General features: G+C 36.4%; 9 protein-coding genes, 2 long non-coding RNA genes and 1 pseudogene across 11 annotated transcripts; 1 reads left to right on the forward strand and 11 right to left on the reverse strand.

Moving 5' to 3' along the window:
* Window positions 1–11,841: 11,841 nt before the first annotated feature.
* On the reverse strand, window positions 11,842–24,089 carry LOC140168346 (uncharacterized). The gene is made up of 11 exons (XM_072191718.1): window positions 23,851–24,089; window positions 22,928–23,050; window positions 22,312–22,434; window positions 21,717–21,857; window positions 20,745–20,879; window positions 19,788–19,907; window positions 18,957–19,196; window positions 14,850–14,969; window positions 13,926–14,048; window positions 13,376–13,611; window positions 11,842–12,351 (listed from the first exon to the last, which is right to left on the reverse strand). Exons 1-11 carry the CDS (start codon window positions 24,053–24,055, stop codon window positions 12,295–12,297), a joined length of 1,623 nt encoding a protein of 540 aa, XP_072047819.1. The 5' UTR covers window positions 24,056–24,089; the 3' UTR covers window positions 11,842–12,294.
* A 166-nt stretch (window positions 24,090–24,255) lies between these two features.
* Window positions 24,256–31,690, reverse strand: LOC140167659 (uncharacterized). The gene is made up of 8 exons (XM_072190956.1): window positions 31,675–31,690; window positions 30,790–30,921; window positions 29,888–30,000; window positions 28,386–28,617; window positions 26,275–26,415; window positions 25,700–25,840; window positions 25,008–25,135; window positions 24,256–24,474 (listed from the first exon to the last, which is right to left on the reverse strand). The coding sequence occupies exons 1-8, from the start codon at window positions 31,688–31,690 to the stop codon at window positions 24,256–24,258; spliced, it is 1,122 nt and encodes a 373-aa protein (XP_072047057.1).
* A 3,776-nt stretch (window positions 31,691–35,466) lies between these two features.
* LOC140167660 (uncharacterized) lies at window positions 35,467–44,328 on the reverse strand. Its single transcript, XM_072190957.1, has 8 exons — window positions 44,204–44,328; window positions 42,849–42,965; window positions 40,764–41,006; window positions 39,713–39,835; window positions 38,613–38,747; window positions 37,781–37,906; window positions 37,512–37,631; window positions 35,467–35,714 (listed from the first exon to the last, which is right to left on the reverse strand). The coding sequence occupies exons 1-8, from the start codon at window positions 44,220–44,222 to the stop codon at window positions 35,467–35,469; spliced, it is 1,131 nt and encodes a 376-aa protein (XP_072047058.1). The 5' UTR covers window positions 44,223–44,328.
* A 517-nt stretch (window positions 44,329–44,845) lies between these two features.
* LOC140167661 (mucin-like protein) lies at window positions 44,846–49,676 on the reverse strand. Its single transcript, XM_072190958.1, has 5 exons — window positions 49,597–49,676; window positions 49,263–49,429; window positions 48,242–48,422; window positions 46,515–46,640; window positions 44,846–44,931 (listed from the first exon to the last, which is right to left on the reverse strand). Exons 1-5 carry the CDS (start codon window positions 49,640–49,642, stop codon window positions 44,846–44,848), a joined length of 606 nt encoding a protein of 201 aa, XP_072047059.1. The 5' UTR covers window positions 49,643–49,676.
* A 605-nt stretch (window positions 49,677–50,281) lies between these two features.
* On the reverse strand, window positions 50,282–69,712 carry LOC140167662 (mucin-like protein). The gene is made up of 11 exons (XM_072190960.1): window positions 69,586–69,712; window positions 67,674–67,886; window positions 66,327–66,539; window positions 63,958–64,209; window positions 57,970–58,107; window positions 57,222–57,424; window positions 55,233–55,323; window positions 53,977–54,210; window positions 53,031–53,141; window positions 51,304–51,576; window positions 50,282–50,526 (listed from the first exon to the last, which is right to left on the reverse strand). The coding sequence occupies exons 2-11, from the start codon at window positions 67,810–67,812 to the stop codon at window positions 50,282–50,284; spliced, it is 1,899 nt and encodes a 632-aa protein (XP_072047061.1). The 5' UTR covers window positions 67,813–67,886; window positions 69,586–69,712.
* On the reverse strand, window positions 69,649–126,855 carry LOC140167663 (uncharacterized). Its single transcript, XM_072190961.1, is given in 16 exon segments — window positions 69,649–69,762; window positions 70,174–70,339; window positions 73,635–73,786; window positions 75,312–75,533; window positions 75,536–75,622; window positions 76,827–77,141; window positions 83,519–83,529; window positions 93,226–93,538; window positions 94,614–94,655; window positions 117,702–117,743; window positions 119,729–119,830; window positions 121,594–121,692; window positions 123,628–123,738; window positions 125,403–125,633; window positions 125,958–126,062; window positions 126,822–126,855. Coding segments are annotated over 16 exon segments (2,067 nt in total). The 3' UTR covers window positions 69,649–69,727.
* On the reverse strand, window positions 85,662–92,292 carry LOC140168359 (uncharacterized). Its single transcript, XR_011861196.1, has 3 exons — window positions 91,925–92,292; window positions 89,531–89,622; window positions 85,662–88,109 (listed from the first exon to the last, which is right to left on the reverse strand). It is a non-coding gene; the product is annotated as an uncharacterized lncRNA (long non-coding RNA).
* Window positions 126,856–129,221: 2,366 nt separating the features above from the next.
* Window positions 129,222–141,804, reverse strand: LOC140167664 (chymotrypsinogen B-like). The gene is made up of 7 exons (XM_072190962.1): window positions 141,636–141,804; window positions 140,491–140,674; window positions 138,092–138,363; window positions 137,691–137,842; window positions 134,624–134,786; window positions 132,726–132,845; window positions 129,222–129,628 (listed from the first exon to the last, which is right to left on the reverse strand). The coding sequence occupies exons 1-7, from the start codon at window positions 141,802–141,804 to the stop codon at window positions 129,222–129,224; spliced, it is 1,467 nt and encodes a 488-aa protein (XP_072047063.1).
* A 44-nt stretch (window positions 141,805–141,848) lies between these two features.
* LOC140168361 (uncharacterized) lies at window positions 141,849–149,842 on the reverse strand. The gene is made up of 3 exons (XR_011861198.1): window positions 149,737–149,842; window positions 143,528–143,626; window positions 141,849–141,962 (listed from the first exon to the last, which is right to left on the reverse strand). It is a non-coding gene; the product is annotated as an uncharacterized lncRNA (long non-coding RNA).
* Window positions 149,843–205,357: 55,515 nt separating this feature from the next.
* LOC140168344 (kelch-like protein 26) lies at window positions 205,358–210,733 on the reverse strand. Its single transcript, XM_072191716.1, has 2 exons — window positions 210,588–210,733; window positions 205,358–208,322 (listed from the first exon to the last, which is right to left on the reverse strand). The coding sequence occupies exons 1-2, from the start codon at window positions 210,588–210,590 to the stop codon at window positions 206,385–206,387; spliced, it is 1,941 nt and encodes a 646-aa protein (XP_072047817.1). The 5' UTR covers window positions 210,591–210,733; the 3' UTR covers window positions 205,358–206,384.
* Window positions 210,734–216,365: 5,632 nt separating this feature from the next.
* Window positions 216,366–243,885, forward strand: LOC140168349 (dolichyl-diphosphooligosaccharide--protein glycosyltransferase 48 kDa subunit-like). Its single transcript, XM_072191719.1, has 10 exons — window positions 216,366–216,528; window positions 231,191–231,301; window positions 231,988–232,074; window positions 233,206–233,309; window positions 234,144–234,238; window positions 235,019–235,261; window positions 236,458–236,605; window positions 239,256–239,376; window positions 240,129–240,235; window positions 241,440–243,885. The coding sequence occupies exons 1-10, from the start codon at window positions 216,390–216,392 to the stop codon at window positions 241,593–241,595; spliced, it is 1,311 nt and encodes a 436-aa protein (XP_072047820.1). The 5' UTR covers window positions 216,366–216,389; the 3' UTR covers window positions 241,596–243,885.
* Window positions 243,886–246,401: 2,516 nt separating this feature from the next.
* On the reverse strand, window positions 246,402–252,957 carry LOC140168347 (tubulin beta chain-like; annotated as a pseudogene).
* Between the last annotated feature and the right edge of the window lie 5,824 nt (window positions 252,958–258,781).

Here is a 258,781-nt window from a genome sequence, read left to right on the forward strand (position 1 = left end):
GTGCTAATTAGGTTGAATACCGTACAGGAAAATGAGGAAATAAATAACAAAATTATACAATTCACTCACAATAGAAGTTTACACAACAATAATAACAGGTATTTTGGTGCTTTACAAAGAAGTTGTGTGGACCTACTTCCCCATACCTGTAGATTACAATCCCTTATCCCAAAAGCTGATAGGAAAATTGTTCACTTGATTAGTTGGGAGTGATCTACTTTTTCTTGATCTTTATCTTCAAATCTGTTTTTCTCTTTTCATTACACAATGGCTTCATTTAGCCTGTCTTGAACATGTATTTTGTTAGATGTTGATCCCATCAGCACCAAAACTATTTGTGAAGTGTTTTACGATTTTATATTTATAGGTCATTTATATACCGGTTTGGATCAATTCATTACAATCTGAAATCGGCTTGATTCACCTTTTTAAGTTTCACATGATTTGTTGAAGATCGATCTTAATTTAAATCATCATTATTTTGCATTAGAATGAAAATTTGAACTGTGCTGAGCCATTTTGTTTGAATTCAGGGGTGTTAATTGCAATTCCAGGTAAAAACCACATGTGCCTGCTAACGGTCAACAAATTTTATTGCATGAGGTAAAAGGGCTTTGGTAGTAGGCTACAAAAAGTCACATCAAACATTCCTCCGGTGCTTGTTGCCATAGCAACTGCAGATTTTATGATTTTGCCGATTTTTGCTTATTTTGGGGTGAAAATAAAGGAAAATATGTACTTTTCTGAATTGCTTTAAATTTGAGGTCACATTAAAAAAACAATCTTATCACCATAAATTACTATCTTTGTGCTTTGCCCAGATGCAAAAAAAATTTCAATTATATTTCCCTATGCACAATTTTAGGGCTGGGCAACATTGCCAATTTAGCACTTTTGTAAAAAATGCAATTTTACCCTATCTTTAAAGTCTAAAACTAATTTTGCTTGAGCACCCAGAATTATTTTCTCTTTGTTGGTACTTGGGCAGACATTGCCCCTTCCATATTTGGTAAAAAATCTCTGGGGCTATTTGTTTGATAATTTTCAAAAAATGCATTTTTCAAAATAATGCATTTTCTACATATTTACTCATGTAACCTTTAATACCACCAACTTAATTGAAATATTTGCACACTTTGCACACATGATTAGATACACACTGCACTTTGAGGCTGGAGACAAGTCCTGTCCTGCAAAAACCGGTATTGCCAAAAAACTTACTTTATTAATCCAAATTTCCAATTTGTGCGTTTTACAATTATTTATTTGATTAATTTTATACTATCAATGTTAGTTGAATATAATGTGCATTTAAACAACATTCTGATACAATACAGGTTCACACATTGGCGAGTTTCTCGACAGGTGGCAATAGTAAGTCTTAGGCTTCGACGACCTTGAGGATACTAAGCCTAGTTTTGACCAAAAATAGTAATTTTTGCGCGGAATTTTTTTTGAAAAATGACATATGCATCTTGGAAAGTGTATCAGCTTACTAAGATGGATGTTTGGATCAAAAAGGTAAATCACAACATTTTTCTGTGACCTATGGTTTTTGACCTATGACCTTTTGGAATTCATAAGTATATAGGCCTAAAATGCATGTTTTTAATGATTTTGTTCATTTTGGGCAAAAATGGGACCCTTTTTTACCACCACCTCAAACAGGTTTTGAAACTTAGGCAATGATGGTGTTACCAGATTTTATGACAATTAATTTACCCATTCCATTTATTTGTGGGTTCGTCAAAACATGCGTGCATTTGTTAAAAATAAGCCTGGTAAAATGAATGATACTGAACAATAATATAAACTTCAAAATCCCATGCGGGCATCAATATTGACCTTTGCATTATTTGACATCCTCATTGAATTTCTCCCCTAAATTGAGACATCCGTTTTTTGTTCCGATGCCATCAATTTCTACTTCTACATTGATACTGAAACAGGACCTATTGAAGGTATACTTGTCCAGGGTGGAAAGGTAATATCACATGTGTTCACATCAAAACAACCGTGCAGACAATATTTGCCAGTGCAAGTTAAAATCCAACTGGTGATGAAGCTACACTCCCTATTTTTCCCCATTTTCCCTAGTTTCTAACAGAATCCTAAAGACAATTTTCTATCCGTTTGTGTATATGCTAAAAATTTCCATTCCAAAAGTATCATGGTAACAATGATATAATCATTGAAGGAGAAATTGCATAATACCCTAAAGGATGTTGAGGTCGAAGGTCATTTAGCATGTTTAGGGGTTGAAATAGCTGTGATTGGGCTCAGAGTTGGTGAATATAAACCGAAAGGGGAACATGTTAAAACACAGCAGAGGTCACTTCAGGTCAAACTTCATGTACGGGTCAAATTTCAAAATTGCTCTGATTAATTTAATTGTGATAAATTACTAAATAACATTTGACACTGAAGAAGACCTCTCTTACTTCCATACCCCTACTAAAGCTTCCCTTTAAAAGGTCCGATGTTTAACATTTTCCCCCGGGGGGCACTCCCACTTTGGAGGTGACGCGTATATAGGGCTGTTAAGACCCCCTTTTTCAGTGTCGTTCTCACCCAAAGACCTCATATTTTTTTACGAACACATGTTCTGTCACCCGAAGACCCCTTATTTTTCCATTTGATCTGTCACACAAAGACCCTTATTTTTCAATTTGAACAGCAACTTTCATTTATCACTGATTTTGTTACCTATTTTTGAAAAAAAAAAGAAATTTCAAGGTTTTTGACACTGTTTCGGCTCTCACCCAAAGGTTCCAATTTCATGTTCTCACCCAATGACCCCATATTTTTTACATTTTGCTCTCACCGAATGCCCCTTACTGCGAAAGTGCCAGCCCTACACATATATCCATTTCATATTGAAGTGCCCCCCGGGCATTTGCCCTGAAAGACTCACAATTTAAGTATTCCCCCTCCCGGGATGCCCAGGTTCAGGGTAGTAAGGATGTGATCAACTGTGGAAGATAACATTCAATGGTCTTTATAATAAAACATGGAGGATCTAAAGATTTACCATATGGTATCCTGCATACTACAAAATTATTTATGTATGTGGGCCAATATGCAGGGCCCGTTACACCAAATTCAGTATTAAGACGGACTCGATACTGACTTCAACAATCCATGTATGCTTTAGTAATTGCGAGTCTCAAGTTTTGCAAATTAAATTCGGGCCCTTTTTTCTGTGTAAATAGTGCAAAAATGATGCACCAAATGGCTTCAATTGGACCTTCATTTTGCAAAAGATTTCCAACTTCTGACACCCCAGCGTATTCCATATACAAGTGGCTATTTTCTCTCCTGCTTTCGTGCATTTGTCAATTTATGTTTAACACCATTTATAGGCCTACAATAATAGGGAAAACTTGTCCACGAAAGGCTTCATGGACCGCTCATATTACAAATTTTCGGCTTTTTCAAACTAAAATTTTACACACTAATAGTGCCAAAATGGTCCACCAAATCGCTTCAATTAGGTCTTCATTTTGTAAAAGTTTCTTACTTCTAAGGGGGGACGCGATGGCTGCTCCATTTAGTACATTTTTATCTATTTTTTCTTGTAGCAGTCAAGTTAGCTCAATCGATAAGGCATTCGACTATGGTGCGAGAGGTTGCGGTTCGAACCCTGGCGGTGCCTAAATGCGCTCTCGTGGAAAAATTAAGTTAGCTTGAAATTCCCCTGGACAAGGAACTTACTGCTCATTTGTCTCGTTGTAACCCGTCGAAACTCGGGAGCTGATCCTGGTTGCGATGGTTATTTGTGGAATGTCTAGGGTGTGCGCTCTTGAAGCAGCAAAGTCCCTGAATTGTCGTTTAATGGTTTGTGGAATGATGTGGGCCGTAGTGGTCAGCGACAACCTGTAAAGTGTGCTGAGGCTTGTGGATCAACGTCTAGGCGTTGTGCCTGTGCGTAGCGCACTATAAATCACTGCGCTTTTTTTTTTTTTTTTAATTGTCTTCCCCCCTCTGCCTGCTCTGGATCCGCTACTGCCAAGGAGACATCATTTCACATTTCAGGTGGGATAGACCTAAGGGGGGGGCAGCTATCATTGAGGTGTAGGAATGCATGAAATTGGATTCGTCTACAATATAGCCTCGATTCTTTGTTAGCCTTGTGTGCCATGTTTAGCTAAAAGTTGGGTAGCCGTAGTCTCTGAAAGCCTGTTCAGCCAGGTTTAAAACGCATCATTCTCATATTAATAGATTACACAAATATCTGATATATTTACATACAGGCTAGATCACACAAATTATGTCTGGAAAATGTACTTAAACCATTGCTATGACGTCTATTCAGTACTGTAGATTATTTTCTACGAATGAACACGTTTCTATGCAAGAATCCAGTTTTAGAGAGTATTGATAGGCCTATTGTTAGTATAAAGCAGTGGTTTAAATCAGAGAATACACTTGAAATGTATATTATTCCTTGATAAACGAGTTCACTCGGCCATGCCTTGTGGATTAAGTAATCAAGAATCGGCAGTTTCGTGTATTCTCATAACAGGATTATCATCAAGCCTAAAAAATGTTTGATTGGCATAACATTTTAAGCTATTAGGAGAATTCAAAGAGAAGACAGTTTCCATGGATACGGCCATTTACACCCATTTTTTGTTACTGGGAAATTAGCTTTATTTTATAGATATTTGCTTAAAAATGAGCATTAATGGCCGTTGCCATGCAAACTGCATACTCATTGAATTCTCTCAATAGCCTAAAATTAAAGAAGCCCTATTTAGTTAAGTGTAATTTAAACTTTTGTAATGCAAAAAATTGCTAAAAATGGTAAAAAAGGGTCAATTTTGCCCAAAATCATTAAAAACATGCATTTTAGGCCTACTTATGAATTCCAAGAGGTCATAGGTCAAAAACCATAGGTTACAGAAAAATGTGATTTACTTTTTTGATCCAAACATTCATCTTAGTAAGCTGATACTCTTTTCAAGATGCATGTCATTTTTCAAAAAATTTCCCATGTAAAAATGTCTATTTTTGGTCAAAACTAGGCTTAGTATCCTCAAGATCGCCTAAGCCTAAGGCTTACTAAGCCACCTGTCGAGAAACTCGCCAATGTGTCTGAACCTGTACTGTATCAGATGATGATTAAAACGCACATTCTATTCAACTAACATTGATAAAATTAACCGAATAAACAATGATAAATAATTGTAAAAGCACAAATTGGAAATTTGGATTAATAAAGTAAGATTTTCTGGCAATACCGGTTTTTGCAGGACAGGACTTGTATCCAGCCTCAAAGTGTTGCTTCTGTTGCAGTGTGTGTCTAATCATGTGTGCAAAGTGTGTAAATATTTCAATTAAAGCCATATTATAACATTTTCATACACCTAGTCCTGTCTGGCCACTTTTAAATCTAATCTGAAAACCCATTTGTTTCCAAACTAAGTTTTTTATTTTCAATTAAGTGGTACATTTTATTGTATTTCAGGTATGACTTGTTGTACTAAATGACTTTCCTTGAGTTTTGTGACTTTTCCAAGTGGTGTTAAACATGTTTAATACACGTCTGCATTAGTAATGCTTGTTGGGGAGTAAACAAAATATTCTGTATGCGTGGCCTGAACCAACGACATAGCTAGTGCAAATCTGTCTATTTATCCAGCATTTGGAGAATGTGTACTCAACCGTTACTGTAAAAGACCTTTGATTCTGGATTCTTGTCCGAGTACTTTTAAGTTATTAAAATGACATTGTACCAAAAATGCCTACTGCAGATGTGGTGGCATACCATAATTCTCCACTGATGTATATAGAACATATCATTAATGAACTTTATTACTTTTCGGACCTACAGATTATAAGAGTTATACACCTGGATGATGTTGTATTCATACTTGCATCTACCAGCATCTACTGCAATGTAAGCTAAACTTAAGAATATGCTTCTTGTGTGCATGGCGTGTGTAAATAAATGAATTAGGTATGAAGCATGCACACAAGGTTAACATCGTCACATCGTCTGCAGATGTCCGTGGGTGCTAGGCCTAGTATGAACTTTCATTTAACATTTTAACCAAGCACATGCACCTCAAATCTAACCTTCTACCTCTCTTTCGACAAACATAGTCCAAGGGTCCCTTAAGGGAAGGGGTATGAACGTTTGGACAGTATTTATTTTGGGACATTAGAGCACATCAGACATATCGAATTGCATTCTGAATACGAAGAATGTCCTTCTGATATCAAATAATTTTGATTTTTTGAAATTACAATGTAATACACATTTGACTGCTCGCTACAAGAGGACACAGAATATAATTACTATGAAAGAACAGTTTAATTACCAACCCAAAGTGTTACCATTAAACAAGACAACAATTGATTCTTATATATTTTTCTACAGCTACATGAATATGTGTTAGACATATAAAAATATACGAAGAGCTTATTTCCAAACTGTGTTAAGTCCACCACCTTCAAAATTGAGATTTTGATGAAAATGGGTAGTGAGTAATTAGGGCTATCCAGCAATGTGTGTTTTTTTCCAAAATGAGTTAAGTCACGAAATATTGACACATTAAGTATAGGGTTTTTTTCACAAAACATGTTAAGTCCAACCCAGTTTGGTAGCAAACTGTGTTAAGTCCACGAACACTGCCCTCGAGGCCAATAGTCCAATCAGAGAAATGCGGCAGCTTGTAGGCAAGTAGCACGGCATATAGGGCTTCCGATAGTTAAACGCCCAAGTTCTGCATGATAACACTGCCTTGCTTTGCGTCTTCGTTCGTGTTTGGTCTGTATAAAATTTGTTGCTGAAGTTTTTTTTTAAATATTTTGTAGTTTGTATCGGATTTCTGAAATATTTGATGGATGCCTCCAGAAAGACATGAACAGGGTAAGAAGGGGGAGAGGGAGATGTTGTGATGGCAGAATTAATGTTAGAGGATGGTGGTAGAGGTAGTTTTTGATATTATTATTTTGTATGATTATCAAAATGTGCTACTAAATTCAAGGTATTATTTTTAGCTTAAACACTTAGGACTTAAAACTTACGATATGAGATTAGGGTGACAGCATGGGGAGGGGGAAATTGTGAAAATAGGATAAAAACAAGTGGATATTTCAGGTCATCACTTATTGTCAGTGAAATTATGTTTGAGAAATGCAATACAATCACGAAGTTTTGAATTCTGAACTATTTTAAACGTCTAATTTTGGTAAAAATGGGCGGGAGGGAGTTCGAGATGCAAGGTGTTTTGTGGCAAGATTCTGTTTTATAGCAGGGAATCACATTTTGTATGTTTAATAAATTTATTATCTTTTAAGACTAGTTTGAGAAAAAAATGTAGTTAGTCCTGTGTTACAGATACTGTGTTTTGTGATGTGTTAAGTCCATGCCAGAAATTGCGTTTTGTGTCAAAACGTGTTAAGTCCATGCTATTTTTAACACAAATTAATTCATAAAAAAAAAACAGTCTCCAGATTTTAACTTAACATGCTTTTATGGTCTTATATATGTCACTTTCACTTCACTGTAATTTGATAGAAATCTAACTTTTTTCATTGCCATAAAGAAAAATCCTGACTTTCTTCAAAGTGAATCTTGTGGACTTAACACAGTTTGGAAATAAGCTCTTCATATATTTATTTTCTTTATTTAATTAATATTATATCAGTTCGGGGGCATTTGTAATTCATGGACATGTCTGATACTCTTGAAGGGCAGTGTTATATATAAAAGTATCATATTTCAAGGACGTCTCATAAATCACATACTCCCAAGTCTCAAACAATATAGTAATGTTGGTGAATGTGAACCAGCGCAGCGACAATAATTTTGCGAGTAAGCCTTATCAAGGTTGTAGCTAGCCCAAGTTGAGTGCCTGCTAATTTTACTATGCAATTCATGAATAAAAGCGCAGGCTCGGATACACTTGGGATTTTTTGCTTCAAAATGTTGAATTTTGGCCATAAATGGCTCGAAATTGCAATCTAAGTGTGTTCTGGGACCATTTGTTGGAATTTGCACAGATAGATAATATATATTTGCACAGGTAAATATTTACTACACAAGCTTATACACCCATCTTCGTTCCGATGTGCTACATCGAGTGCCCAGCTGACAACAAAGCTTGACATATGTGATATCACAGACTCCTCGTATGCCAAATCACCAACCCGTAATTGAAATCATGCACAGACGTCCATGAATTACGAGTGCCCCCGAACTGATATTTATTTCTATACCTACACAATTATGTGTTCAACACATTATATAAAAATATATATTTAAAAAAAAAAATATATATATTTGTCTATTTGATTATATACTACATGAATATGTGATATTAATTATACACATAAAAATATATAATTACTTAATTGTTTATTCAATTATAATTATTCAATTATGTTTAGGTACATTATAAAAATGATTCAAGAGATTAACACTACACTATTTTTTTCGTTGCACCTGGAGAATCATCAGCAGATAGTGATGTTGTGCTGATATCTTGTCTACAATCAGGATAGTCCTTTTTGATTGACAGGCTAGTATGACATCATCAGCCCTGATCATATGTTACAATGTAGTCTGCGCCCTTCCCATGGGCATCAGTGGGTTAATATGTATATTATATTGTCTAGCTGCCCTTACATTTGCAAAACTGTATAATTAATTGGCTAATTTGCATAAATGCTAATTATGAAAATATGCAAATGAGAGGGCGGCTACATGTAGACTATATAATGTATATTAAAGCCATATTGTTACATTTGCTGAGGAGGATTTCCTTTTCAAAATTCTGTTTTTTACATTAATATATTGTACTTTATTAAAGTAACATACCCTGCAAAAATCAAGCCTCTAGCTAGGTGCTGTAGTTTTATCAAAATCTGAGATTTTGAGTAAAACGCAGAAACTGTTGTTTAATTATTACTGTGGCAATATTAGTCAAACGTGTACGCAATGTTCATTCCACAGTACATACATTGTGTGCGGGACAGTCATGCACACACATCAAAGGACCGTACCGCATTGTTGACATCGGCGCTGGTAGTAATTTCCAATTTTGTTTACCTCAATTGTTTGCCTCAAAATTGATATCTGACAATAAAAATCTATTTTTTTTTATGGATTACAAACATTTTGAAAAAGTTTCAAAGCATGCAAAATAAAAGTACCCTGAACATTTATGCATGGATTTTTGGCAAAATATTAGCAAAAATACATATTAATGAGCCTTTTCAGTCATTTTATCTCATTAACTATATTGAATATTGATAAAAACAATATGATATAAACCCAGGGAGGGGGCACTTCCATGACAGATATGCATCATGTGCCTCGGGATAGACCACCTTTTTCAAACCGGCTTGTACCCAATGACCCCCTTTTTTGTGTTATGGTCCTACCTATTACCCAATGACCCCCTTTAAAAAAATTCATGTACTCAATGACCCCTTTGTCTATTTCCTGCTATACCCAATGACCCCCCTTTTATTTCCCAAATTTAGGTGGTATTTGTCATGTTTGTGTTCTCCTCCAGAAATAATGAGATTTTTCACATTTCCAAGGTGGCCAAGTTGTTTTCACACAGTTTGGCACTTATTTATGTGTACTTAATGATACTCTTTTGGCAATCCTGTACTCAATGACTCCCATTTTACTTTTTGTTACCCCAATGACCATCCTTTTTTCAAAGTTTCATACCGAATGACCCCGTTTTTATTCAGGTTGTGTACTGAATGACCCCATATTTTTGTAATTGTACATTTGACCTGAATGCCCCCTACTTTTAACATGGCCGAGGCACATCCCTGCCATTTCAGATAGGGAGTGCCTCCCCCGGGGATATAAATAAAATACAAGTTGATATATTGTGAAAACCGGATGTCCGATTTGCTTCAAAGGAAATGCAATTGATCAGTGCACTTGATCAATTTAAAGCATGCTCAGACAATTTCCTAATTTCCATAAATATTCTCATATCCCACCTTAAACTCTTGAATCATTTTATCTACCACTGCGTACTTGTATAAAAATATACATTACTTGTTTATTCCATTATTATATATTTTCTACAGCTACACGAATATGTGCTAGACACATAAAAATATGTATTTACTTAATTATCTATCAAATTATTATATTTTTTCTACAGCTACATGAAGATGTGTTAGACACAAATTAATTAAGAAACAAAATATGCTACTTTCAGTATAATGGTTTCCCGGGAATGGTTTAACCAATGTGTGCTAGAAAACCCAGTATTAAACATTATTGCAACATTACATGTATGGTGGTGGTTTAATCTATTTATTAATTGGACATTAGCAGTACATGCAGTATGATGTCATAGCAACAGTCTAAATTAACGGGGAAACATTTTAAGGATGTACGCAGGATCGTGCTTGGCAAGTATATATGAAAGTATACCAACATTTTACTCATAGTTAGAAAGTATATAAATATAGAGGCGTGATATATGCATGTAGTGGGCGTAATTAAAGCATCCAATTTTATCATGTGTTTTGGATCCAATAGTTTCAAAACATAATAATGGTTGCAATTGGATTTGAACTGTTGTTCATATGAGAGCAGATTTTTCATTGGGGGCCTATTATTTGATCTCAAAACCACCTTTGGCCTCTGTATGTGACCTTTGATACAACTGATATATGCATGTAGTGCAGCTCCTGGGTGCAACTGTATGACCCAAGTTAGGTTGCAATAGGATTTAAACTGTTCATAAGACCGAAACTTTTGTCAAAACCAAAAGTGTCCCATACAGCGGTCCATACATATATACAGGGTGTCCCTGAAAGAACTATATTTTAATGCCCAAACCAACCAGAACTAATAAAATAGTTGATATGGTTGAGGAATAAAGTAGCTATCAAATACTGTTTGATTCTTGACAATTGACCCCTCCGTTCCAGGAAGTCAAATCAAATATCTAATAATGTCGCTGACAATGGATGGCTCATGCACTAATATTGACACTCCTAATAATCCATGGAAAGGTTTGAAAATGAGGGCACTATTTGAAATTCTTAAAGAACAGTGTGGTCAAATGTCAAAATTCAAAAAATATGCGATAGCTGAATTATTCCTCAACCATATCAGTTATTTTATAGATATGTTTGGCTTGGGCATTAAAATAACCAAAAAATTAAGTTTCCGATGATATGTACAGTTCTTTCGGGGTCTCATACAGCCATCCATCAATACGGAAACGTGATTACATAGTCTCTCTGATGATACTCCTCACTGATTCAAAAGAACAGAATATATGTGACAGTAACTGATCCAATAAGACCAAAGTTGGATATGTTAGAAAATTGAGTTATTACCATTACTAATTACATGCTCATTACGTAAACTTATTGATGTTGAATTGAAATTCTCTAAGTCTTTGGAATATATATATACTTGGTTGCAAAGTAATGAACCTTTTTATATAAGGGGCTGTGCAATAATTATGAGCCCGGGGTAAAATTTCCAAACGGCTTTTTCGCCAAAAATCACTTTCCCCCCTCTCGGCCCGCCAAAAATCGCTTGCCCCCCCCCTCTTGGAACTAAAATGAACATGCCAAATTTTTGGGATCCCAATTTGCAAACCTTAAATGGTCTAGATGCATGTTGCGAGTGCAACGAGCAGGAAAATTTGCATATTTAAGCGTTTCTGTACTGTTTTCCTATGCCATTTTAGCATGTTTTATTAAAAAGGCGCCCATGAAGGTGTGCCAAAAAATCGCTTGCCCCCCCCCCCTCGGCTTGCCAAAATTGCTTGCCCCCCCTTTCGCCCGCCAAAATGTCTTGCTCCCCCCCCTCAATTTTACCCTCCCACAGGGCTCATAATTATTGCACAGCCACTAAGTCAATTTCCTAAAGTTAATTATGCTGGAAATTAAACACTGCATACAACCCCTACGGAAGACACAACATTAATCTTCCAAACAGGGAGTGTGATTTCAAATGGGATATGACTCCATTTGAAATCTACCACCACTGTGTGGCAGATGTATAAAAGTCATTCATACAGGGTGTGTCCATGGATATCAACTGGAATAGCCCATTCCTGCATACTGATGACGAACCGAAGATGACTATAAACCACCACTTTGTACCGTATAGACTATAGAGGGTGTTGTTATACATTTATTTTTTCTGGTAGTGCAAAGCTGATTTGTTATAAGTTATATATAGGCGGTTTTATAGTAAACTGTTTCTCATCAATATGCAGATCATTCCGTTGTGTATAGACATTTTTTTGTGTCCGTCTCAACATGTAAGCTTCACATGTCCAGTTACTGATAATAATTATACCTTTTGTAGACATCGGTGCCCGGACCATGGGGCATTTTCTGCAAAATCATAGAAAAGATGAAAAAAATAATGTGTGTACATGTAACTATATTGTTTTTGCTTTTTGTGCAGCGCCTACAGACCTTTTGTTTTGTGCGCTTTATGAATGTCCATTATTATGCTATCAGCACTTTCAATAACTTTCAGTGTACAAAACAAGCATGATCTTTACCCTTATATGCACACCTCAGTTTAAGTAGCTACAAAAGCTATGACTTGAATGCATAATAATTATAGCATGCAATTGGGATAAGAATTATGTGAGTTTCGCCAATTGCAAAGGCAATTGTATGTAGCGCATTTGGCGCAATATTTTCAAAATATTTTTCTAATTTAATTTAGTAGTTTAAACCTCTGATCTCAACACAAAAATGTGTGTACCTGGAATTTTCAGTCAACATTTCGACTTTCATCATCTGACTGGCAACCCAGGTTAGGGGTTAGCAACCTTTTGGACACTTGACCCCAAAATTGGGCTGTAGATTCTCGGTTACATTTTGTAAATGTAACCAAATCGACAATTGGCAACTTTGCAGGTGTAACCATGGTAACAGCGAAATGTAATCCTTTTACCAACACTGACATCTAAGAATCGTTGAGTAATCTATTAGAGCAGTTCTTGACCTTTCTTTGAGTCGGACAATTTTTTTATTGTCTGACTTTCGACAGCTTGTGTTCCTTCTTAAACTGCGCACGCTCTCACAACACAACCTTCATCAGTGTTAACCAGCCATCACTGAACAGAGATGGGGTCCGGTACAAGTTATCAAGAATCTACGACCAAATTATGGGGTCAAGTGCCCGATAGGTCGCTGGCTCCTAACATGCTGAGGAAAGTCAAAGTGTTGACAGAAAAGTCCAAGTACGCACATTTTTGTGTTATGATCAAGGGTTTAAACTACTAAATTACGTTTACTACCAACACATGAACTTTCATTCAAATTTTTCTGATTCATGTTTATCCACAATCAAGATAAAATCAACAACCAAACCTATAAACTATATAGCCTTCATAATACTTACCATTAATGATGGGAAAGCTGGACTAAGTTGCCTTGCTGCCCCTGTGTGATTTTCAATTGGTGTACGAAGACTGAGTTGCGCTACTTTGTACGACGATGTTGTAGGTTTCGCTTCATAAGGTGAGTTTCGAGCCTTACGTAAACAAATACAGCACAAAACACATAAGATAGCAGAAAGAGCAAACAAACAAACCACAATCGCAGATCCGATTCCAATCAAAGCTGCCGTTGACAGACCTGTATTAACAAAAGATATCTGGCTATATTATCACATCAACTATTTAAAAACATCAATTATTAAAAAAAGATTAGCTTTAAAGAAGTAAAGAAACGGTAATTCAATGTTTGAATGTTATTTAAATTATGTATGAGTGATTTCAAACCAATATTAACTGTCATATATTGATGTAATGGATGACATATAATCACTTGGTGAAATATGTATTGTTCTATTCCACTTGCTGTTCATGCTCCTCGAAATGAACAATCCATACTTTACCTCATGATTATATTGTGACAATAATTATTTGTATACTAGGCCTATTACATACCTGTACAGGTGATTCCATCTCCTTCAAAACCACTGTTGCATTCACATGTGAACCCTCCATCAGTGTTAGTACATTCAGCATTCACATGGCAGTTATCCAACTCCTTCTCACATTCATTGACATCTGAAGCACAAATGCATTTCATTGAATTATAAAAGAAGCCTAGCTATTAAAATAAGGATCATAGTCATTTTTATTTCCGTTTGTTAGTACATGCAGCATTCACATGGCAGTTATCAAACTCTATTACATACCTGTACAGGTGACTCTATCCCCTTCAAAACCACTGTTGCATTTACAAGTGAACCCTCCATCAGTGTTAGTACATTCAGCATAAACATGGCAGTTATCAAACTCTATTACATACCTGTACAGGTGACTCCATCCCCTTCAAAACCACTGTTGCATTCACATGTGAACCCTCCATCATCAGTGTTAGTACATACAGCATTCACATGACAGTTATCAAACTCTATTACATACCTGTACAGGTGACTCCATCCCCTTCAAAACCACTGTTGCATTCACATGTGAACCCTCCATCAGTGTTAGTACATACAGCATTCACATGACAGTTATCAAACTCTATTACATACCTGTACAGGTGACTCCATCCCCTTCAAAACCACTGTTGCATTCACCTGTGAACCCTCCATCAGTGTTAGTACATGCAGCATACATATGGCAGTTATCAAACTCTATTACATACCTGTACAGGTGATTCCATCCCCTTCAAAACCACTGTTGCATTCACATGTGAACCCTCCATCAGTGTTAATACATTTTGCATTATGGCAGTTATCAACTCTATTACATACCTGCACAGGTGACTCCATCCCTTCAAAACCACTGTTTCATTTTAACCCTCCGTCAGTGTTATTACATTCGGTATTCACATTACAGTTATCAAACTCTATTACATACCTGCACAGATGACGCCATCCCCTTCAAAACCGCTGTTGCATTCACATGTGAACCCTCCATCAGTATTAGTACATGCGGCATTCACATGACATTTATCAAACTCCTCACATTCATTGACATCTGAAGCATAAAAGCATTTCATTGAATTATCATCATATTACTTTATTAACAAACAAGGTTAAAAAGCACACACAAAACCCAGGACATGGCCAACATGCCAGTGCAAAACAACAGCATGGACCAATGCAGGAAAACGAAGCAAAAACAAACAATTACATACAAGAAATGCATAAAAATCATTTAAAAGAGCCAACAAACATGATTAAACAATGTTCAATTTGAGGTGTTTGAGGTCATCCCACAAGGGCTCTTTCCTACAATTCCAAATGCTGTATGAGCCCAACAAAGCTAGTTTAGAAATGTCATTGGTGACCTTTTTGTTGAAAGTAGCTTTGCAAAATTTGAAAAAGGAACGCACACGAGAAACGTTATCTTTACTGACCAGGCCACGAGAACCAACCTCAAAACAAACAAGATCTGTTTTCACACCCCCCATGTTAAGATCAGAAAGAAGACCGGCATATTTGTTTTGCTTACGATCATGAGATGTTTTTATATTTTGTTCAAAAGGAACAGTGAGTTCGGCAATCAAAGCCTTTTTGGCAGATTCATTATACAAAAATATGTCCGGGCGTTGAGATGTAGGCAAAATATTTGGAGGTATTGTACACCCGGAAGAGGTCATGCCCTTGATGTCCGCAAAAACCTTCACATCGTCGTTTTTAGAAAGGGAGATCAAACACTGAACAATGTGGATCAGGATCGAATCGTGTCTCCAAGTATACCTCCCTTGCTTAAGTGACTCGGAACAATTATTGAGAATGTGGTGTAAAGTCTCTTTGTTTTTGCAGAGCGGACACCGAGCATTACCCCGCTTGCCCCAGGTTTTTAGATTGGAAAGGGTAGGCAAGAAGTCGATGGAGGAGCGGACAGCAAATGACAAGACCCCTTTGGGAAGATCATAATTATAGAACGCCAGTTAAGATCAGATTGTTCAGCACATATAACCTCAAGCATTCTCCCTTGTTGTAATAAGGGACGAACATAGTCTCTCCAATAGTCCGTGCGATTGTTTTTGAGAATGCTTTGAATGGTCTTTTTGATGGCGGACCATCTATTTGAAGGTTGAATCTCAATAGCGTCAGTAACAATTGAATTGCTAGTGCGAATACCATTACGGGCCATCTTTTTTGTCCACTTCGATTCGCGTTCTAACTTGGACTGAAGCGCATTCTGCACACGATCATCAGCGAAGGTGACTGATCTACCGTATAGGAGGGTATGGCTTTCCAGATATATGTCCGATATGCGTTTCATATTCAAGCCATCTGGACTGAAAATGATAGCTGGAGTTGGCCCACAAGGTTTCATTTGGAGCCAAGATTTGATGGCGTTCGTATGGGTATGATCAAGGGTTTCGAGCTGAGAGTCGGTGAGTTCATGAGTCATGAGAAGATACCGAATAGATGGGATTGAATATTCGGTATAGATCCTAAGCTTGAACTCATTGCGAATTAAGGATGAGTTGATGTTCTCAATCATTGCAGACAACTTGGATTTCACCACCTCGAAATGATCACTGGTTTTGTTACATAATGTTATTAAACACCAAGAAACTTTTCCGGAGCATCTTTAACGGACTTCAGCCTGTGTTCACCAATGGAAAACTCAATCGCTACTGGTTTGCCACTGCAAATAGAGAGAGATTTACACTTGACAGGCTTCAAGGTGAGGTTCATGGTCGAGTTATATGAGCAAGTTCATTCATTAATCGCTGGGGGGTTCTTTTGTGAGTCGTAATTAAGCAAAAATCGTCGGCGAAAGGAAGAGTTATGTATTTTGTACCATTTAAATCATAGCCATACTGGGATTCTAAGTTCTTAAGATGTTGAATTATTGGGTTGAAAACAGTTAAAAAGATGATTGGTGAGAGGGATCACCTTGAAAAACTCCTTTTCTGAAGCGGAAGGGTTCGGAAGACCATGATGGGCCTTTAACTGTTCCATCGAGGGAGTCATACAGACGTTAAACATACTGGACGACCGGAGGTGGGATTCCATTCCTCTGAAGAGTATAAATGATCAGAGAATGTTCGACGGAGCCGAACGCATCAGCAAGATCAAAGTAGGTAATGTGAGCAGTGCGTTTTTTGGCTTTGGAATGTGCAATAAGCTCTCTCATCACCATGGTATGTTCTGCACAACCATTTATTCCGCGCAAAAAAGCCTTTTGCGTTTCAGGGTCTAAGAGTCCGTTCTTGGTCAGGTAATTTGCCATACGCTCAGCAATAATCTGATGGTAAATTTTTGCAATACACGATGTCAGGGCAATCATTCTAAAATTCTCAGGTTTTGCAGTGTCACCTTTTTTGTGAATTAAAACAACTGAGCTAGAAGACCAGGATTCCGGAGGATCTCCAGACTCAAGGAGCTTACTGAACAAAGTACTAAGAACTAGTACTTGGCAGTTTCTTGATAAAACCATACATAATCCCATCAGGACCAGGAGACGATGTCACATTTTTCTTGTTGACAATGGCACGAATATCTTTAGGCCGTATAGGAGAACTGATAGGTCAAACTGATTATTAGGCTCTATAGTTTCAGTAGGAAGATATGGAAACCAGTTTAACTGCGTCATGTTAATGGGTTTTGGAACAGAGTAATTCGACGGGTAGTATACATCAGCGAGTTCTTTAGTAAAGGTAGGTTGCTCGGGGTTCTGGTCAAGAGAAGCCTAATAAAAATAATAAGGATCATTTTTGACCTCCTCTAGCAAAATTCATTTTCCTGGCCACTGGTAACAAAGCATAAATGCACGTCCAGTTTTTAATTTAATTGCCAACAGGCCTTTTCAAGTTGGTCTTGCTATATTCATGACCACAAATGACAGACTTCATAGAAGTCTACAACCACAACCTACCACAGAGACTATGTCACTCTTCTTCAAAAAGGTAAATTATTCTTTTTTTATGCCTTAATTTGGATTTTCTAAAATCTAGTTTCTGACAATATAAATTCTCAAAGAGTTTCACAGGTAAACGTATTTCAGTCTTACTAATAGACCATATAATTCACCTTTTTGGTAAATCCCATAAGCTGCTGTATTTCGATCCCAGATGTCATCATGCTGATGCACACATCCTTACTGCCCACTTCATGGCATTGAAATGCGCAGTAACAATATTCACACATTGGTATAGTGGAATTGATATTTGGAATAGAGAACCTTTCTCATATTCGGAATAGAAAACACAGTGACTTGTTTCAGAATAAAGATCACCTTTATTCGTTTTCGGAATATTCGGAATAGAGAACCATTTTTCATATTTGGAATAGAGAACCTTTCTATTTTCGGAATAGAGAATCTGTTTGTGTTTTGGGAAGTTTCGGAATAGAGAACCTTCGTAATAGAGAACCGTTTTTTCGGAATAGCGAACCTTTAATTACATTCGGAATAGCGAATGGTAAAATTACACGTTCTGAAAGGCGAACCTTTTGAATAGCGAACATTCGGAGCGGCGGACCTTCGGAATAGCGTGCACATCAGGCTGGAGGCTGTCACAATGTAGTTATCTACACTGTATGTAGCATACACATTTTGTCACAGCCAGGGCCATATTTACCTTTTTCATGGCCCTGGGCCAGGCTAAAATTTAGGGCACTTGCTATCTGGCTTATGTGTTACTCCCCACCCAACCCCATGTAACCTAGATTTGTTTTGACTATGATCATGCATGTAGGACTCACAGTGCAGGGATTCATGGGTGGGAAGTGAGAGTAGATCTAGCTCTGACTCTCACTTTTCCTGCATGCATTTATCCATGTACTGTATGGTACCCGTACTCCATGGGTACGGGTACCCATCCCGGGCCATGAGTACGGGAACGGGTCCCAGTTCATGAGTACGGGTACGAAACCACGAGTACGGGTCAGAAGCCAAAATAAGGCGTGAGTACGGGTACAGGTACGGAGCCATGGGTACGGGTACGTGTACGGAAATTGGGACTCAAGTACGGGTACTACAAGTCTGTTGCAAACTACGTACCTTCACACACTGCACCATTTCCAACATAGCCCTGGTTACATTCACACATATAGGACCCATCTGTATTACTACATGTAGCTTCCACTGCACATGTACCAGCATTATTACACTCATTGATGTCAACACAGGCGTTGTACCTATCTTCTTGGTAACCAGTATTACAAACACATTGATATGATCCAAGGGTGTCAGTGCATTCTGCATGCCATGAACACGGGTCTGAAGTACACTCATCAATATCTGGGGATAATATGAAACAAAGTTTTACAATTTTTTTTTGCTGCAGTTGTGCTGTTTTTTTCTTTACATTGCAGGTTGTCTGATACAGAACAGACACAGATAAAGACACACACCAACCCATATGTGTACCACTGGCAAACATACACTTGGTGTTTTCACTATCTACCTTTAATCCGCCTTTTTCACTATCCTAATGCTAAATAACCACCCACCTGTGGTCATGGTTTATAACACATTTTGATGCCGTTTTTGATCTAGTAACACCGTCTATAGGAACCGTTGACATCAGTGGTTCTTGTGCAATCCACTTTTGCACATGCACCAGCCTGAAACGTGGCCATCTATACACCACTTGGATATTTCAGTTTCCACATGCAGACACACACATTTGTGTTCTATTCACCTTAAGTCCAAGTGTGGACTGATCCTACACACCCAACCAGAGTCACTGTTTGAAATGCATTTTTATTCTGTTTTTGATCTAAATTTATTAACACCATCGTGCATCAGCGGTTAAACATAAATGTCTTATGTATTTATCAGTCCTCATTTCCTTGTGTTAACACCTACACAGGCTTATTGATTTCTTACTTGTACAGACAGTCCCATCTCCTGCGTAGCCGGTATTACAATAACATACATATGACCCATCTGTGTTGATACATGTTGCTTCTGTATGGCAATCATTTGATAGGCTGCATTCATCAATATCTGATAGTAAAAAAAAAACCCACCAACTCTTGTAATACAAATATTCATATTAATTTATTATTACAATTTTTCTGATTATCATCCAGTTCATAGCCATCATCACAACCTATACCCTGGTTCCTCATTGGTGCATGGGTGTACTTCTGTCTGTCTATATGTCACTTTGTCTGTATGTCTACACACCAATGAACCCATCCCTACGTATTCTCTGATCATTATCTATGTCATAGACATCTTCACAGCTACAGCTTTAGCTTTACCCTGGTTCCTCATTGGTGCATCGATCTGTCCTTCTGTCGGAGTATCTGTCTGTCAGTCTGTCTACATACCAATAAACGCACCTCTACAAGTTCTCTGATCATTATCGAGTTCATAGCAATCTTCACAGCTGCACCTATAGACGAATCCGACGAGCCACATTCCTACACCTTACTGGCGGCCATAGCTAGGGGCCATCCATCAATTTTTACGCGACACCAGTATCATAGGCGTGCAGCGTTTACCGCTCCTGTGACACAGCGCAAGTGTTACGCACTCCAATGCGGTTGCGATAGTGGGTGTCTTGGATCGCAATCTAAACAACTAAGCTAGTTTGGCGCTGATGGCTCCAAGCTATGGCCAACTTAATCCTGACCATCACTTGGCTCGTCGGATCTATACCCAGGTTCCTCATTGATACACGTCTGTCTGTCTACACACCCATATATTCACCCCTACAAGTCTCTGATCATTACAGTATCTAGTTCATAGCCATATTCACAGCTACACCTATATCCTAGTTCCATATTGGGGAAGGCATGTCTGTCCTTCTGTCTGTCTATACATGCATATACTCACCTTCACAAGTTCTCTGATCATTTTCTAGTTCATAACCATCTTCACAGCTACAGCTATACCCTGGTTCTTCATTGGTGCATCTCCCATGCTGAACATCACAATCATTAGTGTCATCAGCTGCACACTCATTAATATCTTAGAGACAAGGATAACAAGAATTATTTTGCTTGCTGTAGCCATCTACATCAATTTAAAAAGTATAATGGTAAATGCATACTCAATGAAAGGTCAAATCATATCCATTCTCTTTACTTCTATTGGTAATTTGAAATTCTGACTTCATTCAAAAATAGGTTCTTATTGCTGTAATACAACAAGCCCGGGTGGGTACTCAAGTTTGGATTTGGTAGGGGTGTGCCGCTGGGAATTTGAAAGTGGACCTATCAATATATCAATTTTTCAAGAAAATTTGGACCCATCAATATATCAAAAGTCTAAATTTTCAGCCAAATTTAACCCAATTTGTCTTAGTTTTTACAAATTTTCATTAGCATGTATTCAGTGTTCAAAGGGTGACTGTTTTTATGGAGAACTATTGTCAATTTGTTTGTTTATTGAAAAAGTTCAATTAAGTGTTTGATGCTTTTGTGTTGAAGGACAAAATAATCAGGGTTGCCAAACCTGTGGTGACGCGAAAGACAGGTGACCGCTAGTATCGTCAAATTTGAATTTTGTTCTGGTATACCAGAACAAAATTACAACAGTGGCCTATGGAACAGTGTAATACGCATAATCATGCATAACTCGCAAACGCAAAATCGGAATCAACTGAAATTTTGGAAATAAGCTTTCTTCGTGGATATCTACTGACAAATGTCATAAAAAGAGGATGCTAGGATCACAAAATCCTCTTTTAAATGTGATGACCTCATTTGGTAGTGCTTATAATGTATGTGCGAGGTGAGTTATGGGGGTGTGTGCTAGTCTATGTGAGCATGCTCAGTCAGTGCACTGAATGCCTATGCCTCTTACCATTGCATGATGTTCCATCATCACTGAGTTCTGCTCCTTGATTGCATACACACTCATCAGTAGTACCATCACTACTGCGTACACATTGGCCATATGGTTCACAGGTAATGGTAGTATCAACACAATCTCGACCTGCTTGAACTGCGTAAGAAGGAAAATAAGACCAGAATTAAATAAATATTAATTTTAACATCTGCGTATCACACTTTATATGCATTCCAATCAAATTGCTTGTTGTATGTTGTTTGGTGTATGGGGCAACTTTTCAATAAGACGCTCTAAAAAGGCTTAGGGAAACATTACAGAAACGTTCAAATGTACAAAATATCTTGCTCGCTACACTTGAATAATATATCTGGACCATTTAAGGTTTGCAATTTTTCGCTAAAATTTGCCATGAGCAAAGGGGGGGGATTTTTGACAGGCTGAGTGGGGGGAGTTCTTTGATTTTTTTAGAAAACCAAATTTTGGCAAACAGTTTAAAATTTTTGTCTCCTCTCTCCGGGCACTCATAATTATTGCAGACCCTAACTAAGGATATGACAAGCAAGGTCTCTATTCCAACACATTTCTCTGCCTGATATATGGCACTTACCATCACATGTTAAACTGTCATCGCTTAGTTCAAATCCATCATTGCAGCCACACTCATATCCAGACTCTGTATTTATACATACTTGTTCACACTCATCAGTTTGAATATCACACTCATTGATATCTGTAACAAGAAATCATACAGATAAATCCCATAAATAGTGCCTTCTAGCATGCTTTGGTTGGTCATGAAAGTACTTATAACCAGTGATGTAATTCATGATTCTTTGTTTATGTCATGCACATACACACCAATATATATATTGGAAACCAATATATATATTGGAAAGCCAAGAGGGGAGGGCAAAGAAGTGCAAGCAAATTTTGGCACATTTTTTGGGGACACAGTGCTCCAGGCACACTATAACTTTGTTAAGGGTTAGGGCAGGGATTCAGGTAGTGTTGACGATAACTCAATTTTGCTAGGTCTATAATGCAGTGGTGTATGGGTATGAACTGGAAGGTGGTTTTAGCTCTTGAGTATTTAGATTTTGGAGAGAACTGAGCATGGGGTGTCACATTAATTTAGGTTTTGCAGTTGGCCTGTGTATTGCTCCATTACCCAGAGACAGAGTTGAGACTGTGGGACAGTCTACTGCCTAATGTATGGCACTTACCATCACATGTTAAATTGTCATCACTTAGTTCAAATCCATCATTGCAGCCACACTCATATCCAGACTCTGTATTCATACACACTTGTTCACACTCATCAGTTTGAGTCTCACATTCATTGATATCTGAAAAGAGAAATCATACAGATAAATCCCATAAATAGCACTTTCTAGCATGATTTATGTCATTGTTTATGTCTTTGTGATCAAGATGATTTGTAAGATATATAGTAAAGCAGAATTTCACAGTTTGTAAGTCAGGTGGCCCCCACAACAAAGGTTTGTGAATACAAAGAATATGCAAATAAAGTCATCAATATTCATAAATATACAAATAACCTAACACAAACTATACAGCAAAAGAGGTGTTCATATTCTATCATCCTACCAAGTTAGACATGAATCATTGATTACATGTAGGCTACAGAGTAGATTAATGGAATAAATAACTTGACACACAATTAAACAGCACACGGTGATCATACTAAAATCCTAGTACATAGTTTATAGAAGTTATTGGGTGTATGCTGCAGAGTGATTTAGTGAAATTTCAGGCAATAATATGCAAATAAGCTCATCAATATTCAGAAATATGTAAATAACTTGACGCAGATCATGACACAGCACATGATGCCACCATACTCTACCATCCTACCAAGTTTGAAGTTAATCAGTTTTTGCATTAAGGCTGTAGAGTGGCTTAATGATTTTGCTTCAGCCCAACTGTACAGCCGACCAATTATCCCTCTGCACCATGCATAACATAATGACGCCACACAACACAATGTTGTAGATGAGCTAAAAATGAGCCGTTGGGAACTGCGCATCCACAATAAAAGCCGTGTAGATTTGGATCCTAGCAGAATTTTAATCAGTGGTAATGTATTTGAGAATTTCCTGTTTCCATTTTTCAAATATACACTTACCTGTGCATGTTTTTCCATCTCCAATAAACCCATCTTGACAACTACATGTATAGCTGCCCTCTGTATTAGTACAGTCAGCTTTAGAGTCACATCCTGCTGTTCTTGAATCACACTCGTTGACATCCGAGCACTCAGTGCCATCCCCGTCCCATCCTCCATTACAGTTACACTCATAGGAGCCATCTAGATTCCTGCAGGTAGCCATTTCATGGCAGTCATTTGCTCCTAGACATTCATCGATATCTGTATGGAGAAACGATATGACATAGTACTACAGATTTTGATGACGTAACTGTTTTTATTTTGTGCAATTCAAAAACATAAGTACCCTATTTTTCTGCAATTGGGAGTAGTCACTTTTAAATACATTTATGGTATAGGGAACTTTATTTATGGATAATTACATCACATACCAATTAGTCTGAATGATGGCTCATCCACTGTAAAGACAGTACTACTAGTCATCAGGTATGTCTTTGTAGCTGTAAGGATTTCATCATCAGTAGCTGTAGATTCATTCTCATCTAATATGATGGTGTATACTGCTATAATACTGCCTGGTCTAAACTCTAAAACTTCACAGTCATAAAGCTCTACAGTGTTATCACTAAGTGCAGTCGTTATCTGCACCGATAAAATACAAATGAAATCAGAAGTAGACATGCTACATTCTGCATAACATGTGACATAACTGGGCCAATATTTGCATACTTTGTGTACATGAGATAATCCCCCCATCATCAGGGATGACACCCGGATAGGAGAGGATCCGAAGGATGGGTACATTGAGAAGAAGTTGCTACACACATTGTTAAAAAGCACAACAGTTTTGAATGAAAATCTGATGTTCTACACTGCAGAGTAAAGGGAGAGAAGATGGAACTTTTCCGACTTCATTATTTCTTAAGTTTACGCTCTAAAGTATATAAAACTATACATTTTGGAAAGGAAATGTGTTCAGAAATTTTATGGTAACATTCGTTCTTTCTTAAAGTTCAGAGTAGAGTTAGAGATATAAAATTTGGGAATGTTTTAATTTTAAAGATTGAAAAAAAAACCCCCAAAATTGCACATATGGAGACAAAAAAAACCCAATAGTGAACAAAAAGTGAAGTAATACATCAAGAAATCACAAATTTGGGTGTGAAAAGCCTTACCTCTGTACACACTAATGTAGCAAGTTGTTCAAATTCTGCTGAATTTGGATCAGAGAGAGCATCAACATACTCAGCTGGTGTACCCTCTATAGATATTACGATAAACTCTATCTGCAGATACCTGGGTACTGAAAACAAAAAGAAAGAAATATGAATATTAAATATTTAGACCATACTAAAATAAGAGAGACGCTACTTCAATCGCAAAAGTGAGGCCAGTGTGAGTTCGGGACCTTGTGTAAGGGCTAGATGACTCTTGGCCTACGCCATCGACCTTTGGCCTACATTTGCACTCATTGCAGATGACATCATTCACTCTTACGCTGCCTTTAGTCAGCTTTTAGTTGGCAGACAACGCCACAATAAAAACGTCTTTTCTCATCTTTTCTGAAGTTGTAGTTATCTCTTTCATAGATTATCTAATTACCTTTTAAAACAAAATGTATGGTAAATTAACCTATTTAGAACAATTTTTATAATTTTATTATCGACTTAACCCAGTAATTCTCACTCATTGTGCATGACGATTGACAGCTGCATATCGGTGGTACAAAAAGGCGATTCTCAGACCTTTATTACGAAGAGGGCAGTGCACAGTCAACTGTCCTCCGATCCTGACTGACCTGCACTGTTTGTCAAGTACACAGATCGTGACCTGGTCGCTTCGACTTAGATGTATGCTAATGACTTACCTACACATGACTCTTTTGATATCTCATATCTGAACCCATCAGCACAGTTTTCACAGTGATAGTCTCCTGGGCCATCATGAACACAGTCAATGAAGTTTTTATCTGTACAGATATCTGGATTTTCTACACAGGGCATTATTTCTGTATTAAATGAAAGATTTATCATGCAAGAGTGACATGGATGATGGGTGCACTTGAGAGATGCACTTGATGCAACCTGCACGCGATACCAAGATGCTTAAGATGGCAGAATTGTTTTCATTCATCTCCGTGCACCGTCGGCAAGGACCAGAATACCCCCAATTTTCTCCCCATAGCTGATGGTGCGATTGTACGTGGCGGTATAGGAAGTCCCGGTTCTCCTAATTATGTGGAAGTCTTTCAAAGTGTCACACAAATATGGACCAATGTAACATTAAAATGTTAAAATTTTAGGCCTGTGAAAATTTACCAGGCCCTAATTTCTATTGAACTAGATTTCAAGTACTGATTAACACCATAAATAACAGATACTGTAGAAGACTATTATGCAAGTGCAGATCACATGACGGTCCGTATGTGTCTTCATTACTTACCTGTACATGTTGAGGCATCTGTGCTAATTCTATAACCAGTCTCACAATTCTCACATCTGAATTGACCATCGCCTACAAACACACAGTTCACAAAATTTCTGCTATAACAATCATGGGTTCCTTCTTCACATGGATTCATCTCTATGGAAACAAAGGTTAAAGGTTATGATGCTTGATATCATACTGTATGATATCTGGACTGTCTTTTGTTCTGACATTTTAGTTCTCCTTTGCATATGTGACCCGCTCTGATGAAACCCGCTCAGCTATTTCGAGATTTGGCAAGTCAAAGTTGGGGAAGGGGTGAAAAACCTTTCAGATTTGGTTTTTCAATTTTTATTATTTTTTGTTTCCTTAATATGTTTGCTTTAACCTACCAATGAAAACAAAATATTCTTTTATGTCTATAGCACCCAAATCTAGCATTTTCTGAGTCAAACGAAGTTTTTCTTGCATTTGCCTTTTCTTTATGTGTCGCATCCCCCCTTCTCGTTGAAAAATCGTAGAATGAGGACCACATGTCCCAGAAACATAATTTTAGTATCAAATGAAGACCAACACTAAATGATGACATCAAAAACTCAATTTTAAAAATGAGTGACTTATGTCTAGTTTTGTGGGAGCGGGTCACATACATGTTCTGAAGTGTTTTCACTGTGTTCTCAGAGCCCTTGTCAAAAGCAAGTAACCATCCTAGTCCTTCCTAGGGGGCAAGAGCTCGGTAACCGAAAACAATAGTCCCAGTTGAGAGGATAACAGGGAACCACTGGCCACTTTGCCCCAAGACACACAACCAAGTAGCATCATTCAGGGATGCAGCTCAACCTTAATCATAATAACCATTGCAAGTATGACCTGCTACCCGAGTGCAGGGGCTTGACCTAAAAAACAAAAAAAAAACAAAAAGCGCCCAGTGATTTATAGTGCGCTTCGCTTTGGCACAACGCCTAGACGTTGATCCACAAGCCTCAGCACATACTTACATCCAAATATTGTCGTTGGGCAGGAAAAATGTGTTTATGACCCCTGAACATGTTTAAAACAAAACTGCTATAATAAACCGGTTACATAAGAGCTTTTACTTTAAACATGTTCAGGGGCCAATGACACATAGGAGGATTTTCCTGCCCAACAACGATATGCAGGATCCAAAAATGCCTATATGGTCAGGTGCATTTTATCCCACTTTTAGCTAGTTAAACATGGTTAGTAAATATGGAAGATCTGCGGTTACAGGTGTGAGAATTAACCCACAAATTTCCTACGGTACGAGTCCGAGTGACCCGTAAAAATTGAACCAAGCAATAAAGAGCAGAAAATCCTATTTTTGTTGTTCCGCTGGTTTACATAATACTTCCAGCTCCCTGAGTACACTTTCATTTTAGTTTCCCTTCAAGTTTTCAACCCAGATTTTCTATAATCTACATAGCGTGAACGCCATAGCTAATTCTCTCTCTTTAAATTTCACAGGCAAGGGTCCGGGGTCGGACCCTTGAAAATTGGTGAGGACCCTTGACATTTCAAAGGCAAGGGTCTGACGGACCCTTGGATTTTTTTTTTTTATTTCGAGGCCTGATGGCAGTGAGGTAAGTTCAGCCCCAAAGCCACAAGTCTGCAGGACAGGCTGCTCCTAAAACTAACCCTGAAAGTAACCTGTCCATATATTTGTTGTAACTTTGGTTTTATTGTATCAGTGCTCTTAGTGTCTAGTTATCAGTGGACACAAATTCCAAGGTGGGCAAAATATTGCAAAACGTCCAGTTGTCCTGTTACCAAAATGACTTTACCGAGACGTTTGCACACTAAGTGCGCGAAAATTTGCAATGTTAATGATGAAATGAGCCAAAGTAAGAATAATCATGGCCTACAAAGGCTACACAGAAGATAAACATCACAAATTTGGTCAATTTTGTCCTGGTATTTTGGTGGTCGATGTACGCCACTACAAGGCAACATTGCAGGGAGTCTGTTGGGCTGGTTAGGAAAAAAATGTGTTCAAAGCCAAAGTAGCCCATCTAGGGCAGGCTCTATTTTATACACTGTTTCATGGGGATTACCTACGCAACATACATGTATATCTGCACACCACAACACACACATTTAGTTCATACCTGGTGAGATGACACTAGCCGATACTACTTGACTATCAGAACCAAGGAACATATCATCACTCAAGCCATCAATCAAGAATGCCTCTTCTATGTCAGAAATTTCAACTGTAGCAGACTCTGTAAAATCCAGCCTTATAGTCACCTCTGCTCCATCTGATGTAGGGGTCATTGTCAGTACAGCAGCTCCTAGGAAATCAGCACTAATACTACTTGCTTGGAAGAGTGATGTCAACTGAATTGGGAAATGAAGAATAAGATCAATTTTGAAAATGAGTTTTTTATGTCTCTTGGCTTAACATATGCAGACCTGTTTTTCATTCAGTTTTTTCTCCATCTTACTTTTTTACCATCGACTTTTGCTCTTTTCCCCAAAATCACATTTTACTTCTTGTGTCCTTGTGATTGTCTTCGAGTATCTCTCTCTGTCTCTCCCCTCTCTCTTTCTGTGAATACCTGTGTACCCTTGAATTTCTGTTGTTATATTTAATTCTAGGACACAGGTGTATGAGCCTGTAGGTGTACTACACAGAAGCTCCAACCTTAGCTGCTTGAAAACTTTCACAGAGTTGTATACTGCTACCATCCAGGAATTGAACCTATAACCTGCGGACTACTATACCAAACACACTTAAATCTTCTGTCAATGCATCTCTATTAGCCTCTGTGTTGACAGTGTCAAACAACCAGACAGGATTGAAACCTTTCACCAAGTTGAACAGTGCTACTACTCAGGAATTGAAACTGTAATCTTTAGATCACTTTACCATGTATACTTACATCTTCTGTCAATGCATCTCTATTAGCCTCTGTGTTGACAGTGTCAAACAACCAGACAGAATTGAAACCCTTCACCAAGTTGAACAGTGCTACTACTCAGGAATTGAAACTGTATTCTTTAGATCACTTTACCATGTATACTTACATCTTCTGTCAATGCATCTCTATTAGCCTCTGTGTTGACAGTGTCAAACAACCAGACAGAATTGAAACCCTTCACCAAGTTGAACAGTGCTACTACTCAGGAATTGAAACTGTATTCTTTAGATCACTTTACCATGCATACTTACATCTGCTGTCAATGCATCTCTATTAGCCTCTGTGTTGACAGTGTCAAACAACCAGACAGAATTGAAACCCTTCACCAAGTTGAACAGTGCTACTACTCAGGAATTGAAACTGTATTCTTTAGATCACTTTACCATGCATACTTACATCTGCTGTCAATGCATCTCTATTAGCCTCTGTGTTGACAGTGTCAAGCAACCAGACAGGATTGAAACCTTTCACCAAGTTGAACACTACACCCATTCAGGAATTGAACCTGTAACCATTGGATCACTATACCACGTATACTTACATCTTCTGTCAATGCATCTCTATTAGCCTCTGTGTTGACAATGTCAAACAACCAGACAGAATTGAAACCCTTCACCAAGTTGAATACCGCTACTACTCAGGAATTGAACCTGTAACCATTGGATCACCATACCATGTATACTTACATCTACTGTCAATGCATCTCTATTAGCCTCTGTGTTGACAGTGTCAAAGAGCCAGACAGGGTTGAAACCCTTCACCAAGTTGAACACTGCTACCAATGAATGAGTTAATGAAGCTGAAAAAAAAACCCATATCAGATCTTCATATTATTTTAGTGTAGATTATGCAAACAACACTTCAATCATTTAATAAGTCACACACAATATTGGAAACAAAATTTGAATTCATCATTACACTGATCCACGTTTACCGGATAAATCTTATTTATGTTGAAGTTTCTGTTACACCCACTATCACTCAGAAAGTAGGCATTATTTACAGACAAAATAATAAAATATTTAAATAATGGCATTGTTATTTTCATAATAATCATATCATTTTGAGTACCCTACTTGTTTTTACCCTAACAAGTTTGTTTGCTTCCCTGTCCTTAGTAGTTTAAGTTTATTTTGGCAGGTTCTCACACTGGAACATGGAATAATTATGTGTGTGATAACTAACCTTGACAATTGCTTAAAAAGTTACCTTTTTCAGAGTCTTCATTGAGCAGTGACGTAACTCGCGACACCATAGTGATGTTTTGTTTACAATCCTCCGGTCACATGACCACCCGATGGGTGGTCATGTGTCAGCAGATCATTGTAGATGGCGGGCAGGTCGTATACGGCGTCCCTGTTGAGCGTGGGTCTTTGTATCTTAATCTTTATGGCTTCCCTGATCTACTTGTTCCAAAAACACACTTGGTCATGTGACCGGAATATTGTAAACAAAACATCACTACGCTGAATGAAGACGCCGTGATGGTGTCGCAAGCTACGTCGCTGGTCAATGAAGATGAAAAAGGTAACTTTTTAAGCAAATGTCAAACATGACAGAGTCCAATATCAGTATCCACACTGCTAACCTTGACAAGTTAGACTGCTTCCCTGTCTATAGTAATTCATCTGGCATATACATCTATATTCACCAATCCGGTTCTGACACCTTTCATTATTTGATGTGGAACATGGAATACTTGTTGCACACTCGTTGATATCTGAAAGATACAGGGAATCAACAAAATATATGTGGATCAGATAAAATCACCAATGACATAATTCAAAGTTTGGCCCAACACTATTGATATTTTAACATATACATGTGAAGGAGTTCTTACAGCTATAGCTATTACAGTGATGCCAGCGCTGCAATTTTAGGTGCCAACTAGTCTACATTAAACTTGGGTAAAACTGCCCTTATATCTCTGGTGGGTGCTTTTTTTGTTATATTGGGCTACTTCACCGCAACTTGACGAGCCAATTCTCCACACCTTGGTATTGGTATTAAAGTTTTGGCAGCACTGAGCTATTAACTATATTTCAAAACTCTCCTCCAGTGGCATAGCCAGGTGTTTTTTTTTTTGTGTTTGGGGGGTTGGCGTTGCAATGTGCCCTCCACAGAAATTTTCAGGGGTAAAATGGGGATGGCAAATTTTTGACAAAAGACAAGACAAACAAAAACCATTTATTATACTTGATACTTGTATTTACAATGTATATCACAATATGGAATGAGTGTCTGGCTAAGTCTCTGTATTCCATTCCAGGGGCAAAAACAGCTGTGCATTTTCTCTACAACCACTGAACAAGCCCGTTTTTCAAGACATGTGGTGGTTAAAATGTTGATGCAAATGTGTGCCAACCTCATAATTGACCATAGAAGGCTGGCTACACCCTTGCTCTGCTCTAACCATTTCTCTATGCTGCTATGCTGACTTGGACATTCCTGTCACTTTATACCCATCACATACCAACACATGATGCCATCCCCTTCAAAACCCCTGTTGCATTCACATGTGAACCCTCCATCAGTGTTAGTACATGCAGCATTCACATGGCAGTTATCAAACTCTATTACATACCTGTACAGGTGATTCCATCCCCTTCAAAACCAGTGTTGCATTCACATGTAAACCCTCCATCAGTGTTAGTACATGCAGCATTCACATGGCAGTTATCAAACTCTATTACATACCTGTACAGGTGATTCCATCCCCTTCAAAACCAGTGTTGCATTCACATGTGAACCCTCCATCAGTGTTAGTACATTCAGCATACACATGGCAGTTATCAAACTCTATTACATACCTGTACAGGTGATTCCATCCCCTTCAAAACCAGTGTTGCATTCACATGTGAACCCTCCATCAGTGTTAGTACATGCAGCATACACATGGCAGTTATCAAACTCTATTACATACCTGTACAGGTGACTCCATCCCCTTCAAAACCACTGTTGCATTCACAAGTGAACCCTCCATCAGTGTTAGTACATGCAGCATTCATATGGCAGTTATCATAATCCTCCTCACATTCATTGACATCTGAAACACAGGTATATTTCATTGATTTATGAAAGTTACATGATACATTAAAGGACCATTGCTCATAGCCGACCTTAAATTTTCCACCCGATAGAAAAGCAAAGCAATTGAGACGGAAAATCATGACATATCCCTCTAACACTGGTAGAACACAGCTGGGTGAATGGGCTTTCTGGATATTGACCTTACTCTAGGCTTGCTTAGTGGCATTTACTTCTAAGTTCACTAACATTAATTCTCAATGGAAAAAGGTGATTTCAAGCAAAATTTTATTTTCATGGAACTCTCACAGCAAAAAAGACATTACTGTAAATTAGGAGTACAAGGTTGAATCCCTAATGACCAAAATTTATACCAATATCAATACCATGTGTTTTTTTGGGGGGTGGTCATTGAAACTATAAGATGATGATATATAGAAAAATGTTATTTTGGCATGTTACTCTGAAATGTGCACATTTTGGTTATAAAGCTTTTTCAGTGATTTTTGCTGAACCATGTAATGGTATTAGCCTATATTAGTGTTTGTCCCTTATTTACTTACTTATTTACTTACTTACTTACCAACCATTTGGTCTGAAATGGACATATCTTTAAATGCCACGAAGGTATGAACCACCAAGTGGTGTCAAATGAAAGAGAAAGAAGTAAAGAATATGATAAAAATATTTCCTAACGTCAGAGGTCATCCAAGGGGTCACAGGGGTCAAAAAAGGTCATTTTAAGCAAAAATGCTCCCATTAAGCTGAAATTTATATGCAATGATCCTTATGACATTCTAAACATGTTTAAAATATTTTAATATTCATTTAAGGTCATTAAGGGGTCATAAAGGGGTCAAAGGTCAAGTTTCCAAAAATGCTCCAATTGAGCTGATAATTAAATGCAATGATCTTTAAGACATTCTAAACACGTTTAAAATATTTTTAAATTCATTTAAGGTCATTAAGGGTCAATAAAGGGGTCAAAGGTCAAGTTTTCAAAATGGTTCAATTGAGCTGAAATTTAAATGCAATGATCCTTATGACATTCTAAACATGTTTAAAATAATTTAATATTCATTTAAGGTCATTAAGGGGTCATAAAGGGGTCAAAGGTCAAGTTATCGAAATGCTCCAATTGAGCTGAAATTTAAATGCAATGATCCTTATGACATTCTAAACATGTTTAAAATAATTAATATTCATGTACCACAATATACTGCCAAAGCCCCATGGTTCAGCTATGGTGCGGTAAGCGCTCTAGTTAAGCACCATTTTAAATGCCATGCAAAAAATAGTTCCACCTTTTTTTCAAGCACTGCCCAGCTCTAGTGGTATCTTAAACCTCTAAAGCCATGGTGGCCTTTAGCAAGGAATAAGCCTGTTTGGATTTAGTTTATTTGGATTCACTGGACCTTCTTGGCCATATCAAGGGCTCTGATCTAAAGGTACTATCCTAATCAAATTTTAATTTGGGGCAAAAACTTACTGGAAGTTGGTGATATTAGTTCAAATATTTTATATTCACAAAGATCAAAAAGAAAGTCTTCAGAGCACCCCCGGTCAAAACAACAAAATTGAAAAAAAAAAAAAATTCAGGAAATTCTCGTAACCTTTGGATTTCACCCCACCCCAATTTGATTGACAAAACAGGCTTCTAATTCATGACCAAAACAATGCAGACTACACAAGTCTTTTTGTTGTAAGCTAATTGGTATAAATTCTTTGATCCAAAAAACGAATGGTTAATGTGTATACTTTTATTTTCTATGGGCCCTAACGATACAGATTTTGCATTTTGGGGAAAAATATGTTTGTTTTTTAAACTATTTTTGCTAAAATCATGTAAAATCAGCCATATTTGAGCCAAAATTGATTGATTTTGACTCGACATTTTCAAATTTATTTGCAAAAAAAAAAGCTTTTGGTGCCATTTTAGGGTACTAATTTTAGCCTCAAGGAAAAAACACCCAACCAACCATCCCTACTTGAAAAGTCCATATTCGCCTGTAAATCAGGGTGTTTTTTTTTCGCCTTTTTCAAGACATGTGAACTGCTCATTGACAACATATGTTGACTCATAGAACATGTTACACACACACCTGAATGACCCTGCAATGCATATTAATACATAAGGAGTTTGTATCACTTCCTTGACATGCTAATCTCTCATTGGTAACCAGTGTCGACTGCTCAGAGCCCATGCTAAACATACACCTGAATAACCCTGCAGTATTGATACATAGGGAGTTTGTATCACATACCTAGACACATGAACTCTTCATTGGCAACTGTAGACTCCTCATAGCCCACATTACACATACACCTGTATGACCCAGCAATGTTGATACATACAGAGTTTGCTGGACAGTCATCAGGGTTGTTGAAGCTTGTACATTCATTGATATCTGGATTCAGGAAAATAAATAATATTTTGTTTTACATCTTTTTAGACTTATCAACTAGCTTTGTCAAAATCAGATTTGATTTCAATAAGTTGTACTTGGATAATTCAGGGAATGTGTATGAGGGGACTGGAAACAGATTATTGATAGCTATTGTTATCAGATTATATTTTACAACCTTTGATTACATGCAAGTTCCGCCGAGGGAGCAATGTTTGATTTCTTATTATTTACTCATGTTGCCCTACAAAACAAAACCATCAAAATATTCCAATAGTTTCTAAAGTTATGTCAAATTGTGTAAAATGTCTATCATTTGTTGAACATAATTTCTGTGTAGCATTGAAAATCATTTACATAGAATTTTGGAGAAAAAATATGATCATTTTGTGGAGATACAGAAACTCGTTTAAATTTTGTCTGGGATGTGTACACCGTACATTTTCCATTCCTACTGATTTTGGTACTGCAATAATTCTTAAAGTAATGTTCTTTGATGATTTATGTTGGTATTTCTAGAGTCTATCAGTATAGGAAAACATGTAGGCTCATTTCAAAATATCCCGCAAAATATGCAAGACAAGCCACGCACTGTGTGGTAACTGCTGTGCTTGGATATGAGGGTCTATCGATCAATGCATTATCAGAGATGCTATTTCACTGACATTTGCCAACTGACTGGAAAACACAGGTATACTCCAGTAAACTGTCAACCCTGACTGACATGAAGGCTTGTATAGCAACTGATGAAATAATGGATTAGATATATATTTATGAATAAGATTTCCTGGAATTAATCAGTTTCATAAAGATCTGTATTAATGTGTTGAAAACTATAATGTACCTTCACACGTTGCACCATCTCCAAAATAGCCCTGGTCACATTCGCATATATATGATCCTTCTGTGTTACTACATATAGCCTGCACATCACAGCCAGCATTATTACACTCATTGATGTCATCACAGATGTTGTACCCATCTCCTTGGTAACCAGTATTACAGACACATTGATATGATCCAGGGGTGTCAGTGCATTCTGCATCTACATCACATGGGTCCATAGTACACTCATCAATATCTGGGGATAATATATATAAAACAACAAGTTTGACAAGTTTTCTTACTGTCTTGTTATTATTATATACCTTATGTGTTAAGTGATTTTAACGTTACAAACATCTCAAAGCATCACTCTTTACAGTAAATATAAGTATCACTACCCCCTTGAGTGCTGTTCTGGCATACATCATATCTGTACATAAAATTATGTATACTCTAACAGCACTAGAATAGATTGTGACCGTTCATGATTAAACCCTACTCTTTTTGAAACTAACTGCAAGGTAAATGTACAGGTGTGACTCTATGTACACAGGAATGACATCTTAACATAACTTTGAAGTATGTACTTAAAAGTACATTAAGATCCTGTATACTAATACAGCACTGGAACGGATTGTGACAGTCCGTGGTAAATACCCGTATCTAAAGGATTCATTGTAACTAAACAACAGTACACATTTCTTTTCCCAGTTCTCACTCTGAAGGTTGTCTGGTACAGAACAAACATGTGTAAAGACACACCCATACATGAACACACACAATTCACCTATACGCACCCATCCCAATACACACACCTAACCCGTTTTCACCAACTATGTCGTGCCCCAACGGTTTTAGAATAACATAATTTTGATTTGGCACCACAGAACACATTTAGGTTTGTGAAGATTTCTTGATTACATACTAATCCAATAGTGATATTCCATCTTCCCCCCCAACACCATATGCATTATAACCACATGTAGTGCCCTATGCCACTCTCTAACGACCGTGCACACAAAAATGACATGAACACGAAAACAAAAACCTTCTTGCAAAACATGCATGGACACACAAGTGTATGTAGAAGTGTCAAACTTTAAAATTGAAATTGACATTTATACATACAAGTGGGTCAAATGTCCCCAGTTTGCTATACTACCCTATTTGAGTGTTCAAAAGTCACATGGTAGAGAACCAATCATATTTATAAAGTCTTGATTCTTTATGCCATAGCAGAATGTGAACCCCTATATCTAATAATGTATTATTTGCCCTCTATTATAGAGGTTGACTATCCATCTATCATAGTATACAAATATTGACTGCTATGAGGGGTGGTGATCTCAAAACCATGCTATGACCCGAGGTGCAGCCGAGGGTCATAGCATGGTTTTGAGATCACCAATAATCTTAACCATGTCCTGAATATAAAGCAGTCCATATTTGTTTTATATATACCGAATGGCTCCATGGATGTTGCGATTGCGAGTTTGATCGGGACACACGTGACCGGTTCATTTCCATGACCGGTCCATAGTTTATTTTGCGGGCATAGTTAATTAAATGACTGCACTTTCAACCAATCGGATGACAGGAATTTATATATGAGATATAAAAACATAAGATTTGGACTTGTATATACTACATGTCTTGACAGATCTGTTTCGTAAAGGCCGTTAGGCCCTCACTCATCAGAAGACTCGATGCATAATGATGACAGAATTCTTCTGATGAGTGAGGGCCTAATGGCCTTTACGAAACAGATCTGTCAAGACATGTAGTATATACAAGTCCAAATCTTATGTTTTAATAAGCTCCCTTTATGGTTGAGCACTTTACCATTTTTAGATGGTTTCACCTCTATTTGGAATATATATATGAGATATATAATAATAAATAGATCTCTGTTGTCAAGTGGGGAAGACCCTGTTGCAGGTGTATCACCAAGCAGTTCCAAGGTAATGAACTGACCTTTGTCCTATAAATTCCTGTTTTTTTTCTCTTCAAATTCACACTTACACACCCACCCCACTGCTTATAGATTTCTTACTTCTACAGACAGTCCCATTTCCTGTGTAGCCGGTATTACAAGTACATGTATATGACCCATCTATGTTGGTACATGAAGCTGATGTGTGGCAATCATTTATCATGCTGCATTCATCAATGTCTGGTGGTAAGAGTAAAATGGCAAAGTGGGTTAAGAAATTATAATCACCTCTCTGATCATCATCTAGTTCATAGCCATCATGACCATTGACCAATGATGACATTGGTGCATGTCTGTCTGTATGTCAGTCTACACATCATTGTACTCACCTCTACAAGTTCTCTGATCATTATGTAATTCATAGCCACCTTCACAGCTACAGATATACCCAGGTTCCTGATTGGTACATGTTTCATCACAATCATTGGTATCATCAGCTGCACACTCGTCAATATCTTAGAGACAAGCATAACAAGAGTTATTTTGCTTGGTAAAACATTACTATTACTATAATATAAATGTCCAAAACTATTGTTCTACCTCCTGGATCACAACAGGCACCAGTGTGGCTATACCCAATTTTTTTTTGTGTTCATGAGAACTCACAAATTTCTTTGTGTGTTCTCATAAACAATTTTCACTCAGCTATTGTCATTTTTATCATGTGTAGTCTTTAGATGCTATTTAAATTTTAGTGTAGTTTTTAGTTGCAAGCATAAGTTTGTAAATAACTTATTTACAAGATCTAGGCACTTAACACGCAATAGAAACTGTTTCTATTGCAAGTTGAGTGCCCAGACCCCTTGATAAGGCACTATATAAACATACCACAAGCGTGTTAAGTCATGTCCACAGAATGCATTGAAATACCAAAATGGGAATGTGTGTCAATGTCCCACAATTGAATAACACAATGGGTTAAGCTTTGATGTCCTGTTTGGCAGCGCTTACATGTAGGGTTGTGCAAGTGCATGTTAGGTAACATGCATGCATACATACACCCATTTGCATCAGCACATACATGCATGTGAGTGTACATCTTACCATTACATGATGTTCCACTGAGTTGTGCTCCTTGATTGCATACACACTCATCAGTAGTATATGTGGGGGTGGGGGTGGGGGTGTGTGGAAGTGGAAGGGGGCATGTGTACATCTTACCATTACATGATGTTCCACTGAGTTCTGCTCCTTGATTGCATACACACACATCAGTAGTACCATCACTACTGCGTACACATTGGCCATATGGTCCACAGGTAATGGTATCATCAACACAATCCTGACCTGATTGAACTGCATAGAAGAAATAGGCCAGAATTAAGTGACTTTTATCAAAACCGTTATCGTCATCATTTCCATTCACACACCATCAAGAGAGAGGTGGACTCCAATCATTCAAGGATATTTTCTGCCTTAGTATGACAGGAGGCAACAGGAAGTACAGTACTGGCTTTTTAGTATGCAAGGACCCAAACTGCCCTACAAGCAGGATGTACTCATCACCTGTGTATGTCTATGTACAATCATAGATTAAATACAGTACCGCCCCTTTCAAATATACTAATCTTAAAGGTGCAAGTGATCAGCTTGATATGGTTCAATGCAGAACGTACCAGTGCAGCGCGGTATTTCAAAAATTGTTTTACCCCATTGCTATGGTAGTTAATCCGATTTATTACGTCACTTTGATGATGAATACCACTATTATCAATTCATCATCCACTGTAAATGGTTTCAAGAGTACACTCAAGACTTACATTTTCAAATTGCATTTTTGGGTTTTGTATTTTTATAAATTGTTGTTCGAATAATTGTTTGCTTAATATTTAAGATTATGTTTGGTAAAAGTGCTTTGATAAGGTTGGAAAAGTGCTAAATCAAATCAAGTTTGTATGTACGTATCATCAACAGCTATTTTGAAAATATACTTGTTCCCCATTTAGATGGTTCTTTTGAATGTCTTAAACACAGCATAGTAGTCGATCTAAGGATACATTACTTACAGAACAAGCAAGGGTTTTATTCCAACACACAGGGGTGTGAGTGACCTCTATTGAAAAAAGAGGAACTTTGTTCAAAAAGAGGACAAGAGAGGAAAAGCACTGAAATATGCTCAAAATGGACTGAAAATGAAAGAAAAAGCTAAAATTTTGCCTCAAAAAAACTGTCCAATAAAGAGGAATTCAGCTTAAAAGAGGAGATTTCACACCCCTGAATATGAACACAGCATTTTGCTGCCTGATATATATGTTACTTACCATTACATGTTAAACTGTCATCACTTAGTACAAATCCATCATTGCAGCCACACTCATATCCATACTCTGTATTCGTACACACTTGTTCACACTCATCAGTTTCAATCTCACATTCATTGATATCTGAAACAAGAAATCATATAGATAAGACACGACAACCAATTAATTTGTTTGATCTCGGGATTGCCCGTCAATGCTGCTTTGTTACTTGTTATTAATAACCCTATCAACTATATAATCAAAATTAATTCCAGAATGTCATTGGTCATTCTTATTCAATGGGTGCGTCTTGTAAAGAATTCACGTAATTGACTGGTTTCCTGGTGTATAATATCTCACAATAGTTGATAGTGATATTAGTCGGGGTGAGCGTGCCACGCAACGGCGGCACGCTTGTTGCTCCTCAATAATCGCGCGATAATGCATTCGCGTAATACACGTGCGAGAACTAAGAACGCAATTTGGCGGCTTAGATGTTCGTGATGGCTTCGTTCATTTAAAACAACGGGGATGTCCTCACAAAAGTAACTTTATTTTTTTCTGAATAAAAGACAGTTTTTCTCGCAAAAATTACATTAAAACTGAATAAGAATGAGAATAAAAGATAGGATTTTGTCTTTTGCCTATCCAATATCGTGTCATAATGCGATGGGCTGGCCAATATTTTTATTGTAGTGGATACCGGCTGTACCGCATCCACTACTCAAAAAGATTGGCCAGCCCATCCATTATGACACAATATTGATAGGCAAAAGACAAAATCTACCTTTATTCTCTAAATATGATACATATGAAGATTAAATGTTATCTCACTTGATAACAATCAATTGATATTTCATAAATCATAAGGATCGAGAAAGCATTGATGGGCAATCGAAAGATTTAAGGACTTTGTTCGTTTTCAAGATTTAAAGTTTTGAAATAAGCTATTCCAACAAATTCTGTGTAGCTTTTGATCCTAGCAGAATCTTTATCAAAGGCAATGTATTTGACAATTTTCTGAATTACTGACTTCTCTAATCCTGTTATTTCCAATTTTCTATACACTAACCTGCACAAGTAGCTCCATCTCCCATAAACCCATCTTGACAACTACATGTATAGCTGCCCTCTGTATTAGTACAGTCAGCTCTAGAGTTACATACTGCTGCTCCTGAATCACACTCATTGACATCAGAGCACTCAGTGCCATCCCCTTCCCATCCTGCATTACAGTTACACTCATAGGATCCATCTAGATTCCTGCAGGTTGCCATTTCATGACAGTCATTTGCTCCTAGACATTCATTGATATCTGTGTGCAGAAACGAGGTATCTGATATTACTATCAATTTTGACCAACATTTACATTATTAAATGGACGTTCAAGAGATTGGTAGTTTTCATGTTGAAATAACAGATCTCAGAGCGTGTCAAGTTTTTGTTTCCAGGGACAACAATTCTGTGCATGCAAGGCACCTGAATGCTTAAAATATATGCTAGGAAATTCAAAGGATTTCCTTGACCTCTTTCACCAAACAGCAAGGTACTATGAATCATGCATGATCAGGGTCCAGCGATTTTTGTGACTCGAAATCGTATGACGCAACGCAAAATTTTCCTTTCTCCGCGCAATTTCATTTTCTCTGCGAAATTACGTTTTTCAGCCCAATTCACTTTGAAATGTGAACAAAAATGGTCTTTTGTTTGTCTGTATTGAAATATCAGCCTTGTTTGAAGCGTCACAGTAATGTAACGACAAATTAACAAATACGAGAATGTAACCATTAAGCTAATTTGTCTCGTACCAGTGTTGCTTACTTTTCGCGTATTGGGGTACTTCTGTGGGATGTACATATAGTAGGGGTGAAAATAATGATTCCGTGACCAAATCACGGTAAATGTGATTTGAAAGTGTTTTTTTTTGTACTTTGAAACATGTAAAAAGTATGAAATGGTCAAATGGTGGGAAACTCCAGATAGAGGGTGCTTTTGTGTGATTTAGATATCATAATGCTAAAAATACATATACCCTACATGACACGGTATATAATTTCATATTTTGACATTTTTTTCTTCTTGTGTTTTATATGTATGTTTTATGTATAAAAGTTCTGCGCAATCTCCACACAATTGGTTGTTTTTTTCCCCGGATTTCCGTGCAATTTGCTTTTTTTTTTTAACGCAAATCGCTTGTCCCTGATCATGATCAATATTGATAAAACAATTGAAAAATTCTTGAAGCAGTCAATGAAATTATTTTGTAGAGGTATCTCTGCATGTTCTTTGAAAGGCCTATTCAGTGATTTGCTGATGTGGAAAATCGTAAAAATCATCAAAGTTCAGATTTTGCACCTTTGTTAGTGTCATACCTTTAGATGTCCTAACATAGTCTGCGAGTGGTTAAGTCGATAGCCATGTATTAAAGACAAAATGGGACATGAAACTGTAATATCTCTAATAAAGTACAGAAATTAGCTACATGTATTTGAATGCGGCTTCAAGTTTGTCCATACTGCTGTTTTATGCAAATTGTTCATTTCAAAATTACCTAATGACAATTTTAACGACTTATCCTTCAATTTTAAGCCATTTATAAACAATTTTAAAACACTGTCACTGGGATTACTGAATGGGCCTTTCAGTTTTGTTCATACTGCTACAATTTCTACACATAGAGCATAAAATCATCATTAGGGCATATGATTGGCCAAGAGCACCATTTGATTCTCAGGAGGGACATGGGAGATTAGGTCAGGCACATTTTTTTTTCAATTTTAATGTATACCTGTATACAGAGTTTAGTGGGTGAATTGTTTTTTTACTCATCAGTGAAGCGATTTTTTTTGTCTTACTAGTGGGCAAAGTTATTGTTGTTGTTGTTTTTTTTTTTCAAAAACTCCCATGCCCACACCTGGAAATCTAATGGAGCACCCCTTACAAGGCTTATTTTTTTGCTATCATGTTGACATATTTTAGTAGTATATTACTGAATGTTCTGGTGTGTATTAAAGGAGTTTATCAATAAAATGGAGAGCATGATCATTGTTTATGCCCTTCATGCTGCCTCGGGCATAAACAAATAATCATTCCCTCAATGCTATAAATGAACCCCAAAATATAATACTTAAATAATTTGAATCGAATTGCACCTTACCTGTACAGGTGACGCCATCACCATAGTAACCACTACGACACTGACAAAAGTATGAACCAGGAGTGTTCACACATTCTGCTAGGTCTCCACAATCTGGGACTAAACACTCATTAATATCTGAAAAACAAAAGCATCATTTCAAGGCACCCACTTAGTAGGAATCTAAAAGTTTGCCTAAACTTTGGCAATATTTGTCCCCAAAACTAAATTGTGGGGAAGACTACAAAGGGAGCAAGTGTGCCACATATGCCTCCTTGGTGAAAAGACAAGATTGGAAAATGTCCTAATGCTTGTTAGTTTTCTGAAAAATAAGAATTTACTGCATTTTAAATATTGTCCAAATTCACCCATATGGAACTTGGGAAGCTGATCCAGCTGAGATGGTTTTTGCAGAATATTCAGAGCATACACTTCTTCGGCCAAAGTTTTGTCTCAGAAACATTTGGTCAGAAAGCTATGTGCTATGCAGCTTATTTTTTTTATTTGGAAAAAAAAGCTATGCGCTACACAGGATTTCCCTTTGAATGCATTTTAGGCCCCCCTTTTTAATTTAAAAAAGATGATTGCGTAGGGCTATGCTGCAAATCCAATTTCACATACCTATGTGCCCCGGGCTCCGGGACAAACCTTTTATTTTCTGGCCTTATCTGCAATTTCCTATTTGCAGTTAAATGGTTTATGGAATGCTCTGGGCCACTGTGATAAAACAAAATCTGTGTGCTGAGGCTGTGTACTTTTGGATTTGGCATACACACTTTGTTTCACATAATGTTGTTCTTGAGATTTGATATTCAACAATATATTTGGGAATTATAGAGGGCACGGTGGCTCAGTGGTTACGGCCTTGGACTCATAATCTGAGAGCTTGCTCGACGTGCGTGGGTTCGATTCCCGTCCCACCACCGTGTTGCGCCCTTGGGCAAGGCGCTTTGCCTCGCTTGCCTCACCCCACCCAGGTGCAATGGGAAGCTGTTAGGGGTAGTCACAGTCGTTGTACTGATGGACCCTCGCCACTTGTAGGCTGCAAACGTGGTTCCGACATATTCTAATGACGGCGGAATAAATGTAAAGCGCTTAGAGGCTGTTTACGGCATAAAGCGCTATATAAATGTCTACATTTATTTTTTATTTATTTATTTACTGAAAGTCCCAGGTAGTTTGAACAAAATTAACTATTTCTAATCAAACACAAAAAAGCAATCTGTTGTTTTAAAACAATTAACTGTTATACAGCATAAGAACAATTCCAATGATTTGTTTATGTGTAACATGACATTAGCAAAACCTTGATTATCTTAGAACTGTAAAGAGTGAACTTCAGCCCTTTTGGCAACAAACCTATTTCCATGACTTACCCATACAAATACCATTCATTTTTTCATATCCATCATTACATGGGCATTCATAGGACCCCTCTGTATTTTCACAGGTAGCATTGTAATCATAATTGCAGACTCCTTCAAGACACTCATCAATATCTAAAGAAATATGAAACAAATATTATTTTTAAGTCTATGTGAGGTTAGTGGTGTAGCCAGGAAAAATGAAAAGAGAAAACAAATGAAAAGGGAAGTAAAAATTAATGAAGTGCCTGCGTACATGTTCTGTGTGCCCTGTTTCACCACAAAATGCACCTTCATTTGAGACCTAAATACATGTAGTGAATTATCCCAAATTTGTGCACATATTGTCCCCAAAGATCAACAGCAACAAACAATAGAATAAGGTTGAGAGACCTGAATGCATGCAGCACCCACAGGCCTAAGGAAAATGATTCAAACAACCAGTAAAACAAACAATGAAGACATTAACATGCCACAAACAATGTCAAAAGCTACATTATGAGATCAATATTTCATAAACAACTTGCAATTTATGATGTTAAAAGTGCCAAAAGTGAGGGAGGCTGGCTATCCATTACCATCCAGCTAACAGGGTTTTCTGGGTACTCTTTTTTTTCCTCATGCATTTTAAAATCTTATTCCCATAATTCTGTCCTATTTTATTAAGTTCTGTGTTGTAGCTGCATTCAATTGCACTGCACAACAGTGCCTAGCTTGAAATCCATTTGATGGATGGTAACCTGTGCATTATCAATCTCAATACTTATTTATAAAGACCAATTTTAGTTTCCATAGCAACCCTTACAATACCTTGGGAGTATCCTACCTTGCATACTCCCTGTCCAAACAAATAAACTTTAAGACTCAACTTAAAAACTAGACCAAATTGCGCATACAGTGCATGACCCTTAGCCATAGCCAATTAGCCCAGGTATATAGCCCATAAGCACTAGCCAAAAGTTATGACAAAAATGGCTTGTCACTCGGGGCAAAGGCAATCAGAAACTTAGGGCATTTCAACATACAGTGAAAATTGGACATATGTCTTGCTTTGATATGAATATTAATACTAGAGTTATATAGCACACTGACATTGAAATATTGCCTTATTGACCTATGACCCAAAATATTTTTATACCCTAGTCACTGGGTATAGCTGATGCATGTATGCAAGTGACGCTATTTCACTATGTAATGTCACATGCAATGTAATATGTGGAAAAGTAGCATTTTTAGTACAGATAACAGAAATTACATTTTTAGCCATAATTATCTTTGTATGACCTTTGACCTTGAGTTGTTCACTTGACATTTGTGCCACCAGCAATTGGTCCTATTGAAATATAGGGTCCACAACTTATAAGTTCCCCCTAAATACTTTTTTAAATAAATAGAAAAATATTTGACAAAATGCAATGTGTAAAAAGCTATGGGTAGCCGTATTTGTTTTACACATATGGACCAAATTATAGCGTCACATGTCACTGCCTTCAGTCACAATGGTTCATTATGTAAAAAAAGAGACCGTTTTAAACAATGTTAAAAGTTGCATCTGAGTCAAAAGGAGACATATATAGTAGTCAGCTCTCAAACAACAAAGAAAACATGACTGCTATGGACTCAGGTGCAACTTTTAAAACGGCCTCTTTTCTTGCACAATTAACCATTGTGACTGAACGCAATGACGTATGACGCTATAAATTGGTCCACAAGTGTAAAACAAATAGCGCTATACATTTACAGGCATTTATGGCGCCATTCACAAAGATACCATGGCGCTATACATATCTGCTTACATTTTTACATTTCGTAAAATATTTTTTGACTTATTCTAAAAAGTATTAAGAGGGAACTTGTTGTGGACCGTATAGTTGCACTATGTAATTGGAATCATATTTTAAGTCTGGGGTAGTGAAGCTTTTGTTGAAGTGTGGTTATAATCAGCCATATAATTAAGAAACTAGGGTAAATTATGTCAGGTTGTAAGAAAGAAGTAGAAATTACTGAAACACAATAGTCCAGCTGATATAGAAAGAAGAAAGAAAGAACATTGCAGAAACAGACCTCCTTTCTAATTACCCAAAAGGCTAGAGCAAATATTGTACCATCCAAAAAGGATTGTCAAGATGCAAGTATTACAAAATGGCATTTCCTGAAAGACGTAAAAGTTTGTAGAAATTGGCCTAGTTGGGCCAGCTTGGCGTAAACTGAGGGTGGGGTAGTGCGAGCCGTAACCCTCTCCTATTTTGGGTTGTTGTCGAGTTCCTACGGAAATATCATTTAAAACAAACAAACAAAATAATGCATTGAATATAATACATACCAATACAAGCTTTGTTGTCTATATACAGTTGATATCCATCATTGCATGAGCACTCATAGCTGCCTAGTGTATTAGTACATAAATGGTCACAGTCATTGGCAATCTCATCAGCACATTCATTTGAATCTAATCAAAATAACAAACATACAAATTGATGATTATAAAGGTTAGCATTAATAGTTGCAATGGTAAAAACTAGGCCAGCATCTAAGTTTGTTCTGTCATTTTAGTACTTTTAAGTACTTAAATGACCGTGATAAATCCCAGTGAAAGTGTACACAAAAATTAAAATTGTGTATGAATTTCTTAAAAGGTGAAAGTCATTAAAATTGTATTTTTGAAATTAAAAATCTGGCAAAAAAACAAGCAAAACAGCAGTATGACATGGTTGAAACCCCATTTAAATACATGTAGCTTATCTACATGTATTTACTTAGAGCCATGTTGTAACATTTTATCACAAGCCTGCCCTCAATTTTTCTAGAAATCTAAGTTAGATTTTTACACTAATGTAATGTGCTTTGATGAACTAAGATACCCTATAAAATCTAAGCTGTATTTCGGACACAATCTGAGATAATAAATCGTCTTGTTGAAATTTTTTTATTATTGTGATCGAACTATTAGTCAAATGCATACGTGATACCCATATCACTGTACGAGCATACACAGCAAAAGCAAAAAGCTTATCCATTATAGGCCATTTAAAAATATTTATTGGCTCAATTTCTGGGATTGTTTTAAAGATTTTTTTCAAAAACTTTAAAGACTTTGAAATGCTTTAGGAATTTTATACAGAAAAATGAGTGCACAAGAAACATTGCATCGAGTCACATAGTTGCTCAATTCGTTAATGCGCAGATACGCTACACCTACGCGATGCTTATCTTCATGTGCAGCCAAATGGAAGCACAGATCTTGCTAGAATCTCGTAGTTAAATTATTCTGTTTGAGCTGATAAAATGTGGGGTTTCTGTCAGCCACCTTCTTTCGTTTATGTTTTTTTCTCCTGTCAATCATATAATCAGCCATCTTAGCCATATGTTTTCAGCTATGATGCCCATAGTTAAGTCATTAGGACCATCAGGTGGTGCTGCAAATTGTACATGATCAATTTGCAGACAAGGGTGAGTGAAAAGATCATTTTGTGAACATGAGAGGTAACCAATCATGCTTACCAGAAAAAGTATTTATTTTTTTGGCTTATTTCAATTTTATTCAGATTTGCATTTGTGAATTTTAAAGAGTTCAGTTTGTTGCCTTATATGGTCAATATCTCAAAAATAATGCCAATATCAAAAAAAAGATGTATAACAATGTTCCTGGAATGAAGTCTCACAATTAAGCAAAAACAAAGCTAAAATTTTGGCATTTTTTTCACTTTTTTTTATTTTATGTTGCAAAATGTTATTTTTTTTGTGATTTTCTCCAAAATTGTTGTTTTTACACCAAATTTGCATTACACCAAATTTGCATTTATATTTAGATTCCCTTACTTCTTGCCTTTAACAAAATGTAAACTTGTATGTGTCTTGCATGTATAATTAAGAAGTTATGGCACTTTTACTACATGCATGTCTGGGAGTGCACAGCTGCCTGATGTAAGAAGTACACTGCAGTTTTTGAGTTAAATGGTTAAAACTTGAAAAAAATATGACACCTGCCATCTGACTCTCCTTTCTCCTCGCACCTCTTTCTCTAGTTTACACCACAGTCAAATAACTTACCATAACACGTAAATCCATCACCCATAAGACCATTGGGACAATTCCCACATGCTGCATTCACTTCAGGAGGTGGTAGGTCTATACATTGGACTCCAGGATAACAAGGGTTTTCTGTACAGCTGTCTAACTCAACAGAGCAATCATTGCCAAACCAACCAGGGGTACAGATACAAGACACCACCTAAAAATAAATAAATATAAAAGCAATTTACTTCAGGTGATAGATCTATACACTGGACTCCAGGATAACAAGGGTTTTCTGTACAGCTGTCTAACTCAACAGAGCAATCATTGCCAAACCAACCAGGGGGTACAGATACAAGATACCACCTGAAAATAAATTAGTACAGTAGAAAAGAAAGTTATATCAAGATCAATCAAAAGTTTAAGTCATTCACAGCTATAAGAAATGAATGAGTTCATCAGGTTTTGTTATTTAGTTTTTTTGGTTTTTGCATGCCCACTGTCATTTGATATCACTTGAGGCTCCGTTGCAATGGTGAGTATGAATATTACTTTGAAACAAGAGTATGAATATTATCTGTATCTGTAGCAATACTGCTCAACGCTTCAGGTGAAGCCAGACGAACAGGAAATGGTTGTGCACATGCGGAATGCTATTTATTGTAGTTGCTTTAGGTGGTTGGTTGCTTGATTCTTGAATTCTATTACGAATATTACTTTGGAGCAAGAGTATAAATATTACTTTAGAACAAGAGTATGAATATTACTTTTGTATCAACACTGCTTTTGAAGTAATAAAATGGTTTAAAATGTCTCTTATCTTTATATAACTCTTAAGTTATCATGTACTGTATCTTTTTAATGTGTTGATAATTCATAGCTATTGATAATTTGCCAAATAAAACCAATCAATCTAAAAAAAATAATTAAATGAGTTGGCAGTGTGCTTGTGTGCCTTTGTATATGCTGCTAAATGCCTGAAACCAAAGACATTGACCAAAATAATCTTCACATAACAGATTTTTTGTTTGTTTGTTTGATATTTTGTTCCACTTACTGAGAATCCAGCATTATTTGATGTGGAGTTCCAGTCACATTCTCCGCCATTCTCACATAAACATAGCTTCACTTTAAATGAGATAGATGTATTAGCTCTGCCATCACTCACAAGGACCTTAAGCTTGACTTCTTCTGTAGATGTTGGAGTCAGTGAAAGCTCACTAGCTGAAATTTGAAGGATAAAAAAGTTTTATAATTTCTGAATATCTGGCACTTGACCTGCTTATCATTTAAATGACAAAAAGCGTAAATACATAAGCACTAAAACATAATTTACGATCACAAGCATCTATGTATCATCTGATATCTACAACTTGAGAAAACAGACATACTGTCACTAATAGTAGCTCCTAGACCATCATAAGGAAGAGAGTACATAATCTCATCTCCATTAGGATCACCAGCATCTATCTGGTATGTATAGCTGGTATCCACTACTTGAGAAAATAGACTTACTGTCACTAATAGTAGCTCCTAGACCATCATAAGGAAGAGAGTACATAATCTCATCTCCATTAGGATCATCAGCATCTATCTGATATGTATAGCTGGTATCCACTACTTGAGAAAACAGACTTACTGTCACTAATAGTAGCTCCTAGACCATCATAAGGAAGAGAGTACATAATCTCATCTCCATTAGGATCACCAGCATCTATCTGGTATGTATAGCTGGTATCCACTACTTGAGAAAACAGACTTACTGTCACTAATAGTAGCTCCTAGACCATCATAAGGAAGAGAGTACATTATCTCATCTCATTTAGGATCACCAGCATCTATCTGGTATGTATAGTTGGTATCCACTACTTGAGAAAACAGACTTACTGTCACTAATAGTAGCTCCTAGACCATCATAAGGAAGAGAGTACATAATCTCATCTCCATTAGGATCACCAGTATTAATCTGATATGTATAGCTGGTATCCACTACTTGAGAAAACAGACTTACTGTCACTAATAGTAGCTCCTAGACCATCATAAGGAAGAGAGTACATAATCTCATCTCCATTAGGATCACCAGCATCTATCTGATATGTATATCTGGTATCCACTACTTGAGAAAACAGACTTACTGTCACTAATAGTAGCTCCTAGACCATCATAAGGAAGAGAGTACATAATCTCATCTCCATTAGGATCACCAGCATCTATCTGGTATGTATAGCTGGTATCCACAACGAGATAAAGGAGACCATTATCTTGCAGGGAATCTGTGTTGCTTGTCTCAGTAATGGCACTGAAGTTTGGTGGGAAGTTGTCTGTAAAGCAAACAAATGAAAAATTATTTTTATAACCTAAAAGAAGAGAATAAGGTTTTGAAGATGTAAACATAAAACCCATACATTCATATGGTCTAAATTATCGCAAGTATATCGTGGAAGTAGCTCAATTGGTAGGGCACGTACCACAGAAACGGGCAAATTGTGAGTGTAAAAGTTTGAATCCCACATGGTCGCTTTAATCATTTTGATCATATTAAAATTGTTGCTTTTGTTTAATTCTTTGGAATGGTAAGAACTGCTAAGTCTCCAAATTGTAGTTTTTACTTTTCATTATATTTTTTTCAACTTTTCTCTGCATATACAATCCTCATCAAAATGTGTTGTGACACCTATGGAAAAATTTTAACGTGCTGAAATGCCACTTATATTGGTGTCAAGCATAAAACCTTCTCTAACCTCCCCTTTCCCCACCATCAATGTTGGGTACTGCAAGGACACATGAGCAACATTACATGATTCGACATTGTTTGGCGGGAATGGGGGCTAATTTACATTACCATGTTAAAAGTGTCCCAACACGTTTGGCGAGCATTGCAGCTTGCACATAGTTTCTCGTTTGGAGGTAAAAAAATACCATGTACTTTGAGCTTTGTCTGTTTTGATAAAAAAAAATGCACCTTCAGACTTATTCAAAGTGCAATTTTGCAGTAACTGACCTCTTGTTGAAACATACCATCTATAGCTTTTATTTCAAACTTATGTTCATGACAAAGAATACATTACTTCGCACCCAATTTGTTTTGATTTACTCACTCAGATTGCTAACCAGTCCTTGGAACATTTCATCCGTCTCTGCTGTACTAGCTCCTATCTCTGTGCTTTTAGTTGCCAATGAATCAAACAAACACTCCCTTTTTTCCATCCCACAGACTGCATACACATTTTGTAGGAATGGAGTGCCAACATATTGCAGCAAGAGTTCATCAAGGAATTTGGGGACATACGTTACATCATTGTATGTGTGCCAATCATCATCACTGTCTTCTGGTGGGTAACTGAACAAGGACGTACCAGGTGTAGTTCTCCCTGCAATATGATACAAAGAAATCCTTTATTTAGAGGTTAATGATTGGTAAGATTTTATTGTAGTTCAAATGACAGGTATCAATGCACACACCATTTTACTTTTTATAAAAAGTTGAAGGTCCATCGTGAATTTACCAAATTGGGCTCCTATAAAAACACAAAAACTATTTCAATCCCTATGAGATCAAATTTTGTTTGCCAAAGAGAGTTTGGTATACAGAGGTGAGAGTTAGGTTATAAAAAAACAAAGCCAAAATTACATATGAAGGGGTCAGTGACACAAAGACGTAACTCCATTTTTGTGAAACTAAGACTTTGGTATCAAAGTTTTCAGAAGAATTAGCACTTTACAGTAAATATAAAGATATAACTCCCAAATTATGTATCTCATGTCAGCGTAACAAAAACGTATCTTCAAGGATTCATCTTTTTCTGTGTTGTTGATAATTATTGAGCTAATTAAATAAATGTTAGCTTATTTAAACACTACTACTTTGATCCTTTCATAAAGAAACCATTTTATGAAATTACTTTATATAATACAACATGACCATAAGCTAATCAAAATAGACCATTTTCTTTAAGCATGTTGTTCTCAATATGACCAAAATGGAGTTATGTCTTTGTGTCACTGACCCCTCGATATATCTACAAGATATCATGTATTGAATTCTAGTTCAGTAAAACAAGAGGAAAAGTTAAAAATGCACAGTTGACTATATGCCTTGTGCCCAAATTGTGTGGGTTTTTTTTTGGTTTTTTTGCTGCAGGAATATCAATGATGTTACTTCCAAATAAATCTTTATATTTTAGTTAAGATTTCATTCTAAATATCAATATAAATGAACATTAAAAGATTGGATCGAATCATATTTTCTATGCAACACTAAATGCAGACCTACTTGTAATTTTATCATTGATAACTATAATGCTTTTGGAATAGCTGTAGCTTCAAAATTGGATGGCTTATTTTCTTTCCATAATTCATCTCAGCCAAATATGTGACCAGCTCCAACAGCACCCGGAACAAGTCGCCAGACATGTTTTTGAGTCATAGGCCTTTAAAGATGACATTCCCATAAATAAAATAAAATTATGGCCTAATTCTTTATTTCATGGTATTTGACTGTGGGACTAAGTAAACTTTCAAATCTTTGAAAGAACTTATTAAAAAGAGGTTTATTTAATCAATAATTATCAGTTGTACTATGCTAATCCCTATTCAATCCTGGGTAAGGCAGGAAAGTAATTATCCCATTACTCAGAATAGCAATTTGGCAAAAATATCAAGGTATCATTTACCAAATTATCCATATCTTGAAAAGTATTGGTGCTATTTATATCATTTTGGTATCATTTTAAAGCTTATTGTCTAGTGCTTACATTCTTATTCAAATCATGAAATGTCAAAAATGCGACTGGTTTTAATTCTAAAGTCCATCAAATTTTCTTACATGTCTCTCCATAGTTAAATAGTTCTCTTTCAGTAGGTGTGTCACCAGCTGGTTCTAGTATAGTCCCATTAGGAAACACAAAGTCATCAGTCTTACTTCCACTGTATACACCTTATCAATATAAACACATGCATGTGAAATCTAAATGTTAAAATGTTGAAGCCGATTCCTATTCCAGCTAAACACATATAGCGGCATTTTTTCACTGAAAGGAGATGTAAGTACAAAAACATTTGAATCTTATAACTGGTCTCAGGCCCCTTATTCCCATCAAGAGTTATCCTCCTATTGTTTTTTAGAATATGAAACATTATGGAAGCATAAATATAAAAATATTTGCCAACCCCCCAATAAATTCATAGGGATGATATTTATTCCCTGAACATTGTGCCACCTCTCTTCCTCATTGTCACCACCTTTGTTGGATGGATGCTTGACCATGGCAAAAGTAAAGTGCAATTATTATTATTATTATATACTCTTTTGAGACAATGGTTCATCAAAGCACAAAAAATCGGTCACATGATTATCTATGGAGACGAAATGGGGAAATTGATGTCGCTAAATATAGCTTCAAAATTCGTGTGTGGCGTAACAATATTTCGATTGGTAATCTGATAATGGCTTCTGCCTAGAATGCTACATGTAGGTTCGAATTCATTTGCCAGTTATTGACCATGAAATTATTATAAAGCTTGCATATGGGGGGGGGGGGTAGAGGGGATGACAGGAAGAGAAGAAAGGAGAGGAGCGGGGGAAGGGAGCAGATAGATATAGGAGGGGACAGAAGAGAAAAAAGAGGAGAGGGTGAGAGTAGAGGAGGTTGAAATTGGTCAAGGTTCCAAATTTCAGCATCACTGTCACCAAAAGTGTGTATTTTTTTCAAATTATAATATTTATAAATTATAAGTATAATAAATTTGGACCTCTATCTTAACCATCTTACCCATAAGTCCTCTGGTGAAATTCATCTCCCTAATCTCTGGTGGGACTTCAACAACGATATCCAGCATGGCTAACTTAACACCGGCCGACACAGTGAATTCTACATTGGTTGGAATTTGCCCAACCACCCCTGGCAACATGGTTTTCCAGCGGGCAGCCATGCGACCATTACTGGTGTCAGTAGGAGGTGTGTAATCTATACTGACGCTACTGTCTGCACTATTTAAGTATCGATCTGAAATAAATGGAACTGATGTATTTCAGTGATAACACTATGAAATTATGTATTCAGTGATGTATTGAAATTACCATAAAACCTCAATAGGGGGTGGCAACCTTTTTGGGCCTGAGGGCCACATTGCACAAGTCAGAGAGTTTGATGGGCTGCATAAAGTTTTTTTTGTGAGTAAATGTTTGGTGGGCTGCAAAGTGAACAAATAGGCCATAGGCTGGGTACTTCTGCTCAAGAGTAATAATTGATACTGGTGTTTTCAATGTTTTTATTATGAGCAATGATCCAAGGCAGTAAGTTCCATAACAATTATAGCATTGTCTAATGTGGTAAGCATTATATTGGTACATTTAAGGGCTCGGATAGCAAACGTTTGCACAGTATTTGGGGGGGCATTAGAACATATTAGACATATTGAATAATTTCTGAATATGAGGAATTTCCTTCTGGTATCAAATAATTTTTTGAAATTGGCGATATAATACAAATTTTATGGCAAATTATTAAAATTTATATTTTTGTGACATGACGCACTGTCCATAATTGTACGTATATGCCATACGGGATGTTCATAACAGGATTAACACATCAATTCGTTTGTGCTGCGTCACGCATTGGTAACAAAGGAATTAAATTGAGATTTTTTGTTTTTGTTTTACCTCATTTGTTCGCTTCAAAATAAAAAGGCGACATATCTGACAGTGAGAACTAACATTTTGCGAAACAAGAGATTTAAATTAAATTTAAATGTTACAATATTGCTTTATGGGGAACAGCTGATAAACATTGTTTAATACCACTTATCAATGCTTGGACAATAGCCATTTATATACCTGAATAAGGAAAAGGAAAAAAAAATCATTCAGTTGGCATCCTGTGTTCATGACTCTACTCGAATGTAACTTGGGACTCTATTGATGCATACATTCCCAATAAGTTGGCTAAACATGGTTACAGACAGTTGCAGGCTATTCTTTACATGCAAGATGCACATTATCCATCTTTGTTGTTATAAATAGACTTACCACCTTCCTTGAGCATTGTGTCATTGACAACATGTATTCCATTCACTATCGTCACAAAGTTGGTCCGGTCTTCATCCAAAATAAATTCAACCTAATAAGATCATTAGAAATAGTAATACAAAAAATTATTAACATGTTTACCAATCAATATCAAAATCTCCACAAAAATAAACTTACTACATCATCACTCTGATATATATAATTTCAAGCATATTCTAATGGTACACAGTGAAAAGACAAAAATGAACAGGATATTCAACTATGATATTAGAGAAAAAAATCAAGGTTGTATGCAATAAATTATAAAAACATATTGAAGTATCTGGTGATCAGGGTAAAGATTCACCTATTCAGAGGACAGAGCTCACTATTTGTATGTCGTCGCTGGGCGGGAAAAACATCATATGTAATTCCAAAGGTCAAATGCAAAATCTCTTAAGTAAAAAGTGGGCCCCAATTACAAAACCTCATATGTAAAGATTTTGCCATTTTGTGTGAGATGCAAAAAACGGTTAAAAATTTACAGGATTTACATAGAGAATGGGGATGCTCATTTGGTTATTTAGACACTTTAATATGCAATTTACAATTAAAAGGGAAGCACCAGAAGTTGTGTTGTGACATTTTCTTAAAGTTGGCACACAAAAATGTGCATATATGAGGCTTCGTAAATGGGGCCCGCTTTTTACATGAGGTTTTGCATTTGACCTTTGGAATTACATATGTGGTTTTACCCACCCAGCGACGATGTGAAACTGACCCTAAGGAAAAGGGGCCTATGAATGACATGAGTGAATCTTTTACCGTATATAGTGGAAAAGTTGATTATTTACTCAGTATTTGAAACACTTGTGTTTCATCATCAGTTGGTCATAGTGTCCCATTTGTGGTGAATCAAAACCCCCTAGTAGCTTTAACTGAGATTTACCATATACCAATTATCAAAACTCCACTAGATTGTTCATTTGTGATCAACTACAACACTTGACATTTTTGGAGACTGACCCCACGACACCTTGCTAGAGATCACAATATCTAAGCAGATATTACTTTCATGGACTACATCGTGTACATAACCAAACCCTACAGTGTAGGTACAATTACTGCCTTATGGAGTCATTCAAAATTACACATTACATTGTATGACCCTACCCAAATTAAATCACCTTTTTTTCAATGAAATCAACAATAAAAATGCATTAAAAATAACATTAAATCAAAGTTCTGTGTGTCTGCGTGTGACTCTTGGCAGCAGGGGCTATTTTAACGTAACAATTTAGATTTCCACTGCTTGGACAGGCTCAAAATCCATCAAGGGGGCTGCTGAATCCAACAAGGGGCGGCACGTTCCCATTATTGAGTCCCTCAGTAACGCCTTTAATTTGTATCGTGTGACACCCTGTAGGCCTATAGTTCCTCCCTCCTATATCAGTCAACATTATAATGGGTATATTTTCACGGAAATTGTTTTGGACACGTGACCAATGCGTATCAGTGTGAGTGTAACCTCAAGCCTGATCTCTGACCCCCGGCGGTGACCTCGCTATTCAAGTCTTAGTAATTTTGAATTGGAATGGCATTCTTGGCTGCAATTTCTATATAAATTCGTGTATTGCAAATTTATTGAATATCATGCAATCTTAATTTCTTCACAATATCATCAAAACGTAATTTCAAAAATATCTACCAATGGAAAAAATATTTATCTACGGAAACTCTTACCATAATATTATTAACTTGTGACAAGTTACTTAGTTTGCATCAAAGGAGGAATTCTTCCTATTCAAATACATTGGAAGACCACCTGCAGTGCTTGGGGTCACATTCCAAAATACTAACATGTCTGCGGCCATGTGTGTCATGTGTCCAGAAAATTTTCCCGTGAAAATTTACCTATTAATTTTGACTGTATATCCCATCACTTTTTCTAAAATATAAGCTGTGTTGAGCTCTCGATTATACTGAATAAAATGAATGAATAATAACTACCGTAGTTAATCCCAGTTTTGCAGCAAATGCAATAAACACAGTTCCAGACTCTTGTATATCCCCATTCACCATAGCATACCCAGTACGTCCTTGTAGCTCATAGTTCATGACTTTTACAGTTGCTAAGTTGTATTCTCCCCAACCATTGAACGTATAGTTACCCCCATCGAAAAGCACAATATGTGGGTCACCGTAGAAACAACCTACGAGCATATTGATAATAAAATCATGAATGATAATAAAATCATACAAATTTTTATTGCAGAATGCATGACTGCCAAAAAATAACTGTTAACAAAACATATCAAAAATTTAGAATAAACAGTTCAGAGATACGAAAGCACTGGCTCACTTCTCCCCAATTTGGGGCAACAATTTCAAGTAACGCACATGCCAAAACCCCCACCCACACCCCCATTCACAAAATTAAAGGTCACATAATTTACATAACTCTTTTTCGGATCACAATCCAATTCTTGAAAGTCAGAAACCAGTGCAGTGATACATAATATTAATGTTAATATATGCCCCTATATACATATAATATCGGAAAATATTTAATATCTGATAATGTCTGATAATCAACAGGTTCCAGTCCAAAGAGTATATGTGTCCTTTCATCAGGAATGGTGGGTGTACCTAAGTATGGGCTGGCATCGATGTATGTGCTGGTCGCAAATAAATCCCTCAGCCACTGGATTGGACTTTCAACAGAACAGTATGGGGACACAGGCAGATTATGATAAACCAAGAGCAGAATCTCTGTCAAACCCATACCTGGTTGAACTTGTGTATCCATCACAAGTAAGTGGTGGTCGGTATCTCTCGTACATATCACATTTATCAGATTTCTTACAGCAGTAGTAGCGAGCAAGAACATCATTATCTGTAATGGGGTTATACAGTAATGCACAAGAGCAAACTTAGAACAATAAATCAATTTGTAATAAGTAAAAATAAGTACGACTAGGTGTTTACCGCTCTACCTCCCATGGATGTGCGATGAAACATCAAGTAAGTCACATAATTGTTGAGAGAACTGTTTAAAATATCTGTTTATCATAAAAATAAGTATATTTGTACAATACTCATTGCAACATTTCCTGACTATATATTGGATTCTCATGAATGGATAACCAAAATAGTGAGCCCTTTAATTTGCAAATGATAATAGATCAGTGTCTTAAGGTTTGCTCATTATAGCTTTTTTAATGCACAATGCATACCATAAAATAAAAAAAGTGCAGTGATTTATTAACGTGCGCTACGCACAGGCACTATACCTAGACGTTGAGGCACAAGCCTCAGCACTTTACAGGTTGTCGCTGACCACTACGGTCCCACATCATTCCATAAACCATTTAAAAATAATACAGGGACTTTGCTACTTCAAGAGCGCACACCCTAGACATTCCACAAATAACCTTAAACTTTCAGGGTGGTGAATAAGCTTTTTGGATAAAGTGTCTACTTTTTGGGGAAAAAAAATCCATTTTTTTATTTTAGGGAATTTTAGAAAACACACTTAATTGGAAAAAGTTGGCGAGATAATTTAGATATTAATCTTATTTTGTTTGATAACCATATAGCCCATTCCCTGTTGGATAAAAAAATCTAGGTATTTGGGTAATTTAGTGTTTCTAGGAAAAATCAAGAAAACACAAAGTACCGGCATTAAAGGAGGATTTAGTGATTCTAGCATCCTCTTTTTATGACATTTTTAGTATCCACGAAAAAAGCTTATTCCCAAAATTTCAGTTGATTCCGATTTTGTGTTTGTGTGTTTAATGCATGATTGAGTGTATTACACTGCTCCATAGGCCACTGTTGTAATTTTGTTCTGGTATACCAGAATGATATTCAAATCTGGCGATATTTTTGCTAATCGAATTAATCTGCAATAAATTTTTGGTACATAAACATTATGTAACCAGAGGTATCCAGTGATATAAAAATCTCAACTTTTTTGGGCGAAAAATGCAAAGCATTTTTCGTCCTTATTGCGATGGGTTTTGGCATACTTATTTCCTCACAGCGTTGCAGAATAAAAATAAAATAATCGTGATGTCTATGTAATCAGGAAACTACAGAGGCGATAGTGTACATTTAAATTTGTCATTACTACTTCATGTTGATATTCAAACAGTGCTATAAAGTTGTCTTACCAAGGAATGTGTTTGTATTAAAAGAAATAATTGTTTTACAACTTGGATGAACTAGAATTACTTTTATGCAAATCCGAAAATTGCAACAGATATTTTTCATTGCTTTTAGATTTAGCGGTATTGCCAGATTGTATGTACAGTTGGGCTACATTAATAGCCTCATTATAGTTTTATTGATACTGGCAAAATACTTGCCTGTATGTGCTTGTTGTTCTGCTTTTAATGATACTTTAAGCACACAGTCAATTAATTTATGTCAACATGACCTTTTCATGAGGCTGTGTTTATCTAACTGAATTCATTTATACAAACACAACCTTGAGTAAATTAAAGAGAGTACTTAAGGGATTTGGAATGGGCGTTTCGATAGTATTTTTTGTGGGACATGAGAGCACATCAGACATTATAGTGGAATTGCATTCCTAATACGAAGAATGTCTTTCTGATATCAAATAATTTTAATTTTTGAAAATCACGATGTAATAGGCCTACAAATTTTATGACAAATTATTAAAATTTGATATTTTTCATATTTTTGATATATATCAGTTCTCTAAGTAAATTTTATAAATCTAATGACATATTCTTAAAGTGTATGTAGCTGCGAGGAAAAGCCGATCAATTGACAAATTTTGACCTTTCATATTGAAAATATGGACTTTTTTCCCAAAATTACCTAATTTTTTTGTGTTTTGGGAAAAAGATCCATATCTTCAATACGAAAGGTCAAAATTTTCAATTGATCGTCGGCTTTTTCATCCCACCTACATACACTTTAAGTAAAAATCATCATTTGCGAATTTCAAAAAATCAAAATTATTTTATATCAAAAGGAAATTCTTCGTATTCAGAATGCAATTCAACATGTCTGATGTGCTCTAATGTCCCACAATAAATACTGTCCAAACGTTCATACCCCATCCCTTAAATGGGGAAACTTAGGCAGGCGATAAAGAGAAAATATATTTACTTTACCACTTATGGTCAATTGAGACTTAATGTCTGTTAAGTGAGGGCTGTTATTTGAACAGTTATGGGATTACTTACGTTTATGAACATAGAGGATGTTACGCTTATGAACATGATTTTCAACATTGTTAAGGGGTACTACACCTGTCCAATTTTAATGCCTATTTTGCATTTTTCTCAAAATTGTAGTACATTGGTAACAGTAAGATATGTATATTATAGGGGCAAGGACTACAACTACTGTACTGAAAATTCAGCAACTCAAAGCAAGTAGTTATTGATTTATTGATCAAATATTGGTTTTCCTCATTTTTGACTGTAACTCCACAACTGTTGTCTGTGCTGAAATAAAATTTCCAGTGCAGTAGTTGTAGTCATTGCCCCTATAATATACATATCTTACTTGTCCCCAATGCACTATAATTTTTGAGAAAAATGCAAAAAATGGGCACAAAATTGGGCAGGGGTGTAGTACCCCCTTAACAATATTGCTAGTATGTCAACAAATGAAAGTTCTGTAATTTGTTGAAATTCTTTAATACTAAATTATTTTGAATGTCATCAAATTGTAAATCTCTAGTCACATTTTCGATGTATTAACAACTAGCTATGTAGCAAAGACGTTAACTTCATGTACAAAACATTAACGCTCTTATTTTGTAAACATTGTATACCCATAGCTACATTAATCAACAATAAATGTTCTGTATTATTGTTCCTTATTCGCTTGTAAACACTTTATTTCATAAACATAGGATACCCAAAGCTACTTATTATGCTAACAATGAACGTTCATTGACTGTTAGGCTAAGTAAACGTTACAGGATAATATGTATTCAAATTCTGCCTCAAGGTTCCTGCTTAAATTGTGTTCAAGAATCAACTAAGATTTATTTGGCCCACCTTTTGCCAGTAAATAGGCTGTCATGAATTATCCAGTGTATTTTCATTATACGTGCCCGGTCTTATCACTTGCTACACAATAGCTCACCAATCTGAAAGCCTGTTTTAATCACAATGGTCAGAATTAAATAGCCAAACTGATTAGACAAATAGGCTACACTGTCCATACACTGAGTACAGTCTCTAGGCAAAATCATAGGCTAAGTACCGTAGTCCTTGTCATTTGAGGTACGTAAAAACATACTCATTATGATCGATGCGAATTATAGAAACAGTTCAAACAATAAAATAACTACACCTTTATCTTGACACTTCCTCATTTGTTCGCCCTGTTCCTTTTTAAAGGAATTTTTATTTGAGAAAAGTAGGGGGATGAGGCTGTGGATCACGAAATGCCCTTTGAAGTTACAAAAGTTAGAAAATAATCTTAGTTTGTATTATTCGGTGATCAGGTGATATACTGGCAGCAAAATGAACCCTAAAACTTTTATACAATTGCTATAAAGGAGAGCACAATCAGTTTCAACAAAATCTTTGTTACTTTTCAAAAGTTTGGCTATTTTGAGAAATTGGAAAAGTGCCAAAAACCCAGTCCCTTTAGTAATTTGATGGGATCTTGTGATGACAAAAAAAATTGACAAAATTAAAACTTGTCAAGTAAGGTTTTCTCATCAATGCACACATCGTGTATCAGTTTCAAGAAATTCTGTGCATGAACGCTGTAGCTGCATGAAGCCCACCTTAAGCTGAATTTTTGTGTATGTTTCAACTTTATATACAGGGTGTCCCAGAAAAAATTACCGAGTGAATCAAATTGAACATAAGTCGAGAAATAAACATCAGAATTCAAACATTTAAAAAGTAACGCATAACTTTTATTGTGCATCACTTATGAAAATTTTATTTGATTGGTTTGACTGGTTGCGAAGAAATTAACGATTAAATAATGCGCGCATTAATGCAGTTCATTCCAAGTTTGATCAAAAGCGCTTTTTTCATACCCGCTCACCGTTTCCTAAAGCTTGTGTATCTCATTAAATTTAGTCCACATTATCTATTTTATAATCCGACGGTGTTATATATTATTCATGCTTTCACTGAAGATGAATATCAGTTTGTCCGAGAACACTTTAATTTCTGCAATTGGAAGCTTTCCATGTTTATTTTTTTTGTTTGGTTAGGTTGTGCAAATATGTTATATTTTAACTTTCCGTAGAACATTTGAGCCAGGAATGGCAATGGTTACAGGCCTACTTGTGATTTTTGATAGCATGCAACATTAATGTTGAAGTTTTAAAAGATTTAAACTTTGCATTACAATTTCTTGGATTCTTTTTTAAGCCGGCTGGAATTCTTTTTGCAATAGTTCTGTATGCAACATTTATATCAACATTAATGCAAAAATATATTTACCGAGCATCATCTTACATGCAAGCTTTCATTTTCAATATCATGTATAGGTTTTCAAATTTGAGCAAAACCCGGGACAAAACCTAATAAATGTTTTGCAAGAAAAAGATTGTTTAAAAAGAACGAAAAGGAGTCCACAGAACAAAATTGAATCCCATTGACAAACCACTAGTGCGCATCGTGTTTAATAATCTTTCTTTCAAACTTGGAATGAAGTGAAATGATGCATGCGTTATGTAATCGCTCGTTTCTTCGCAATCAGTCAACCGATTCCAGTAAAATTAGCGTATAAGATGCAGAATAAGATGGGCTATGCGCTGATGTTTAGAGTTTTGGATTTTGATGTCTATTTCTCGACTTACCTCCATATTCATTCGCCCGGTAATTTTTTCTGGGACACCCTGTACAGCTGTTTTCCTTGTTTTGGCCAAATTTTTCATTTCAAAAATACCTAATGACAATTTTAATGACATATCCTTCATTTTCAGCACTGCATTCTACATGTAGCAGCGCTATATATATAAACGCATCCCAAAAAGAAAGTATCCAGTTTGATTTTGGTCCATAAGTCAAAGATTGGGTCTTAAATCAAGACCTACTACAAGTATGTTAGAGCTTAAATTTATTCCGCGCAGTTTGATGCCTCATTTGTCCAAATCGATGTAGAATTGATGACACAATGACCTTTTGAATGAAATCACCTCAATTTTAAAAGTTGCAGTAAATTCTTATTGATTTTGGTACTGCTACTCAATATGGACAGCCCTAGCCACGCAGATGTCTGGCAGTCATTGATGCAGCAGGAGGACATAACAGATATTGACTGTGAAGAGTGAAGGGTAAAACATTGAGGAATGAGTAAAAGAGTATCTGTATTGAATAAAACACATGAAGTGAGGTCAAACAGTCTTAGACCGTCTCTGTTATTGTGTACCTTTATGAAGAATCTTGAGAAGCAGGAAAACCACATCAATAGGGATTACTGCAACTTTTAAAATTGAGGTGATTGCATTGAAGAGGTCATTGTGCCATCAATTCTGCATCGATTTAGACAAATGAGGTATCAAACTGTGCGGAATAAATTAATCTGTAACATACTGTTGATAGGTTTTAATCTAAGACCCCATCTTTGATTTATGAACCAAAGTCAAACTGGATACTTTCTTTTTGGGATGCGTTTATATACGCATCTGTAGTAAAGTGGCAAATCGATATTCGGCAGTCTGCCATGCTTATAACGATACATGTACAACTATCCACTATCAAACACTGAATAATCATCTGCTTACCTTGCCAATCTTTCTTAGTGGCATATGGAGACCAATAGTAGAATCCTCCAAGATCACCATGGTAGAGCTGTGCGTTGCTATTGCCCCACATATCCTCATAGCCTGTAATGAGGGCACCTTCTGAATTATATGTGCAGCGAGCACCAATAGTATACCATGTTAAGTTGTCAACTTGCCACCAATCCTGCTGCCAACCTCCAGATGGTATCCAAGTCGACCATAAGTCCTGGTAACAGTCAACTTCATTTTCAGCTAAAACAACAAACGTAAGTCCAACATTTATATTGAAAACGTCACATCAATAAATTGTGGGATAGGCTTTTACGACGGGAATTCATAACAATTAGTAGGTTTTTAGCGGGTTCGCCGTCGGACAAGTTTAGAACTGTCAAGCTTTCGTCAGGAGTAGCTCTGACTTCTTCAGGACAAAGTACCTAAGAATGAGACATGTAGACCGCCCCTTGTCTACTGATGACTCTGAAAAGAGCCGCTTTGCTGAAGACTGCCCTTGTCAACAGAAACTAGCAGATCTCGCCTATCTGCTGATTTTGTAAGTTTTGGTGGCTCTGAAAAGAGCCGCTCAATGAAGACTGCCCCTTGTCTACAGAGATATAGCACATATCGCCTATCTGCTAATATAAAGGTTTTGGTGGCTCTGAAAAGAGCCGTTTGCTGAAGACTGCCCCTTGTCTACAGAAACAAGCAGATCTCGCCTATCTGCTGAATTTGTAAGTTTTAGTGGCTCTGAAAAGAGCCGGTCACTGAAGACTGCCCCTTGTCAACAGAAACAAGCAGATCTCTCCTATCTTCTTTTTTTTTAAGTTTTGGTGGCTCTGAAAAGAGCCGTTTTCTGAAGACTGCCCCTTGTCAACAGAAAACAAGCAGACCTCGCCTATCTGCTAAATTAAAGGTTTGTTCGCTCTGAGGAAGAGCTGTTCAATGAAGACTGCCCTTGTCAACAGAGAACATGTAGACTGCATATACTGTAATAGAAGTATACGGCTTACCAGGAACCGTTTGGCCACTCATGGACCAATGTTGACAAGGGGCAGTCTTCAGTGAACGGCTCTTTTCAGAGCCACCAAAACTTACAAAATCAGCAGATAGGCGAGATCTGCTTGTTTCTGTTGACAAGGGGCAGTCTTCAGCAAACGGCTCTTTTCAGAGCCACCAAAATTTACAAATTCAGCAGATAGGCGAGATCTGCTTGTTTCTGTAGACAAGGCGCAGTCTTCAGCAAGCGGCTCTTGTCAGAGCCACCAAAACCTTTATATTAGCAGATAGGCGAGATCTGCTAGTTCTCTGTAGACAAGGGGCAGTCTTCATTGAACGGCTCTTTTCAGAGCCACCAAAACTTACAAAATCAGCAGATAGGCGAGATCTGCTAGTTTCTGTTGACAAGGGGCAGTCTTCAGCAAACGGCTCTTTTCAGAGCCACCAAAACCTTTAATATAACGCCCTTTGCTAATTGGCTACACATGTGTAGCTGTAGAGCTGTACATACTTGATTGACTTGATTGACCTCAGTCAGGTGGCGAGATGGCGGGTCAAAATCGCTTATGAATAATTAAGTAGCCGTCTAGCCGATCGACCAATTGAAAGCTTTGTTTGACGTCAAGCTGGATGACGTCGTCAGAAAACCGTTAGCCAATCCAAAAGGACCAGTTCGTCATCATTTGACTGTTTGTGTGGAGGGAGCGTAACCAAACTGGCTGCGAAGGAGACTAAGCAACCATCTCGAGAAAGGGGAACTGCACATGCGCACACTAGTTTTACAAGGCTATTTCCCCTTTGTGACGTCAGCCCGACCAAGAGAATCGCACAGGTAAATCAGATACATGTGTTTGTGGACTTATCATGGTTTGGAAATAAGCTCTTCAAATGTTAAAAATCTTCTTCCCTTCCTTTTTCCTATATACATGCTGTACCTCCATGATGATCCTGGAACCTAGGATATATCAGAACCTGTGATGATCACCCTTCTCTTTTTGAGTAGCTCTGACACTTCATGAGCACAGGGTTTACTCTCCTGTACATGAGTACCCGAGCACCAGCTTTATGTGACTTCTTAACTATAAGACACTGCATTGTTCATGCACTACATTATACCCACATGTGCTAATCAGTGTATTGGGGTGAGAAGGAATCAAGGAATCCCTCATTTTATTCTGCACAGCTTCACAATCAGAGAATAAATAAATTAACCTCTCAGTAACTGATGGCATGATTCCTGACCTTATAGGCAAATTAATGCTCGTACCAAGGCAAGCCCATTAATCCACTCAACCATATCACCCTCACTAAATTGTGGGACAACTTGAATTTTAAAAAGTGACCTAAAAATCAAATTTAAAATTCATACTTCTTACCAGGCTCGTTGAAACCATCCAGATCTAGAGAGATTCTTTCGCATGTTGTGTAGCGACCATCTCCTTCAGCTTGCGCTACTGAACATGGACATGGATTGATCCAATCAGAGATGTTAGCTGTCCAAGATGGCTGATCATTGGCCCATTCTTCACAGTACTTGTTGGGGTTGACATCTTCAAGATCATTGTCATCTAGCCGGAACAACCAGTAACCTTCCAAGTGCATGCGAGATATTGATACCAAGTTACTTTAAGTACACTATTTAATGGTTAAGAACATGCCTGTCAAAAGTTTCAGTGAATTTAATATAGCTGCAAAGGTTACAAGGCAAGTTTAAATATGACACCAAATTTGTTTTTCTACCTCGTAATTGTGAAGATATGGTACAATTTGTCAAAGTGCACACTTTGAGCTCTTGCTTTATGTTACTTGTTGCTCACATTTGATTTTGTTGAGTATCCCCTGCACACAGACTATCAACAATTCATGCAGTTTTCTATCTATTTAACTTTGTATTTATTTGTTTGTGTTTTCTTTTATATACAAATTATGTTATGTAACAGAAAAGACTCACAAGTCTATTTTTCTTTCCTGAATTACCATTTACTTGCTTGTATGTTATATTATATTGTTTGTATTTTGGTAATTCAAATAAATATAATTATTATAAATATTATCATATGACCATAATTGCAAATCTCCCACACAGGAAGTGTGATATTTCAAATAGATTCACCCATTCAAACAACCCTATTAATTTTGTAATGCACATCACTCCCTGTGTGGGAGATTAAAGTGGGGGAGCATGGATTTCAAATGGAACAGCCCAATGCAATTTGATAAAAACACAATCTGACATCAAAATTAAGGCAGGATAAATATAAAATACATACATGTTGCTGCGCCGACCAAACTTTTGAGTTAAGTGGATGTACACCCCAGCCTGTTAACATGAGATATTATGATCACATTGGCCTATATAAAATTGGTGCAGTTATAAAAAAAAATATCTTGTACCACCCCACAAAATCTCTGATAATCCTTTAAATGGGCTATTCCATTTAAAATTCACACTACCCCTCAAGTGGAAGATTTAGCTAAAGTCTTCCACAGAGGGAGTATATGTTTCAAATAGAATAGACAATTCAGTTGGGTAACTTCCATTTGAAATACTCACTCCAGTTGTGTAAGATATAGGTAAAAACCATAATACAGGGGGAGTATGGGTTTCAAAATGATTATAACCCTGACCAGTTGCATTTGAAAAACATACTCTCCCTGTAGAAGGTATTTCCAAAATCTTCCACAGGGGTATTGTGGATTTCAACTGGAATAGGCCAATGTACCTTGCTCTCCCATGTTGCCCATTTCCTTATCAGGTCTATATTTATCCATCAATTCATTATGCAAATTCTTAGGTTCCATGGAATCCAATGAGTTATATCCAATGACAGCATTCCTCTGTTCAAGTGCTTGCCATTTCATACCGTCGCTTCATAGATGAAAAATGCAAAACTGCGTAGGCCGTCTGTTGCTAGAACACTTTGGAAAGTGTTTGTCTAGCAGGGAAAGAATGGCAAGATAAATAAGATAAATATCATATTTCAGTTGTGGCTAGCGATGTTGCTAAAATTTGTCCTGTATTTAAACTGATTGTGATTCAACAGTGGAACATATTATATCATGATTACAGTGACTTTTGCCGTGTGATAGTTTTTATCATATCATGATTACAGTGCCTTTAGCCGTGGCATGGCATTACATTTCATTACATTTACATTACATACAAGGCATTTATAGGGCGCCATTTCATAAAGACCACGGCGCCAAGATGGAACACAAAATATTTGAAAGGCAAAATAAAACAGCAAAACTGAAACAAAGCCACCAGATTATTGTGGGAACAGGAAGGTTTTGAGACCTTTCTTGAAACTTGGCAGAGAAACAGCAGTACGGAGTTCAGATGGAAGTGAGTTCCAGAGTGCAGGTGCGGTGAGAGAAAAACTCTTGTCTAAAACTGATTGCAGGCCTTTAGGGTTGAATTTTGGTACAGAGAGACGTGTAGTGTCTGTTGCAGAACGCAAGCCGAGACAAGTGTTTGGTTGTACAATTAAATTGATTCAATGAGATAATTTGGTCCATATCCATGCAGACATTTGAACACATAGAGCGTGATCTTATATAAAATTCTCTGCTTCACAGGGAGCCAATGAAGTTCTTGCAAATACTAGCTGGCATGGTCATACTTAGAAGCAGAGAAAATTAATTTTGCACTCCAGTTCTGCAAGCGTTGTAATTTCATGATGTAAGTTGCATTAGTTCCTGCTAATAGTACATTCCCATATAGTCAAGACGTGACAGCACAAGAGATCGAACAACATGGGTGCATGTTTCATTATCAAGAAAACGATGGATCCGAGTAATATTGCGTAAGTGATATGTGATGTTCTTTGACAGTGAAAAGAAACCATGTGATATCTAAAACAAATATTACATGCCAATATTACATGCCAATATTCGTGTAATAGTAAAAATATATCATTTGGTCAAATTTTGACACTCGGCTACGCCTCGTGAAATAGAAAAGTCAGAATTTGACCTCATGATATATTTTGTACTATAGGCATGTAATATTTGTATACTATCACACTCATAGGCATGTAATATTTGTATACTAGCAACTTCTGATCAATACATCGTCAATCTCTTTTCTGATCAAGCGACAGGAGTAAATTGCTATATATATATGGTGCACTTTGTTGCTATCATCAGTTTGTAATATAATCCCTTTTCTGTATAATCTTTGTACATGAACATTGTTTCTGGTCTGCTCAGGTTTTTGATTGTATAATATTTTCTTGTAATGTAGGGATTTATTGCCTGGCATTTATGTATCCTCTCTCTGTTTACTCATTTATCAGTTTGCCTATGCCATGATGAAGCCCTGAGGGCGAAAGCTTGGAATAAAAGTTAATGTTACTCAGCTACGTTGTCGTCTGTTCAAATTTCTTACGCCTATATATGTTGCTATATATATATATGTTTTAAGTGTCCATGTCCAAGTTAATTTATCCTTTGGAAGTTTGTATTACGGAGATGCCACTCTTAGGTCATCAGTCTTCTTGTTGTGATTTTGATGTTTAAGAATGTGAATAAAGGTTTATCTTATCTTATCCTATCTTATGTAGACACAAAATGTTCCGCATGTTGCAAAAATTTGCCCATGACAGTTTACATTATGATATGAGCATTACTTACATTGTCAGTTTTAGAAGCTGATGTTATTTCAGGCATATCTTCCCAGGTCACCACTAAGGCCCATGTAGCTTCAAAATCAGCGTATGTCCCATTATCAGCAGCTTGGATGCGAGAGTTTACTTCTTCAAATATTTCTTCACAGTTATCCCACCAGCCACACCAAAATGAGTAGTAATCCTACATACACATACATACATATACATATAGATCAGCATTAACACAAATGAAAGGAACAATACATGCAAATGAAAACAAACATAAGTGTTAGCACATTTACATACTTGACAACACTGCACTTTAAAAACATGCATATATTTAGCTTGCATTGTCACATTACATATGTGCTTCCTAACAGATAAAACAATGTGGCCCACGTTGTTTTATTCAAAATCTGGACTTTACCACAAATCCAGCACCTAGAGCCTTGATTTTTGCAGGATATGTTATAATAGTTCATTCAAGTACATTACAATGGAGTAAAAAGCAAAATTTTCCTCTCTGTGAATGGTGTACATAGAATGAAGCACACTGCTTGTGGGTGGGTGGCTTATCCACTTGTACAACCTAGTAAATTCTTCAATCACTCACTCTGTAATAGACATTTCCACCCTTCTCTCAAATCTGGTTTTGTCCAGAATGTTGCTACTACAGCCTCCGGATCATCTGAACTCAAGTCACCTCCAAATGGATATGGGTAGCTATTTTTCCACCATGAGTAAGTTTCTTCGAACACTATAAGACCATCAGCAGTAATCTAAATACAATATAAGAACATAAATAATGACGTGATTTTAAGAATAAAACCCAACAAGAAATTTTGACATATGTTTGAAAAACATGTAAATGATTATTTTTGGTAGAAATTTTGATTGGCTTTGTAAAAATGGTCTCCCAGTCTGTGTGTAGGCCTATATGCTTATGTCTATTGAACTTTTTGAACAACAAGCTTTCAGGAACATGACCATTTATAGCCCACCACTAATTACTATCAAGCTTATGTCACTTCTGCATTTATTCCATTAAGGTGCCAGGTTCATAAGTGTTAGCAAAAAAGGGTGTAACTTTTCAAATGGCTCTTCAAAAGGCTATGGTACGGAAAAATGTTTTTAACAGGCTTAAAAAACATGGTTCTGAAATTAACTGAAAAGTGCATAAAACGACTTTGAGACAATTTCCCAAGAGATACTTTACTTCAACAAGTGACAGAAACTCGCTAGTGCAATTCCAATCAAGATGATTATCACTACAAATTAGCCATGAAGTCAACTTGTAGTAAGTAACAAGTTTTTAAACATAATGAAGAAGGAGGTGGCCTATATGCTTCACCCTGGCAGGGCGTAAGACAATGCGAAACACAAATTAATATATGCGAGGATCCGAAATAAACGATGCAAGCCCGAGAAATTATAATTTAAATGGCGTGATTGGGGCTCGAGCAAACTGGCATATGAAAATATTGAGAGAGAAAAAATCAGGACTCAGCGGGATTGAACCCGGTCGCTGGATTACCGGTCCAGAGCTTTACCACTGTACAACCTGAGTTCACAGTCGGTACTGGGCAATCTCAACTTATGTCCCCATGATAACTCTCTCATTGTGTCTCAAGCGGCCAATTATATATTAAATAATGAAGAAGGAGGTGGCCTATATGCTTCACCCTGGCAGGGCGTAAGACAATGCGAAACACAAATTAATATATGCGAGGATCGGAAATAAACGATGCAAGCCCGAGAAATTATAATTTAAATGGCGTGATTGGGGCTCGAGCAAACTGGCATATGAAAATATTGAGAGAGAAAAAAATCAGGACTCAGCGGGGATTGAACCCCGGTCGCTGGATTACCGGTCCAGAGCTTTACCACTGTACAACCTGAGTTCACAGTCGGTACTCGGGCAATCTCAACTTATGTCCCCATGATAACTCTCTCATTGTGTCTCAAGCGGCCAATTATATATTAAATAATGAAGAAGGAGGTGGCCTATATGCTTCACCCTGGCAGGGCGTAAGACAATGCGAAACACAAATTAATATATGCGAGGATCGGAAATAAACGATGCAAGCCCGAGAAATTATAATTTAAATGGCGTGATTGGGGCTCGAGCAAACTGGCATATGAAAATATTGAGAGAGAAAAAATCAGGACTCAGCGGGATTGAACCCCGGTCGCTGGATTACCGGTCCAGAGCTTTACCACTGTACAACCTGAGTTCACAGTCGGTACTCGGGCAATCTCAACTTATGTCCCCATGATAACTCTCTCATTGTGTCTCAAGCGGCCAATTATATATTAAATAATGAAGAAGGAGGTGGCCTATATGCTTCACCCTGGCAGGGCGAACAAGATCGGCAGAGCGCCGAGTAGTGAAAGAGTGTAGAGGACGGAGACCGCCGAAGCACGAAAAAAAATAATTTAAATGGCGTGATTGGGGCTCGAGCAAACTGGCATATGAAAAGATTGAGAGAGAAAAAAATCAGGACTCAGCGGGATTGAACCCCGTCGCTGGATTACCGGTCCAGAGCTTTACCACTGTACAACCTGAGTTCACAGTCGGTACTCGGGCAATCTCAACTTATGTCCCCATGATAACTCTCTCATTGTGTCTCAAGCGGCCAATTATATATTAAATAATGAAGAAGGAGGTGGCCTATATGCTTCACCCTGGCAGGGCGTAAGACAATGCGAAACACAAATTAATATATGCGAGGATCGGAAATAAGCGATGCAAGCCGAGAAACTTATAATTTAAACCACTGTTCACAATGGGCGTGATTGGGGCTCGAGCAAACTGGCATATGAAAATATTGAGAGAGAAAAATCAGGACTCAGCGGGATTGAACCCCGGTCGCTGATTACCGGGTCCAGAGCTTTAACTGTACAACCTGAGTTCACAGTCGAGCAATCCAACTGTCCCCATGATTTGTCTTACGCCCTGCAGGGTGAAGCTATTCCTTCTTCATTATTTAATATATAATTGGCCGCTTGAGAAACAATGAGAAAGTTATCATGGGGACATAAGTTGAGATTGCCTGAGTTCACTGTGAACTCAGGTTGTACAGTGGTAAAGCTCTGGACCGGTAATCCAGCGACGGGTTCAATCTCAAGTCCTGATTATTTCCTCTCAATATTTTCATATGCCAGATAATCACGCCATTTAAATTATAATTTCTCGGCTTGCATCGTTATTTCCGATCCTCGATATATTAATTTGTGTTTTTGTCTTACGCCTGCCAGGGTGAAGCATATAGGCCACCTCCTTCTTCATTATTTAATATATAATTGGCCGCTTGAGACACAATGAGAGAGTTATCATGGGGACATAAGTTGAGATTGCCCGAGTACCGACTGTGAACTCAGGTTGTACAGTGGTAAAGCTCTGGACCGGTAATCCAGCGACCGGGGTTCAATCCCCGCTGAGTCCTGATTTTTTTCTCTCTCAATATTTTCATATGCCAGTTTGCTCGAGCCCCAATCACGCCAAGTTTTTAAACATTTTATACTTGTTAGTTTCTCACAAATCTAAAAATCCATACACCCCGTATGGAACACATGACCTTAATCTTCCACTTAGGAAGTGTGAATTTCAAATGGGGCTACCTGAATGGGTGAGTCCATTTAAAATCCACCCCCTCCTGTGTGAGAGATTAAGGTCATGTCATCCATAGGGGTGTATGATTTCAACTGGAATATCCAAATTAATTGCTATACTTTTTTCACTTACTGACGTAGAGTCCTAAAACTCTGGCCAAAGTCTACTTTTACACACAATCATGGGCATTGCTATAGCGGGCATTGCTAGGGTTGATTTTATACTATTTTTACATAAGAAAAAAATTGCACCACCATATCATCGGATGCATTACATAGTGATGGATGTTGGACTTCGCCAGAAAAAAGTTTTTGAGTTAGACGCGATCAACGAGTATGCCAATTTGTGTTCAACTAACAAGTAAAATCCTCCAAAAGTTGCTGTATTGTGAAAAACTAAGTATGCTCTTTGCAACTGCTTGGTATGATACCAACATCGGGCATAAGGCAAATTATACTTACATAAAGGCTACTGAAGATATCTTTTCCAAATGGGAAACCCGATGGAGGCCACAAAGAATATGATATGTACTCATCGCGATAACTATCTCGGTCGTATCGGAGATTGTAGTTATATGTACCAGCTACATTATATGGCAGAAATAGATTTGTGCCTGTAGAGTGAAACACAATTGAATGTGTTATATTAATTGACTAACTTCATAACTGATGACCTGATGTGTTTAATATATATTGCTATTATGACACACAACCAAAGTCACTGCATTCTGAATATTTTCATGAGTCCGACATGATACAAATGCCTAGTTTTTCATTCATAATACAAATAACAAGCATAACACAAATACAAGTGTACTTGTAGCCCATGAAGGATTTAGTCTAATATTAAGTACATCATTTATCAGCCATCTTGGTAACAGCACCAAGGTGTTTCTATTCTGATTACAGTCAGACATCTCTTTATCTCTACAGGTCCCAAAAATCCTACTACATAAAGGCAAACAAAAAGTGTTTATATGGCATAACACAAATACAAGTGTACTTGTAGCCCATGAAGGATTTAGTCTAATATTAAGTACATCATTTATCAGCCATCTTGGTAACAGCACCAAGGTGTTTCTATTCTGATTACAGTCAGACATCTCTTTATCTCTACAGGTCCCAAAAATCCTACTACATAAAGGCAAACAAAAAGTGTTTATATGGCCTCAAATGGGTCAGTTGGTAAGAACACCTCTGTAACTGGTTTAATATGTACAGTAGTTCCCTAAATAATGTGTAACTTGCAATATTTATGCTATTGTGGTGTATAATTTCAAAGTGCTAATTTTGTTTATAACCATGTTTTTTTTGTAAATTAGAATGCAAAAATATATAGACTGCCAAAAAAGTGTTTCTAGATTCTCAAAAATTGTGGTTGGTATTCTTTCCCATTTTTCTAAATTAGGGTCAGTAAAGTGAAGCCAAAAAACACCATTATTTCTTGGCCTAGTGATGTTCATTAGACTGTCTGGATTGACGACTGAGAAAACTACGTGGAAAAAAAGTGACGGATTTTGCAACAGGATTCCTGTGGCATAGAGCATGCGCACAGTTGTGTCCAAATTGACCTTTTGACCGAGTTTGTTGTTTTTAGAAGTTCAGAGCGCGATCTTGTCACAGCAGCCTTGTACAGCGACAGCGGTACACGGCGCCGCTAGTCAGTCGCGCTTCGGCGCACAAGCAAAGTCGCATTGAATAGTTTTCAGAAGTCCGTCATGATATTGGCTGTAAGATAATCAGTCGTCACTACGAAGCATACACAGTACATGCGAAGTGTAGACGGCTGATTGGAATTAGTCTAGATGTTCATTAGGGAGATGACAAAATCGTCATTATAGTATATTAGTATAATTGTCACATGAGTGACGTATTATCGCAATTTTGGTTGGTTCCAATGGGATGTATGTGGAACATAATTTAATTAAATTACTGCCATCGGTGCTGAATTCAGTCATTTTCAGGGGGCGCTTAATAAAATTATGAAATAGAATTTTATACACATAAACATAAAAATTGTTGTTGGTATTGTGATGGATTTCTTGATTTTCAGAGCCTCTTACCAACCCAAACCAAACTTACACCAATCTTGAGCCCCACCCCCTCCCCTCTGGGCATGAACCTATTAAAAGTACATACTTTGTGGAGGACAAATGACTCCTGCATCTTCATAGTGGCCACAGTTGTGATTTCCCCATCCATTATGACTGCATTCATCTAAGCTGTTTTCTGATCCTGAACATCCTACATCATCCAGCCATATCTGTCCGGTTCCCTCTCCAAACTGAGCTTTGCTAACAGCTTCTGCATCACCAGATGGAAATCCAAGTTGATGACAAACTACCATTGCATCATCATTTTCCATTTGTCATCACACACTGTACCCCAAGCACCATTGTAAAATACTTCCACTCTGCCTTCATTTGAAATGCTGCCACCATCAAGACGGACTGAAACAGGTCCAAAATAAGACATGTAAGGAACATTTATCTTGGGGGTGGCTGATAGTGGCTTCGCACAAAATAATCTGCTTTTTTTTAAATGGTTTTGGTGTAAAATTGGGGAGGGCACACCCTTCCTTCCCTCACAAGTCCAAAATAAGACATTTAACAGGAAAAGAATTTTGTTTTAAAAAATAAGATGGACTCATAATTATAAGCAATATCCTGGCAAGTTTAAACCTATTTAAAATATATCTGTCTACATAATCTTTCCTAAATAAGTCCATATCAGAGGACTGAGCTTTCGATGCTCTAGCGAGTGTCATCATCAGATCAATTAAATAAATAACATTTACCAAAGAAGAAAGTGGGATATATTTTTTCCCTTTTAAACATAGATTAATGCTGGTCTGCAATAATAAACTTGCCTGGCTTGAATGCTTGATTTACTCAACAAATATTTAGTGGGAAGGAAGGCCTAGCGTACACTCTCGGAAATATACTTCAAGTCAACGTTTCTAGATTAAAAAACGTGTGTTTAAAAAGATTAGCTATGTTAACAAATTCAAAAAGTGTCCCTAGGGGCCAACAGGGGTCAAATATCATACAACACAGTTGAAATAAAATTTTTGTGCTGCTTTTGTAACTATGTTTAATTTCACAGCAGGTAATTCAGGGTTTGATTTATAAAGAACGGGCAACAAACAACCTTGAGCAGACTCATCGGTTCAGCCAGCAGGGAGCTCTATTATTATTTACCTCATTGGTGGGATAGTGAGTTTGTCTATATAAGGACACTTGTACCTATGTCTTTGGATGGAGCTTCACATTTATCAATCAACGTTGTTTTGTTTTTGCCAAACGTTTTACACACTTCCACTATAATCACTGTAATAATATTTAAAACATTGCCTTTAAAACATTTAACTTATTTCAGCTAAAGTAGTTTTGTGGCTCTTCAGATATGTCAGTAATTAAGAATATGACATCATTTAGGAACTTACTGCTATATTACTGACAAGAGTCACATTGGGATATATGATTTGCTTGACAGTTACGGCTAATATAATTTCGACTTAGTAACCAATGCAGACCTACTTATGGTTCAAATGCTTGGTCGCAGCTGTCAAGATTAGCAAGTTTATTATGAAATAATAGTTTTAAAACGCCTGCAGGATTAGGCCGGGGGATTAGGCATGATCATCACATATACATACTTTTCGCTGGGCATATAACCCTGCATCTTCATAGTGGCCGCAGTTGTGATTTCCCCATCCACTATGGCTGCATTCACCTAAGCTGTTTTCTGATCCTGAACAGCTAACATCATCCAGCCATATTTCTCCAATTCCCTCTCCAAACTGAGCATTCCTAACAGCTTGTGCATCACCAGATGGAAATCCAAGTTGACGACAAACTACCATTGCATCATCATTATCCCATGAGTCATCACACACTGTACCCCAAGCACCATTGTAAAATACTTCCACTCTGCCTTCATTAGAAGTGCTGCCACCAACAAGACGGACTGAAACAGTATCAATAGCGAGACATGCAAGGGACATTTATCATAACGGTGGCTGAATGTGGCTTTGCATAATATAGTCAGATTTGTTAAAATTGTTTTGGGGTAAAATTGGGCCACCCCTCTCCCTCACAGGTCCAAAATAAGACATTTAACAGGAAAAGAATTTTTATTGTCAAAATAGTTTTAAAACAGACAATACCCTGGCATGTTTAAAACCTATTTTAAATATATCTGTCATCATGTTTCCATAACAGAGGACTGAGCTTTCCATATTCTAGTGAGTGTCATCACCAGATCAATAGTGGTAAATGATCATAATGCAACAGATGAGCAACATGAAACGAACCAAAACAAAATGAAGGAGCAGAAGAAGCAAGAGACACCGTCTCATCTGCCCTATCTAATCCCACCCCATCGCGAGACATGAGTGAAAGCAACAAATCTACTAAGACTAGCAAGCAAAGTGTGCTAAATCTAACTGCTGGCAAGATTGCAATCACCAGGGATCCGAATTGTGATAGAAACTCATCTGTGGGAAAGAGTGGGTACAAATCTGACCAGAATGAGACAGAATACTTTAGTAATAATAGTTCAGATCTATCAAGCGATCAAGATCATTATCAATATTCCAGCTTGAGTGCTAAGTCTCCATCACCTGATCAACTGGGTGCCAAGAGAAAGCAGAAAGATGGCAAACTTAAGAAGAGGAGAAGCAGAGCATCAAGTAGAAAAAAGTGAACAATAAAAACAATAGTTGAATGAATTTCCCATCTACTTTCAGAAGCATATGTATAATGTGCATTTTCTTTTGTTCTTTTAAAGCTAAAAAATAACCAAGCAAAAAAGCAACAAAAAACAAAACACAAACAAAAACAAAGTAGGTATACAGTATATAATATTTATAAGGTATATATCTGTAAATATTTATGAATTCGTGTAATGTTCATTTTATTTCCCTCAATGTTAGAGGGCTTAGAAATCAAGATAAAAGAAGAATTGTATGTAACTGGTTAAAAGCCAAAAAGTTGATATATTTCTTTTGCAAGAAACTTATCTTGATCAAAGGTTGGAAAATGCTTTGCGGAAAGAGTAGTCGATAAAATCTTTTAGTTCGTTTGGAACATTTCACAGTAGAGGGGTATCAATCATCTATAGAAAAGACTTAGATTTAAAAATCGAAAATAGTCATATTGCTGACGATGGTAGAAAAGTTTGTTGAATATGCTAATCCGTAAAAAACCTTGCACTTTAATCAATTTATATGCACCAACGAAACAAAAATACAAAGATATCGAGGGTTGACAAACAGAAGGCCTTAACTCACTTTTGGCCATTTTGAGATTTTGGTACCAAAATAATCTGTAATACCCACAGATTCTTAAAATCATAAGCCTTAACTCAAGTCAACTTCCTATTGCATCTATAGCACAATAATACTTGGTCACATCTCAATGCAAAATATTATTTTACTCATTTTTCTCAAACAGGCACTTTTTGAGTTAAGGCCTTCTGTTTGTCAACCCTCGATATATTCTTCAAGAAAACATTTCATTGGATTAAAAGATATGCTAGGTACACCCTAGCAGAAATTCTATACAGCAAGAAGTGTATCAAAAGTGTATCAAAGTGTATTAAAACTGTATCAAACAGCAATTTAATACAGTTTTGATATACAAAGGGTGTACTGAAAATGTATCAACTGAAAATATAAGGTATCAAAACTGTATCAAATACCACCTAACTGTATCAAAAATGTATCAAAAGTGTATCAAATTTGAACTTAGTTAATTTTGGCCATGCTTGTGGTGTATCAAAAGTGTATCAAATTGAACTTTGCAGTTTTTCAGTGTATGTAAAGTGTATCAAAGTGAACTTTTTGGTGCTAGATGTATATCAAAAGTGTATCAAATTGGACTTAGTCAAATTCTGGCTGCATACAGTGTATCAAAAGTGTATTAAATTGGACTTTGCCTGTTTGTTAGTGTATGTAAAGTGTATCAAATTGAACTTAGTTAATTTTTGGTGTCTAGAGGTATATCAAAAGTGTATCAAATTGGACTTAGTCAAATTCTGGCTGCATACAGTGTATCAAAAGTGTATTAAATTGGACTTTGCCTGTTTTTTAGTGTATCAAAAGCGTATTAAATTGGACTTAGTTTATTTTGGGTGGCTAGAGGTATATCAAAAGTGTATCAAATTGGGCTTTCATAAACTGACCTTTTGTAGTGTATCAAAACTGTATCAATAACTGATCACATGTCTAGATACTGACTCATCATTTTCAAATTTGCCCATGTGGCATGTATGCAGTTAACACCAGGATTTGCATTTGGAAATGTACTGTATTTTAGAGCAAATTATGGTGTTTTATTTATCATGATGACGATACAAACATGCTTGTAGACTGCACATTAGGTTACAATGTAGTTGTAATCAGGGACTGTGATTAAAGAGGAAATATCTGACTTTGTTCTGATAAGGTAAGCTTACTATATATTATATATAGGGCCTCAATGTATATGTATTAAGCATGAATATAGCGCATGCCTGTATAGTAGATGTTATTGGTAGCCTTTTTGTCTCTTTATTGAGGGTAACAACTTCAGTGACAAGCACTGCATTCAAAGCAGGCCTTCTGATGTATGTATGTTCCATTTTGGTTGGGTTTTGCTTCTTTTTTGCAAGACTTCTCACACATTTATCCTATTATGTTGTAATTTTGAGCGTTGATAGGGAAAGTGCATTGAGCTGCTCCGTGATGGGGGAAAGTGCTAGAGGTCAGCATTAGCAGTAGAGGGCAGTGTTGAATTTGAGCTTGATTAGACTAATTTCAAAATTTGACCTTTGACCCCTTCACTTTGGGGTCATTAATGTTAGCAAATATGTTTAGATCATGTACGGATAATTCTTGTTGAATTTGAGCTTGATTGGACCAATTTTGAAATTTGAAAAACTGTATCAAAAGTGTATAAAAAACTGTATCAAAAGTGTATCAAAACTGTATCAAAAGTGTATAAAAAACTGTATCAAAAGTGTATCAAAAAACTATCAAAAGTATATCAAAAAACTATCAAAAGTGTATAAAAAACCCTATCAAAAGTGTATCAAAAAACTATATCAAAGGTGTATCAAATGGCATGTATCAAAAATAGGCGGTCCAGCTGGCCAGCATTAGAATTGGAACGCTGATTTGATACAGTGACATATTGATCACTTTTGATATAATTATGTATAAAATGTGTATAAAATGAAAGGATAAGAATTTCAATGCTAATTTGATACAGTTTAAATTGGCACGCTGATTTCATACAGTGACATATTTGATACACTTTTGATATAATTATGTATGAAATGTGTATGAAATGAAAGGATCAAAATTTCAACACTAATTTGATACAGTTTAAATTGGAACGCTGATTTGATACAGTAACATATTCGATACACTTTTGATATAAATTATGTATGAAATGTGTATGAAATGAAAGGATAAAAATTTCAACGCTAATTTGATACAGTTTAAATTGGAACCCTGATTTGATACAGTTACATATTTCATACACTTTTGATATAATTATGTATGAAATGTGTATGAAATGAAAGGATAAAAATTTCAACGCTAATTTGATACAGTTTAAATTGGAACCCTCATTTGATACAGTAACATATTCGATACACTTTTGATATAAATTATGTATGAAATGTGTATGAAATGAAAGGATAAAAATTTGAGCGCTAATTTGATACAGTTTAAATTGGAACCCTCATTTGATACAGTAACATATTCGATACACTTTTGATATAAATTATGTATGAAATGTGTATGAAATGAAAGGATAAAAATTTCAACGCTAATTTGATACAGTTTAAATTGGAACCCTGATTTGATACAGTTACATATTTCATACACTTTTGATATAATTATGTATGAAATGTGTATGAAATGAAAGGATTAAAATTTGAACGCAAATTTGATACAGTTTAAATTGGAACCCTCATTTGATACAGTAACATATTCGATACACTTTTGATATAATTATGTATGAAATGTGTATGAAATGAAAGGATAAAAATTTGAACGCATAAATTTGATACAGTTTAAATTGGAACCCTCATTTGATACAGTAACATATTCGATACACTTTTGATATAAATGATGTATGAAATGTGTATGAAATGAAAGGATAAAAATTTGAACGCATAAATTTGATACAGTTTAAATTGGAACCCTGATTTGATACAGTAACATATTCGATACACTTTTGATATAAATTATGTATGAAATGTGTATGAAATGAAAGGATAAAAATTTGAATGTTAATTTGATAGTTTAAATTGGAACGCTGATTTGATACAGTTACATATTTCATACACTTTTGATATAATTATGTATGAAATATGTATGAAATGAAAGGATAAAAATTTGAACATAAATTTGATACAGTTTAAATTGGAACCCTCATTTGATACAGTAACATATTTCATACACTTTTGATATAATTATGTATGAAATGTGTATGAAATGAAAGGATAAAATTTGAACGCATAAATTTGATACAGTTTAAATTGGAACCCTCATTTGATACAGTAACATATTCGATACACTTTTGATATAAATTATGTATGAAATGTGTATGAAATGAAAGGATAAAATTTGAACATAAATGTGATACAGTTTAAATTGGAACCCTCATTTGATACAGTAACATATTCAATACACTTTTGATATAAATTATGTATGAAATGTGTAATAATAGTTCAGATCTATCAAGCGATCAAGATCATTATCAATATTCCAGCTTGAGTGCTAAGTCTCCATCACCTGATCAACTGGGTGCCAAGAGAAAGCAGAAAGATGGCAAACTTAAGAAGAGGAGAAGCAGAGCATCAAGTAGAAAAAAGTGAACAATAAAAACAATAGTTGAATGAAATGAAAGGATAAAAATTTGAACGCAAATTTGATACAGTTTAAATTGGAACCCTGATTTGATACAGTAACATATTCGATACACTTTTGATATAAATTATGTATGAAATGTGTATGAAATGAAAGGATAAAAATTTGAATGTTAATTTGATAGTTTAAATTGGAACGCTGATTTGATACAGTTACATATTTCATACACTTTTGATATAATTATGTATGAAATATGTATGAAATGAAAGGATAAAAATTTGAACGCAAATTTGATACAGTTTAAATTGGAACCCTCATTTGATACAGTAACATATTTCATACACTTTTGATATAATTATGTATGAAATGTGTATGAAATGAAAGGATAAAAATTTGAGCATAAATTTGATACAGTTTAAATTGGAACCCTCATTTGATACAGTAACATATTCGATACACTTTTGATATAAATTATGTATGAAATGTGTATGAAATGAAAGGATAAAAATTTGAACATAAATGTGATACAGTTTAAATTGGAACCCTCATTTGATACAGTAACATATTCAATACACTTTTGATATAAATTATGTATGAAATGTGTATGAAATGAAAGGATAAAAATTTCAACGAAAATTTGATACAGTTTAAATTGGAACCCTCATTTGATACAGTAACATATTCGATACACTTTTGATATAAATTATGTATGAAATGTGTATGAAATGAAAGGATAAAAATTTCAATGCTAATTTGATACAGTTTTAATTGGAACCCTCATTTGATACAGTAACATATTCGATACACTTTTGATATAAATGATGTATGAAATGTGTATGAAATGAAAGGATAAAAATTTGAACGCTAATTTGATACAGTTTAAATTGGAACCCTGATTTGATACAGTAACATATTCAATACACTTTTGATATAAATTATGAATGAAATGTGTATGAAATGAAAGGATAAAAATTTCAATGCTAATTTGATACAGTTTAAATTGGAACCCTCATTTGATACAGTAACATATTCGATACACTTTTGATATAAATTATGTATGAAATGTGTATGAAAGGAAAGGATAAAAATTTGAACGCTAATTTGATACAGTTTAAATTGGAACCCTGATTTGATACAGTTACTTATTTGATACACTTTTGATATAATTATGTATCAAATATGTATGAAATGAAAGGATACATTTCATTTGATACTTTTTGATACATTATCTTGGCATTTGATACACTTTTGATATGTATAAAATGTGTATGCAATGTTAATTTGATACAGTTTTGATACATAAAAGTGTATGAAATGAGGGTTCAATTCAAAGCCTTTTATTTCATACATTTTTCATACGTATCAAAAGTGGTGTATCAAAAGTGTATCAAATTTCAGCCAGGGCAATGTTATTATTGGTGGTGATTTAAATTATACTCAAAACCATAATAAAGATACTAAAACATGAAAAGGAAAAATGTACCATGTAAATATCTGCAAAAAATTATTAAACATTGTAATTTAATTGATATCTGGAGGCACAGATGGCCAGAAAAACGTCAATTCACATGGAGACAAATATCTCTTGGTTTATTCTCTAGGCTAGATTATTGGCTGATTCACAAAGAGTTCATTGATGATGTTAAAACTACTGATATTAGACCCTCTGTAAAATCAGTCCATAATGCTATTTCATTAAAGTTACAAATGGGAAAAACAAATACTGGGCCAGGTTTTTGGAAATTTAATTCTTCGCTCACAAATGATAATAACTACAAAAAAGAGATTCGTAAATTATTTGTTCTTGCCAAAAGGATTGTACCCGGCAAAAAATATCCAATCAACTTACTTGGGAATTATGTAAAAGAAATATAAAAGATTTTACTGTAAAATACTGTACAAAAAAAGGCCCGATGTAAAAAAAAAAAGCTTTTGGAGAAATTAGAAAATGATGTTAAAGAATTAGAAGAGAAAATGGATAATGTTGGAAATATATTTAAGAATAGATATATTGAAGCAAAGTCAAAACTAGAAAAGCTGTATAAAGAAACTACTAAATGAGCTATAATAAGGGCAAGAGTCAATTGGTTTGAGGGTGAAACCAATTCTAAATATTTCATGGGGCTCGAAAAACACAAAGCAACTAGAAATTCAATTACAGAACTTAATTTAAAAAACGGTAAAAATATCACAGACACAGATGACATTCTAAATGAATCTGTAGATTATTATACTAATCTGTATAAATCAAAAGAAATAGAAGACTAGAGCGGTTCTCGGGTTTCGCGGTTTTCGGCATTTGCGGTTTGTGGTTCAGGTTGGTTGGTGGTAATTGGGAACCTTGTGTGATCCTGATTACTGGTTTTTGATGTGTATTTTGGGTTGTATGTTGAGTTTCTGTTCAGAACCTTGTGTGATCCGAGTGTGTGTAATGTGTATTATGGATTGATTTTGAGGTGTAAGAGTTGTATGTGTTGTGTTGTTTATGTTATGGAATGTAGAAATGGACATTTTATAAATAGGATTGGATATTGGGGTGGCAACTATGTATAGATGGGTTTGTTGTTATTTGTGTACATCCATATGAAAAGGTTGCACTTGATGGTTGTATATTTTTTTATTTCATAATAGTTTGGAATGAATACTAGACTCATAGCATGTGGAGGTCACTTCAAATGATGGTTTAAGTGACATGGTTAAGGGAACTGGAATGAGCGTTTCGACAGCATTTTTTGTGGGACATGAGATCACATCAGACCTATTGAATTGCATTCTGAATACGAAGAATGTCTTTCTGATATCGAATAATTTATATTTTATGAAATTTATGATATTACAAATGTTATGACAAATTATTAAAGTTTGATTTTTACCTTTCTTAATATTGAAGAAATGGATTTTTTTCCCCAAAAGACCTAATTTTTGTTGGTGTTTTGGGGGGAAAATCCATATCTTCAATACGAAAGGTCAAAATTTTCAATTGATTGTCGGCTTTTTATTCCACCTACATAAGCTTCAATTATAAATCATCAGATGTATAAAATTTCAATATCAAAAATATCAATTTTTAAATGATTTGCCATAAAATGTGTATTACATTGCGAATTTCAAAAAATCAAAATTATTTGACATCAGAAGGACATTCTGCATATTCAGAATGTAATTCGATTGGTCTGATGTACTCTAATGTCCCACAATAAATACTGTCGAAACGTACATACCCCTTCCCTTAAGGAATGTTTTGTATTTCTAAACTATGTGACTTGTGGATGATTTGAAGTGACCTTTTATTGAAATGTGTCTGGTTTTATTCATGGCTATTATTTGAAATGAGAGATATATGTATGAGCCCTCAAGTGCATGCTTTTGATATGCATGAACACATGTATGGAATGTATAATTGTTGATAAAATACTGAGTAGTTGTTGATTATAATTTAGAGAATGTTTGTTCTGTTTGCAGGTTGAGTTTTTTTGTGAAGGTTTGTATTATATGTTGAATGTGTGTTTAGAATGTTATGTAATTGTTAATATGAAGTTGACTTATTGATGTTAATATGTGTTACTATTGTTTCTTAAAAGGGATAAATAAGATGAGACAAAATAAAGAATCTGAAGTTGGAAATATTAGTTTAAGCATATAAATTTATTTGTTCTGGAATGACGTTACAAAAGTTAACATAATTGCACAGAGTATTATTTAATTTATGAACAGTGTATTAAAGCTAGAATGTACGATGGCCTTGAGGTATGTTTTTATATGTGTCACATTGATTTGTGAGGTAATTTTTGGATTGTTTGACACCCAATTGGGAATGGGTGGTTGTCGTACATTGTAGCTTTAAGGCCTTTGTTTTGAATATGTACCCAGCAAACACAAAACGTTTTCGACATCATTCGCAAAAAGGTTGTCAGAAAACGTTTAAATGTCGGGTTATATAAAGGGTATATTAAGAGTATAAAATGTTTTCATAACCTTAAAAAACATTTTTTGATAATCTACTGCTCAGCAAATAAAAATGTTTTACAAGAAATGTTTAAATGTCGGGTTATATAAAGGGTATAAAAACGTTTTAATAACATTCCGAAAACATTCTTGAAAACTTGATACAAAACATTCTAAACAGAATGTTATTTTGGGGTTGAAAAAATATTTTGCGAAAAATGTTTGCCCAAAATATTTTCAATAACGTTTTCATGACCTTTATATAACCCGACATTTAAGTGTTATTAAAACGTTTTGAAAAAAACATTTTCAGAACATTTCTGTGTTTGCTGGATTCAAATATTTTAACATAAATGTTATTTAAGTATTGACACAATATTTGGCAAAAATAGTTTACAATAACATTTTTTGAAAACATTTAGAAATATTGTTGTAATGTGTTTTCATACAAAACATTTTAAAACGTTATCATGACCTTTATATAACCCGACATTTTAATGTTATTAAAACGTTTTTACCTAAACCAAAAGCCAAAATATAACTTATTTAAAACGTTTTTGTGTTTGCTGGGTATATACTGTCTGTCTAGTTTGAAGTACATAGTATTGATGCGGACGCACACATTGTGCTGACTTTGAAGGCTGAAGGCAGACATAGCTGCAGCATAGACGCAGTGCTGTTTACATGCTGTGTATGCGCGCTTTGTCACTTTGTACTTCAGAGTGGACAAACTGTAGTTTCAGAACTATTATTTTAGAAAGGTTGGAAAAGTTTGGCATAAAATGTTTTAATGTTGGGTTATTTAAAGGACATATCGACCCTGGACCAAAACAAGCATATTTAAGCACTGTAGGCCTACTTTAAATATGCTTTCTAAACAACATTCCAATGTGTGACATTTGGAATGACAATAAAGTACATTTAAAGTACAAATAAAGCACAATGGCCAGAAAAGTACATGTAAAGCATACTGAAAAAACGCACATTTAAAGTACTGTACTGTAATTGTACTTTATAACCAAACAAGCATATTTAAAGTACTGTGCTTTAATTATACTTTATACCAAAACAAGTATTTTTAAAGCACTGTGCTTTAAATATGCTTTCTAAACAACATTCCAATGTGCGACATTTGTAACGACAATAAGTACCTTTAAAGTACAAATAAGTCACAATGACCAGAAAAGTACATTTGAAGCACATACTGAAAAAAGCACATTTAAAGTACTGTGCTTTAATTGTATTTTATACCAAAGAAGCATATTTAAAGTACTGTGCTTTAATTATACTTTATACCAAAACAAGTATATTTAAAGCACTGTGCTTTAAATGTACTTTCTAAACAACATTGCAATGTGCGACATTCGGAACGACAATAAAGTACCTTTAAAGTACAAATAAAGCACAATGACTAGAAAAGTGCATTTAAAGCATACTGAAAAAAGCATATTTAAAGTACTGTGCTTAAGGAGGTTCCATACCATATACCAGTAAGCTTATAATTATAAGCTTACCACATATGGAGCTTATCAAAGTATTGGTAACACAAGTATGTTTACATGCAAGTATACATGACATCTTGGTTTATTCAAATTAACCATTTAAATAAAATCTTTCTGAATATAAGTTTCATGACTGGGGCTGGAGTCTGACCCCTCATATCTACACATCTTAAAATGCATTTGCGATAAACAGCATTGACAATAGGTGGTCCAGAACACTCTTACATATGTATTTATGTGGGAGTTTCTTAATTATTTTATTTACATTTTCATGTTTTTAACTCGACATTGTGGCCCCAATCTGCATGATATACATGTTAACATGTACCCATATTTTCATGATTGTGGGAAAAATAGTCTTAAAGTTTGTCACTCATATTCCTTAATTAAAAATGGTATCCCTAATGAAAAGTTCTGAATCTGATGAATCCATTTTCCACAATTAAGACTGTGAGAAAAGCAGTCTTTAAATTTATGTTTTTCATGATTTGTCATCAATTGGAGGCATTTGTTTTTGCTTTTGCATGTCTATCTTCGTCATTGTTTTGCTGGGCTGATAAATGTATTCTATCATCATGTTCCATTGTAGTTTCCGTTTGCAGAGCTTGGGTCCCATTTCAGCAGCAACTGAAAGAAAATTGTACATAAAATTACGAATTAGTTTAACTTAAAAATTTAACAAAATTAATATTTTATTGCCACTTACACATCTGGCCATTTTCCAAAACAACTGAAAAAATATTTTGTGTCAGCGAGAAATTCATAATCATCAAGGGTCTATGGTTAGCCTGGTATTTCCACATCACTTGTTTAGAGTCCGCCAGAGAAGGATACAAACATACATGTACATTACATGTAGAGTACTGTCTTAAGGGCTGGGGTATGAACGTTTGGACAGTATTTATTTTGGGACATTAGAGCACAGCAGACATATCGAATTGCATTCTGAATACGAAGAATGTCATTCTGATATCAAATAATTTTGATTTTTGAAATTAGCAATTTAATACACATTTTATGGCAAATCATTAAAATTGATATTTTTGATATTTAACAGTACTTGAAGTAAACTTTATAAATCTGATGATTTATACTTAAAGTGTATGTAGGTGGGATGAAAAGCCGACGATCAATTGAAAATTTTGACCTTTTCAGATTGAAGATATGGATTTTTTCCCCAAAACACCAACAAAAATTAGGTCTTTTTGGGAAAAAAATCCATATCTTCAATATGAAAGGTCAAAATTTTCAATTGACCGTCGGCTTTTCCTCCCTGCTACATACACTTTAAGAATATATCATTAGATTTATATAATTTACTTCGAGGACTGTTATATATCAAAAATTTGAAAAATATCAAATTTTTATAATTTGTCATAAAATTTGTATTATATTGTGATTTTCAAAAATGAAAATTATTTGATATCAGAAAGACATGCTTCAGATTCAGAATGCAATTCGATAGGTCTGAGGTGCTCTCATGTCCCACAAAAAATACTGTCGAAACGCATAATAAACGCTCATTTTAGATCCCTTAACTTAACCCCTCCCCTGTTTTCCCCTTAATTTTTATATCAAAACTGAGATTTTTGGTATTGGCATAAAGCTCATATTTTACTCATTAAAATTAGTAAAGTAATACTAAAATTTATCGCCTGAGATAAATTTCGTTTAGTTCATAATCTGCATATCCTGTCAGGCATTGCTTCTCATCAAAACTGCACGAACAAGCAACTCAAAATTTGGAAACAATAATTTTAATGGTACATTTTTTTGTAAAGCCTCAATATGTACATTGTATAAGAATACAAAATATTTTACCATGTCCCTTCCTTTAAGTTTTGACTTTTTAAAAAGCTAAATTGCACTAGCAGTAGTGGTTTTAATATTAAGAAGCAAAAATGTGTTTCACAGAATCACAATGGACATAGAACCGTAAGTATTTCAGACTTAAAATTTCACTGGGATTTATGAGAAAAATAAAAGAATTTTCTTCAGATTCAAAAAGCTCCATTTTGAAATGGATAAAGCGATTTTAAATACCGTACCTTTGGTAATCCTCCAGACTACAGTAGTGATTTATATGTTGGTGTTTGGTGTTGCCACAGGTGTGGAACTTCACGGTTGCATATCACAGAACCTGTATGAAAAATAAAATAAAATAAAAATGGTATTTGACAAACTATCTTGTCTCTTGTGTTGGTGTTGGCCTTTTGGTTCGCGGAGAGACAGTCATTTTACTGGGTCAGTCCATCTCAAATCACCAAATGGGTTGGCTGGTCACCCTCTCAGGTTTTATTTAAAATCACTTATATCATAGCCCTATGTGCCCAATGAACACATTTCAAGCGGTAGGTCTATACTCCTTGTCGTTACCGAGAACCGGCCTATTAAAAATTGGGTCAGACACCCCCCCCCTTGTTACTCATGCGCGTAGAGACCTACCGTTTGAAATGTGTTCATTTGGCACATGCCACCCGATTATCCCAAGTTACCAAACCCTAACAGGGCACATAAACATGATCGTCATGTGTGCAACCCAGTTTCAAGCATCAGCTTTTGCAAAGTGACGATCAACATAAGCAGCTGCAGCTGTTGCAGATGGAAAATTTATAGCATCGATAACCATGACGTGTGCGAGTGAGCATCAACATGTTGTACATAATTTTTGGGCCACCCGATTATCCAAAGTTACCCAACCCTAACAGGGCACATAAACATGACCGACCGTGATGTGTGCAAACTAGTTTCGAGCATGAGCTTTCGCAAAGTGACGATCAACATAAGCAGCTGTTGCAAGGGGTAAATTTTGACGATCGATAACCATGACGTGTGCGAGCGAGCATCAAACATGTTGTACATAATTTTTGGGATTTATAGAATCGATAACCATGACGTGTGCTAGCAAGCATCAAACATGTTGTACATAATTTTTGGGCCACCCGATTATCCTAAGTTTATATCAAACCCTAACAGGGCACATAAACATGACGTGTGCGAGCGAGCATCGAACATGTTGTACATAATTTTGGGAATTATAGAATTAGAATTGATAACCATGACGTGTGCGAGCGAGCATCAACATGTTGTACATAATTTTTGGGCCACCCGATTATCCTAAGTTTCCAAACCCTAACAGGGCACATAAACATGACCGTGATGTGTGCAACCCGGTTTCGAGCATGAGCTTTACAAAGTGACGATCAACATAAGCAGAGTCCATGCATGCATGGTATTATAATTAGTAAAACCAAAGTATACATTAGAATTGAAGAGGCATATTGACGTTACATGATGGGAACGTTATCATCAATGATCATTATTACTAATAAACAATGATAAATATTACGATCATTGCCATCATATTTCCACCGCAAGGTTTCCATATACCTGCACCATTGCAAGGAACTGCAAGTGCAAATCCAAATGCAATACAAAAATAATACAAAAAGTTTGTACTTTTGTATGACAAAATTAGCATGACATGGCCATAATCATGTAATGTTTGTTCATGATGTTGTTGGTCTATCGCAATAATTATTATTCTGCGTTTGTAATTGAAAAAATTACGAGATTTATCATCATGATCATTCATGGAGCCGGGTGCAGAATTCGTAAAATTTAAGGTAAATAAAGCCAACGATTTGGATCATTTATCTTGTATCGATCGGTTCCTTAATTCTCCTTCTAAAAATATCATGATTACCTACCCATACCAAAACGTATTCTAACGAAGAAATTATTTCTGATCAAATCGACTGTGTCTACGACATTCGCCTTGATCGCAAGCGCTTCATATCCAAGCAGTCATTGATAGCGTAGCGACATTTTGTCTTTCACTACAAAACTTAATTCCTTTTTGATCAGATGAACCGTTACAAACGGTCTCTCAGATAGCTACCGTCAAGACACAGATAAAACGAGTTGCATATACGTGCCGTTTATAGGATTCTGAACACGTTAGGCGGGCCGTTAGGACTATAAAATGAAGTCAAGCCCGCACAAAGCTAGACAAACATTGACATTGACCAAAATGAACCCGAAAACATTGCTAAATAGACCATGTCATGCCGAACAGAAAAAGGTAGACGAACTTACATTATAATTAACCGAAAATGTTTTCGCGAAATTGCATTGCAGTTCCTTCAAAATTCTTCAACTAAAATGTATACCAAAATCATTAAATATTAGTAAAATTTATCAAGAAGTATATTTAAGTTTGGAAAAATACGGTATAGCTATCATAATGAATTTTTGCCTATTATAAAACAGGCCACAACTGATGAACGTAAACCACAACTGATCACAAAAAGCTACAAAACACATCAAGCGCAAAAGTCCCAATAGCTACCGTCAATAAATTTCCATAGTATAATTATACTTATCAATAAATCATAATTATACTTATCAATAAATCATAACAAAATTGAAGAATATCATACTTTGTCCACCTTGCGTTTAGATGATTGCAGAATGAAGATGATCAGAAGAACTATAATTTAAAGATGATTTCTTGGAGATGATAAAGATGATTTCGTGGAGATGATTTTTTTCGCATCCGTCAACTTGGAGAATTCGATCAGCTGTGACAAAGAGGGACGCTTGTTTATACCCGACGCCACTTGAAAACACTTGAAATATAGGTGTGGGCAAAACAAGAACCCAAAAAAACCCCATCGCCAAATGATATTGAAGATGCTGCAATGTTACGTAACGGTTCAAGTTCATCGATTCGCTATCGATTCCCTATCAATTCGCTCAACTCTATATATGACTCATGATTAGTCATCTCCTAAATAGAGGCTGATGGGAAGATATGTCAATTTAACATGCATGATGGGAAGTTTTGTCAATATAAACGGGTTTATTATTTGAAATGCTATAGGGCCTACACAAACGAAGTAAAATTGCAAAACCTACTGCATGTTATTATATAATATTTATGTAAAGTAGAAGCGGTAAAGTTTAACCTTGACACACGCAAGTTCTCCTAAAAATGAATTTCTTTCGGTAAGAAAATAATTATCATAGACGGAATGACAATATCATAGACGGAATGAACAACATAGTCATAGGCGCAGTTCAACCACCGTGCTTGTTAGTCAAATCCACATGGTGTGTAGTATACGCGAATAGTAACCTCGCTCATTGAATTTCACGTTAAATTATCGCACCCAATCATGCCGCACTCATGCACCAACGCTCAAAAGTAGGTGTATTTGGACAGGAAAATGCCAGATTTGGGCTAATTGTGCGCAATTGTGTGCAGTGCCGAATTTATTTTTTTTCGGCGTTTTTCTCATTAAATTAGGGTCCCGTTCCAAAAAAAAATCAAACTGGTGTCTAGATGTAAGATATTGATGCCTACATTAACAAAACTCTCGTGTAGAAACATTACCTAATGAAGAAACAATCGAATGTGAAGGGCTACTAACAATTGAAGAATGTACAAAGGCAGTACAAACACTTAAACTTTGATTTATGCTAGATTAGATGATACACTATGTTTTATAATTATTATATAGTTTGCAACTTTTCAAGTCATGTGTTGTAACCCTGCGGTCGGACCTGCATTTTACAAATTTTGTAGTACAAGTTCACGCTCATAATTTCGACTTGGTAACCAATACAGACCAACATATGGATCAACTGCTTGGTCGCAGGTGCCAAGATTAGCAAGTTTGTTATGAAATAATAGTTTTAAAATGCCTGCGGATTAGGCATGATCATCACATATACATACTTTTTTCGCTGGGCAAATAACCCCTGCATCTTCATAGTGGTCGAGTTGTGATTTCCCCATCCATTGTGGCTGCATTCACCTAAGCTGCTTTCTGACCCTGAACAGCTAACATCATCCAGCCATATTTCTCCAATTCCCTCTCCAAACTGAGCATTGCCAACAGCTTGTGCATCACCAGATGGAAATCCAAGTTGACGACAAACTACCATTGCATCATCACTATCCCATAAGTCATCACACACTGTTCCCCAAGCACCATTGTAAAATACCTCCACTCTGCCTTCATTTGAATTGCTGCCACCAACAAGACGGACTGAAAGAGTATCAATAGTGAGACATGCAAGGAACATTTATCATAACGGTGGCTGAATGTGGCTTTGCATAATATAGTCAGATTGGTTAAATTGCTTTGGGGTAAAAGTGGGCAACCCCTCTCCCTCACAGGTCCAAAATAAGACATTTAACAGGAAAAGGATTGTTTTGTCAAAATAGTTTTAGAACAGACAATAACCTGGATTGTTTAAAACCTATTTTAAATATATCTGTCATCATAATGTTTCCATAACAGGACAGAGCTTTTCATATTCTAGTGAGTGTCATCATCAGATCAATTGAATAAACAAGATGTTGGATCTTGTAAACAATAGGAGAGCTGGAATGTCAATTTATTTATTTTTTTTAAATAAATTTTTTTAAATAAATTTTTTAATATATTTGTCATCATGTTTCCATAACAGGACTGGGCTTTCCATATTCTAGTAAGTGTCATCACCAGATCAATTGAATAAACAAGATGTTGGATCTTCTTAACAATAGGAGAGCTGGAATGTCAAATTTATTAAGTCCCTATTAGTTAATGATTTTGTCAATGTATTTTATATTGCTTTAAATAAAAGGTTCTTTTCTGTAAATTAAAGGTTATCATGATAAATGCATTTCATTTCCTTTTTTTAAAATGGCACGTAAAAAGATTGGCATGACGTGTCAATAACACATGCACCCAAAGACCCTGTATACCAAAGGACCTCCAACGAGGAGGTATCTATTCTATTCCTTGTGATACTTTTGAATTGGTCACCTGTCCATATTTTGCTATTTTGCCAATCATTGCTAAAATGTCCGGCACAACTAACATGGCATTGGCTCACTTGGCTGAGACAGTAGGACATGAACAACAAGTGGCATTGCAAGGAGCTTCTCAAAAACTTTATATATCAAATCTGTTTCAAACATGCAACATTAATTGAGACAAGGGAATGAATATTACTCCTATATGGAATATATTCAAACTGACCTCAGACCTGAGATATACCAACTTGATGTGGGGAAACACTTAAAAGGTAATATACTTTTATTTCAAATGACTTGACACAGTGTTCAAAGAATACCTGTTTCGGATGTTGTAGGTTCCTCAGTAGTTGAATATTGTCCTGAAATTAAAACAAAAATATAGCAAGTGTTAAATGGACACTTAAAAGAGCATTTTTTATTATGATATTAAAGATGAAATGTTCCGGGATTAAGCTTAGAATTGCTATTGACTTTGCCGTAATGAATGGAGCATTCTACCTTTCATAAACATTCATTACTTTAATAAAAGATACTATAAGTGATATCAGTGAAAAAGTAAAAAAAAAAATTGTAGGAATAGTTTTAAAGAGAAGAATAAGTCAATAATAAAAAAACAGACAGATTGCTCCAATATTTACTAAAATTTGACATTATGCCCTAATAAGGTCGTTTCCATCCTTGTCACTTATAAGGTATGTACACATGAATGTATACAATGAAAACCTATTATAAATATTTAATTTACTAAGTTAAACAAGGCTGTATAAACCTAATCCCAGAATTTCCCCATTTTTTCTAAATTTTATTAAAATGAAAGACCACTCAAATGGTAGACCTTATTCTTCCCGTTCATTTGATACATTTGTGATTGCTGTGCTTAGATTTGCCTTGTCATATGCAAACGCGAGTTCTCGAAAAATATACATTTTATAAACATGGAATTACCCATATTTGACGTCTTTGTCAAATCGACTAAATCTGCAAGCTTTTGCACACATGTAGTCTTAGCTTACTGATGGTATAAAAAGGATTTTGTTTTTGAGTAACTTTATGATTTTGTCAACACATTTTAGGGGCTAGGTTTTTTTTTAGGGAGCCAAAAAATAGGGGGGAGACATAAGACATGAACATCATGTGGTTCTAGAAAGCTTGACATATTAAATCTTTGTTAAACATTAATATGCAACATCAATTGAGACAAGGGAATGAATATTCCTCCTAAATTCCGGAATATATTCAAACTGACCTCAGACCTACTGAGATATACCAACTTGATGTGGGGAAACACATAAAAGGTAAATATTTTCACACTTTTGAACACTCATTAAAAAAAGAAAAGCATTCCAGATTCGTTTTTGAAACTGCCAAGGGCTTTGAGACATAGCATTATTTTGTTAGCCTTTTAGGATGTAATTTTTGATTTTGTCGAGTTGAAATTGGTAGAGAAGGAAGCATCACCATTTTGCAACAGGGGTCCAATTTCTTAGGTTTCGGGTTCAGTTCTTGTGTACGTACGTATATGAAGTTGTATTGCATCTCTCTATTGAGGTGAGGGAGGGAACAAAACTGATTTGAAGTTGACAAACATGATTGAGATTTGTATGTTATATTTAGAATGCCAAATTCATCCTGCATCAAAAAAGCATAAGAGAAACACAAAAATTATATTGCACATAATTATGAAAGCAAACCCCTTAACTAATCTTATCTCCACACTTACCCACACAAACACACACCCCCACTCACTCTTGAGCCCACCTCTTACATGTACTTCCAAACACAGTCACCCTAAATAATATGCATACACACCAAGTCACTCAATACACTCATATTCACTGTCATATCCATACCATAAAAATTGTTACATCAAAATAATTAAATTAAATTGCATCAAATTGTTAAACTGCATCATTGGGTGAAACAAAACATCAATTTTTAAGCATTAAGTAAGTTGATGAAGTGTGGAATTGGACTCTTTCTGAACCGCTCAGTTCTACAAGGTAAACGAGTGATGGAATTTGAATTGCGCAATTCTTTGCCATGCATAGAACGCCTTGTAGGGGGAATGAGATTGCTCATACGATCACATTTTGGCAGAGACTGAGTAAATTTAACACTGTGATTTTTCCAACGGTCAGATAGAGTCTGAATTCCACATTCTTCAATTGCATCAGTATATGAGTTGTATTTCTTGCCAAGTATTATTTTGCAAGCCCTTTTTCAAGAGAATTAACCTGTTCACATGTCAAAGACGAATCCCATACAACATCACCATATTCTAACAATGGCCGTACATAGCCTTTGTAAATAACTGCAAGTTCATCAGATGTAAAACCAAATTTTTTAAGAGTACAGAGCATATACATGCGGCTATTGTTTTTATAGCATTTCATTAATTTGTTTGTCCCACTTCAACTCATCCTGTATCCAAATGCCAAGAATGCCAGATTTCTAAACCCCCAAATTTATTTTTTTCATGGATGTTATTTCGCTTTTGCATTTGTGTTTACAACTGAATCCTCATCTGTTATCTACATTATTTTGTTATTTTATTTACCTTCACAGCCCGCTTCATCTGTTCCATCAGCACAATCATCTATATCGTCAGCATATCCAGGAACTTGAATGGAAGTAGTCCCGTCATCACATATGAAAACTTCTACATATTGACAGGGAAGAATTATTTATAAAATTAGATTGAGCACTTACAATTTATACATGCACAATCCCCCCATTCTACACTCCTATGCCCAGCACGCACACCCCCACACAAACCCACCCACCCCACATGCACTGGACTTTATAGACTCTCACTTCCATATATGCTTTAAGAAATAAGGGAAAGTACTCCCTTTCTTGACACTCTTATAATAAGAAAACATGATGGTTTGGTCACACCCATATCAGTAGACTGAGTTTTCGCTGCTCGAGAGAGTGTCATCATCAGATCAATTAAATGAACAAGATGTTGGATCTTGTACAACAAAAGTAGAGCTAGAATGTCAAATTTAGTAAGTCCTATTTGTGCGGGTGGAGGACAAGCAATCCAGTTTCATATCGTCGATGTGTTGAGATGTCACCAGAAAGGTAGGCACGCACTTTACTTTTGAACAGTGAAACTTTCAGGATATGTAATATGTGTGCAAATGATGACATCTATTGAATTTGAATCATGAGTAGTGATGTAGAAAAAGGGAAATTAATGAAAAACCAAAACACCAAAAGTGCAGCCAATGCCCGTGAACTTTGACAGTCACCCAATATTGCAAATAAGATTTAGCATTAGCAACTCGATCTTTATTCCATCCGATCCTACAGAAATTGGGTTACCTTAGCTGGTAACGCTTCAGCAACACCATCCATAACGCCTACCGCTTTATTTTCTATCTGTCCACCCTAAGAAGCATTACCGCATGCCGATTTTCGTAAAGCGTTTGACACGGTTTGAGGGAGGGTTTGCTTTTGGCAGCTTTGCAATTCAGGGTTGAGAGGGCGTATGTGGAGATTGGTCGATGCTCTTTATGATAATGTTCAGGCTCAGGTGAAATTTGGGAGTATCGAAACTGATTTCTTTGAAGTACTAATATCTGAAGGAGTAAAGCAAGGTTGTGTCATCACCTGTATTATTCTGTATTTTCATTCATGAATTCACTAAATTGCTTAAAAAAACACAATGTTGGTGTGAGGATTCATAACGTATGTGTTGGTAGCCTTTTTTGGGCAGATGATGTTGTCTTACTTGCAAACGATGAAAACGAAACAGAATGTTAAACATAGCAGCAGAATTTGCTAATGACTGGAAACTAAGCATTCATCACGATAAATCTAATATCTTAATTGCAGGTCAGCATATCGATAATAGTAAGTTATGGAAGTTAGGCTATAAATGTGTATCAGATGTTGATTCATATAAGTATACTTATGGAGTAGAGGCTGTGCTGAAAGTGGCTTTGTCATGATTCTGACACCACAGACTGTATATACATGTATATGCCTTTCTGTTAAGTTGAAACCATGACAAATTATCCGTCTGATATCGGTATACCCAATGATGGTAAGTGAGGGTATGCTGTGAAACTAGTAGTAACGGTTGCCTTTTCCAGAGGTCTATACCTTGAATTTGTTTTATGTTATCGTATATAATATGTTAAACCCACTTCTAGTCAAATTGGGTTGAGGCAGTTGTGTGTTTTCATTATGTATTTCTTTTTGCTGTACATAGTACAAGTTTTACTTTTGTGCAATTTGCTTTATTTCCATTTAATATCATTTTTATGAACGCACCGCCGGATTGGCGTGTGCCACTGTTACAAAAGTGTATGTTCTAAATAAATAAATAAATAAATTATAGACATATGATAACAAAAGAACTCATTAGAGTGCTATTTAAGTGGTAATATCTATTGTGTAATTTTTCAGCGATAATCTGCAGCTTCAGTGTAATTTTCAGTCTCAATATGTCTGAAGCTATCCATCAAGTCCGTCAAAATTATACATGTATGTACGTCATCCACCAGTGGAGCTCCTGCGCCCCTCCGCAGAACTTCCGGTAGTTGATGTTCTGCGCCCGGTCGCAGCAATGATCCGCCGTTACATATAAGGGACTGCGCCCGGGCGCATCAACTCCGATAGTGGATGATCTGCGCCGGAGCGCAGAAATGAACCACCGTTATTATCATAAGAAAATCAATTATTTTGCTTCCGATCGCAGCAACTCCGACAGTGGATGTTCTGCGCCCCCGAGTGCAGAACATCCAGGAGCTTATATACTGCTTTGTTCAAGAGTTACTACCTGTTTTATGGATTATAGTGCAGATTTTAGAGCAAGCTGCATTTTTATCACAATTATTATCAGCAGGCAGAGTACATTCGTAGTCATCTGTATAAAAAAGTTTTGAATACAAAATGAAACTTTAAAAAAAAAATTTCTATAAAAATTCAGAATTCGGACCAGTTGTAGGCATATTTTGCATAGTAAAATCTGAATATTATGATGAGAGGGGCGCTTAACCACTTCAAAAACCGGTGTCATGTGGCATATATGATCACTGTTAGTCATGTTTTTGGCCAAGTTTGAAGTTGGTCAAGGTATGTGAGTGCTACAGTAAATAATGCATGGGTTGACAAACGGAAGAAGAACCTGTAAGAAAAAAGACACAACCGGTGGTATAAAATAGACCTACCTGTGCATGTTAATCCATCACCACTGTAACCAGCATTACATGCACATGTGTAGGAACCAGCGGTATTGGTGCAAGCAGCATTTATATCACAATTATTATCAGCAGGCAAAGTACATTCATCGTCATCTGTATAAAAATGTTTAGAATAAAATGTTTTTCAAAATGGACGACTAGAAATATTTTTTGAAGAATTAAAAATTCGGACCGTGTAGGCCTATCTTGCCTAGTAAAATCTGAATAGTATGATGAGGCGATTGAGCTAGAGGGGCACTTAACCACTTCAAAAAAGCTGTTAATACTTGGAATGAAATTGCACCTCAAATCCGCAAAGAATTAAATAATATGTCTTTGTATCAATTTAAAGCGCGAACAAATACTTCTGCTAAATAATTTGGGATTTCTATTCCCTTATAAATTGTACTTTTTATAAGGACATTTTAGCTTCAGCTTGTATTTTGTATAATCTTTGCCATATGAGTTCAATACTATTTATTATGTTATTGATTTACCATGTGTAAGATGTAAATTTACTATGTATCAATATGTATGACAGTATTTTATAATTGTATGAGGGCCTGCTTGGAAAGCAGTGCTTGACACTGAAGTGGAATTACCCTCAATAAAGAAATATTATTACCGTACTGACGCGAGTATAGTCCCACCCCGTTTTTGGGTGAACATTTTTCAAAATTGGGGGTGGGACTATACTCAATTTAAAAAAAAAAAAAAAAAAAAAAAAAAAAAAAATTTTTAATTTTATTTTTTTGGTTTGAGTGTCCCTGGACCTAGACCTAAATGCTAGGATCATTCATGGTTGACCTAAAAAAAAAAAAAAAAAAAATTTCAAGATGTTTTTTATTTTAATATGAAAATTGATAATTTGTATTCATGTCATACTCTATTAATGATTTCAAAATGCATTGAATTTGAATGCATTTTGAAATCATTAATAGAGTATGACATGAATACAAATTATCAATTTTCATATTAAAAATAACAAAACATCTTGAATTTTTTTTAATTTTTTTTTAGGTCAACCATGAATGATCCTAGCATTTAGGTCTAGGTCCTGGGACACTCCAAAGCCGAAAAATAAATAACTTAAAAAAAAAAAAAAATTTTTTTTTTTTTTTTTAAATTTCTGAAATTTTCCGAAAGTTTGGGGTGGGACTTTACTCAAGGTGGGACTATACTCGGCGTCAGTACGGTATTATAAAACCATATTATAATTTGTTTTATTCAACCTTTATGGACAGATTTGAGTATGATTTTGTCACTATGTGCCACCTGACCCTACGAGTGTCATTTCTTCTACGCATTTTGTCATCAAAAGCCTGTTCAGCAACTGGATGAGATAACGTCATATGGCATATATGGTCATTGTCACTGATGCTTGTGGTTAAGTTGAGTCAAAATTAGTCAAAGTATGTGTGCGTGCTATAGTAAATAATGCATGTGTTCACTGAACATAGAAGAACCTGTAAAAAAAAGACACATCAGATGGTGCAAAATAGACTTACCTGTACATGTTACTCCATCTCCGCTGTAACCGGCATAACATGCACATGTGTAGGAACCAGCGGTATTGGTGCAAGCAGCATTTGTATCACAAATATCAACAGACAAAGCACATTAAATCGTCATCTGTATAAAATAATATAATATATTTTTCTAAAAGACTACCAAAATTTTTTCCAAGAATTAGTATTTTTTTTTTCTTATAATAATGTATTAGCTGATATAGCAGAAATGATAAGGATAGTGATAAGGTTTTGGAATTATACATTGTCAATGATGTAAACGCTTACATTATAAGGTTTAAGTAATCAGGAAGCCTATAAACAAACTATATAAACTTTTCTCTTGATTTAATTTCTTGCTCAAGATAGCCTCATAATTCAAATATGACGAACATATGTAAAGAAAACAAAAACAAAACTAGAATTTTGCGGTTCTCGACCAGCGCGGTTCTCGACGCAAAGTGTCGGCCACAATGCCTCCACCTTGACGCCCATCATTTTAACTGGTGCAATTTCACTTGACCCCAAAATAACCTTCACATTATTTGCCTCACTAATAAGGTGGCCGTTCCCATCAAATTTCATGAACCTGCGACAATCTATGGCGATTTGACCTCTGATGACCTTGGATGACCCCAAAATGACCGTGACATTTTTCCCTACAGTAGTCGTTCCCACCAAATTTCATGAACCTGCAACAATATATGGCGATTTGACCCCGGATGACCTCGCAATGATCTTGCGATTACGCAAATTTTGCGCTGAAAAGCAAATCAGGTCAAGAACCTCAGGCTGTGCTACTCTCCACCAAGTTTCATCACTGTAACTCGTACAGATCTCCAGATAATCTGTGCACAAGGTTATTTTGCTTGATATGCATAAATTATGCAAATTATACTTAATTACCATATTTTCCGACGAAAAACAGCTCAAATTTGTAGACTACCAAATGCCACCCCTCCAACAAATTGCATCACTATACGCCTTACCAGTTCCGAGAAATTGCACTCGCAAGCTCGGACGGATAGACGGACAAGGAAACATACCTCCCGTGGAGGCATAAAAAAACCAAGCTGAACAAGCTGAGAGCACCCAGTAAGAGACAGGAAGATTAGAAAGAAAAGAAACAGAGGAGACAGAGGGGAGAAGGAGCAGAGAGACTCACACGGTGCTTTGCAAGTCTGAAGTCTTATTTTAAGCGTCGAATTGATATGGATTAGTGAAACATCAAATTTGTATTCGGACTAGTTGTAGCCTTTCCTGCCTAGTCAAATCTAATTACTATGACGAGGAACGGAGGAGCTAGAGGGGCGGTTGACCACTTCAAACGCCAGAGTTCCATATTATAACTTGTTTTGTCCAGCCTTTATTGACAGATTTGAGTATGATTTTGACACTGTGACATTTGACCCTACAAGTGTCATGTGGCATATGGTCACTGTCAGTGATGCTTATGACCAAGATAAGTCAAAATTTGTCAAAGTATGCGAGTGCTGGAGTAAATAATACAAATGTTGACAGTTAGAAGAAAGAAGAAAGTGTAAGAAAAAAGACAGACTGAGCCAATGGTACAACTTACCTATGCATGTTACTCCATCTCCACTGTAACCGGCATTACACGCACATGTGTAGGAACCAGCGGTATTGGTGCAAGCTGCATTTGTACCACAATTATCAGCAGACAAAGCACATTCGTCGTCATCTGTATATAAATGTTTTGAATGAATGTTGTTCAAAATGGAAATAGTTTTTTTGAAGAATTAAGAATTAATTTGGACCAATTGTAGGCCTATTGAAGAGGGATTTGGGCTAGAAGGGCACTTGACCACTTCAAAAACCAGGTTTGCATATTATAATTTGTTTTATTCAACCTTTATGGACACATTTGAGTATGATTTTGACACTGTGTGACATCTGACCCTACGAGTGTTATGTGGCATATATGGTCATTGTCAGTAATGTTTGTGAAAAAGTTAAGTCGAAAGTACATGTATGTGAGTTCTACTATAAATAATGTATGAGCTGACAGCAGTTAGCGCCTGTAAGATTCAGCCTATAAAATAACATTACATATGCATGTTACTCCATCTCCACTGTAACCGGCATTGCATGCACATCTGAAGGAACCAGCAGTATTGGCGCAAGCAGCATTTGTATCACAATTATTATCAAAAAATGTTTTGAACATGTTTATCAAAATGGACGAATACAAATATTTTTGGGAAAAATTCAGAATTCGGGCAAGTTGTAGGTCTATCTTGCCGAGTAAAATCTGAATATTGTGACGAGGGATTTGAGCTAGAGGGCATTTAACCACTTCCATCACCAGTGTTCCATATAAATATTATAACTAGTTTTATCCAGCTTTTATTGTAGATTTGAGTCATTGTGTAACATCTGGCCCTACAAGTGTCATGTACGTGGCATGTACCGTCATTGTCAGTGATGTTAGTTTAAACTGACTTTCAGCATAAAAGTTCAACTAACCTTGATTTTTCGATGTGTGACATACATCCTCATCAAAACTGAGACGAATATACATAGGTATATTCGTCTCAGATCAAAAGAAGTCCTAAGATGTTGTGATGGACTTGCCCTTTTGTTGACCATTGGTGACTTTTGGTCGAATGAGGGCATTGTATAAGGTTACCAATTCCAGTCCTTGATCTGGATGGCCTCCCACACTAAAGTCGCCAATGGTCAACAAAACGGCAAGTCCATCACAACAGGACTTAGGACTTCTTCTGATAAGGATGTGTGTCACAGATCGAAAATTCAAGGTTAGTTGAATTTTAGTCCTGAAGGTCAGTTTAAAGTCTAGAAACTGTTAATCACGTATGAACTAACATTAAAAAAACAGACTATGGTACAAAATAGATTTACCGAAAATAATGCAAATGTTGACAGATAGAAAGAAGAAAGTGTAAGAAAAAAGACAGACCGAGCCAATGGTACAACTTACCTATGCATGTTACTCCGTCTCCACTGTAACCGCATTACATGCACATGTGAAGGAACCAGCGGTATTGGTGCAAGCTGCATTTGTATCACAATTATTATCATCAGGCAAAGCACATTCGTCGTCATCTGTATAAAAATGTTTTTTCAATAGAGTCAACCAAATTTTTATCCAAGATTATTAGTATATTTTGGTGTATAAAATGCATGCATTAGCCAGTATAGAACAATAACAATAGAACGATAACGATAGTAATCAGGTTTTGAAAACATTGTAAATAATGCATGTTTAAATTAACGTTTTTATTATTATAAGGTTATGTGCGTTAAATTAATCAGGTTAGCCTACAAAGTCACTGTCACGACATGTATACCCTCATCATTTATTCAGTATCAACTTCTAAGTTTATTTACCTTCACAGTCGGTTTCATCTGTGCCATTAACACAATCAATTATATTGTTAAGATTGTGGGTTGACAAGTTAAGAATCACTCTAGAGACATGTTTTGTTCATTATATAGATATGTACTATCAGAATTATCCTCCAAACAAGAACTATGATCACAAACTGCTTTAACTCTTACTTAGAGGTTAATAACTGCAAGCATCGGTTATTTGGAGGGCATTGTGAAAAATCTAAACATTTTGCCTTTGGAACCGAGGAATATCCCGAGGGCGAGCCCGAGGATATTCCGAGGTCCAAAGCAAATGTTTAGATTTTTCACAATGCCCTACATATAACTGATGCAAAGTTATTAACCTCATTCATAACCGTCACTTTAATCTCTTCACCTTACAAAATAACACAAAGTTTGCTCAAAAGTTTATAAAAATAGATGATTTTACATCTTCCCTTGCCAAAAATCGATCAGGCTAAAACAGAACGACCAATAACAAAAAAGTGCGTATCACAATCTGTGCAAATATGGTAGCGCACAATCCAAATACGCAGCCAGCGCTGCCACAAGCCAGTTTGTTAGACGCACAATACCAGCGCACGCAGAAGTCAATTGTGTGCGACATTGGAACAATTACGCATTTTGCGGTCAATTGTGAGATATTAATGACCTCGATTTGCGTTCGCGTTTCGCAAATAATAAAATATGATTGGATCGCACGCATCGCGTTTATTAATGAGGTTATGAATCTGCACTATCTACTCATAACTAGCCACTCAGCCTGATTGGCTGCCCTTATATAGAACTAGCAAGGTCGGGGTGTCTGGAGATCAAGTGTGAGGGATGGAGGAACCTTGACAGAGGGCTTCTGGGGAGCTAATTAGGTTAGAGGGATGATCATGGCAGAGGGGAATAACAGAGGGGCCTTGGAGGGGTATTAGAGGGATAATTGGTTGGTGAGGGATTGGGATTAGAGTGATGACCACGGTAGAGGGAAATAATGAAGGGACCACGGTAGAGGGAAATAATGAAGGGACCCAGGAGAGATGTTAGAGGGATGATTGATCTGCTGCGAGATGAGATTAGAGGAATGGCCATGGTGGAGGGAAATAATGGAGGGATGATTGGTCACGTTAGGGTTATATGAAATACACAACATGTTCATAATAGATCATATTAATATGCCATTATCTCGGATCTCAACAATATTGTCGCATATCCAGAAACTTGGAATTGAAGTCCCGTCATATATGAAATCTACATGACACGGAATTATTTATAAAACTAGAGTGAATACTTACAACTTATACATGCACAAACTCCCCTACATTCTACACTCCCATGCTTGATCCTCAACCCCCCCCCCCACACACACACACCCCCACACACACACCCCACCCCCACACACACACCCCGGTGTAATGTTTAAAGCCATGTCATATTGCAATTCACTGTTTCCCAGGAAAAAGCTCAGACAGTAACATGAGGTGTAAATTTCACCTTTGCACACATAGATAGTAGTCTTACAATTAGGGTCTGATTTTCCCTAGGTCACCCAATTACACCCTACATTAGTAGGACTTCAACTGGTCACTTAGAATCTCACTTCCACATCCGTTTTTTGAAGTGAACGATTTAAGAATATAAGAAGGGAAAATATACCCTTTCTTGACACTCTTATAATAAGGAAACGTCATGGTTCGGTCAGACCCAAAAGGAAATAGCAATTTTTGTCAAAATTATCCTCATCAGTTATCTAATATCATCTTCTAAGTTATTTACCTCCACAGCTGGCTTCATCTGTGCCATTAACACAATCAATTATATTGTCGCATATCCAGGAACTTGGAATTGAAGTCCCGTCATCACATATGACAGGGAAGAATTATTTATAAAACTAGAGTGAATACTTACAATTTATACATACACACACTCCTCTACATTCTGTCCGACCCCCCCACACACACACACACAACCTGGTGTATTGTTCAAAGCCACATTACATTGCAATTCACTGTTTCCCAGGAAAAAGCTCAGACAGTAACATGAGGTGTAAATTTCACCTTTGCACACATAGATAGTAGTCTTACAATTAGGGTCTGATTTTCCCTAGGTCACCCAATACACCCTACATTAGTAGAACTTCCAAATGGTCACTTAGACTCTCACTTCCACATCCATTTTGTTTTTCAAGTGAACTCTTCAAGGGGTGGGGTATGTGTTGGTGCCAATTTAGGCTTTTAAGCATTTATGTGAGGTGCGCCCTTAATTCAGTAAGCGATCTAAATTTAGCTCATCTCTGGACTTGCGCAGAAGTCGTGTAAACAATCAGACAGACAAAATGGCGGATATTAACCCGTGGTAATTACAATTTGTTCTACCACTGAATACACAAAATCACTAAAATCAGACTAAATAGATATCGTACAGTATTGTGAATTATCAACGAGTATTAAAGAGATATTAAAGAATTGGTTTGTAAGTGAAAACTGTGTTTGGTGCGTAGGTTCAACGAATCCCAGGGTACATTCTGCAAAGTAGGGATCGATCTGTCTCAAATAGGCCAAGAGTTAGTTCGTCAGGGCGAAGTTTTGGTAAAACCCCACATTAAGTAGAACAAATCATAAGTGTTCTAAAGTTGAACAAAGGTTTATGACATGCTATAAGGTTTATAAGTTGAACCATTGTCATAAAATAGAACAGGTATTGCCGTAGAGTCGCAAATTGGCGAGATTTATGGCAAATAAACAAGGTTCTATTTATAGAGCAGTGCAGTGTCGAGTGACAACACACAGTGCAGCACGCCTGTGTGTGTATACTGTATTGCAAGCTTTTCTGTGATATCAATCAGGGCTGTACAGCAATCGGTACATGTACATGTGTATAGCAAATAAGCTTATAGAAATACAGTACGTCTGTAAACAAGCTAAAAGTTATTTCTGGGCTATTCACATGACAGTGCATGTACGTTATGTACATCAGTATAGCATACACGCTAAAATAAATAAATCAGGGCTAAAACAGTCATGTGACCGTGTTTCTCATGTCTGTTCGGCAAGCATATTTAAATGAAAATCAAAGCTCTACAGTGCATCTTGTGTCTGTTCAGCAAGCATATTGAGGCTCTACAGTGTTTTGTGTGCGTAAACTCTGTATAGCAAATAATTTATTTGAGCAAGCTTATTTAAGCAAAAATTAAGATTCTGCATATGCATAGCACGCCGCAAATTTGCGCGTAACAACGCATACATACTTGCAGACATACTCCTATTGATTTTAGGGTTTTAAGGCAAATATACACGCACAACAGACGCTTTCTTGATTTCGAGCATAAATCAAGGCTTTTCGAATAAAAATATTTGCGTGCTTTGGCGAAAATATAGGCCTACATCGGTAGGATTCGGTACAAACTGTGTACAATAAATCGCAATCGCGTAAGAATCGTGTGTAAATAAATGCCGCATTATAAGCCACACCCATAGCATCTGTCAAAGCTACAATCGAGGAGCTTATTTAAGCAAAATTAAGTTTTTGGTGCTTTTCGCATATTATATTGCATCAGCATAGCACGCCGCAAATTTGCGCGTAACAATAAGACGCGTCCCTTTCTTGATTTTAGGCGTAACGAATCAAGGCATACATACACGCATACAAAATATATACTTGATTTTAGGGTGCATGCAATAGTTTACCCCTTTCTTGATTTAAGGGTGATATTCGAATCAAGGCATACTTACATGCAATACTTACCCCTTTCTTGATTTAAGGGCGAACTCGAATCAAGGTCAATATACATGCATGACATACTCTTTCTTGATTTCAGAATAAATCAAGGCTTTTTGGCAAAAATACTAGCGTGCTTTAGCGAAAATAAATTCGTGTTAAAATTGTGTGTAAACAAACATTGCATAATAAGCCAAGCGTATCGCAAGTGTCTAAAAGCTACGACTGAGGGCTCCCTTCATCCAACAAATAGATTGTGAAATAAAGTTGAAACACAAAGGAGAGTAATAAAAATGAGTAACAAAAGTACAAGCTCTGCTCCCAGGAGTAAAAGGTCATCCAAAACTTCTCTATCGAAAAGCACAGAGTACGCCCTCCTTGAGGCAGCCACCAGAAAAGCTGAGCTGCAATGCCGCGCCGAGGCACTCAAATTAAAACAGTCTCTGGAAAAAGAAGAGTTTGAGTTGCAGGCTAAAGCAAGATACCTAAAGCAAGCTCTGGAAAAAGAAGAGTTTGAGTTACAGACTAGAGCAAAAGATTTGCAACAAAAGAGGGAGCTGCTAGCCATGGAGACAGAAATAAATGTCGAGGAAGCAAAAATAGCTACATTAGAGAAATACGATGACGAATCAAAGAGCAGAAGTAGCAGGACATTATCGGAAGATATTCCACCAATTCTAATTAGTGACAAAATTTCAGTGAGTCGTTGGTTAGAAGATACCAAAGAAATTCAAGGCGCTACAGGCCCAAATCCATGGGAAAGTCCCAGTGACAATACAACAAAGTTGGATATTGCAAAAGAGCAAGTCAACATGATCTCTGAGGTGCACTGTGATGTACAGCAACCAAAGAAACAGTTGTCTACTAGTAGTCAAGTACAAACCAACATCACACCACAAAATGATGCCAGTGAAATGCCGTCATCAGCAGCGCCGGTGAATGTGGGAAAGTTGTCAATTAGTAGTCCATTGCTAATCAGTATACCACCACAATATGACACAGGTCTATTGTCAGCCATAGCAGCACCAGTGAATACAGACAGAGATCAGTCAAAAGAGATTAAAACTCCAGCCAGACAATTCAGTCCGGACAATGACATGAAACAACAGCCTACAAATCCATCCGTATTCATGAATTCGAGCATGGGTCAAGCTCAACCTACATGTACGAGTATGACAGTGCCTACCATGGCAACACAGATGCAAAACATAGAGAGTTTGCAACAAAAGGAACCAGCTGGCAGTGACCTCAGCAGGTTAACACAACTGCTCATCACACAACAAGTTAGAGCACAACTGCCAGCGCAGAAGATCCAAGTATTTAGCGGTGATCCATTAAAGTTTACCACATTCATGAAGGCCTTTGAATACGGAGTAGAAGACAAAATTTTAGATAGTAGAGACAGAATTAATTACTTATGGCAATACACCTCAGGTGAACCCAAGAGCTTAGTGAACAGCTGCTTGTATTACACAGACGCCAATGAAGGATATATCAAGGCGAAGCAGCTACTTACCAAACGGTTTGGAGACAGTCACAAGATTGCACAAGCTGTTTTGAAGAAAGCGAAAGAATGGCCAGATGTCAAGGAACAGGCTAGTTGCCTGAATGAATTTTCATTATTCCTGCTAGAATGCCACAATATGATGCAAGCTAATAGCCCCTTGAAAGAACTGGACAACACAAGTAGTCTGCAACTGTTGGTTGGTAAACTGCCATATAGGCTTAAGAACCTATGGAGAGCCAAGGTGTATGATATTCAGGAAGAAAAACTGAGAACCGAAGGCTTCAAAGACTTGGTTGACTTTGTGAGTCGCCACGCGCAGATCGTCGCAAATCCAGCCTTTGGTACAATTAGCAGCGACACCAAGAGTAATAGCAGAAGTCAACAATATGACAACAAACCAAAGCCAAGAACTTCAAGTTTCACACCGGTACCCAACATGAAGAGAAATCGCCTCAAAAACAGTGTCTTTACTGTGATACTTCAACACATACACTGGAAGTATGCAGGGTGGTCCAGAAGAAACCATACGATGAAAGGGTGGCTACTCTCGGAAACTGGGCGTGTGTTTTGGCTGTGTCAAGAAAGGATCTCACTTCGTCAGAGACTGTACAAAACGAGTCAAATGCATCACCTGCAAAGGCAGGCATCCAACCGCCTTGCACCGTGAACGAGGTGAAAGAGACCCCAGAAGTCAGAAGTAGAGGCATCAACCACGTGTGGTTTGACTGGGGCAGGATGCAAGGCATCGGTATTATCGGTGGTGCCCGTAACGCATTATCAAGAGACACAGGCAAAAAGTCAAGACATATGCTCTGCTGGACAGCAAGAGCACTTCTGTATTCTGCTCCAAGAATCTGAAGAGTAAATTGGCTATGAAAGGAACAAAGACTAGGATCAAGATCCAAACCATCAATGGAGACAAAGATGTCGACACATACAAGTTATCAGGTTTGGAGGTAACAGGTGCTGATGGTAAAATCAACATTGAATTACCTGTTGTTTATACCCAGGACTCTATACCAGTCAAGGTGGAAGATATGGTCTCCAAAGAAGATCTGACCCCATGGCCATATTTGCAAGATATAACAGTACCTGAGTTGCTGAAAGGGCAGAGAGTCGACCTGCTTATTGGGAATAATGTCCCAAGAGCATTGGAACCACTGGAAGTCATCCAGAGTCAACACAACGGTCCATACGCATGTAGATCAGCATTAGGCTGGGAGATACATGGGCTTACAAAGTCAAGGTCTACATCAACAACAACAAGTATGGCTTCTGTACATAGAATCTCTGTGGAGGACTTGCATAATGAGTTGGCCGACCCGTACAACCATGATATTAATGAGCAGACGATAGAAGACGGACCGCAAAATTCAATAGGTGACAACATGGTGGTAAAGTCAATTCATTTAAAGGACGGCGACTGTCAGATGAAGCTGCCACTTAGTAACCAGGAAGTTACATTCCCAAACAACAAGTCAGAAAGCAGGATCTCACACCTGAAGAGAAAATTCCAAAGAAAGCCACAGATCAGAGAAGAATACAACAGAGCCATGAGAGAAGGTTCTTCACCCTCACAATGGCAACATGTTGACACGGCACGGAACCCGGCTGATGAATGCTCGCGGGCTCAAACAGTAAAAAATTGCCTCAGCAACAGTAGATGGCCTAGAGATCCAGAATTTCTTTGGAAGAAGAAGACCGAACAGCCAAGTCAACCATGTAACAGTGATGAGAACCAACTGGATAATGATCCAGAAGTTAAGGCATCCATTAACGCCATTCAAGTAGAGGAACACAAAGATCCTATTGTCAAAATACTGCGACATTATTCCAAGTGGAATTCCTTAAAGAGAGCGGTCGCATACCTGCTGAGACTGAGAAGAATGTTGCTGCAAAAGGCTAAAAAGAAAAACGATGCAGCTGCCAAATGTGACAAAAGAGAAACCCAATCTAGACAATCCTTAGAACCCACTCCAGAGTCCCACCTGTCAGCGGAGAATCTCCAGGAAGCAGAGGAAGCAATTGTTCGCTACATCCAGCAAGGAACATTTGCTAAGGAGATCAGCGCTCTGAAAGCTACACCAGATCAGAAGATCATGTGTAAGAAGAGACAGAAAGTAGGTTCCTTAGACAACCTGGATCCTACTATACTTAATGGGATACTACGAGTTGCGGGAAGACTCTGCAACGCCCTATGCCAGATCATGTGAAGCATCCAATGATTCAAACTGGAGCTGTCACACAGAGTCCCCAGGAGTGGATGTGTCCCCAAAGAAATTTACAACCAAGAGATGTGGTGTTAATAGTCGACGACCAGGCACCACACAAATCATGGACTCTAGGCTGCATTCAAGAAACATACCCAGACAAGTATGGACCTGTCCGCAGCGCCAAGATCAAGACACAAACCACAGAACTTGTGAGACCAGTCACAAAACTTTGTGTACTACTTGAGCAAGATAGCCCAGTGCAAGGGCCCAAGGACATGAACTAAAAAGACACGGCGAGCCCCCGGCGCCTAATCTGGGACACCAACTGGAAGTTTACTTTTAGTTGATGGGGGTACTGGAAACCCCAAGTCAGACGAAAAACAACACTGACTTTAAGGGCCTTGAGCCCATCCAGCCATCCAGTCATCATTGTGATAAGACACCAGTGTGAAAGCATGCAGACACTACCTGTACCAGGAACCTACCAGTGTGGGGTGAGTGTGAACCTACCAGTGTGGAGTGAGTGTGAACCTACCAGTGTGAACTACGAGAACCATGAAGGCGTGCAGATGTTGGAGCGGTGGAAGTTTCAACTGCTAATCAACATGGTGCAGGTTTGCAGACAGCAGTCTACCATGTTGACTGTTGTGACAAGCAAAGTGAACTTCAAACTTTATTTATATCCACTGAGGAAGTTTCCAGCACCGAGGATTTGCACTGTGAAAATGCTGACAAAGGTGGTAAAATGATAATTTGCCAGGTGAAGTGAAATCCTGATATGCAGCCGCCCTTGTTGGGTTTCCTCAGGATGTCAAAAGGGATTGTTTTGTTCTGAGTTAGGCCTTTTTTGTCATATTTCATTTGCCCATGGCACAGCATATCATATTTCATTTTACTTTGCAATAAATCATTTAAAATTTGAGATTGTGGGCAATTTCAGCAGCTTGGTGTGAACTACAGGTACATTCAGATAACATGTACATAGCCACTGATCAACTTGGACATTTGCTTGAATGGCAGGTTACAAACATTGGAAATGAGAGACAGTAAATGCATCATCTTAGAACCAGCATAGTTTTTGTGAAATTTGGTTTTATAGCTCATTGGATTGAGCCTGCTACTTGCAAAATTGCCACACATCACATGTCAGCACGCCGTAGTAAAATTCACACAGTGCTCCAGTCACCAGATTGAACTGTTTACATGTATTGAACACTTGGATGGACATTAGAAATCTACAAATAAGTTGTATAAATGCAACTTTAAATTTCAGCCTACTGACATTTATGATTGAGAAATTGGTTGAGTTTAAATTAGTCCAAATTTGGACAATTCTATCAGAGTTCAACTAAACTAAACCTTTTTGGTTTAAATTGAGCTTCACAGTGTGATATAGTAAACATTTGGGTTTCATTTCTGGCAAAATTAATTGTCAAATCCTCTGTGCATTTTGCACTGTTTTTGTTTGTGAAATGTTTCATTCATTTTCTGTGGAAAGTTTACTGAATCACACCATGGAGTATCTTCATCAGAGCAATCAATCAGGATTTTAGAAATCTAGCTTCATATTCTGGTTTACTCCGGTCTTTGAACTAGATCATTTTATTTATCATTTATAGGATCTGCATGATTATAATTAACAGATCATGTTGGTAATGCTTGTTATTGCCTCATTAGATTAGAAGTGCTTCTTTAGGTTTACAACATTTCCCATGTGCACTTGAGGCTTGAGTAAAGTTTTAAATTACATGCATATTTACATGTGGCTTCCCCATGTGACTTGGTCTGCTGGGCTCTTGTTTGCCCTGCCAATTGTTTCATTCCAATTGCTCAGTGCATTTGGCACTGTTCTTGTTTTGGTCATTGTTTTTGAGTATTTACCAGATCACATGGTGAAGTGCTTTGTTTACGAATAAGTAAAGTCAATGATTTGCACAAAATATTGTGCTTTTGAGGTTTGGCTATAATTAGCCTAAGGTATTTTTCAATTGTTCAGTTTTAAATTTAAACCTGCTCAAAGGACCAAGTTATAGAGTTGGATGATTTTGATATCATCATCATATGAACTGTGAAAGGACACTATATAGTATAACTGCTTACAATGCAGCTTTCAAAGTAGCAATGCTACTCAGTGGTCTTTAAAGAACCAGTACAGTCTATGAAAGAAGGACAACTTGACACATAGCAGAGTTAATCTTCATGAAAGGTTTCTTTATTGCGCATTCACCTGCATTCAGATGTTTGCTATTTACATGAAGTGTTGTCAAAATATGTTTGAGTTATAGTTAGCAATCCGCCAGATCGCATTTATAGTTTTGGTCACTTCGTTTCACATTGTTTGATATTTTGGAGTGAATTTACAAGGTGTCCGTTTCTAAATTGGGCACTCAATTGTTGTCAGTCAATTTAGGAGTAATTAAAAGCGCAGCGTTCAATTAGGGGCCGGAATGTTGGTGCCAATTTAGGCTTTTAAGCATTTATGTGAGGTGCGCCCTTAATTCAGTAAGCGATCTAAATTTAGCTCATCTCTGGACTTGCGCAGAAGTCGTGTAAACAATCAGACAGACAAAATGGCGGATATTAACCCGTGGTAATTACAATTTGTTCTACCACTGAATACACAAAATCACTAAAATCAGACTAAATAGATATCGTACAGTATTGTGAATTATCAACGAGTATTAAAGAGATATTAAAGAATTGGTTTGTAAGTGAAAACTGTGTTTGGTGCGTATGTTCAACGAATCCCAGGTTACATTCTGCAAAGTAGGGATCGATCTGTCTCAAATAGGCCAAGAGTTCGTTCGTCAGGGCGAAGTTTTGGTAAAACCCCTACAGTATGAACGTTTGGACAGTATTTATTGTGGGACATTAGAGCACATCAGACATATCGAATTGCATTCTCAATACGAAGAATGTCCTCCTGATATCAAATAATTTTGATTTTTTTTAATTAGCAATGTAATACACATTTTATGGCAAATCATTAAAATTGATATTTTTGATATTTAACAGTACTCAAGTAAACTTTATAAATCTGATGATTTATACTTGAAGTGCATGTAGGTGGGATGAAAAGCCGACGATCAATTGAAAATTTTGACTTTTCAGTATTGAAAATATGGATTTTTTCCCAAAACACCAAAAAATTTGGTCTTTTGGGGAAAAAAATCCATATCTTCAATATGAAAGGTCAAACTTTTCAATTGATCGTCGGCTTTTCCTCCCAGCTACATACACTTTAAGAATATATCATTAGATTCATAAAATATACTTCGAGGACTGTTATATAATCAAAAATGTGAAAAATATAAAATTAATTTTAATAATTTGTCATAAAATTTGTATTATATCGCTGGCCTATATATCACTTAGGGCGATTGCGTCATCACACCACGTGGGATGCATGCACGAACAGCGGATATATCAAGTAGTATTTTGTAGTATACAGGAGGGTTAGGGTTAAGGTACTATAAGTGATATCAGTGAAAAGGTATAAAAAAAAAAGAATTTGTAGGAATAGTTTTAAAGAGAAGGATAAGTCAATAATTAAAAAAAAAAGACCGCTCCAACATTGACTAAAATGTGACATTTTGCCCTAATTAGATCGTTTTCGTTCTTATCACTTATAAGGTGTATATACACATGAATAAATAAAATGAAAACCTATTATAAATATTTAATTTACTAAGTGAAACAAGGCTGTATAAAACCTAATTTTGTTTTGAAAGGTGAAAATCCCAGAATTTCCCCAAATTGTTTTTTTATCCTTATTATGTTATTAAAATGAAAGACCACTCAAATGGTAGACCTTATTCTTCCCGTTCATTTGATACATTTGTGATTGCTGTGCTTAGAATTGTCTTATCAGATGCAAAAGCGAGTTTTCGAAAAAATACATTTTAACATGGAATTACCCATATTTGACGTTTTTGTCAAACGACTAAATCTGCAAGAAAGCTTTTGCACACATGTAGTCTTAGCTTACTGTTTAACAATAACTCTGGTAAGAGATTGTTTCAGGCGAGAGCAGCAAATCTGTGGAATAGTTCTGTTGATGTTGACACTCGCACTAATTATATTTCCTTGAGCCTAAGTGAATTTAAATCAAGAGCTCTCACAATCCACACTGTTCATTGATTTTCATATTTTCATGATTCTTGTAATTTCTTTATAATATGGTATTGCATATTTTTCTTGTAATATTTGTGTAATAAATGTATTTAAGTGAATTACACCTGTACATGTATGTCACAGGGCCTCCAAGAATAGCAGTGCTTTTACACTGAAGGAGCTACCCTGTATAAAGAAAGTTGAAATAAATAAATAAATAAATACTGATGGTATAAAAAGGTTGTTTTCTTGAATAACTTTATGATTTTGTCAACACATTTTAGGGGCTGTGCAATAATTGTGAGCCCTATAGTGGGAGGATGAATTGGAGAGGCAAGACATTTTTAGGGAGCCCAAAAAAGAGAGGGAGCTATAAGACATGAACATCATGTGGTATTACAAGGAGGTTCTAGAAAGCTTGACATATTAAATCTTTGTTAAACATTAATATACAACATTAATTGAGACAAGAGAATGAATATTCCTCCAAAATGGAATATATTCAAATGGTCCTCAGACCTACAGAGATATACCAAATTGATGTGGGGAAACACATAAAAGGTAATTACACTCATTAAAAAAAGAAAAGCATTCCACATTCGTTTTTGAAACTGCCAAGGGCTTCGAGTCAGCATTATTTTGTTTAGCCTTTTAGGATGTATTTTTTGATTTTGTCGAGTTGAAATTGGTAGAGAAGGAAGCATCACCATTTTGCAACAGGGTCCAATTTCTTAGGTTTCGGGTTCAGTTTTGTTTTTGTTTATGTTCTTATATGAAGTTGTATTGCATTTCTCTATTGAGATGAGGGAGGGAGCAAAACTTAATTTGAAGTTGACAAACATGATTGAGATTTGTATGTTATATTTAGAATGCCAAATAATTATGTGAATCATGAACCATTTAACATGGCTGTGCACTCTAAGACAATATTTCTATTGAGGATTCAGCTTTTTTGATATCTATGTACTTCATATATTTTTTATAAGTACATGTAATTTTAAACTTGTTTATTACGATGCGCCAATGGTTACCCAACCATTTTTTTTGTGTAATTGTAATGACACCCATAGAAGGATTCAAAAACTGTTTTCTATTTACTGGGCCAATGTTGGCGCACAATTTTATAGTCACTGCTAATTGATAAACCATTTAACGATGTTTTAGGGGCCAAAATTTCATTATTTTTTTACGGACAAACGAAATGAGCGAGGAAGCTAAAACTTTGGGATTGTTTTCTTGGACCAATGTTGCATCATCCCATTCTTTTAAAGAAAATTTGTGATGCACTTGAATCACAAGAGTCTGATCTTACAGACAGTGGCTCTTAAAAAGCACATTAAAAAGATTGACATAAAAGGTCAACAACATGTGCACCCAAAGACCCTGTATACCAAAGGACCTCCAACCAGGAGGTATCTATTCTATTCCTTGTGATACTTTTGAATTGGTCACCTGTCCATATTTTGAAGAGATCTTGTGACCATTAAAGAAATACTGAGCTGCCAATCATTGCTAAACATGTCTGGCATATCTAACATGACATTGGTTGAGACAGTAGCACATGACCATCAAGTGACATTATAAGGAGCTTCTCAAAAACTTTACATATCAAATCTTTTTTAAACATGCTACATTAATTGAGACAAGGGAATGAATATTCCTCTTGAATTGAATATATTCAAACAAACCTCAGATCAACTGAGATATACCAACTTGGTGTGGAGAAACACTTAAAAGGCAATTACAATATTTTTATTTCAAATTACTTGACACAGTGTTCAAAGAATACCTGTTACGGATGTTGTAGGTTCCTCAGTAGTTGAATATTGTCCTGAAATTAATACAAAATGTAGACTTAAAAGAGCATTTTTTATTATGAGATTAAAGATGAATTGTTCCAGGATTAAGCTTAGAATTGACATTGACGTATTTAAGGTTGGTCTGAACCCTGGAATTATGGACACTTTCGGGCCTCATAAGTGCTAAATTGTTGGTCTAAAGTATATAAAGGTATACATATTTAGAATGGCAAAGACTTGATAAGTTTATCTGTGAGGTCACATTTGGGCCAAAAGGCTCATTTTTGGCCCAAAATCCCAAAAAACGTTTTTTTGGCCCACTTTTTTTTCCGTGTATAGAAACAGCTCCCGTCGGATTCGTGTATACAACAATTTAGAAGTTATGAGGCCCAAAAGTTTCCATAATTCCAGGGTTCAGACCAACCTTAACAATAGGATGTCATAATTGCTTTAATTAAACATATTTCCCTGGAAGTGTTATGGCAAGAAGGAAGATGAACAATTTAGCAGTTGAGGCCCGAAAGTTTCCATAATTCCAGGGTTCAGACCAACCTTAATGGAGCATTCTACATTTCATAAACATTCATTACTTAAGGTACTATAAGTGATATCAGTGAAAAAGTAAAAAAAAAAAAAAGAATTTGTAGGAATAGTTTTAAAGAGAAGAATAAGTCAAAAATAAAAAAAGACAGACCGCTCCAACATTGACTAAAATGTGACATTTTGCCCTAATTAGATCGTTTTCGTTCTTATCACTTATAAGATGTATATACACATGAATGAATAAAATGAAAACCTATTATAAATATTTAATTTACTAAGTGAAACAAGGCTGTATAAAACCTTATTTTGTTTTGAAAGGTGAAAATCCCAGAATTTCCCCAAATTGTTTTTTTTTTATCCTTATTATGTTATTAAAATGAAAGACCACTCAAATGGTAGACCTTATTCTTCCCGTTCATTTGATACATTTGTGATTGCTGTGTCTTATCAGATGCAAAAGCGAGTTTTCGAAAAAATACATTTTAACATGGAATTACCCATATTTGACGTTTTTGTCAAACGACTAAATCTGCAAGAAAGCTTTTGCACACATGTAGTCTTAGCTTACTGATGGTATAAAAAGGGTTTTCTTGAGTAACTTTATGATTTTGTCAACACATTTTAGGGGCTGTGCAATAATTGTGAGCCCTATAGTGGGAGGATGAATTGGGGAGGCAAGACATTTTTAGGGAGCCCAAAAAAGAGAGGGAGATAGAAGACATGAACATCATGTGGTATTACAAGGTTCTAGAAAGCTTGACATATTAAATCTTTGTTAAACATTAATATGCAACATTAATTGAGACAAGGGAACGAATATTCCTCCAAAATGGAATATATTCAAATGGACCTCAGACCTACAGAGATATACCAACTTGATGTGGGGAAATACATAAAAGGTAAATATTTTCACTTTTGAACACTCATTATAAAAAGAAAAGCATTCCACATTAGTTTTTTTAAACTGCCAAGGGCTTTGAGACATAGCATTATTTTGTTAGCCTTTTAGGATGTAATATTTGATTTTGTCGAGCTGAAATTGGTAGAGAAGGAAGCATCACCATTTTGCAACAGGGGTCCAATTTCTTAGGTTTCGGGTTCAGTTCTTGTTTTTGTGTACGTACGTATATGAAGTTGTATTGCATTTTTCTATTGAGGTGAGGGAGGGAGCAAAACTTAATTTGAAGTTGACAAACATGATTGAGATTTGTATGTTATATTTAGAATGCCAAATAATGATGTGAATCATGAACCATTTAACATGGCTGTGCACTCTGGACAATATTTCTATTGAGGATTCAGCTTTTTTGATATCTATGTACTTCATATATTTTTATAAGTACATGTACAAGCAAAGAAAATCCAGATTTCTAAACCCCAAATTTATTTTTTCATGGATGTTATTTCACTATTGCATTTGTGTTTACAACTGAATCCTCATCAGTTATCTACATTATTTTGTTTTTTTATTTACCTTCACAGCCCGTTTCATCTGTTCCATCAACACAATCATCTATATTGTCGCATATCCAGGAACTTGGAATGGAAGTAGTCCCGTCATCACATATGAAAACTTCTACATATTGACAGGGAAGAATAATTTATAAAAATTAGATTGAGCACTTACAATTTATACATGCACACTCCCCCCATTCTACACTCCCATGCCCAACACGCACACACACTCCCCCACACCACACCCACCCACCCACCCCACATGCACTGGTGTAATGTTTAAAGCCACATCACACATTGCATTAACTGTTTTCCAAGATGAAAATCTGTTTCTCACATGAAAATCCCAGAATTTCCCCAAATTGTTTTTTTTCCTAATTATGTTATTAAAATGAAACACCACTCAAATGGTAGACCTTATTCTTCCCGTTCATTTGATACATTTGTGATTGCTGTGCTTAGAATTGTCTTGTCAGATGCAAAAGCGAGTTTTCGAAAAAATCGAAGGAAGCGTCACCATTTTGCAACAGGGGTCCAATTTCTTAGGTTTCGGGTTCAGTTCTTGTTTTTGTGTACGTACGTATATGAAGTTGTATTGCATTTCTCTATTGAGATGAGGGAGGGAGCAAAACTTAATTTGAAGTTGACAAACATGATTGAGATTTGTATGTTATATTTAGAATGCCAAATAATGATGTGAATCACGAACCACTTAACATGGCTGTGCACTCTAAGATAATATTTCTATTGAGGATTCAGCTTTTTTGATATCTATGTACTTCATATATTTTTTATAAGTACATGTACAAGCAAAGAAAATCCAGATTTCTAAACTATGTACTATCAGAATTATCCTCCAAACAAGAACTAGGATCACAAACTGCTTTAACTCTTACTCTGCACTATCTACTCATAACTAGCCACTCAGCCTGATTGGCTGCCCTTATATAGAACTAGCAAGGTCGGGGTGTCTGGAGATCAAGTGTGAGGGATGGAGGAACCTTGACAGAGGGCTTCTGGGGAGCTAATTAGGTTAGAGGGATGATCATGGCAGAGGGGAATACCAGAGGGGCACTGGAGGGGTATTAAAGGGATAATTGGTTGGTGAGGGATTGGGATTAGAGTGATGACCACGGTAGAGGGAAATAATGAAGGGACCCAGGAGAGATGTTAGAGGGATGATTGATCTGCTGCGAGATGAGATTAGAGGAATGGCCATGGTGGAGGGAAATAATGGAGGGATGATTGGTCACGTTAGGGTTATATGAAATACACAACATGTTCATAATAGATCATATTAATATGCCATTATCTCGGATCTCAACAATATTGTCACATATCCAGAAACTTGGAATTGAAGTCCCGTCATATATGAAATCTACATGACACGGAATTATTTATAAAACTAGAGTGAATACTTACAACTTATACATACACAAACTCTCCTACATTCTACACTCCCATGCTTGATCCTCACCCCCCCCCCACACACACACCCCCACCCCACACACACACCCCGGTGTAATGTTTAAAGCCACGTCATATTGCAATTCACTGTTTCCCAGGAAAAAGCTCAGACAGTAACATGAGGTGTAAATTTCACCTTTGCACACATAGATAGTAGTCTTACAATTAGGGTCTAATTTTCCCTAGGTCACCCAATACACCCTACATTAGTAGGACTTCAACTGGTCACTTAGACTCTCACTTCCACATCCATTTTTTGAAGTGAACGATTTAAGAATATAAGGAGGGAAAATATACCCTTTCTTGACACTCTTATAATAAGGAAACGTCATGGTTCGGTCAGACCCAAAAGGAAATAGCAATTTTTGTCAAAATTATCCTCATCAGTTATCTAATATCATCTTCTAAGTTATTTACCTCCACAGCTGGCTTCATCTGTGCCATTAACACAATCAATTATATTGTCGCATATCCAGGAACTTGGAATTGAAGTCCCGTCATTACATATGAAATCTCCTACACAATGACAGGGAAGATTTATTTATAAAATTAGAGTGGATACTTACAATTTATACATACGCATACTCCTCTACATTCTACTCTCCCATGACCGACCCCCCAAACATACACAACCCGGTGTCATTTTTAAGGCCACGTCATATTGCAATTCACTGTTTCCCAGGAAAAGGCCCAGACAGTAACATGAGGTGTAAATTTCACCTTTGCACACATAGATAGTAGTCTTACAATTAGGGTCTGATTTTCCCTACGTCACCCAATACACCCTACATTAACATATAACTTCCAAATGGTCACTTAGACTCTCACTTCCACATCCATTTTGTTTTTCAAGTGAACTCTTCAAGGGGTGGGGTATGAACGTTTGGACAGTATTTATTGTGGGACATTAGAGCACATCAGACATATCGAATTGCATTCTCAATACGAAGAATGTCCTCCTGATATCAAATAATTTTGATTTTTTTAAATTCCCAATATAATACACATTTTATGACAAATCATTAAAATTGATATTTTTGATATTTAACAGTACTCAAGTAAACTTTATAAATCTGATGATTTATACTTGAAGTGTATGTAGGTGGGATGAAAAGCCGACGATCAATTGAAAATGTTGACCTTTCAGTTATTGAAAATATGGATTTTTTCCCAAAACACCAAAAAAATTTGGTCTTTTGGGGAAAAAATCCATATCTTCAATATGAAAGGTCAAAATGTTCAATTGATCGTCGGCTTTTCCTCCCAGCTACATACACTTTAAGAATATATCATTAGATTCATAAAATTTACTTCGAGGACTGTTATATAATCAAAAATGTGAAAAATATCAAATTAATTTTAATAATTTGTCATAAAATTTGTATTATATCTCTGGCCTATATATCACTTAGGGCGATTGCGTCATCACACCATGTGGGATGCATGCACGAACAGCGCATACCGTATCAAGTAGTATTTTGTAGTATACAGGAGGGTTAGGGTTAAGGTACTATAAGTGATATCAGTGAAAAAGTAAAAAAATAGAATTTGTAGGAATAGTTTTAAAGAGAAGGATAAGTCAATAATAAAAAAAACCAGACTGCTCCAACATTGACTAAAATGTGACATTTTGCCCTAATAGATCGTTTTCGTTCTTATCACTTATAAGGTATATACACATGAATAAAATGAAAACCTATTATAAATATTTAATTTACTAAGTGAAACAAGGCTGTATAAAACCTAATTTTGTTTTGAAAAGTGAAAATCCCAGAATTTCCCCAAATTGGTTTTTTTTATCCTTATTATGTTATTAAAATGAAAGACCACTCAAATGGTAGACCTTATTCTTCCCGTTCATTTGATACATTTGTGATTGCTGTGCTTAGAATTGTCTTATCAGATGCAAAAGCGAGTTTTCGAAAAAATACATTTTAACATGGAATTACCCACATTTGACGTTTTTGTCAAACGACTAAATCTGCAAGAAAGCTTTTGCACACATAGTCTTAGCTTACTGATGGTATAAAAAGGGTTGTTTTCTTGAGTAACGTTATGATTTTGTCAACACATTTTAGGGGCTGTGCAATAATTGTGAGCCCTATAGTGGGAGGTTGAATTGGAGAGGCAAGACATTTTTAGGGAGCAAAAAAAAGAGGGGGAGATATAAGACATGAACATCATGTGGTATTACAAGGTTCTAGAAAGCTTGACATATTAAATCTTTGTTAAACATTAATATGCAACATTAAATTTCCCCAAATTGTTTTTTTTTTATCCTTATTAAAATGAAAGACCACTCAAATGGTAGACCTTATTCTTCCTGTTCATTTGATACATTTGTGATTGCTGTGCTTAGAATTGTCTTGTCAGATGCAAAAGCGAGTTTTCGAAAAAATACATTTTATCTGGAATAGTCCATTGTGGTGTTTTTACATGAGTATAACTTACTGCAATTTGCAAGAAGGCTTTCATCACTTCTATCCTGACAGTCAATGTTGCCATCACAAAACATTGACTCATCAATCACTTCAAGTTGATTTCCAGGACACACTACCAAGCCTAAAATGATGTAAAAGATGAAATGCAACACATTTAATAAGGAATTTGTAAATCACTCATTGATGAAAAGCATTTTGATTGATTGTGGTTGAATAAATTCATCAGGATCGGTAGAGTAAACTCAGTAACCAAAGTTTTTGATGAGTTTCTAGAACTGGGTTCAAGAAAATCCCCAGATGGAAAATCAACTGGCAACACCAAGACCTACGCTGGAGATACATCTAGTGTCGGTTGCCAGTAGGAATCACTCATCATCAAGTGTTGATAAAGGCAACAGTGTTGCTGAAACGTACACAAAGTAAGTGCAATTTCTGGATCAGATATCAAGAATTTGGTTACTGGATTTTGATTATTTTGTATCTGTTTGTCTGTGCACGTACCTACTTTCTTTTTCATCCATAGTATTATACTTGATGATATTGATAACAATGTTGATGACTTTTGCATACATTTGATAAATTTGAATTATTAATTAACATAGCATTTACAGAAATATTAATACACAATATTACAAAATAAATGAAGACAAATTTGACCTAGCAAGCTAGCTAATTCTAAGCTAAGAACAATAACAACTACATCATCAATACCAACACCAAAACCAAGAAGAAGAAGAAGAAGAACAACAACAACAACAACAACAACAACAACAACAACAACAACAACAACAACAACAACAACAACAACAAGACAATAATAATAAAAAGAACAACAATAACAATATCTATCTATACTAATAAAATAATAAGCGGTCTCTATCTGTCTATCTATCTGTCTGTCCGGCTATGCGTTTCGCCGCGCTTTGACGCGTCGCGCTGAAATTTCGGATATAGATAGGTATTGGAAAAAGCATGTTGGCCATGTGGTTTTGAAGGTCATCGGAGGTCAAGGTCAAAGGTCAAAATTTCAAACTTTGTCCGATCGGGCTCAAACTTGGTGGGTGGAATCCATCATACGAGGGGAATGGAATATATGTTGGAAATAAAATCGAGGTCAACCGAGGTCAAAGGTCATTACGGAGGGGTCAAATTTCAAACTTTCTCCGATCGGGTTCAAACTTGGTGGGTCGAAACCTTCGTATGAGGGGAGCATGAAAAACATTATATGGAGGTCATCCGAGGTCAAAGGTCAAAGGTCATGGATTTCAAACTTTGTCCTATCGGGTTCAAACTTGGTGGGTGCAATCCTTGATACGAGGGAATATATGCATAAAACAAAATTGAGGTCAACTGAGGTCAAAGGTCATGCAGGAGCTAAATTTAAACTTTGCCCTACTGGGCTTAAACTTGATAGGTGGAATCCTTCAGATGACTGAGGGGAGCATGAAAAAATTGCACCAAGGTCATCCAAGTTCAAAGGTCATCTGGGGTCAAACAGTGTCGCTATCATGCCAGTGCTCTCACAGCATCTGGGCTCTCATAGCCGCAGGTGCACTAGTTAATAATAAATAAGAAGAAGAAAAAGAAGAAGCATTGCTGTTTTGTACAAAATAATTCATGTTAGATTCAGCCTATTATTACATGTTATATTTTAACCAAGTATTACCATCAGCATTTATATTTGTTAAACAAATATGAAAGCCAAGTTGCGTTACAACTTCATCTGTGTAGAATTCAAAATAGAGGGCACTTCCATCAACAGGTGACAAAACATCCAAATTAGGCAGGGAGGTGCGGTGTATCCTAAAAGTCTTCCATTCTGTGCTGTTCCAATGTACAGGTAATCATATCCTCTTTCTATATAGAAGTCTATAAACTGCACCAGTATTCTGCCACCTTCCTGGCACTGTACAGTCCAGAAGCATCGCATGTTATTCATGTAATTATTAGGGTAGCCATAGGACATCAAATCAAACTTGGCATCTATTGGTATGATGATTTCAGGCTCTGGACAAACTACATTAAAGACAATGAAAAATGTACAATAAATTTTATCAAATAATGTAAAACAGGAATGTAGGTGGATTTATTTTGGGGAGGTACTGTTTTAAGCGAAAGTGAATATTGTCAACCGATATCGAACATGGAATTATGCAGTGCTGTGATTGGCTGCTAGCATACCATCTACCGATAGTCAGGAACAGTCAACAACAGTATTTTAATACTTTTAATATTTAATAACCCTACCCAGTTAGCAACTGTTGATATCAAGTGTGTACTTGGTGTGTAAAAGGATTTTTTTTTCTTGACACTTTAGGAGGCTTTTGCCTCTATACTTACAACAATCCATTGGTTCATCACTCCTATCACTACAATGAAATATGCCATCACATATCAAATCCTCACTACCCAAAATCTCCCATCCATTGTCACAGAATATATAATCTGAAGAGGTTAAAAAGAACAGTTTTTATATTGCAACTTCACCAATTAACATTTCATTGATCACAGTAATATGTCATTCTCACCAGCCATTCACAGGATTCACACTGAAATTTACCTGTCATTCACTAGTATCAAACTTAAGGAATACTTTCCAGTGCTATTTTTTTATTTTTTTATTATTCGTTTATTATTCAGGAAATTCCATCAATACAAATGTACTGGTCTCCCTGGAAGACCTGATTTTATATATAAATGTAAATACACTCCTCAAAGGAATTAAAGGATCAGTTGAATATAATCAGCATTTTTGAAAACATTGGATATGATAATATTATTGATAATTGTGCTTGATCTTTCATTAAATAACTTGTTCCCTAAGTTGTAAACAAAATTCACTCATTACAAATATCCGCTATTACCCACATCTTGATGGGAGGGGGAAAATGGAGACTAAAATTTCGGTTTTGAAGCCATTTTTCAAACATCAAGTTCAAAGCACATATTGAGATGGGTTTGTGTATGTGAAGTGTGTTTGGGTCCATACGTCACATTAGTGGGTATAAGATGCCCTCAATGTTTCCCCGGGGGTGGAGAAGTCATTAATGTAACCGCACAAAAGCTGATCTCCGCCCATCCTCACATATCTGAGAGTAGGGGTCATATTTGAGCTCCCTTAATACTGCAACATAATGCATGAATGAATACTCTATTATGTTTTGTCGTTCTGTGCCATTTAATGATCACGATTAAGACCCCTACCCTCAAAGAAACGAGGAAGGGGTTGGGTGGTCATCTTTTGTGCGGTTACATTAATGACTTTCCCCACCGCGGGGATATATTGGGGGCATCTTATACCCACTAATGTGACGTATAGACCCACACACATGTCACATACACCATCCCACCCCAATATGTGACTTGACCTTGACTGTAATGACGTTTGAAAACTTCCTTCAAAATCAAAATTTTGGCCTCCATTTTCCTCCCTCCCCTCACGATGTGGTTGATGGCGGATATTTGTAATGAGTGAATTTTGTCTGCAGCTTAGGGAGCAAGTGATGTAATGAAAGATCAAGCACAATTATCAATAATATTATCATCATATCCAATGTTTTCAAAATGCTGATTATAACTCCTTTGAGGAGTGTATATATACATGAACATGATAATAACAATAGAAGAAATACATATTGCACAAAACAAAAGAACCAAACATCACACAAAACAAAATCCAATAATGTTTAGCTCTAATTATTATACAAAACTTACAGACCAATTGCACTTTAAAATTTATCCAAACTCATTTAATTAAAATTGATACGAAGATTGGGAGGAAGCTTGTTCCAAGCAACTCAAGATCTGTAAACTTAAAGGAAAGTTTTCTTTCCAGAAGAGGTTTTCCATATTGGAACAACCAAACTGTCTTGAGATTGACCCCTTGAACATTTGGAATGTGTAGAATGAGTGAAAGTAAAATTTGAAGAAAGATACTCAGGAGCAATATGTGTGAGACATTTAAAACTCCAGGCCTTTCATCATATAGTCTACTGAAATTCTGATATCTGCCCATTAAGTAAAATCTGGACACTATGTATGACAAAGCATTTGAAGTAGCAGGTGTCAAAGTGGAGTGATCTACCTGCGTAGTTTTGTTACCTACAATGTATTTTTGTTGTTAGCACGGTGATCTAAATAAAATAGTGCTTTATCAATTCTTGATGTTTTACAGGGCGAGTCAAAAAAAAGTGTAATAGAGCAAAGAATCGATATTTATGTAAGAACCAAGTTGAACTTTACCATTATTGAAAGTTTCTATAAATGCCGCACTCAATAGTCACCTTCTGGGTAAAAAAGTGAATCGCGACTACCGTTTAATTTTTATGAGTCCTTTTGCTGCGATACCCAATTTCATTGTCCATGAGGTACCATGTTTTTGAGTGAGTGCACACAATGCACAATAAAGGCACCAGCTCTGAAACTGACTTTAAATAAGGTTGATTTTCTGCATTATTTTAATTTCTTTTGAAAAGCCCGGCTACAAATTTGTATGTTTTTGATAGAGAATAAACATCTTTAACCCTAACACTGGACCCTGCTTTTTGGGATCGGAAGTCAAAGAAGATCCGAAAAAGTCAAGGAGAAGAAGAATTTTTGACTTGGCACCCCCGGGATTCGAACCTTTGACCCCGCGCATGCCAACCACACGATCACGGACCGGTAGCTACACGGGTTATTGCTGCCCGGCCCGTGCGCATATAACACTTAGGGTGAGTGCGTCATCGCAGACCCTGGGATTCATGCATGCGCAGAATTTTTCATCGTAAGATTTTTGGGTGTTAGGGTTAACATAGGCTCTAATCTGGAAAAATACATCTTAGTTAACCCTAACACTGGACCCTGCTTTTTGGGATCGGAAGTCAAAGAAGATCCGAAAAAGTCAAGGAGAAGAAGAATTTTTGACTTGGCACCCCTGGGATTCGAACCTTTGACCCCTCGCATGCCAACCACACGATCACGGACGGTAGCTACATCGGGTTATTGCTGCCCAGCCAGCAATTCCGTGCGCGATATAACACTTAGGCTGATTAAGCGCCATCGCAGACCCTGGGATTCATGCATGCGCAGAATTTTGCTGCCCGGCCAGCAATTCCGTGCGCATATAACACTTAGGCTGATTGCGTCATCGCAGACCCTGGGATTCATGCATGCGCAGAATTTTTCATCGTAAGATTTTGTAAGATTTTTGGGTGTTAGGGTTAATTAAAGTCAAGGTAAAATGAAAATAACAACAAATAATTGTTTCTTCTTCTCAAACAAGATCAAGGGCAATAACACTTTGGATGCTATATTTCATTTCAATGCCAATGAGAATAAGAAAATGTCAGTTGTTTCAAATATACCTTACACAGAGTGGGCTGATATTCAAATTTTAGATGTCTCTTGGACAAACATGAAAATTGGGTATCACTATAAAATGTGCCATAAAAACAAAACAGCAACTGCTAATTTCTTGATTTTTTCACAAAAGGACACTAATGGATATATCATTTATAATATGTTTTAAAAGCTAAAAGGTTGAACTCACCCTGTAGTATGCTAATGTTGCATACTTGTTTGACAAATAAGAAGGATGTTGTACACTTCCACTCACCTGTGTCATTAGTTAGTATATTCAGATAGCTGCATGTAAAATCCTCTCTGAGGATAAGCATAACTGCGAACCTCAAAAGTGATGACTATCATATCAGTTCCATTAGGCGATATCATATCAAGTGGCAGACTACTTCCTGTTAGTGCCACTTCTCTCCAATTTGCTTCATCACGTCCAAAATATAAGTAAGCACCATATGTATCTATGGAGAAATCCACAAAGTGGATGTAAATGCTGCTTCCAGTTACAACTTCAAACCCCTGAAATTCGCCGGGACCAGATGAGGTACTTACAAACCACTGGCAGATGAGGTCTCTCTCATAACTTGTGATGTAATTGGATGGGTAGTTTTTTGATGTTAGGTTGAATACCATGCCATTATCAGGTAAAGTTATAATAGGCTCAATTCCACAATCTGCAAAATGAAAATATTGCATGAAACGAAAATGAACAATGAACACTTTTAATTGTCATGTTTGAATTTTTTTTGCTCATGTTGAATCATTCATATCATGAAGTGGGAAGTTTATACTTTTTTATCTTACTAGTGCACCTGCAGCTGTAATGGCCCTGTAGCTATTAGGGCACCAGGTGGATGATAGAGATACTGCTTGACCCCTGATGACCCTTTTGAGTTTATAACATGTGGGCCTGTAGCTGTAATGGCCCTTTAGCTATTATTGGGGTATGTGGGTGCTTATTGGGGTATGTGGGCGCTTATTGGGGTATGTGGGCGCTTATTGGGGTATGTGGGTGCTTTTTGGGGTATGTAGGCGCTTATTGGGTATGGGCGCTTATTGGGTATGGGCGCTTATTGGGTATGGGCGCTTATTGGGTATGGGCACTTATTGGGGTATGGGCGCTTATTGGGGTATGGGCGCTAATTGGGGTATGGGCGCTTATTGGGTATAGGCGCTTATTGGGGTATGGGCGCTTATTGGGTATGGGCACTTATTGGGGTATGGGCACTTATTGGGGTATGGGCGCTAATTGGGGTATGGGCGCTTATTGGGTATAGGCGCTTATTGGGGTATGGGCGCTTATGGGCGCTTATTGGGGTATGGGCGCTTATTGGGGTATGGGCGCTTATTGGGGTATGGGCTTAAATCATTTTCAGCAAGTTTGGGTCCGATTGGACAACGTTTGAAATTTCAAAATCATTTGCAGCAATGCATTCTGGGTAGACATTACAGTGCATTTCAAATTGGGCAAATAGCCAAAAGCTGGATGAAACATGTCCAGAGTTGCCCAGTACACATATTTGTATCCACTTGCTGCTGCTTTTGCTATCCAGTTGGGGTGTTTTTTCCCCTTAGATGACCTTTGAGCTCGAGGGGGCCCTTCGAAAACCACCCGGTCAACATGCTTTTCCCGTTACCTATCCATATCCAAAATTTTGGCTCGATGCGTCAAAGCGCGGCGGAACACATAGCCGGACAGACAGACAGATAGATAGATAGACAGATAGAGACCGCTTATTATTTTATTAGTACTAGTGCACCTGCAATGGCCATGTAGCTATTAGGGCACCAGCTGCATGATAGAGATACTGCTTGACCCCTGATAACCCTTTTTGACTTTATGACATGTTCCTGACATATCAATGATTCTTTTTACCATGTTCAAATGGGCATACTCTAACATTTGATCCCATATGACCTTTGACCTCGATTTGATTTTGTTCATGCTCCCGTGATATAAAGAATACTTTTAGCCAGAATGGGCGAAGTTTGAAATATTGACCCTGGATGATCTTTGACCTTGGTTGCCCTCAATTGTATTTTGCGCATATATTTCCCTCATATCAAGGATTCCACCCACTAAGTTTGAGCCCGATAGGACAAAGTTTGAAATCCATGACCTTTGACCTTTAACCTCGGATGACCTCGATATAATGTTTTCATGCTCCCCTCATACGAAGGTTTCACCCACCAAGTTTGAGCCCGATTGGACAAAGTTTGAAATTTGACCCCTCCGTAATGACCTTTGACCTCGATTTTATTTCGGGCATATATTCCCCTCGTATCAAGGATCCCAGCCACCAAGTTTGGGCCCGATCGGACAAAGTTTGTAATTTTGACCTTTGACCTTGACCTCCGATGACCTTCAACACTACCCAGTAAACAGCGCCCACCTGGTACCCATTATATGTCTGAAATATCGGAACCATGCGTCGAAACGTGGCAAAACGCATAGCCGGACAGACAGACACACAGACACACACACATCTAACGGCTATTATTTTAGTAGTACTAGTGCACCTGCAGCTGTAATGGCCATGTAGCTATTAGGGCACCAGCTGCATGATAGAGATACTGCTTGACCCCTGATGACCCTTTTTGACTTTATGACATGTTCCTGACATATCAATGATTCTTTTTACCATGTTCAAGCCCAAATGGGCATACTCTAACATTTGACCCCATATGACCTTTGACCTCGGTTTGATTTTGTTCATGCTCCCGTGATATAAAGAATACTTTTAGCCAGAATGGGCAAAGTTTGAAATTTTGACCCTAGATGAACTTTGACCTTGGTTGACCTCAATTTTATTTTGCGCATATATTTCCCTCATATCAAGGATTCCACCCACCAAGTTTGAGCCCGATAGGACAAAGTTTGAAATTCATGACCTTTGACCTTTAACCTCGGATGACATCCATATGTTTTTCATGCTCCCCTCATACGAAGGTTTCTACCCACCAAGTTTGAGCCCGATTGGACAAAGTTTGAAATTTGACCCCTCCGTAATGACATTTGACCTCTGTTGACCTCGATTTCATTTCGCGCATATATTTCCCTTGTATCAAGGATTCCACCCACCAAGTTTGAGCCCGATCGGACAAAGTTTGAAATTTTGACCTTTGACCTCTGATGACCTTTAAACCCACGCGGTTAACATGCTTTTCCCGGTAAATGTAATGATGATAAGTATATAAACACATTTCTAAAATTTTAAACTGACTTTCAGCACAAAAATTCAACCTTGAATTTTCAATGCGTGACAAACTCATCTTCAACGGAAGAAGTCCTATGTTGTGATGGACTTGCCCTTTTGTTTAAACTTTTAGAAATTGTTTATCACCAGCACGTATGAACTTACATTCGAGTATATAAGTATATATTTTCAGAAAGGAAAATTAGCATTTTTTGAGAAAATCACAAAATTTGATTTAATCTTACTGCTTCAAGGAAGGCATGTATGGACTATAGACCGTATCGAATAAACTCAAGCGGAACGGTATAACAATTGAAATGGCAGCCACGTTGGTTCTAAGTTTTAAGTGACAGAGGGACAGGTGTCTAGTTCGATTCCAAAACCATTCATACCTATCACATGTTTTATTGTATTAACGTGCGAATTGCCCTGTGGTACCTTATGGTGGACAGAATTGTATTTCAATGACGAGTGGCGTAGTATTCGATAGGGTCTATACTACCATTCCACTTTAATGCATACTAGGGTCTATAATTAAATAAACTTATAATACAAGCTCAAATAATAAACTTACAGTCACAATCCAGTTCATCGCTACCATCTGCACACTGTGTTACAAAGTCACATTGATCCCAGCAACTTGGTGTGCATGTTCCATCTGCACATTGAAATTGATCCGGTCTACATAATCCAGCTGTAAAGAGGACATATAATAAATGCGTCATTAGGCAAAGAAAAGCAATATTTTGTCAAAACTTTTTTTTTTTTATTTTATTGTTTACAGAGCTGGCTATAAATGTACAAATGTACAAAACTATAGCTAGAATATTATGAGGTAGATGACCATTTTAAAACAATACATTGCTCAGCATTAAAAGGGCAGGGCTGTCAACTCTCACGCATTGGCTGTGAGTCTCACGCATTGGGACACTTTCGCACGGTCTCACACCAAGGTAGTATAATCTCACGCCTAGGTAGTAAATATCACGCAAAAAGCTGGAAAATGAGTAAAATCTCACGCATAGTCATGAATAATTTGTTGCCGTGGCTCAAATAATCATGGTACAAAATGAACATTGGAGTCGGTAAATTCCGGTACGCCTCTGTCTCACGCTAAGCAATTCCAAAAAGTTGACAGCCCTAAAAAGGCTCTATCAATGATTTTCTAAATCAGAAAATAAACAAAATCATGTCTTTGGAATGGCAATGTGTGTTTAAGACCCAGTCCTCACTAGCATTTTTTTGTCATTGTGTCATTATTTCCTGATTATGAAACAATTGTAATAAATGAGCGATGAGAGCGTTCACATGATCAGCACCTCTTTATTGTGTCATAATCACTTCTGGTTATACACAGTCACACGCCACAGCAATTACTAAGTCCATTTGAATACATGATTTCAAAACCCACCAAAGTCCATGGGAAGTGATTTTGAGAAAAAAACCTGTGTATCGTTTTAATTCCTTCAGTTAGATTTACCTGGTCAATATGGAAAATTTTACGTGCAAATGAGTGGGTTAAACTGTATTAGGTATGACGATTAGCATTTCAGGAACTTCGTGGGGTTCATTTTAAATGCTGGACTTGGGTGGTTTTTTAAATCATATACAAAGGCAACAATGTTGGAATGAGATTACCACTAGTAAGATAATACAAAATAAAGCACACATGTATGTATAATGTTGATAAGCATACTGCCATGTAATATAAACCACACACTTTCCTTGATTAAGCCCTTTTTTTTTCCAAAGTCACTCTCTAGCAATGAATGTGTTACAAGTGGACTACAATAATGTACTGGATTTCAATCAATGTGTTTCAAGAATCAAATCCTGGACTTGGGTGGTTCTTTCATATATGCTATTTTTCACATGCTCAATAGACACAGGATGAATTTGAGTTGTTCTTTCATATATATAACAGGCCTATGTATAGCAACAATTTCCCATGCTTAACTCAATTTGGCCAAAGTATGGACTTGGGTGGGTTTTGTATTCATATATTCATTTATAAGTAAACATGATACAACAACAAAGCTACTTTTCATCACCAATTACGACATGATTATGCTACGAACCGGCCAAATGATGAAAATTTTCATCATTCGATGTTGCAATTGAAGTTGACCCCCCCACACACACACAAAATACCACAAATTTTCACATTAAACAACACAATACAAACACTGGCACTACTAAAACAGCTAGGCAACTAGCATGGCAATGAATAAAATGGTTAAATACATTGCATAGTTGAGGTATTTATCTGCAGATTTAGTAAAAATGATCACATTATTAGGATGCAATGGCACATATCACATTTTTCTTATATTTGTGTTACAAATAATGAACTGCGCTACTCTGAGATCATAAATTCTGCAAAATGGAAAGCTCCGGTAAACTCAAATAATATACTGGGAGATTGAATTGATTTTTTTAATGTACAACATTTAGTTGTTTCTGTGAACTTACTGCCTCCAGTAATAGTGTCCTGTATAAAGTATTGAAGCCATGCTACTCTTGCATAGACCCCTGGCTGTCTGTCTACAGCACATCCATAACCCCAGCTGGTTATCCCAACAAGATGCCATAAACCATTGCCATCTTCACAAACAAGAGGACCACCGCTATCACCCTGTTAAACCAAAGATACATCACAAACAGTGTTAGAGGAAACGGACCAAATAAATATAGGATAGGCTTAAAGGGTGTAAATATAGTTGAAATTAATTCACCACACTGAATAAAGACTGTAATCATGTACGTTCTGCTGACATTTGCAGACCTGCCAACCTACTGAAGTCAGAAAGAGGGACATTGAGGCCAAAACCTTGTACATGTACATGTACACAAACCAGGTACCAACAAATTCAAAGACTTGAGGTGTGCAATACTTTCAGAATTCAGGAAGGTTTTGCAAGTCTAAAATATTTTAAAGTTTAATTTGCATCATTTTCTGCTGTTCTTACAATTAAATTTGAAATCACTGAAATTTTCAGAAAGCGTAACTGCATGTCCCTCTTTTTTACTTTGGAAAACCCCAAATGAGGGACAATCCCTCAAAATGAGGGACAGTTGGTAGGTCTACTTTTGATCATAGTCTGCTAATAATCTGACATCAGCTGAAAACACTCCTACCTACAGATCTAGGAAACTGACATTATATTGGGATAAAAAAATGGGTGGCCTGAAAATCAAATGCAAAATGAGTTCTTCAAATTCTTATTTTTTGAGTTGGGATTTATGGCAACATTCTTCAATTCACAAATAAAATGTCAGATCAGTGCAGAGTATGTTAGATATTAAAAAAATTATGATTTTCGTAGGATTTAATGATTTCATATTCCTTGTAAACAAAAATGTAGGAGAAAAATATATATGAAAATATATTTTTTTCTAGATTTCTCAAATAAATGTGGTCAACTTGCTACCAAACACAAAAAGTACACAGCCTACAGAAAACAAACAAGTTTTTTTTTTGTCTAAAAGCATTGCATACTAGATATACATTAACAGCCTAAGAAACCAAATCATATTTTTCACCCCATGCAAAATTAAAGCAAGGTGTTCTAGTAATTTCAAATGAACAAAATATCAATGGACCACTCCTGGAAAAGAATAATTTACAATCAAAGTATTGACCTTGAGAATCCTATGTCGATAATTCACAGATAATTATATATATTTTTTATGGTACCTTTAAAGGTCCTTGACCCTATTGACCGCCTCATTCCCATTATTCCTCATCAATTTTAGTATCAGCTCATATTATTCTCATTACCCCAGTAAAAACTATTTAACACCCACGGTATGTTTCGATTAGACATGGTGTGAACAAAAATGTGGTGAACTGTACGTGGTAACCACACCAGAAGTGTATGTACAGCATATCCCAAAAGTAACTTAAGATTGTGAATTGGACATATATCTCAAATATTTCCTACTTCATACCAAAATGGAGAACATATTCATCTAGATTGATCTTTTAGAATTATTCTGATACCAAAAACAGCATTATTGATGACCCTTTGACCTTACTGTGCGACTGTACATATGTGTGTATCAAACCCACAAAAGCAAGCTCATGTGTTCTTTGTTCAAGAACATGAATGATGTGCTTCCCTGAACAATAGAGTTGGTTCACTCACTGCAAGCACGCTACATTTAGGTATGAACATTAATGGATTACATGGCTTAGCGTAAGCGTGACTGCTGTTTTAGATTATAATTAGGATATATTGACAATATTAAACTTTACTTTAAAACAGTTGATGTGAAGATGAATTTCCTATAGATCAACGGATTCAGGTCGTATGGTTCTTTGCCGAGACAAAGTCGGACAAACTCACTGAAGCAATATTTAGGGAACAGTTTAATGTAAATACAATCCAGCAACTAGTGCTGAAATTCCTATCAACTGGATCTGTTCATGATCTACTTCGGGCAGGACGTGGAAGAACAGGAAGATAGGCTACAAACATTGATGTCATACGAAGAGCGGTGGCGAAAAGCCCAAGGTGATCAGTACGTCGACTTTCAATGGAGAACAACGTACCGCGTACAACTGTTCATCGAATCCTCAGAAAAGATCTTAAGTAGTTTCCATATAAAACCCAGATATTACAGAAAATGAAGATTACGCATTGAAAACAAACAAACAAACAATCAAACAAACACAGCCAAATTAAACAAAACATATTTTAAAATGATAACACGTTATATTGTGATCACGTCTCAAATGACGAGACTTATTTTGCGTTTATAAAAGTGGGTTTTACGGTACGGTAGATATCCATTAATTTCATGCCAAAGGGTCATGACCACATAGAATCATAACATTTCTAAAAGAATTATCTACATACTGTGCAATTTTTGTAACAACACTATTAACCCAACGCAAGTTATGGCAAATTCACAATGTTAGGGAACTTTTGGGACACCCGGTACTATACCGGTACATTGGTATACATGTTTTTGCTTCTCATATCAAAACAGGGACAGTCTCAAAACCACTGGAGCAATATAATTCAAAATTTGGAAACACATTTTCAGGTGTGCGTCCTTGTTTGCAGGTCTATATTCACACACACACAAAAAATAGAGTTGCATCATATAATTACTTAATGACATGGCAAATACACCAAGCTCACATCATCCTTTTCTCCAATCATGACAATTAAAATAGGGACGGCGGTACCAGACAGGTCGTCCAAAGATAGATTTTTTTTTTCATTTTCAGCCTATTTTACAAGTTGACCTCAAATGACCTCTGACCTCAGTGTGTGACCTTGGATATCACCTATACATAATAGTACCCATAATGCAGCTATGAACCAAGTTTGATTGAAACAGGATTTTAACTGTTCATATGAGACCAAATTTTAACCAAAAGCCTGACACAATTGTTGACACACACACCCCCACACCCCGACGGACACCCCGACCGAAGGACACACACCCCGACACACAACTTGTGATGCCATAAGGTCTTTTTCCTCTGGACGACCTAAAATGACTGCAGCTAGAGACATATACATACCTGACATGTATCATTTCCTACAATGCCAGCACAGATCATTTCATCTGTAATTCTAGAACCATAATTGAAATCAGCGCTTCTGCAGTGTTCTGATGATATCAGTGGTACACTCACTTGCTGGAGACCGTCTGGTCCATAATAATAATAATCACCTGTAAAGGTATTAATTCAAGTTAAAAATAGAAGTATGACTTCATTCATGTTATAAAACAGTTTATAAGTGAAGAAACTATTTAAATATTTATTCCGGATGGCAAAATTTGTGAAAGAAACAAATTCTCTTAATTTTCCAAAATTAGGTTCGGTATTCTTTTGTACAGTAAAAAACACCCACATTGTTCCTTCTCCTGAACCAGGAATATCTAGAACTCAAAAGACTCCACAATACAAACACCAATTACCTTCAAGCGTTCGTCCCCAACCAGCTGCCATGCAATTTGTATATGTAGAAAGTTCATTTAAATCAGTAGCCACACATGCTGGTCTAACATAGTCAGAGAATTCAACAGGACTTTCCAATTGCAAAAGTGCTATGTCATTTCGGTCATCAAAATAGGTATATGCGGGATGAATTATCACTCTAGTCACATTCCTTTCTTGCTCGTATGGAAGGTTTTCACTTTGCTTGAGAACACCAAACCTAGCCGTTAATCCAAATGTAGAACCACTTTCTCTGAAGGTGAGAAAAATTTATCAGTAGAAAAGATTATATATCATTTTTAAAGCCAAAAAAAAAAAAAAAACCAACAAAGCTAAAAATCCAAAAATCAATTTGCCCGAAAAACCCTCACTACCAAAATCAAACTATCCAGTACTGCAGAGTGCATTAGGTATGCAGAAAAACAGGAGTGCATGTTTGTACTTCCCCTCAGATCATCCACGTTGTATTTTGTTAGGTATGATCATCAAATTTTCAAGTAGGATATTTCACATTGAAATTGTTTTGTTTAGAGAGTGATTATTAATTAACTTATAAAATGAGGGGTCAACCATGTCTGTAGGAAAAAACAATTTTTCCAAATTCTGTGACCATCATTGACGGTACCTTAACGGTACAATAAATTACTGTACAAAAAAGCAAGTACATGCAACATTTTTCAGCACAGCGATCCATTTTACAGAAGAGATTTTATTTGAAACAAGAAATGTCATTAAAAAGACAATGCCACGGCTGAAGATCAAGTTTCATAATTTAGTTTCATGATAAGTTTCATAACCGGATGGGACATATGGGTATTTATTGGTAAAGACCACCAAGGATATACTAAGAAATACAAATACAAATTTACTCTTAAAATGTGTGCTAAATTTATTTAAATCAGAATCTTACTATAAATAGGGAAATGTTGTATGTGACTATGTATGTGAGTTATTCAAAGGCTCTATCAGTTTCGATCCAAATGTCACCAAATTCATACGGGAGATTGAAGAATATACTGAGGCGGTAATGCGAAAATTTGGTTGAAAACGGTCATGAATTGGCCTCAAAATCAATGAAAATGTAGTCGGTTGATACAACAATCAATATTCAGTTGACCTCAGATAACCTTGGAAAATTTTCCCCGCTGAAAGATGATGACACCCACCAAATTTCATTACCGTCCAACAATCCAACAGCAGACCTCAGATGACCTTGACATGACCTTGAATATGTTTGGCGCCTAATTGTGATCACATCCACCACGTTTCATGGAAATGCTCAATTGACCACATTATGACCTTGATGTCTTTAAATTGTAGGCGCTTAATTGTGATCACATCAAGCAAAGTTTCAAGACAATCTATGACTTTTTTCGCGCTTACTTCTACCATGTTTCATGACAATCCAAAAGACCACCAATAATGGGAAATGCACCCTTAAACAACAAACCAAGCATTAACTCCTATCCTAAAATTTTCTGTCAACTCTCTAATTTATAACTCCAAAATTTTCTGTCCTCATAAAATGGCTTGCATTAGATCAATTTAGGGTCTTTTAGAGCTGAAATTAAGGGTCTTTCAGTGCGCTGTTTTGGTCAAATTCAGGGGTCTGTGGGGTACTGCGCTGTCCTAAAGCTGGGGTCTCTACCCATATAACCATTGTGTCCTCCTTAGGCCATTCAACAAGCTTGTCAGATACATGCCTAGGCCTACATGTGATTAAGCTATATTATTTTATATACTATAAGTGTATGATAACTTCTGTATCAAGGTATACCATTTGACACTTTCTGACTTTCAACCTGAAATTTCTGGTGACCAAATTTCAAATTTTGTATTTTCCTATGGGGATTACACTAGAGTCCGAAGTTTACCGTTTTCTAAAATCCATTTTCCGTGTTGTAATCCGTGTTGTAAATTTTGTAAATCCATGTCATGAATAAAGCTTAAAATGTATAAACAATGATATTAATGTCACAATAAAGTGTTCAATATCGCGATCAACATGCTCGGATTGGAATATTCTTACGATAATAGGCCGACTATTACGATGTTTGTAGGGATATAGGGGGTTCATGCCTGGGTAATATACCTTGATTTTGGTATTATTAAACAGTATTTTTATCATAAAAATTGACATAAACAACTCATGATTGTTCTTAACATTTATTTCTCTTATCTTTTAACAATTTTTGTCACATCATACAAAAATGTCATTTTCCGTGTTGTACCTCCGATTCCGTGATTTTCTTCCATTTTCCGTAAAACGGAAAACTTTTGACTCTAGATTACAGTCAAGCCATTTCTGTGGTCACAAGTTGGGAGTTGAAGGAGGCCTTCTATTATAAGCAATATAATGTGGCCATATTTGTATACTTACACACAGTGGGCTGCAGTAACTGCCCATTCCTTGTTGAGCAATGTACATCCACAAAAATGGTCAGCAAATCTTTCCAATGAACCGATCCAGAGCCATGATCCAGGGGGCGCTTCTCCTCCTCCTACTATACGAATATGTGGATCGAATGCAGGACGGGTACCGCAGAAACCAGTTTCAAAGATATCTGTCAAGGTATAAATAACATGCAAGGTTATTAAAATTTTACACCTACATTGAAAAAATTTTTAAAAATAACACAAGCAAACTATAAAAAATTTTAAATGCTAGAGAGAGACATTTTTTTGCTTAATTAATTTATGAATCTGTTTTTTAAAACAGATTCATCTTGCAAAATCTTGCAAACCCAGACCATAAAGTTTTGATATATGATCTCACAAACGTGTGGCCTGTGCAAAGGGCGGTGGTGATCATTTTTTCCAAGGGGGTTAAAGCAATAATGTGTGATTTGCATACTGAAAAATTGATTCCTATTTAAATGTTAGTTTTCACTGATAGCTACTGATCGCATTGTACCCTTTTAATTTCGAGCCAAACAAATGAGGTAAACCAAAGAAAATTGGTATTTCATTCCAGCGCCTACAATGCGTGTATTTAGCACACCGATTATTATTATCATGATTATCAGGAGCTTCACGCAGCTGATGGGATTCAAACAAGACGTATAAGACGAGTAGCGATATACAGTTTATGCGTCAAGTCGACGTACAGCGCCTACAATGCGTGTATAATCTGCCAATCGTATTATTTATCATGATTGGCGGAGGTACATGCAGCTGATGGGATGTACAAACAAGATGTACTATGAATAGTGATGTGCATACAGTTTATACGGTATGTCACTGATTCAAAGATTCAATATACACAAGCAGGCGATGTATTTATTCGACACTCGATCGGTGAGCTCAGAATAAAACCTGGGATACCCAGTTTTATTATAAATGTTAAATTTGACTGTAATTAAAGCACTTCAGGCTTAGTCTCTCACAGGACATTTATATACACCAACGGCCATAACAATAGTGCAAAAAGTAGAAATTTGAGCAAATCACATGGCTTTAAGGACTTATGGAACACAAGGAGGCAAGCCATTTTTGGCATGCCATTTCAAAGGCAGATATTTATACCTCCTTCCACAACTGCACAGAAATCGTCTTCACCAACAGGCAAATCTTCACAATCTATTAATTCAGATAGAGCTGGACAAGTATCAGTAGTTTCTAGACAGAAACTCTGACACATCCTCTCCCCATCAGCATCATGTGGACAAGGTGGAAACACAATTGCACACAGCATTTTGATGGCATCCTCAGAACAGCTTTCAATCTCTAGTTGATAGGATTCATAGAGCACGACAGCTTCTTCTAATGAGTTAGCCGGAGAATCAGGATAAAATGTCCGGTTATAGGGAAGAGAGTTAAGGCACTCCTCCACTGGAATTGTTTCACATGGTGCTGAAAATATCAAATATGATTTGATGAATATAAAAGAAATCATGTACTTTCTTATACGATCATGATTTTTGGGTGCTTAAGATTATGATCTTGTTTAATAAATATATTATTGCAGCTACATGTATGCACTTCGAACACCTTAATGTAATGTTAATACACCATCAAATACTTTTACTTCAATTGTTTTAACTATGATATGTTTTGTTTTTTATAGTATCCTTCTTTATTTTAAGTTTATCTTTAGTTGTAGTACCTTTTACTAATTTTTTAGTTTTATTATGCAATGCTTTTCACTTTTTGTTGTTGTTTTTTGTTTTGTAGTTTTATATTGACTACACCTGTTATGTACATTCCAAAAGAAATTATATACCAAGTTAATGTGAAATAAATAAACTATATTTTTTTTATTTATTTTGATATCACATAGCGATATCATATTTTGCACCTGACCTCTTCATGTACAGCATATGTAACATACATATTTACATGCAAATTGTTGTGGGCAATTCTGTAATCTTGTTAATTTGTTAATATACTCTTGATCAAATAACCCCCGCCCTGCCTGAATGAGTAAAAAAAACGTAACTGTGGTTATCTTCAGTTTGCAATGACATATTTTTTTGCAACTTAAATCAAGGAAAGAGGACATTCTTAGCTTATATAAACACTACATTTCACGGACATGGTAGTCAACTTTTGAAGAAAACCTAAAATTACCACATGCCCAATTTTTCATAAAAATGGAAATTACATGGTGTTATGTAATCCAGTTTACAAAATAGATTCATTAGGTTTGTTGATATACAGTAAAAGAATTCTTTTGAACAAATTAGAACTTTTCCTCACTTTTGAAGGTTTCACCTATCATGGTCGATAGGCATCATCACATCATCAGAATGATGATTGTTGATCGTTACTTCCGGTTGGACATATCCTGACTGTAGAGGGTGTTTTTTTTTAGTCAGGAAAGGATCATATATAGTTTTAAAACACATCAATGGATGAACAACTGTTTCATATACTAAGGATTACTCTTGCATCTTTAATCTCAATACAATATAATATTCCTTCATGTAATACATTTATTTATGGAATCTATATCTCCTAATTAATAAAGTAGTATCAGAAGATGAGGACCCAACGTCATGAACAGAGATGAGGGGCTCACTACCTATGTCGCATGTATGATCTCTCTTGACTGCCTATCGACCATGATTGGTGAAACCGTTAATATTGAGTAAGTTTTGGTGTTGTTCAACAGTTCAAAAGAAATTTCTCTTACTGTAATCCAGTTTATCTCCATATTGCACATCCAAATTGTGCTGCAGTTTGCACCAAAAAAAAGAAGCGTTCTTGGCTTACAACCACCTAATTTCATTGGCATCAGTCATCAACTTCTAGAGACTAATGTAAATGATCACAAGCACATTTGTACTTGGATCACTATGCAGTGTGCAGGGGGTTACATAGCTGTATTTCCTCCCTCACAAAATCTGTGAAGATTGTTTTTAATGTTTTATTTTAATTCTTTTGCTTGCTTAGCATCAACAATTTAATAAACTTACAACAATAAATTTCATCACTTAAGTCACTACATTCAACAGTTCCATTACAGGTTGCACCAGCAGGGATAACCTCAATTCCATTAGCACAGGTATCAGTATCTGTAGAAAATCAAACAAAAATATGGGACACAAAATAACCTGCACAATTGCATTATGGGTAAGGCTCACAGTGCCACAGCAAATATTTGTAAGCTGCATCTCTGATTCTGAGGTACAATATCTATCAACTAAAATGATTTTGCCATAATGCATTGTTGTGAAATTGCCGTCCTGAAATGTTTTTTTTAACATGCACATAAAATATTGTTATCAACCAAATTAGCAGATCAAGATGCTAAAATCTTTATAAGGAGGTGTTTATTATTTACTTTATGTGTTATGAAATTCACAGTGAACATTTTGCATTCAAAATAATACTGCAAATCAAGGAATAGAAAATAGGAATAAAATTGCAAACAATTGGAGAATAAGTGACACATTTGTCGGTGACAATAAACTTGATAACCAGGGTAACATTTCGGAACATTTTGCTGGGGTCAGGTCAAAGGTCAGTTGGAGTCAAATCTTACAATTTCAATATCTGGACATCTGTAAGGGGTGACAACAAATCTCGTGACCAGGGGAATATGTTGCAACATTTTGCAGGGGACAGGTCAAAGGTCATCTGGGGTCAAATCTTAGAATTGCGTTATCTAGGGGTACGAGGCTCAAACTCGGTGACAACAAACCTTGTGACCAGGGGAACAATTTGAAACATTCTGTAGGGTAAGGTCAAAGGTCATCTGGGGTCAAATCTTAGAATTGCATTTTCTGGGCATCTGTAAGGAGCAGGGGACTCAAACTTGGTGACAACATTTGCAGGGGTCAGATACCTCCACAACACCAACACACCCCAGCTAGGTTTGTGGTCTATGACCACCATTTGCCACTAGTTATAAATTTGATTGTAATTCACCAAGCAATTCAGCCATGTTGGCTGCTATTTGAGTGTTTGATAAATATACCTGAAATAATGAAATACCTGAAATACCATTCAATAATACAGTCAACCATCATTCAGCAATACAATTAACCATTCAATAATACAATCAACCATCATTCAACAATACAATTAACCATTCTTCAATAAAACAATCAACCATCATTCAATAAAACAATCAACCATCATTCAACAATACAATAAAGTATCATTCAACAATACAATCACCATCATTCAACAATACAATAAAGTATCATTCAACAATACAATAAACCATCATTCAACAATACAATAAACCATCATTCAGCAATAAAATCAACCATCATTCAACAATACAATCAACCATCATTCAATAATACAATAAACCATTCAATAATACAATCAACCATCATTCAACAATACAATCAACCATCATTCAACAATACAATCAACCATCATTCAATAATACAATAAACCATCAATCAACCATCATTCAACAATACAATCAACCATCATTCAACAATACAATCAACCATCATTCAACAATACAATCAACCATCATTCAATAATACAATAAACCATTCAACAATACAATCAACCATCATTCAACATTACAATCAACCATCATTCAACAATACAATCAACCATCATTCAACAATACAATCAACCATCATTCAACAATACAATCAACCATCATTCAATAATACAATAAACCATTCAATAATACAATCAACCATCATTCAATACAATCAACCATCATTCAACATTACAATCAACCATCATTCAACAATACAATAAACCATTCAATAATACAATAAAGTATCATTCAACAATAAAATAAACCATCATTCAACAATAAAATCAACCATCATTCAACAATAAAATCAACCATCATTCAACAATACAATAAAGTATCATTCAACAATACAATCAACCATCATTCAACAATACAAACCATCATTCAACAATACAATCAACCATCATTCAACAATACAATAAACCATCATTCAACAATACAAACCATCATTCAACAATACAATAAACCATCATTCAACAATAAAATCAACCATCATTCAACAATACAATCAACTATCATTCAATTATACAATAAACCATTCAATAATACAATCAACCATCATTCAACAATACAATCAACCATCATTCAACGATGCAATAAACCATCATTCAACAATACAATCAACCATCATTAAACAATATAATGCATCATTCAACAATACAATCAACCATCATTCAACGATGCAATAAACCATCATTCAACAATACAAACCATCATTCAACGATGCAATAAACCATCATTCAACAATACAAACCATCATTCAACAATACAATCAACCATCATTCAACAGTACAATAAAGCATCATTCAACAATACAATCAACCATCATTCAACGATGCAATAAACCATCATTCAACAATACAAACCATCATTCAACAATACAATCAACCATCATTCAACAATGCAATCAACCATCATTCAACAATACAATCAATCATCATTCAACAATACAATCAACCATCATTCAACAATACAATCAACCATCATTCAACGATGCAATAAAACATCATTCAACAATACAAACCATCATTCAACAATACAATCAACCATCATTCAACGATGCAATAAACCATCATTCAACAATACAAACCATCATTCAACAATACAATAAACCATCATTCAACAATACAATCATCCATCATTCAACAATACAATCAACCATCATTCAACAATACAATCATCTTTCAACAATACAATAAACCACCATTCAACAATACAATCAACCATCATTCAACAATGCAATCAATCATCATTCAACAATACAATAAACCATCATTCAACAATACAATCATCCATCATTCAACAATATAATCAATCATCATTCAACAATACAATCAACCATCATTAAACAATACAATAATGCATCATTCAACAATACAAACCATCATTCAACAATACAAACCATCATTAAACAATACAATGCATCATTCAACAATACAAACCATCATTCATCATTCAACAATACAAACCATCATTCAACAATACAATAATGCATCATTCAACCATACAATCAACCATCATTCAACAGTACAATAAAGCATCATTCAACAATACAATCAACCATCATTCAACGATGCAATAAACCATCATTCAACAATACAATCAATCATCATTCAACAATGCAATCAACCATCATTCAACAATACAATCAACCATCATTCAACAATACAATCAACCATCATTCAACAATACAATCATCTTTCAACAATATAATACACCATCATTCAACAATGCAATCAACCATCATTCAACAATACAATAAAGCATCATTCAACAATACAATAAACCATCATTCAACAATACAAACCATCATTCAACGATACAATAAACTATCATTCAACAAATAAAAACACCATCATTCAACAATAAAATCAACCATCATTCAATAATACAATAAACCATCATTCAATAATACAATAAACCATTCAATAATACAATCAACCATCATTCAACAATACAATCAACCATCATTCAACAATACAATCAACCATCATTCAACAATACAGTCAACCATCATTCAATAATACAATAAACCATTCAACAATACAATCAACCATCATTCAACATTACAATCAACCATCATTCAACAATACAATCAACCATCATTCAACAATACAATCAACCATCATTCAACAATACAATCAACCATCATTCAATAATACAATAAACCATTCAATAATACAATCAACCATCATTCAACAATACAATAAACCATCATTCAACATTACAATCAACCATCATTCAACAATTCAATCAACCATCATTCAATAATACAATAAACCATTCAATAATACAATAAAGTATCATTCAACAATAAAATAAACCATCATTCAACAATAAAATAAACCATCATTCAACAATACAATAACGTATCATTCAACAATACAATAAACCATCATTCAACAATACAAACCATCATTCAACAATACAATAAACCATCATTCATTCAACAATAAAATATCAACCATCATTCAACAATACAATCAACCATCATTCAATAATACAATAAACCATTCAATAATACATCAACCATCATTCAACAATACAATCAACCATCATTCAACAATACAATCAACCATCATTCAACAATACAATCAACCATCATTCAACAATACAATCAACCATAATTCAACGATGCAATAAACCATCATTCAATAATACAATCAACCATCATTAAACAATACAATGCATCATTCAACAATACAATCAACCATCATTCAACGATGCAATAAACCATCATTCAACAATACAAACCATCATTCAACAATATAATCAACCATCATTCAACAGTACAATAAAGCATCATTCAACAATACAATCAACCATCATTCAACGATGCAAAAAACCATTCAACAATACTAACCATCATTCAACAATACAATCAACCATCATTCAACAATGCAATCAACCATCATTCAACAATACAATCAATCATCATTCAACAATACAATCAACCATCATTCAACAATACAATCAACCATCATTCAACGATGCAATAAACCATCATTCAACAATACAAACCATCATTCAACAATACAATCAACCATCATTCAACGATGCAATAAACCATCATTCAACAATACAAACCATCATTCAACAATACAATAAACCATCATTCAACAATACAATCATCCATCGTTCAACAATACAATCAACCATCATTCAACAATACAATCATCTTTCAACAATACAATAAACCATCATTCAACAATACAATCAACCATCATTCAACAATGCAATCAATCATCATTCAACAATACAATAAACCATCATTCAACAATACAATCATCCATCATTCAACAATACAATCAATCATCATTCAACAATACAATCAACCATCATTAAACAATACAATAATGCATCATTCAACAATACAAACCATCATTCAACAATACAAACCATCATTCAACAATACAATAATGCATCATTCAACCATACAATCAACCATCATTCAAAAGTACAATAAAGCATCATTCAACAATACAATCAACCATCATTCAACGATGCAATAAACCATCATTCAACAATACAATCAATCATCATTCAACAATGCAATCAACCATCATTCAACAATACAATCAACCATCATTCAACAATACAATCATCTTTCAACAATACAATAAACCATCATTCAACAATGCAATCAACCATCATTCAACAATACAATAAAGCATCATTCAACAATACAATAAACCATCATTCAACAATACAATAAACCACCATTCAACAATACAATCAACCATCATTCAACAATACAATAAAGCATCATTCAACAATACAATAAACTATCATTCAACAAATGAAGAGCTTTGTTGCAAAACCCCTTACATCCACTTTTGACTTTTTGAGAAAAACAGCTTTTTTTAATTGTGCAAGTATTACTTGTTCGATTTGATTCAATTTGGGATTGGATAAAGTGTTGATGAATAGAAACTAAAAGAATAGGTTTGGGACAATTTTCAAGGCTTCCTATTTATTTTATTATTTATTTTATATCGCACCTTTTGTGGATGTAAGGGGTTTTGCAACAAAATAAATTTACCCTTTTCTAGAAACCACCTTTGCAATCAAATTTGAGCCCATTTGTTTGCACTACATTATGTAACTTGACTAATGCTTTGAAAATCAAAAGAAAAATTTAAATATCTCATTTACTTTTTTAATTATGAATTTTTAATTAAATTCGAAAATGGCATTTTTGGGTATTTCGAAGCTACACCTTTTGTTAATTAAAATGATTTTTTCAAACATAGTGACCCAAAACAGTTCCTTTTGGTTTTAATAGGTAAAGAACATTCCAGGCTACCATTATACATCAACAAATTTAAAACAAAACAATTCTATATTCATTTTAAGTTCAGATTTCGGAAATTCCTAAGATTTCCCAAACGGAAATATGCGATAACTCCGAAGGGAAGGTAGTATGAAGGTTTAACAACCACCAAAATGTGTATTTTACCCACACTATAATATTATGCCAATAACTCAATATGGCCAAAAGTGGATTTAAGGGGTTTTGAAACGAAGCTCTTCATTAATAAAAACACCATCATTCAACAATAAAATAAACCATTCAACATTAAAACAAACCATCATTCAACAATACAATTAACCATCATTTAATAATAAAATAAACCATCATTCAATAATACAATAAACCATCATTCAACTTACCTACAACTTCACAAGTAGATGACAATCGAATATTGAAACCTACATCACTTTGACTTTCATCACTGGTGAATCTAATATACAGAGCCAGGGAGGAAAGGATATCAGGTGGAATCCGATCTTTGGTATATCTCGAGCATTTTCAAATTCTATGCTGCCACTCACATATAGGTAGTCTTCTCTTGCTAAACGGAATTCCAGGAATTCTGCATACACATAGCACTCAGTCTCACGCGGGGCTGGGGCATATATGGCCCATTCACAGTATGCCGAATCAAAGTAATTGGCTGGGTAATTCTTTGAATTTAATAGATATTCCTGGTCTGGATCCAGAAGTATCTCTGGTTCATGATCACCACAACCTGGATAAGTGAACATGGAAATATTAAGTGTATGTGAAAACATTTGTGTGAGAAGGTGCCTATGAGCATACTCAATGAATCTGCCTCAACATTCATATCCTTTTTTCTATAAATGGTACCCTCTGATATTTGCCACAAAATCAACACTCAGTCAAGATCCTCAACTCCTCCCCCCCGAGTCCCCTGCCAAATGAACTTTCAGAAAGAAGCAGTATATACAGGGTCAATTGTGGTCCCACCTGACATAGGGTCCAATTTCTCGAAGCTTGGCTAGTGGTCAAGCTTCTTAAGCCAGTAGGCTAGCCCTACCAATGTGGATCCATTTTATTGATTTATCTTTCTAGGTGATGTATGATGTGAAATTGTAAGCACTGGTATATAGGACTAATTGGACTTGAGCATGATGGCTTAGGAATATTAGAAGCCTGACCACCAGCCATGCTTGAGAAACCGCCCTAGGTGTGTTTAGACGGCAGCATACTTTTGAAAGTACTTACTTTCGATCCAGTAATTAAATTACCCTACTTGCAAGTGTGTCCACACGGGGCTTACTTGTCAAGCAAACTCAAACTCACAAGTAAGCGTGTGACCTTCACTGGTAAATTATATTGGATCATCAGGAGGTCATGCTTACTTACAAGTTATTTGCAAGTCTTGTTCACACAGGCCTTACTTTCGAAAGTAGCTCGTAAGATATCTTACATGTAAATCGTTGAAAGTAACTTGCAAGTAGCTACTTGTAAGTGCGTTTACATTGGCACTACTGTTATACTTTTGAAAGTAGTTACTTTTGACAGTAAGCTGACTTTACTTGCGACCTTCTGAACAAGCCTTAATATTTGGTAGAACTTGAAAACCATCAAAATGTAATATAAGAAGTCCAAGTTGAAACATTGAATATTTAAACAAATAAGAAAGTATGGATTTCAATGGCAATCACCTCAGTCATCACTTGAAAATTTGGTAACATTGTTATATTTAGAAACCAGAAAATAATATTGAAAATTGCAAACCCCAGAAAGGTAGTTCAGACAGATGCGCCGATGGGGTTCGTAGATATGCATTAGGCCAAAAAAAAAAAAAAGTTTGTCTCAAAGCTCACAAGAAATTTAAAAACAAATGCGAAATGCAATTTTTTTTTTTTTTTTTTTTTTTTATTCCCGACTTTTTTTCATGGTATTTTGAGAAAAAAGTCTGATTTTCGCCGATTTTTTCTGGAAAAAACTATAAAAAAAATTTGAAAAAAAAAAAATGTCCGCATTTGTTTTTTGTCAAATCGTGGGATTTTACAAACGCGCGCGCAAGCTTTGAGACGAACCTTTTTTTTTTGGCCTTATACATCAAACATCAACTAGCAACATTTATGTCAAAATTTCATCATAATCTGTTTGTGGATGTTCTATATTTTAATGAGATTTCAAGATAAATAATGAGTGTGCACGCACCATAGCACAATACCATATAGTATCCATTTTGTCGGCCATTTGATAGATAGAGAAAATTATGCTAATTATGACAACTCCAAATATCAGAATAATAGTGTTAATCAATGTATTGCTGTATTCCGTTCACAAGGCTTAATGTAAGTCCAAATTAACCCTAACCCCAAGCAGTCGCTTTTAGGCCATCTTTGTCCGATGGTCATATAGTATTAAAGTGTCATAGGAAGTTTCATAGACAGCCACAAAAAGAAACTTGCTAAATGTATGACACTTTACTATTTGACCATCAGACAAAAATGCCTAAAAGCAACTGCTTGGGGTTAGGGTTAATTTGGGCTTACATTAAACCTTGTGAACAGAATATATACATCAGGTATCAATATGAAGATTATATTACTAAGATAACCTACATTGTAGCTAGTAAGAAAACTTTTTTCTTGTTTTGGCAGCTCTACTTACAATATATGGGTGATTCCCAATCCATCAAACTTGGAACCAGGGTTGTTGATTTTTGATTTAAATCGGATTTTTTTATTTAAATCGATTTTTTGATTTTTTAATTCCAAAAACTGCTATACCACATAATAAGTTCAAAAGAGATCAGTGGGATACTAGACATATGTACAATACTATCAGGTATTTACAAAAATTCAAAACGTGTTTTTACATGTGAAAATTTCAAAGAAAAAATTTGGCAAAAATCATGGGGGAAAACCTGTTGAATTTGGCACCTTGGAGATGAATTTTTAGCAAAAGATAAAGTGACATCATAAAGGTATTTTAATTGTATCCAAAGGTTAGAGAAACATCATGAATGATGTAAAACAGTCAAATTAAGAATGAAATTAAGTTATATTTATCAAAACTGGTAAAAAATGAAAAAAGTTGATTTAAATCAGTGATTTTAAAAAAAATCAAGTGATTTAAATCACGATTTAAATCACTGATTTAAATCAACACGATTTAAATCAAACAACCCTGCTTGGAACTGCTCTCCAAATACAGCTATTTTTGGCTAAAAATATTATTATGGTCATTTTGTACCTCAAACCACAATATATGCCAACAATTTAAATCATGCTAAAAATTGTTTCTTATACTAATAATCAGTATTTTAAGGCATGTTAGTGACTTATTGGTGAATTTTGTTATTCTAGTGCATTTCAAAGGAAATAGTCTATTCTGGTGGCCATTTTGGATTAAGAAGATGCAAAAGAAACAAAATGTGCAAATATATATTTCTGTTCATTAGAAATAGTATTCATTCCATTGATATTTTGTATCATTAGGTAGCTATAATGTATATGGAAAACCCTTATTTGGTGGCCATTTTTGGATGCGATCTAGAAAATTTACTTGGTCTGAATTTCAACTTTTTTTAAGGTCTTGGCATTATATAACATGAAAATGCATAAGTCTTTGAAAGAGTCATGTACATTTCCATATCTTTCTGGTATGCAGTTTCCATTGGGACAAAAGAAACCCATCGCATGGCACATCTGTTTGAGCAGTTGTACCTGTAGTTAAAACCGGAAATGTATTAACTACTACATGTTTCTGTTAAAAAATAATAACATTGAATTTCAATGTGTAGCTTACCTGAAGGACAAGATTGCTCATCCCAGTAGTCACCACAATCATCGATCCCATCACATATAAATGTTTCTGGTATGCAGTAGCCATTGGGACAAAGAACCCCATCGCATGGCACATCTGTTTGAGCAGTTGTACCTGTAGTTAAAACCCGGAAATGTATTAACTACTACATGTTTCTGTTTAAAAATAATAATAACCTTGAATTTCAATGTGTAGCTTACCTGAAGGACAAGATTGCTCATCCCAGTAGTCACCATTAATCATCGGTCCCATCACATATAAATGTTTCTGGTATGCAGTAGCCATTGGGACAAAGAAACCCATCACATGGCACATCTGTTTGAGCAGTTGTACCTGTAGTTAAAACCGGAAATGTATTTAACTACAACATGTTTGAAAGAAAAAAAAGCAAGGTACACCAACTTGATGTGGGAGAACAAGTAAAATGCAGACTAGACAGTACGCAGGGGGACAAAACAGCAAATGTAGGCATAAGAAGTAGACAAAGTTCGATAGCCAAAAATTACCAGTTCCAAGACCCAGAGAAGTGCTGAACCTGCAAAAACAACAAGGATCAATGGTAATACAAAAGTGCACTAGAACGTGTTATGAAAATCACTGTGCATATAAACAGACACGCTAAACCAAACATACAGTGTAGGCACAAAACAGGCAAAGTTGGATGGCCAAAATTGCCAATTCCAAAGCCTACAAAAGTGTCAGGAAAACAGTACACTGGAAGTGATGAAAATCACTGTACACATAGCAGTCAAGCAACATCAAACAGACAAAAAAAACCTGACGTTTCGAGCAGATAAAGCAAACAACAAGACTACATGCTGTAGTTTAAAAACAAATTGAAGTCAAAAATTGAAGGCAAGTTCAAATTGAACTAAGTAGCAAACAAGACAGCAAACTCAGAGCAAAATAAGCTGTGTCTTCACTCAGTGGGAGCGAGTTCACTACAAAGTGACAGTGTTGAGAGAAAAAGAAAATTCATGGTCCATGCGTGTTGCGTGATAAAGATAGTTCTCAGTGCATGTATATAGGCCTGTAGATGAAAGTAGCAAATAAAAAAAAAATTCACTAAAACCAAAGAACGGTGAAATACCAAGCAACAGATAGACATGAAATATGCCAAAATAGGTAGTGATAAAATGTCTATACAAGCAAGCAAGGAGGCCTACAATATATGGAAGCCACATGTGAGTTGACACATCAAACATGTAGGTCCAGTATTGCAAGTAAGGTCCATAGGCCTAACATAGATGCATGCACTGGCATGTTAATCTTTAACATTTAAGCCAAGTGGTTGGGTTGTCTGAAGTTATGAGATCCAGTCTTTCTCAAGTTTCTTTCGCATGAAAGTGTCAGTCTTTGGGGGTTTGTCAATACACATGACAATGTGATTAGCAGAATGTCATGGGAGGTTGAAATGTTTTGCTACTGGTGTATTTCTGATAAGACGAGCATCAGCACAATGCTCAGTCAGTCTGGTTTCCAGGTTACGACCAGTCTCTCCCACATATACTGCACTTGGCAATTAGCACATGTGATGAGGTAGATCACTCTCCCAACTGAGGTGTTTGTGGATGACATGACTTTCACATAAAATAAACACATCAAGGATTACATGTTTCTGTTTAAACAAAATAATAACCTTGAATTTCAATGTGTAGCTTACCTGAAGGACAAGATTGCTCATCCCAGTAGTCACCACAATCATTGTCTCCATCACATATAAATGTTTCTGGTATGCAGTAGCCATTGGGACAAAGAAACCCATCGCATGGCACATCTGTTTGAGCAGTTGTACCTGTAGTTAAAACCGGAAATATATGTATTTATTAACCCTAACCCTACCCGTGGTTTTTTGGTTATCGGAAGGAAAGAAGGAACGAAAAGGAGAGAAGATGAAGAAGAAAGTCACTTGGCACCCCGGGATTCAACCTCGGACCCCTCGATGCCACGCAGAAGATCCCCAGCATGTAGCTACAGGTGACGTTGGCCCGCCAGCGATTCCCTGGGTATATGACTTGGTCTGATTGCATCATCAAGTCCCGTGGAATGCATGCACGCAGAGTGGTTTTAATAGTGAGCTTTAGTGAGTCCTAGTTGGGTTAGGGTTAATGTGTGTTTCTGTACCACTCTGCCCTGTCAGAATGGGAAACTCTCTCATGTGGTGTCCCACAGGGTACTAAGCTGGGCCCCATCACATTTCTTGGTGTGATCAACAATGCTTCTGAGGAGTCTCTGACTAAAAGCTTTAAGTATGTCGATGATCTCACCCTTGGAGAGGTTGGTCCTGCTAAACAAGTCAGCCAGATTGGACCCGATGTCCAGGACTTGGATGCTTGGGCAAAAGACCATCATCTCAAGCTCAATCCGAGTAAGTGCAAGGTGATGCAGGTTTGTTTCATGAGGGAACCTCCTGTCCCTCCTAGTCTTCACATTGCTGGGATTGAGCTTGAGGTGGTGTCTGAGACTAAGCTCCTGGGACTGACTGTCCAGTCCAATCTTGGCTGGCAGTCTCTGGTTAACAATATGGTATCAAAAAGCAGTCGAAGGTTGTACATGCTCTCACGTCTCAAACGCTTTGGTGTTCCAACTGGTGACCTAGTCTCTGTTTATATTGGTTATGTTCGCCCAACATGTGAATATGCAGCCCCTGTCTGGCATGGTAGTATTACCAACGACCAGGCACATCAATTAGAGCGCATCCAAAAGAGGGCTTGCCGCATTATCCTTGGTGCTAATTACTCATCCTACACAGATTCCCTTGATCAGTTGGAACTCTAAACCTTGAATGATAGAAGACTACATCTCTGTACACAGTTTGCTCAAAAATGTGTCGAAACTGATAGGTACTAAGAATGGTTTCCACACAATATGAGGACCCACAATATGACCCTTAGACAGTGCAATAAGTATCAGGTCCCCAGAACCAAAACAAAAAGATATGGGAACAGCTCAATACCCTATCTCACTCATCTACTTAATTAGTGCATCTCATCATGTTCATATTCAGCTGGTGTGTTTAACTGTGATTTTATGACAGCATTTTTTATCTTGATGTATTCAATTTGTCCCTTATAATTTGGCTGGTCCAATTTATGTGCAATATTTTATTATTTATTAATTACTGCTTTATACAATTAAATTCTTTAGAGCATCTGTGGGGGTGTGTGTGGATGTGTGTATATGGAAGGCTGATAGTTGGGGTGTGGGTGTATGTAAGGTGTGTGTGGAGATATTGGGGTGTGTGAGCTGTATGAGTGTGAGTGTGAGATTTTGCCTCAACAAGTGCAATTAATTTCTTTTGAGTAATTTTATGGTGTTTTTATGTATATTTTATATGTTTTTTTATGTCTTTTAATGTAAACAATGCAAATGTAATATTTCATGTAATTTGGCCTACGGGCCACAAATTTGAAATCAATTTAATCTGAATCTGACTACCTAGAATTTCAATATGTGACACAATCTGGCACCGTCCATGGGGGCCAAGGGCGGCAAATTTGAAACTGAGATAAAGCTAAAAATAAGCAATTAAAAAAACAATAAAATACATAAGAAAATAGACATAAAAAAACTTCATAAATTTAGAACAAAGTATGCTAGACCTTTGGTGTTTTCAGTAAATGATAGCCTATTGTATGTATAATGTAATAACTACAGTAACTCAATTTTCAAAAATGCCTCCTTTGGCCCCCATGGACCAGATCGTGTCACATATGTAACTTAACCCGTGGGACAAGATTGCTCATCCCTGTAGTCGCCAGTTTCATTGTTCCCATCACATACCCATGTTTCTAGTATGCAGTTTCCATTGCAACCTGCAACCTCCACAAAATTGAATGGAGGTGACACGGCACTCATTTGGCTGAAGTCACTATTACAAGAAATTCTTATAGTATTCTTTACTGATTCCTGTACAAATTACGGGAAAACCGTGCACTAGTTGGCAACCACAGATCTGCGCTACAATCCTGGCGGATATTCGTTGCCACATCTAATAATGAAAATTGGCAAGGAGTGTCAAATTTGATCTTTGAATCTAGATCGCTTTCTTGTTTGTCTTTTTCGCACTTTTTGCTCAAGTATGTTTATTTTTGTTCAAAAAAAAAAATAATTTGTATAGGCTTATCTACCCTGAAAAAAAAAAAAAATTGGTGAGAGTTTTGATCACCCCCTTCTCTGGAAAAGGCCAGAGTATCACAGTCACATCTATCACCTTTTGAAACCCTGGATCTGTCTCTCTGGATGGACCCAGCCCCTCCCCCTGGGGAGAGGCACTTAAGTATGATACTGTACACATGCATGACCATTTTTGAAACACCCCCTAAACGAATTTTACCCTACAGGCAAATTTAACTCCTTAATTAGATAATTTAATATAGAATTTACCCCCAATGAGTTTTTGGCTAATAAAAATGCAACAAATGTACCCTTTTTGGACTCATAATTTGCCAAAAATTTGAAAAGGTACCCTAAACAAGTTGTTCAGTTTCAGAAAACTACCCTTATTCTTGAAAATCAGTGTTTTTTAGACTAAAATGCGTCATGCGCTTAACTTGCCTTGAGTAAAAAAACACCCCTTTTTACTTGTATTTATGTGAGTGCACCCCCGGACCTCAGCCCGGGACCCAGTCTACTTTGCTGACAGAGTCTTTAATTGCCCATAAAACCACCACTGCTCTTTGACTGTTGTGATAAACTAAACATTAAATATAATTTACTCACCTTTGTTATAGCTGCATAGCAGTAGCAAAAAGTATCCAACAAAACGTCCAAGATGACTGGCGGTTCCATCTACAATGGAGAGAGAACATTCATATCAAACATTAGTTTTCAATATCATTTTTAAATACATATGATCAAAGAATACAGAAGCACACATAGACTAGTATATTTGCAAAGTATTTGCTTCTCTTGATTCTCTGGTATGACCTGACAGTCAATGAGCTGATGACACTTTGTCAACAGGAGCGGATCCAGGTATTTTCAGTAGGGGGCGCCGAGCCACTGCTGCCACAGCTCGGAGCCCACAAAAAGTCAGGTGCCGCTCTGCAAAAACCAGGGGTGGGGTGGGTGTGGCACCACTCTTCAAAAAGTAGGGGGCGCCGGGTGCAACCCCCCCCCCCCCCAAATCCGCATCTGGTCAATATTTAGCAATTTAAGGGTAGACTAGGTTGTTCAAGCAGCCAAAACAAATCGAAGTTTCATTGTCTAAATCAAAATATTATTAAAAATAACATTTTGATGTTTTGCAAAAGTTCATTCTACAAATCATATACTTTGAAAACTTGATTTATTGTTGTTAATGAGTTATGTATGTTTTACAAAAGTGTTGTTTCAGCCCTCTTTACAACATAACTCAAGAATCACAGGACCTACAAAAGTATACAGGGTGTCCCAGAAAAAATTACCGAGTGAATAAAATTGAATGCAAGTCGAGAAGTAAACATCATAATCAAAATATTTAATATGTAACGCATAGCCTATGTTATTGTGCATCACATACAAAATTTTTATTTGATTCAGTTGACTGGTTGCGAAGAAATTAAAGATTACATAATGCGCACATCAATGCAGTTCATTCCAAGTTTGATCACAGGCGCTTTTTTCATACTCGCTCACCGCTTCTAAAAGTGTGTGTATCTCATTAAATTTAGTCCGCATTATCTATTTTATAATCCGATGGTTTTATGTTATTCATGCTTTCACTGAAGATGAATAAGTTTGTCCGAAAAAACTTTGATTTCTGCAATTGGAAGCTTTCCAACTTTAATTCTTTAGGTTGTGTAAATATGTTATATTTTAACTTATCAACTTGTAACTTTTAACTTTGAACCAAGAATGACAATGATCAACTACTTACAGTTTACGTGTGATTTTTGATACCATGCAACATTAATGTTGAAGTTTTAAAAGATTTAAACTTTGCATTACAATTTCAAAAACATCAATGTGTGTGAGAACTTTTTTAAGCCAGCTGGAATTCTTTTATGCAATAATTCTTTATGCAACATTTATATCCACATTAACGAAACAAATATTTACAAGTAACAAGCATTAGCTTACATGCAAGCTTTCCTTTTCAATATCGTGCAGGTTTTCAAATTTGAACAAAACCTAATTAAATGTTTTGCAAGAAACAGATTGTGTAAAATGAACGAAAAGGATTTCACAGAACAAAACTCGAAGCCCACTGACAGTTAACCACTATAATAGTGCGCAGTGTATCGAATAATCTTTCTTTCAAACTTGGAATGAAGTAAATTGACGCATGCGTTATGTAACCGCTCATTTCTTCGCAATCAGTCAACCGATTCCAATAAAATTTCGGATGTCGGATGCAGAATAAAATGGGCTACAAGCTGATGTTTACATTTTTGGATTTTGATGTATATTTCTCGACTTACGTCCAAATTCAATCACCAGGTATTTTTTTCTGGGACACCCTGTATCTGTGATATTTGAATTCTTCTACATGTACACGGTCACTAAGAAATGATCAATGTAATTTCTGCCAAAGCTCACTACCATTCGCAAGATGCTATGAACTACCAAATCGCAACGGTTTAAAATAGTTGCTAACCTTAACAATGGCCATACAATATGGCTTAAATTAATTAAGAAAATGGTAATGGTGTTGTATTTTAGTACACATCCACTAATTACAATTAATTTTTTAATTAGAGCATGTCACATACAACTTAATATTATGTTCTACAAAAGTCTTAATGGCAGTCTACGCTCAAATCTATGCAATATTTTCTTTTAATACTGTTTCTGACATTCATAGTTACTGGACAAGAGCTGGTTCTCAGGGAAATTTGGTCCTATCTCTTTGTCGCAAACACAGCTGACAGTAGAAAATTTAGTTATGGGGGTCTTTAGCATTCAACAACCTTCCAACTGCTGCAAAAGCACCACTTCCAGTCAAGTTTGGAACTTTTAAAAGAAGTATATTAACTTTTTGAAATCTATCTCCACATTGTTTCATATCAGTGAAACCATTGTTTTTTCCTGTCAACAATGACACCTCATTTGTGACGATAACTTATTCCACGGCTGAGCATGCTGAGTAACTTTTTTGAAAGGCAGAAAATGTGCCAAACTGACCATTGTCTGCGCTCATCTTATTGCTTTGAATGAATGAACGAGTGGTTTAATGCATGAATAAAAGAATGAATGAAAAGTTGTTTGCCGTACATCATGTTGAACAATAAAGTGTACATGTGGATTCAAATGGATGCAAGTCAATCTCTCTTACTGGTCACTTCTTTATAGTGGTCATTTGCAAGAAAATTCTAATCAACCATGGTTCGATTATCAGATCTGGATAAAACTTGAGCTATTGGTCAGCTTGAGGCTGGCATACCTCAGAATCAAAGTGCGGCAACTATTGGACTTTCCCACAGTATGATCTCCAAGCTAAAAGCCAAGTTTCACAGACCGAGATGTCAAAGACAGACCCAGAAGTGGCCTCCCAAGAAAAACAACGGCTGCAGAAGACCTGTACATCAGATTGACGCAGCCATTGGCAGATTTGGCACATTTTGTTTGAGACCTCCTTGTCTTTCAAAGACAATAACTCAACCATGGGCTAAGTTATCGTCACAAATTTGGTGTTATTTTTGACAGGAAAGAACAATGTTTGCATTGATATGAAACAATGTGGATATAGATTTCAAATATTTCTGATATAAAGCCGTTTTGGAAAATTGCCAAACTTTTTTGAAGAGTTTATATTTGTACCTAAAGTGTCTTTTAATTCCAGAATGTTATCTCTGAATGTATTTTAATATAATCTATTATTTATGTTTTGTTAACCATTTTGATGTATTTTGTTTGACCCCTGGGCAGTGGGCACCCGTGGAAAACAGTGTTCACACTTATTTGGTTTCCCCAGGCAAAATAAGATCTAATAAATAATATTAATATATGAATAAATAATATACTTACACTTCCTAATGGTATACATGTATGTACACCAAATATACCGTGTGCAATAAGTTCGCTCCTCCCCTACCCCCAAGCATTTATAATGTGTTTAAAATTAAACTTACACAATGCATTTTAGGCTATATTTTGTTATTTGTTATTTTGTTACATTTTAAACAGAGATGTTAAACCAATTTATTTGAAGAGTATCCTTGGTGGTCAATCACATTATCACCTTCAAAACACGCTTTCCCCAGTACTATCCACTAATGTCACAAGAAGTTCCTTATTCTTGTCTAGGCTTGGCCATACACTCTGGACTCTATCTGTGAATTGTGATATGATTTTGCAATCGGGAGTTTCATAAAAACTTTTCTTTTAGAATAGACCACAATTTCTCTATTGGGTTAAGACCTTTCTTCCTCCATTCTCTGGCAATTTCTCTCTCCTTGAACAAACCACTGTCCAGGTATTTTGGATGCCATCTTTAAATTCTCTGAGGTTTGTGGTTCTTTGAATTCCTCAAGACACACATCTGTCCACGCTACAAGAAATGCAAAATGCCTGGAGAATATTTATAGCGTGTATGTCCAAAGAACATCCATAGCAAGTAATCCTGAGGGCAAAAGCTGATGGCGCTCTAATTATAGTAATGATGTGCATGGGGCAAACCAGAAATAAGGGCGGAACGAACCTTTTGCACACCGTATATATTAGAGTCTGTGGTATTACCCCAAAATTCTCATTTAGTCTGGTTACTTTTGACATTTTGACATACAAGAGCTTTGTTGCAAAAGCCCTTACACCCACCTATGGCTGAAATTGAGTTATTGGCATGACATTATAGTGTAGGTAAAATGAGTTGCCTATCCAGTTGAGGGAGGCGGTGTCTGTGCCTGCTTTCAAGCGCTTTGCTTAAAACACATTTGTATTAATGTTGGTTGTATTTGTTTCTTGCTTCATTTTTGCCTGTATATTTTGTAAGGCGCTGTGCTCATTGTTTAGAGCGCCATATAAGTGTTGATTACTAATAATAATATCCACGTAATTCAAAAGACGACACAGGTGAGAGTTGGGGAGGGGGAGAGACAGACAGACTAGAAAGAGAAGAAAGCAATAGGAGAAGAGGGAGGGTCCTTTTTTAATGTCACTTTAATATAGACCAGAATGACATCAAATTTGTGTTCGGACCTGATGTAGGCCTAGTTAAATGAGAGACACGAGTAAGATTGCCCACTTGAAGCACCAGTGTTGCATATAATTGACTTATCCAACCTTTATTGACAGACATAAGTGTGATTGACAGCACCTATTATTACCTCTTGAAATGAGAAGCATGATGTGCCAAACGTAACAATGAAGTCAAATTACACACCAACTCACTTAATCCTTATGCGTTTTAGTTTCTGAACAATAGAGCTCCCGAAACAGAAAAGATAAAAAGACCCATAGCTTCTTCTCTAAATCACTGTGTAAACATCCATCCCAAAATCTGATTGCTATTATTATATGGGTGAATGGACATGTCACAAAGGATTGGTTGTCTCCATAGGGCATGTAGTTAAGCAATTTTTGGAACTGGCCGGTAACTAAGTCTTTATTGGGCTCACTAACGAGTGTCAACCAGTAAATGCAAATATTTGTACTACTGACTTGGCTGGTTCATTGCTTCATGTTATCCACTTAAGGAAATCATTTACACTTTCCCCCCTAGATGATCTTTGACCTCGGGGAGGGGGGTGGTTTTCGGAAACCACCTGGTCAACATTCTTTTCCAAATACCTATCCATATCCGAAATAGCGGATTGATGCGTCGAAGCGCGGCGAAATGCATAGTCGGACAGACAGACATCCCCACACACACACACCCCTCCACACACAGACTTTGCTCATTATTTTAGTAGACTAGTTCACCTATAGCTGTGAGAGTAACTGATAGCGATGCTATTTGACCCCTGATGACCGCTTTTGACTTTTGACATGTTCCGTCATATCGAGGATTCTTTTTACCACTTTTAAACCCAATTGAGCATACTGACCCCATATGACCTTCGCCCTTGAGTGACCTCGGTTTGATTTTGTTCATGCTCCCGTGATATACTTCACTAAGTTTAAGCCAAATCAGACAAAGTTTAAAATGTAGCCCCTGGATGACCTTTGACCTCATATGACCTTGATTATAAGGATTCCGCCCACCAAGTTTGAGCGCGATCGGACAAAAATTTGAACCCTCCATGATGACCTTTAACCTTGGTTGACCACGCTTTTATTTCGCACATATATTCCCCTCATATCAAGGATTCCACCCACTAGTCTGGCTGCCAGTGGGTATGACGTTGTTTTGGTGTCCAGTTTTGTTTTTGATGGATATTGTTTCTTAGTCTTGAGAAGCAAGATCCATCAAAAACAAAACTATGGACACCAAAACAAGCTTCTGTGGCCAAATTGAGTTTGGAAGCCGAACTACACCAAGACTGAGCCTGATCGGACAAAGTTTGAAATTTAAACCCTCCGTGATGACCTTTGACCTCGGTTGACCGCAATTTTATTTCGCGCATATATTCCCCTTGTATTAAGGATTCCACCCACCAAGTGTGAGCCCGATCGGACAAAGTTTGGAATTTGACCCCACCGTAATGACCTTTGACCTTGATTTTATTTCACATATATTCCCCTCAGATCAAGGGTTCCTCCAACCAAGTTTGAGCCCTATCGGACAAAGTTTGAAATTTGACCCCTCCGTAATGACCTTTGACCTCGGTTGGCCTCAATTTAATTTCGCGCATATATTCCCCTCGTATCAAGGGTTCCTCCAACCAAGTTTGAGCCCTATCGGACAAAGTTTGAAATTTGACCCCTCCGTAATGACCTTTGACCTCGGTTGGCCTCAATTTTATTTCGCACATGCATTCCCCTCGTATCAAGGATTCCACCCACCAAGTTTGGGCCCAATCGGACATGGTTTCATGTCAGGGTCTCCAACTTGAAGAACTTTATGGTAATATCAGTTCAAGGTCTACTCCCCATTCCAGAAAAATACAGCACTACTTTTTGGAGATTAAAAAAATATTATCAAGTTCTGCCAAATGAAACATAGCTCAATCCTAATCATTCATTCAGTCCTAACTGGAGATAAAAGAAAAAGTTCACTATTTATTAATTACTTGAAAAAAGAGCCAAAAACATGCATTTTCGGCATGTTTTCTGACAACCGAGTCACAAAAATCAAAGTCTAAGCATTACAAATCTTGAGTATATGCAAAATTTTGCTCTAATTTTCACTTTTTTGTGTTACTTTAATTAAATGGTTGGTTATAAGAATGAAACATGTCTTTTCCAAAAATTAGAATGCATAAACTGAAATTAGTCTTAGTACAAGTCCTTAGGCTCGATTGTCACAGCATACAAAAACACCCTAAAAACGCATGTTTTTGGCCCTTATTTCCAAATATTGGCCAAATATTAAACTTTGACTTTTATTGCTAGTTAGGACTAACTAAAGGATTAGGATTTCATTTGGCAAAACAGGATAATATTTTTTAATCCCAAAAAATTAGTGCTGTATTTTTCTGGAATAGGGAGTAGACCCCATCTGGTGGACATGGTAGCAAAGTTGGTGGACAAGCAAATTAACACATTTGCAAAGTCACCAGATGATCACCCTAACACTGAACCCTGCTTTTTGATATCGGAAGTCAAAGAAGAAACGGAAAAAGTCAAGAAGAAGAATTTAGATCTCGGTGGTCGCCGCATCATTAAAACACAAGCCAACCACACGATCACGGACCGGTAGCTACATGGTTATTGCTGCCCGCCAGCAATTCCGTGAGCATATAACACTGAGGGTGATTGCGTCAGCGCAGACCCTGGGATTCATGCATGCGCAGAACTTTTCATCATGGTATTTTGTGGTATAACAGGTGTAAGGGTTAACGTAGGCTCTAATCTGGAAAAATACATCTTAATTAACCCTAACACTGAACCCTGCTTTTTGATATTGGAAGTCAAAGAAGATACGAAAAAGTCAAGAAGAAGAAGAATTTTTGACTTGGCACCCCCAGGATTCGAACCTTTGACCCCCCGCATGCCAACCACACGATCACAGACCGGTAGCTACACGGGTTATTGCTGCCCAGCCAGCAATTCCGTGAGCATATAACACTGAGGGTGATTGCGTCAGCGCAGACCCTGGGAATCATGATGGCCGCACGATGGCCGAACGGAACGGGCTAGGACTCATAATCGGAAGGTTGCGGGTTCGAGCCCCGGCGACGCCATCATGTTGTGCCCTTGAGTAAGGCACTTTATCTCGATTACTCCTCTCCACCCAGGTGTGAAATGGGCAGCTGTTATGAATACTGTCCATTGTGCGCCGCCTAAAGGTATAAGCATGCCTTGGGCATTGTATGGCAGCTGACATATATATTCTAACGACGGCGGAATAAATGTAAAGCGCTTTGGTACATGTTCACATGTGAAAGGCGCTGTATAAATGCCAACATTTAATCATGCATGTGCAGAATTTTTCATCGTGGTATTTTGTGGTATTAACAGGTGTTAGGGTTAACACACATCCATGGGCATGTTTGTTCGCAAAAGAGATGGACAACTTCAAGCGTCTGTGTTGATTATCGCAAAGCAAATGTGCATTGTGTCTGTGCAATTTTGCACATGGAGTTGTGTTGAGCTATCAGTACATGAAGCAAGTCATAATAAAAAGAATTGGCACAATTTCAAATGCCATGATATGAGTGACCCACATATCAGACAATAAACAATATGAGACACGATAGGAAATGAGTCAGATGTCGCTAATATTGAATTTAAGATTTTGGCAAAGAAAGTGTTAAAATTCTTTTTATTTTATATTGTTTTCAGCGATAGATAAATTGACGTAACTTCGCAAAGACAAATTGTATCAACATGAGGGCTTCAGTTTCTGAAAGCTCGAAATGTTCTCTTTAGAAACATATGTGTAAAACTCATTTTCGACCAGGGCCGACATGTGACTCATTCCCTGGATCATGTCACATATATCACGAGCATTAAAAGCAGCAACCCAATTGATGTAAATTGGTGTTCTGGAAACTATAATTAACTTAATTTGACCCCCTTATATAAACAAAAACAAAATTTGATGTTTTATTGGGGTGCGGACAACCTTAATTTTATTCTTTGCATTGCAAAAACGTTTTCCCAAAACAATTACCGTATGTACACTGTAAAAGTTATTAGCGTTGCAAATTCGCTAAACTGCATAATATAATAGATTTTCTAAAGTTAAGGGCAGAATAAGGAAAGTCAGGTACTTCCACACTCGAATTTGAGATTTCTTGATACTTTATAGCAACACTAAGATGTTTTCTTTCACTTGAAACTTATAAAACTAGAGCGGTTCTCGGCTTGCGCGGTTCTCGACGCAAAGCGTCGGCCGCAATGCCTCCACCTTGAGATGTCCCCTGTGTGAACCCAGATGACCCCAAAATGTCCATCCAAAAATTTAACTTTAAATGTTGACTGTACCCACCAAGTTTCATGCCCATACGACAGTTTTAAGTTATTTGACCTCAGATGACCCCGGATGACCCCAAAATGACCTTCCAAAAATTTGGCTCTAAATGTTGACTGTACCCACCAAGGTTCATGCCCATACGACGGTTTTTGCTAATTTGACCTCAGATGACCCTAGATGACCTTGAGTGACCTTGACCCACTAACCAAACCTACTGGAATTTGAAGACCGCCAACGACCATCCCTCCACCAAATTGCATCACTGTACACCAAGGTTCATGCCCATTACGACGGTTTTTGCTAATTTGACCTCAGATGACCCCTAGATGACCTTGGGTGACCTTGACCCACTAACCAAACCTACTGGAATTTGAAGACCGCCAACGACCATCCCCCCACCAAATTGCATCACTGTACATCTTACCAGTTCCGAGAAATTGCACTCGCAAGCTCGGACGGACGGACGGACAGATGGACGGACGGACAACCAGGAAACACAATACCTCGGTGGAGGCATAATAAAACTTTTAATATTACCTCCCATTTCTTATTGATTTAAAATTCATCATTTTACTCTTTTTAACTCTAAAAGTCACATGGCTTAAGACAGCCGAAATAAATTGGTCGGAAATATGAGTCAGAAATACGTGAATGCGAAATATTGTGATTACACGCGCGATTTGATTCGTGTGACGTGGCGCAAACCTGCGTGTAATCCAACGCAGTGAAGTCGCATTTAGTATGTTGTTTACGCCAGCAAACTTGTGTGAACAAAACAAAGATTTGCAGTCGAAATGCTATCCAGATTTTCAAATTATTTTGGATTTTGGTGCACTTAAAAGCATATGTGATGTGGTATAACGAAGGAAGACACATTTGGACAGGATCGTAATGGAGAAATAGCCAAAAATCTGCCCGGGGGTGATATTTCCACAATTTAAGTTTGTTGCAAATTTGTGATGTTAATAATGTTTACAATATTATATATAGTTTCAGACCGTAATATAATTGGCATCTTTTTTTTTGTGATTCCATCTATTTTTTTCAGACATTTTTCAAGGTCCTTCCTACTCTCAACATTGTCAGTAATATTTTTAAAGGCCGATATCTCAATTTCCAATTTTATAATACCATAACTTACAAACTCATTATCTTCGCTAAAAAGTTCGCTTAGGAATATCCTATTTCATTGGGGAAACAATGTTGTGGAACAAAATGTCTCTATACTTAAAATATGTAAAACACTCAAAATTGATAACCTGCCCAAAAGTGTCTGTTTTTGATATACGAGAGGGTCATTCAAAAGGTTCTACCTCCATCATCATATCTCTGTTATCTTACGTGCCAGCCAATTGAAATTACGCATTACCCATACCCTAAATCTAGGCTACAAAATAAAAGTTACCTGATGATAATGTGATTTTTAATTGTTAAGATATGTTGGTTTTAGCGAATACAGATTTGGTATGCAGGGTGTATCAAAATTAAGTATACAGTTTGAAAAATGCCGCTAGATTAAAAAGTATGAGGTCTTTGGTCAAATGTCCCTAGTTGATAACTTAATCAGCATCTTGTCCTCCTACAGCTGAAAAATCACTGGCGTGTGACCATTAATATGGATTTGGTGGCTACTTTTGTGAGCCGAGTACAAAAAGCAGTTGCGCGAAGTCAATTGGGTTTAAATGCCCTGTGCTTGTTATTGTTGTGCAGCCAAGAAAAACATGCAGGTGTACAGATCATGTGTCCTCATTGTTAGGGTTTCAATCCTGTGCATAAACATGTGACTTTTGGTAAATCTGGGCAACTATCTCCTTACATTATGCTAGGTTTTACTTGACAAGGAGAATAGCAACATTAAAATTGATACTCCACAGTACACGCCGGAGCAAAGGGCCTTCCTTATTGCAGTGTACCATTGCACCCAGAGTCTAGCAGAAGTACTTCGGAGATTCCGTCAGCAGTACCCAAATGCATGCCCCCCTTCACGTGGCGCTATTTACAAAAATGTTGCGAAGTATCAGCCATAACTGGAATGAGTCGTAATCTAAACAGAGAACATTGTGGTCGCCCCCGAACTGGAAGATCTGCTACTAATATCCTAGCAGTCCGTAACACTCTGCAGGCGGGGCAAGCAGGAGGTCAAATTAGCTGCCATCGAAATGGACTTGGAATACCATCTGCAACCTTTAACAGAATAACTTGTTTATGACTTGTGATTTCATCCCTACGATAAGGAGACATCAACTTCAGCAAGCAGATCACCAATGTCGCACTGTGTTCTGTCAGTGGCTTCTTGCCCGTCCTCTACGTTTCCTGGAAGATTTCATCATTGGCGATGAAGCAGAGTTTGCATTAAGGAGGCTGTGTACTCTCAGACATGCATGTAGTAAAAGTGCAATAACTTTGTAATTATACGAGGAAGACATATAAAAGTATACATTTTTATGAAGGCAAGACATCAATAAATCTTAATATAAATACAGATTTGGGGTAAAAACAACAATTATGAAGAAAATCACAAAAAGTGAGTTTTTGGCAATATTTGTTAGGTACATCATAACAAAAAACACTCTTTCCAAAATATTTTATTTTGTTTTTAGCTCAATCTTGAGGCTCCATTCCAAAAACGTTTTTTTTATTTTTTTGATATTGGCCTTATTTTTTGAGATATTGACCATATAAGGCATCAAATTGAACTTTTTAGAATTCACAACCGCCTATTTGCACAAAATGATGCCTAAAATCGGATAGACCAAAATATAAAAAAATGAGAAAACCGTTTCTTGAGTCGATCATGATGCTTTTTATGATGATCATATTTGCTTACCTATAGATGCTGTATTTATTGAGTTATCGTGTACCTAAATTGTCATTTTACCGAGAAAATGAACATTAAAATAATGGCCGTTGAAGTTGAAAGTGGTCACATTTTGCACTTTCATCGAATCTACGCAGGAGAATGCGGCAGTTTTATTTTTCTACCTTACATTACATAAACATCGGGTAAATCCACGGCCCCTTGAGAAGTTTGAGCGAAATCCATTCATAACTTGATATTTAAATCGGGGGAAAGAACTTGAAAAACCCCACATTTTATCAGCTAAAACAGAGCCATTTGACCACTAGGTTTTTGTGCTTCCGTGGTGTTTCCATAAGATGCGCCAGCGCATGCAGATAAGCGTCGGCGTATCGTAGCGTATTTGTGCGCGTTAACAAATTGCGCGATACATAACGCGATGCGTTGTTGCGCGAGTGCTCCCTGACATACTGTTTTATATGAGAAGAAAATATCAAAAGGTTCAGTAGACACACAAATGTTAGCAAAATTTGCCAGATTTTGACTAGCTCACGTTTAAGTGTAATTCGTAATTACGTCCTATTTTAAGCAATGGATGCATCTTAACGTGGAAATATTAGATGAACAGTTTGTTAATAACCGTGTATATGATTACAAAATACAAAAACTGTGCATAAGACTTATTTGATTTTAACTTATGAACTAATTAATATGTAAGAAAGAATGAACAGTTTACCAACCCAAGTGTTACAATTAAACATGACAACGAATAAATACAAATCCCGACCGGCACACAATCCAACTTGAAAATAAGGCAAGTGAATGTGCCGGTATGGGAATCGAACCCACGACCTGTTGATCTCTAGATGGACGCCTTATCCATTAGGCTACCAGCTCCCACTGATAAACGGTGGTTAAAGCTGGGTCTAATGATATCAGTCACGGTATACAATACACACAAACAAATATTATGCAAGTACACAAGTGAAGGAGCTCATTATACTGATGCTTAATCGTTTCCCCAGTATAATTATAAGTAAAGTAGGTAATGGGGATACGCATCCTGCACAAGAACAAATAAACACAATGGGGAACGATTGCTCGCTACAAGAGGAAACTGAATATATTTAATAAGAAAGAATTTGTGTAAGCGACTAAAACATCCGACCAATCAACGCAGCTTGGCAGCGCGGGGATATTTGAAAAGGCTTCCCTAGCTAAATAATGTGCAAACATTTGCAAACCGCACGCGATAATATACGCAATATGGACAATAGGCCTAAGTCCGAGTCGAGTGGTTGCCTTTTATTATTGCCCGTACCATGGGTCTATCAGACATGTCGCGTGCCACTTGAGCTCAATACCTCTCAGTTGTTGACAAGCAATGACAAGTGTCCCATCCGATCTTACGTCACATCCCGCGGCATAGCTTTGTGCTACCATATTTGAATTGAAACTGGGGCTGGGCTTTCGTAATTGACATCAGAATCACCGGGCTTCGTTGAACGAATATTTGGAAGTGAAATCTCTAACACTTCGGAACAGTCTCGGCGTGGGGAGCGGTCACTGAATTTTAGCGTTCAATATAGGAGATGTGATCAGTGTAGTGGCATCAATTTGAGCTAATTTGTGTAGAGAGAGGAATTGGTTTTGGGCTGTGTATTTAGAATCGGGGGGGGTGAAGGACTATGGCATATTTTGGTAGGCTATTATGTAATTATGTATCGTTCCATTATCCAGGCGGACGAACCGAGACTGTGGGACAGTCTAAGAATCTGTTGGTCCATTGGTTAAATGAATCAATGAACACAAGATTTATCATTGAAGTTACAGTTGTTCTTTCCTAATAAATTTAATTAGAATAAAAACTTGTTAAATTTACGCATTTTAATGCATACAAAAAGCCAATTCAGAAAAATGCAACTTTAAATTAATTCATGAACATTTTAACGTAAGTTTTTTTGATAAAAAACAAACAAAAAATATAGAAACATTCCTTTTTTATTAATTTACTTGCTTCAAGTGAAAGAGGTCTGAAACCAAAAGTGATGCATAAAAAGCCTATATGTAAAAAAGTGCACTTTTTTTTTTGAAAATTTTATAAATGGCTGTATTTCTCATTGAAGATGATAAAAGATAACAACAAAACCCCGTTCACTTGATGCATAACTAAGCAGTCTATGTTCCAAACTTTAAAACAAGAGAATTGATCAAGCCGTTTTTGGATTACACCAAAATGTCTTAACCTAATGGTGTATGGGCAAAATATTGTAACAGGGTGAAAAAAAATCACTGTAAAAATTCCTATCTGACTGTAGGCGGTGGCAATCCAGTACGTAGCACAGAAAAAACAGAACTCAAAAGGTCAAATCTATTGAAATCTGAATGAGCTGATGCAAAATGCACTCAACCAGTAAATATTCCCAATATATTATTAAAGATCATAAAATTCATGTTTTTCAACAATTATTTCAAATAAATCACATGAATAGGACCTGGGGAACAACATGAAAAGTAGACCGACTTGTGTGACATCGTGACCGCAAATGACTAGAATGAAGAACTAACCACCATGCTCCCTTCCTGCACCACTGCACAACAATCAAACTACTTTGCATCACACATGTCACTGAACATATCCATTACTTCAACACAATACCCATATAGATCTCACCCTTACAATGAGATAGCATTAGGGGCGTCTATTAATTCACTATGAGATATTTTTCCGTGAAAAATCTGTGATCGGTTGAAAAATCCGTAAAAAAACCTGATATTTCAACCGATCACAGATTTTTATCTCCTAGTGATTCTTCCATTATTCACCCCCACAGGGAGGGAATTTTAACTCTTAAGAATTTTCTGTTTAAAAAAGAAGGAAAAAACAAGAGGGGAAAAAAGCAGAAACTCAACAGGATTCAAGGAAGATTAAAATAAAATGGAAATAATTGCATGGGAAATAAATAATAAGAGCCTACATGTTTAACGGTCTTCCCTTTAAACCATTATCCATAGATGGAATGGTCCAGTGTCCAGACTGTACTGTACTAGGGAAGAATTTGATGTTTGTAAGGAAGACAGCATAGAACAATGTACAATTAGCCTAACAGTTGTATAAAAAGTATACAAATATTCTGTCAGGGAAGGGAGAAAACAAGTAAAATAAGGAAAAGTACACAATTATGTAGATAGCATTAGCAACCAGCATAAAAAAAACCTTTTGGGTCCATTTTTGTGTGATTCCAGTTGAGGAAGAATCTGGGGAAGGTGGTGTGAAGGAATTATTTAGATTTTCTGGAAGAATAGACACCCTGGATAGCAATTCTCTCCTAAACTCATAACATAGAAAATTTATCACCCTGATCATTATATGTACACCCACACATCAACAAAAGGATGATACAGAAATGAAATATATTATCGGTGTATTTTCACATGAGGAAATGCAATATTTTTGGTGTTGGCCTATATAACACATTTGGACGTCATGCATTCTCCACACCGGGTGGCTACTGAGGAGACAAAAAATAATTTGCCAAACTACCTGGGTAAAAGGTGATGGAAGCCCTGCACGAAAGTTGTTTTTTTAAACCTTGTAGAGCTAGAGAGGGAGAAGCTTGAATAAAATTGATATTATATACCTACTTTTGAAATTTCTTAAGTTCTGTTGTTTAGCACAAAAAATATCGGGCTTAAAGTCCCATTCAGTGATCCCAACGGAAAATTAAAATTGTTTAAGGTGACCTGATATTTGGAAAATCAAATTCTTTATAACTTACATGTACCTATAACATAAAATGTAGTCCCTTTCAAACATTCATGCAAAAAGAACATGTATATGTTTCTTGTAAATGTGACTAATTCCTTATGGAATTATTGACATTTTATACACCATGATTTTGGTAGTCTACAGTACGTGTTTTTATTAATTATAATCATCATGATCATGTAATAAATTGATATCAAATGAGATCCTATTTTTCTCATCAACGTATTGAAATTAGGAGTTCCAAATCGGTGTATTTCCGAAGATATGATCAAAAAACTGTTGAATTAGTCTAAAATATGGTATACCACATTTGAGACTAATTCAACACTTTTTTGATGATTACTCCGGAAATATACCAATTTGGAACGCCTGATTTCAGCATGTTTTATGAGAAAAATATGAGCTTTCACCTGATACCAAAATCAGCATTTTGATGGGGTAAAGTGAGGGGATGAGGTTGTCAATCAGGTTACCCACCTTTATAAGTGAAGGCTTAGTCATTCAAATTGTCATTTGGTATTTTTGAAATGAAACATTTGGCAAAAAAACGAATAAAACTGCAGTTTTGACAAAGTTGAAAGCCCATTCAAATACACATAGCTAATTAATATACTGTCAGTATAAAAATTATAAAGATTCATGTAAAATGTCTTATTATGTCTTAAATACACAGCTTTCGACTGAACTACTAGAAGGCTATGTTAGCACAACAATGACAAAGGTACCAAAATCTGAATTTTGATGAATTTTATGATCGTCCGGATGAGCAAATCACTGAATGGTCCTTTAATAGCAATGATTATTGCATGCATGTATACTATCACGTAACATGCGCCAATCTGTATTTAGTAGGCCGCCTATTGAATATTTTGTGAAAAATAACTTATAACATATTTATAAATCACCTAGTAACAACTTAGCTCTTATGATCTATTTCTATAGGCCCTAACACGCTTAAGTGGTTTTATCTAAGACTATGTCTCGTATAAAGCATTGTTATCATAAAATAAAACAAATGAAGACAGGAAACAGTTGTACGTTAGCAGCAAATTTTCGGTACTGGGCGTACCTTCTTCAGGCTTTATTAAGCATTGTTATCTAAATAACACTTCTTCAGATTGTTTGTTCTGTTTTCTTACCGATGCAGTCAATTATAAAAATACTCCTGTTTGGAAAAGAATCCATATGCAAACCTATATTCTGAATAAAATAATTCTGATCCACCCCCCCCCCCCACCACATGATATACCATTTCCTAACAACAGGGGCGTAGCAAGCAGGAGGACAGGGTGGACGAAGTCCATGGGCCCGAGGGTTTAGGGGCCCTGAGCAGTAGTGAGAATGAAATAAGGGGAAAAGAGAAAGAAAAAACAAACAAACATGTAACCTTAATCAAGTGCACCGTATTCTCACTTATATTGACTAGGCCGAAACTAAACACAAAAGCGGTTGGGTTTGTCCTAGTACCAGATCTTGATGGGGCATCTGTAAAATTGGGTGTGGATAATGGGCGAGTTGCGAGTTGTGAGTTGCGAGTGCGAGTTCCGAGATGCGAGTTCGAGTTGTGAGTTGCGAGATGCGAGTTGAAATTTGCAAGTTGCGAGTTGAAATTTGCGAGTTGTCAAAGGAAGTTACGAGTTGGTTTGTGAGTTGCGAGTTGACATTTGCAAGTTGAAATTTGCGAGTTGCGAGTTATATATCAAAGACTCCAAATAGAGATGAATTTGAACTAATCCTATGTACACTATGTGTAGTGATGGGAAGCACGGTGGCCCAATGGTTCGGGTGCGTGCATCATAATTAGAAGGTTGCAGGTTCAAGCCCCACTGAGGCCAGTGTGTTACGTCCTTGAGCAAGATAGCTTAATTCCCAATTGCTTTACTCCACCCAGGTGTAAAATGGGGATCTGCTGGGGGTAAACACAATCTAAGTCGCTGACAGTGCCTGCCCATCAGTTGTGGACTTCGTGAAGCGGAAATATTCTGATATATCCTAATGTTAGCGGAATTGTTGAAGTGTGCTGATAAGGTCATGCCTAGCTGAAGCACATATTAAATCACCAACATTTATTTATTTTATTTATATATATTTTTAAATTTTTAGTGTACACAGCCACAATGTGTGCATGTTTTAAATCGGTAAATCTGGTCCTGACTGTACAGGTGTACATGATTACATGTATGTAACACATGCCCCATCCTACATTGTACATACAATCTTTGTGCTACCTGCTGCATGTTATAACCGACTATACATTGTAATGTATTTTCTGTGTTCACATTTCACCTAGATTTTCAGGTGGCTGGATCGAGTTCAGAGGTGTTGTTTAAAGATGAGGAATTCAATTTATTTTTATTTATTTATTTATTTATTAGAACATACACTTTTGTAACAGTGGCACACGCCAATCCGGTGATGCTTCATAAACATGATATTAAAGGAAACAAAGTAAATTACACAAATATTATATAAAGGTGACTTAAAAAGCATATTGAATGACAAATGAATGAGGAAACACACAACTACCTCAACCCAAGTTGACTTGAAGTGGGTTTACGGTAATAAAATATTATATATACAATAGATTATATTAAACAAGCAACACAGAATTTAGCACAATTATTAGTTGTCAGTAGTCTTCAATTCTGATCTTGATTTCCACGCTCTCTTTGCGAAAGATTTACAGAATTTATCAAAAATTTGATATATATATCATCAGTATTACTTAAATTACAGAAAGTGGTTGATGTACTTCCAAGAGCAAGATTAAATTTTACATCTAGATTGCCAGAAATAAACAATATCCATATATCAAGGCTATTTAAATTAATCAATTCATTCTCTAGTTTACAGTATTCATCAGCTCTAATATTGTTAAGTGCATGACAAGTAAAAAGAAAATGCTTTACATCTTCAACACCAATGTTACAAAGCTTACATATACCGTCATTATCTGGAGTCCATCTGCTAATTTTACGTTCTAAAGGAAGTGTATTTGAGCGAATCTTGAATTTGAGACAAGCACCATGAAAATCAATTTCATCTAAGAGATAAGTTTCCATACATGGAGCGTTCTTGATTGTCAAATAATCGATGAGAGAAGATTTAGATTTAACATCATCTTTCCATTCATTATTAAAGATGTTATAGATAGTACTTTTAATTGATTTAGCCCATTGTGGATTACTAGAAGCTATTCCCATTTTTGCGCGATCAATGACGTCATTCAAGTCGCATTTGCTTAAAATATTCTGAACACAATTTTAAAATTTGTAACGCAATTTAGAGGGCTCAATGTCTAAACTAATCATCGTGTTTAGGAGCAATTTAGGCCAACGATGATGCTTCATTTCAATAACACGTGCAAAGTATTTTGCCCTAAACGAATTCTGCATAGTGGAAATTGGAACCCATCCCAAATCACCATAAAAGCGCTGCTCATGTGTATTACGTGGTGCTTTTAGAATATGACGCTACCATTTGAAGCTGCAGATTTTCAATTTTATCAATGTCAGCCTGACTACTAGGAATCCACACTGCGCTAGCATAGTTAATTGATGGTAGGGCTATTGTTCTCCATAAAATATCATCTTTTTATACACGATTAAAGTTATCAAAATTATTGATTACAGACTTAATGTACATAATTAGTCTATTACCTTTTTAATTACTTCCTGAATGTGATGGTGATCTGAGATATTACGAGATATGTTTACGCCTAAATACTTATATGAATCAACTTCTGAAATACATTTATCGCCTAACTTCCATAACTTACTATTAACCCCAGACAAAATAATGAAATTGGAAGCAATGATTTGCGTCTTTGTCAGACGTTCAACAGACATATATGATTTATTTGCAATAAGTATTTAACACAAATATATAGCATGCATATAAGGAATCAGCACCCAAAACCTGGACTTATTAGCAAAACGATATTTAGATTTACAAAGGACCCTGATGAACTATCAAAAGTCACCACCCCAGTGACCTACACAGTAAGGGCTTATAAATATCTTAAAATAAACAAGAATATTTTAGAGGACCTATAGATGAAACCTATCTTAAGTCACCACCTCGTGACCCCTACAGAGGAGCTGAATAATATCTTGTTAATAGAAAATATAAATATAAATACGGAATATTTAATATAGCACCCCAGATGACCTATCTGAAAATCACATCCCCAGTGAACTACAAAAAGGGGAGATTATAAATATCCAAACAAAGAGCACAGCCAGTAATATAAAATGACATGGGCTGAAACCTTTAACAATATTTGTGCATGCAAAATATACAATATATATTCCTGTAAGATGGTTTCCAGGAATCGTACATTCATATAGGGGAAATCCCTGACAGGTTAAATTGGATACTTGATCCATACTAAAATGTCTACATACTTTAATTTGTGTGCATTTCTTATCCATACTTAAATAGATATATGTTTCAAATTAGAAAATCTCTGCCAGCGGATTTTAAATTTGTTTAAAGTGATGCTAATGCTTTAGCATTGCTCACTTCAAATGACATGGTTAGACATGTGTGTATTTTTAATCAACTACAGCTATCTCTTCCTTTTCTTTTAATTTTTGTTTGAAAAGCTATAACATATGAGATAACATTTAACTATATGCTTATTAGCCCAAGGAGAGAGATTCCGCCGAGATGTACATTTTACACAATGAAGTTCAACTATCAACAGGAAGTTATTGATTGATATAGCAAAGGAAGGCACCTATCAAGAGTTTCATTATTTGAGCAATTTACCGCTCTCAAAAGGAATTAGACGACTGCACCAAACCAATCATCAAATCACGAATCGTGACCCAATCTTTGCTCTATCAATTACGTTAGAATTGCTTCTTTAACTTTAACATACAAACTTAAAATTTTCTTTATAAATTTTTCCGCACCACCACTATTATACTCTCAATATGAAAAATTGCAAAGGGAGTGGTGGGTGGAAAGAAAATTTTTAAACACAACCTAGTCTTGTTGAATCTGACAAAATAATGACGAAACAAGAAATGATCGGAATGCAAAAACATCGCCTGTGTACCACGTGACTTAGCAACAGTACACAAATTCACACAATAGGCCTTACCAACGGGGACTACAGCATTTATTCTGCAGGGGTTAAATTGGTTTTCAATTGATGGGATTGAAAACGTTATTAACCCCAGACAAAATAATGAAATTGGAAGCAATGATTTGCGTCTTTGTCAGACGCTCAACAGACATATATGATTTATTTGCAATAAGTATTTAACACAAATATATAGCATGCATATAAGGAATCAGCACCCAAAACCTGGACTTATTAGCAAAACGATATTTAGATTTACAAAGGACCCTGATGAACTATCAAAAGTCACCACCCCAGTGACCTACACAGTAAGGGCTTATAAATATCTTAAAATAAACAAGAATATTTTAGAGGACCTATAGATGAAACCTATCTTAAGTCACCACCCTCGTGACCCCTACAGAGGGAGCTGAATAATATCTTGTTAATAGAAAATATAAATATAAATACGGAATATTTAATATAGCACCCCAGATGACCTATCTGAAAATCACATCCCCAAAAAAATACAAAAAGGGGAGATTATAAATATCCAAACAAAGAGCACAGCCAGTAATATAAAATGACATGGGCTGAAACCTTTAACAATATTTGTGCATGCAAAATATACAATATATATTCCTGTAAGATGGTTTCCAGGAATCGTACATTCATATAGGGGAAATCCCTGACAGGTTAAATTGGATACTTGATCCATACTAAAATGTCTACATACTTTAATTTGTGTGCATTTCTTATCCATACTTAAATAGATATATGTTTCAAATTAGAAAATCTCTGCCAAAGAAGTTAATGGATCATGCAAGAACTGAATGAGAAATAAACTTCCCAATCCCCCAGATTTTTAAACATATTCTATTTATTCTTTAATTTTCATCAGTTAAGCCTGGGGGATATGGGAAGCTCTCTGGATGTTCTTTTGCCTGATATATACATGATATAGGAGACCAAACGGTGACTGCGAGTGCAATCCCCTACCCATTACGCATATTTGGATGAACTATATCTGTGGGTAATGACACGTTAACTCTGCTCTACAAATTTTGTGTGCCACTTGTTTATATTTCTGGTACAACTAAGCCCCGCACCATTTTTTAAAATCATCAAACGAGAAGTGTGCCATGCTATAAAAGTGTACAGAGAACTAGGATAACATGCCTATTCTATAATACAATAGGTCAACATACTTCTTGAATCAACGTGATAACTAGGCGGCTGCGCAACCTCTCGAAAAAACTTGAACACCATTTTTTTTATTTTGAATTTAGTTGAACAAGAAAAATTTGAGGGCATAGTACTTGGCCCCTGCCTAGGCTATCCCATGCCAACCTGGAGTTGATTCCTTCCTTAGTATTACCAAACTTAATCGATCAAATCCCACATGCTAGACCGGCTTTCAATAAATATTTGTTAAATAAAAAACAATAGGGCAATCCATGGTTCTGAACAAGATGATCGCTTAAAACAATACAAAACAAAACAAAAACAAACATTCATGCTTCTGAAGCAGCAACTTGACACGTTCCTTGCTTATTAACTTATACCAATCTGACAATTGAATTCTTAAGTGTTCTTGTACTTAGCCTTAAATTTACATCTCCTTAATCCACTATATCATCATGTGCACATATTCAGTGTGGATTCCAAATGTTATGCTTACTTTCATTAAACAATTTTGAGTACCTAACAACTGAAAGTATAATTGATGATGCTGTACAAGTGTACATACCTGTCAAATGTTCAGAATGTCAGAAGATTGATTGCAGCAACTGCATGACTTTGGGAACAGAGGTCTATTGGTCAGATGACATTCAAAAACCAAATAGACTGTCCCCTGTGAATGCTCAACATGCAACATCTTGGATTGGACAGGCAGAGTTGAAACAACACTCTTAAATCGCAATACCAGGTCAGTCATATTACTTATGACCCACAAGACAACGACGACGCATACAATTGTACGTGATTTGTGATTCTTACCAGATTGTACACCATTTTATTGTTTTTAAAAGCACTTGACATGATTCTTCCATTGTACGTAGTTTGTAGATAAAGCAACGTGCAACATTCAATGTTAATTCAAAATGTTAATTCAAAATATAAGTCATTGATTGCTGCAATGTAGCTGTTACGTGGCTCCATGTGTAACTGAAGTAAACCCGTTATATGCTTGATGATGAGATCACCGTCAAATATTATTGTGGTCATAAACAAATCTCCAGTCTCACGACAAGCAACACGTCTTCCCTCCTGTTACCTGATATAATCTGCAATGAAGAACACAGAAAAAGGGAAGCAAATTGTGCAAGCAAAGGCTTTTGCATATATACAAGCCTGATTATTAATAAAACTACCTTACTATATACTAAGGAGTTGAAAATTGAATAGATCTTGAACATGATTATTTTTCCATTTATTTTGTTTATTTATTTACCTCTTTATTTACTTTTCAACTTTTTAAATATGCCAGAAGGTCCAAGTGGAAAGGCAGTGTGCACTGTTCCCACTATCTAGGCGAGCTTCACAAAGATGCTGCCAAGTAGAGTAAAACCAAATCTAGTAAAAACTATGCCAAGTTAATTTGGGCAAGTAAAAGGAATCGTACCAAGATCCACCAAACTTGTTTTACATCAGATGACTCTACAATTTTGCTTTCCTGATGATACATCTTCTATGAATTCCTTAAATGCCAACACCTATGCATATGTCAGAAAACCAATTGTTAATATTTTCTGTAATTTACATACGAAGGACTCTAACTTTGACCTTCACCGATTGCCTTGAATGACCAAAATCCAACAACCTTTGCATATGTCAGAAAAACGATCCCCAAAATTGTTAAATTATAATGCTGCCCTTCGATGTTAGTATTTTTATGCCAGAAAGGAAATCTGTTCACATATCCTAACCCTTACCGATTGCTTCAAACAATTTTCCAGGAATTTTCATGAAAATCCAACCAAAATTTGAATTCCAGTAATTTCAAGCTTTTCCAAGAGCCACTAACATTCTTTAATCAGACTAAATGATTCACGAATATCCCACTTGTAATATCAGGATATCATATACCGCGCATCACTAATGCACCGCATAGCGATGTTACTATATTGCATATCGCCCAACACTTGTCTCTAACTCTTGGCCATATTGGCCAAGATTTTATCGTATTTTATTATTATTTTCAACTTCGGATGGGAATACAAACTGCTTGTAAATTTTTCCGACACTAATCACCGAAAATACGCCAACGCCCCCAAAAGCGCTGCCTGTGAATGACCCCTGTCCCACGATTGGACAAAACAGGGGCATTCTGCAAAGCAGGAGTCACAGCACACCTCGCATGGCTCCGCCTCTTTACCTTTTCAGGACTGAAACCCTGGGATTAATTTATAATCCCTGCAATGCCCTGGAATTATTGCAGCAACAACAATACAGTTTGTTTTAACTAAAACCATCAGCATGATTATATAAAGTTGCTGTTTCTGATCCATGTGTTTTAACCAGGCATTGATCTTTCCGTCCATGGATTCGATCAAGCATGTCGAATTCTGCAACCTATACCACGCGCCTATTTCATCCTGCAGAAGTCCGATGTTTTTCTCTCAATTAAGTTTATACATTATGTGAACGATGCAAATTATATGTGAAAACCCACTAATTAAACTAAATAATAAACATTTTAATCATAACTGCTCCTTATTGGCACTCAAATTTCGATTCGACACAGCTTGATATCGCAAGTTCAACAATGTAAATATCTTTGCTTATGTGATACATGTTCGAATGACGTCATTCCATTTAAATAAATAACTTATGTAATTTCTCGTAAATGGGTTGATCAATAATAATCTGTTGATAGCACGCCACAGAAATTGGCTATTTGCAAACTCCCCAGGACTGATTGACGGTAAACAATTTACGCAATCATCGAGACCGCCATTTAGTATTGCCAAACCCGCGATTTGGTAGCCCAATTGGGCGAATTTCGATTTTTATTTATTTGCGACTTTTGACAATTTCCTGGCCTCAAAAAGCAATGATTAAGGAAATTTTTACGACTTTTTAACATTTGGCTCCCATAAAGTTAAACCAAATTAAATCATTCTTGGAGACTTTTTGATTATTTGGGCAGCAATTCAAGCAGAAATTTTTTGGCAACCTGGTTTTGCGTTCTGCTTGTGTGAATATCACAGTTTGAAAAACTTAAAACCGTGTCAAGTGAAATTATAAATAAATCGCACTTTCGACCCAATGTTATTCATACTTCCAATGCCCATTTTTTACAAATGTGTTCTACCTATAGGCTTTAGCCTTAGGCCTATGCCTGCTATTAAAATACGGGATTGATTATAAAAGCAAATTTCTCACCGAATCAACTCATCATCTTGACTGCTCTCAACACCGCTGCGGATAACGCCCGACGCTGGGTGACCCACGTAAAATTGTCACATTCCGCATTTAAAATACCAGCAACTTCGCCTCTCTATCACTCGGGTTAGTTTTGTCCAACTATTTTTATTATTTTATAAATTATTTAAGAGAATCCCAGACAATGTCACAATTTCCACTTGACGCAGTACCATCACTATGATAATATTGACGACTTTACTTGATTGCTGCAGCTAGTTGTTTCGTGCGTAAATTAAACAACGATTTTCCGTTCATGTAAAAAAGACTTTGGAATCGTAAGGGAACCAAACTGGAACTATATCATTAGCCTATGATCGCACTTGTACTTTCATAACTGATGAATTATCAGCCATGCACCTGGCGAGATGCTCTCGGTGATAAGCGCAAATAGACATAAAATTCGATCCAGCTGGTGGTATAGACTCCTTTTCTCCAAATGTTCCACTCAAAGTTCTTGAAATTCCAAACCGCCGCACATATTTTGTTGTATTTTTCCGATTTAAAACCATCAATGAAAACATGGTCCACGCCACGAAATATTGTTGTAAATACACTTCCAAATTAATATAAGCTACTGGGATTACTACTTGTAAAATATGCAAACTAAAAAACTTCCGAAAGAAATTTTTTTTTTTATATTACCTAGTCTTGTTGAATCTGACAAAATAATGACGAAACAAGAAACGATCGTAATGCAAAACATCGCCTGTGTACCACGTGACTTAGCAACAGTACACAAATTCACACAATAGGCCTTACCAACGGGGACTACAGCATTTATTCTGCAGGGGTTAAATTGGTTTTCAATTGATGGGATTGAAAACGTTATTATCGATACGCTGACCTGCAATTAAGATATTAGATTTATCGTGATTAAAGATCAGTTTCCAGTCATTAGCAAATTCTGCTGCTATGTTTAACATTCTGTTAAGTTCGTTTTCATCGTTTGCAAGTAAGACAACATCATCTGCCCAAAAAGGCTACCAACACATACGTTATGAATCCTCACACCAACATTGTGTTTTTTAAGCAATTTAGTGAATTCATGAATGAAAATACAGAATAATACAGGTGATAATACACAACCTTGCTTTACTCCTTCAGAAACTTCAAACAAATCAGTTTCGATACTACCAAATTTGATTCAATAGGACATCCATTCATAAACTAGAGCGGTTCTCGGCTTTCATGGTTCTCAGCATTCATGGTTCTCGGTGGGTGTTTTTCGACGCAAGGCGTCGAATGGGATGCCTCCACCATGGGGCAATTTAAATGTGTACAAATCTTATAACGCTAAAAGTCAACTAAGTGGTAAACAAACAAACATAAAAAATATGGGCAAAAAGAAGAGTCACATAAATGAGGTTGAAATAGTGTATAGGGAATTATACGACAGTCTTTACTAATTTGACTTCAGATGACCCCTAGGTGACCCCAGCTGACCCAAAATGACCTTCCAAAAATTCAGCCCTCAATGTTGATGGTACCCACCAAGTTTCATGCCCATACAACAGTTTTTACTAATTTGACCTCAGATGACCCCTGGGTGACCCCAGATGACCCCAAAATAACCTTCCAAAAATTTGGCTCCAAATGTTGACAATACCCACCAATTACCCTCAGACCGAGAAAGCCAAAAAGGACAAGGACACAAAGATTTTGCTAATCATGGATGGCACTCCATCAAGTTGCCTTTTATTGAGCGTTGAATTTGTTTCAGAATTCACACCAATTACCTTTGATCTCAGCCGAAATAAAATTAACAAAATATATAATATTCTCATAGAGAAAACGTTATTGGACACATTTGGAACACGACAGCCGCCATCGAATTCCCCTTACCCCAGTGACCGCGACTGGAGTAAAGTGTTACACTTTGTACTATTGAAATCAGATCAAAACCTATCCTAGGGTAGACCTACCCCCCTAGAATTAAATTCCCGAGTGTACAACTCTGAAACCGTTGATTAACATAACATATCATGGCTGAGACCCACACAAGGTATATATACTACTGGTGCATACAATACAAGATCTCCGAGGGTGGCTGTCCCCTGGGATTCCACCAACAGGTGTATAATTGACCTGAAGGTTACAATGGATAAAAGGATTATTGTGACTTACTCGTCTACCTGTGCATGTGTATCATTATAATTTACAAAAAGAATATCTAAAAATCCCAATCTTCAACAATTACTAATGTACTATACTCGAGAACAACCAAATTTTTGCACATATAACTCTTTTAACATGTACTGATTAATGACAGCTCTCCATTTTCTAGAACTGATATATATATAATTTATAGAAGGGGAACAATATTATATTGTGACCCTTATCTTTGAAGATCTTGTGCTTATTTGAAGATCTCTGAAAGCCTTTCTCTCTGTTACCTATGGCATCTGTGATAAACACATTTGGAACTTACAGGCTGGTTAATTTAAAATAACATTCTGAAAATTTGTACCATTTTGCTTGTACTCCTGATCTATTGAGACTTTCTGCTTATCCAGTATTTCTCTATATTGCAATAACATAATTTATATAACATTTAACGATAATGTCCTCACTACTTTACTTGCAGCTATTTCTGTAAAGGATTCCCTTTCGCATGTGCTGATTTAAGCCCTTATATCAGCTAAGGCCAATTATAAATAATCATGCTAATGCAACATAATTGACATATCATAATACATTTCCTTTGTTTGTTATTGAGCTGTTAACTTCTCTCTATTCCCTTTACTTCATGAGAGTGAATTATCACTCTTAATTATGTGTTCAGTAATATATACTTTTCATTGCACCCATACCCTTATTGGGAGTGGTGGGTGGGGAAATTTCTTTCCGATGTTTACTTGATGGAGAGACATTCATAAATGACTCACAAACTCGATCGCGCACTACATGTAGATGTTTACAAAATCGATGTCACCTATTGATCCCCATGCCAACACCACAACACACAGCATGGAGCTAGCATGACCATACCCAGATCGACAAACACAATAGGGATCGTCCATTTCTCGCCATGGGTAAATTTGTTTTCCTTTCGCTTTGCTCGTAAAACATTAGTGTCATGCCCATACGATAGTTTTTACTAATTTGACCTCAGATGACCCCTGGGTGACCCCAGATGACCCCAAAATAACCTTCCAAAAAATTGGCTCCAAATGTTGACTATACCCACCAAGTGTCATGCCCATACGACAGTTTTTACTAATTTGACCTCAGATGACCCCTGGGTGACCCCAGATGACCCCAAAATAACCTTCCAAAAATTTGGCTCCACATGTTGACTATACCCACCAAGTGTCATGCCCATAGGATTTGAACTGTTCATATGAGACCAAATTTACAAGTTGACCTCAAATGACCTTTGACCTCAGTATATGACATTCAACCCCACCCAAAAAAAAGTATCCAGGGTTTTTGACCATGACCCTCCTATCCTGTAAATGTGAAGTCAATCCGCCCATCCATGCCCGAGATACAGCATCCGGACGGACGGAAGGACGGAAGCACGGAAGGACGGACAGTGCAAAAACAGTATGCCTCATGGTGGAGGCATAAAAATAATTTGAAGTGATAACTGTTAATGCAACCCATCCGATATTTTGTAAAGAGTCAGGTCACCTATCATTGCTATCAACATGATCAAAATGAAGCTTTAGTTCACATTTTTGTGAATTTGTTGATATTGTTTCTCCTCTGTTTAAAATAAAAAGCTCACTACTCTCTCAGGACTGCTCTCTTTTATAACAAAACTGGTGAACATCATATTTTGTCTAATTTTGAGACGGAACTGTCACATTAGTCAGTTCAATTAAAGCAATGTTTACAGTAGCATATGCTTGAAATTTTCTATGCTTTTGTCTGGAAAACTTGATACCCCACTACATTTCATTATATAATCTATATAAATAAAAGGAAGTCGCTAAATCTTGTCCAGAAGCAGGCTCCGAGATGATTTGACTTTCAGCTCTGATTTATTCGTACATTGATCGGGTACAGTATTGCCATTAAACCATCTGACGTTCATTTTGCAAAACTATTCAATCACTATGGAAATAGCAACAACAAAAATGGTCAGTTGCTAGGCCGTTGAGGTCAATAACCTTATAGGTCAGGTCATGACAGCAAACGCGTCAAGTGGCGAAGTCACGCACCTGCGCGTCTACGGCACCATGGTTTCACGCGCTTTACCGCGCATGGTATGGACGCACTTAATGTTGGCTTACCGCGCGTATGACTACGTATACATGTACGTGACTGACTTCTTCTGTGAGACAGTGGCGGATCCAGAAATTTGGGAAAAGGGGTGGGGGGGCACACTCGAAGTTTTTGCCACCACCTTCTTGAATGGCCACGAAGCCCCATTGTGTCCCCGCGCTGTGCGGGTTGTGTCCCATCAGAATTGGAAACGTGGTCAAAGTAAAGGCCTTGAAGCCATTTCGGGGGATCATTGGGTGTAAGCTGATGAAAAAGGGGGTCATTGGGTGACAGATTTGCAAAAAAGTCCACTTTTCATAGGGAATGTTAAAATGTAGCCAACAGGGACCGAATTAGTCTTAACTGTTCAGTATTAGCTCGAAAAGGTTAAATGTTAGGGGTGGGTGAAAGTCCACAAATTAATACGGAAATGTTTTGCATAACTTTTAAACATGTTTCTTACATGTTTTATACTATTATAACCCGAATTGAAACGTTTTCTAGCAACCTCTTCTAACCTTAATGTTTTATGTTTGTTGGGATAAAGTTAAAATCAATCATTCTGTCACGAGCTGTTTCAAAAGTAATCTGAGGGATTGAGTGAGTAGGGATTGAGTGAGTAGGCCTAACATTATCACAGGTCTGGATAATTATGTTTATCAAGCTAACATGATCATTACTATACTGGATGAATAATCTATACCAAGACACCATGCGTTTATCATTTTTACTAACCACTCCTGTTTACTAACCGCTCCCGTTTACTCAACTAGCGGGGACCCGCGCGAAGCGCGGGTCTCCCGCTAGTTTAAAATAATCTAACACTGTAATGTGGTTGAGCTTGAGGTATGCTTTGAACAGGGAATCATAGATGGTTGTTGTATTTTTAACTCTCAACGTAATATCCAATGTTGTGCATGGAACTAGAGCACAGGCAATGAAGGTCTAGTTCCAATAGGGGGTATAAACAATTTCTGTAAAAATTTGACAAATTAGCAAGTCGGAAGAACTCGCGAATGTAAACTCACAACTCGCAAATTGCAACTTGCAAATCGTAAATTTCAACTCGCAACTCACAAATTTAACTTGCAAATGGGAACTCGCTACTTGCAAATCAACTCAAGCAACTACCCTTGGCAACTTCATAAATACCAACTCGCAACTCGCAAAATCAACTTCGCAACTGCCCTTGGCAACTCGCAAATTTCAACTCGCAACTCGCAGATTTTCAACTCGCATCTCGCAACTCGGACTCGCAAAATACCTTTACCCTGTAAAATTTCCCATAAGGCAATTATGGTTCAATAAAATTCATCAAAATGATACTGTTCAAATTTACCATCTTTGTGATATTTACAGAAGCAAGGGCCCTAGGCCTAGTATGTCGGAAAATTTATGAAAATTATTTCATGCATACAAAATAATAATTAATGAAAAAAACAATTTAGTATTTAGTAAATTGTCTTCATAACCTCCTACATTTATTTTCCATTCGGGAGGCCCCCACCACCCATAAAAATCTTAATAGAAGAAAAGGTAAAGCAGTAATTGCTCTGTTCATCTTCCTTTTTAGCACTTAAAACATCTTGTGTTGGGCCCAAATAGGTAAAAGTGTAAAATTTTGCGCACAAAACTGGCCTAATCAAATAGCAAAACACACCAGTTTGGGGACAAAAGAGTCTGATATTATAACCACCGCAGAGACTGGATGACGTTTCAACAGTGGGCATTTTTAAAAGCATTTTTGATGACAACTTTATAGTATTATTAGTTATTATTATATGGGTTAAAGATATGGGTGATAAAGGAGATGTAAAAAGGGCCCCGCACTGCCCCTTGTCCATGGGTCCCCGAGGCTCTTGCTACACCCCTGCCTAACAATAGTAACCGAAATGGTAACCTGAGCTTTATTTCTTTTTATTTCAAACCAATCCTCTTACATCCCATGCAGTATGATTACTGAACAAATATGCTTTACATTTCCTAATCTTTCTTTGCTTACTATGCTATACATGTAAATGTTACATGATTGTTAAAATTAAAGAAAAAAATTATCCAAACGGTTACACCGCACATCACATCAAAGCTCCCATTTGGCACCCCATTCCTTTTTTAAAGGAATTTTTATTTTGTGGAATGAGTATAGATAAGATTGAAGCAAAATATCTAGCTCTACAAGATTCCTACTTTCAAAATGATTTGATTTGTTTGTTTAAATTTGTTTGTTCGTTGGTTTTGATCTAAAAGTTGAGGAACTGAATGATATGACAAACATAAATAATCAACTCACCTTAGCTCCTACATGGACCACTTCAGAGGATCCTGTAGAAATTGCCACTGATGATGTATGTAGTGAGATTTCACATTCAAGTTCAAAGCCAACAAGCAGATAAACCTTCCTGGTAGCTGTGGTTTTTTGATAGATGCAATCTGGTGATTTGTATTAATTCCTAGATGCAAAACACAAAGTATATCTCGCATGACTGATTGGGCTAATCCAACTAAAGATCACACTCCCATATTGTAGCAGATTCTGGACATATCGTACCCAGGGAGTATAAATTTCAAATGGAATTAGCACATTAACCCACTCTATTTGAAACTCGCCCTCCCTCTGTAGGATTCAAGTTGAATCTTTCTCAGAGATTGTATAAAATTCAAGTGGAGCTGCCTGATGTTTTAGAAGCTACATCTGCAGGATTCAAGTTGAATCTTTCTCAGAGATTTAATAAAATTCAAGTGGAGCTTCCTGATGTTTTAGAAGCTATTTCCAAAATCTTCACTGGTGGCGTGTGGATTTTAAATGGAATAGCCCATTTTTATCAACTTTGAACTTCAAATATGAAGTAGAACAATGACAACATCGACAATAGACTCACAAAATGAAAATGTTTTACTCCCAGTCAATCCTTTTATTAAATAGGCACAATGCATAAACCACACGAATGATTTTCAATACCCTACAAAAAAATATAAGTACAATGTTGAACATATTTTACCATGTATTTGACCTACCTAATAGGGAGTGTTCATAAATACTTTGGTGGTGGTGGCTGATGGGCACTGGAAATTTTAGAGTCAAAACTTTTTGATCTCCTTGAGAGAACTTTTTGATCCCCCCTTTCATAGACATGCAGAACTTTTTGATCCCCCCTCCCCGTAACACTCATTAAGAAGTAAGGTTTCATGGATTTTCAACACTTTATGTATGTACAGTAGGTAGCCTACCCAAAATCCACATATAGACTACTAGTAATCATCCTAAAATGAATGTTAGAATAGGCCTATTATCACTGATCGGAAACTAAGTTCTTGGCAGTACACAATGTAGCTATGTAAAGCATCGTATTCGTAACACGAGTTCAAAATACAAAATAACAATGGTGTCAAAACACAACAATGAGTTTAAACTTTATATAGTTTATAGCAGTAGTTGTAGTTTATAGTTGTAGATTGTAGTTATGGTTGGAATTATTAGTTGGGTTTGTAGTTATAGTTGTAATTATTATAATTATTGTTGGCTTTAGAGTTAGAGCTAGAGTTATTGGATTTAGAGTTGGGGTTGGAATTAGATATATATACTACTAAAACTGCAGATGGTCTCCGTACCTTGGTCATGCACTGTTGAACTTATACTATAGCTTCCCATAATGCATTGTTGAAACTAGGCTATAGTCATGGTAAGTACCTGTACTCTGTAGTGGAATGCCTTCTCATAAATGCATTGTCTGTACCCCAGTATTCCCATAATGTATTGATGATATTATGCCATAGCTTCCCATAATGCATTGTTGAAACTGTGCTGTGCCTGTACTCTGTAGTAGAATGTCTTCCCATGATGCATTGGAGTTCCCTGTATTGGTATGCCTTCCCATAATGCACTGTTGAAACCATGCTATGGCTTCCCATAATCCATAGCCATGGTAAGTGTCTGTACTCTGTAGTGGAATGCCTTCCCATAATGGATTGTCTGTACCCTAGTATTCCCATATAATCACATTTTGTTTTGTTTTTTGAATGATGATATTTATATGTTTAAAAAAATCAATGTTTTTAACTAAAATTAATATTTTACTGAAAGACTAGTCTTAAATTAATTATCTAAGAAGTATCCAGTAGTCAAAATTGACAAATGTCCCTAATAGAAGAAGCATTATAATATTTGTGGGGATTTTTTAAAAACTGAAGGTTAAAAAAAAAGATAATCGACCGACCAACCCAACTGTCCATTTTTCCCACTTGAGAGCAACATAACATTTTATTTTTTGGGCCTTATTGCTCAGTGTTGTAGCTAGCATATTTTTAGTGCTGGGTGGCATTTGATGAAAATCTTGCATATTTGGCAATTTGTTATCAAAATTGACCAAATTCTTGACTAATTCAATAAATCTGTGCAATTTTGGATTCTGAGTGGTACAGGCTCCAGTGCTAAAATTGCAACCGAGTGGTGGGCTCCAAAACTGAGTGGTATGCTCTGCTGCCCACCATCGCCCACTGTAGCTACATCCCTGTTGCTCACCCTGTACACATAAAATTCCCTTCACATAGCTTTGTATGAGGGGGCAATACATTTGTAGCCAAAACCAAACATTTTATCTTTACCTTTGTTATATAGTGCTAATGAAACAAAGGAGAATTTATTAGAGATATTCCACTTACCTGTGGTTTGTCTTCATGCTTAATACTAAGTAGCCCTTCACTAGAGTAATGCTGCATGACCATCAAATCATTGTTGCTTTTGCTCAACCAGTATCAAATATGAAGTTAGAATCAGCCATTTTTAACAGAATGTTTTGGAATCTACAAAAATAAAAAATAACATGTTTAAATACATCATTTTACTAGTTTGTAAAACAAGGAGATCCATGGATCACAAGTCTCGCCTACTTTCACATTGAGAATTGGTAATGAGCCTCTTCCTTATGTTGACAAAGCGAAAGTGCTCGGTCTCTGGTTACAAAATGACCTTAAATGGGACGCCAGGTTAATGATATGCTTACCAGAGCCAATAGGCGTCTTTTTATGCTTCGCACTTTAAAAAAATTTGGCTTCTCTCAAGATGAGCTCACCATTGTTCTTAAAAGTTACCTTAGACCAGTTCTCGAATATGCTGCTGTGGTTTGGCACTCAAGTATTACATCAAAACAATCTGCTGATATTGAAAAAAAAAAAAACGGGCATGTAGGACAATACTTGGTTGGAACTATACATCTTATGATGATGCAATTACTTCGTGCAATCTTGATTTTTTAACTAACAGAAGAGAATTACTCTGTCATTCATTTGCTGAAGGGCTATCAACCAATGCTCGTACTAGTCATCTCATTCCCCCCACTAGGTTTGAAGCCCATGGTAGAAATCTCCGCAATTCAAGTGCAATATCAAAAATTCCTGTCAGAACATCCAGGTTTGCTAATAGTCCAGTACGGTACCATATTTTATTAATTTATTGAATCAGTAGTTATCCTTTTGCATTTGCCATTTTTAGTGCTTTTAAACAGTTTTGATGTATTACATGTATGCAGGTGTCATTATTTATATAATTTATTATGATCTCTTTATTTGTATGTGTGAGTGGGAGCACGAGGGAGTACCAGGTGTTTTTGGAGTTTGTTTGAGCCCAGTGATATGTGTGGTGTGAATTAGGGTTGTGAGTGTGTGTGTGAGTATGGGGTGTGCAGGTGTGAGTGGCTGTTTTCTGTGGTAGTTGGGTGTTGTATGGGTTCAGAGATGAAGGGACCATGTGTGCTGGCATGCCGTTGTGTGTGTGCGCTCATGCACCCTTCACCTGTGTACCCCTTTTCCACCCACACCGACTCCCGGAACCGACTCACACCTGCATGCTGATGTTTTAATATGTGGCAATATCCATTTTTGCTTTATATGTGCAATATTTTTCATCTTTTATCTTGCATTATTTGAATTTAAATTTGTTGTTTATATATTTTGTATTTGTAATTTAGTAATATTTTGATGTCTTTGAATTTTGTAAAAATTGCTCAATTTGGCCTTAGGGCCACGATGCTTTTTCTAATAAAATGAAATGAAATGAATTCTCTATTTTGGCTGTTTAAACAATCAGTGACCCCTAATGACCCCTAAATGGCCTTTGACACCATTCATAAGTACCTCTGAGGAACCCTCAGCTAAGGATCACCATCTTCTGAAGTTGCATCAAAATACATAGCTGTGGACACAAGAGCATTTTGAGCAATTTTGTAAAATAACCTTTGACCTACAACATAGCTTATCACTAGGCTTGGGCGACTAAGTCGCCAATAGTCGTACGTCGCGACTATTACTGGTAGTCGCGACTATGACTATTGAAAACCAAAAGTCGACTACCGGTAACACATTTAACTATATTTTTATGTTAAAAAATCATCATGTTAAATTAGCAGTGGGCTATACATGGGTGTTATTTAGTTTGAATTTCTAAACAGTTTTATTAAATCCCATTTGCCCTATCTCAACATGAAATGACAATATTTTTGGTCTCGGGTCCAAGAAAAAAAGTGTACAGGGCCAAAATCCAAGATGGCCGCCGTTTTTCCCTAAAAGTCACATTTTCGGCCTTAACTTTGTCATTTGTGGGTCTTCAACTTTGGTATTGGTGTCTAACCCCATAGTTTTGGGGTCAAGGAATCTATAAGTGTATACAATTAAAAGTACTGTAAAATATTCAGTTGTTGGGTAAATGCAATTTTTTACCATTTTACCTCAATTTTGATCCATGCCAGTAGCAGCCGTAGACCCCAGATTTATTCAGTGAAAATTGTTTCACCAAAGCTAGAGAACATGTTGAAAGCACGACAAATAATATTCATGAGAGAAAGGGGTGGCGGGGCGGGTAGCAGAACGTCTGTCGTCCAGTCAAACCAATGAAAGTCCAAAGCGGTATATTATCTTGTGACCCGTAAATAGGAGCACAATGTACCCGTAGGTCCATATAACTATGTTGGGGTACTTTAGTACACAGCAATGATAGAGATGGGTGTGGTCGAAGATTCGGTTATTCTGTTCCTCTTTTTGTTGTTATGCAGAAGTTTTATCTCTTATTATTTCATAGAAATTAAAAGAAACCATGGTTGTATTATGGTTGGGTCTTGGTTCTGATGCTGCATTCTTGACTATTTTGTGACAGGCATATGGGTATAATCAGAAATAATGGCACCAACGTGTGAGTGACAAAAGTGTCAAAATTACAAACAGTGTTCAGAGATGTAATTGTTGTCCTACTGTAAGCAAAACATATCTAAATTCAAGAAAAAATAAAAAAATTACTTCAGTAATATTACTAAATATATTTTTTCAACTGGTTTATTGGCAAAAGTAGTCCAAAATCTTCAGAAACATAACACAAAAGACCCATGTCATTACATTATATTTTGACAAAATTATGCAAATATGTAATTCTTTGAGTTTTAATTAATTACTTAGACACTAAACTAAAATAGTCATGTAGAATTTTTCACATGGAAACAAAGTTTTGGAAAAAAAATTAAAATTTTCATTAAAAACACCCTAAAAATTAGTAGAAATCAGGAACAAAAGTTTTTATTTGTCAAAAGAAACATCTTGAATTATTTTCTGTTTAAGTTTATATCATGCAATATGATGTGCAAAAACTGTGTTGAAGTTTTTAGCATCACATTGTTCTTCAAACTGATGTAAGGGTCTATCTAAGTAGTGCTATTGTCTAACACTCCTGACACTGTATAGTACCTGTATGGCCTGAAATATTTTATAAACTACATTTTCTAAAACAGTCTTTGTAATTTTTTGTTGACAACATCTATGGCCTTCTCAAAATGGCACAGAAATTAGGTGATTTACGTTCATTTTTGTTTTTCGAGCCCAGCTTGCATGTTTTTGTAACACTCCTGACACTTTGCTACAGTAACTGTATAGCCTCAAATATATAAATTTGCAAATCACTTTTTCTAAAGTAGTTTTTGTAATTTTTTGGTGACACTATCTATGGCTATCTCAAAAAGGGGCAAACAATTGAATTACATTAGTTCAATATTATTGCTGAGCCTACATTACTTACAATTGATTGTCAGGAGTGTAACATTTTGGTCGAGGTATGAAAACCATGTTTTTATGTACATATTTCTTGAATATGAAGGTCTTTACATCATGATTGCAGCAGTTTGGCTTCAGGAATATATTTTCAGGGCTAAAAGAACACCAACAGACTGGTAATTTCTTCAGAAATTTGAATTATTGCCAATTAATTAATTCTGTGTAACACTCCTGACATTGACTGACATTTCTTGTTTTTTAGTTCCTATCCCAATGCACTAATAAAATAAAAAGTAATGTATGAATATTGCCAACTTGTTGTATGAAAAAAATCAAGTTGAATTCTGATGTAACACTCCTGACGAGACAGAATTTCTCTTTTCAACCCGCTCTAAAAAGAAAACGGTTTTGATATCATGCAAGTTTAATTTTTTCCAAGTTTGGCCCAAATGTTGCTTTTACTTTAAACAGACTGAAATAGATTATTACTGTCATCATAACCTTACAATGCTACACAATCTGGCGAGAAGTGATTTTTGGAACATATTTTATTTTTCGCACCATGTAGTCTTCACATGTTCCTAAGTAGACTATTAAGCGACTAATATGAAAGAATTTGGTACCGGTACTTAATAATAGCAGACACTGCACTAAATGCCATGAAAACCCATGCAACACTTTGCAACTTGTATATTTTTTACAGTGCATGATTAAAAAACAAGTACCTCTTTTCTTGTCTCGCTAAAGTGTAACACTCCTGACCATATGGGGAAGAAAATTGGGCGTATTATTTTTTACATGACAGCTATGACACTACAAATTGCTGCGGTTAAAGGGAAAATCATTTACACACTTTTTGAAAGATGAATTTTTTTGCTGGTCTTTTCCATTTGCATAGCAGGCATCAAAAACCAAACGGTGCCATTATTTTGACTTTACCCATATGTACATATTTCGCGCATGGTGCATATATTGCACGCGTGCATGCGTGTTAGCGTCGGACGTGGAGACATTGCATAGTAAGTTACTATGATAGTTGGGTCTGATCTAGAAGAGATCCGAAGGATTAAAAATCTCCCTCCTTTGCATATTTTAGTCTTTATGTAGTAGTGAGATCTTCGTGTATAGTGTATAACTGGATACTGCGACTCTCATGCCCCATTTTGGAGCCTGAAAACTGTCAGTGAAGCATAAAATATATGTGAATCACTAAAAGTTGAGAGAAAGGGGGGTTCAGGGGGGTAGCACGTCCAGTCAAACCGATGAAAGTCCAAAACGGTTTATTATCTTCTGTGTCCCGTATATAGGAGCACAATGTACTTTAGTACAGCAGTGATACAGATGGGTGTGGTCGACGATTTGTTTATTCTGTTCCTCTTTTTCACGGAGGGCCTGTTACGTCTGCCAAGGAAGTGAAAGCATTTGTATCTAAGAAATCGCTAGAGCTAAAGACATTTTTGAGGCAGGAGATTCAATAGTACCAGCGAGTCACACATCAACGTGATGCAGAAGTTCGCAGGGACCTCTACACGGTCAACAAATTATCAGAGAATGAGATGATTGAGAACCTAACTGTGCTTGTCAGTGATGATTATCAAGCAGAGGAAGCAGTGGTTTTTCCTTGTGAGGAGGAAGTACTGGAAACATTGATGGGATCCCAAGAGGTAGATGTCTCCCTCTCCTCAAGATGAACCTATGTTCCAGCCTAACCAACCAAGCATATTTACGCGTTCAGGCACTTTGCGGACCCCTTCAAATCAAAAGTCCCAAAGTCCGATGCGTACAAAATCTTGAAAACGTACGTGTTCAAATATTGCAAGATTTGAATAGAGAAACACCCGATATTGTGCATTTGGGTGTTTCTACAGTGATGAGACCCCTTTTGGTTATTTTGCCCTAATCTTTTTTTCCTATTTACTTTCAGATTTTAATTATGGCCATTGTTAATCTTCATGAGTAAGGAGATCGCGAGCAAAAATTCAATACCCTACCTCAATTTTGACAAATTTGTCCATGTAAACCTAGACTTCTCCGTAGTCCACTTGCCCATTTTGCATACTCTGGCTATTACATTTAAGCATAAAACTCTGATTTATATTGATTTGTGTGCAACTGATAGATTTTCACATCTGTATCTGATCTTTTCAGTCACCGCACTCCCTCTGTTTGTTAGCTTCCCAAGTGGACTACTGACTTTGCCTTGCGGTTAAGATTTTTAACACGGGACTCTATGGAGAGTTAGGCCAATTTCTGGCCTAACTAAAATTGGCCATGATGTAATGCATCTTTAAATGGATCTGCCTTGTGATTGGTCGCCCATATCTCGCTATGGTTTAAATCTTCCGGGCCCGCGCCATTACCATTAACTACACCGTACACAACTATCTGTGGTATTTACTTGGCGCTTTTGTGTTGACGCTGAAAGTTAATCTCTCATCAAACATCTAGCGTGTCTTGTACTATACCATGCTTAGTACTTGTGGTTAATGGACTGATAAACAAGTATGCTTGACAGTGTGTTTTAGAGAGCAAAGTCCCGGGCAAAGTTCTGCTTAAAATTCAAAGTCCATAGTCGGATTTTCGTGGTTCGCTATCAATAAACTGGTAGATTCCAAAATCAGAATTGTTCAGTATTAAAGTGAGCCATTATAATTTATATGCAAGATAATGTTGCATTCAATTACTTTTATTGTCACTAATCATCTGATATTCTTAATTCTTTATGACCATTTTACTATTGAATACTTTAATTTTAATAAACATCAGTATAATTTTGAGTTCAACGAAATGGGTTCATCATGACTAATAATAACATATTTTTAATAAAATTCGACTATGGCATAGTCTAATGTAAACCCTATGGGGAAAATTAGTAACGGTTGTAACATATTTGTTGTATTGACAGTTCTTGACGCACAAGAGGATGAAAAATGAATAAAAGACTGAGCGTTGAAAAATTATGGTCTTTGGTTTAATTTTCTTAGGTTTTGCTTCATAATAAACCAGGTGCAGGCACTGATTGATCCATACCATGGCTAGGAGATGGGTTACAATGTCGTAACGGTTGTAACGTGCGTCAATGTTACAACCGTTACAATTTTAAGACACTATGTCATGAAACTAAAAAAATTAACAATATTTCTTTTTTTTTTCATATTATCCAAGGTGTCATAATAAAGTTGGTTATGAAAATTATGAAATACTCACTTCTATGTAAATATATAGTTCAGGAGATCTCTTGGCGCTTTTAAAGTGGCATATTTCTGTGCGTCAATGGTTGACGCACATGTCAAAATGACATAACTTACAAAATGAACCAAATAACCAGAGTAAGGTTTTGTCTTATGATTGTCATAGTTGCTCTTATTATAACAAACCTGGATAAAACGATGAAATATCATTCATTGTTAATGTTTCATAACATTTAATGTTGTAACAGTTGTAACATTTTAACGGTTGTAACATTGACGCACATTGCAACCTTATGACTTTGTACCCACATCCTAACCCTGATATGGATCACAGAGTACCTACACTTGGTTTGTATTAAAGGAATCAATAATGTTAACCTAGGAAAACCATAGCACAGACCATAGGGCCTACAGGGTCAACTTTTCAAAATACAACCTTTTATCTGTTGTGCGTCAAAAGTCACATGTTACAACCGTTATTGTGTTACAACCGTTATTTTTCCCCATAGGGTTTATGTGGACAAAATTATCAAAATGTAGGTAGGGCATTGAATTTTTGCTCACTATCTCCTTACTTATAAAGATTAACAATGGCCTAAATTAAACTATGAAAATAAATAAGGAACAAAAATTAGGGCAATAAATAAATCATTACTGTGGAAACACCCATTTAATCTTGGCTTTTGGCATTTAGGCCCTACTCCCGATATGCAGGGCCCATCACATTTTTGTCAGCATCAATCCATGCATGTTTAAGTGATTGCATGGAAGTAAGAGACATGGCTTCAATTGGACTTTAATTTTGCAAAATTTTCCCTCTTGACAGGGGGGAACACCCCCTCAGACACCCCATGCATAGTGGATAAAAAAAGTGACCATTTTCGCTTCTGCTTTCGACATTTGCTAATTTAGGCCCTATATTTTTATTTATAGGCCTATAATACTGTAATAGGGAAAATGTGACAACGAAAGGCTTCATGGACTGTCATTTCACACATTTCTGGCTTTTTCAACTGTTCAAACTTAAAATTTTACACAGAAATAGTGCCTAAATGGTCCACCAAATCGCTTCAATAAGGTCTTCATTTTGCAAAAGTTTCTTACTTCTCAGGGGGCATTTTTTACATTCTATCATTTTCTTTTAAAATTACCACCTGCCCCCTTCTGACTGCTCTAGATCCGCCACTGCTCCAAAAACACATACATTGTTAAAAATGTCTTCAAAATAAATATGTCTTCAATATTATAAAAATACCCCTTGGGCAATGCTTTGGACCCCTCCAGAGGAAAAAATCATAACTGAAAGGGTCCAAAAAATTTGAAAATACTCCTTCAGCAAAATGCTTAAAGAAAACCCTGTAACCAACCACTTGCTGTCATCTGGAATGAAAGAGGTACATGTACATAACAAAAGATGGTATATTGGATTCTACCTGGATGATAATGGGGATGGAACTTTCCGAGTGGATCAACCGATGCGTGCTGGTACTGGAGATGACATTTTGGCAGTGACCACCTGGGACTGATGACATCCAGGAGACAATAGCACAGCAGATTGTGCCTGTGACCGTTTCAGGAACCTGGAACTTCTCTCAGAGAAAGCGGCATAACCGCATTATGTTTTAACTAAAAGCAAACGTTATAGAAATTGAAGACATGTTTCACGAAATATGCTAATTACGTAAAAAACATTCAAATTTACTGTGTGATGTCTGGCGATCACTCAAGAAAAATTGACACAAAATGATGTTTTTCGTGAGTACATGTATAATAGAGTTAGGCGACTAAGTCGCCAATAGTCAGATTAGTCGCGACTATTACTGGTAATCGCGACTACGACTATTGAAAACCAAAAGTCGTCAAATGGAACTATATTTAAATGTTACAAAATCATGTTAAAAGCGCCAGATATCTGCACTAAAACCAACCAAATACTTACATATAAACTGTGAAAATGTGATAAAAACATTAGTCATTGTCTTACCAATAGTAACACTATACAAACAATAATCATAAAGTCTATAAATCATCATTAGATTGGACTTTTTATCGTAAATTTGCACCAAACTTTCACCCGATTTTTTGGTCCAATTCTAACCACAGATAGTCGCGACTATAGTCGTAGTCGTGACTATTTGCTGCCGACTAGTCGACTAGGAAAAAAGTGATAGTCGCCCAACTCTAATGTATAAGTCATGGTGAATTGATGAAGGAATATAAATTTTTTTTTTTTTGTAAGTTAGTTATTTATTTTTTTTCGACTTTGGAGTGTCCCAGGACCTGAACCTAAATGCTAGGATCATTCATGGTTGCCCTAAAAAAATATTAAAAAAAAATTTCAAGATGTTTTATATTTTAATATGAAAATTGATACTTGGTATTCATGTCATAATCTATTAATGATTTCAAAATGCATTCAAATTCAATGCATTTTGAAATCATTAATAGACTATGACAAGAATACAAATTATCAATTTTCATATTAAAATACAAAATATCTTGAAATTTTTTTTTTTTTTTTTTTTTTTTAGGTCAACCATGAATGATCTAGTATTTAGGTCTAGGTCTAGACACTACTAAAACCGAAAAAATAAAAAACTTAAAAATTTTTTTTTTTTTTTTAATTTTTTTTTTTTTTTGAAATTCGAGTATAGTCCCACCCCCAATTTTGAAAAATGTTCACCCAAAAGCGGGGTGGGACTATACTCAAGCGTTTACATTACATAGAAATTTGAATTTTTTTTGAGAATAGGTCGGTGAAGGAAACCTACATAAATATGTTTTCTATACTTCACTTGACCCAAATATATGATTTTTATGGTGATAATCAAGTCGCATTGGAATTATAGAGGATTTTGATAGCAGTTCCATTAAAAAAAGCTGCTATCGCCATGAGACTAAGATCTAGAAACACCCCGAAATGCCGTTTTGGGGAATTTTGCTAGCTGAATCTTTTTGATGAAAGTCAGTCTTTGACAAGATGTAACTTTGCTAAAAGTGCTATGAAAAAAAGGTTTTCAGTTTTGGCTTCAAAATGTTTACTCAAGGGCTTTAATTTGATATGTAAAATGATGCAGTTTGATGGCAAATTTGAATTCACCTAGCATACCTACATTGTAGGTTAAACCTAGGCAAACCTTAGTTAACACATTTACTAGTCAGCGAATTCACCGAGACCGGGGCCCCAACACAATGCATATTTACATAGAAATTTGAATTTTTTCGAGAATAGGTGGGTGAAGGAAACCTACATAAATATGTTTTCTATACTTCACTTGACCCAAATATATGATTTTTATGGTGATAATCAAGTCGCACATGGAATTTTAGAGGATTTTGATATGCAGTTCCATTTAAAAAAGCTGCCATCGCCATGAGACTAAGATCTAGAAACACCCCCGAAATGCCGTTTTGGGGAATTTTGCTAGCTGAATCTTTTTGATGAAAGTAAATCTTTGACAAGATGTAACTTTGCTATGGAAAGTGCTATGAAAAAAAGGTTTTCAGTTTTGGCTTAGTTTACTCAAGGGCTTTAATTTGATATATAAAACGATGCAATTTGATGGCAAATTTGAATTCACCTAGGATACCTATACATTGGGCCCTGTATGGCAACCGTGTATATGTGCCAAACAAGGTACGTGACATGAGCACAAATACTTGCACCTTCTAACTTTCGTATCACAAGCTATCGGTTGTTCATACTATAAAGTTAGAATTTTCGAACAAGTTGAATTTCCCACGCATAGTGTAACTGTAGGGCTATTTCATTATAAATGACACGTTCACAAAAATGGCTTTTATCATATCTGGTTGATATAATTAGGGTGATAATGCAGTGTTATTAACTTAATTCTAAGTATGCCACAAACTACAAGCTACATGAGCATTTTTACAGAATTCTGTCTATTTTTGTATAAAAAATTGCCAAAAGGTACATTTTAACCCAATTTTGGAGTCCCATTTCATTTTGCCCATGTATTCTGAATAAATTCTTTGAAAAATTAGGTACATTCTATGGCAATGTGCTTGTTGCAATGAAAATATGATATGTGTGGAACATCATGCAAGTTGAATGGTGAAAATTGGTGCAAAAATGTTAAAATTCCGTAGATTCTTGCAAAATTGGCAAATGAGTGTCCTCTCCAATTCATGCCTCCATTTTTGTTAACATTAAAGAGGAAATATAAACCCTTACCCTACCTGTATAATCTGTGTTATATTACCAATTGATGGGACAGGGCACTGATTGAGGAATTCATTTATTTTACATACAGTAGACCACTTGTTCTTGATACCACAGTTCCGCGTTAAAAATTTGTCCTCTCCAGAACTGAAGTTAATTATTAATTGTTGAAATAAGAAGGATTATATCATAGAATGTGAAATTTGTAGAGGAAGAGTGGTCTTCCTTCTACCAAGGTGGCACATGATTTGGTATTTGTTGCATTTTTGCAAGCCTGTATCCACGATTCTGTTTGCAATTTAACAAATGTCCTCTCAGCACAATTATGTCATTTCCATGAATTGGTAAACAAACTAAAAATAAAAATTTCAAAGAGCCAAACCCACAAGAAATTTTTGCATTTTATTGCAAATTATGCTTACAAACCACTTTAGTGTTCAAATTATTGTCCAGTTGTTGAGAACACATATGATATTATTCTGCATTGAACTTGGTTAGCTAAAAATTGCAATATTCCTAATTTAACCAGAATATTAACCCTGTTTGTAGTGGATTTTAAATGCTGGGGATCTTTTATGCAATAATATTGATGCAATAATATTGATGCAGCTATTTCTAAAGTTAAAGTATGCTTTATTATGTGTTAAAAAATGTGTCCTATCCAGAACAAATGACACAGGGGTGGTGTTTTATTTTAGGTTTTCCATGACTAGTACAACAGATTGACGCAGAATACTCACTTATGCATCAGTGTAGCTATTGGGCAGGACAAAATGACTATTTCATGAATTTTTCATGTGAAGATAAAGTTTATCCTTAAAATATGTAGTAATTTTGCACCATTTATCTGGATTAGTATCAATTTACTAATTGTTTTATATTGAAACTGGCATATTTAAGACACTGAAGTGTAAAGGAACATACAACAATTATTACAGACTAAATATGAATAAGTATGAACCCAATGTTGGTTACATACACTCTTTCAAAGTTGTGTATTAAATTGTTTAAAAAAATGTCCCCTCCAGACGGCAGCTATGTTTTACACAGCAAAAATTCAATTTAATTTTTTTAATGGTTCCTGAGGGTTTGACGCTCTAATATTTTGAGAATTATTGACACACCATCTGAACTTTGAAATGATAATGAATTTGCATGAAATAAATGAGTTTGAATTTTGACCCCTTTTGGGACTCAATGTTGTCATTTATAATGAAATAGCCCTGTAAAGCTTACCTGTCATGCATGCATGCCTGTTCAGATCAGGCCCCGGATCCCCGGATTAGGCCAACTCTCGCTAGGATCCACAGGTAACAGGTTATAAATGTACGAACGAGATGATTCACTCAATCTGGCTCCGATATAGTGAAGTAGGCTACGTCTTATCCTGCCGACAAACACCCAAACATCAAGACAAGACAAGACTTATTGGTTTTCTCCATCGACGAGGTCAAGGAAAGTACTGACAGCTTTGATGCCTACACAAGCAGCTCGTAGCTCTATCGTTGATTGGCTTATTGATTTGTAAACTTCTGGAAACTTTTTAAGCCCCTCCCCTTTATATTTATGAGACCAGACGGACACGAAATACACGTTTTATACGAGAAATGTAAAAACAAAAAATGTAAAGGTTTTTTGATGGTTAAAACCGTGATCATGTTTTCAAGGTATCATGAAAAAAGGGTCTTCTCATATATCGCAATATTCCGGGCTCTAACATAAACATTTGTAGGGAGGTGTTTTTGTTTTGTTTTTGTTTTTTTGTGGGCAACATAATTATTTAGGACTCCCTCTCCTAACCTCATCACCAATAATTCAAAATTAAAGACATTGGAATGAAACTCATAGTATAATGTTTTTAAAATATCACAATTTATTTTCATATATATATTTATCCATAAGTAACTATAACATTAAAGGACAATTAAAGCCATATTGTAACATTTCCATAAAAATAAGCTTTTGCATTTCTTTTCCACAAAATGTTACTTTTCACTGTCAGACCCCCGATTGTCCCCTTTAAATTTTCACCTGAACAGATTCGGAAAAGCAAAGAAATTTGCAAGGCATATGTCCCCATAATACGTGTCACTCTACATGTATCTATGATCATGACTGAGTTCGGTCCTTTTGATGTGTTATGACTTTCCCGCGCGCCATGCCCGTAGAGTGTTTTTCACAGATTAGATTACAATAGTGTAACAACCAGAATTTTGAAAAACATTGAGGGCGACCTGCTCAGCAAATGTTACAACATGGCTTTAATAATATTTTGCAGATGTACTATACACAATGTTTACAATGCCGTATAGCCTTCCAACCTGAGGGTACTTGGATTATTTTTCAAAATGTAAAAAAGTATTAAAAGCAAATCGCATCAAAATAAAAAAGACCCAAGTGTATAAATGTGGAAAATATCAGAATGCTACAATTCAATCTACATGTAAGACAGCCCAGTGGCATTGCCAGCACCTTTTCAGAGGGTGGGCAAAGGGGGGGGGGGCAACTTTAATGCGGGCAAAATTACAAAAAAAAAAAGCGAGGAATTGGTTTGAAATTTGCCCCTAACCAAGGATAGACATTGTACAGTGATATCGCAGCTTAAAATTGGTTCTGTTGAAGTTGGCTCCAAGCCAAGACCCCGCCCCACTCCATGTATCAGACTTTTGTCCCCTATATAGGTAATTTAATAGATACTTAAAATCCTACAAAAATGAGGAAAAAGTTTTTCACTGTACAAAAGCATACCGACCATAATTTTGGACATTCCAGAAAAAAGTTTTATTCTTTGAGAATTTTTGACATTCTGCATGCCCTAGGATTGGCTAGTGGTCAGGCTTCCTATAAGCCAGCACGCGACATCCCGCTATCTCTAAGGTCCGCTATCTCTAAGGTTCGCTATCACTATAACGTGTAAAGTCTATGGATATCAGAATCCCACTATCTCTAATAGAGAAAAGGGTTCGCTATACCTAAAAAAAGGTCCGCTACTTCTAAGGTTCGATATCGCTAATTTGGAATAAGGTTCGCTAGTTCTAAGGTTCGATATCACTCATTTTAAATAAGGTTCGCGTTTATCACTAATTTTGAATAAGGTCCGGTATCACTAATTTATTGAAGGTTCGCTATCTCTAAGGTTCGCTATCACTAATTGCAATAAAGGTCCGCTATACCTAAGGTTCGCTATCACTAATTTTGTTTAAAGTTCGCTAAGGTTTGCTATCTCTAAGGTTCGCTATCACTAATTTTGATTAGGGTTCGCTATACCTAAGGTTCGTTATCACTAATCTTAAATAAGGTCCACTATCTCTAATTTTAAATAAGGACCGCTATCTCTAATTTCAAATAAGGACCGCTATCTCTAATTTCAAATAAGGCCCGCTATAGCGAACCTTATTTTAAATTAGAGATAGCGAACCTTATATAAAATTAGAGATAGCGAACCTTATTTAAAATTAGAGATAGCGAAACTTATTTGAAATTAGTGATGGTGAACCTTAGAGATAGCGACCCTTACAGATAGCGAACCTTACAGATAGCGAACCTTAGAGATAGCGGACCTTATATTAGAGATAACGAACCTTAGGGATACCGGGATTGTTAAAATTAGAGATAGCAGACCTTATTTTAAATTAGTGATCATAGCGAACCTTAGAAATAGGCAAATAGCGAACCTTCAATAAATTAGTGATAGCGGACCTTATTTAAAATTAGAGATAGGGAACCTTATTTAAAATAAGTGATATCGAACCTTAGAAATACCGAACCTTATTCAAAATTAGTGATATCGAACCTTATAGGTATAGTGGACATTTTTCGTAATTAGTGATAACGAACCTTAGGGATAGCGAACCTTAGAGATAGCGGTCCTTAGAAATAGCGAACCGTCGCCAGCCAGCAGGCTAGCCCTACCAATGTGGATCCATTTTATTGATTTATCTTTCTAAGTGATGCATAGGCCTAAATGTGAAATTGTAAGCACTGGTATATAGGACTAATTTAAAGCCTGCATGATGGCTCAGGAAACCTGACCACTAGCCATACATGCATGTACTTCGAAAAAATCGGCCTAGAAGGCTAGCGCAACGTATAGCGTCACTGCATCAGTTAACCAGAACCTGCCTGGCTTCCTTCAGACCCATGTGTATTTAGTCTTGTCACCTTCATAACAGGCCCAGTTGCACTAGCTGGCAAATTTAATTTACAAGCACCCAATCTCATCATGGGTTCTGGCAACTGACTGGCAACACTCCACTCATCTTCTCTGGTGTTGTATCTCTGGACATCGGCATGTCTCTTTGATTTCCGTCCATTATACCCTCCAATCACATAGATGTACTGCTTGTACGCTGCAACGGCCGCAAAGCATACTGGTTGAAGCATTGGTGTCAACGTCTGCCATTGGTTGGTGTCCAAGTCGTAGCACTCCACCTTGCTACAGTCAACTCGTTTACCATTCTCATTGTAGGAGTTACCACCGATTACGTACAATTTGTCACCGACTTGGCGCATCACATGAAAGGCTCGCTTTGACGTCATCGGCGGATAATAGCTCCATTTGTCAATAATAGGATCGTAGCACTGTAAGGCACAACTGAAAGATCTACCAGAGACTACACCACCAGTAACGTACAACTTCCCATCATGCACTGCACCAGCATGGCCAAATACGGGCAAAGGAAGATGTGATACGTAGTCCCAAGCATTCTTGTCTGGGTCAAAGCATTCCACGCTCGCGAGAGATCCTTGTGTGTTCTTGCCCCCGACAGCATACAGGCAGTCATTTACAGCGTCTAATGTGAAAAGTGCTCTTCGTTTCTGCATTGGGTGGAGCTGCTCCCAACTATCGAATCTCGGATTGTATCGATGAATCGTACCGATGCTGTCCGTAGCTTTTGAGTCCGCAGAGTGCTGGCCTCCAACGACATACATATGGTTGTCATGGGTAACCGCACATAGATCAAGACGACGAATCGGCATTGTTGCAAACAAATCCCATTGACCTGTCTTGGGGTCAAAAACGTACGAACGCTCCGACAAAACACCTTGGATATCCTCTCCCCCCATTGCAATAATTTTTGGAGTAAGAACAGCTCCTTGGCTGTATTTTGGTAAGGCTATTGTCTTATGAAGGTTCTCTATGCTTTTACCATTCACACGATTCTTAGTGACATCTCTTAGTGGAGTACGCGGAGTTGCAGGTACCAGTCTCATTAACCCATCATTGTGGAGATCCCGTGCTAGAGAATCATGCTCCACCCATCGCTCCACAGCAATCGCCAGATTACCACCCAGGTTCTCCTTCAGCTGACTGTTCTTCAGCAATGCCTTCAACTGGTCGATGGTCAGTTCTAAGAAGCTGACCGTTTGAGTGACCGTACCAAAGCTTTCTGTCATAAACTGTATAGCAGTGTCTATCATGGATTCCAAGTCCTGCTTTTGACCGCAGACAAAGACATCGATACAGTTCTCAAAATCGATGTTGACTCGTAGATGATCGATGCAATACTGTGGTAAACCCATCACTTGCATCTTAATAGCAGCAAGGAGGATCTCCGCTATCGTACTCACAGTCATTTTCATATTAGTCACTGACGATGAGTAAACAAACGATATAACGCCAAGGAGAGCACGCGATGTCACGTCCGAAATCATTACCTCGTTGGAGTTGCTGTTACGCATCTCCGCAGTCACAGCCGGAGTCTTGTTATAATCAATGGTACAGTTTGCATCCGGTGACTCCACAAAAAGGTTCCAAAAGTATGGACTGGATGCTGCAAGGATGGCTTTGTGAGCAGAAAAGCGGCAACCTTCCGCTATCAATGTTACATCACAGAGGGCGTTTTTCTTTTGTAATAGATGGACACCGGTTAGGATCCTGGCAGTATGGGAAGTTCCAGCGCTGCCATCTTGGTTGGTGAGGGGGACATTTGCTGCAGCTAGTAGTTCAGCTCTGCTTGGTGAGCATCGTCGTGGGGATAGGTTGTTAATAGCAACGCTATCATCCATGAGGTAGCTGTCATCCTGGTACATAGAACTCTCATCCTAAGTAAGAGAGGGAGAAAATTTTTTTTTTTTTTTTTTAAATCCATTAAATTGGGAGAATATTTGGGGGTGGGGGCACTCAGCTATATATTGCAGAGATGCCACTGACATATGACACTGAGATAAAAAAAAAACCGAAAGCAAGTATATGGTAACCCAAAATCACCAGTGGCGTGTCCAGGGGGCTTTGGGGCTGAAGCCCTCGCACTTTGTTAAAAACATGTACAGGGATGTGAGAGGCCACAGACCAAAAACGAGGAAAAGGAAAATCACTAAAAACAGCGTAAAATCAGGGTAAAAACGCCAAATATAGGCTGAAAAGAAAAGAAAAACGCGTACATTTTGGCAACAAAAAGAGGAAATCAGCTGAAAAGAGGAACTCTCACATCCCTGCATGTAAAACCAGCCGTTTTTTCTGAGCCCCCCACAGGAAAAGATCCTGGACACGCCGGTGATCACAGCGAGCACCTTGGCTCAAAACGTATAATGAGTGGCGTCCAAGGGCCCACCGTATAGGGCCCCTGGTGTTGGTGGAGGGGATGAAGCCCCCCCAGCTCCTGGGTTTTGAGGCTCTCGTGGGTTAAAAATCACTAATTTGAGACACTTATTTTGGCATATAATCAAGGGCATACAGGTTTAATATTAACCTTTGGAAGGTTCCTCATGAATATCATATCATGTCAAAGCAGATGGTGTGAGGGTTATATAAAAAAAAAAAAAAATTATATAAAAAATATGGGTTTTTTTGGCACAATTTTTCTATTTTGTTCAGAGGAATTGGGGAACCTACGGACCAATTTGGAAGTTCTAGGATCTACATAGTTTGAAAAATTTGAAAAAAAAAGTTTAAGAAAAGTATGACAAATTTACAATTATTTGTTAATGTGCTAAATTATAATTTGTGTTTCCCTCATTCCCCTATAATATGGTAAAAATGCACTGGATTTTCTATGTATTTTACTATATAGGGGAATGATGCAAACACAAATTATAAAAAAGGTAACAAATTATAATTTGTTCATAACTTTTTTTGTTCAAATTAACTATGAAGATCCTAGAACATCAAAATAGGTCCACAGGTTTAGCACAATTTTGCACCAAATTTAATAAGCAAGTTTATTTATTCAATGTCAACCTAGTTTAGCTTAAAAACATTCACAAAATTAGATTTCAGGAACAACAGCTGGTGTCAAATAAAATTAAAAACCACTCCCAGTTAGGCTGAATACACTTTGTGCATATACTTGAGAATAGAATGAGTGTACTTAAAATCAGAAATTAAACTGAATCCACTTAATTTCATGATCTAGTTATAAATGCAAATATACTTTTACTGTTATTGAGACTTACAAGGGCATTTGGTGATCCACAGCATCATCCCCTCCCCCCCTCAATGGAAACTTCTGGCTACATAATGTTTATGTACAAAATATTTCTTGAAGATTAATTCATTTAGCAAAGGAATCGTGAAATTTGAATTTCATTCTAGTATACCAGAACGAAATTACAAGACATTGTCTATGGAGCAGTGTAATACATGTACATATAATCATGGATAACTCGCAAACGCAAATCAGAATCAACTGAAATTTTGGGAAGAAGCTTTTTTTCGTGGATATCTTCTGAAAAATGTCATAAAAAGATGCTAGGATCGCGAAATACTCCTTTAAATCTTTTCAAAAGTCTAGATCAAGATAGACTCGATTCTTGAACTGGTTGATTGATTTTGTGTTCAGGTTATTTTAGTATTTCTAAAATAATATTGAGCACTTTACATTATAAAAGCCGAGTACGTAGGTAAAAAGTAGGTTTAATTAATTGTTTCTCTCGCTCCCATCTCATTGACCCCCCTATTTCGACAACAAAAATGTTTGACCCCCCTTCCACCAATACACCTTACTCCCTAAACAGGCTAAAATTGTATTAAAATAAAACAAACATACTATCATAGTTCATACTTACTATTTTGTGACTCCCTACATTTTGGTCATCAATTTCCAAAATGAATCCCCCCATCCCCAAGTATATTTGGGACCCTACCCCATCCCTTCCGAAGAAAGGAATCGTTATGAACATGATGATCGGCATAAACTTCCTTTAGTACTAACACACAAGTAAATATTACAGTAAATACAATTCACAACATTGGCAGCCATTTTTAAATGCCCTAGCTGAGTAGTAGCTCTCTATCGGCGTCCTTAGAAACTCAAATTTTCAACAGTCATTTATTCATTAAAATGCACTAAAATAAAGCTTAAAACTCACCATTTTTTCTGGAAAGAATATAGCAGACTAGATCTTCACAAATCCTCAACAAAGAAGTGATAATGACACATTAATTGTGGGTTTTAGCTGTATAAATTTGGGTGCGGTTCAAATGATCATCTGACTCACCGTGAGGCGTGTGTAAGTTGTATTGTTTACATTGAAACACCTGTTGGATTGATTTTCCCACAGTACACAAAACTCGCACGCTGATTGGTTGCTTGAGCAAATTGGCATTTATTGCTATTGGCTACCTATTTAATGAATGGAAAGTGGCCTTGGACCTTGCATGATGGCGCTATTCTGCTCCCTTGCACAACGCAGGCGGCGAATGGCATGATCGAGCCGGCAACTTGTAAAACCGCCCGGCCGTATGGCATTTTCCATACATGATATCCCGGCATGATATACTTGGTTATGGGTTCATTATCGAACCCCAACGGTTTTAGCTTGTATTTATATTATTTATAAACATAGGCCTATTTGTTTGTGATATTTCAAGCGTTTTAAAATTTCAAAATAATCCCATTCAATTACACGGTTGACGATGAAAATTTACTGAATTTAGAGAATGCAATGCGGCCACCACCTAGCACAACGCGCAACGGGCAGGTGGATGGCGCTGGCAGGACTATTTTAATTGAAAAAGCTGTTAAACTGTTAGAAATTAAAAATTATTATAAACAACGACAACATAATTTAGTTTTTGGTATCTAGGTCAGAGCGGCAAGTTTTCTGTGATTTAAAACACCCGAATTCAGTGATTTTCCTAGACTATGCCATAGTCGAATTTTGATAAAAAATATGTTATTAGGCCTATTATTTAATCATGATGAATGCATTCCGTTGAACTCAAAATTTAATATTCTGATGTTTTAAAATTAAAGTGCTCAATGGTAAAATGGTCATAAAGGGTTTATATATTTAGATTTTTAGTGACAATGAAAGTTATTGAATGCAAGATATCTTGATAACTATAATGCTGGCTCACTTAAGGGAACTGGAATGAGCGTTTTGAGCGTTTCGACAGTATTTTTTGTGGGACATGAGAGCACATCAGACATATCGAATTGCATTCTGAATACGAAGAATGTCTTTCTGATATCAAATAATTTTCATTTTTGAAATTCACGATATAATACAAATTTTATGACAAATTATAAAAATTGATATTTTTCACATTTTTGATATATAACAGTCCTCGAAGTAAATTTGATAAATCTAATGACATATTCTTAAAGTGTATGTAGCTAGTAGGAAAAGCCGACGATCAATTGAAAATTTTGACCTTTCATATTGAAGATATGGATTTTTTTTCCAAAAAGACCTAATATTTTTGGTGTTTGGGAAAAAATCCATATCTTCAATAAGAAAGGTCAAAATTTTCAATTGATCGTCGGCTTTTCATCCCACCAACATGCACTTTAAGTATAAATCATCAGATTTATAAAGTTTACTTCGAGTACTGTTAAATATCAAAAATATCAATTTTAATCATTTGTCATAAAATGTGTATTACATTGCGAATTTCAAAAAATCAAAATTATTTGATATCAGAAGGACATTCTTCGTATTCAGAATGCAATTCGACATGTCTGATGTAAATGTCCCACAATAAATACTGTCCAAACGTTCATACCCCACCCCTTAAATACTAAACAATTCTGATTTATGAATCTACCAGTTTATTGATCGCGAAATTTCCAAGCTAACAAACAGAGGGAGTATGGTCAGATGTGAAAATCTTTCAATTGCACACACATTAATACAAAACAGCGTTTTATGCTTAAATGTAATAGCCAGAGTATGCAAAATGGGCAAGTGGACTACGGAGAAGTCTATGATTTTCCGTGATGTAATTTCAATTCCGTATTCACAGTCCGTGATTAAAACAGTTCACAAATTAAAATTAAATATAGGCCAAAGCGTATTAAATCTTTGAAGACGGACTACCTTTTCATTATTTTTACCTCACATTCTCATATTTTTCTTCATTTTTTATTTTACTCAAGAAAAACACGTTTTCCGCGAATTTCCGTCTTTTTTTTTTTTTTATTAAAATTCCGTGATTTTTTCCGTGTTTGAAAACTTGCCACTAATTTACTAATTTATTTTTCAATTTTAATATTGATAATATTTAGTCCCTCCTATCCCACAAATGGTGATCAGGTCAACATCTATATCTACCTTTCATACAGGGAGCCTTAGGCCTACTGTATTAAAGGGTAATCCTCCTTATTGCCCCAAAAATTAATCATTCTTAAAGGCCCATTCAGTGATTTGCTCATCCGGACGATCGTAAAAATCATCAAAATTCAGATTTTGGTACCTTTGTAATTGGCATAGATGTGCTAACATAGCCTGCTAGTGGTTCGGTCGAAAGCCGTGTATTTTAAACAAAATAAAGCATTTACATGAATCTGGACTTTTGATACTGACAGTACAAAAAGTCCGACTCGAGATCGACAGAAGCTCACTCTCCACCATACCAACACGCGTTGCGTATTGTTTCTACTACTTATTACATCAGTAGCTACTATTTTAAACAAAATACACAATTTTAACTGTTTTTCATATTTGAATTGACCGTTAGTTTGCCTCGGTGACGTTTAATTGCTGATTTTGTTTTCTACTACAAAAATTAAGCGTCTGTTTTAAATCAATTTAGACTCTACTTCCCCGTGTTAGAAACACTGGACTAGGAAGTTTTTCCAGTCGATTGGTGGCGCACTGTACGAAAATCTCGATTTTCTCGAGTCGATCTGAGTTGAAGTAGAAAACCTTTCTAAAACTTCTGTTTTTTGACTAATTTGTCGATGTATTCAGGGGAAAAGTGGTTTAATGAAATTCTGTAGACTTATTCTTTATTTCTAAGCAACTCTGACAAATTTCCATTTTTTTAATGTTCCTGTGAAATCACTGAAAGGGCCTTTAACTAGCCCCGTTCCACAAACCGCGAGGCCTCTCGAATAGCGAGCGGAGCGAGCACCGAGAGTCGGCTACTATCCTACAGTTGGAAAATCATCATACAGGTATCAGAGTACAGCACAGAAGCCACTCAAGCCATAGACTATGCCATAGTCGACTTTTATTAAAAATATGTTATTATTAGTCATGATGAACCCATTTCGTTGAACTCAAAATTATACTGATGTTTATTAAAATTAAAGTATTCAATAGTAAAATGGTCATAAAGAGTTAAAAATATCAGACGATTAGTGACAATAAAAGTAATTGAATGCAACATTAGTTGTATAATTATAACGGCTCACTTTAATACTGAACAATTCTGATTTTGGAATCTACCAGTTTATTGATAGCGAACCCCGAAATTTCGACTATGAACTTTGAATTGTAAGCAGAACTTTACCCCTGGACTTTGCTCTCTAAAAACACACTGTCAAGCATACTTGTTTATCAGTCCATTAACCACAAGTACTAAGCATGGACGCGCTAGATGTTTGATAAGAGATTAACTTTCGCGTCAACACAAAAGCGCCGCAAATACCACAGACAGTTGTTTACGGTGTAGTTAATGGTAATGGCGCGGGCCCAGACGATTTAAACCATAGCGAGGTATGGGCGACCAATCACAAGGCAGATCCATTTAAAGATGCATTACATCATGGACAATTTTAGTTAGGCCAGAAATTGGCCTAACTCTCCATAGAGTCCCGTGTTAAAAATCTTAACCGCAAGGCAATGTCAGTAGTCCACTTGGGAAGCTAACAAACAGAGGGAGTAGGGTGACTGATCAGATGTGAAAATCTATCAATTGTGCACACATTAATTAAATCAGAGTTTTAAGCTTAAATACAATATCCAAAGTATGCACAATGGGGAAGTGGACTACGGGGTATCAAGCCAGTGCTAATTCGTAGTTCAATACATTTGGCACCATAAAAAAATACTGTGAGTAGACCCTATATGGCCTACCTCTTGAAATTAATTCTGGTAGGCCGGCTAGCCTATACACCTGACACTGTCAGAGAATGAAATTACAACACTGGCCTTAGAGACAAGGATTGTTGTCTCAGCAAAATCGGAATCAAATAATATTCCAGTATCAACGAACAAAGCTATAACTTACAATAAGCTTTTTTCGTTGATACTGAAAAATGATGCTAGATGCTAGGGTCACGAGATACTCCCCGGGATACTCCTTTTAAGAATACCCCTTTTAAGAATACTCCTTAAATACGGTAATGTTTAATTTGAAATCTTGAGTGCATTTTTAATAGATTTGAACATGATCATTGATCAATGATGATTTGAAATTAAACTAATGTAGTATATAGGCCTATAGGCCTAGGCTACTATCAAGTTACAAAGTTAAGCAATTTATAACTATTATAGCAGTGGCTCCGGAACCGGGGGGGCGGGGCCTGTGGAAAAGTACCATTGCCCCCCCAATAATTTTGGCCAGGCACCATTGCCCCCCCCCCCCATATTTAACATCTTCCGAAACGCAAAAAAAATGGGGGGCTAAAATGGCCAAAAGGTTTCAAAACTGTCAGAAACCCACATAGGCCTACAAGCGTCAACATTGGGGAGGGGGGTGTATGGACCTTTAACTAGTAACACCCGCAGGGCGCATGCGCGAGCCGGGAAGTTCAAGCTTGCTGTAGAATCGGTCCCTACACATGTACGACACGTTTGCAACGCCCCGACTCAGGTGTCAATTTGTGGATTAAATTAAATAAAATTAAATATCTTTTTTTCTATATGACCGTTTCTCCGTCTCCCGGGGAATTGACTTGAAAACACTATGAGGATTACTCAGTTAATTTTTGAGGACAAAAATCATGAAATTGGTGGTGTACGGGAATTTTTTATGGCCAAGTTTTAAGGCCAAAAAAATATGATTTTTTTCGAAATTTTTTTTGACCGAAAATTCGACCCTTTCTCGCTTATCTGATGAATTTTCAACTTCTTGTTGACATATGTGCTAGATATGACTTTGGTGTTTATATTCCCTAAAGTAATTGTTGTAATTTTGCTTAGTTTTATAAAAAGAAGTGATTTTCTGCATGGAGTCGTTTTGATATTCAGCTTTGTTTACGTTTCAAAACCAAAACTGAATTTCCTGGCTCGCGCATGCGCGTGCGTTTGTTACTAGTTAAATGGACCTCCCCGAAATATTGGGGTTTACCCCCCGGAGATGTATGTCAACGCCTATGCTAGTCGGCCAAAAATTGATTGATCTTTCTTTCTTTTTCTTTCTTTGCTTTCTTTCTTTCTTTCTTTCTAGTTCTTTCTTTCTTTCTAGTTCTTTCTTTCTTTCTTTTTCTTTCTTTGCTTTCTTTAGCTTTTAATTCTTACTTTCTTTCTTTCTTAGCTTTTAATTCTTTCTTTCTCTTTTCTTTCTTTTAGGCCTGTAGCTTTTAATTCTTTCTTTCTTTCTTTCTTTCTTTCTTTCTTTCTTTCTTTCTTTCTTTCTTTCTTTCTTTCTTTCTTTCTTTCTTTCTTTCTTTCTTTCTTTCATTCTTTCTTTCTTTCATTCTTTCTTTCTTTCTTTCTTTCTTTCTTTCTTTCTTTCTTTCTTTCTTTCTTTCTTTCTTTCTTTCTTTCTTTCTTTCTTTCTTTCTTTCTTTCTTTCTTTCTTTCTTTCTTTCTTTCTTTCTTTCTTTCTTTCTTTCTTTCTTTCTTTCTTTCTTTCTTTCTTTCTTTATTAGTCTAAGTTACATTCAAAACTGTATTTCTCGATCTGGCATTAATTTATGCATTTCGTGAAGTTGTACGATCATGCATTATGCATCAATTTAACCTTTGACCTGCATATTTTACACGTGTCCTTTCAAGATGGCGGTGGGTGTAGCAGTCGTAATGCTGGGCCTTTTGGCTCTACTAAATGCAGTAGAAGGGGGAGGAAAAACACTTGTTTTGCTAGATTCACAAGCTATGAAGGAAACGCATTCTATTTTCTTCAAATCTCTTCAAGGTATGTTGACGAGTTTAGTCTGTAAATGGTTTTATCGTTAAGCTTATAAACTTGGCAATGGCACGCCATCCATGGTCATGGACTGGCAATGTTAATTGCTAGACGTTCGCCTTTCGTATCTCTGTTTACTCGAGAACTCTAGCTTCGAATTTGCACACGATAGTTACGCATTCAGAATCTGAATCTGATTGGGTACTGTCCAACACTTCTTGGTTGCTTGGTATACGTCGAACAACTGAATACATGCACAACGTACGGACCAATAATATATTTTTGTAAACATTTTAGGCCTATAATTAGCGAGTTCGGTGGAATTAGGATTTTCCAGTTTATATCTGATCGTGTGTAAAAATTGTTCACAAACTTGATTTATTTCGAAGGGTTCAAAAGTGCCATATCGACAAATATATTATAAACATATTTGGTAAATATATAGATGAATCTACCCACATATTTTCTTTTTTGCACGAAAACCAAACTTAAATTGGTGAAATAAGTCACTGAATATGACGTACCTAGAGTGAAAATTTTACTGTCTAATCAGATCCGACGCCATTTTCATACTGATCTCGAAACAACAACGTTGTTTAGATTCCTACACAACTGTATCTGATGATGTCATCTAATAAATATTCATATCATGTCAAAGTTCAAAGAATGACCTTTCTTCTGATACCAAAATAAACTCATTCAGACGAAGCAGAAACGGAGTGCGATCAGTCCAAATTAGGTGAAAAATACCACGTAATTTTGCGATTTTCTACTCTCAAAATCAGTTTAAAATGCATTATAAGGAGTTGATGAAACATATATGAAACATAGATTGTGATAAAATTTAGAATTTTCTGAGTATATTGCCAAAGTTTCATTGGGATTGGGGCTATCACAAGGAAGCACAACAGCTAAATGTGAAAATTACGTGATCATCACCATTGTCAAAATGTGTCGTTGAAGCCAGAACTTCTTGGTGCCGCGGCGCTGGTGCTGCATTGAGAACATCATCTATGTGATTTATGATCATATTTCATGTAATTATTACTAATTTAAAGATTTATAACACGTTTTTTAAAATTATTTTGATTATATTTCTTTTGATTATATTTCTTTTGATTATATTTCTTTTATACACGAAATGTCTTAAAAGACATTTCGTGCATAAAAGAAATATAATCAATCCACTTTCCGCATCAACAAATGTCTTAAGGCGTACTACACCCATATATTGGTTTGATTGGTCTAAAAATTTTTTTTTTTCATATATAGCTAGGCGATATATGCACGAATCATGTGAAATAAAAAAATATGAAAAACATCGTGAAAGAGTGTCCTTTTTCACCCATTTGTCTTAAAGTTGGCTGGTTGGTAAGGACGCTTATACGATCCACGTAGTCTTCTTCACAACCGGGTTCTGCCGTTTCTAACATTCATCGATATTCACATACATTACGTATAAGACACGCTACCGGTCCAGAATACGACCTGCCTACTAGGGCTGACACGTCAATTTGTATTACCAATAGGAAATACACAGGTCAGACATTTGAGAATAATTCTTTAAGATCTGGTAAAAAAGTTGGTAGCCGCCTCATTATGCTACCTAATCAAATCAAAAATGTTGTTGAAATAAAATTAAGGATCGAATGCGTTTTAGTGTCAAAAAAGGCAAAATTACCGTCAAACTTTAGCAATTCTGCACCCTTGCGAAGCCCTCGGCGGGTGCACAGTTAAATCGGGAATAAAATATCCGACCTTTGCGATCAAAAAACAACAAATTACAACATTGGACCATGTTTGGACATACTGTAGGCAAAAAAACACTATTGCTAAATAATATAGAATAGAACATTTGACATCAACTTGACAAACTAATGAAGAAAATGTGCTCCATAAACATTAAGTAAGTGCGCAAAACAATTCCTATTCAAATGCGTGTATAAAACTGAACAGGGCCGGACTGGCTACAAGACTACCGCAGAAGTTCAAAGTTCTCGTGTTGCCAGATTCAAACATGAGCATGTATGCCTAGCACCTTCTCTTGGTAAAATCCTGATAAAATCAAGAAATGTATGTTGTGCCTCTTCCAAGGGGGGGCGGACTTCCCACAGGGGGTGGGGGTAGCTTCCCCCCATTGCCCCCTTAGGTATGGGCCTACGGCACTGGACGTATGAGAAATTTGCTCAATTCCGCAATTTAAGACATTTTAACAATTCCGCAATTTTAGACATTTTAAATGGTAGGCCCTAATAAAGTAAGTAGAGAACGTGAACATATTAAATAATAGTAGACCTATTATTCCCCGGGTATATTAATACTTGGCTTTTGCAATAATATACTACGCCTACGTTACAAAACTTGCGGCTTGCCCTTCTCGCCTGCTGCCTAAAACTGAATACCGGCGGCCATGGAGGTGTAGGGGGATAATGTTTTGGTAGTGTCGATAGAGGGGTTGGCATGTCAAAGTGGGGAGGGCAAAGATTTGTTGGCATGGGGAAAGCAATTCACCGCCCCAGATGGCGAGTTGCGATAATATAAACTGAATCAGCGGTGTAAAGCACGAGTATAGGCCTACAATTCCGCAATTTAATAATTAGGCGTACATAACACGGAAAAATAAAAGTTAGCCGGGTTATAACACTACTAAAATATTCAATAAGCATGATAAGGGGCTCACTGAGAGATTTCCAAATGATGTAGGCCTACCAACTGAAGTTTCTTACCTCTTGCATTCCCCTTCCCTTCCCCGGCCATAATCGCCTTTGTTGTCCCTGTTTGTTGTTATAGGCCTAGTATTAGTGGTTTATTAGCCAAACACCGAGTACTAAAGACAAAATCTCATCCCGAGAAAAAAATCATCAGACATTTTACACGAATCTGATTACTAGCTAAGCCTATGATAGGCCACCTACATCAATTGGCCTACTGCTGATAGGATCCTATGTGCCAAATATTACATTTCAAAAATACCAAATGACAATTTAAATGACTTACGGGGTATCCTTCACTTTTAGACATTATAATTAATTTTAATTTTTCACACTTTGCTGGGATTACTGGATAGGCCTTTAAAATTGTATAGATGGGAATGTCTAAATGCGAAAGTAGGGCCTATGTAGCGTGCGGATAACATGCAGGAAATTTTTCATGATTTTTACTGCGTAATACTGTAGGCATAGGCCTACCCGTGACGTGACTTCCAAAAGTGCGTGTTATTCAAAAATCAGTCGTGTCCCATTTAATGTGCACCAAATATCGCTTTCCCCCTTCGATCTGCCCAATTTTCCCAAATTCCTTTCCCGGCCCGTCTTGGCTTGTCCCATACGCCAGAATTTGAGCTTAAAAATACCTAAATATATACATGCATAAAACACGGCAACTGGTTATAACCAGCCCGGAGACAGCTCGTTATAAAAGTAATTATAACGCACGGGTGATGTAGTCAAAATTCGCGTGTCAAAATTCGGATACCGTGGCGAGTGCAGAATTCTATGGAATATAATTTTGCTTTTTTTTGCCTTGGATAGGGACAATGATAGGTAAGACACACAAAATATGAATCCACTTAAAATATTATATCACTGTATCAATTTTGGAGTTCCTAGTTGAAATGGATTAGAAAATAACGACAAAATAGTTACCAAAATTAGCAAATCTAAGCTTACGAGTCTTATTGAATATGGTGGGTATAGGTGACGAGAAATGCAATTTTTTTTTTTTTTTTTGTAGTATGGTTGTGGTAACCTGTTACCTATGGCTTAAGTAAGTTTCAGTGAAATAATGTCGCTAGTTACAAATACAAAATATAGCTCAACATTGAAAATAGAAGCATTTTAACCAGTTCGTTTTTGATAGATGTGGAGCTCTGAAAATCACCAAGTTCATGAAGCCATCAGGAACCACTTATTCCCATTTTACATATCAACATTATTTCTCTAATGCGTTGGCAACACGTATCCAAAATTTTAACGAAATCCGTTGATAGCAAGCTTTCCAAAATGAAGTGAATTTAAAGCATGAGTGATGTACCTCCTTTTGGCTTCTATCTTCTTTTTTTCTCATTTCTTCACAAAATGCAAAAAACCGCAAAAAAAATGCAATGGGTGTAGTACCCCCTTAAAAGACATTTCGTGTATAAAAGAAATATAATCAATCCACTTTCCGCATCAACAAATTCTTAACACCATGGGCATGATGGGAAGAGATATCATGTGATATCAAAATATTGGGCACTGGAATAGGGAAACCCTGAAAGTGTTGTATGTCTTCCCAAGATGCATTGCAGTTTATAAACACAATTACATCACTGCATTGGAAAAACCTCAGTCGACGCTGGTTTTCTGGGATGTGAATATTTTGTGTGGGGTGTGTGTGTTTGATGTTAGTGATAACTATCAATTGTCCTCAAACATCTTCCCATAATGCACTGTGTGTGACCCATCGATCCTGTTATAATGTTGTGTATGACCATGAGAAACCAGTGTATTCATGTCAACTTCTAGAAGATTACAGAAAGGGAGATCTCCAAATTATTGTTTGACTACTTCTGGCAAGTTGATAAACCATTTGAATCACTCCTGTGTAGTCAGCAAAATGATATTTGCACCTTGGTATTGTTGTTCATGGTGCAAAATGGGTAGGTAATAAAAGGTAGGAATTTGTGAAATGCTGACAAATGTATCTAAATCTTCAAGTGCAGTTGTCTTACCTAAATATTTAGTTAAGTTTACATATAAAAAGTCTTGCAACAGCATATAATTCAACTACTCAAAGTGTTATTTAACTGGTTTCAAAAGTGTATTCCAAATTTTAGGTAGATCTTGTGTAAGACAAAAACCGTCAGACACAAAACGGACATTTTTGACCTTTAAAAGAGCATAACTTCCCTATACTTTGTCGTATTGGGGTACTTTTTGCATCATTGGCTTTCTTTTTCAATGCTCTTTCCAGTGATACCAAATTTGTGGGGGTTGGTAAAAAAAATCCAAAATCCACTGAACTTCGCTACTATTAAGCTACTTGCAGTTCCGCCATTATGCACTATGTGCGGGAGAGCCTCGAACTGGCAGCATACATGAAAGGAAGAATTATGTAACCTTACACAGAACGTTATGACTAGTTCAATTCCCATTCATGTATGCTGCCAGTTCGAGGCTCTCCCGCACATAGTGCATAATGGCGAACTGCAAGTAAGTAGCTAATATTAGCTATAACAAAATGTATATTTTCGTACAATGAATTGTACAACTATCGTTTCTACCCTATGACCTATAAAAGTTACCTGTTATCAAAGTGTCCGCAAAAAACTGGTCATCGCAAGTATCTTTGATGCTGAAAAGTCACGATATTCACGCAGGGACAGGCCGAAAACCTTACCTCGATCGTAAAATCCAGCCCATGCATGTCATAAATAATTCATTATTGTATTGTGTAAATGTCACTGATTGTGTCGACGTAGGCCTATTGTTATTGTAGGTAACCCAGGCAAACCTTAGTTAACACATTTGCTAGTCAGTCAAATTCGCCGACAACGTCAATGCATTTTTACATAGAAATTTAAAACAAGTGCCCGAAGAAAGAAACCTACATAAATATGTTTTCTATACTTCACTTGACCCAAATATATGATTTTTTATGGTGATAAGTCACCCGCACATGGAATTTTAGAGGGATTTGGATAGCATTTCCATTAAAAAAGCTGCTATCATAATGAGACTAAGATCTAGAAACACCCCCGAAATGCCGTTTGGGGAATTTTGCTAGCTGAAACTTTTTGATGAAAGTCAATCTTTGACAAGATGTAACTTTGCTACGGAAAGTGCTATGAAAAATGGTTTTCAGTTTTGGCTTTGTTTACTCAAGGGCTTTAATTTGATATATAAAATGATGCAGTTTGATGGCAAATTTAAATTCACCTAGCATACCTAGTTATTGCACCTGTTACAGCAGAAGTCATGCTGAATTTATACTCGATCGCTGGATCACCATGTGAATTCGCTTATTTAAAAAAAAAAAACCTCTACGACCAGGTTGTTAAGCATCGAAACACGCTGACTGGCTTAGCAAATATCCAATTATTTTTGTAAACCAATCAGGTTAGACGTACTTTACTGGCGGGTCACATTAATTCATATCGTAAAAGGCCGTCGCCTTCATTGATTGGCTAACGATTATGATGAATGGTGTTTGCAACCAATCACAAAACGGGTTACAAATAAATAAAGGCGCCCATCGGAAATTTTGTGTGACGTCATGCCACGAGGTAGCCGGAGGCTTCGCTTTTCTGCTAGCTTTAAAAGCGAGCGAGTGGTATAAAGTCAGTTTCACAGCTGTGATTTATGGAGCATATCATAAAATCTCTGAGCACATGTATACACAGCGGATTTTGACAGATAAAAATGACATTTGCAATTCTGAGCAACGGGATTCCATGAAATTGAAGATTATGTAAGTTATTCTACAGGATCGGTAATATATAACAGCTGGTCTGCAGTATTTGAACTTGCATATTGAAGTTTGTAAGTTTGTGACTTCGTACGTTTATGTGCAATAGATATTACAGGAAGCTTAAATTGGCACGCTTTCCTGCAATTTGTCTGTCGCTACGAAAGTTATTGGGAGTTCAGGGCACGTCACACCGAGTGTGACGTGACCTCACTGGGCATAGTTGCTTGGCAATGGTAGAAGTAATGCATCTAGCATGTCTAGCATTCGATGCTAGTTAGTAACTAGAGTATAGGCAATCAAACTTGCACCATTGGCACTGTACAAATAATTAAGAGAACACACCAGGTACCACCACCATGATGATCAATTGCACAGTTGGGAAACCACCAACCATAGTACACACAGAGCTGCTCACATTACAACCCCATGCACTGAACTGACCAATCAGGTGCATGGATTTTCAAGAAAATTTGTTCTGGACTATGAAAAATGCTCATGCATATTACTTTTGTCCATCAACATTTGACTGTCTCCACTTGCACTTCCTACACAAGTAGCTTGAATAAACCTTAAACTTCCGTAGAAAAACTTTGAAAACCTCAGAAAAACTTGTAAGCCCTTGAAATTTGAGTAATGTTGGTTCCACTTACATCAATACATGTATTTCAATGGGATGTAATTTGAGCTGGTGATGTCATTGGGTTATAATGAGCTGTGGTTGATTCATTTGCATAAGTTGAATTTGTACAGAAGTTTGCTTGTGGTATGCTAGGTGAATTCAAATTTGCCATCAAACTGCATCATTTTATATATCAAATTAAAGCTCTTGAGTAAACAAAGCCAAAACTGAAAACCTTTTTTTCATAGCACTTTCCGTAGCAAAGTTACATCTGGTCAAAGATTGACTTTCATCAAAAAGATTCAGCTAGCAAAATTCCCCAAAACTGCATTTCGGGGGTGTTTCTAGATCTTATTCTCATTATGATAGCAGCTTTTTTTAATGGAACTGCTGTCAAAATCCCTCTAAAATTCCATGAGCGCCTGTCTTATCACCATAAAAATCATATATTTGGGTCAAGTGAAGTATAGAAAGCATATTTATGTAGGTTTCTTTCTTCGGCCAGTTGTTTTAAATTTCTATGTAAATATGCATTGACATTGTCGGCGAATTTGACTGACTAGTAAATGGCCCATTTCACGGTTAGGCGCCACTTTTGGTGAAAAAACTTGAAATTTTCAAAATGGATTAAATTTCATTTAATTGGGGTTTTCTTTTCCACATAAGACCAGATTTTCATAAAAATATCATTTCCCAGCTTAAATCTCTCTACTTCTTGAAGAAAATTATAATTTATTATCTCATGTTATGTAATTTTTAACAAATTTGATAAATATTGAGTAGTGAATATTTATACTTTTACTGTCCAATACATATATAATAGATATTTAAAATAAACAAGTATGTCATAGGCTCTCTTCTGACCAAATTTGGGCAAATTTTGTTGTGTAATGAAAAATTTATGGCCACTTACATGTAGATTGAAAAGGTTTACTCAACAATTTTAATAATCAATGAATGACTCTGATATTTCACAGCTTTGATGGTCATAATATGGGTAATGTTCACAAATAATATCAGCCAGTTTGAAAGCACAGGTCAAATTCAAGATTCTTATGTTTGTGCAATTTTGGATGTGACAGATGTCAATGTGAACGGAAACCACACATTGTAAAGCAGAGTATGTTTCAGAAAATAATGATTCAAAGAGTTTTCACACACTCAGTAAATTAAATGGGATATATTGAAACATATTAACCTGTGTTAGTGTTCATTTTAAAACATTGTTTACAATTTATAGATGTGGATGTGACATTTTTAATTGTGAACAGAATATTTCATTATTATAAACAGTTTGCTTGTCAAAATATAAGCTCTAAAGCACTTCTAACACATATATTTTGATAGATTCTATTGAATTGAGCAATGCTAAAATGTTTTTCCTGACCCTTTATATATTTTTGCCAAGCAAAATGTTTATAATACTGAAATATTCCGTTCACAATTGAAAATGTCACATCCGCTTCTGTAAATTGTATACAAAACTGTCCCCTAAAAGACAACAACAAAGCCATGAAATAATCATATGTGACATGTATGAAATAATAAACCTATTTTAGAAAGTCAAATATCATGTTGTTTAAGTATTTTGGCCTAAAAACTACTAATTTTGAGGATGTGACATGTGAACGGAAATTGAAGCTTTTGAATCTCCTGTCACAATTAAAGAAGGCATGCTGAATTAAAAACTTATTGTGCCTTTTGATCCCCCGCAAACCTGTAATGAAATAACTTCAAACTGGCATCCTAGTCCCATTCCTGTCTTAGTTCTTTGAAGAAACTATTTTGGATGTGACAGGTACCATGGATGTGACACATGTGAACGGAAACTTTGAAATGACATCTGCAAGCTAAGTTGATGAAGGAGTTTTCATTAAATGGTGTCATTAGATAGCTTATAGCAGGAGATTTTTAAAAATCAAGGAGAACAAATTCTGCCACTTATTTGTTAATAAATTATACTATTTGGAAAATTAATCGGATGTGACAAAATTGTGAACGGAATTTGTTGGCAAAAATTCAAAATATCGCTGTATCTATGTATTAAGAGCAACAAGTGTAATTTGTTCAACAAATAGTAACAAGACTCTGAACTTTACTAAAACACACTAGTTTGCCATTCATGTAAAGTATTAGTCGATCTATTCCACATTGAATAAGGTACATAGATGTGAACGGAAAATGTCACATCCGAATTCAGAAATTTAAATGGTTCTCATGCTAGTTTAACTGACAACTACTACTTTATTCATGTATGGCTGTATAGTGCAACTTGTTCATTACATAAAAACAACAAAAGCAGCTGGTAGGCTCAACATAGTTAAAAGTGGCAGCATTGGAAAATAAATGTCTGTTTTAGGTTGCTAGTAAAATGTGGTTTTTGACCACTTCTGACCCCTGTGCGCCCTGAAAGATAAAAGCAGAAAGGCCGATTAAGCTAGTGGAGGTAGGCTATACAGAGACAATGAAAAATCACCAACAGTCAATTCTGTAACCCCATTATTTTTTACACACCAGGCCAGATACGTTGAAAATCAAAAAGTGGCGCCTAACCGTGAAATGGGCCAAATGTGTTAACTAAGGTTTGCCTGGGATTCCTATAGAGTACATTATTAGCCTATTATTAGCTCGAGATACTCTATACTCTAGCTAAAATACAGGTTTACATTTACTATCTTACTAACTTCTTACATGTCTTACATTATCTAACATGTCTAAGGCTATTGAAACTTGATGTTGAGTTTAGCGTCCCATTTTTTTCAGCTCATAATGGTAATGTCTGAGGCAACTATTAGAGTTGGGCGACTAAGTCGCCAATAGTCGTTAGTCGCGACTATTACTGATAGTCGCGACTACGACTATTGAAAAGCAAAAGTCGACTAATGCAAGTATATTTTTGTGTTAAAAAATTACTTTAAAAGTGCCAGTTATTCGCACCAAAACCAACCAAATACTAACATATAAACTGCGAAAAATGTGAAAAAATGTTAGTCATTGTCTTACCAATAGTAACACTAACCAACAAGTAATCATAAAGTCCATAAATCATCATTAAATTGGTATTATTGACTTGTTGTCGAACTACTTTCCCACAAGATAAAAGCCGTCAAAAAACTCAAATTACTTAGAACTGTCGAACATCTCATTATGATTATAATTTATGCATCGATAACAGGTGTAGCAGCGTCATAGCGTGCATGTACAGACCCAGGTTGGGTGTTTGTACCAACTACTGAAGGTATGAGATTATTTTAACTTTGGAAAGAAACAGCGAGAACTTCTGAGAAGTGTTTTACAAAAAGGAAAATTTAGGAAAATATTATTAGATTAGAAGTACTTTTCACGTAATTTCAAAAAGCTATGCTTATTGTGGTAACAGAATATTTAGAAAGCAACAGGAAAATAAACAAATTAGCTGACAAACAGTCGTAATGTTGCAATGCCACCCCTATAGCGACAAATGCAGTAGTCTAGATGAGGTCAGGTGACGTAGGTCGGAGGTGAAAGTTAATCGTACATGCACGATGCAACACATTCATGAGCATACCATGGAAAATATGCACTGCCGTACCGGCATGTTTACATATATTTTCATGCACAGCAAAACATGGAAACGAACGAAGATCGCTATTGGAATATTGAAGGTTTGAGAAATTATATGAAGTTTCTTGTGCTGTTGCTGGAAAGTGGCAAGTGAATTTAATTGAACAGAAAAGTTAGGCCTATATTACAGCATTTTACAGTCAAATATTTGCATCGCAAACGTGAGATACAGTGTAGCAATTTGTATCGCAACAGTGCTGGTTTGTGTAGCAAACTGTGATGCGATGCCGGCAATCACAGGTCCTGTAATCATGCATTATAAATACTAAATTGCCACCAATCTTTCACCCGATTTTTCAGTCCAATTTTAACCACAGATAGTCGCAACTATAGTCGTAGTCGCGACTATTTGCTCTCGACTAGGAAAAAAGTGATAGTCGCCCAACTCTAGCAACTATTTCATTATTCATTATTCATTATTTTCAAGGTTTCATTATCAGCGGCCTTTTACCAATGCTTATGCGCTTTTGTTCATTCTAATTGGGCATCGCCAGTCGCAATATAATGTCACAAACACACATAAACATTTATAAAAGTATAATTATCTTGCTTTTTGTTTTTCAAATTTTAAAACAAACTAAATGTATTCCGAAGTATAGTACCATGCCAGTCTTCTTCACTCCAATTTGCACTAGGTCATGTGTCATATGGTGGGGCATATTTGCGTTACAAGCACTGATTTTGATCATTTGTCCTCCTTTTCACTTAAATTGTTACATGTCTAAAACTATACATCTCACACCAACAAAACTATACATTTTTGGAAAGCTTATGTTCCAAGGAATCCAACTATGCAAAAAATGAAGTTGGTATACAGGGTGCGTAAGAAAATATATAGGGTGATATCATGAAAAAAATTAATTTTACTAGTAAATTCATAATTTATTGCATTTGCTACTGATATGGAATACCTCAAATGTAATCAAATTTTGTGGCAGGCAACACTATGAGCTTGAATAAAATTTATACTTTTGCTATGTTATGAATGACCAAAGTGGTGATACAGGGTGTGAAAATATACGTAACTTAGCACACAAAATGTTGATTACATTTTTGAAAATATTTTCTTTAGAGTGTATCCTACATTTATTTTAACTGCATATTTGGATTCCTGGGGTAAAGAGCTTTCCAAAAATGTATACATTTCCTATCTTAGGGTGTATAATTCTCAAGATACAAGAATTGAAAGCCAAAACGCATGTTGTGACTGAAAATCTTGACATTTGTGTGTAAGTGAATAGGAAAAAATTGAGGTTCTTGTGACTTGCGGTTCTCAGTGAGTACTTGTAAACACAATTAGATCTTTTAATAGCTGAATAAGAATAATGAATGATCAAGCCTTCATTTGAGGTATGATTTGCAAGTATAGCACACAATTTGGCAATGATATAATTTAAAATTCAAAAAGATGCCATGTCTCCCATAGAGAATGCACATACTCCTCCACCGCTTATCCTCCACCGCTTATCCACCAGGTTTATCTTCGTTAACATTTTGGTATTTTTCACTAATTAAACAAATTGGCATTCCAAATTGAGAAACATATTTGAAAATTAGAATAATCAGGCTGTATAATGAGCCCAAACTTGATGCAATTGAACCAAGAATAGCCCTGTGACAGCAAGTTAAATCAGAAAGAGGAGAGAAAAATGTAACGTCACCAGGTATTTTGGGGTCCCACCATAAGACACGTGACCACTAACCTCTCCGTATACACTTGAGGATAGAGGGAAATGGGGGGGAGATTGACTCATTAAATACAAAAATAACAATCATGCAGAACATTATGAAATACATTTTTGGCACCAATTTGTCAAAACTAGGTCTTTCCTAGTTAAATTATTTACAACATCAACAATCTGGTAAAAACATTTTGGCTAGGTTCTCTTCTAGTCTACCCTGGTATCCCAAAGGTATAATTGAAATAATTGGATAGAGCAAGGGTCAAAAACCTAATGCTAAAATATTTAGATGGATTCATCTAATAGTTATAGTTTATACAAAAAAAGGGGTTTAAAAATTTTGTAGAACAAATTTTCTTTCTGGTTTTAGTACTAGTAGTAATTTGCAAAATAATGAATTATTTAAACGTCGCGACGCTTGAACATTCTCTGATATCTATTTAAGAGTACGAGTGGGCTCTGGATGAAACGTACACGGTGAAATATGACAAAACTAAAAGGGGTTTTGGGAGACCCGTAACTTTAAAAGTGGAAGCACAACACTGTTTTTAAGACCAGATTCTGCTTATTTGGGTGAAAGTCACTCTAGGTAGCAATTTTCAGCTTAATATCTTTTTCCTAAAGTCAAAATATGAGTGTTCCAAAACGCGACAAATTCAACGACGCGACTCGCGAGAAAAAAAAGGGGGTCTGGGTGAAATTTTGACAAGCCGCATCTCCGAAACCGCTTGGAGTTGATCGCTAATTTTTTCCATGTGTTCATTATTGCCATAGAGGTATGCTAGAAATGATTTTCAGCAAAATCTGATGGGGTGACCTGCCAACCCATTGGTTGATTTGACATGGAATGACTCACACACAAATTTTGTGGGACGCACATTTCCCGACCAGATTTTACAGTTGTGCATCCGATCAGACGCGGTTTTTGAAGGCTAGCGGGATCATTGAACTGCACAAGTTATGTGTGTAATTTTAGTGAACGTTGACCGACAGAGGGCGTCAAATATAGGCCTATGTGTCGTTTTGAAAACGCGTGTACGAAACGAGTCCACATCAACTCTAAGGTGAGCACTTATGTATGACTATGAATATATATACGTATGTAGATACATGTAGGTCAAACAGGTTGTTCAATATTAATATTTTGCGACATTTATAATGAAAACGTTTAACACTGGAGATGCCCACTTCCTACAACTTGAGAACAAGTCCTCAAACGTTTGAAATTTGTTACTACAGTAGTTCTGTAACAGACCCCAATTAATAAATCCAAAACTGGTAGAATAATATACAGGGTGTGAGTCCCAAAAAAAAGAGGCCCCTCATTACGCCTTCTTTTTCGCCTATTTCTGAAAAGTTGATCAAAAATATTTTGGTATGTATAGAAACCTTTAATTGTTAGCTATAACAGACCAAAACAATTATTGCAATCGGCTCACAACTTTTAAAGATATGCCCTTTTAAAGACACTCTGTCCACGGATAGCAAACAGAGTGGTTAGGATGGGCCATGCTGTGGAGTGGCCTGCAAGATCACCAGACCTCACACCACTTGATTTCTTCATTTGTGGCAAAATCCAAGATCTTTGCAAACGTATTAATGATATATTCGTAAGTATCCGCACACAAGGTTGGTACGCATAGCGCAATTGATGCAATGAGGACTATGGCTGAAACCTGTATTCGTCAAGGAGGCAACCATGTAGAGGGCAGAGCAGCACAGTAAACTCACTTCAAAAGAACCAACGACAAACTAAACAGCCCTTTTCAGGGCTGCCTTTTATTCCAAAAAGAGAAATGACTTATGTTGCTTCACTGATTCTGACGCGATTTGAGATGGCTCCAAGCGCTGTCCTCATATCCATCATCGGTTATCAGTGGCCTAGATTGAGGATAGACTTCTCGATCAACACATAGTCATACTGTAAGTCTGTAAGTCACCAAATGAGAATAAAATTAATTACTGTTGCTTCTATTAAACAGCCAGGGACATATTGAATTAACATGGATAAAACATGCAAGTACATGTAGCAGTATTTTGCAGGTTCCAACCTTCAATAACAAGTAATTTATGGTCTATATAACTTCTTTAAAAAAAAAAAATTTATCACATTTTTTGGAAAATCATGGTGCGTTTTTTGGCTTCCAAAATCATGTTTTTAATTTTATCTGGTGCTGTAAAATATAATGTGCAAGTCTGCAAGCTGTTTGTCCCAGTTGGTGCAAGAAATTTGTATTTTATGTGATGTCCCAATCATTCAAATAGATTTCAATTTATTTTTGATCAACACTGTTTCTCTTCTTATCTGATTTCACAGACAGAGGATTTGATCTGGTATTCAAGTCGGCAGATGATCCTAGTCTCAAGCTGACCAGCTATGGAGAGTACCTCTATGAACATTTAATTTTATTTTGCCCATCTGTAGAAGGTAAGTGCAAAATACATGTACCTCTTGATTTTGGACTGGGTAGTTGGTAGGGATGTGCTACAGGGATTCTATCCCTGAAAATGAATTAAATTTGACAAAAACGAGACCCCAAAGAGGGCTGTTAATAGTCAAATAACTTTGAATGATTTCTGTCAAATTTAAAGCAAATTTTAGTACTTACAGATATTCTGAGAAAATTTTGAAAATGGTCCCCTCTTTAAACCAGTTTTTGTGTCATCTGGAGCACTAACCAGTCCTTTGCTTCAAATTCTGATAGATGTGGGTATGCGGGTGTGTGCCTGTCTGTGGGTGTGACGGTGTATGTGTGTGGACCTGAAGTTTTGGTTACCGGTACTTTTAAAAACCAAAATTGCTTCCATTTACAAAGTAGGCCCCTTTCCATACAATGGAGACACTTGTGTCCAAAAGTGTTTTTGGTTATAGGTCATTTTCCAACATTTTAAATGCTGCGTTGCATAGACTAAGGCCAAAAAAGTCGGGAATAAAAAATTTAAAAAAAGTCGCATTTTGCATTTGTTTTCAAACCAATTAATTGTGAGCTTTGAGACAAACCATTATTTTTTTTGGCCTAATACATACATTGTACTATTCACCAACCGGTGACCCATCAGAGCTTGAATTTCAGTAAAATATTATTGGTTTTTTTGTTTGTTTTTCATTTTCAGAATTTGGTGGCCAAATAGGAGAAGGTTCAATAATAGACTTCATAGATGGAGGTGGAAATGTTTTAGTTGCTGCTAGTTCTGATATAGGTAAGTTGTGGTAATCATAATGCGGTTCAACTTTGGTTAGCCGGCCATGGTGGGACCAAATTGTCCTGTTAAGGTGGTACTACACCCGCGGATAAATTTTGTGACTAAAAATAGCTACATTCTAGTGGTACCTCTTTTCTTATCAATCATAAATAACATACCGCTTGTTGTGAGCAGGCCTGGAAAAAATGTGGGAAGCTCCTTCCCGGGAAATTTGGAAGTTTGAAGGGAAATTAAGGTCCTTAAGGGGGTACTACACCCCTCGATAAATTTGTGTTTATTTTTGCATTTTTCTCAAAAACTAATAACACAGTGGTAACAAAAGTTATGTATATTATAGGGGCAAAGAATCCAATTACTACACTGGAATTTCAGTGACCCAAGGCAAGCGGTTGGTTATTCATGATACGAAATAAGGTACCGCTAGGATGTACCTCATTGCCTATCATATATACGGAACCGCTTGTCCTGTGTCACTGAAATTTCAGTGTAGTAATTAGATTCCTTGCCCCAATAATATACATAACTATTGTGACCAGTGTCCTATTATTTTTTGAGAAAAATACAAAAATAGTCACAAATTTACTACAGGGGTGTAGTACCCCCTTAAACAAAGAAATTTACAAAAGAATTTGGAGGGAAATTTGGTTTTTTTTGAAGGGAAATTTTGATCATCTTCCAGGGAAATTTTCATTTTTCCAGCCCTGGTTGTGAGTCATTCGTTCAATCTATCTTTATTCTAGTAAGCTCTGATCTCCCAAGAGGTCCAGATCAGACAATATCAATATATAATAAGACAATAATTAAACAATCAAAATGCAAAGAATACTATAATACAGGCAAAAAACAAGAAAAGTTAGGCGAAATAGTAGGTACGGTAACAGATTTGACACTGCATTTTGTTGACAATACATTGGAAATGGCCAATATTTTAAGTGAAAATGAGCTTGCCTGACAAAGTTTTACTGGGCCATTTCCTGAGCACTGTCGACATATTGACATAATTCACTTTGTCGACAGGATTCCGACAGAGGGCATGTTGATGCCGGTCTTAGTAAATAATGATGGCAAACATAGACCCTTGTAAACTGAATTCTGCCTGACATTTTGATCTTTTTTTCTGCCATGTAGGTGAACCCATTAGAGAGCTTGGCACAGAATGTGGTGTAGAATATGATGAAGAAGGCACAGCCGTTATTGATCACTTAAATTATGACGCCAAAGATGCAGGCTATGTAAGTATTACCGTATATTGTCTAATTAATGGCTCACCCCTCTAATAAAGGACCCATCATTTTTCAAAGAAAAAGTGACAGAAATGCAGAAATGTCCATGCCATAGTAAAGTAATCTTAAAACTGGCATATCATGCATGGGCAAACTCTAATTGTAACTTAAATTTCCATCCAATTTATCGCCATCATATTTAGCTTGTTTTTAACTTCCGAGTATTGGGTTGTCTTATTTTTTAAGTAGCGAGTAATACACAGATCTAGCCTATAGATGACAAAGACAATTGTTTGATAGTATTTTGGTAGACAACAACAATTCCACCAACAATGTTTTTATAAATAACCAACCTCATGCATTATTTATTGGCATCGGGGTTGAGAGACCGACATAGGCTGCCGGGCAACATTTTTTTAGATGTTGGCTGCCTGGCACCGATTTTTTTCATCATAAAAAGAGAATGAAAAAAAATAGGGGGGGGGGGCATTCCCCCCAGAGCTTATTCCCGATCACTGGCATCCACTAAAAAGATGAGGCCCCGAGCCACAGGGATGCCACTTTTCAGGAAATTATTGAAAAAAGTTTAGGATTTCAGGAAATTTGTGCTCTATCCTTCCTGTGCAAAAGAAGAAGGAAAAGTGCATTTTCAGGATATTTCCATGTTTTTCAGGAAATTTTGACAACAGTAAGTGGCATGAGCCAGCGCTCTAATTGGATAGTAAAATTACCCGGCACTCAACTTTGGCTAGCTACAACCCCCGATTTACATATTCTATATTGTACAGGCATGTAAATAGAAGTGCATTGATGTATTTTTGTTTTCATTTTCTCTCGTTATAGCACACATTAATAGTAGCAGATGCAGAAAATTTAATAGAAGCCCCAACAATTGTTGGCAAAAACAGAAACAATCCTATTTTATTCAAAGGAGTTGGGTGAGTAACTCTACTTTAGTAAAATGCTAGCAAACTGTAGACCACTTGACATCATTGTTAATCAACGAAGGCAAGGGACTGGTCTATCGATATGCTTGAACGAATCGCTACACTGTTCAATGGCTTTCTTGTACTACATGAAATGTGGTGGGCGATTTAAAAATACATGTGTCCAGAGCAAACTGCAATGCGTACGTGCACTGCAGGGCAAAGAACAATGGAAATTGCCATAATTTGCGCGCATACTGCCAGGCAATGATGTCACATGTCAAGTGGTCTATAGCGGTTGTTGGTGTGCTAAATTTTCCCCACCAAATTACATAATGATCAGAGGGGGGGGGGGATATTGCAATAAGGAAGGTGCTTATCGAAATAGGCTATTCCACTTGAAATCCATGCTTGCTGATCTAGCGATCGATATATAGGCAAACAGGATGCATGCTGGGAGCGAAAAGGGCTCAAAAGCTGTCAAATTTGTCACCCACAACAGCGGATTTGAGCCCTTATGATTCCCAGCATGCATCACATTTGTTATCAGCAATATACGGTTTACCTTATACGCCCCCTATAAAAACATAACCTTAATCTACTACATAAAGAGAGTGAATTTGTAATGGGATCTGAGCAGAGGTGTAAAAAATTTTAATTTGATCTCAGCACAGCTGCATAAATGTTGACTCCTGCATTAACACTCAACCTAATAAAGCTGGCTAATATGATAAAGGCACACTTTAGTCCTTTCACATTAATAAGATGTTCAAACTGTTATTTCCATCACAGCTTGGTTGCTGACCCAGAAAATCCTCTAGTCCTGGATATTTTACACGGCAAATCATCGGCGTACTGCCACAACCCAGAGGAGGAGGTGAGCGAGTACCCACATGCCGTCGGCAAGAACACCCTTATGGTGGCCGCATTGCAGGCACGCAATAATGCACGCGTGGTGTTCTCGGGGTCCGTGGATATGTTCAGTGACGACTTCTTTCAATCATCGGTGCAGAAGGCTGCACAAGGGTCTAAGAAGTAAGTTTTTGTGTGTATTTCTTTGTGAATTTTAAAAATACGGTATTGTATTTAAGTGGTTATTTTTCGCATAGAGATATTGTTGAGATTCCCAACACAGGATCCTTTTCATCGAGTTTATTGTTGGACATGGTCGGTCCCAACATCTGACACGCGGGAGCGCTGTTGAGTTATTCTGAGCCACCAGACCAGGTCTTGAATTGTAATTTTTTGTGGCATCCATTTTCAAGGCTGGGCAAAGACAAAGAAGGGCACCAAGGCCAAAAATGGTGAAGAATGCCTTGAAGTTTACAAAGATCTGGGGCACCGAAGGCCAAAACTCATGAAATTGAAAAGGGCAGGCAATTGCCTTGGTGGCCTCCCTGAAATTTGAGCCCTGCACCAGATGGTGTCAGTCAGCTTAGAATAGAGCCATGTTGATGTGTTGCTCATGGAGGGTGAAAATAGAGTACCTGCCATTCCCAGGGATGTAAACCTTCCAGAAAAATCCGGAAATGTAAAAAAAAAAATGGATGAGGATAATTCGTCATAAAAAGAGCCAAAAAACATTTTTAGGATGGGGGTGATAACCTGCAGCGTGTTCCCTGGACAAACCCCTCATGTTCCATAGCACATGCAAGCCCATGGCCACCCGTAAGGACCAAATGGATTTTAAGGAAATGGATATGTTGCCCATTTATATCCCTGATAGCCAGCACAGTTTTAGTGGTGGATAATTTAAGTAGCTGAGTGTGTGTAAGGAGGAAGATTAAGAGATGAATTTGTCCATGGTGTAGCTGTTCTCCCTCCTTACACATAGCTACATTTGTAGACCACAGACGAATTCATCTTTTAATCTCCCTACATAGACTAATTCTTGGTTGTAACTTGTACATTTTCTGTGATTTCAAAGATTTTTTGTGCCGGTCACGGCGGTCGGTGACTAATATCAAGCTTAGTGCCGGTCGGGAAGGCCCTGTGTTGTGCATGAATAGGTTAGCTTGCATATTTGCAACAACCTGTTGCCAAGAGATTACATACAAGCAACCACTTGAAATTTGCCATGCTCATGTACATTAATACAAACAATCTGTTTGTCGGGGATATCCGGCATACAGGTAACAATAAAATCATTTGCTTTCCTTTTTTTTTTGGATTACCAAGAAATCATATCCTGATTTGCATTAATCTATGGTCAATGGTTAATCTTTTCTCAGGTTTGAACAGTCTGGCAACCAGGCCCTTGCTATAGCACTCTCCCGTTGGGTGTTCAAGGAGGAAGGTGTCCTTCGTGCCAACCGTGTCACGCATCACAAGGACGGGGAGACTACACCACCTACTGCATACACTCAAGATGACCAAGTGGTAAGTGTTGGGTGTTTCTTATGGTAAGGCGGAAAAAAATTGGTTTTTCTTGATCGACTGACCCTACTTCTTGAGCTGACCAAAAACATTTTGAGATTTTTTTTCTTTTCCTTACCATTATTGGAGCGATTGCCGAATAGGGTGAAACTCTACTAGTCTTATTACAAGACTGCCCTACCCCAACCCTAACCCTAAACTCTGTAAACGAGGACTGGACTCAAGTCTAGCAAGTTGCACCCTATTCGGTAATTGTACCCTTATCTTGCCATATTTTGCAGTGTAGACTTTTACACCTTAACAAATAATCGTTTTCCTCACTTTAATTCTGCTACTTGTTTACAAATGACACATGGCTTCTTAAGGCAGCTGTGTGCTCTCAGACATGCATGTAGTAAAAGTGCCATAACTTTGTAATTATTCACGCAAGACATATAAAAGTATAAATTTTTATCAAGGCAAGACATCAATGAATCTCAGTATAAATACAGATTTGGTGTAAACACAACAATTATGAAGAAAATCACACAAAAAAGTGAATTTTTGACAATTTTTGTTCGGTACCAGGTACATCATAACAAAAAAACACTCTTTCCAAAAATGTTTGTTTTGTTTTTTTCTTAACCTTGAGGCACCATTCTAAAAACGTTTATTTTAGTTTTTTGATATTGGCCTTATTTTTTGAGATATTGACCATATAATGCATCAAAATGAACTTTTTAAAATTCACAAACGCCTATTTGCACAAAATGATGCCTAAAATCGGAAATAGACCAAAATATAACAAAATGAGAAAGCCGTTTCTTAAGTCGATCATGCTTTTTATGATGAGTATAATTGCTACCTTATCGAGGGCCCCTGTGGAAAGCAGTGCTTGCACTGATCAGGGTTTACCCTCGTTAAAGATGTCATTAAATAAAATAAAATAAAAAAAATAAATGCTGTATTTATTGAGTTATCGTATTACCTAAATCGTCATTTTACCGAGAAAATGAACATTGAAATAAAAGCAGTTGAAGTTTAAAGTGGTCACATTTTGCACTTTGATCGAAGCTCACATGGAGAATGCGGCAGTTCTTGTTTTTCTACCTTACATTACGCAAACATCGGGTAAATCCACAGCCCCTTGAGAATTTTATCAGCTAAAACGGAGCCATTTGACCGCTAGGTTCTTGTGAAATCAGTGCTTCTGTGGTGCTTCCATAAGATGCGCCACGCATGCAGATAGCGTAGCGTACCTGTGCGTTAACAAATTGCGCGACTACAAAACGCGATGCGTTGTTGCGCGCGTGTACCCCGATGGTACAACAAAGATTTTTGTTTCCTTTTAAATTGCGGAAGCGAGTGAAATAAAATCCATAAAATAGAGCAGTTGGAGTTAACAAATCTGGATTTTCTTTCCTTGTATTTATAAAAAACATAACAAAAAAACACTCTTTCCAAAAATGTTTGTTTTGTTTTTTTCTTAACCTTGAGGCACCATTCTAAAAACGTTTATTTTAGTTTTTTGATATTGGCCTTATTTTTTTGAGATATTGACCATATAATGCATCAAAATGAACTTTTTAAAATTCACAAACGCCTATTTGCACAAAATGATGCCCAAAATCGGAAATAGACCAAAATATAACAAAATGAGAAAGCCGTTTCTTAAGTCGATCATGCTTTTTATGATGAGTATAATTGCTACCTTATCGAGGGCCCCTGTGGAAAGCAGTGCTTGCACTGATCAGGGTTTACCCTCGTTAAAGATGTCATTAAATAAAATAAAATAAAATAAAATAAATGCTGTATTTATTGAGTTATCGTGTACCTAAATCGTCATTTTACCGAGAAAATGAACATTGAAATAAAAGCAGTTGAAGTTTAAAGTGGTCACATTTTGCACTTTGATCGAAGCTCACAGGAGAATGCGGCAGTTCTTGTTTTTCTACCTTACATTACGCAAACATCGGGTAAATCCACAGCCCCTTGAGAATTTTATCAGCTAAAACGGAGCCATTTGACCGCTAGGTTCTTGTGAAATCAGTGCTTCTGTGGTGCTTCCATAAGATGCGCCACGCATGCAGATAGCGTAGCGTACCTGTGCGTTAACAAATTGCGCGACTACAAAACGCGATGCGTTGTTGCGCGCGTGTACCCCGATGGTACAACAAAGATTTTTGTTTCCTTTTAAATTGCGGAAGCGAGTGAAATAAAATCCATAAAATAGAGCAGTTGGAGTTAACAAATCTGGATTTTCTTTCCTTGTATTTATAAAAAACATAACAAAGTAAATACATTTCAAAAAAGCTCAATTTCGCGAAAAACACAATGTCTAGAGTACACAGCCACGTTAAGGAATTCTGACTGAGTTTCATTGGCATTTACATGTTGAGAAGTTGAAAAAATTCAGACCGCCCGACCCTGACTTCCAGAGGGTACTCTAGGACAGCCAAACAATCTGTTTGGCCTCAATGTGTGAAAGGAAACAAAATATGCAATGGACTGTTCCAGTTAAAATCCATGCAACCCCCATGGAAGACATGCTTTTAGTCATTCACACAGGGAGTGTGAATTTCAAATGCGGTTACCTGAATGTCAACATAAAACATAAATTTGGTTCCCTGAACCTACATAACCAACAATAAACTGTGATATGTTTCATTTTCAGGAATACAATATCTGGATTGACATCTTGGTTGATGGAGTGTGGAAGCCATTTCAAGCTGATGATGTGCAGCTGGAGTTTGTCCGCATTGACCCATTTGTCAGGACTGCTCTTAAGGCAAAACGTAAGATAACAGCTTTGCACTTATTTCCACAAATGCCAGTTTTTCAAGTTGGATTCAACATTTTTTTGCAATTTTGACCAAAAGTTTCAAACTTTGTAAGTTTTTGACCAAAACACATTTTGAATTCATTTTAAAACACAAAAATGCAAGTTATGGAAATGAAAACCTTTGTTAAAAATATATGTGTAGCTGTTGGTATTGACCTTTTCAAATCAAGATAGGAAAACCGCAGTATTTATTCAGTAAGCTAGGGGGTCAAATTGGTGCACAATGAATCAAGTGTAATCACATACCCTTTTGAGTGAAAATACAACGTATTTAGCCAAAATCAACATGGGTCATCACAGAGAAATATTTCCTAAAGGTATTGAACTATTTGGCACTTCACAATGTGACAGTAAAAGAAAGGAAAATGCAAATGTTTGTCATCTGCTGCACATTTGATTTGGTCTTCGTGTGATCTTCGCAATATAAATATCAATCTCTTGCATAAGCCATACCTAACGCTTGACCGTGTCTTTCACACAGATTTGGGTTCAGACGTAGTTTCGTTTGCATTAGCATTAATGACCCGGAATTGTAAACGGGGTCATCCATAACAAATTTCGAAAAACTTTGATTTGAAAATGTCTATTGGTAAATAAATGATCACATCAAAACAACCGTGTTAAAGAGGCGCTAAAAATATCTGCAAATTGCTTCGCTTTTATTGTATTATAACAAAATCTGTTTCTACCTTCTCCCCTATTCAGGAGGTCGCTTTACCAGCAACTTCAAGCTACCAGACGTGTATGGGGTATTCCAGTTCAAAGTAGATTACAATCGCATTGGGTTCACACACCTCTATAGTACCACACAGGTAAGGATGCAGAAAATTGCTCACCAAATAGCACATGTAGAAAATTGCGCAATCAGGAGAGAGGTAGAGAGAATAATACGAGGGATAATAGTGCAGCTGTCTAGGGGTGCAACGTCATGGGTAATTGTGTGTCCGGGTATCCGAGCAATTTATGGGCGGGTACCCGTAATGATGGATCAAGTCAAAGTGAAGTGAGACTTTGGACTCAAATTTTTTAAATAAATTGTCTCCAAACAGTTGTGAGTGAGTAGCAATGGTATTTTTAATGAAAATTTACCTGGCATATATTTTAACTTAGGTTTGACATTGTTTGATCATAGTGTAGTTATCCCAAGAAAAGAACTCTGGCCTCTTGGAATTGGATTTTGTGGCTAGGGACCACCTCGTTGAAGCCATTCACAACTTTCCGTGCAACCTTTCAGAAAGAACTTGTATGGATGTCAACTGGAATATAATTTGGTTCACCTCAAGTTTGGTAGTGACGTCGATGCTTTTTCGCGGTTGCGCCGCAAACTGCTCCTGTACGTGTGTGTGTACACTCGGGGCGTTTAACTTTTTACGCTCACGATTCGATACTGCGGCGAGCGAAATTACGCACGTACGTCACTCACTACCGAAGTTGATATGAACCAAATTATAGCTCATTCCTACTACTGCACTTCTATACTCTTTCTTGTCTGGTCTGTATGCACTGCTATACTCTTTCTTGTCTGGAGTTAGAGATTTCTGTCGTTGCGTTTTCCCGGTTGTGTCGCCAGCGTACAGACAAACCACACTTTTATGCGCATGTATACACACGCCTTAACACGCCTTAATTGCACGGCATATTTAAGTTAGGGGGCACGCAATTCGAAAGTACCACTGCGAGACTGCAACTGCCAACAACCCAACATGGTGTTACTCTCAACTTGAGACGAGACACACAATATAATGAAAGACAGGGATAAAAAGACTAGTTCGCTTCTGACGTCAGGGCAAAGGCATGCCGTGATTGGTTGCCGACCTGCACAGTACAACATTTTCTGTCTAGTTGTCAGAATTTCAGACACAATCTAGTCTTTTTATCTCTGTCTTTCATTATAGTTCATTGTCTGTCTCAAAGAATCCAGATTCAGAGGTTGTGGTTAATGGAAAGAATGGCCATGCAATGCCTTTCATTGTTCATACTCTCAACAAGACAATCCGTTTTTGTTTTTCCTCACAGGTTTCAGTACGCCCCTACGAGCACACCCAGTTTGAGCGTTTCATCCCGTCGGCCTACCCCTACTACATCAGTGCCTTCTCCATGATGTTTGGTCTCGTCATCTTCAGCGTGGTCTTTCTACATCACAAGGAGGAGGGCAAGGACAAAAAGGAATAATGACACGGATGGGATGTTCCATGTGACATACATACTTCCTCTGATGGATTTCACATGGAACAGTCCATTTCAGGTTCTTGTATTTTTTTAAGGACACATGTAGGGTTCAGACTGCAATGCATTGATGCAGTTAGTGAAATGTTCCATGTAAAAAACATACCCCCCACTTTAATTAAGTCAGGGTTTGTAGTTTACATTGAATATTCCACAAGTCTACTTTAGTGACTTTATACCAGCTTTCAGAGAAGAAATTACACTCTCCTGTTCAACCTGACACACACATACCCTGATAATGAACGGAATAGGTGAGGGTGTGTGTTCTCTTTATGAGCACAGAACAAAATTTTGATGTGTAATCAGGCAATGTCATTACCAGTCAATCAGCCAATCAGAACCCTCACTTCCATATTTATGCTCACCATAGGGAATAGTGTGCTGCTCTTCTGGAAGCTGGTGTATAGTATTTTGAATTTCAGACCTTTGGGTTCTTATGAGATGATGATTTGGTTAAGGGAACAAAATGGAGAAATTGCAATGTAAAAAAGTCTTTTATTAGGAATCAAATGTGTAGTGCTGTCTAGGTAAATTTCTTGAAGAAAATGGTTTAATTTGTATATTTGTACTTAAATCTGAAAGGAGAACATTACTGTTAGTGCAGGAAAACAATGAAATCCTTTTATTGTTATGTCCATTGCAGTTCTCTGCTTTGTCACTGATGAATTACAGGGTACACAGGCATGAGAATTTTCAGGCTTTTTTTTTTTTGTTGTCGAAATTTCCGCACTTTCTTATAATTTTGACGCGTTTTTGGTCTTTTTAAGCCTAATTTCACATGCTTTTTCAAACTTCAGGTTTTTTCATGGATGATTATTCTCATGCCTGGGTACAGACTCTCCTATATTGGGCTATTGCAGTTGAAATCCATACACTGCCTGTGGAAGACATGACCTTAATCTTCCCTACCAGGTGTGTGAATTTCAAATGGGGTTACCTGAATGGGTGGCTCCATTTGAAATCTACACCCCCTGTGTGAGAGATTAAGGTCATGTCTTCCATAATGTGTTGGGTATGGATTTCATCTGGAATAGCCCATTGCCTGGTTAAAAACTTTTGTAATTCTTTATCAATGCTTTGTGAAGAAACCGGACTTCATCATTGACAGTGCACTCATCATCAATGTGCATATGTGCCAAGTTAAACATGCTTATTGGTGACGCCATAGTCTTGGTTATATGGAAAGGAATGCGGGAATGTACAGAATTGTCTATTGTTTACACAGAATAATGGTGTAAAAGGTGTTCAGCCATCTTGAATCAAAGTTTATGCAAGAGTGCAATTTTTATTAAGGACTAAACCTCCAAATAACTTTCTATCCGAAGTTGAGCAATTACTTGTCACATTTGAAGTTAAAGGAATTGTGCCAAAGAATTTATGGAATTCTGGCTCTTGCTCTACTATTTATAAATCTATGGATAACTTCACCAAGACAACTTTGTTCAGAAATCCAGGGTGGTGGGTGGGATTGCCAGTTAGTTCTTGTGGAATGGTTGCATTCCATCCAGTAATTACAAAAACTTCATAAAGTTGAATTCACACCAATTTAGCTTGTAAAATCATGTTTAGAAATAGTGTTTGTTGCAATTCATTGTTAAAATTCTTTTGATAGCAAATATCACAAGTTATTACTTAACATGCATTTGAGGCTATAGACTGGAAATATCGATGCTACGATTCACTCCATGTCATTCATGGAAATGTAATGCTGCTATTTTCTGATTTCCAAACAATAACCTCAAATCATACAGTATAAGTTTTAAAACAAAATATGTAAATGTTGGTTGGTCAGCACATTCACCGAGACACTGATTTGTGAACATGAATGTTGCAAGTTGTAGGCAAAATGCAAAAAACAAAAAGTTGCCATTCTGCTTACAACAACTTCAAAACATCAAAGAATATTTTATGTGTACATAAAAACAATTAGCACTGACACCAGTCTGTCAAATTTGGCCACGTAAAATTTAAAAAGAAAATATTGAAGTTATTTACAAAGTGGGCTTTGATTGCATTTTCAAATCAACTCGGTCCATTCAAGGTTTAAATACAAATTCGGTAGTTCTGTTGCATTTCATTTCTTAAACACAATTATGTAACTGTCAATTGTTGTAATTGTTTTCTTTTTTGTTGGTGTTTTTCTTAACTTGCCATGATTTATAAATCACTGATGTGCATAAGTTTTGTATGCAAAAACAATTGGAAAAAAAAGAATAAAAAAATTGAAAAATCTTAATGATTTGTGAATTGACCTTTTCTTAGTGTTGTTATTATCTAGGTTTAAAATGCCTATGCTTTGGTAAATAAGGTAAATACTAAATTCACTTTCAAAATGTTATAGGATATAGGGTATGTTGTTAACGCCAGCAAATGTGGTGTAAACAAAACAAAAATTTGCAGTCAAAATGCCACTTAGATTTTTTAATTATTTTGAATTTTGGCGCACTGAAAGCAGACATTATAGATTCATTGGTGCAAAAAGATGCATATTTAGACCATGCACCAGATACAGCTTTTACAAGTGTGAAAGTCTTACCGTTTTAAAATTTAAGGACGTTTTGTGCATAATTTAGACATTTTTTTACTAAAACGTTGATTTCTCAGAGTTCACTTTTGACAATATTGCGCGATTTTTTGTGACAAGATAACTCAAAAAATATGCAAGCAAAGGGTAAACTTTTTGCACTATCCTTTGGAGTGCATCAAAGAGTCTAGGGAAGGTTTTTTCATTTTTTCAAAATATTTGTTTTAAACAAAAATATACACCATTATGTGCAATTTTTAGCTTAATAGAGTGAAAAATGGCTTTTTCACATGTTTTTCAATATTTCGAGACAATTTCAAAAAAAAAAAAAACCTTCCCTAAGTTCATGTCTCTTCTTCATAAAAAGCTAACTGAATTTTTTTTACTCCGAACGGATTTTTTTCTAAGTTGTCACAAAAAAATTGGGGTAAAAAAGTGAATTTTGTGATATTTTCAAAAACTTGGGATTCCTTGACTCATTTCCTTTCCAAAAATGTATAGTTTTATATACTTTGGACATACAATTCAGAAATAATGAAGCTCGAAAAGGTCCATGTTCTCTCCCATTACTCTGCCCTTAAGACTAGTTTTTCAATAAAATATTAATTTTAAGTTAAAAACATTGATTTCTTGAACATATCTGAAAAAATTGTCATTATTGCTTAATTAGCCATTAGCAAATAAATAGCCAGTGATTAGAGCAAACAAAATTACTTTTTGTTTGGGAGACTGGGAGTACACACAAATACACTCAACAAAAGTTATTGTGTTTTTCAAATTTAATTTATTTTGTACACGATTAACCAAATGTCAGTTTACAGCGAATTATAGTACAGCGACAAGTCCTGTGTTCCCATGACTTGTTGACAATGCAATGAAAAGGGCTATTCACCCATTGCACGGTTCCGCCATATGCGAGGAGAGCGTCGATCTTGCAGCATGCATGAATGGGAATTGAACCAGTCATAACACTACGTGAAGTTACGTAATACTTCCTTTCATGTCTATTGTCAGTTTGAGGCTCTTCCCGCATATCGTCAGCCTGCTAGGCTTTGTAATTTTGAGAACTAAGTACAAAATATGGTTCAAGTATGCATTTAAACATTAGGGAATGATCCGAAATAATTACGGTGATTACATAACTGATGCATGCTTGAACCACATTTTTACAAAAAGTGACTTGGGCAATTAGCGTAGCAGCTGACGATATGGTGGAACCGTCCGTGCAATAGGCAAATTGCATGCTTAAATATTGGGCTATTCCATTTAAAATCCACACTACCCCTGTGGAAGTTTTTGGAAATATCTTCCACAGAGGGAGTAAAATTTCAAATGGAATGAACACATAAGTAGCTCCATTTAAATTTCATACACCCTCTGAGAAAGATTCAACCTGTATCTTCCACTTAGGGAGGATGAGTTTCAAATGGAGCTGCTAATGTGTTCATTCCATTTGAAATTCATAATACTCCCCCTGTGGAAGATATTTAAAAAATCTTCCACAGGGGTAGTGTGAATTTTAAATGGAATAGCCCAATTTTCACATAACTAGCTATGGGGCATGTTTCACAAAGATTTCACAATCAAAAGTTTGATTAATAGCGAGTTGGAACATTAAAATCAAAAACTTACGATTAATTTATTGTAATGGGTTATTCCAGTTGAAATGCATACACCCCATCCCTAATGAAGGCATGATCTTAATCTCCCACACAAGTGGCGTAGATTTCAAACAGATTTGCCCATTCAGGTAACCCCATTTCAAATTCAAATTGTGTGGGAGATTAAGGTTGTGTCTTCCATTGGTGTATGGATTTAAAATGAAATTATTGATGCAAGTCTTGGTGTAACCAGCAGTACTTATCAACACCAGAAACAACCTGAGTATCTATGTAACTTGATTTTTAAGAAAAATATTGAGAGTTTGGTAGTGGGAGACTAAGTTAAATTCCAATTAATTCATAATTATTCTATGCTATGCAAGTGCAAAAATACTGGGTGTCCCTGAAAGAACTGTATCATCAGGAACTGAATATTTGGGTATTAAACCAAGCATTTAACTAAATAACCTATATGGTTGAGGAATATATCAGCTATCATAATCACATACTAAATTTTGACAATTGACAGCTCCGTTTTTGAAATAAAAGAAATTTACGAAACTACCTGCTTTTCAATCCTTTCCACAGAGTCCAATATCTATCAATGATGACAATAGAGTGAATAGACGCTTCATGCGCTGATGATGCGCAGCGATTAGCACTCCGAATGCAGATCATCCATTGATATTTGAATCCGTGGAAAACTTTGAAAATGAGGTAGTTTCGTAAAGTTCTTAAATTTCAAGAACGGTGTGGTCAATTGTCGAAATTTAAGAAGTGTTTGATAGCTGATTTTTCCTCAACCATGCCAGTAAAATAGTTGTGGCATTAAAATAAACAAACAATTAAGTTTATGACGATACAGAGTACACTTACAAGTTTATAACCTTCATGCATTTAGCTTTTGTGATGTGATACCAGTTTTTTGAGTGTTTGCAAAGCTGTCTATATTATATTCAAATAGAAATCAGTTGTCAATTAGGCTTGCTCTTGATCATCCTCCTCTTCCTCATCAAATTCGCCCTCTTCCTCGGCTGTAGCATCCTGATACTGCTGGTACTCCGACACCAAGTCATTCATGTTACTCTCAGCCTCGGTGAACTCCATCTCGTCCATGCCCTCGCCAGTGTACCAATGCAGGAAAGCTTTGCGACGAAACATGGCGGTGAATTGCTCGGAGATGCGTTTGAAGAGTTCCTGAATTGCGGTGCTATTGCCAATGAAGGTTGCCGACATCTTCAGACCACGTGGTGGGATGTCGCACACTGCGGTTTTCACGTTGTTCGGGATCCATTCGACAAAGTAGCTGCTGTTTTTATTCTGCACATTAAGCATCTGTTCATCCACCTCCTTCATGGACATGCGGCCTCTGAAAAGTGCGGCTACAGTTAGATACCGACCATGACGTGGATCACAGGCAGCCATCATATTCTTTGCATCAAACATCTGTTGGGTCAGCTCTGGAACGGTCAGGGCTCGGTATTGTTGACTGCCGCGGCTGGTGCGTGGTGCGAAGCCGGGCATGAAGAAGTGAAGGCGTGGGAAGGGAACCATGTTGACGGCCAGTTTGCGCAGATCAGCATTGAGCTGGCCTGGGAATCTAAGACATGTTGTTACACCACTCATAACAGCTGACACCAGATGATTCAGGTCTCCGTATGTTGGGGTGGTCAGTTTTAGGGTCCGGAAGCAAATGTCATACAGAGCTTCATTGTCAATACAGTAAGTTTCATCTGTGTTCTCAACAAGCTGGTGAACAGATAACGTTGCATTGTATGGCTCTACAACTGTGTCTGATACTTTTGGGGAAGGGACAACGCTAAAGGTGTTCATGATACGATCTGGATATTCCTCTCTGATCTTGCTAATAAGAAGTGTTCCCATTCCAGAGCCTGTGCCTCCTCCAAGTGAATGTGTAAGTTGGAAACCCTGTAATCAATAATAAATGACATTGTGAAAAAGTTATCACTTGACTTGGTAAATATAGGCCAAATAATAAAATTAACATGTTTCAAGTCCCTCACGCTTCCTTTTTTGAAGTTTCTTCATTTTATATTTTTATTTTTTGAAATTCAGTTAAATAACTTTTCAAAAAATATGTCTAGGAAGTTGAGATACTTTATACAAGAAACACTTTTGGGAGGTTTGAGCTCATTCGAGAGGGGCCTACCTCCCAGGCCTACCTCTCAGAACAACAAAATAAAAATGACCTCCTGTTCCCTGGCATTATTGTATACGGTACACTAAAACAGCTCTAAGTACATGGGTTTTTACACTTTTGCGATAAAAATACCTAGATGTGATTGTGAAACAGCTTTTTTTATTTTACTTGGCCCAATTTTTGCTAAAAAATATTGAAATTTGCCCTTTTTTTGAAGGGAAAATTCACAAAGAGTCCACTTTTGAGCCGGCTGCACCTCTCAATATAAATGATATTATAATAAATCCTGGCTTGGACTTGACTTCATTCCAAAGAGATCCACCAGACCTGAAATATGGGGACAAAACTGACCTGAAGAAACTTCTGGTCAGTTTTGTCCAGAAGAAATGTGTTAAAAATTTTCACATTTCCACACACAGTTGTCCCAGTAAAGTAATTTTGGTATTAGCGGGACGATTTAGACATTTTTTCCCAGCCCCTTGGCAATGGCTCGATGACCCCAGTTACACCCCAGCTTCATTCCTTTTCAAGGTCTTAGATGAGGTATTAATCTCACTGGTAGATTTACCTGCAAGCAATCACAGCTCTCAGATTCTTTGCGCACCACATCCAACACAGAATCGATCAGCTCAGCACCCTCAGTGTAGTGTCCCTTGGCCCAGTTGTTTCCCGCTCCACTCTGTCCAAACACAAAGTTATCTGGCCTGAAAACCTGTCCAAATGGTCCAGAGCGAACAGAATCCATGGTGCCTGGTTCCAGATCCACCAGTACTGCACGCTGCACGCATTTTTCCGCCTGTTGCTTCATTGTAGTAGACATTTATTCTCTCCAGTTGTAGGTCTGAATCACCATGGTATGTGCCTGTAGGATCAATGCCATGTTCATCTGAGATCACTTCCCAAAACTACAAGCACAGAAAAAATAGAAGACAACAATTTTGAGAATATACCATTTGTGAACACCGTACCTCTATATCAAAACTGCTATTGTGACATGCATCTCTTTAGTTTAGTATACTAGAGGAATAAATACCAGAACCAGACACATCTCAAGTAGAGGTTGGAATGATTTGAACATACGTGGCTGAAAGGGGTGGGGCACATCCCCCTTTTACTATGGGGACATTCCCCTCAAACTCAAAATTCAAACTCAAAAACCCACATCCCCATTTTACTATGGGGCATCTATAATGGGGCCAAATCGGTTCCTATGACCATGGTCATCCCAATGGCATTAGGCAATGCAATCAGGGGTTGAAATATAAAATAAAACTTACATGCACATTGCACAACTCTGATTTTTCCTAAAATTGGCTGATTTTCACAAAATTTTACATGCACAGGCTAAATTCTACATGCATTGAGTTAAAGTTACATGTATCTGTGCATGTGGTATTTCGAACACTGAATGCAATGTAAAAGCATGAAATCATCATCAGTGACATCAGCCGGCTGTGGAGCATGCAGGCGACTACAAGCTTTCTCCAACTATTGCGATCTGATGGGCAATGAAAGTATAGGATCGCAAATGCCATAGTGTGTATGTGAAAGAGACTGAAATCTTAGCGTACCGGGGTACTATTATTAAACTAAGCGTGTACACAATGTAAGGCATGTGTATGCTTTCTTCTGTACCGCACTATATTCGTGTGTGTTTATCGCGGAGCCACTAGCGTTTATAGTTTGGCCAAGAAATACTTAATTTTACTGTAGCGAAATATGCATTTTCAAGCGCGTTTGACATCTCTTTACTGTGTGACGCAATTCTGCATACAACTCACAGTTCTCTTGGTCGGGCTGGCGTCACAAAGGGAAATAGCCTTGTTGTAAAACCAGTGTGCGCATGTGCAGTTCCCCTTTCTCAAGCTGGTTGCTATGCGCGCGCAGGGGACAAAGGGGACAATGTTCCCGGATGTCCGACCGAGTGAATGGTGAATGTCTCAAAAAAAGTGGTGCATTTTTCTGAGAAAATTAATTCCCATATTAATTTATTTCTCAAATTTTCTGCAACTTTTCACTCATCTGATCATCTTTTTATGTCATGATGTGACTGAAGTGAAGTGATGCTTAAGTTTAAAAGTTTCTTGTGATTTATTTAAAAATTAATTTTCAAGACAAAAAACTCCCAGGGCCAGGCCCAGACTAGAAAAATGGCCATTTCATAATTTTCACCTCTTTTCAAAAAGTTGTTTTGACCTTGTTTTTTTTTACCCTTATCGAAGTCCTGCCCTGAATGCCCTCCAAGTTCCAATACATTAAACCTTAAGTGTTTGGCAAGTTGCCAAATTGGTAACTTTTTAACCATGAATAGATGCAAAACTAAAGTAGGCCTACATTGTTAGTTAGGCCTACTGATTGTACCTTGATGCAAAAAGTATTTTATTTGAGTAAAATTTAGTCCTTATAAATAGCGAGGGTGGTCTAAAAGTCAGGATCGCCCTTTTTATGTTACGCCAATCAAACAATTTGTTTTAGGGCTTTAGGCCTAAAAGTTGTTGAGCCTGGCCTAGCCTACCGGGCCTAGCCTTAGGTAGGGATGTTCATACAATTTTGAAGTTCAATATTTTTAGCTGAAAGTTCTTTCATTTGAAAGAGAATTAAATTACCTAAACAATAAGGGGTCAATCATGTTTATAGTGCATATACTTTTGAAGTTACAGACAAAAATAGTGTCATCAAATTGCCCAAAATTTTGTGTGTGAAATTGTGACAGCAGGCACATGTACAATGCACACTACTGTATGTGACCCCAGATGACCTCCTATTCTTTACTCTAAGAAAGCTGTTTTGGATGGTCTTGATTTACACACAAATTGCTTGGTGGAACATGGATAGCACTATGTGATAGTTTATGAATCCAGTATCATGCCAGCACCAACATAAGTCAACATCACTTAGGTTTTGGTTGTCAAAATTAATTTTTAGTGATTTTCTCCATTGAGCCCCACAGTAAAGCCACTTTTGGACCGTACATGCACATTCCACTTCCCTATGCTATGGACGAATAGCGCCACCTATACTATAGTGTGTGATGTGAGCTAGCCTACAGGCTTCTTAGGCCTTGCCCTTCACTCAGTCAGGCTTCACTACAAGTTTTGTACAACTTACAAGTTAAATGGCTAAATTTTAAAAAAGTAATATGAGTAAACTGGAAATATGGCACTTGCCAAGTTGCCATCCGACATGTCCGACTTGCCAGAACTTCCAAAACTTGAAGTTTGACATTATAAGGCTAATGAAAGTTGACTCCCAGTTTCCCGTTACCCGACTCGGTCAGAAAAAAATGCCGATCAAATATTTCATTATTTTCCATTATTTCATTATTTCACATTTTTCAAGTTTTTAAGAAAAAAGGATAGTTTTAATGTCATCTTTCACGTCCGACACGTATTTTAAGCACTTTTACGCGACCCTGACCGGCCCGAATAGTCTTTACAAACGCTGGGTTAAACTACGTGGTAAAATGGCGATATCGTAGGGCGCATTTACTGGAGACTAGGAATTCCCTGCATCTAAGTTTCTCCTACCACTAAATGGATAGACCGAACACAAAGAGAGGCAGCCAAGTTCGCGGGAACCAGCTTATGAACAAATATGAAAGCATTTCTACCGTGCACTATGTAGCGCGCTATATATAGACAACATCAAAATAAATAAAATAAACAAAATTTGAAGTCAAATTTATTCTGCTTTTCTTACAAATATTTATGTATTTAATAAAATAAACTTATAAATAAAATGATTTATTTGTCAATTTCTTGCATGGTTGTTTTATTATTAACACGTGCACCCTGTGATGATTTTTACCAGCAACCTCCAGTTTGTGCAAGTAGACAAACTAATTTCCGTATAAATATTGCTTCCAAAGATGTGCTAGTGGAGAGTAAGTTTGGTTTGTAAAAAGTAGTGTGCAATAGAACACACAGACACCGTGTATTTATATGGAAAAGTGGTTCTCCAAAGACTATCATGGACTTCTGGTGCTTTCATATGTTGCACAACCTATAGGTTAATTTGAAGATTCCAAAGAAGATGTGCTTAATTAAAATTTGTTTTGAAGTGAAGCATGGTCATTACTAACTATACTTTATTATTTTATTTGGGCCTCAAAACATAGCATTCCGTAATTAACTTACGTAATGCACCGATAACGAAAGTTTGAAAATAATGAATAATGAATAATGAAACAGTCACCTACCCAGTCATGAAAAACTATGTAACGGGAAACTGGGGATCAACTTTCATTAGCCTAATCTTTTCCAAGGTTCCTTTGACATGATCTTAACTTACCATCGCAGATATCGTCGTGCGTGACGTCAAGCATGTGCATTGGACCTTGTGCAAAATAATACGCGCTGGACGGCTAGCAGTATGCTTAATTTGTAAAAGGAAATCTGAATAATACTTTATCATTATTGCAATTTGCATGATTTGTGTGACCCAAGTCACCCAACCCATGATGAACATGGACCGCAGTTGTTTGCCCATGCATGCATGTATATGTACCAATGCCCGGCATGCCTGGACTTTTGTACGAAACATCAGTGTATATTAAATTTTATGTCAATTAAAACATCGTAGAACAACACCAATTTGTTCAATTACTTTTCACTTTTACCATGCGATGTTACGTGGGAATCTTAACCTTTTCCTGGCATGCCTGGGCGGGTTCATGGGTTGGCAACGCCCGCATATGTTGACTTCCATGCTTTTAAAGTTTTAACCTTACACATGTACACTGCTTATGTAACGAAAATGAAATAGATTTTGAACTCACCTTAGCACCAATCTGATTTCCACACTGTCCAGCTTGGATATGAACAATTTCCCTCATTTTGTAATGTGATTTAAACGTAAATTCATGCGAATTTTGTAATTTTTAGCTGCGACGAATGCAGATTTTCAGTGCCACTGTTCGCTGGACCCGAGAAAAAGAGATAGCTGGACGCTTTTTGTTTTGGATTACGCACGCGAAGGTAATAAAAAACAATAATCCGCCGCCTATAAAATAGTTCGGATCATAGGCCCTCTTGGTATGAAAAGCTACATGTTTGAAGCATTATTTTGTAATGAATTACCGATACCGTATATTATATTTTGCATTAAAAAAATAATAATGACCAAAAGTGCAGTCATGATGTCCGGGATTTTGTCAGATATGGGGAAAACGTTCCGGAGCTAGGAGGCCATGTACGCACATGTGGGATGGTTGCTATGAGCGGCGTCTTTGTACGCACCTTTTCTCGCACAGCACAAAGTGAAGTGAAAAACCTCATTATAATTAGGCCTGTATAATTTTTATGACCAATTCTTAGTCAGTGGGAGTGGTCTAGTTCGTAGAAACATTTCTGATTGGACAATCGCATGATTTCTGGTGCCGTCTATCAGGCCGTAGACGACCCCACGTCATCATGCGTCTTGATAATGCGTAACATGCGTGTAGAGGTGCGCGTATGTATCAATAAATTGCACAATTATTGCAGAAAGTGGAAACTGTTAGTTAACATTGACAAATCAAATGTCATGATATTCAATAAAGGTGGTCATGTTTTGAAAGGTTGTAAATTTAATTATGGTAATTGTAACATCAACATAACTAATGAATATTGCTATTTGGGAATTATTTTTGTACCATCTGGTTCATTTACAAAAGCAATGATTAGACTTAAAGACAAAGCAATGAAAGCATATTATAAAATTAGGGATAATTTTATAAGTGACTCCTACAAATGTAGCATGAAATTATTTCAGACCCTCATCCAACCAATCCTTAGCTATGGATGTGAGGTTTGGGCACCATATTTGTTAAACAAACTGAACGACTCAAACTTTCTTACAACATGTGATAAACTTCCAAGTGAATCTATTCACAGTAAGGTTTGCAAAATTATACTCGGAGTTCATAAAAAATCCACTAACAATGCAGTAAGAGGCGAATTAGGTAGTTTTCCACTGCTCACAACTATGCTTTCTTTATCTGTAAAATACTGGTGGAAGCTAAACGAAAAATGTATGAATGGTAATGATTCTCTTGTAATTCAAGCACTTGTAGATAACAGAAAGTTAGTGTGTACTAATAATTTCACATGGTAAAAAAAAAAAAAAAATATATTTAGCCTTATCAATAGGATTGACATTTGGGATAAACCAAATACGATCACCGCTTCCAATTTTAATGAAATTATTGTATCTAAACTTCAAATCGTCTATAACAATCTTTGGGTTAATCATATTAATAATTTTAGTCCTAAACTCAGAACATATTGTACATTCAAAAATGCTTTCAGTACAGAAAATTATGTTATTATCGCTAAAAGATCTTCCAGGGCTGCATTCTGTAAATTAAGAATAAGCGCACATAATCTCATGATCGAAAAGGGGCGTCACTTCTCTCCAAAAATTAATCCAGATAATAGAATTTGTACACTTTGTAATTTAAATAAGGTGGAGGATGAATTTCATTTTGTAATGATATGTCCTTTCTATACCAACCCTCGCCAAGATTTATTATCTACAATACATGAAATGTATGATATAGATGGTATGGTAGACACTGACATTTTCAAACTTATAATGAGTGCAAGTGATTTTGACAGTATTACTCCAATAACCAAATTCGTCAAATCAGCTTTTGATTCACGAACGAACATGGACTTATAGATAATAACAAAGTTCCCATTTGGGCTTAGAGCAGCGACCCCCTGTCATATTTTTCATTCTATAGGCTCAATGTAACATGTACTTGAGCGCCACTATTAATATTGTCTATTATTATTAAGACTAATTTATATTTCTTCTATAATTGTAAATATTTGTACTTGTAACTTTAATATTGCAATTTCAATTGTAAATATTTGTATTTGTAAATATTAACTATACCAGTTTGTTTGGTGAATGTTAATAAAATATATTGATATTGATTGTATCGCGCTGGATTCGTAGACTAGTGCGGAATACGCGAACGCGCTAGCAATACTCGCAACAGAATACGTGAAGTTGTAAACAAGTTTCGTTCATTTTATAATGAGGGGAGTTTTTATGACGGTAACTTAGTTTTTGCTTTAAAAATTTGTTTACAGTTGTTAAAATAATATTTAACTGACTAAGAATGAGAATAAACGACAGGAATTTTTATTTTGCCTATCCTCTACCTATGATAGACGACAGGCAGGTCCAATATTTTTATCGTAGTGGATACCGGCTGCGCCGGCATCCACTACTCAAAATATTGGACCTGCCTGTCGTCTATCACACGGTAGAGGATAGGCAAAATAAAAATTCTATCGTTTATTCTCTAAATGCAAAACCTCAGATAGTCATGCAAAAAATGGGCCCAATATTATAAAACCTCGTAATAAATGTGCAAGTTTTGTCAAATTCTTTTTTGTGTGCAAACTTGAAGAAAATGTCCTTATGGGGCCTAGGCCTAATTAGGCCTAGACCTAGGCCTACATAGCTTATCTCTTGCTTTGAGCCTTTTAGTCCTAACTATAGGCCTAAACTGAATAAACGTCGTGTTGTAGGCCTAAATAATAAAATAACCAAAGTTATTCTCTAGTAAGGCCTGTCCCCGGGGGCCTGTCAATTTTCAACATTTTTTGTGCCTCGCAAATTGACAAAAATCGTCGTTGGCATAGGCGTAGATCCCGGGGGATGAGCGGATAAATCCCACCCCCATTTTTGCCAGGGGGAATGGTTCATACAATCATCCCCCACAACGCCTGTAGGCCTATGTGGGTTTTTGACCAAATTAACCTCATATTTGGCAATTTTAGTCCCCCAAAGTGCCATTATTTGCGCTTTGCGCGAGTGCATATATAGGCCTATGTCTCCAGTTAGCTAGTTGGGGAAAGGTGCTGTTTCATATTCCCACATATGCCTACAAGAAATGTTTCCACCCCCAGCCCCCCCCCCCCAATTCCCCATAACAAAAAGAAATCTAGGCCTATAGGCTACTGGTCGTTGGAGCCCGTGGTAGCCGGAACTTTTTCAGAGGGTGTGCAAAGGAACCAAGACAAAGGGGGGGAACTCAAAAAAGGCCTAAAAATCTTAAATAGCAGGGTGGCCAGCATCACACAAGGGAAGGGGCAAGAATTTTCACAGGGGTCAGCTGTCCCCCCCCCCCTGGCTACGCCACTAGTTGGGGCCCAATAGGCCTAACTTTGAACTTTTGAAATCAGGTTTAATTCCGCCTAACTTAGCGATAGGCGTATGACAAAACAGAATTAGGCCCTATAGGCCCCTTATATGCCCTATAGTCTGGACAGCATACCCTTGAGTCGCATGCATAATGTAAATCAAACTTTCACTTGACTTTGTTTCTTTAAGGTGAAATTAAGTTTTAAAAAACTTTGGGTGGCATTTTTTTTTCAAAATGGACAGAGGGTGTCAAGATGGCCGCCAGTTAAATATTCAACATGGTCCGATTTAATAATAGTTGTAAATAATACCCCAACTTTCCAGTTATTATTTGTAACGGGGAAGATTTTTAGGGTGATTTTCTATTTGTTCAACTTCTGGATCCAGGGACTTACTCGGGCGATAATAAATGTCCAATCCCGTTACAGAAAATAAATAGACACGATGGAAAACTTGAAGATATACGCTGTTGTTAATGCTCTGGCTTTAATATATGATGATGTAATAATAATGTAGAAACAATATGAAGATCGATACAATATAAATATATTTAATGAATATGATGACGATTGAATTGATGTTGACCAGTTGGAAGCTAAGATGGAAGATTTGATGTTGATCAGTTGAATGCTTGGATGGAAGTCACAGGAAGTGAAGTAAAATTATCTGAGACAAGTTCATATGGGAAAAACACTTGAAAACCAACTTAAGTACCAAGTTTTAGTACCATCTCTGCAACAGCATAAATAATAACCTTAACTAAGCATTTACTTAATGACACATCTTAACAATACATAACATGATAAAGAGATAAAACTTTCTCATGAATAATTCATAAGTAGGTCACCTACACTCAATCTCAAGCTAAAACATAAGTGGCCATAAATTCCATCACACTTAACTAATTGGGATGACAATGCACACTCATATAAAAGGAATCAATTGCTAAAGTGCTCTTAAAACTTCTATGAATGGAAGACAATAAACAATGAAGACATAAATATTTGAAGTACTCATAAACTTGAGAATCAAAGGATGCCTACATTTTCATGATCAAAAGAGGTAAATGACCTTTTCAAATTAAAGATAAACCATGATCTATTAACATAATTTCAAAGACAATGATGATTACGATGGAAAATAACTTAACTTGATGATTATGATCGACTAATTACACAACAGATAGAAACATAATTTGATATGAAACCAAAAACCTATATTAATTAAGAATGATACAATAAAAATAAACAAAATAATAAACATGGTAAATAATGATATTACCTTAAATCCTAACATTTCAAACCCTACCCTTATTATTAAGACCAACCATTCTGATGCCGGTTACATTCACCCCTGCTGCAGAGAAAATGACGTCTCGGCATTTTAAATGAAATTTGGAAAATGATAATTTGAAGAATGTTGCAAATTTCAACAAAAACATAATGATTAAGATACACTATGACAACATATACTTAAGTGACGCAACTATCTCTTTTCAATTTAAAGTGCATTTATGACTTGCTAATTTGGCATGGAATCCAAAAGGTACAATTTGCTGTAAATACCAAAGAATACGAAAGAATCAATAATCACACTTCCACTTTCATGACTACATAAAAGAAACTTTTCATGATAAACCAATTAACACTTTGGATGGAAGAAATAAAACTTCACAATGTTATGAATGCAATGACTCATTTTAAATAAGCATGATACACAAGACTAATTTGGAAGTAAATAAAGGCCTACATGTAGAATACATTTTTGAGATTCTACTTTTAATTTAGTCATGTGAAAATGACACAAATCCAAAAAGAAACAAGTGAATAACTTTGCATGTATACGATGGAAAACAAGCAAATTATAAGATGACAAGATAATTATGAACTTACTGAACTTAATATGGAGGATACATAATTAACAAATCATTACTATTCCTGACAATGAAATCACGAACAAAATAGAACACATGATTGGTGGTTCTACAATAACTCTTTCATGTAGATGACATATCAATAAAATCAACATCATGATGATGAATGAGACATGGTACCATAAAATAATAAAACATTTGGTGAGTAACTATTTTGGAAAAAATGTGATGACATGTTGCGCAAATTAAGATCATCTTTTCCCGTGATCCTCATGACAAAAACATAATTAATAAAATATAGGTTTAATTTAGATAACCTACACTACTCAAATAAAATAGTGAACCATAAAACTTCTAAAAACAATCCTAGCAAACCATGAACACAATGTTTAAGTTTCATAACTTAGGTCAGATCATATCAAATGACATGTTTAAAGAAAAATAAATTATGAGATAAATTGGTTGGCAAATTACTCAATCAGAAATATCGAACGAAAAGCAACACTTCCCGCTAAAATCTTTTTTTTTTTCATTACTTACAATATTGTTGCAAATTTTATGTCATTAAAATGAAAGAGCACACGTCTTATATTGTCCATATATTTTATTCATTGCAATGAGCAATAGCCAATTCTCTTTAAATTGCAAATCTTGTGCAAAAAGTTACTATTTTCGCCTGTTTTTGTCATATACGGTTGTAAATTCAATGAACAATGACTTTGCTTAAGGGTACACGAGGTATTGTTGGTCGAAGGAGGTCGATTTTCATTATCTAAATTAATATATTATTGAAAAATAACACTTCGATGTTTTACAAACGTTCATTCTACAAAT

This window comes from Amphiura filiformis, chromosome 13 (assembly GCF_039555335.1).
Source record: "Amphiura filiformis chromosome 13, Afil_fr2py, whole genome shotgun sequence".
In the NCBI taxonomy this organism is placed as follows: Eukaryota; Metazoa; Echinodermata; class Ophiuroidea; order Amphilepidida; family Amphiuridae; genus Amphiura; species Amphiura filiformis.

What these genes read in the sequence shown, in the direction of transcription:
- LOC140167662 (XM_072190960.1), bottom strand. Translation starts at nt 67,812, where the DNA reads ATGAAATGGCAAGCACTTGAACAGAGGAATGCTGTCATTGGATATAAC. An exon ending in GGGCAACATGGGAGAGCAAG is followed by an intron (nt 66,540 to 67,673) that starts GTACATTGGCCT and finishes TGCACTTGGAAG; the next exon opens with GTTACTGGTTGTTCCGGCTA. An exon ending in TGACAGAGATTCTGCTCTTG is followed by an intron (nt 57,425 to 57,969) that starts GTTTATCATAAT and finishes ATATGCTCGTAG; the next exon opens with GTTGTTTCTACGGTGACCCA.
- LOC140167664 (XM_072190962.1), bottom strand. Translation starts at nt 141,804, where the DNA reads ATGCTGTGTGCAATTGTGTTTCCACCTTGTCCACATGATGCTGATGGG. An exon ending in CTGTGCAGTTGTGGAAGGAG is followed by an intron (nt 140,675 to 141,635) that starts GTATAAATATCT and finishes ATACCTTGACAG; the next exon opens with ATATCTTTGAAACTGGTTTC. An exon ending in CGATGAACTGGATTGTGACT is followed by an intron (nt 129,629 to 132,725) that starts GTAAGTTTATTA and finishes TTCATTTTGCAG; the next exon opens with ATTGTGGAATTGAGCCTATT.
- LOC140167660 (XM_072190957.1), bottom strand. An exon ending in TGATGGCGTCACCTGTACAG is followed by an intron (nt 41,007 to 42,848) that starts GTAAGGTGCAAT and finishes TTCTGCACACAG; the next exon opens with ATATCAATGAATGTCTAGGA. An exon ending in TGACAGTTTAACATGTAATG is followed by an intron (nt 38,748 to 39,712) that starts GTAAGTAACATA and finishes TCTTCTATGCAG; the next exon opens with TTCAATCAGGTCAGGATTGT.
- LOC140167659 (XM_072190956.1), bottom strand. An exon ending in AAGCAGTCTAACTTGTCAAG is followed by an intron (nt 30,001 to 30,789) that starts GTTAGCAGTGTG and finishes TTTTTTTTTCAG; the next exon opens with CTTCATTAACTCATTCATTG. An exon ending in GAGATGCATTGACAGTAGAT is followed by an intron (nt 28,618 to 29,887) that starts GTAAGTATACAT and finishes TTCCCAATTCAG; the next exon opens with TTGACATCACTCTTCCAAGC.
- LOC140168349 (XM_072191719.1), top strand. Translation starts at nt 216,390, where the DNA reads ATGGCGGTGGGTGTAGCAGTCGTAATGCTGGGCCTTTTGGCTCTACTA. An exon ending in GCTGCACAAGGGTCTAAGAA is followed by an intron (nt 235,262 to 236,457) that starts GTAAGTTTTTGT and finishes ATCTTTTCTCAG; the next exon opens with GTTTGAACAGTCTGGCAACC. An exon ending in ACACTCAAGATGACCAAGTG is followed by an intron (nt 236,606 to 239,255) that starts GTAAGTGTTGGG and finishes TTTCATTTTCAG; the next exon opens with GAATACAATATCTGGATTGA.
- LOC140167661 (XM_072190958.1), bottom strand. Translation starts at nt 49,642, where the DNA reads ATGTACTCTCTTCCTTATGATGGTCTAGGAGCTACTATTAGTGACA. An exon ending in CAAATAATGCTGGATTCTCA is followed by an intron (nt 48,423 to 49,262) that starts GTAAGTGGAACA and finishes ATTTATTTTTAG; the next exon opens with GTGGTGTCTTGTATCTGTAC. An exon ending in TGATGGATTTACGTGTTATG is followed by an intron (nt 46,641 to 48,241) that starts GTAAGTTATTTG and finishes TATTTTGATTAG; the next exon opens with ATTCAAATGAATGTGCTGAT.
- LOC140168346 (XM_072191718.1), bottom strand. Translation starts at nt 24,055, where the DNA reads ATGGCTACCTGCAGGAATCTAGATGGCTCCTATGAGTGTAACTGTAAT. An exon ending in TGATGGAACATCATGCAATG is followed by an intron (nt 20,880 to 21,716) that starts GTAAGAGGCATA and finishes CTTGTCTCTAAG; the next exon opens with ATATTAATGAGTGTGCAGCT. An exon ending in CAGCTTTCCCATCATTAATG is followed by an intron (nt 12,352 to 13,375) that starts GTAAGTATTATG and finishes ATGATTTTGCAG; the next exon opens with AAAATGCCCCATGGTCCGGG.